At 42.0% G+C, this 261845-nt stretch overlaps 23 protein-coding genes across 28 annotated transcripts in view; 13 read left to right on the top strand and 10 right to left on the bottom strand.

Annotated features, from left to right (window-relative positions):
- Positions 1-32313: 32313 nt before the first annotated feature.
- Positions 32314-38737, bottom strand: psmb5 (proteasome 20S subunit beta 5). The gene is made up of 3 exons (XM_061083910.1): positions 38501-38737; positions 36307-36613; positions 32314-32955 (listed from the first exon to the last, which is right to left on the bottom strand). The coding sequence occupies exons 1-3, from the start codon at positions 38723-38725 to the stop codon at positions 32663-32665; spliced, it is 825 nt and encodes a 274-aa protein (XP_060939893.1). The 5' UTR covers positions 38726-38737; the 3' UTR covers positions 32314-32662.
- Positions 38738-39423: 686 nt separating this feature from the next.
- Positions 39424-40440, bottom strand: psmb11a (proteasome 20S subunit beta 11a). The gene is made up of 2 exons (XM_061083662.1): positions 40369-40440; positions 39424-40224 (listed from the first exon to the last, which is right to left on the bottom strand). Exons 1-2 carry the CDS (start codon positions 40438-40440, stop codon positions 39424-39426), a joined length of 873 nt encoding a protein of 290 aa, XP_060939645.1.
- Positions 40441-41948: 1508 nt separating this feature from the next.
- prmt5 (protein arginine methyltransferase 5) lies at positions 41949-49612 on the top strand. Its single transcript, XM_061084145.1, has 16 exons — positions 41949-42046; positions 42341-42459; positions 44292-44377; positions 44514-44648; positions 44766-44878; positions 45002-45051; positions 45166-45329; positions 45424-45585; positions 45675-45752; positions 46700-46758; positions 46882-47004; positions 47293-47468; positions 47652-47855; positions 48431-48541; positions 48629-48693; positions 48845-49612. The coding sequence occupies exons 1-16, from the start codon at positions 41949-41951 to the stop codon at positions 48995-48997; spliced, it is 1896 nt and encodes a 631-aa protein (XP_060940128.1). The 3' UTR covers positions 48998-49612.
- Positions 49613-51274: 1662 nt separating this feature from the next.
- Positions 51275-63889, top strand: slc7a8b (solute carrier family 7 member 8b). The gene is made up of 11 exons (XM_061083661.1): positions 51275-51443; positions 54234-54438; positions 56198-56349; positions 57803-57928; positions 59960-60113; positions 60937-61060; positions 61266-61369; positions 61885-61981; positions 62066-62215; positions 63177-63354; positions 63777-63889. Exons 1-11 carry the CDS (start codon positions 51275-51277, stop codon positions 63887-63889), a joined length of 1572 nt encoding a protein of 523 aa, XP_060939644.1.
- Positions 63890-65968: 2079 nt separating this feature from the next.
- On the top strand, positions 65969-80669 carry ap1g2 (adaptor related protein complex 1 subunit gamma 2). Its single transcript, XM_061083892.1, has 21 exons — positions 65969-66710; positions 67188-67312; positions 68072-68213; positions 68674-68770; positions 68866-68942; positions 69040-69135; positions 69456-69536; positions 70259-70357; positions 70457-70512; positions 71129-71242; positions 72366-72506; positions 72915-72969; positions 73497-73619; positions 74519-74608; positions 75593-75720; positions 75932-76036; positions 76183-76330; positions 77184-77331; positions 77934-78085; positions 79183-79281; positions 79762-80669. Exons 1-21 carry the CDS (start codon positions 66375-66377, stop codon positions 79852-79854), a joined length of 2505 nt encoding a protein of 834 aa, XP_060939875.1. The 5' UTR covers positions 65969-66374; the 3' UTR covers positions 79855-80669.
- A 520-nt stretch (positions 80670-81189) lies between these two features.
- On the bottom strand, positions 81190-82568 carry nedd8l (NEDD8 ubiquitin like modifier, like). The gene is made up of 4 exons (XM_061083893.1): positions 82425-82568; positions 81887-81934; positions 81696-81778; positions 81190-81572 (listed from the first exon to the last, which is right to left on the bottom strand). The coding sequence occupies exons 1-4, from the start codon at positions 82440-82442 to the stop codon at positions 81446-81448; spliced, it is 276 nt and encodes a 91-aa protein (XP_060939876.1). The 5' UTR covers positions 82443-82568; the 3' UTR covers positions 81190-81445.
- An 879-nt stretch (positions 82569-83447) lies between these two features.
- Positions 83448-85333, top strand: zp3f.2 (zona pellucida glycoprotein 3f, tandem duplicate 2). Its single transcript, XM_061083660.1, has 9 exons — positions 83448-83514; positions 83609-83793; positions 83878-83981; positions 84060-84151; positions 84238-84418; positions 84497-84602; positions 84684-84772; positions 85057-85148; positions 85242-85333. The coding sequence occupies exons 1-9, from the start codon at positions 83448-83450 to the stop codon at positions 85331-85333; spliced, it is 1008 nt and encodes a 335-aa protein (XP_060939643.1).
- A 2097-nt stretch (positions 85334-87430) lies between these two features.
- On the top strand, positions 87431-89063 carry LOC133017551 (zona pellucida sperm-binding protein 3-like). Its single transcript, XM_061083659.1, has 9 exons — positions 87431-87497; positions 87567-87733; positions 87808-87911; positions 88022-88110; positions 88191-88371; positions 88464-88569; positions 88668-88753; positions 88834-88925; positions 89002-89063. Exons 1-9 carry the CDS (start codon positions 87431-87433, stop codon positions 89061-89063), a joined length of 954 nt encoding a protein of 317 aa, XP_060939642.1.
- Positions 89064-90444: 1381 nt separating this feature from the next.
- LOC133017869 (RING finger protein 212B-like) lies at positions 90445-95227 on the top strand. The gene is made up of 13 exons (XM_061084099.1): positions 90445-90512; positions 91763-91870; positions 91955-92007; positions 92122-92196; positions 92366-92472; positions 92562-92664; positions 93238-93266; positions 93367-93407; positions 93483-93507; positions 93605-93671; positions 94154-94211; positions 94343-94373; positions 94456-95227. The coding sequence occupies exons 2-13, from the start codon at positions 91771-91773 to the stop codon at positions 94526-94528; spliced, it is 762 nt and encodes a 253-aa protein (XP_060940082.1). The 5' UTR covers positions 90445-90512; positions 91763-91770; the 3' UTR covers positions 94529-95227.
- homeza (homeobox and leucine zipper encoding a) lies at positions 94916-100709 on the bottom strand. Its single transcript, XM_061084098.1, has 3 exons — positions 100270-100709; positions 99398-99489; positions 94916-99020 (listed from the first exon to the last, which is right to left on the bottom strand). The coding sequence occupies exon 3, from the start codon at positions 98993-98995 to the stop codon at positions 96989-96991; it is 2007 nt and encodes a 668-aa protein (XP_060940081.1). The 5' UTR covers positions 98996-99020; positions 99398-99489; positions 100270-100709; the 3' UTR covers positions 94916-96988.
- Positions 100710-101949: 1240 nt separating this feature from the next.
- dhrs1 (dehydrogenase/reductase (SDR family) member 1) lies at positions 101950-106839 on the bottom strand. The gene is made up of 9 exons (XM_061083994.1): positions 106692-106839; positions 105770-105932; positions 105421-105564; positions 105168-105247; positions 103850-103982; positions 103596-103739; positions 103436-103505; positions 103169-103249; positions 101950-103059 (listed from the first exon to the last, which is right to left on the bottom strand). The coding sequence occupies exons 2-9, from the start codon at positions 105911-105913 to the stop codon at positions 102923-102925; spliced, it is 933 nt and encodes a 310-aa protein (XP_060939977.1). The 5' UTR covers positions 105914-105932; positions 106692-106839; the 3' UTR covers positions 101950-102922.
- A 3578-nt stretch (positions 106840-110417) lies between these two features.
- Positions 110418-138731, top strand: si:ch211-14a17.10 (centromere-associated protein E). 2 transcript variants are annotated; one of them, XM_061085162.1, is made up of 84 exons: positions 110418-110534; positions 110630-110706; positions 110814-110858; positions 110987-111011; positions 111263-111331; positions 111429-111518; positions 111601-111669; positions 112020-112109; positions 112252-112338; positions 112420-112518; positions 113350-113415; positions 113501-113590; positions 113717-113803; positions 113899-113982; positions 114161-114250; positions 114460-114543; positions 114795-114848; positions 114932-114994; positions 115082-115150; positions 115264-115347; positions 115458-115544; positions 116102-116185; positions 116259-116327; positions 116461-116550; positions 116702-116791; positions 116864-116953; positions 117025-117087; positions 117177-117239; positions 118493-118561; positions 119016-119099; positions 119282-119368; positions 119540-119623; positions 119725-119793; positions 119875-119964; positions 120057-120146; positions 120247-120336; positions 120429-120518; positions 120608-120688; positions 122219-122281; positions 122888-122950; positions 123033-123179; positions 123421-123483; positions 123574-123636; positions 124952-125020; positions 125474-125557; positions 125750-125836; positions 126008-126091; positions 126193-126261; positions 126346-126435; positions 126528-126617; positions 126716-126805; positions 126898-126987; positions 127077-127157; positions 127380-127442; positions 127733-127795; positions 129113-129181; positions 129635-129718; positions 129911-129997; positions 130169-130252; positions 130354-130422; positions 130507-130596; positions 130689-130778; positions 130876-130965; positions 131058-131147; positions 131237-131317; positions 131540-131602; positions 131893-131955; positions 133273-133341; positions 133795-133878; positions 134069-134155; positions 134327-134410; positions 134512-134580; positions 134665-134754; positions 134847-134936; positions 135034-135123; positions 135216-135305; positions 135395-135475; positions 135699-135761; positions 136367-136429; positions 136512-136628; positions 136749-136895; positions 137027-137068; positions 137148-137195; positions 138025-138731. In XM_061085162.1, the coding sequence occupies exons 1-84, from the start codon at positions 110459-110461 to the stop codon at positions 138576-138578; spliced, it is 7155 nt and encodes a 2384-aa protein (XP_060941145.1). In that variant the 5' UTR covers positions 110418-110458; the 3' UTR covers positions 138579-138731. The 2 variants fall into 2 exon arrangements, with proteins under 2 accessions (XP_060941145.1, XP_060941146.1); XM_061085163.1 differs by lacking the exons at positions 119725-119793; positions 119875-119964; positions 120057-120146; ... (10 more) ...; positions 125750-125836; positions 126008-126091 and having other exon boundaries at positions 110419-110534.
- c13h14orf119 (chromosome 13 C14orf119 homolog) lies at positions 138716-140595 on the bottom strand. The gene is made up of 2 exons (XM_061085164.1): positions 139892-140595; positions 138716-139359 (listed from the first exon to the last, which is right to left on the bottom strand). The coding sequence occupies exons 1-2, from the start codon at positions 140198-140200 to the stop codon at positions 139186-139188; spliced, it is 483 nt and encodes a 160-aa protein (XP_060941147.1). The 5' UTR covers positions 140201-140595; the 3' UTR covers positions 138716-139185.
- Positions 140596-142190: 1595 nt separating this feature from the next.
- On the top strand, positions 142191-160561 carry acin1a (apoptotic chromatin condensation inducer 1a). Its single transcript, XM_061084977.1, has 18 exons — positions 142191-142349; positions 144396-144461; positions 144644-144755; positions 144837-144892; positions 145038-147902; positions 149024-149179; positions 149441-149526; positions 154026-154083; positions 156013-156052; positions 156440-156582; positions 156712-156855; positions 157090-157285; positions 157579-157724; positions 158294-158401; positions 158510-158617; positions 158706-159012; positions 159101-159201; positions 159318-160561. Exons 1-18 carry the CDS (start codon positions 142212-142214, stop codon positions 159648-159650), a joined length of 5163 nt encoding a protein of 1720 aa, XP_060940960.1. The 5' UTR covers positions 142191-142211; the 3' UTR covers positions 159651-160561.
- Positions 160562-167713: 7152 nt separating this feature from the next.
- On the bottom strand, positions 167714-180541 carry mmp14b (matrix metallopeptidase 14b (membrane-inserted)). Its single transcript, XM_061084623.1, has 10 exons — positions 179948-180541; positions 172382-172530; positions 172157-172279; positions 171631-171938; positions 170989-171150; positions 170605-170765; positions 170382-170520; positions 170095-170245; positions 169175-169290; positions 167714-169070 (listed from the first exon to the last, which is right to left on the bottom strand). The coding sequence occupies exons 1-10, from the start codon at positions 180044-180046 to the stop codon at positions 168610-168612; spliced, it is 1869 nt and encodes a 622-aa protein (XP_060940606.1). The 5' UTR covers positions 180047-180541; the 3' UTR covers positions 167714-168609.
- A 944-nt stretch (positions 180542-181485) lies between these two features.
- Positions 181486-190767, bottom strand: sall2 (spalt-like transcription factor 2). Of its 2 annotated transcripts, none has more exons than XM_061084652.1 (3): positions 190732-190767; positions 183378-187216; positions 181486-183095 (listed from the first exon to the last, which is right to left on the bottom strand). In XM_061084652.1, the coding sequence occupies exons 2-3, from the start codon at positions 186876-186878 to the stop codon at positions 182799-182801; spliced, it is 3798 nt and encodes a 1265-aa protein (XP_060940635.1). In that variant the 5' UTR covers positions 186879-187216; positions 190732-190767; the 3' UTR covers positions 181486-182798. The 2 variants fall into 2 exon arrangements, with proteins under 2 accessions (XP_060940635.1, XP_060940634.1); XM_061084651.1 differs by lacking the exon at positions 190732-190767 and adding an exon at positions 188939-189014.
- Positions 190768-194058: 3291 nt separating this feature from the next.
- On the top strand, positions 194059-199317 carry trim110 (tripartite motif containing 110). The gene is made up of 7 exons (XM_061083588.1): positions 194059-194547; positions 194634-194729; positions 195129-195362; positions 196458-196480; positions 196718-196863; positions 197909-198180; positions 199048-199317. The coding sequence occupies exons 1-7, from the start codon at positions 194059-194061 to the stop codon at positions 199315-199317; spliced, it is 1530 nt and encodes a 509-aa protein (XP_060939571.1).
- Positions 199318-201679: 2362 nt separating this feature from the next.
- Positions 201680-202832, top strand: cbln12 (cerebellin 12). Its single transcript, XM_061084958.1, has 3 exons — positions 201680-201958; positions 202435-202554; positions 202635-202832. Exons 1-3 carry the CDS (start codon positions 201680-201682, stop codon positions 202830-202832), a joined length of 597 nt encoding a protein of 198 aa, XP_060940941.1.
- Positions 202833-206083: 3251 nt separating this feature from the next.
- chd8 (chromodomain helicase DNA binding protein 8) lies at positions 206084-226320 on the top strand. 3 transcript variants are annotated; one of them, XM_061083991.1, is made up of 40 exons: positions 206084-206148; positions 207218-208006; positions 208097-208246; positions 208404-208664; positions 209518-209631; positions 209726-210219; positions 210341-210452; positions 211102-211305; positions 211463-211531; positions 211605-211660; positions 211755-211872; positions 211969-212052; positions 212479-212616; positions 213186-213307; positions 213558-213801; positions 213885-214061; positions 214403-214546; positions 214687-214785; positions 215040-215199; positions 216513-216723; positions 216850-217045; positions 217192-217362; positions 218218-218508; positions 218646-218866; positions 218963-219165; positions 220029-220185; positions 220279-220368; positions 220472-220575; positions 220706-220829; positions 221477-221549; positions 221676-221941; positions 222100-222332; positions 222514-223173; positions 223263-223366; positions 223506-223727; positions 223851-223946; positions 224049-224162; positions 224312-224413; positions 224508-224612; positions 225181-226320. In XM_061083991.1, exons 2-40 carry the CDS (start codon positions 207317-207319, stop codon positions 225547-225549), a joined length of 7548 nt encoding a protein of 2515 aa, XP_060939974.1. In that variant the 5' UTR covers positions 206084-206148; positions 207218-207316; the 3' UTR covers positions 225550-226320. The 3 variants fall into 3 exon arrangements, with proteins under 3 accessions (XP_060939974.1, XP_060939973.1, XP_060939972.1); XM_061083990.1 differs by having other exon boundaries at positions 208094-208246; XM_061083989.1 differs by having other exon boundaries at positions 207218-208246.
- Positions 226321-228338: 2018 nt separating this feature from the next.
- Positions 228339-234658, top strand: tox4a (TOX high mobility group box family member 4 a). Its single transcript, XM_061084759.1, has 9 exons — positions 228339-228751; positions 228822-228887; positions 228997-229290; positions 229774-230013; positions 230984-231322; positions 231435-231515; positions 231618-232337; positions 233349-233491; positions 233925-234658. The coding sequence occupies exons 1-9, from the start codon at positions 228647-228649 to the stop codon at positions 233980-233982; spliced, it is 2046 nt and encodes a 681-aa protein (XP_060940742.1). The 5' UTR covers positions 228339-228646; the 3' UTR covers positions 233983-234658.
- A 3692-nt stretch (positions 234659-238350) lies between these two features.
- Positions 238351-242040, bottom strand: si:rp71-1g18.1 (uncharacterized protein LOC559922 homolog). The gene is made up of 4 exons (XM_061084827.1): positions 241698-242040; positions 241351-241481; positions 240576-240669; positions 238351-240027 (listed from the first exon to the last, which is right to left on the bottom strand). The coding sequence occupies exons 1-4, from the start codon at positions 241963-241965 to the stop codon at positions 239147-239149; spliced, it is 1374 nt and encodes a 457-aa protein (XP_060940810.1). The 5' UTR covers positions 241966-242040; the 3' UTR covers positions 238351-239146.
- A 1459-nt stretch (positions 242041-243499) lies between these two features.
- On the bottom strand, positions 243500-256118 carry casq1a (calsequestrin 1a). 2 transcript variants are annotated; one of them, XM_061083974.1, is made up of 12 exons: positions 255840-256118; positions 251430-251675; positions 248355-248448; positions 247997-248097; positions 247713-247824; positions 247373-247446; positions 246151-246281; positions 246014-246059; positions 245833-245887; positions 245465-245565; positions 245264-245338; positions 243500-244603 (listed from the first exon to the last, which is right to left on the bottom strand). In XM_061083974.1, exons 1-12 carry the CDS (start codon positions 255972-255974, stop codon positions 244184-244186), a joined length of 1590 nt encoding a protein of 529 aa, XP_060939957.1. In that variant the 5' UTR covers positions 255975-256118; the 3' UTR covers positions 243500-244183. The 2 variants fall into 2 exon arrangements, with proteins under 2 accessions (XP_060939957.1, XP_060939958.1); XM_061083975.1 differs by lacking the exon at positions 251430-251675.
- A 3597-nt stretch (positions 256119-259715) lies between these two features.
- eif2b5 (eukaryotic translation initiation factor 2B, subunit 5 epsilon) overlaps positions 259716-261845 on the top strand; it is a 5934-nt gene continuing 3804 nt past the window's right edge. Inside the window, exons 1-8 of the mRNA XM_061084107.1 lie at positions 259716-259919; positions 260129-260253; positions 260330-260515; positions 260612-260789; positions 260967-261047; positions 261121-261198; positions 261290-261602; positions 261689-261834. Of these exons, the coding sequence (XP_060940090.1) occupies positions 259761-259919; positions 260129-260253; positions 260330-260515; positions 260612-260789; positions 260967-261047; positions 261121-261198; positions 261290-261602; positions 261689-261834 (1266 nt within the window). The 5' untranslated portion in view covers positions 259716-259760. The remainder of the gene's footprint in view (positions 259920-260128; positions 260254-260329; positions 260516-260611; positions 260790-260966; positions 261048-261120; positions 261199-261289; positions 261603-261688; positions 261835-261845) is intronic.

The raw sequence follows: 261845 nt of genomic DNA, 5'->3' as shown, positions 1-261845 counted from the left end.
ATTGCCTTCACTTCTCGGTTGCTGGGCTTTTTTTAAGGCCACCTGTCCTTCATCTTCCAGCAGCTCCAGACCAGAGCCTGTGCGGGACTCATGCCAGCGACTGTGGCTTCTGTTGCCTCTCTCCTGGCCAGCTCACAAAACAGCTCCCATGGTAAAGAAGGCTTCACAGCCTAGCTTCCAGGACCACTGCCCAGACAAGAGGCAACAGCAGAGGTTCCCTGTCATATAAACATGAGCCCATTTTTTTTTCTTTTTTGGCCGGATGGAGTTGAAAAAGGGAAGATGGTGAACGTTAACCCTGGTCCAGCTCATTGACAAATGAATCATACATCAAGAGACATTTGAAATTCTGTGAAATAATGATTTTGTTTATGCAGACGGATTCAACAATTCCTGCTTATGTTCAGAGTCTGCAACGGAACTTTGCAGATCCTCTCACCACCTGTTTCCCAGCCAATCACTGCAAGTGGTTGTACTTGTGAGATTTGGGGTTTCAGGAAGTAGCGGACACAGGTTTCTACAATTCCAAAGTCTGGAAGGTGTGTGGGAAGGAGGGTCTAGATGCTGGTCAATTATTCAATGAGCACTTCAAATTTAGATTGTTGAACCCTCATCATTCATCATATGGAGCTGAAAAGTGGTAAATTATTGTGAGCTTTTTTTCTCTCCATACATTCATAGAAGTGTTTAGACCACTGCAGTGACACTAAACTGATGGGATGTAGTTTAGAAGAACACACACCTATTTGTAGGTAGCACAATTCACAGTAGGTGTCAGGACAAAAACCAAACCATGACGTATAGGGAACTCTCTGTATAGTTATCACAGTAAAATTGCAGTGAAGCATATGCAGATCAGAGTATATTAATGGCCTGTTTTAGTAATGTGATTTAAAACTTAAACATTTCTAAGACCTTGAGTGCTCCCAGGAGCCCAATGGCCTCAATAAGTGTGAAAGAGAAAAATGTTTGAAACAACAGGACATTTTCTAGAGTTGGCTGTTCAGCAAAACCAGGTAATGGGGCAAGAGCATAGGGCAAGAGGGACCTTAGTCAGGCAGGTGACCAAGAGCCCAAAGGTCACCCCGACAGAGCTTCAGAAGTCAATTGATTGATTGATCAATTGCAGAGATGGGAGAACCTGCTTGAAGGATGACCAATCAATCAGGCCTTCATGGTAGAGGGAAAAGACATAGGCCTTTTCAAGTAAAAGCCATTTGGAAGTCTGCATGGAGTTTGCCATACAGTATTTAAATCACTCTCAGAGCTCAGGGAAATGATTCTTACGCCTAAGAAGACAATAAATAATCTAGTTTAGCAGTACTGGAAACACTTTGTCTGGTAAACACCATCAGGCATTACTATCCCCATGGTGAAACTAGGAGGACATAGCATCATGTTGTGAGGGGGCTTCCAGGTGGCAGGGACAAGGAGCTGATGGAAAGTTGAATGCAACAAAAAACAGAGCGGTCCTTGAAGAGAACATGATGGAGAGTGCCTGCAAACCGCACTGGGGTGATGGTTCATGTATCAGCTTGACAATGACCCCGAGCATACAGTCTAGACAACACGACAACATGTGGCAAGACCTGAAGGTGACAGCTCACAGATTGAAGCCTGAGAACCTGCCAGGAAGAAGAATACATTGCCACAATCCCAGTGTTTAAAGCTTGTAGAGACTTCAGGCTGGTTTGGTTTTAATTAGAATTTTAGGTCCATTGATGAAAATGTGCCATAGTTTAAGTCAAATTTGAGTTATTCAATCTTTGTTAATTCTTGTAAACCAAAACTGAAGACAAAGTAGTCTTGTTTTCATCAGTGATGTGTTTGTCTCATTACTGTAATACATTTTTTCCCGCACTTTACTGACACTCGCTCTACACTAATCTATCAGATCCTTCCTGCTGCATATCATTACTGTTGACTAGCCGTACTGCCTGTGCTGTTGGCTGTAGAGCAGTGAGTCATTCAGAAGCTAGATTCACACACTTGTAAACTAAAATACTCTTCATTTTCAAGGTTAAAATGAGGAGACGACGGTACCTCGATTTCAGCAGCACTAGAGAGTTATAGTAGCTTTTAAATTAACATTCATATGCTGCCTGAATGCAGTATATCCCAATAGCTTCGTTCTTTGACCCTGATCCAATTCATCCCTGAGCCCGACCACTTGGCCCAACCCCTTGTTTTGTGCGTGGCCCTGAAGTGGTAGTGTTATCCCATTTCTCTATGTGATGTAGGGGTAGTGGCATGTACGTCTGTTACTCCCGAGTCCTGTAGGGTGAGTTTGGGTTATTTAAGACACCTAAGCTCCAGTCGGTATATTTCATGTACTAGCAAAGTCTAGTCAACAGGACTTTTAGTACAGGTAAGCATGGATATCATGTGACTGAAATCTCATGACTTAATGGATGTGATGTCACAGAAAAGGGGCAAGTGTCAATGAGAAGCACCCCCTTGGAATTGCATGAAAAGGACAGTGATAGGATGCTGACAAGATTAATGTTAAGGATATAAATATGTCATAAATTAGACAGCTATTATCAAATTATGGTTGTGATGTATTCAAGCAACCAAATATATATTGTGCTGTTGAAAAAGTGTTTGGTCAAACATTTTTCTAGTTGTCCCTCTCTATCAAACATGATGAATAATGTGGGACATCTAGCTTTTGGTAATCTGACATTTAAGTTCTCTAAATGGAGGAAATATATATTTAAAGAGTCGCTGAAGCAAAAAACAAGATAAACTGAAGAGATGTAGCATATGGTCTGCATTTGTCAGACAGGAGTTAATGGTAAATATAGTCTGTCTCTGTCTGTTTAAATTGATTGTTTAGTTCATTAACTAGCACATGATCAGTTAGCTCTCTGGGGCAGAGATGATCCAAACAGCCCCCAAGAGCCCTGTAGTCTGCAGCCATTGGTTTCATGAAACATGAGTAGAAGATAATGGGCCAATCAATGTTGATGTTATCGCACCTTGTTCCCAGAGTAGCCTCAATGCAATGATGCAAATTACTGAACGAATAAACTGTTATTACATGAAATATTGAGATTGATTTAAATAATAAAAATGATATAGGTAATTTTTTTCATAATGCTTTTGAAAAATTGGTTAAATTGACCTTTACATGCATAAAGCAAGTTGATGTAGGCTTTTTCATAAGCCTAATACAACTGTCCCAGACTTCGAAGTGACCTGTCCCACATTATAAAATTCAGGCGGAATTATTTATTTTTGGGGGAACAAAGAAAACCTAATAATAATAATAATAATTATTATAATAACAATAATAATAATTAACTTTATTTGTATAGCACTTATCAAAACGAGGTTACAAAGTGCTTCACACAAAAGTCCATGGCTAAAAGCTGGGTTATATTATCTTCTTCTTGTGTGGTTATAAAACAGGGTAAGGATTACAGGAAGGAATAATATGAATGTGTAAATCAGATATCGGATAAGTCGCAGAAGTCAAAATTGCAAAAAATCTCCTAGTTTTACCAAATTTCTCTGCTAAATTTGCTGCTTGACAATTTTTCGAGCTTCCCCACTCGTGTTATAACCTTTTCTCTGAGGGCTAGTAATCAGCATCAGGTTTTATTGCCAAGCAGGTTTACACATTTTACAATTTTCTGTTGTGTATTTGTGCAAGTATAAATATAAAAAATATAAAATGAAACAAAAATTAAATATAAAAAATTACTATAAGCACAAGAGGAGGGATTGTGCTACATGTACAGTTAGTCCGTTATTTGCCACAGGAAGTTAACGTTACATTGAAATAGACGATGTAAACGTCCCGACTGACTGTACCAAATGTCCTGCAGTTGTCAGATGTGTCACTATTATAATGTTGGTTGATAACGGTTGTTAATATCGTAATGTAAGTTGATATTGTTTGTCACTGTAATAACGTTGGTTGGCTGCTGATGACGTAGCGAGTGGTGTCCAATTCTTAAGGGAAGATGTTCCAGCCCTCTCTCTTGGAGAATTTGCAAGGTCTTTCTTATAAATAAATATAGATAAATAATGTAGGAAATGATTTAGCAACAGTTTGTCATTCAACTGATGAAGGTTGTTGAAGACTCAGCAATAATTCATTAGCTCGTCTTTCAAATTGTTTAGTTCTCATTCACTGACAAATTCTTTCAAACATTAAATTTATTTATTATTTATTTTTAAAATTAACCCTCAGACTGACAGCTGACAATGCTGCCAAAGGTGCTTCAACAAAGCACTGACAGGTCTGAGTACCTTTGTTGATGAGAGATTTCAGTTATTGATTTTGATTCATTTTGCAGGGGAAACACAATCTGAAAAGACATGTTTCCATTTAAAAATAAGAGGTAATTAAAATAACAGATATAATACTATGAAACAAAAACATCCTCCTTGTCTGACTACCTCATGAGACAAAAGAAACCCCTGATATATACAATTTAAGCAAAACATTGAGTACCTTGAGAGCCGCATTTCTTTTCATCCACTTTAAATAAAAGAACGGTTCATCAGAATTTCAAAGTGAATTTTGTAGTATACCTCACTATGCATTGTTAATGCAGAAAATGTCTGGAAATGTATGATCTGAGTGTGTGTGTGTCTGTGTGTGTGTGTGTCTGTGTGTGAACATGTCGACATCTATTGTCACATTTCATTTTCAGAAGTACAGGCTCAATGTCAAGCTGCCAGCCAACAGAAGGCTTTTGTGTGTTCCCCTTTATGATCTGCGTTAAATAAAGATTTTTCATCAATCCGTCCCTAAAGGGAAAAAGACCACTGTGAAAATCCAATCCAACAAAGGACACACACACACACACACACACACACCTGCATAAATATCACAGGACTAAAAAGAAGAAAAAAGCCTTTATACATCTGCACCATCACTTGGGATGTGAATGCAAGGAAAGATGTGCTCATGAATAACAAACACAACAAGAAGAGCCAAGTGAGTGATAATCACAGTAATGATGGTAATTATCAAGCATCCAAGCAGAGAGAAAATAAAGTTTGAACAAATTATATGGTGGTTAATTTTCACCCCACCCAGCACACCGAGAGAATTGAGTTGGCAGTGGCTGAACAGCTAACAATGATAAATTGTCCCTATACCTGCGATCATATTAACAATAATTAAAGCATTAGTGGGTTTCATACAGTGATGAAAGCTAGTTGCAGAGTTGCGGACGGAATGTGGAATCGGTGTCGCTCCTCCGTGTAATGTCGTTTCCCATCATGTTCACGCTCTCTTTCATCAGCGGCCAGTGTTGTTTCGGCACTGCTCCGGCAGACAGACTGTAATTTACAGGTGGAGTCGGGCTTCCTGCCATCCACAATAAATTGGTCTCCATTTTCTGACATCTAGGCTTTGGGGAGGATGATTTCTTTGATCTTTTCAGCCCTACCAGACATTTTTCTGGTATTTTACATCATCACCTCGACTCTCTTTCTTTTAGTCCTGTCTGGCTCTCTCTCTGTCTCATCAAACCATCTTCTTCCCCCTTTATGTAGTTTTTTTCAGCCCTGTCACTTATCTGTGGTTTACAATCCAGTTGTATTCTTTTTCTTTTCCTTTATGCTGTCATGCTGCCAGTGTATCATTCCATGTTTTGCCTTTTGCTTGTATTTTCGTCTGCATATAATTAAGTATATGCAAGTACATCCTTTGAAAAGGCATGTGAAATTTGTATTGAGGTCCTGACTATCATAATTACACCTTCCTCTATATCTATATATTAAAATCAATCTTATGTGTCTAATCTCCACACAAACACCTCTAGCTCTTTACATAACACCCAGTTACACATTTCCGAGTCATGTGCGTCAATAAAGTGATTACTTTTTCAGTGACAAGTAATATGACAGATACAACATTTAAATTCAGTAATTCTACCAAGGTGCTATCCTGTTGAGGCTGCGTTCCTTTGACAGTTTGAGGGTTGAGTTTGTTTGCCGTCTTACCAGGAGCTGGTTGCTGGAGTTAATTTACTCAATTTTTGTCTTGTGCGCTCAGTGGGCAGACTGGACCAAGATCTGGACGCTTAATTGGTGCTGGGGCTTGAGATTGGCAAAGTGAAAGCCCTCCTTCAAAAGAGGAGAAAATCTCCTTCCAGTTCCCTTATATACCTGCTGTGTCATGTCCACATTGGTAAGCTCACATTTAGGAATCGTCTGGGTTTCACAGAAAGGATAGGACTTCAAGTGTTTCATGTGCATGCCACTAGGAGGAAGGTACAGTCGTTGTGGATGGTCAGATAATCCATATACACGCTTTTGAGAGGATTGGAGAGCTGTACAAAAGCATGTCCAGAATCCTGATTTGTATTCAAAAACGTCAACCATGAAAGAACCCTAATGAACCACTTATATATTAGTCTGTCTGCTCTATAGGTGTTTAGACAGTGGCAGAATGCTAAGCTGGCCCAGTTCTACAGGGATGCAAAAACAACAAATGTGTCATCATTAAATGTGTGTGCGAAACCCTGAGTTGCATGATGAATAACAATATTGGACTGAAGTGCCTCTAAACAGGTGGCAGGATAACTTCAGTCTATTTTGACAATTTTCTAAATATCGTTAAATGGATATATGAAAAAGATTGGGGAGACGAAGTCGAACACAGGCAGCAACACACCCTCCACAGGTACAGACACTGGGAGCAAGGGGAAAGGTTGGTATAAAGCATAGAATGTAAATAAAGATGGATGACGCGTCTCCACCTTCTGGCCCATTTATGGATGCCCCCATCTTGCATTCTTGAGGTTACTGTATTTGAAGCTAGAGTCTGCGCAGAAGCTAAGCGATCAAGGTCCAGCCAATTCACCAATTGTGAGTCAGTCTCAGCTGTTTCACCAGTTTTTACAGCTTCAAATACTAAATAAAAATAAACTTTGCAGATCAAATGAATCAGTGTGATATGACCTATCTAAAATGACAGAAATCATCTTTGAGAAACATTTTTCTAACTTGTATTTTGACAGTCTAGGGCTGATATGACTTTAAATCAATATCATTATTATTCCAAACTCGATTATGATTGTGTTTAAATACGTGTCTCATAAACCCTATGGCAAATCAACGTGTAAAGTGAGAACAGATCAGTGGGGGAGTGAGGAGAGAGGTCATGCAGCAGGGTCATACAGCACGGTACAAGCCACCGCTGCAAAATGAACATAGCGGAAACCCGACAGTTAATAAATGCACACATTGGGCAAAGTATTAACCGAGATGAGCAAGATTAAGTCTGTCAGAGGTTATAAATGTCAGTTATGATACATTTTCTAGTAATTGCCCTGCCCTAGCTTTAATACTTTAACAGTAAGATTCAAATGACTACTATTCCTTTATTTGGAAAAGAGAATGTTGCAGAGCAGTTAAGGCTTGATCCAGAATATTCAGTATGTGTAAGATCCTGGACACAAGCTGTGGGCCGCCTAACTTCATCAATCTGCTGGTCTCTGGGCCTCTGGAAGGAGCTAACTCCAGGGCCAGATGGGGCGAATTTGACTCACTTCTGCTGGTCAGTTTCAATTTATTTTACACATGTTACACAAAGTCAAAATGGAATTATTCTTCAATTCCCATGAAAATACATCATCTGGTGAAGTGATGCAATGAGTGTTGTTAAATTCCATTTTTTCTTTTATTCTACCCCCATCTAGGTTTTGGCTGTTTTTCTCACCTGGGTCTAAACAGAGCAGGTTCTAGTACTTGTCCTATTAGATTTATGCACACATTTTGTTTACTTTTTCTGTCAAGGTTTCTTCACAGACATAATTTTGAACCCTCTAACCTACTCATAAATCATTACTACAAAAGTAGAGATTCTGGGCAGAGTGGCTTCTGGGGTTAGTATAAAGTTAGACGATGCATCCTCACTTGCTACCACTATCCAGACGTGAAGCCCAATCCTCCTGGGTACACATGCTGCCATCTTGTGCATTGGGAGTCTGTGCAGCAGTCATCAGGGGATGGTGCTGCAGCAGCAAGGTACAAGTAATAGCAATTTTTATCGTGAGTACCCCCCTCACCATGGTGATGCTTAGAGAAAATATTTGGACTGTCACTTTTTTCATGTTTAAAACTTCAACACGTCAAGTGTTAGCAATGTAGAAACAACAAGGAGCACAAGGCAACTGTTTAAGTATCTACTCATGTGTCTGCTTATTTGAATGTGTGTATTTCTGAGTCTGTGTGCTCAAATGAAATGCAATCTTAGCAGGGAATGAAAAAAGATTTTATATTTATATCTAAACGAGCTGTTTATATCTGTTTATGCCAGGGGAAAAAACTGCATCTATCTAAGAGGTTATTGAAGTGAGTTGATGCCTGTGGATTTCTTTTCAATTATATACTCAAATAAATTATTTTTCTGTAGCATTAAGCTACATTAACCTTGGCTAACCACACTGAACTGCTGTTTAAGAATTTTACAGTTTTATTCACAGCACATAATGTGATACTGTGGGTGGTTTACTACTGTGCATGGCTCTGCTCGTGACTGCAATATCTCACAAATAGAAGCATGTAGTGTATTTGTTAGGAACTATTTTCAGCTTGTGTATTCATACACATTTGGTTCCCAGAAGGACAGTGTATGTGGGATTGACTCATACCAAACTACAGTACCCATGTTCATTGTAATGAAGAATGTGTCACCCAGTGTAACAGTGTGGCTCATCCATGTAGCTGTGACACAGAGAAGTAACATATAATAGGCTATGAGGTAACTGTAGGAAGAAGAGAATGCAATAATAGAAAGTAATGTAACTAAGAAATAGATGTCCTGGGCTATTGTGCTTTTGATTTTTCATTTATATTCCAAATAAAAATTGACCATGCAATAGTTTGGGGTTTCTTTTTTCAGCAAAACATTTCCTGTATGAACAGACAATCAACCTCTTAGACCCAAAAACTCACAAGAAACAAAATTAGATTCATGAAATAATGCTGTTTCTTATGGAAACCACAAACATCCTTAAGGAAGCATTTTGAAATTTGAACATTTAAATACAGCAGGCAGATGTGAGGATACAATTGTGCACTTTAATAAATAGTAATATATACATCTATTTCACATGAAACGCAGATTAAAATGTTTTCTTTGTAGTATACTGTATGTAGTATTTATACTATCGTATCTCTTTTCTTTGGCCAATCAACACTAAACCACAACAAGCACAAGCTGTTTTCAGAAATGAACTGACACCGGTTGTTGTATCATATCATATCATATCTGAAAGAAAGGAACAGTGGTCAACATATTTATATTGTATTACGGTGTGTGGTGTACTTGTTTCTGAAGCTATTTTCAGACATGAACTCTATAAATATATGGAAAAGTGGGTCTTGATGTTTCCTTTCACATTTGAACAACGCTGCAGGAGATTTTAGGTCCAGACGCTTTCACAACAACACAAGCGTGTCTGGAGAGTTCAGGTGAGGGGTGGCCCAACATTTTAATTCTATTGCAGAGCTCACACGTTTTTGTTTATAGTACATTGACTTCCGGCGTCAACCCTTATCAGCACGAGCTCTTGAATCTCGTTATTTTTCGACATTAACATCTTCTATACTGTCTTCTACCCGGGTGGCTCCGCTTTCTCACCCTGAGAGATTCAACATGGCCACTTGCTCGCGGTGAATCCTGCGGAGGATCTCCTGCATTTTTATAAGATCTGCTCATTTAGACATTTTTATTTCACTAGGCGGCTGGCAGGAGAGACTCCGTAGAATATCTGGAGGCTTTCAATCAGACATTTGTGTTCTCACAAACATCCCCTCAGGAGACTGTCAGGAGATTATCAGGATTTCAGTGCATGTCTGAAAGCAGCTAGAGAAGGCACTTTAGACTGTAGTTGTAAACAGCACGTCTTGATTCAGTCCTGTGATTTGATCACTTCGGCGTGATTGGTGACTACTGAGGGTTACGTAATTGACAACATGAAAGAAAGATGTAGGTGTCAGTGTGTGTGTGTGTGTGTGTGTGTGTGTGTGTGGTGTGTGGTGTGTGGTGTGTGGTGTGTGGTGTGTGGTGTGTGGTGTGTGGTGTGTGGTGTGTGTGTGTGTGTGTGTGTGTGTGTGTGTGTGTGTGTGTGCGTGTGTGTGTGTGTGGTGTGTGAGTGTGTTTCGTGTATTCAGCAACATGCCAGAGCGACTCAACTGCACCGTCCACTGGCACCTGAGTCTCATCTGAACCAGCCCGGCTGCACACATAAACAGTCCCACGCACACACAACACACACACTCCTTCTCCATTTACACACACATCTCCCATCAACCCCCCCTCCACAAGCATCCCTCCAACTCTCTCTCTCTCTCTCTCTCTCTCTCTCTCTCTCTCTCTCTCTCTCTCTCTCTCTCTCTCTCTCTCTCTCTCTCTCTCTCTCTCTCTCCTGTAGACCCTCTCTCTTCTTTTCATCTCTGTCGCTTTTCCTCCATCCACCAGATGGCTGACCCATCTGCTCCCCCTCCCTTTCCTACACTCTCCACCTCCATCCCTCTCTCTCTCTCCCTCTTCCCCGCTGCTCTGTGCTTCATGCGGTTGAGATCCAAGTTCTACACACACAGGGACCCTCACTTCCCTCTGACGCTGTGCGCTCATGGGAGTGACTCGCTGCCCTCCTGCACTGATTGCGTGTGTTTGCCCGCACCTGCTCGGTTGCCAGCTTCTGTGCACGTTTTCAACCCATTTCAGACGGCACTTCTTAAAGCGTGTGTGTTTCCTTCAGTGTGTGCATTAGTGTTTGTGCACACATCTGCTTAGGTAGCCAAATTTGTCTGGGTGAGTTTGCGACACACCAACCATCTGTTACAGTATTTCTTCATTCGGAACGTGTTTGTCTGACTACAGACTTAAATGTGTTTTGCCTGGGTAAAAAAAAAATCTGCATTTGATGTGTGGGATAGCATTGCCTACGCTATCTCTATGCCACTGCAAAAATAGTTTCTCACCACAGGAAATGGTTATTCTAGTTCTTTTTTAGTGTTTAATGAATAAAAACCGATGATAATTATAACGAAGCTAAAGACAAGCACAGATTAGATTAGCATCAAGATTTAATGCCATCTAATCTAAAGGTAACAAAATCAGCTCTCCACCTTGGATTAATTAACATGATCTTGTTATACATATTTTAGCAATTCTGTCAAAGTCAATGAAAAAAATCAGTTAACATGAATATAGGGTTTACACCAACTTTTGATCCACTATTGATAACTTGATTTCAAGGATTTTTTTTAAAATAGGTTTAGAAATCGTTTCAAAGTCATTTGGTAATGCTAGGATCTGGGAATGCAGCAACATGTCTAACATATGTGGCAGAAGGTCAGACAGGTTGGGAGCATAGACAGTATTTAAAGATGGACGACATGCCTGTTCCCCAAAAGTGAAGCAAAAGCATCTTGATTCCCCTTTGATGGCGGGATGCAGTATAGGTCATAAACCTTACCTTCTCCATGTTAGTGGATGTGACAAGGCACAAACTAAAATGTACACCTTCAATCATTTTTTCACAAAGATATTTACTGTCATTTTAGGTCGTTTTTACAACAATTATGTATGTTTAGGTGTTCATGGTTCAAATAAGTTTGGTTTAAGTTCATCAATAATTGACAGCTGGGACTGCCTTGCGACTGGTGGAGTGATAACGTCATGGGACCTCGACACTGCCACTCAATTCCCTGATGGCTTCTCTCCGGACTCTGGCTCCAAAGGACATGATCAGCACGAGATGGCAGCATTTGCATCCCTGATACTTTGGCTTCATTTCTTGATAGTGGTAGAAGAGAAGGCACGACGTCCATCTTTATTTACAGTCTATGGTCGTGAGCATTATTTCTAGAGATGTAAGCAATTATCTGTTAATGCATAGAAAACATGTTCGCACTCAAAATCTTTTACTAATGTTTTCCCAAGCATGAAACATTTACCAAGCCAATAAATAATTTAAAAAAAGATCAGATTCAAGTTGAAATAAAAAGGACATCTCCCATAATCCTACCTGCATCACGCTGCTTCCTTGAAGGCTCAGTGGTAGCTCTACCTGCCTCTGCATGTCTGAGTCACCGTGACCTTGCCTTTACAGATAGCTAATACTCTGTCAAGAGACGTTTGACTGACGGGTGGACGAGCCGTAGCCTTAACACAAACACACACACTGACGTGCAAACATGCAGACGCACACATCCTAACTCGCCGTGCGAGCAGAGAGGAGCAAACACATCCACGAACGATCCATGAGACAAATAGCGTGAGCAGGAGGAGGGGAGCGACCGCTTCAGACACGAAGCATGAGTCAACTCAGAGAACGACAGAAGGGGGAAAAAAGGGCAAAGAAGAAAGTCTGACAGGCATGCTGGACAGTGACACAGACGCACAGAAGGGCAAAATGACAGACAGACAGAGAGGCAAGCTGGCAGCAAACCACTGCTGCCTGATATGAATATCTAAGCACAAGCACAGGAAAAAAAGCGATCAAATTTAAAAACAAACAGAATTCTGACATTTTCAAAGAAACCTCATACACCTACATAACCTTCAGCGGTGTCAGATGTGGAGACGATGATATTTGGTTTGGGGATAGAACTGTTGTGTCACAAATGTGATCACAGACTTCTGAGGCAGAGGAGAGGGAATAAAGGGTGCAGTGACAGGACACGTTCTTAGATGTTCTGCTTGTTCAAATATTCAATAAAGGACAGAAAACAACGCATAGCATGAGAATCATTCACTCCCTGTATATATGTGAGCTTGTGTGGATGGCACACACACTTTAAATCTGTATGCGTCTCAGCATGCTATTAAGGACACACCTGGCGGAGAACCCCTGTGCCTCGGAGACTTCAGGTGTGGCTGAACAATGCAGAGGATGAAGAAAGGGAGGGAGTGAGGACGAAGAGCAAAGAGGTCACAGGGGTTGCTATGGGCACCAGGCCAACTGTATTCAAGTGGAAGCTCGCGTCCCCCGACAGACAAGATGTAACCACATGGAAAATAGGGAACGGCGGTCTAGATGCCGTCCAACTCGTACAAAGGCAGCAGGAACAGATGCTACCCTGCACATGGACAGCCTCGCACAACATCCAGCAGATACAAACAAATAACAGCGACCACCACAGGCGAAGACAAGTGAGCAAAAGACATCCCACATGTTAACAAGCATCATAATGCTCCATGGTGAACCCTGCGTTTGCCACCAGCTCCTCTCGGTTGCCTTGGGTAGAGCCTGGGGTCGTGGTGACAGCCTGTCAAACCTCCTGCCCCCCTTCCCTCTCGTCATCTGCTGCTTTAACCCTTCATTAATCCCACGCGGCGAGGTTTAACTCCTCGTCGTCTGCGTCTGGCGAGCGGCGCAGCATCTCTCGCTCGAAATTCCCCACAGAGGCCATCAGAGGCAATTAGCCAAGATGAAAGTCTGCGTGGAAACTGGGCTGCCATATCACAGGCAGAGGAGGAGAGATTATCGAGACGTAGGTGAGACGCGAAAGAAAGCAAACAAACAAATTTAAGCTGCAAATCACTGATATCATTAGCAGCTCGAGAGGAGGGACAGACAATGAGAAGTGGAGTGGGCTTTTTTCCACTCTCCTTTCTATTTCAACAGAGCTTACATTTACGGTTCAATAGCAAGCAAAAGATTAAGATAAAGGATGAGAACATAAAAGGGCTGTGATTTGAAAATGGATAATGAGTACAGACAATGTTTGTATTTATACATTTATATATATATTTATATTTATGAAAGGAAAAGTATACAAAGAGAAGTGTTGCCACACTCAGAGGTGAGAAAAACACTTTAATGTTTTATGTTCCGGGACATCAGCAGTGCTGCTTACTGTGGAAGAGACACTGTATAAATATACCTGAACAGTTTTACAAGGTTGTGTTGAAGAACAACAATGCACAGCAGCGGTGAGACGCTGTGGTAAATATCCACAACACACATCAGTAGAGGAGGACCATCCCAAAGTAATAAGAAACCCCCCTACTGAATAGTTAGATGAAGGGTATTGTAGTAACAAGCACTGTAGGGATTACAGGCAAAGGCAAAGCAAAGACTGGGCTTACTCTGATATGTTTTTACAGGAGAGAAAGGCAAGAAAACAGCAGAGCTGGCTCGGAAATAACAGACGAGAAGTGGAGGAAACAGTGCACAGCAAGACTTTTAACATCTGGTAAAGACCACACTACCCCTAACTGATATTTAGCTGCCATTTTTAGGGCATGCCCAATTCATCCTCCAGCACCTGGACTCCCCAGGAACCTATGCCAGGACACTGTTTATGGACCTCAGCTCTGCATTCAGCACCATAATCCCTAATCTGCTCCAGGACAAGCTCTCCCAGCTGAGCGTGCCTGACTCCATCTGCAGGTGGATCACCGACTTCCTGTCTGATACAAGGCAGCGTGACCAAGCCGATGAGCCTAACCCTAACCCTCTGAAGGGAAAATCCCCAATTAGATACCCTCAGATTAAAATGTAATACTGATATCAAGCAATGCCCCGTGATATTTCATAATGACGTGTTGCCAGAGCAAGAGTTTCTGCTTTAAGAAACATCAGAGACGCAGTCCACTACTCAAAACACTACATACGATTTTTGCTGCACTACAGTCTAGTTTGAGGCCACTGTTGGTGGAGTAATTGGAATCTCTGTGTTCTTGATGACAGGTCTCGAGATGCTGAGAGGGGCGTGTACTATTGTTCTGAGAAACAGACACCCACAGCAGATATATCCCTATGATGTCTCTGACATCTGTACATTTTGTGTCGTGTTCTCAGTTTGACCATAAATCAACATCAACTAGAAAAACACGCTATGGAAAAAAATCAATAAACCCACATATCAAAGGACATCAAAGATCTCTGCTAATGTTGTTCTCACGCAGAGAAGCACTGAGGGAACTAATCCCATTAACGACAGCTCAAGTCCATCATGTGTTACAATGAGCCAGTGGCAGTGAGTCAACATGTACAATATCATAGATTGTTAATTAAGATGGACAACGCTTCTCCATTTCCTCCCAATATCCAGAAATGAAGCCAAAATATCCCAGAAACAAACACCACCATCTTGTGCCAAAGCGCCATCCAAGACAGAGTATGCTCAGTAGCATTCAGGGGTTGGAGCCGGGGTATCGAGGTCCCGAAGATACATCAATCGTGTGTCAGACTAAGCTGTCAATCATGACATTTCATCCGATTTTTCATAGAATGAAATAACTCACCAAACTTACTGGGAAGATGAACACTTGGACATACAACATTTATCTGCATTCATATGCAGATAGCTGTTAATAGAGATTAGCCCAAAATGCTGTCTGGACCTTAAACACCTACAAACATATTACTGTTTGAGTTTTGTGTTTGTGTTTGACATGCGTAATAAAAGGAACTGGTAGGACTGTTGTTGTGTACAGGGAACAGAAGACTGACTCTTGGCCCGAGTATCTGCTGTCTACACCAGAATCCCCAAAATATTGGCCGCTGACCCCAGAGGCTAATTCATCATCTGACGATAGCCGATGGGCTTCAAGATTGCCCATACAATAACATGGATGAGGCATGGTTTATGTTTTTGGGGTCATGAAAAAAATATACTGAGATCTCAGGGGGAAAACAATGCAAATTAAATGTAATTCTCCTTAGTGCAATTTAAGGGAGCTTTCGTGTCGTCTGTCTTTATTTCCACGACTGGTGAAAAAGAGAAATAAACCCACGTATCAAAGCACATTGTTTACAGGCCTCTCCTAAGATAATGTTGTGACTTGTCCTCGCACGGAGAATCACAGGTGGAACTAATTACATTATCGGCAGCTCAGTTCCAGTCATGTGTTACAAGGAGCCTCTGGCAGTGAGTCAACATGTACAGTACTGAGACCCTGGAGCTGGTGCACCTGACTGGAATGCAGCTACTATAAATGCAATAAATTCACCTGTGATTTCCCAGACAGACTTGTTTTATTGAGTCGTACAGAGGCATAAGAAATAACGTGAATGGCTGCTGCTTTGGATGTTTCAGTTCTAGCACCATGCACGTTGGCTCTCCCTTCCTGATAAACTGGCCCTAGAATGAAATTAAGCCATTTATTATGTTATTAGTTACACTTGTGCTTTTCCTCCAGAGATTAGTCAAAAGCACCTTTTATACATATTCTTGCTTCTTTCCACTCTGAAATAAAAACATGGCAACACTGAGGATCAAGTACTGTCCCTACCTTTCATGTGCGTACTGTATCTTACAGGTGTGTAGCATTCATTTCTTAAGACATGCACAACAACGCACCCCGAATGGACAAATAAAGCGCGAGTATATCCCCAACCTATAAAAACAACCCTATTACTGTACCTCTGCATGGTTACACTGAACCAAAGAAGGCGGCATCATGCACAGGACGTAGCTTGCTGTGTTCCTGGACGTGATGTGTAACAGCGTCTTTCCAATTGTTCCTACGCACCCTCTAAATCAGACATTGATTCAGCTCTATAAATATCTCTGCTGCTGAATAACTCCCCCATGCTGTGTTTGTACCTATTATACCACATTCTACAGCGGAATCAGACTAAATATAAAAATGGATTTTAACACCAATTCCAGAAAGTGAAGCCAATGTGGAAGAAATGTGAATGACCAGCAGAGGGCGACTTCACCGTTTGCAAAAAAATTTCTGTAGATATCGATGAGAAAATTACTCCTCACTTGATTTATAACGTTAAGTGTACGTGGGAGTGCAGCGTCCTCAAGCTCTCAGTCAGGCTCACACCCTGTTTGTCCAAATATGGTTACTTCTGGTTTCAAATAACTAAGGTGACGCTGAACAAAATACTCCACTCAAGGCTTAAAAGTTCAAAGTTCACAAACCAATGGACAACATCACAGTGGGTTGACACTCGAGGGGAATCGAAACAACTGTGTATGCTAAAATGTCCACTGTTAGAAAGGTGTGTTTACCTAAAGATGTTGTATGAATTACCTTTAAGATGCCCTGATCAATATTTTTACGTTAACAATGGCTCAGATGTCTAAGTGTAATGTGTGGAACCAACAGATAATCCTGACCCAGCTCAGTGTCACCTTAAGTCCTAGCCCAGCACCAAATGGCAAAGAGAAAATGTCGAGAACACGCTGGTGAACATACTGTAGCAGAGCATTAAGCAGCCATGCAGCACAGGATTCCCCTTAGGCGACATAGAATGTTGCATCTCTGCAATGATTGTCATCCAGGTCAGGGTCATCCAAGATAAATGGGCTACAAATGAATTCTGATCAATAACCAGCATGTTTAATGCATTGACTTGAAAGTGATAATATGACAGTAATGTGTTTCTAAAGCTGTGATGTGGACAGACATCAATGAATGATTTGTGTCATGAGCTGTGTCCCAATTCTATAACACTTAGCGCTTCTTTCTGCCTGTTCGGGTTTGAGCTTGTTCGGCTTTCTCACTAAAAGTCTAAATTATTTATATTGGAATTTATCAGTATGCATACAGTATTAAATATGCACTCACGAGTTCTGAGGATGTTGCTAATGGACACAACGTTCTACAATGAAATGCATATAGAGAGGAAATGGGGGAGATGCTCACAGCAGGAACAAATTTAAACAAATTGGAGATGATGCCGAGCTACAGGAGAATCACGGTAAACAAACAATAAATGTTTTCCAACACTGCCAAACATTGTAGCACAAATGTATGATCTTATTTACCCTAATTTGAGGCCATACAAGTTTAGCCAACAACACTCTAAAGTTTTGTATTGCATCCAAAAGACACACTAATTAGGAAGCCTTGAGGTGGAGAGCTCATCAGTGAAGTTGCATGCTGAGTTGATCTGTGGAATGGAAACCTGCAGAATTTTGGCTCTCCGTGGCATATGGTTGGCCGCCCCTGTTGTTGTACATATCACTGTATGGTATCAGTCTGTAATGGGCTTTGTACCAATACCCCCCCCCCCCCCCCCCCCCCCCCAACATTTCAAAGTCACCCTGGTTGACTGATTGGCTCTCACTAAAGAGAGCAACAGTATGTTGAAGTTTCTTGTGATCTACAGCGTCCTGCCATAGTTTACAGATCAAGTTTTAATTGTGCAGCTCACATTGGCTTGTGAAGTTCACCAGTAGGAGCTATCACAATAAAGTTTGCTTGCATATATATTATTATCATAGCCCTGGGTCTTCATACATTTCATTACTCTCACTCAAATATACCCTGCTTGTGCTTAGATTTCCTGCGCTGCAGCTCCAGGGGGACATTTTCAATTGAAATCAATACACATGGCATTCTATTGGCCGAGGAATTTCGACAGACTTGTTGCACAACAAATCCAAGCGCAGAGAAAAAACATCAGAGAGCAGAGTAAAAATCAGAGAGTAGAAATTTCACATGCGTACAGAAGCAGCATGAGTGTGAGAAGAGCTGAAGCTGGAGCGTAGGAAAACTAAGCACAAGCAGGTTATATCTGAGTGAGAGCGCAGGGTTTTGAGTGAGAGCAGGACAAAATCTGAACATGAACTCAAAAAGTCCTGCTCTCAAACTGAAACATCAGGCTCTTGAATAAAGATAGTTAGAAACACATACTAGTTACAAGCAAAATGGGATTTAAGTCACAAAAAGAGAGATTTGTACAAACTCCTTCCAGATTTCTGTACATGTAAAACAGACAATCAGAATCGTGTTTCATTGCCAAGCAAGTTTAGACATTCAAGGAATTTGCTGTGGTGTATTTGTGCCAGTATAAATATAGAAAATAGAAAAATAGGAAACTTTAATATGAAATTTAAAAAATGACTATAAGCAAAAGAAAAAATACTTTATCTTAGAGGGATTGTGCAAAATGTACAGTTATTGTTGTTTGTAAGGTGTCAAAGTGTCACAGTAGCAGGCAGGGACATCAGTGCAGCTCAGGTAAATGGTCCTAGGCCTTATTGATGAGGCCAGCAGCAGCCGGCCTCATCGGCTTGGTCACGCTGCCTTGTATCAGACAGGAAGTCGGTGATCCACCTGCAGATGGAGTCAGGCACGCTCAGCTGGGAGAGCTTGTCCTGGAGCAGATTAGGGATTATGGTGCTGAATGCAGAGCTGAGGTCCATAAACAGTGTCCTGGCATAGGTTCCTGGGGAGTCCAGGTGCTGGAGGATGAATTGGGCATGCCCTAAAAATGGCAGCTAAATATCAGTTACCAAATGAATAAGCCCAATAAGCGTGCTCACAATGTTCTTCTCTGGTATTTGACAGATCGTTGATGAAGACCTTATCGCCACCTACTGGTCCAACATGCTTGTTTGCGTGTTTGTTTTGTGTTCTCATCCGGACAGAGGTCATTTGTAAATCGAAGGTCACTGGATGGAGATTCTCTTAAAACAAAAACCTGCAGCAGCGTTGACAAGGCCTGAATGAGACCCAGTTTACTCATATGAGAAAAATATCAAATGTTGCCACGATTACAGAAATGAACAAGTGCTGAAATACTGTAACTGCTGAAGTCCTCATTTCACAAAGGAGAACTCCATGAAATGATGCACTTGTTCAGCAAAATCGACATGAGAGATGTCATTAGTGAGGGGTCATTTAATGGAATTCTCTCTTATCTGCTGCTTCGCTGCGGGGAGGTTTTTTTTTTTCTTCTGTCCAACTGATCTACTTTAGCAAACCAAAAGATCCATTCAAGATATTGCACTATTCCTTATGGGACAGTTCTTACATATTTTGTTCATTCGCCGAAATAACATCCAGTTCCTAAGTCCCCAATTCTCTTTATAACTGTGAATAAACCATGCAACAAGCATATTGTTTTCATAAGAAAAACTCTACTTATAAATAGAGAGGTCTAACTCTTTCAAAATATGTTTTTATTGTTGTTATTATTATCCTATTTCTTTTGCTCACAGTGGAAGCTCTGCATTGTTGATTTCATATTGAAGATATGTTGGTGGAGAAGAAGAGGAAATGTAGCAATGTCACTTCCAGTCTATTCTCACTGCTTTTGAAGATGCAAATTCTCACTGCTCTTATGATGCATTCTGGGGATTTATTTCAGGTCCACAAGGGCAATTTTGGCGAGCCAATCCCAGCTGACATTGAGCAAGAGGCTCTATTCGGGTAGCCAGCATCTCGCACGGCCATATAAAGAAAAAATCAACCACTCACACAACATTCTCACCTTTGGGCAATTTACAGTCTCCAGTTAACCTAAGCTGCATGTTTTTTTACAGTGGGAGAAAGGTGAAGTACCTAGAGAAAACCCACGCATGTATGCAAACTCCACAGAAAGACTCCAGTTGGCCATCTGGTTTGAACTAAGAACCATCTTACTCTGAGTCACCCGCATGCTAAACATTTTAATTCAAAAATAATTAATGTGACCTCTGATGTAATCACTATAAGCAATAATTACACACTAGCTTTTTCGCGACAGTCGAAAAGCTAACAAATCTTCTTGTGTCAGTAGCCTCTGAACTTGAAGAGGCTACTGACACAACTTGAATTTTCTATGTCTTCAGGAGCTGTAGCCTTCACATCACTGGCTGTAGCGCCTAATGATTTTTAGTTTGATCATGTGTCCGGGTGTCTGTGGCTTCTTCAGCCTGCTTTGGATAAAACCAGGAAAATAGTGGTATTTATGCGGCACTGAGCTTGATAAATTTACAGCTTGTCAGACCACAGACAGCAGTTAGGTCGGAGAAGCGATAAACGCAGCCGGAGCGCAGAGCCTTCGTTTGTCGAAACCTCCCTACAATAATGGCCCCATAGATAACACAGCTGTGCTGAGCCCAATAAACCCGGCCGTGCCCAGCTGAACATCCTGCAAGACGGGTGGAGAGACTGACAAATGTGAATACAGTTCAAAGGCTCCGACCAGAAGTACGACCAACAAATATGCGTTAAGAAGGGAAATTTTAAATCCAGAGACTAATGAATGGAGTTTGGTGTGACCGCCCTTGAAGCAAAATACTAGAGTTTTCACCAAATACATATTTGAAGATATTTTCTTTACACATTTCCGAATCCATCTTCAAAAACATATTTGAAGTTATTTTCTTTACACATTTTCAAATCCAATTACACACACATGGATTCTGAATACATATTTGAAGATTTCTTTTTACACATTCATAAATCTGATTACAGACCGATTGAGACTCACAATTGTCAATAGTTCTACTACAATAATGGCTCCATACCTGTGCTGACTTTACATGTTGATGGTGGACAGCATCACTGGTCAGAGGTTCTTTGGACACGTGCACTGCTTAGGGTTTGCTTTGTGTATGTTTGATCCGCTTCGAAGTTTATGAGACACGTATTTAAACAGCGACAGAGACGAACAGACATCCCACACGCACTCCTGCGGACAGAGCAAAAGTTCTTCCCACAGTTTGTGACGCAGCGCAATGTTTTAATAGTCTTTTCTTTTTATTTATTAATTGAAGGCTACAAAGCCACTGATATAAAGGAGTGTGTGTTGGAGTAAATGGGATTTATTGTTTAGTTTTTGCTGTGGTATCGAATCGGGTATCGAGCATCGTGGAAATTTCATGGTATCTGTATCGACTACAACATTTTTGGTATTGTGACAACCCCACAATCTAGACATTCCAACACTAAATGATTTAGTATCAAATAAGTAAAATAACAGACAAAATATCTACTTAAACATGGTCGGTGGCAGGTTTTAGGGCTTATGATGCAGTCCATTAAACCTCAACGTCACACAGGAATAACCCCAGTTGATAGTGTTCCAGTTGCACAAGAACAATGTTTACCAGTTCATAACAACGCAATACGTTGCATTTCTCTTATACCAACACCTTGGTAACACGTCCAAACTTAGTAATTGGACTTAAGTGATTGTCTTTGGATATAAGGAAAAATTACTACTAGTCAGGAACCAGGCTAAAACTCAAGGCTGAATATTTTTGTATTTCACTGCCTTTTGTTAAATCATATAATCACTCTTTTTTTCTATCTAAATGTTTTTGTATAGTCTTATGTTCCTTTTACACCTTGTCTTGATGCCTTTCGTGCTTTAAGTAATCTTGTTTGCCCGGCCTTGACTCTGTGGGCAGTTCACCTATTGAACTGTACAATGGACCACTTTACCTCTTCTACGCATACAGTATTTTCACTGGGACTGTTTCTTCAGTGAAAACTGTTCCAAAGCGAGCTTTTCAGGGTAAGGTTAACAGTGAGTAATTCAATATAACTGGAAGGAACCATTTTCTTATTGCTTCAAGTTGCACAACCAACATTTTATTCATCTTTATTAGGGTTGGTTTGCAGAATAAGATTCAACAGGGGATTTCTCAAAATGTAAATCAGAAAAACTTCTGCATCTGCTTCCATAGCTACCACTAGGATTAAGTTAGTAGAGATTTTTGGTTTTGCGCTGAACCCGTAAAAGTACATGACATTAAATTGAATCATTTATAACCAAAATCAACTCTTGCTTTTCCATCTTAATCTTCAAACTCCCTGACCCATGTCTTCAGAAATTCACTCTGTGCAGACAAGCATTGTTCAAATTTAAATTCTTGCTTTGAAAACCAAACTGCTGAAATATACAGAATTTGACAGGCTTGACTTTTGAAGAATTGTGTTTAATATGACGCACAAGACCTTTTTAATAATTCCATTTGATTGAACATTGCATAACCACTTGGAGTCTTGGTGTTTGAATACTTAACTCAGTTTGAACAAGCCAACACTGAATATACTGTATATGATAGGGTCAGGAAGTGAGGAGGATTATTTTTTCTACAATGAATTCATACATCAGTGTATGAATACAAGTATGGGAAAGTACTACTGCAAATGCGGAAAAACACTAACTTTAACTTTACAGCATAGACTGCAAGATAGATTATATGACAGCTTCAAAAAGTGAAGCCAATGCTTCTCTATCGCCACCTGCTGCCTGGCTGCAGTATAGGTCACAATTTTGACCTCCTCCGTGCTAATGGATGGGGCATCTTAAAAGTAGTTTTCTAAAAGATAGTTCCTGCATTTTATCAAAATGATGTAGGTTCAGGTATTCATATTTCAATAAGTATGGTATTAATTAGCTATTTAAAGCTATAAAAACAGTTTTCAATATCAGCTGAGATTAACTCATGATGAATTTGTCCAGCATGTGGATCAGCAGGATCTCGCAACCTCAGCTCCCTCCCATGACAACTACGGTACAGACTCTGGCTTCAAATACAACAGTGCTGGTATCCAGTATATTTTGCCTTTTCTGAATAGCTGGAGGAGAGGGACACATCGTGCATCTTTGTATACAGTCATTGCTCCAGAGGGAGGTTCACAATTGTGAGTCAGCACTGAGGCTGAAGACAATAAGTTTAAAACAACAAAAATCTGAGGGTGTGGGTTTTGAGGAAAGTGAGCCCACCAGGTCTCTGCAGTCCGCCTCTCATCGGTCCTCATTAGCTGTGACAAGCAGAACATGCTCACACACAAACCAGACCATCTGCGGTAGAGTTGAGGGTAATGTAGGCCCCGGGAAGTGGAATGGACATATGGAATAAAACATTTCCGCTGAATTGGTTTTGATACTTGATTACCTCCGCCAAGGAGCATTTGTTATTTAGCAGGACCACGCGAAAAACTGCTGCAATTACGTATGTATCCAGGAATTCTTCTCACTGTCTTTGCAGCATTTCCCACAGAATTTATTAAATCTATGTTGGTAGCGGGGGTGTATTTGCCCCCACACATGAAGGTCGCTCTCACGCTTAACGGATTGTGAGTAAAAGGGAAAACAGACTAAAGAGTAAAAGAGAGAGAGGACTTCATCTGAGGTCCTGCATGGGTGATAAAAACTTTATGGACAATAACGCAAGCGAGCACACAGGTATACAATGTAGCAAAGGAGCAAGTGAAAGTATTATGTTATGTTATTATGAGAAGTATAATAAAGGTTTGGTTCATTATGAAACTGTGGTAGGACAAATTAGAGTTCCTTTGGCCACCACAGTGCAGATAATGAATGGGAACCACAGCTTTGACTGGGCATCAGCCTTGACGTGTGCATACTCAGAGCCCTTCTACTTTACAACTGTCACTCACAGGTCAAGACAATGTTTTAGGCGTGCCCTGCTAAATCAGAGAAGTGTCTTGAGGGGAGCTAAGAGGGCAACAGTGAATGTAAACAGGTGAAATTATCCTGTGAATAAAACATTGCTTCAAAGAAGAGGGGGAGGGGTTCACAGTTACCTCACAATATTGCTATATATTCGTGGGGAAGTATCGAGGGTGAGGGCACAGGGAGGAAATGGGACACGGCATCACAGTGAGCCTGCACCATTTGCATTTCAGCCAAATGCAGTGAGAGGTGTTGCAGGTAATTCTGAGGGAGTGAAACATGCGCCATTAGGGATGAATAAAAGAAGGTGGTATGGATTCAGGCAGTGTTCGATGCTGGCTCGAGCGATAGGTTCAAAGGGGAGGTGTTGTGTCTGAGATCTGAAATAGACTACTTAATGTGATGAACATGAGCAAAAATACCCATCCACTGTATTAAATACTCCCACATCCGCCTATACATGTCAGCCTGAGAACATATACTCCCCCCTGATTAGTCTTCACGCTCAGTGTTTGCATTAACCTCTAACATCTACATGTCCACCTGGAGAGTGCAATGCATCAGTCCATAAATCTCCCTGCGACCTATATGATGATCAATTTCTACTCAGCCTTCGAGAGGTCAGAAGGATGAGGAGAACGTGTCACACTGACATTGTGCCCACAGAGAAAGAGCCAGGCTGCTGAGGAAGGCCTTGGAGAGGCACCGGGGGAGAGAGTGCACCATTCAACTGAATCATAGGGGCCATCAGTGCAATGAGAGCAGATCGGTCCTGAGCAAAGAAAGGCAAGGAGGGGGAATATTGAGAAAGGGAAGAGGGGAATGGGTGAGATGGGGTGGGTTGTGGTGGGCTATAATGGTGAAAAGAGGAAGCGGGAGGAGAGGGTGGATGGCAGGAGGCGGTGGGGCGGTGGAAAGAGAAAATGGAAGGGAAGCAGATGCATGGTGGTGGGGCTGGGGGTGGGGGAAAGTTGCTGATAGAGGGATAGTTGGGAAACCAAGGGCTATGGTAAAAAATGATGAATAGGGGTAAATGCTTGAAGAGAGACAAATAAACAATTATTTTTCCTCTGATGAAAACATGAGAGACTGAATAACACAAAGATGCAACTGCTGGGCGCTCAAGACCCTGGCACTCCAACCCACACAAAGGGACAGGGAGAAGGATGACAAGATAGTGAAGGACACAAAGAAAGAGGCAGTTAACATAAGAAAGAACAATGGACCATATTTTTCTTTGTACCACAGGAGCGACATTGTTCAGTGTGAGAATGTCTCCAATGTTAAGATGTTGTTCATAGCAGGGTCCTGATATTTAATTAAACAGCCATTTCCATGATTTAGTCCATTAGCTTCTCATTCTCATAATGCCATCAATTCTGTCATTTCCACAGCAGTGACAAACTGGGCTATTGTTTGCGATCAGAGAAGCCGAACTTCTTAGAGGTCATTACTCATTTCTGGCATTTGTCTCGGCTCCAGAACAGAAAGTCATAAATTATTTCTCTCACACATAATCCCGGTGCCAAAGCTGCGTGTCAATCACTTTTCCGAGTCACTCCCAACCTCCTTTCGTGTCAGTTCTGTCACGTCCGGCCCAGGAGATCATCTATCAGCGGGCGATCGTCCGATTGGATGGGTACCCTCTGTTATTACCCTCACGTCCTGCCCCCTGGCGGGAATTGCAATTGTGTAGTAAGCGAAGAGCCAGAAAGCTGAGAGGGCTGAGCCTGGGTAACAAGCTCTGGGGTGGGTAATTAGTGCCTCCATTTCCCCTGCCGGTATCGTCAGGGGGAGGGAGGTGGCATTGATCCGAGCAGGATCACGCCGGAGGGGAGTGGACGACGGGCCGAGGTCACCGTGGGGGGGGATTGAGTCAATGTGCGGAACACAAAAACAAAAAGGCGCATGCAGGTGGTGGGGTGCAAGAGCAGGATGGATTGGTGGCAGAGTGGTCCCTCTAGAGATGGGTCTTCCGCTGGGGCCGGCCACTCTGTCAGAGAGCCTGCCGCTCTGAGTGACACTTCAAACCAACAAAGAGCAAACTCCAGTTCAGTACTCTTCTATCAGAATTGTAAAGCAGAGACCTCCGGAGGGAAAATAATGTGGAATCCAAAGCTGCGATTTACACAGTAGATGCTGTTCTCGTCAATGATTCATGTGAGAATGACAGTTTCTGCGTCCACACATTTCTCCCATTCAAAATTTCAATAGATAATGAAGCAGAAGCAGTGTATATGATATCAGCTTCCACACAAGGTCAGTCAGAAGAAAAAAAACATACCATGTAATGGTGCGTCACATAAACAAATGTAACTGCTCACATAACCAGAACTGAACTGCCACTATAACAGCAAGAAGCCGGCAAAAAGGGCCATTGATACTGTGAAACAAAAGGATCCGCGATTCACTTTTCTCTCCCCCGAGGGACTTAGTCACCACGTATTAAAGGACGCAGTGCAATATAAAGAAAAGCCAGAAGCCACATGGAGTAAGTGGAGTGACCATGGCAGCCACCATCGCTCTAACTGCCACATCTTTAGCTGTGGTCTCTCTGACCCTGTCTCTGTTTGCCTGGGAGGCAAGGCCTGGCACTGTGGACGATAAAACAAACAGACAAGCCCCATTTATACAGTCAGGTGTCATGACAAGGGATAAACAGCCCACTGCTTCAGGCCTCTAGTGGCACAGTCTGCACTAATAGTAGGGACTAACATCCTCCTCATCCTTACCATCACCCTCATGATCATCATCATCAAGCGTGCAATAGCAATGTTGGCAGAAGCTTCCTCTAAGTGCCTGCTGGGAAACGGACGAGTCCTGACTCACATCGGACACAACTCAAGGGCTGCACTGTTTACTTTACTGGGGCTGTGTTCATTCGTGTCACTGAATTAATCGAGTCGGAAAAAAGGAAAAAAAAAAAAGCAATTGCCAAAAACATTACTGGAGAAGGGGCGGAGGGCAAGGGAAAAAAAAGGACAGTCTCGAGTAGAAGCGAGGCGGCCATGGCCAGCACGCGGCAGGAATGACAAGAGTGTGGCTGTCAGCGTGAGGGATGAGAAACAGCACCTCCATAACCAGGCGCCGCAGCAGCTGCCTCCCGCGCCCGGCGAGGACGGGGATGCGCCGGGCCCACAGAGGCAATTATCTACATGCCAGCTTTGTTGTTTTTCACAACTGGCACGCATTTTAAGACTTGGGTGTACTGATTATATGACACCCGAAGAGCCTTCGGGGTGGACAAGAGGCAGTCTGCCGGGAGTCATTACCCAGGCCAGATAGACTTCTCATTTGTTTTTTCCCGTCGGGCTGAAGCATCAACAGTAATAAACAATGGATGCCGGATACTTAATCACCAAAAGACGTGCATGGGTTGGTTTTTTTTGTCCCTTTTCAAGATGTGATTACAAAGTTCCGAGCAGCCAATCAAGAGAAATAGCGCCTGATATGTGAGATTCATGTGAATCAGGAAAAATAATTGCCAGGGCACCTCTGTTCAGATGGGATCTGGTGTCTGGGGGGAGGGGGGGGGGGGATCACCTGACAGATGGCATCATGTGGGCACAGGGGTTATTTTCTCACAGTGTGAGAATCGTTGTGCTGGCACCTTTGAATCTCGCCAGCTGGTCTTTTTCATAGCGTTCCATCTAATTTACCCCCCCCCCTCCCCCCCGCCCCCTCCCAAAAGAAGAAAGCTATTTTCTTCTTCGCTCTTGTCATGTCTCCCATTAGTGTCGTCTTGTCCCGATTATAAAGCTTTGTGAAAGTATTCTGAAGGCCGCTGCTGATTATAACATCTACTCTAAAAATACCTGTTGACAACCTGTAATCTCAGCACCAGGCCGACCACTGTGTCCACCGCTCTGCCCGCAGTCTGCTGGTCCAACGCCAAGGTCTCTCTCTCTCTCTGTCTCTCTCAAACACACACACACACACATGCATACACACAAACAGTGTTTCCTCTCTACATGACTACACTACACAGGCCAAAAGGGCAGACAGGTACATTCATACAAACAACAACAGCTTTATAAACCTAAAGCTTTAAACAAAATAATTTCTACAAACGGGCTCTGCTTAGGAATTCAATCTGCTTCAAAAGAATTCTGTGTATTCTGAGCAGGTCTCCAGGTATAAAAGGTGTTTGCTAGTGGTGGGGAAAAAAAACGATTCTGTCCAGTATCGCGATATTTTGCGCCCGCGATACTATCGATACTGTAGCACAAAGTATTGCAATTTTTTTTATTTTTTTTTACAATTATATATGTAACAGCCCCTGGCTGGCAAAGCATGACGAGGAGAGTTTCAGAGTTTAAAAGATACCTAGTGTGTATGCGGAAAGGATGTTCTCCACTGCAGGAGATATAGTAACGGCCCAGAGGAGCACTTTAACATCTGAGCATGTTGACCAACTTTTTTTTCTGAACAAAAATGCCAATATTCCCAAATGAATTTAACATTCATCCAACTGGACTGGACTCTAGTAGTACACATTTGTTTATTTTTCTCAATTTGATTGAAGCTCTAGGTTACTCTTATTTATATGATTATTCTCAGGTTTATGTTACTCTATTATGTCTGCTTTATGTGACTGTATTGTATTTAAATAATTGTAAGATATGTGCTGGGAGCTCAGTGTTCATGTGAGAGGTGTCCTATTAAGAAAATAATTACAAAGGTCCTGTGTCCTGAATGTTCAAGGACAAAGTTTTTGCACTACCCTTTCTTAGTTTTTGCACTTCAGTTAATGTGTAGAAGACAATCTTGTTCACAGAATTAAATGTGACATTTGAAGTGAGGTGAGTAGTCTTATTTTCCTAATTTTTTGTAATGCCTTTGAATAATATGGGGGACATGAATCGCAATATATCGCAGAATCGAATCACAATACTTGCAGTATCGCAATATATCGCAGAATCGCAATACTATTGAATCGTAGCCCAAATATCGCAATACTATTGAATCGTTAAATTTTTGCCAATTCCCACCCCTAGTGTTTGCACAGCCTCACTAAAACGCCTGCTGTGATAAAGAGAAGCAACACATAATGACTCCTACACCTGATAAAGGTGCACACATTCAGACAGGCCCTCTTCAGGGCAGCCATGATGCTACACTGGCTTCATGCAAGACAAACTAATGAGCTAAATGCTAACACCAGCAAGCTAACAGGCTCAGAATGACCAGGATAGCATGTAGAGTTTAAGAAAGTATGATGTTAGCATGTCAACTGTCTCGGTTTGGCATGTTAGCATATTTGCTAAACTAGCGTAGAACACACACGGCCCCAACGAGCCCAAACAATCCTACATGTCTGTCTAAATCTGAAAAAGGAAAGGAAACCGTACACACAACTGTATAAACATGAATGTGTTGGATATTTTTACACTAAGATATAAGATAAGAAGCTAACCCTTGTAAGGACAAAATGTAACGGGTTCTTACCTGGTCCGAGTCAAATCCCTCAACCAACTTTCACAGGTGAAACCAGCAGAAGATCATCAGAGGAGTTCAGGGGATCCAGCAAAGTTCATGAATGTCTGTACCTGACTAAATGCTCATCCATTTTCTAGTTATTTCCAAAATAAGGACGCTGCCCTATTTATCCGGAAGCTTCAGTCTTCACTGTGGTGACGGAGGGGTGGAGCTGCGTAATCTAGGCCCCTCCCATAAATGCAGCCCTACCAATTATGAATCAGTCTCTGTTTCAATCATGGCGTCCGTATCATCAATTAACTCGTTATAAATCACTTAGTGAAAATGGCACTGTAGAGTTCATACCTCCACCAAAGTATATTTGAAGACCAATGTCGTCTGTATGAATATGAGAATGAAAGAACAAGGAAATGTTTGGACAATCTGAAGTGGTACATAGCTGTTAATATTGAGGTGATAGTAATTGTTGATTTTCAATCATGAATACTGACGTCTGTAAATACACACTTAAATATATTTCCCATATTATAACACTCATTCTTGCCAGAAGTGCCTTTTGAGTACTTAATGCTTTATGTACTAATTTCTAGTTGGCTACATTTCTAGTTGGCTACATCCACATTTTTGTTTGTATCTGCAACAACTTTTACAGACTCATAAATATCAGTCCGCTAAACTTGCTAGATTTTCCTCTTCAAGATCTGTGAATATTTCACTGAGAATCAACAAAAATCGTTAAACACACCCTATCTCATAACCCTATGTTAAAGAAAGTCAAAAACAATCACTGATATTGATCGAGTAGTTTTTGCGTAACTCTGCTGACAAACAAAGGTAGATAAAAACATAACCTCTTTGGCAGACTTAATACATCAGTGTGATAAGAACTACCTCAAATGACAGAAAACCTCTTCGGAAATAATGTTTTTTAAATGTACTTAGATTTTCACGTCCTATCTAACAACATGGACGGGCCATGGTTTATGACAGAAACCACAACCAGCCACCAGAGGAGGATTCAGAGCTATAAATTCTTCAATCTTTACATGAAGTCTGTGGTTTTAGCACATTTCACCATGCATGTCAAAACCCATGGTGTAGCTAGAGGGAAAGAATTATGAGACCTGGAATGGAGGATGTCCAAGCTGTGACCCTGAAGCATCTTCTGAAGAGAAAAAAATCCTTCCCAGCACGTCTCCACCACTGGTTGCTTTACAATTTCTCCCACAACTAAAGTGATAAGAACGAGATACGCATCATCTGTGCAGACAGAACAATTACTGTGCTCTGAAATTCTTCAGTCACTCTCTCTCATCCTCTGACCTCCCCACAAATTATGAGTCACCCTGCTCCATCCTTTGATCACAGCCTGAGCTTCAGCAGATATGGTTCAATCCTGTTTTCTGCATTCAAGGAATATGTCCGATTTAGACCCTTTCACCTCAAAATCGTTTCTGATGTCTTTATCAGCTGTTGTTGGTATATATTTTTTTTCAGTCAAATGCAAGCTGCCGGGGTTTTAACGGGAACACGGAGACAAGACCATATTTAAAATGTATTATAATTATTACTTAAGCCAGGTCTCCAGTTCAACGACTAACTAAAAGACAAACGATGCAAATCCATTTCCCAGCCAATGTCTAATCAGTACGTCTCTGGTTGAGGTACACATTTTAAGCAGGACACATCTGTCCCATGTTCACACATTTGTCGCTATGCTTCTGCTCAAATAGTAAGTTGAGCAATTATGGAGTAAAATTGCAGGCTCTAAAAGCAGCCTTTACTTTAATCAATACATGCCTTTCCTCCACTCTGGTTTAGTGACACTTTATATGTTGAATGTTTAATGGACGCAGCCTTTATCCACTATTCTGAAGATGTCAGACTGTCAATCCATCTGTAAAATAAATCCTTTCAACCCTTTAATCTCTGGAGGATGGTACGTGTTTTTTTTTTGTTTTAGTTCCTTTCAATTGTTTTATGCTTTTATCCACATCTGCTGCCTTTTAGCATAGGTATAGGGACATGTACAGACACTCTACCAGTATCTGCTTCTATTGATGCTCCATTTTCCCTCCCTTCATTTACCGGCATCACAGAGGAAACCCGCTCATTTCCATTTATCGAAATCCTATTTCTATTCCATCTGCTAACTAGTCACCTGTGAAACTAGTTTTTAACCATTGTTTGAAGGTGCGCTGGCTGCGGATTTCTACCCCATCCCCTTTATTAGTGTTTATTCCCGACCATAAAGCCCAGTGGAGGGGCGCAGACTGCCAGCGTGGGTCGTTACATTGTAAAGCACCGTGGCAGGGCGGCACACAACAGTGTGCATCGAGGAGCTAAGTGTGTCGGGAGGAATTAAAGAATAAATTTCTCCTTCCAATTAAAAGAGGAATTTGTGCGATGCGAGCAGAGGAAGGGAACATTATCAATGAGGGAAAGAAAACACACTGTTACAACTCAGGAGGCACAATTACTGAGGCTGGGGCTATGCAATTAAATAGTGCTATTTAGACAGTGCTCCTCTCAGCTAATAAACGCAGAACATATAGGAGACAAAACAGGCTTTGCATCTACCTCCGACTCCCAACAGCTGGCGGAACAGCTGACTGAAATGTAAACACCAACCGAGGCAAAGCGACTACATCAAAAGCAGGATGAGGCGTTGGGTACATGCATTTACATAAAGAGTAAATCCAGAGAAATACAGTGATTCCCCATCCTGTGACCTCAAGGTAGAGTCAGTGCTCATAATAACAAAACAAAAACAAGGCTCTTGGAAAAAGAACATCACAGGTTTTATTGAGAGATGTAGTTTCCCAGGGTAGGATCCAAATTAAATGTATGTAGGGCAAGCACAACACTACACCCACACTGAATTAAAGCATGTTTGAGTCATCGGCCACCTCTCAGCAGACCCTCAAATCATACTAGCCATGGAATGAGCTCACTGAAAGAATTAAAAATGTACAAAATAAAGCTTTGAGCTAGCAACAAGTCAAAACAGGTCGCAGAAGGGATACAAGTTGAAATCAATCCATGATGAGACCGTTTTATTCATGTGTTAACCCTACTGACATTTCAGAACATCTTTAACAGTAGACACGAGAATTATATAACCCTTCCTATTTCTGATTCTTCTGCTCTTGGTACTGATGGTGCAGCATGAGCACGTCTTCCTGGGAGACCCTGGTCCAGCCCTCGCTGTGGACGTGGTACAGGTTGACCTGCCCTCCGCTGTAGGCGTCGCGATACGTGGCCTGGTAAATGGCGCGGCGACCCAGCTCGCACGCCTCTTCCACGGACAGGTCTTGCCGGAGGCCGCTGTCGATCACGCCATAGGCGTACATGGAGCCCGAGCCCACGGCGAACAGGTCGCCACACACCCGGTTTCCCTCTGAGTCCACGTAGTACAGCCCTGAGGAGAAAGGACGAAAGCAGTTTCAGAGAGTGGCAATGTAAGGGGGAGGAAGGAAGGAAGAAATGGGTAAAGAGAGTTGTGCCGCTGCAGAGAGCATCCTTCGATCTCCTGACTGAGGTGTTGAGCTTTGCCAGGATAACTGAGATGAGTGGGTGGATCTAACATCGCCACTCTCGCACAAACAAACTTCGAAGCAAGTACACGCGCACACCGCCTCCTCAAGAGAGAGAATATGAACAGCTGCAACCTCTCCAAGTGAAGTAAGGCTGGCAGATCGGAACAGCTGCATCCTCTTCAACTAAAACAGAGCCGGCCACGGAACCTGCTGACGAGGCGTGGGCCACATCAGTGTCTGCCCAGGAGCGTAACTCCAGACCTCATTGATCCCTGTGGATACGCCAAAAATTAACTATCGACATGCAACCCCAGCTACGCAGGTAACCGCACCTCCACAGTAAGGGTGACAAAAATCTACAACGTGCTCACATCATGTGTACATTATACAAGTACACCCACACTCCACCCCCACACGTAATCCCATGTGCAGTGCCGCCCCACGATGCTCTGACGGACCTGTGAGGGACAGTTTGCTCTACACCACGCTTCATGGACACATGCAAGACATTTTGTTCCGCGCCGTGACACACTTGCTAGGCCTTATCCCAGAGTGACGTGGAATGGGTGACAAGCACCAGCCTGTGTGTGAGCTCGCCCACAGCCAGCCTGCAGATGGAAAAAAAAAAAAAGAAAAAGGAACGCCTGCGAAAAGGCCTGTTTTTCACAGTGCCTCACACAGCAAAAACCTGTGAGAATGATAATCGCGCCGGGGAACACATGCATACAAAATTGTCTACTATCCACTGCCATCGCTCATCTTGCACATTAAAAAACACTTCAAAAGGCCCTCAGATTGCTCATCCCGGCGTGCACAGATCCTCTGCTAAACTGGTGACGCTCTATTAGGGATGGAGAGCCACTTGCTTTTCTGGAAAAGAAGCGAAGCTCACCATCACTTTCAACTGGCAAATTGCAGCTTCCTCCGCCTGTCGTTAGCTTGCCATGGTAATCATCCAGTCCTTGCCTATGCACGGGGGTAATTTGCCATTCTGAGACCTGCCTGTTCCTCTTGAAAACTGGGGGACTCGTTAAAAATATAATAAGCAGGGGGAGAGAGAGTTGTAAAGGCAGCCTCTTGTGTGGAGTAGCTCGGTTGACGGAGGTGGAAGAGGACTCTTTAGGAGGTCCAAGTATAGAAGCGGAGCAGCAACCAAAGAACACATCCCACATCCATTCCTTTCCACACACACCGGGGCTTTTTGTCGAGCCCAATGTGATATCGCTTAACGGTCTCGGCGCCAAATGCAGACGCAAAAAATATGCAGGCTTCAATTCAAAAAAAGAGGAGGTGGGGGAGGGGGCGGGAAACTCATAAGGCTGATGCACTACTGATGCATAAGTGGGGGGGCACGCTCAATGACTGGAGGCGCGTTGGAACAGTGGCAGCCAAGACAGACTCCTTCCACTCCATCAATCCACAGACAGGTGCTTAAAGAGGCTTTTTTTCTTTTTAGAACAGCAGCCTGTGCAGCTGGCTCCACTGACAGCTTCCAGGGTTCAGTGAGGAGCAAAGCGACGGATGGGTGGCTAGCATCAAACAGGTCAGTGTCTGTCCGTCATCTGTCCCTCCCAGTAGAAATCACCACTGGATCAAGAGAGAATACAAAACAAAACAAAAAACAGAGGCTAAACAGAAAGGGGGGGGAGACACGCATCACTCCATCCTCTTGGGAGTGGCTGTAAAACCACATGGTCTCATATCATACATTCATTTACCATTTTATCATGAGGCCACATCCCATTTAATCCCATTCCTTTATTATGGAGACCTCACGTCCTTACAGGGAGCGGCACAGGGGGCTTCCCAGAACACAGCCGCTCCTCTCAGTCAATGTAAAGCTAATTCAAAGCTATCTAGCATCAACCGCTGCCTAATTACAAGTGTCACAACATTTTAAGTTATAACATGATATTGTCAAGCTCCTCAACATGGCTTTTATTTGATTTATTGTGCATGCAGTTTAAGACGCTCCATCAGGGGAATGAGCGTTCTTGACGTGATTGTAGTCGACTAATGAGCTTCCCGCCTAATCACGATTTACATGACATTTACCTCTCCTTTCAATCACTGGCATTGTGGGGGCCCCGGCTAAGCTCCCACACCTCTTGAGCTTATAAAAGGATCATTATTTCCCCAAATTGATTTCCCAGGATTTAACACGTGTCATTTACGTTTGTTGGCATACAGAGACGGCCGTCAGTGTTCACACAGGCCTCTCTGTTTTCCACACAAAGCAGGCATCGATCTCAGTAGCTGTACAGGCATTATGCAGGCGACCCAATTGTCCAGGGCTGAGACCCGACGTCCATCATCCCACCGTGCTGTTGCTGGCCCGCAGTCCCAGCCTCATCGATTTCCCATTACGGTGTCACTGTGGCAGCCTCTTTAAGCACACCTCCTGTGATGTACGGCCTCACGCTGCACGCCATCAGAAGCCACCGCTTTAAATAAGAGAGGCTGCACTACCACCTAGTGGATAAATCAGGGAACTACTAGTGTGGGTCCACTTCTATGTAACTGGAAATCCACAGGATTTGACAGGTCTATGCATAATATATAATTTATTTAAACGCTGTACAATTTATTTAAATTATTCATCAAATAAGTGCATTCTATAAGGAAAGAATTACTGTTGCTACATTGCAACAAAAACAGAGATGGAGCGATAAATACATAAATATTTAACATAAAAGAAAATCCAAAAAGTTTGATTGCAGAACAGGCCTGCAGCCAATGATTTCCACCGATGAATAAGCAGCAGTGATTTTAGGTGATAAACTTGTTCACTGTTTGTGAATGACCAGAACCACAAAATCTAAGGTTACATGTCACTCAAATTAAATTAAAAAGCAGAAAATCTTCATGTTGAGAAGCTGGAACTAGAAAATGTTATTAGTTGAAAAAATGCTGTAATGTTTAGTCAATTATTAAAACAGATTGATTAATCATTGCAGCTATGTTGTCTTATGTTCCAAATCCAATCCAGTATGTAACAACAAACCCTGAATAGATGCATTGTTAAGAAAAGGAAAAACAAAAGGGATCCTATTGAGTTTGAAAATAAGAATAACATTTATAAAGAAAGAATTAACAGCTGAATAGTCATCATCCTGTATAAGTTAATGTCCGAGGTAAGGCCTTATAGAAATCTCCATTAGGAACAATACACAAATACCTAGTACATACTGAAGAACTGTTGGTTGGATAAGCGTGTCAGCTGTTGCATTTACCTGGGCCTCTCTTGTCCCAGCCACACACCATGGTTCCCATGCTGAGTCCCATGCCCTTGTACTGGTACACCATGTTTGCCAGCAGCTTGGAGGCGGCTGCCACCGAGATGCGCTCCTTGTTGCGAAGCTCGTAAATGCGGCACTGGCGAGCAAGCAGACGTTCCCAGAAGCTACAGTCTGCGGCTCCCCCGGCCATGGTGCCCAGCAAGTACGGGTTGATCTCGATCACCTTCTTCACGGTTTGTGATGCGATGTAAGCGCCCGCCGTGGCCCGAGAATCCACCGCGACAATAACACCATGCTGGAACTGAGAGAGGAGAAAGCAGGAGAGGAAGACGTTAGTGGAGCTCATCACAGTAGGAGGGGAACACAATACAACTGAGAAGTTATTACCTGATCATGTCTTCCAAATAAGGAAGCACAGGTTTTTATTTTAACACCCTGGAGTCACTGAAAAATCAATGCAAGTCTGCATGACGCAATTACTGCCTCTGTTTGTTTCTCTTTATGAAAACAGATGTGTGGCTGCTGTACAACTGTCAGAAAGCAATATTAGGTTTATCTCTGTCAGAGCGATACTGGTTAGGAGGTGATACTTCTGTTAGACTTCTGTGAGACAGTACACTTCCCTCCAACACCTGTCTCTCTGTCAGTGGATTTTCAGTGGATTCAGCTCAGCAGTACGTTACTAAAGTGAAGACAACAGGTTTAGTGAGTCCGGGGGAGATGTCTGCAGGGGGAAATTGAACCAGCCTCCTTCCCACACAGGGATTAAGGGATAAGGTTTGCGTTATTTATCTTTTCCTTTCTTTAAATCAACAAATCCCCTGAAGAGAACAAAATGATAACCAAACACAGGAGCAGTGTCTACACAGCTCAGTGTGACAAACTGAGAGGAGAAAGCTGGACGGGCTGTTTTCATTATAAAGACAAGATGTGTCACCCAAAATTAATATTATGACTCTTTTGCATTTTCAACCCAATGCAGCACAAGTTAAATCAGGCCATTACACAATCTTGTCTGTGGCATAAATTCTATTGTTGGTTTTGGTGTTTTCCTTGGACTTCTTGAAAGTTGTAAAATAACAGTGTGCAGTTTAATCCAAATATATGTGCCATAGGTAATAGGTTTACCTTGAATTTTTCAGAAATCCAATTCTCTGTTTTGAAAGCATTTTTAATCTTCAGTGTCTTCTACTTTATTCAAGGAGCATGTCCACATTGTGTGTGCGTGTAACTAACTTCTGTATGTCACAGTTCAGATGACTGATTGGTTTCAGGGGTGTGAAAGCGTTAAGATCTTGAAATATATCAGTTTTTAAAGAAACTACACATTCAGTATTTCTCCATCAAAACGTCATGTCTGGTTCATCAAATACACTGAGAACTTGATGAGTACTCACACTTTACATCTACGTTATCTGGAATAATAATAAGGTGAATACGTTAACAAATAGCACATAACATAATACATTATAATTAGAAATCGTATTGGCTATTCTCCTAACATAGATGCGTAAAAAGCCTGCCAGGAAAAGTCATCCTTAAATATATGAACTTACATCTGACCTGCTCATGTGAAAAACATTACACAGCCTTATGAGGGTTTGATCCGAATGACAAATTTGATCAATAAAACATGTGTTTACATTTCTCAGTCTCCTGTCTCTACAGATATGATAAGCTTGACACCTTTGTACCATATATGAATTGTAGTCTCGCAAATTTGAGGGCATATTGTTCATCAGTGTGTTAACTTTGAGAAGCACAAGTCAACCTGGTGTGCAGACGTGTGTGCACCTGGACGTTGACTTAACTAACAGCTTGTTGGATCTCACTCATGCACTGAAAAGGAACTAAAGAAAGTGACAGAATCGCGACAGCCGCGGACTTGTTGCTCGTACAGATAAAGAGCTGCCATTGTTGTGAACCCCAAACAGTGATCACCTGCTGCACCGAGAATCAGAAACGTCAAATACAAACGTCACCATGTGAACATGTGAACATGTGAACATGTACCATGAGAAAGCCCTTTGTAGCCATGCTAGCATGCTAACCCTTCAGACGAGTCCCGTGTTAGCTCGAATGAAGCGTGACGTTTAAAGTGGGAATTATTTCAGATGTTTACAGTGACGACTCCTCGGTTCGACAGAGTCGTACACCACCAGCTACAGCTCGGTGCTCGGTCACTTACTTTAAATGCTAAGGTGGTGGTGCCATGCAGAAACTCTATTTTCCTCTCGACGTCATCGTCCTCCCCGGAGCACAGCGGGTTTCTGACGGAGAAACTCAGACTGTCTCCCTCCGGGGCCTCCAGACCCGGGCCGGTGAGTCCGGGTCCGGGTCCGAACGAGAAAGACTGACCATGGTCAAAAGAAAAATCCGCACAATCACCGTTCAACACACTAGCGAGAGCCATCTTTGAAAGTGTCTGGTGAGCAGGCAGCTTCCGCTGTGTGATGATAGGAGGATTTATCGAGTCATGGTGTCAAAGATCATAGCGCCCCCTGTAGCCGTGGAGGACTGTAGCTTTATGGTAGATAAATAGATATATGGATAGATAGATATATAGATAGATAGATAGATAGATAGATAGATAGATAGATAGATAGATAGATAGATGGAGGGATAGATAGATAGATAGATAGATAGATAGATAGATAGATAGATAGATAGATAGATAGATAGATAGATAGATAGATAGATAGATAGATAGATAGATAGATAGATAGATAGATAGATAGATAGATAGATAGATAGATAGATAGATAGATAGATAGATAGAGAGAGAGAGAGAGAGAGAGAGAGATGGAGAGAGAGAGAGAGAGAGAGAGAGAGAGAGAGAGAGAGAGAGAGAGAGAGAGAGAGAAACGAGAGAGAGATGGATGGACGGATGGATAGATAGATAGATAGATAGATAGATAGATAGATAGATAGATAGATAGATAGATAGATAGATAGATAGATAGATAGATAGATAGATAGATAGATAGATAGATAGATAGATAGATAGATAGATAGATAGATGTTTAAGAAGGTAATTTAATCCTTAAATACATCACTATTATTTACAAATTTCACCCTGACCCCACCTCTGCACCCACACAACACTGTGTTTCATGAAGGAACTTTGAATCCTGTCACTCTCTTTCTTTCCTCCACTATCATTGCCTTCCTTTTCATGTCTCTATAATATTCGTCTTTCAGTTCCTCCCTCTCTCTCCGCTTCCATCCCTGCTCCGTGATGTGGAAGAGATCCACGTTGTTCCCTGAGTAGGCGTCCCTGTGCGTGGCCCGGAACACAGCTTCTCTTGCCAGGGACATGGCCTCCTCTTTGCTCAGGCTCTCCCTGAGTCCGCTGTCCAGGATTCCATAAGCGTACGGAGAACCTGATCCCACAGAGATGACCTCCCCCTGCAGTCGGGCTCCATTGCTGCACACATATATCAGCTTTGGGCCACTGTTAGTATCACCGTGGCTACTAACAGCAACCGAGGAGCTGTCATCCATCAGAGAGGATGAGTCTTGTGACCTCCTGGAACAGTCAGTGCTGCCTGCTCCCTTGTCCCAGCCACACAGTGTCAGGGCCACACACACATCAGTCCCTTTAAAGGGATGCAGCATGAATGATAAGAGTTTAGCAGAGCCACATATCGACAGGCGCCGTCCGTTCCGCAGCTGGTACAGTCTGAGCTCTCTGGTCAAAAGTCGCTCCCACAACATGCAATCTGCGCCACTCCCAGAGGAGGTGGCCACCAAGTGGGAGTGAATGGGGGTAATCTTATCAACAGAGGGGCTTGCGACAAGCCCCCCGGCACTGGCACGTGTGTCTGCAGCAGCTATGACGCCATCTTGGAAAATGAAACCAAGGGTCGTTGTTCCATGAGCCAGAGGGAAAGGCCTGCGGATGGTCGATGACTGGTTGGATGGGAACAATGATCTGGGATTGAGAGGGGCAGAGTTTGGTATAAAAAAATGTAGTGGGGCCTCAGGAGTTGTCTCACAATTCCCACGTCTCCTTAATCCGAAGCTGTTATAGTCAGTCGTATGAAAAGAACGGACCGCACCTTCCACAGATGAAGCAGATAACCACTTGCGATTGTCCTGGAAACTGCAAATATCTTCTAAAGCCATGATGGCGTACAGAGAGGTTCCTTGTTGAGAAAAGTAGAATGATCAGTGGGCAAAAAGTATCCGTTAAACACAGATTAAACCAGAGTCCGGCCTGGAAAACGTCTCCCCCTCTCATCTACTGTCAACTTCAAAGACATTGATGTTCTAACCCTTTTATATCCCTCCCAAATATCACAGCTTGCACAAATATACACATGCGCAGGCCTGTGTCCATAAGCATTTGAGTAGACATATGTGATATTTTATCCTCCTTCCTGCTGTGAAAGTGATATTCACAGACGCCATTTTATGCTTACTGGCAAATTTGAGAATTTTGTGAGCAAGCACATGCTTCACATCATTTTCAGTTTGTTGTTTAACAACCACCAGCAGCGCTCTCATTTTCTGCTGAAGCTGCTTTCCACTTTCCAGTGTATTATAAATTTCTAAACTTTATTTAGTTGTTTCATTCTCTCTTATTCTTTATTTTAAATGGTAAAAGGAATTTTCATCTGACACACTATTCTTTAACATCTACGAATGACAAACGGGACATGATCAGATGACCTGAAGTTGCTCGCCACCACCAAAATATTGTTTTCATACTCAGAGTGTTGACAGTGCAGTGCGAGATCATGTGACTCATCTAACAGAATAAAAACATAAATCACTGATGTTCCTTCTTCAATTTGTTAATTTTTTTTGTCTCATGTACGTGCTGTGTGTCCATCAGCAGGTGCTGAGCGGAATCTTTCAAAGAGCAGCGTTGACTTTGCTCATTATGCAACAGAAATTGCCCCACATTAGCAACGTATTTTTCAAAACCTTTCTGCACAAATACACGTTCCCATCATATTCAGTCAATTATCAAAGAAAGGTAGCCTACCAGCCTCCAACAGCAGGATTTCCATTTTCTAACAAAGCTGCTTTCCACACTGCAGACATGCCTATAGTTTCACAGAGGAACGGATAATATGATTCATGCGAAGGAACAGCAAAAACAATTTTTCAAATTGTTTCGAAAAGGTTTTATTTCTCTCCTTCTTTAATGTGACCATGAAAGTTTTAATCTTTAGTGAGTTTTTTGGACATAAGACATTAATCACTTTTATCCTTTGTAAACTTTTTTTTGAATGCACCTTGTCGTTGGTCGCCACCCGACAATAAACCAAACAGAAGAAAAATGCTTAATTATTATTATTATTAGAAGTAGTAGTAGTAGTAGTACATGAAGTAATCCACTGCTGAGCTCAATATTGTTGACCAGTCATTTATTGTTTCATAATTTAAATTCTCCATAACAAGTTTGTTCATGAATTTTTTGTACAATAATTGAAAAACATTGATACAGAAAATAATCAATTGTCGCGATAATTCAATGGCACCGCAACTGTCGTTCTCGTGAAGCCATTTTGGCTCTGAATCATTCAGCAACCCAATGGTGCACGTCAGTCTGCGCAGATCCAAGATGGCGTCAGCTTCCTCGAAAGGCGGCGCCACTAGTTGCTCCCGATCATTCAGCTACAATCATGGCGTCCGGCAGCACAGGAGGCAGGCTGTCCTGCGGGAGAGATCTGAACTGTGTGCCGGAGGTAGCGGACACTTTAGCGGTGGTCGCCAAACTTGGGTGAGGATTGTGTTGCAGTCTGTGTGTTGCCGTGCGGTGAAAGCGAGGTTAGGAGACGAGGCGTAGCTTTGTTAGCGCCATGTCTGTGTGCTGATGCTAAGCTAGCCGGTGAATTACCAACACGTGCCCGAGCACAACGATGCTGGACCCCGGTGTGCCGTGCCTCTCCTCTGCTGAAGCTAACCAGCTAGCTGAGGGGGACAGCTAATGCTAGCATGTGAAAGTCTCCTTCCCGGCTAACGCTACAAATCATATTTATATTAGACCCCGTGCTTTCTCTTCTATCTCGAGCAGGTTTGACTTCCTGTGCATGCCCCTGTTCCACCCGAGGTTCAGGAGGGAGTCTGAGCTCGAACCCGCGAAGTCCCGATCCGGTGCTCCGACCCGCTCGGACCTGCTGCTGTGTGGACGAGGTGAGTCAGTCCTCTCTCTGTCCTCTAACGGGACCGGAGCTTCTTTACCTGCTGCCTGGACTCACTACACACCTCCATGCTGCTAAAGGCCCCATGCAGCACCACGGGTTGATGTTTGATCACGTTGCCTCAATGATAATCATATGCAAAATGTTACTAACTCAGGTGATAAGTATTTGCTCCTGGACTCCAGATCGTGTTTAACCACTCAGATTAACTCCCCTCTCATATAAGCACGTACAGCTGTTTAACATACACCTGTTTTCTATGCCTGATCATTTTGTCCATCATGTTCGGTATATGTGGACATTGAATCCTCAATGCCTTGCTGTCCCGAGGTACAGATCCCCTAGATGAGTCTTCCCAGTGAGGGAGTGAACCAGTTGACTAGATGCTTTCAGACCTGCGCTTAACTTTAAGAGGCCTTGGACTTTATCCAGTTTCTCAACCCTATTAAAATCTCTGGGAAATGTCCGAATGAGCAGATGTGAGAACTCAGCAGGAGATCCGTTAGAGAACTCTTCGAGAGCGTCTGGGTGTGTTGATGTTTCTAACATGTAACAAATTCCAAACTGGGGTAAAAAGAGAATTCAAATATCTCAGGAGGAAAAATCCCAGCCACACATGTAGAAGACACAGCCCAAGATGTGAAGATGGTGTTAAGGGCCAACAACACTGGTGTTAAAATGCTGTAGAGAGAAACATGTGATTTCTGCAGCAGAATTAATATTGCTGCTTTCAGACATGCATCGAACTCTGGAGATTCTCCTCATTCTGGGGGAGGTGCATGTGTGAATGCAAATGTCACAGGCGGAGCCCATGGATTGTCTGCAGACTTTCTCCACTTGGCTCCCTAGTATGAAGTCTGCAGAAAGTCAGGAGAAGGATGCTGCACAGAGAGTGATTTGGGGGGTTGATGACGCTTCGAGCACGCAACTGATGCATGAAAAAACGGTGTCAGTCATGTAGAAGACACCAACGAAGCCGTCTAGAGAGTTTGTGGTGATGAGAGCCAACACAGGTGTGTGTTTGTTGTCAAGAAGATCACGTGATCTCCGCGGCGGAATTAAAACGTCAGTTCCTGCCTCTGCCTGCTGCACCAAGCTGCTCCACTTCTTGTCTGAATAATGTGGAGGATTTGTTGCTGTTATGAACATGTCTGTGCAGAGAACCTCCCGCTGTGTGGTGCATGTGTGGAAAGCAAACTGAGGGTAAAGTCCAGGGCCCAGTTCTCCACACTGTAGAAGCTGACTGAAGCAGGTCATGTCTGAAAACGGCTTCTGTCACATTCTCCTTCTGCCGACTTCACCATCGCTCACCTCAACACTTTGTAGATTGTGTTGTTGTGAACGCGTCTGAGCGTGTCAACATTGTTGTTTTGGTTTAGTTTATTCAAAACATTTAAATATATTTATTCAAGACAATATTCCTTCTCCTCCTCTGCTGGATAAAATCTGGATCCAATTCCACTGAACCTGCTGATGTCCTGCACATGTCAAGAATCTTACAAAATGAGAAATCAAAAGCTAAAAAATTCGTTCATATAATCACATCATTTTGTGGTACATTCTTTTATATGGCCTATGCTACAACGGAAAGATCATGGGTGCAAGTAATCAATTTGAAGGTATCATATCCACCCCACAAAATAGAATTGCATGATAACATATATACATAACATATATAAAATATGAATGACAGGTTTTGATTGAATCAACTATGAGACCAGTAAAATAGATAATGAGGTGGGATCTTTGACTTAAGGGATTGACAATAAATGCTCTTATGACCGTTGATATGCTTTTTTAAAATGCCCTCCCTGCTTTGTCTAGATTGGAACACTCTGATTGTTGGGAAGCTTTCTCAATGGATCGACGCAGACGCAGAGATCGAGACAGAACGCAGAAACGCAGAGGCAGTAAGTCTCTCACTTTGAACAACCTTTTCTTCCTTTTTTTAGAGGTACTAGTGAACTGGAGGTAGTCAGTCTCTTGTCCTTCTCAATTAATACTCTTCTTGCTCTCATCAGTCTTTTTCCTACGTTTTCTCTCCAGGCTCTGACACAGGAGCTCAACTTCTCAGCCTATCTGGGTCTGCCTGTCTTCATGATTCCTCTGAGGGGCCCTCACAATGCCAACCTAGCCCGCCTGCTGCTAAACCACATCCAAACTGGACACCACACCTCAAATGTAAGACACAAAATAACAACACTATATGTGCATGTAGAATGCTAATAAGGTGAGAGAGAGCCAAGACAGGAAGCTGAAGCCGTCAGTTAACCACTGCCTTCCTCTGTGTCCGAGTAGTTCTGGATACGTGTGCCGCTAATGGCACCCGAGGACATGCGGGAGGACCTGATTGAGAACGAACCGACCACTAACATCGATGACTCAAGTGTTGATGAGAAGACCTGGAGCTGGTGAGTTTCCCGAAAGTCAATTTCCAGAGCAGCCGAGTGTCCTTTGCACGCTCAAACTGCCGCCATTGATTTCCCGATTCCTGTCCTGATTCCTTTTTGTTTACTCGTCTCTGCTCTTTTTAGGTGGCACTCGATCAGAACCCTTTGTGATTATAACAAGAGGATCTGTCTCGGTAAGAGAGCGCACTGGGAAGTAGCTGTCCAGGGCAAAGTTGGTGCCTTTAAAAAAAAAAAAAAAAAAACACGTGGTAATGCTGCTGAAATTTGACTTTATTCTCTTCTTGAAGCTATCGAAGTTGGAGCCGACATGCCGTCAGACGCTGTGGTGGATAAGTGGCTCGGGGAACCCATCAAAGCTGCCATCCTTCCCACCAGCATCTTCCTGACTAACAAGAAGGGCTTCCCTGTTCTGTCCAAAGCCCATCAGAGAATAATCTTCCGTCTTTTCAAGGCAAATAACGATTACAAGTTGTCTTTTAGAAAATAAACGAATCACCAGCCAAATGTGGAAGCGTATTTCATAAAAAAACAATCTCTTTGCACAGTTGGAGGCCCAGTTCATATTCACGGGCACCAGTCGGCACACTGACAAGGATTTCAGATCTTACCTGCAGTACCTGGAATACCTCAACCAGAACCGACCCGCACCAAATGCGTATGAGATGTTCGCCAAGGGCTACGAAGATTACCTGCAGTCTCCTCTCCAGGTAAGCGAGTGTGGTCACATAACTGAAATATTTTTCACTTTTGGACAACAACGATGATGATGATAAAGTGTTTGTTGTCTTCCCTGTAGCCCCTCATGGACAACCTGGAGTCTCAGACGTATGAAGTGTTTGAGAAGGATCCTATTAAATACTCACAATACCAACAGGTAAGACTATTAGACAAAGTGGTAACGGCCCCTACTGAAAATCAGTTTGGGAAATCTGTAGAGGATTAGGTGACATTCCACAAAGAGTTTGTGTCATGCAAGCATCACATATCCAGAGTACTGTTTAATCTATACAGGTTAAGTAGCACATCCTCAAAGTTCAGTCAGAAGTAACCTAAACTTGTCATTTAGGTAGAATACTCTCTGATTTAGACCCACACTTAGATCTGTGTAGCTACATAGGATCTTCATGAATTTCCTGTGTATGTTATGACCAGTTCACACAAACATTTGCTGTTTACAAGGTCTCATCTCACATTGTTTGATGAAATGCTTCCAGTTCATCAAATTAATGCTGTACTCGACATACTTGGAGATGAAGCAGAGTTTCTTTCCTCCTCGTGTTAAGTAAATTATGAACCACAAAAGCATCCATTTATACTCCAAATACCTACAATCCTCCATATATGGTGACCTTATACAGCATCTACAGCAGTCATTTAATACCACTGCTTGTTCATTCACTTTGAAAAGTGCAGCTTTGTGAAAAATCTTAACATCGTAAGGCAGATTGGTTTCCTGCGCTGACCGTCGGTTTATTGAAGATTGACAGGCTTCGGACACTTCTCAGCTACTGCTGGAAGGATGATGGAGAATCACCAAATAACTAAACTATAAATGTATTAAACCATTCTTGATTTATGGCAGTTGCAACCAGTCATTGTTTAGGTTTTTTCACTGAACAGGGAGTCCGCATAAACGCTATAGAGTATTGCTTGTAGAATTTGCATTTATACATTTTTGTGTTTAATCAGGTTAGATATAAATGGTATAGGACAACATAATGCAACCTATACACACCACTTAGTTTAAAGGATAAAATGAGTATAAAATAAATTGTCTTAATAGACATGCAACATATTGATCTATCTGCTTTGTCTTTGCAGGCTGTGTATAAATGTCTTCTTGACCGAGTTCCAGACGAGGAGAAAGACACAAATGTCCAGTGAGTTGAAGAAACAACTTTCTCTTTGATTTATTTTTTAATGTGTTAAGTGCCACGACTTTTTGCTTCAATAGTGAGAGAAGTCATGCCGCAGTGTTCTCTAATGTTGTCTTTTTCCCACAGGGTTTTGATGGTCCTGGGAGCAGGTCGGGGTCCGCTGGTCAATGCTTCCCTGCGAGCTGCCAAACAGGCTGACAGGAAGCTGAAGGTGTATGCTGTGGAGAAGAATCCCAACGCTGTAGTCACGTGAGTAACATATTACTGCTCCCAATGTCCCTAAACACGTCTTTGAATACTGAAATATATAAATATACCACCTACATAGGAAAATATAACACACAAACAATTTTATCAGCTGTGCATGGCAATGGATTATATTGTGATCAGATAATAAAATGATGGCGTTAAAACATCCATTTGTGATTGATGGGCTGCCATGGAAGGAAAAAATGATTGTATACTATTTGGTGGAGTGACATTTTGAATTTGCAAAACTGCAGTTTTAAGCTAAAGTTTTCCCTGTCACTTGTTCAGGCTGGAGAACTGGAAATTTGAGGAGTGGGGTGAACAGGTGACCGTGGTGTCAACTGACATGCGAGAGTGGGCAGCACCTGAGAAAGCGGACATCATTGTCAGCGAGCTGCTTGGATCGTTTGGCGACAACGAACTCTCCCCCGAGTGCTTAGATGGAGCGCAGCACTTTCTCAAAGGTAGGTCACTGTTCCATGTATATGTTGTAGCTGCAGAGTCATGGAACGCAGAGCACATTTGGATATTTGCCACATCAAACAATGTCGATAGCGTCTGTCATCCTCCATTACCTTCCATGCTTGCTTGCGTCTCAAATCTCTTTCTCTTTCCCCCTCACGCTCACTTCCTCATGTCGCCTTCAGATGGCGGCGTCAGCATCCCCTGCTCCTACACCTCCTTCCTGGCTCCTCTCTCCTCCTCCAAGCTTTACAATGAAGTACGCAACTGCCGGGAACGTGACAAGGACCCCGAGTGCCACTTTGAGACGCCCTACGTGGTGCGCCTCCACAACTTCCACCAGCTGGCTGAGCCCAAACCGTGCTTCACCTTCAGACACCCCACATCAGGTAGATGGAAACACACAACACTCGTATTTTAAACTTTATCTGCTTTCAGACGTGCACTAAAGAATTTTCCAGATGTGCTGTGTGTGAGAAGGTAAAGTCAGTTGTTGAGGACATTTTCTGTAGCTTTTCATGCCAAAGATCACATGTGAGTCCATGTGAGAATACTATAAAATTCCCAGGAAGTGAGTGGGCGGATGCAAAACTGAAATTGGACAGATTTTTCCAAGCTGATTCGAGAGCTTCTGAAGAAGAGGGCCAACACTGAAGTTGATGAGCTGTAAACAAAAGCTGTGGATTTTCACAACAGAATTTATACATCATGTTCTGCCTCCTGCACGCTCCTCCCAGGCGCCACCACTGGTCTGAATGTTCCAGAAATGTTCCTGCTGTTTTGAAAGTGTCCGAAACAGCCGTCTACTGTTGTCTTTTTCATCTGTCAAAGGCAAATTCAAGACCCAATTTTCCAGACATTTTCCAGAGTTGTCTGTCCATGTCTGAAAACAGCTTTAGAAACATATAGACTTAATACATGACCATAATACAATATGAATATGTTGACCCCGTCTTTCTTTCAGATATGAACAATAACCGGTATCAGTGCCTCAGATTCGCAGTGGGTTGTAACACAGTGCTTCACGGCTTCGCTGGCTACTTTGAAACCACACTGTACAAAGATGTCACACTCAGTAAGTCGGCTTAATATAGAGGAAAGGCTTCAGTCTTTACAATTGTTTTTTTATTATAATATAATAATATTTTTTTGTTTGTTTCAGGTATAAAACCAGAAACTCATTCACCCGGAATGTTCTCCTGGTTCCCCATCCTCTTCCCCCTCAAAGTGAGTTACAGACACTTAATTTGTGGAATTTTTTAGAATGTAGGACAATATGCTGAATACCCCTTGTATGTTTAAAGGTCTTCTGCACAATCTGATAAACACGTTTAAAGGTTAATAAAACATTTCTCCTGTACTCCTCTCCTTTCAATAGCAACCCATCGCCGTTGCCAAGGATGATGACGTCACGGTGAGATTCTGGCGCTGCAACAACGGGAAGAAGGTGTGGTACGAATGGGCCGTGACCGAACCCTCCTGCTCGGCCATCCACAACCCATCAGGACGCTCCTACACCATCGGCCTGTAAAGACGACAAACGAGCACCCCCACCGAGCGTTTACTCATTTGTGTTTCCGTACGACTCTGTGGCAGTTTAAGTTGGGCGGCCTGGTTCTTTTTATACACGCGGTTAAAACCTGGGCCTGAGCCGAGAGCCCTCTGTCAGTTTGGTCTGGGTTATAAAAACAACCATTGGTAGCACCTTTTGAGCTAGAAATTAAAATGAATTATTGGTCAAACCATATATTTTTATTTCTGTGTACTCTGAGTATTGCTATCTTCAGCTGACAAGTCTTATCACCTGTACACAAAGTTGTTGCTGTGGCTCGTTGAAATTAGGATAAACACCTCGCCAGTGGTTTGTTTGCTGTGTCCCTCACCCCCCCCCCCCCACCCTCCCTCTCCTGTTCTGTGTATGCACTCATACACTCTCAGTCCATCCAAACCTATCTATGCCTTATCCAATTCACATTCCATACTGAATCTTACATACTGACAGAAACACCCTTTTGTCATCACTTGGGTCAGAAGAAGGTTGCCGTTCAGGTCACATCACATTGTTCCAGGACTGTCTCTTCATACCTTTTTATTTTGTTATTTCTTGATGTTTGAACCATGTCAATAAAGAAAGCACTGTAATGTTCTTCAAACTCTCTGAACGTTCTTGGGATGGGAATAGTAGAAAATTGTGAATAATTTTCAAATGACAATACTGCAAGATTATATTAAAGTATAACATAAATAGTTGGGGTTGTATTTTGTCCAGTAGAGGTCGCCCTTTGACACTTCTCAGCTACTCTGTACTGCTCCTTACCATTACTTGCCTCTATGGTTAAGGGCCCATAAACACACCCTGTCTGGTCTTATGTTAAACATGATAAGGCCAGGCATGGTGCTAAGCATGATAAGACCAGCTGTTAGCATGTGTCAAACTGCAGTTGATGGACACAACCAGTGCTTGTATGTGCAATACAACATGCCATTTCGGTAACACTTAAGGACAAATTATTGTTTTCTTGATATTTTAATGTCAATAAATAAGTGTCAACAAGTACTCTGATCACACAGGGAGTAGGGGAGTTCCCGTATCAAAGCTTATACTGCTGTTTTAAGTTTAGTATTAATTAAGGCCCGAGCACTGACAGGCACTGACAGGTGAGGCCCTATTGAAATTGTAAGGATTATTATTATTATTATTCAGGCAAATTAATTGGCTTTTTGAGGGCTTTAACATGCTCAAATTCTTGCCAAAATTTGCAGAAAGTTAGAAAGTGGTGAAAAATTACGTATTCTGGAGGAATTTTCATTTTAGTTGTAGTTTAGTTGAAATTCTGAAGGGAATATTTGTCAGAATTGCAAATGGGGGGCTAGCCATGGACGTTATATTGAAGTCCATTCCACACTGTGTGAACGCAGGAGTGCAGGGGATCAGGTGATGTCACACTGCCTACAGCCAACCTAATTTTAAACATATAGAATGTCCAAAAAGGAACAAGTCATTTTAATTTGTGTGTCAGAGTACACTATATAAAAATCATTTTAAATCGAGTATATAAGATTAATCTCGTCATAAAAAGACGTAAGTAGTTGTTTATATATATTTTAAAATGTGTTCCCATCGAGGCCAGTGTGACCTTTGCTCTTACACACAACGTGAACCTTTAATTTATCAATGAATGAGACGTGGGCTCCTCGCTGCAGGGGGCGGGGCCCCTCAGGCGTGCTGCTCTGATTGGTGGAAAACAACCATCTTTTCTATATGTCGAGTGTCAGCTGGCGGCTTTTCCCTTGTCTGGCTCGTCGCGGCCACGGGAGAGGAGCCTCATGGCCGACATGAACCCCACGGTCACATAACAGCGAGCTTCTCCTCCCACCGAGTCACAGCTGCTGCTCCCACAGCACCTTGTCAATAAAGTTCCATTCAGGGAAACTAGGCGCACGAGGCTCCTGCCGGTGATGAGTTAATTGGAGGTTCGTGTCGGTGAGTTTACAACTGGCTTTACTTCCCAGTTCAATCAGTGAGTTTAAACTTTAACATGCATTGTTTTGATATAATTGTGCATAACACAATCATATGTTTATATAGTGATTTTTTTTTTCGTCACTGTATAAAAACCTCAGGTACACTCTGAGTTGCTGAGGCTCATTTTCGCTTCACTGCAGTCGACTGGGAAGATGAAAAACCGCCTCCAGCGATTTAATCTTGTATTTTTCTGTAAACAATGCCACGTGTGTGTGTAGGTTACAGGAGAGGAGGCTCGGCCCCGGTTCCCTGGAGATCAGCGGGGGACACACACCGGGCAGGATGAGCGAGGATCCGAGGAAAAGGAGCAGCGGAGGAGGTGGTGGAGGAGTAGCAGCTTACCCGGAGCCGCCCGGGTCTCAGTGTGGAGAGGGAACCGAGACAGGTGAAGGCTCCGGGGTGGCTCTGAAGAAACAGATCGGCCTGCTCAGCGCCTGTGGCATCATAGTGGGTGAGTCCACATGGCAGTGAGGCAGCCATGACTTCAAGTTCAACTCAAGTCTGAGACACAGCTCAAGTGTCCTATAGCATGTTTAACACCAGGGCTCTGGAATGGAATTCAGCCATAATTGTTTGTTTATTGGTCTGTTCATTTGTTTGTAAACAGGATTACACACAACCTTGTGGAAGGAAACAGTATGGGTCAGAGAATAACCTATTCAATTAGTGTAATCCAGATCAGGGGCCAGATCCCCAAAAACGTTTCACTTTCTTCAACATATTTGTTTTTCCAAGAGAATAATTCATGGATCTTTTACATAACATTACATTTAGCTGACGCTTTTATCCGAAGCGACTTACAATAAGTGCATTAAACCCCGAGGGTACAAACCAAGAACAACGAGAATCAAGAAAGTACAATTTCTTCAAAAATAATCTTGATTCAAATAAATAGGTATTTTTAGGGTACTGTTATCTATGTGGGGGAAATTTGTTGCAGCTTTTTTGAATTTAATAGGAGTTGTGGGCCACAGTTTACACCTGTGCTTTTCATCGTGACAAAAATAATTTAATATGCAATCCACTTTCTAGTAGTGTTAACTATTGTAACACACACAGAAGAATGTTCATGTTTTTTTGTTCATGTTCAGGGAATGTACAGCTGAATAGAGCAGTAAATCAGTTGTCTGTACTGCAGTCCAAGTGCTACGGACTGAAATCTCTCCCCTATCGACTTTCCATTCATCCTCATTCATTCCGTGAATTGCTGAGCCAGCGTCTTGCATGTGCTCTTTCATAGACGCCACCATGTTGCCAGGCAAATGTTGGCAGTCATGAATCCTCCTCAGTCCCTATATACCGCCTCCTACACATGCAGGAAAAAAACCTCAATAAAAAGCAATCTCACTAATGGGTGTGCAACATTGTTGAGACTGCAATCCCCATCACCATCAGAAACCATGGTTAAGTGTGGTGCTGCATCACTGGGAAGAAACGGCTGTACAGTAATTTGTGATTTATTGAATAATGGATTATTTTTTTAAAGGCCAAATTCATCAGCATTAGCACCATTGCAGCTGGAAACATGCAGAAGAAACTGGACCAGTTACGAGAACAAATGATCTTGGATTAAGTGGACAATACTCTGTAGAATTAATGTGCATAATAAGCAGCTTTCAAAAGACCACATTCTGACAGAGGCCACGTTTTCAGGCAAGTTTTATGGCCAGCGAGTTAAAGCGACTCTTACCTTTGTTGCATTTGAGAATTACAGCACATTCAAATCATCCCGCCTTCCTCCAATGCCCCACCCCCTCGTTCCCATCCGCGGTGTTTTTTTGAAGAAACTTTATTTACAAGCAGACTTACAACCTACTGCCTCCGCGCACGCACGTGAGTTTTTGTTTACCAAAGCAATGGATTCGGATTCAGAAGCACCGGTAAGTTATATACATTTACATTCACATATATATTTTTCAGTTCAATGGTTATTTGCACCATTTATTTGCCCCACAAGAAGCAGACGGAAAACCTGCATGTCCATGCAGCAAACAGACAGGTCTGTCGGCCAATAAGGTCCTTCGGTCCGAAGAATTTTATTGGTTGAAGTTTTCACTAAATATTATGAGAGTGAAATAATTGTTTGTTTTTACTCCTGGTGGGTCTGTCTTGCATTTTAGAGTGTCATTACCTTATTATTACCAATTTAACCTTATCGAAAAAAAATGTAAAAATGCAACAAAGGTAAGAGTCCCTTTAAAGGCTAAGAAGTTAAACCTCATTCAGATAAGAATTTGAAGGAGGTGCCTTGTTGCTGCAGTGGAGCATTTTTCATCTGAATGTGAAGAGTTAGTGAAACTCCTCGAGCCATTTCAGGTCATGACAGTTAAATAAAAGGAAGAGAACATATTTAGGACGTTGAATGTAGAAGCAGCGGATGTGTCTTACAACTTCTAACAAAAAATCCGTAAACTGCAAAGCAACTTTGAGCTCAAAGCTACAGACAGTAGCGCCCCCCCCCTGCTTGAGCTCTTTCAACTGTATGTACGTCCTGGGGATTTTCCAAACCTACTGCTGTGAGCTTTTTTTAAAAGGACTCTTTGCAAGGAGATAAACCTTGGTAACCAGCTGAGCAGCAGTGTGTGATGTTTATTCAATAATTTAGCGTGGCCCTCCAAGGATGTTTGAAAAATTGAAACGGCCCTCTGTTGAAAAACTTTTCCCACCTCTTATGGATGTTGTTTTTTTTATACTGGTGGATATATTTATCAGAAATTCCCTCCCTTTAATCATTTTATGCATTGTCTCAAAATCTAATGTCGGTCTCTTCTTATGGGGCTTCGGCAAACAAGACATCGTCGGGACCTCAACACAGCCCATGTCTGTCATGACATGGTGGGCACATACTGGGAATAAAGTGGGGTTATCATCTCATTCTTCAAAGTGAACTTGTAAGGGATATTTGTTAGGCCAGTTAAAGTGCATGCTCTGACTGCTCAAACATCCATATTATGGTTTGGGTGCTTCACAAAACTTCAGTGTTTTTCGATTTCAAATGTGAATCACAGGATAAGTTTCATCATGTGACTGAGAATTGCAGCTTTTGTTTTATGGTCTACATTCAGTCTCAGTGGTCTAAGGATTATTTTCATTTGTTTCTCCCACTGCTGGTGAGCGTATCATGAACACAATACACATCTTCTGTTTATCTTATAGTTGAAATGCTGATTTTGACAAATCTCCAGAGCTTCTGTATCTTACTGTGTTGTTCTTTATCTGTCTGTCTGTTTGACTCACCCAGGAAACATCATTGGATCTGGGATCTTCGTGAGTCCTAAGGGCGTCCTGGAGAATGCCAGCTCAGTGGGTGTATCCCTGATCGTGTGGGTCTCCACTGGAGTCATCACGGCTATTGGAGCTCTCTGCTATGCAGAGTTAGGCGTGACCATCCCCAAGTCTGGGGGAGACTACTCCTATGTTAAAGACATATTCGGAGGACTGGCTGGGTGAGAAGAAACTGTCTAATTATCAAGAAAAGATCAAAGCTCTTATATGCAGGATTTACAAAATTTGGCTTGAAGCTGGTGACTCTAAGCATATGCAGCAAAGATATGATGTTGAGACACTGAAAGCATCATACAGCTCAAACTTTAACCTGGGATTCATACTTATCTGCTTAAGAAGCTATTCTAAATTTATTATAACACTTCAAAATAGTAGCAAAGTACTTAGCAATAAAGCCTCCACTTAAGGCCGGCGCATGCTTCTGCAACGACGTCTGTGTTGCAAAGCAATTCCCCGCCAGAACACTAGGCGGAGTTATGTTTTTTGTCAAAGTCGTTTATTTACTTCGCCACGGCGGCTCCTCATAGCCTTTTTCTGGCGGACAAATCCGCCGGTCAGTGACGGGTTAAACTAGTGGTCATAGTTTCGGATCTCTTCTGCCATGTGCTCTTCTATTTGGTCCATATTCGTTCTTCTAAATCTTTTGTGGTTTCCGCCGGTATTATCGGGCATGAACCGGAAATGCGACTCCGGAAATGATGTAGTTAGCAGACCAATCACAGCCTTGCCGGCTACGTGACGCTTACGGAGCTTTGCCGTCTAGTTAGAAAAATTGGGCGACGCACTTAAGCATGTAAGAAGGGGTACGTAAGGGCCAGGAAGGGAGCTTACGCTTGCGGGCCCCTGAAAACGCAGAAGCATGCGCCGGCCTTAAGACCCAGCAATCCCCTTGTGGCAAATCTAGCTGCACCAGATTGAAGTGAAAATGTCGCAATGTTAGAGAAAGTGGTGAACAAAGAAATTCTTGGATCTGCCTCCTGATCCAGATCCACACCAACATTTACTGAGTTCTTCCCTGCGTCTGTCCAACAGGTTTCATGGACATTTTTTTATGTTTTCTTGCTAAAAAGGTTTTCTTGCTAAAACCATACATGAAAACCTTTAAATAGAAAGGACAGGGGTGAAATCATCACCTACTTTGCAAAGGAAATAACACGAAAAACAGTGTAGAGCACATACTCTCTATAGCCCGACAGTTCCCTTACATTCAATCAAGCCACACTTAATTTCACACGCACATAATAAGAATTCCTGTAGATCACAATGAAAATGCCCTCTCTTCTGGCAATGATAGATTTTAATCTGCTCCAAAGCTTGATGGTTTCAATAATTGTCTGGAATCAGAGGATCACCACACAAGTTAATTCTCGCACAAACGTATTAATTGAACCTCCCAGGTATAGGTGACATTTCGGGCTCAGGCCCTTCTTCAGGTCATTTTCGTCTTCTGACTTTTCATCACTCCAGTCCAGCACCATGTTTATGAAGTTTTGATCTGAATGCTTGTAAACTTTCTAAAATAGTTTTGAAAGGGAAGTATGTACAATGCGGAGTGATCTATAAGATGACAAGGTTTTAGCAAGCCTATTGTAATTAATGAGAGTTTTACTGTAAACTCCTGTCACATTCCCAGCCCTCACCGTCATGCCCACCATAACATTAAAGCGTCCAGCTTCATCATTGACCCTGATCCACTCATTTTTCTTGTGTGTACAATGCTCCAGTGCACTTTTGTCATGTACTAAGCTGATATGCTTGATACCCTTTTGTTTTCCATTTCATGTTCAATAACATGGGCAGTTCTTGTCTTACACAATGCTGCGCTTGTGGGGTGTGTGTGCAGTTGTATTTGCTTACTGGTGTGTGACAGTAATGTGTTTCCATGTCCCATTAACCCCGACTCCCTGTGTTGTCTCTTAGATTTCTGCGTCTGTGGATTGCGGTGTTGGTTATTTACCCCAGTAACCAGGCTGTGATCGCTCTTACCTTCTCCAACTACATCATGCAGCCTCTCTTCTCCTCCTGCCTCCCTCCAGAGAGCGGCCTCCGTCTGCTGGCTGCAGTCTGCCTCTGTGAGTGAGAAAAAAAACTCAAGATTGAACTGCTGTTGGTTGAGGCAGTGCACTGACGGAGACGGATCGTGTATCGTTATGTTTTTACCCTTGTCTGTTGGTTGGTTGGTTGGATTATTAGCAGGATTACAAGTATTCTACTGAATTGGTTTTCATGAAACTTGGCTGTTGGACAATGACCAGATCTGGACAAAGTATCAGATCCACCCATGAACTATTTTTCATCTACTTTAATATTGTGCGAGATGTTTGACCTTTTCACCAATTCCCCATGAAATATCCTTGATTTTGATGAAAAAATCCTGGCATATTAAGGGGACTGCTTTCTAGGCCTGAGCCTTGGCAGAAGTATTTGTTCTTAGTGTCATTCTACTTTGTAGCCATTTACACTTTTGTTTAATAGAACACTGCTCAAGTCTGTTGGAGAAGCACTTGCAGGTTTAAGATTTCATTGTTGGGTGGTAAAAACAACGTTGCTTGGTGAGTTTAAATCAAACGCAGCGCTCACCACAAACCTTAACTGTTTTATAAGATGTCTTTTTGTGTTTTCGAAGGAGTTTTGTCAAGGTTAAAAAATGACAGATTTGGTCTTGAACTTGAGATTTTGGAACAAATGTTCCAGTTTGAAACGAAATAATTAAAGCTTAATATACAAGCCTGCGAATGTCACACAAAGAAGAGTTGCATTATGGGTAGTGAAGGAGCTGGTGAAAGCTCTGCTGTGTGGGTGGTGCTGGTGTATGTACAAGTTACAATCTAACAGCCAAAGCAAAATTTGTGGAGGGGTTTCAGAGGAATTCCAGAGAAATGGTCACAATACAAATACTGGCCTTGTTACCACCTTGCTATGAAAAGTACAACGCACTTAAGTGAGGAGATTCTAAATCCTTCCCGTCGGGGCTTTTATTGATCTATGGATAATTTGTAATCTGGACACTGTTTTGTGTCCAGATTAGCTTTTCTGATCCGTTTGACATTTCTGTAACTGATCTTCAACATAAGTTGATCTCAAAGGCTTAAAATAATCTGCCCGTGAGCCCAAATGGCTTAAGGTATGTTAAATATGTAGGGCAAAACAAATATTGAGTGACAGAACTGAGCACATGGTCACGTTCATTTTAAACTGAAATCACATCGTCTCTTGTCACAAATCAGTTTTATGTTACGATTTGTCATTAAGTGACAATTATTTTGCCAATTAAATTGATTTCTTAAGAATTTGCCTGTTTATATTATTAATTGCCAATATTTTCTTTTTCGTGCTACATTATCTTAAAGCCTACACTAACTTTTAACCTTTTTTTTGTTGGACTTTATCTAAGGGTCACGTCGTTATGTGGGGTTATACAGATTAGAAAAAATCTGATACACACTCAGCAATAGTAAATGGTAGAGCTAGAAAACAAATATCATTCTCTAAACCTGATGTCATGTTGTATCTTTCTGTCGTCAGTGTTCTTGACCTGGGTGAACTGCTACAGTGTGCGCTGGGCCACATGTGTACAAGATGTCTTCACTGCTGGCAAGCTCCTGGCCCTGGCCCTCATCATCATAATGGGCGGTGTCCAAATCTGCAAAGGTAGGATTCTTCCCTCTTTGTTGGCTCTTTGAAAATCTGTCTGTTGTCCATCTTGCTCTCTTATCTACATCCACACTAATAGATTTTCATTTTAAAACAGCATTTTAGAGCTAAAATTATATTTGTCCCAATGAATGTTACAGCTCTGGGTCAGTATCAATATCTGTCCATAATAACCCCTGAAAACACATCTCATGTGACCATTCATCTAAACCAAAGGCAGTCAGTTGCTAACTTAAGGCCGAAATATGCCACTCCGACTCTGTTGCGCTCGGGGGGACACACGGATACCACAAACTCTTTCATTTATAGTTCTCCGAAGGCTGTTGGTGCTGAAAACAATTCACCGCCAGAACAGTAGGTGGCGCCACGGAAGACGCGCTTAGAGAAGCCTACCCTAGTTTGTTTATTTACCTCCCCCGGCTTTCCTCACACACTCCGGACCTCTTCCACTAGGCGCTCTTCAATGTTGTTGCCCATATTAGAATCGTAGTTGTGTTTGGGTTTTAAAGTGGCGGTATTCTTATATACGGAATGAAACAGGAAGTTTGAGGTCCGTAAATGTGAGATTCCGTAAATGACGTTGTGCGGAGATGATGTCGTTAGCGGACCAATCACAGCCAAGTGCTGTCCCTAGGCTCTCCGAATTGCCTACGGATAGTTAGAAAAATCAGAGGTACAAGAAGAGCTCTCTGAGAGGCTCGGAGAGGGCGTTTCTCTGTCGTATAGTTAGAAAAATTGGGCGGCGCACACAAGCACGCAAGAAGGGGTACGCAAGCACCTAAGGGGCCCACAAGCAGAAGCATGCGCCGGCATTTACACATAATACTTTGAACAAAAAACGACAGGCATGAAACAGTTTTTTTTATTATCTGATTTTTTTTAAATTTGATTGATGATACAGTGTCTTTTACTAAATGTTTGCAACTATACCGCTGGTAGTGGAGTCTGGACTGCTGTAGGTGACTGAATCATATTTTTCAAATTTCTCAATTCCTGCCTGTCCATACGACGACACAGCCAAAGAGTTTAGGCTATAATGGGCTCAGCTATGTTTAGGCGCTCAAGAACTCCAGAGTAGTGTGGATGGCAGTCGTAATGTTGCAACAGGGATTAGTTTCAAAACTAACAGATAGTAGAGTGGATGTAGCCATAGGAGAGTTGTTACTTTTTTTATTTGATGTTTTTGTCTTGTCGTTTTTTCATAATGAAGCAGTGCAAACTTTGTTTGAAGATTCTCTTCAAATTTACATTGAATAAGAGGTGAAGTAATTGTGCATTTTATAATAAATGTGTAATTTTGTGTTACATTTTGTTGTGTTTCTTGTTAGTCATCTACTCTTCATGACTCCACATTGGAAAAAAGCTCTTGAGACATGATGGGAGAAAAAAGGGGAAAACTGTTTTTTAAGAAGCCACACTCCAGCTACCATCACATTTTAGTTCCCTTGTGGCTTTCACAGGATTAATGATCCCAACATGAAAGAGATTACAGTCTCTCGTACTGATTCACTCCACACACAGACACACACACACTGACACACACACACACACACTGCCAGGCCCAGCCGCACACTCACTTAGCCCCATCAATCCCACTGGGACAGAGGCTGGAGATGTTGTTTAATTAATATGTCTTGTAAAGAGATTTGACCTTGTTCAAATCTGGTATTACTATGTTAATATTATTATTATGTGACAATGTAAGAATATTTGCTGGTCTGAACGGTTTTAAAATTATGTTGAATGAAATTATGGTTTAAAATATTTAAATTGCACTCTGCAGCAGGATGATGTTTGCATAAGAGTTGACAGGAATGAGAGATCTTTAAAAATGCATCATCTAATTTACTGTAACATAATTCTATTGGGATAAAAAAAAGTCTTTCATAACCTTTATGCAAATTGTTAGTAGAACAAACGTTGGATATTGTTTGGTGCCCTCTGCTGCTCAGATTGTGGTGGTGCAAAGCAGTTCACATCAAGTCGGATTCAATTCAGTGAGTCTTTTATCATGTTTTTGATTGACAGGTCACTATCACTGGTTGGAGCCAGCTCACGCCTTCGAGACCTTCCGTGACTACGATGCCGGTCTGATAGCTCTGTCCTTCCTGCAGGGCTCGTTTGCATATGGAGGCTGGAACTTCCTCAACTACGTCACAGAGGAGCTGGTCGACCCACACAAGTAACACAAGCACTTCTTAAACGCTGTCTTTATTCCGATATCATTTAAGTTTTATCTATTTGCACAAAATATGATAGGGGCGTGAGTGTAAGTCACATTAAGACAACATGCAAAACAATGGAACAAGGAAAGCATAGATTGAATAAACATTTGATGTCTAATCTGCTCACAGGTACTAATACAGAGAGGGTCACTATATTCACAATCAAAGCTCATCAAATCTGCGTTATAGCTCATTAACTTTTGAGGGGCAGATTGTGTTTCAATGATTGTGCTTATTCCATAACTAAGATTCCCTGTGTCTGAGTTGTTCTAAACTGTGTGTGTAGATCACTGAATGTGTGAAAAGGTCCACTGTCACATCAGAGACATAAAGTTTAAAAAAAAAAAAAGCATACATATTTAATATGTATATTAGTAATTGAATATCTAAATAAGGGAACTGTGGGACTGAGTTCATGGATCTGACTACTAAATGTACTTTGAATATCTTTATAAAGAAAGGATCCTAATTAGGTTGGAAATATGTGGAAGTTTATACAGGATTTTATTATTTAAAACAGAATAAGATTTTGATCGATTTTGATTCATCAACATTTATATTAAAGTTGTGTTAGAGTTAAAACAAAACTTGGTCCACTTTTAGCTAGTATCATAACAGAGGTCACTAGAAGTCATTGCATTTAAAAAAAATCATCTATTTTAACAAATTATTTCCAATTGTGTTCCCCATGTTTGACATTTTCCTATAGACACCTCTAACTTCTATCGCAGAAATAAAGGTTCATGGTACATTAACCATTATCCTGTGTGTTCTCCTCAGGAATCTGCCTCGTGCCATCTTCATCTCTATCCCTGTGGTCACTTTTGTTTATGTCTTTGCCAACGTAGCGTACATCACAGCCATGAGCCCCCAGGAGCTGCTGGCCTCCAATGCTGTCGCAGTGGTGAGGAAAAGTGTGACTCTGTTCTGAGTGAACGTGCTGTTACACATGTAGATAATGTTTGCATGTATTAGCATAATGTCTCTAACTGTCATTCTTTTACACTCGGCCTGGAAATCAATAGGTCTCTGTTACTACGTGTGTTTTAACTGTGAACTTGTTTTATACTCCTCCCCTTCTCTCTCTCTACTCCTTATATTTCTCCCAGACATTTGGAGACAAATTGCTAGGACATATGTCTTGGATCATGCCCATCTCCGTGGCACTGTCCACCTTCGGGGGAGTCAATGGCTCGCTCTTCACGTCGTCGCGGTCAGTTCCTTCTCGTTTCAGCTTCTGTGACAACTGAGCCTCTTTCGTGGGCTCATTCCAATTCTAATATAGTTCAGATGCACACAGAGAAACTGGTTAAGCAGGTTGGGAACAATGAGCTGAACGGGAGTACAATGCTTCAGCAGCGTAATCTCTTGGGTCACAAGCTGGATTTCAGATTATAGGGAAAAGTGGCTGAGTTGGAAATTGTTTGTCTCTAGAAGGTAGAGCCTGACTGATTTTATATAGTAAACCACTACAAACCATAGATATGAGTCTTTAGACCATAATGCACTGTGATGGGATTTTTGTGGTATGCAGTTCTGCTTAGTGCTGTATCCACACAGTATGTTTTATTACATTACTAGACCTCCTTTTGTTCAGCTGAAACTCTGATTGACTCCTCTCCCACTGCCAGTGGAGGAGTTTGCCCCTCAGCTTGGGAGAGTGCACGCTACACGAGCACCATCTGCCTCTGCTCTCAGCATTAAATTGTCTTCGGTTCTGTCTCCCAGGCTGTTCTTTGCAGGAGCGAGGGAAGGCCATCTCCCACGTCTGTTGGCCATGATTCATGTCACACGCTGCACTCCTATTCCAGCTTTGGTGTTCACTGTGAGTTGCAGACAAAGCTACATTATGTCCTTTGCCCCCTGCCCTTGCACCAAATACTAATATTGACCTCCTCACCACATTCAGGTGGCCTCATCTCTGCTGATGTTGTGCACCAGTGACATTTACACCCTCATTAACTACGTGGGCTTCATCAACTACCTCTTCTATGGCGTCACTGTTGCTGGGCAGATTGTGCTGCGCATCAAAAAGCCGGACATGTATCGACCCATCAAGGTAAAGTCTTTTGGCAACACACTATTTCCACAAGGATTACATCACCAAGCACTCTGTGAGGTTTATTCATCTAATTATATATCAACCAATCATGTGGCTGCAGTGTAAAAAATCATGCAGACACAGGTCAGGAGCTTCAGTTTATGTTCATGCATGAAATAAGGAAAAATTTGCAATGACTAACTTGAGTATTTCTGAAAGTGCAACTGACAAATCTACTATTAACTATTAACATCCATCAAGTCAGAAGGGGCTGAGTGAATCGATGAACTGTAGAACTGCTATGAAGAAAGATTTAACAATTCAAAAAGAAAATTTGCGTTGTAATTGAGGCAACAAACGTGTGGGTGCTAAGAGGATTAAACCACTTTGATTAATTGTGAAACTGCAGCGGGTCAGCTGAGTAATTGGTCATTCATATGAGGCCCAAGATGCATTTCCGTTCAAACGGCAAAAATAAATCTGGCCAAATGTGTCCTAGTCTCTGGATATGACTTGAGTGACGTGCTCTTGTTGCAGACCACTTGTGATTGGATCACTTGGAACGTTGGTAATACGAGGTCTGAACGGGGTGTAAGATTATTCATTTTGGCCAAACATGTTTCGGTTAAACTTTGATTTATGAGCAATTTATTTTCACAAATCCCTTAATTGGATATTTGCTCTTTACTTTTCGGTCAATGTTGACATCAAGGCTGCACAGACAGAGGATGCATAGTTTGTCACTGATGCCACATTTTTCATCAGAGTTCAATGTTAAGCCTGGATTTCTCTACAGAAATCCGTTTAACTTGACATCTGATTTGACTGAACTGCATTTTAATCTAATTGATGAATGAATGTTTGATCCCTCCTCCTCCTCCTCCTCCTCCTCCTCCTCCTCCTCCTCCTCCTCCTCCTCCTCCTCCTCCTCCTCCTCCTCCTCCTCCTCCTCCTCCTCCTCCTCCTCTTCTTCTTCTAGGTGAGCCTTATCTGGCCTGTGATCTACCTGCTGTTCTGGGCCTTCCTGCTGGTCTTCTCCGTCTACTCTGAGCCTCTGGTCTGTGGTATTGGACTGGCCATCATGATGACTGGCGTCCCAGTGTATTTCTTTGGAGTCTACTGGGAAAACAAGCCTCAGTGTTTTGATACTATTATTGGTAAGGCAGCACACCTCACTTTAACGTTTCGGTGTTGAGGCGAAGTGTTTTGGATTCTTTGGTTGAGAACATCTTTTGATACCGGAACAATTTATGGTGAAATTAACAAGGCTGAGAGTTTCGGAAGCAATTGCAATAAACACCAATCGGAAATTATGTTCATACAGTTTAACTGTTGTGTCCTAAGCTGCTTTTAGACATGCACTGAACTCCTGACATTCTCCTGGGGGGGGAGCTGTATATGAGAACAAGTGTCCGAGTGACATCTCTTTTCTCTGGAGTTTCTGTCAAGGGCCCTTGTAAAAATTCCGGAGAATGTTCTAAGTGGTCATGTAAATGTTTCTAAAACATGACAGACACAAAAAACAAACCATTATCGTATCTAAAAATGATTTCCCTGTTCTCTCCTCATTTGTTTTCAGGTAAAATGACTCTTCTGTGCCAAAAGCTCTGCTCAGTGGTCTATCCAGACATGGGCGGGAACCCGGAACCCCATGCAGCGCCAAATAAAGCCACGGTTGGGGAAGATTGTTAAGACCCTCAAATGTCTTAATTGAACATGTGGACAGACACTTCCTCTCTGTACTCGGATGTGGATTAAAGGTGGGGAGAAGACGCCTGGAGGAAGAGTCCCAGGAGGAGGAGTGTACTTAGTCACTGAATGAAAATGTTTACACTGAATGTGTTCTACAGCACTGGACTTTATTACCCTGTCATTGACCGGCCTGGGTTTTTTGAGATGAAATATCACATTGAACAGAAATAAGTTTGGTTTTCATTGTCTTATTTAAATAATTTCCACTCTGCTTGTGTTGAATGATATGCTGTTTGTCATTTGTGAGTCTGGGATCCAGAGAAAGCCAATATTTAAATGTGTCTTCATAAACCCATCTTACTCAAAGTTGTACATATTCATAGTCATTCTTCCTCTTATCTTGTGTTTATGCTGTCAAGTCATTACAGAAACACAAATGAATATTTCAAGATGGTTTAATAGTTTTTATTACCGCCAGTAAGGTTATTTTGAACCTCAGTCAGTTGTTTGTTGGTTGGCTTGTATATCTGTAAGATTACACAAAAATTAAACTTGGTGGAATGTAGTGTCGGTCAAGGAGGAACACAGTCACTTTTGGTGTGAAACCCAGTATTCTTTTAAAAAATGTCCACTGTATTTATCAGAACATTTCATTAAAGCCATTTCTGTAACAATGGATATAAAACATCTGGACTCAAAACAGGTTTTGCTTTAGTGAGGGAAGGTTTATTACTGACTGATCACTGGCTGTTCATTTTACATTTACGCGTATGAAATAAGTTTTTGTTCGGGAAATAAGTTCTTGGTGTTTCCAAAGTCCTGCAGCTCTTTAGTATTAAGAAAACAAGCCACACGTGTGAAGACAAATCACAAGACGGTTGTTTATTTTCTAGCACTTGACATCAAAACTTCTCTGCAGTGCATCGCTGATATATATTTAGCTTAAAGTGACAACATATCTATTCTCTTCAATCGTATGACTCTCATATTTTTGATAGACAGTATCTCTAAATATTGTGGTGTACTGTTGTCTTCGTGTGTCAGAGTTGTTTGTGGGGTTTACACAATGCAGTGGTATCTTCTGCACCTCATCAATGTTTCATCCACCTGTTGGATCACCCGACGTACAAAGGGCGGAGCACTGGAAAAAGTGAGCGATCGAATTGCGGAAGTCAGAGGAAGGAATGACAGGTCTAGGTGGGTTAACACGTCACTGTACCGCTGATATGACAGGAAACAAGGGGGTCATGCTTTCAAAATAAGGGCCAATAATACTCCATTCAAATGTTTGAGTATTGCCTCTTAGTTGCATATGTGTAAATACCTAAACCATACGATAAGTCCATTCCATGTAGAAGCATATGCATGAGACTTTACTTACATTTTGACTAGATGCACTGTTAACCACCAAAAGTGCATTTTCCTAAATTATTTCAGATTAATCAACAATCACAGATGAACTGCTACAGTAAACCTCGGCTTCCCAGGGTCATGTGTCCCTAGAAGTCAGTAAATGTGGTTTAAATGAGCCAATGCTAACTACAGATCAGTTTTAACTTTTATTTCACTACAGTGGATGGATGGAGTTTATTGAATCCCACAGACTGGAAAATGCATGTGCTACAGCAGAAAGGTATCGGGCACATATATAGAATGTTGAAAAATAAGAAATGTACATTACATATCTATATAGTACAGTGTAAATAATGTATGAAACATTTCTCAGGTGCTTTGTTGTAGGAATTTAGGCTGATAACCTTTGTATTTTCCCAGAAAAACTCACAATAATTAAAAATAATGCCAAATCCCTCCACGATTTTAATTGTGATCCAAATAATACACATGTTCCAACTGCAGTATCTCTTGAACCAGGTTGTATTTTGAAAATCCAACCAGGAAGTGGTGCGATTATTTACGGAAGCTTGGTCCCTACATGGACGGTGAGCTCGGGATCGTGGATCCAGCGGACTGACTGCTGTCGTGAGGCGGAGGAGGAGGGTCGGTAGAACCGGTCTGATTCTGTAAACACTGTACGAACTCTGCTCAGCGACATAGGTACGTTCCATATCTCCTCCCAGTGACCCGCTCCCCGCGAACCCAGTGCGGTGCTAACTCAGCTAGCCCGTTAGCTCCGGTGTGTCAGCAGCGGCGGGGTTAGCCGGGCTCCAGCAGTTAGCCTCTGGCTCCACTCGCTGACCCGCAGTGTGGGAGTGTCCTGCTAACCTGTTAGCCAGCTCGTCACTGTGCGTGTGGCGGTGGTGTCAGTGGGGGATGTGTACAGGGATATGTGTATGTTGTAAACTCTCTATAAAGGCTGCTGGATCCTTGTTAATCACTTAGAGCAGCCATTGTTAACACGACTGCAAATTTAGTTTGAGTGGCTGTAAAGATACAAACTGTCATGTAGTGTGTTTCAGTGACAGTTTTTATTACAGTGTAGTAACAACATTGTATTTAGCGTTGGAGTCTGAAACAACAACAGTGTATGACTCACTACAGTATGTTTCTCTCTGTTAATATGTTATCTTTTCACAATTCCTCACACAATACCACATTCACACATACAAAACACACCCCTCCTCCCACACGCACACACACACACAAACACACGCATGCAGCCATGTCTCCATCCATACCCCTCCAGGAGATGATCCGGGCCATCAGGTCGGCCAGGACCCAGTGTGAGGAGCGGGGGGTGATCCAGAGGGAGTGTGCCGCCATCCGGGCCCAGTTCAGGCAGACGGACAGCGGGGCGCGATCGCACAACCTGGCCAAGCTGCTCTACGTGCACATGCTGGGCTACCCAGCTCACTTTGGTCAGGTGAGGGGATTTTCTCTAATGCCCGTCATGGGTTTAATGGGGTTTAGCAGGGCGAGAAACCATCACGGCAGCTGGAGGGACTGGGTTGAACAAGCGACTCTGTCCAGAGTGTTGATCCCTCACAGACATCATCCGTGTACTCAGCAAAAATGTACACAATGGATGTCACGTGCAAAATCATACTACACTAGTAATGTTGCCGCTGTGCGTTCAAACACGTACTTTCGGCCTCAGTCTTTCCTCTGTCACCAGAACTCTCTGAACTGTGGTTAAGTCTTCAGGTCTAGGACTTAATGTCGAAGTCTGTGAGTCCACAGGGACGGACACTGGAACTGGGTCACTGACTCGCTCCCGTCTCAGAGGCTGCGGCTTTGGAGCTGAGGCTAACCTCAGACTGAGAATTCCCCTCAGCGACATCGGTACTATTAGGTTTTCTAGTAGCTTCTCATGTAAAGGCGTTGTTGCTCTCCTTTTTAGATGGAGTGTGTTCGGATGATCGCCAGCCCCCGCTACAGTGAGAAGCGGGTGGGCTACCTGGGAGCCATGATGCTGCTGGACGAAAAGCAGGACGCCAGCCTGCTCATCACCAACTCCATCAAGAAGTAAGGACAGCTCTAACTGGACAAGTCTAAATAAATGATTATTACTCATTTAAAATTTAGGGAACACTTCATTTTTACATCTGCATTTGAGAGTTTGTTTACAGATTCTGGGGAATACTGCTGCTGATGTGGTGACATAACTGTATCAACCTTGTGTAGCTCATGAGGGAGCATTTTAAAGTCTGACAAAAAGCCTCATGTGACATCACCTGAGGCAGTTTCTGTTTGACTGAAGATTTGAGTTTAGAAAAATGAAGAAAAGTGAGTTTTACGTCAGAGGATGCTCATCCTCATCCTGGTTTGAGGCTACATCAGCCAATACAAGCACAACACATCCGATCATTGTGGGTAATGTAGGCACCAGGTTCTGATTAAGAAGAGCAATGTGAGGAATAAAACTATAGTAACTCTGAAACTTGGTGCATTAGCACATGAATACCATATTACTGAAAACACCAGTTCATAAACCAATGGGTGACGTCACGGTGGGTTAGACCGATAGTGGATTTTAGGGATTTTAAATTTATGATATTGATTTATCAACTGATATTATAAGATATATATATATATATTATCATGTATAACTATATGCAGTAATTGCATATACATGCAGTAATCTAACAAAGGGGAAGGTCCAATGGGGGCACAGTATATCAGAAAAAAGATTGAATGAACCTCACATGCTACATCAAATTGAGGCTGTTCTCATGTGATTTCCATAACATGCTGTACACATCTTTGTGTGTGTGTGTGTTCCAGTGACCTGGCCCACAGTAACCAGTACGTACAGTCTCTGGCTCTGTGCACGCTGGCCTGTATGGGTTCTGCTGAGATGTGCAGAGATCTGGCCCCAGAGATCGAAAGGCTGCTCCGAGCCTCCAACTCCTATATTAAGAAGAAGGTGGAGACCTGAACAGGGATTATTGCTGTTTAATTATTCATTATTCATTTTCACCTCCAGCATTGTTGTGAATGACTAAGCAAACCAATGCTGTGATTTTCTCATTAGTACATGTTTCCTAGTATGGATGATACTTTCTTTAAAAAATGAATACCATGGAATGAAAAACAGAAATTATGTTTAAAGCTATAGTGCCACATTTCCCCTTAGATCTAAATAATTATAAAATGCTGCACATTTAGAAAGAATTACTATTGTATTATTATACACTAATTATTCTTATTAGGGGTCAACCAGTTAGTTTTAATAGTATTACTTAAGGGCATTTAAAAAAATGCTGTCTTACATTGATTTGAGTCTGTTTTCAGCAGTAAAATTAATTGGAACCCATTGTCCCTTGTTCTGTGTTGTAGAAGTTATATATTTGTGTTGATAACTTGCTCCACTCCTCTTCTTCCAGGCTGCTCTGTGTGCTGTTCACATCGTGAGAAAAGTCCACGAACTCGGGGAGCTTTTTGCTCCCGCCGCTCGCTCCCTCTTAGTCGAGAAGAACCACGGTCAGTTGATCTTAATGAAATATGACGTATCAGTAACACCGTCACACACGTACAGCTCTAAGTATTCTCTCACTTGTTCCCTCCTGTGTCTCTAGGTGTGTTACATGGTGCTGTGGTGCTCATCACTGAGCTGTGTGAGCGCAGTCATGAGACGCTCGAGCGTTTCAGGAAGGTACGCGGGACACACACGTGCACACACATCCACACACAGATCTGTTGAGTTCAGTGTGCACTGTATTGCAATGAGTTTTTTGCTGTGTGTTTCTCAGATAGTACCAGATCTAGTTCAGATCATGAAAGGTCTGGTCATCTCCGGTTACTCTCCAGAGCACGATGTGGCAGGAATCAGTGATCCCTTCCTACAGGTCAGTAACTTTCACTCACTTCTTGGACAGTATCATATCTGTTTGGAGTTTGATTTACTGACATTACAAATTATTATAATCGTTTTTTATTATCTATTTCTTTTCTTGTTTAATTTGTTTCATATGCGTGTATTTGGACATTATCTGGACTTTTTTTACCAGGAGAAACTCTGGAGAATGTCCAAAGCCTCTGATTTGTCTGAAAGTGGCTATAAACATAGACACTTGTTGTCTCAGTCGCGCTCCTTCTCTTGCTGATTTGAAGTTAATTTGAATAAATCTGAGTCCAGCTGTTGACTCTCACCTGCTTCCATCCTCAGGTACGAATCTTGAGGTTGCTGAGAATCCTCGGACGCAACAATGATGTAGCCAGTGACGCCATGAACGACCTACTCGCTCAGGTCTATTATTTAATCAGAGTCTGTAATTAAAACTGTGTGTCCTGCAACACCTTTACATTCTGTTAAAAAAAACAACCCAAAAAGTAACAAATAACTCTAAATATCTTGTTTACTCTCATTAATGTAGTTGTCATTGTGTGATGTCAGCCATGGTAATGATTCTCATGCTGACTAGCCAGCACAAAGTTAAAGGTTCAGTGTGTAGAATTTAGGGACATCTAGTGGTGAAGTTGAATGTTGCAGCTGAACACCCCTCACCTCACTCTCCCCTTCCAAACATGACAGAGAACCTGTGCTAGCCTTCAGTTGTCATAGAAACTCAAAATGTGTTTAGTTTGTCCAGTTTTGGCTGCTGTTAAAAACATGGCGGCCACCATAGAGAGGACCCTCTCCCAAAGTAAAATTAAAGTTTTTTTATATAGGGTTCATTCTAGGGTAAAGAAAACTATTCGAACAATTTTGATGAACACACTAGTGAAAACATCTAAATCCTACACACTGGACCTTTAAATGTAATCACTTACTAAGTAAGACAGTATTTTTTTCTTTGAAAAGATTTATCATGAATTGTGTGGTAAAACCTATACAAAGTAAAAAATCTCCTCCAAGTTAATGGTTACATGAAGCAAATTTTTTGTTTTAGTACATTATAAATGTATCACCGGTCTTTAATGGTCTGCTACAGACACAGGATGATGTATTAACGTGCGTGTGACTTACAGGTGGCGACCAACACTGACAGCACTAAGACAGTGGGCAACGCTGTGCTGTACGAGACTGTTCTCACTGTGCTGGACATCAAGTCAGAGAGCGGCCTCAGGGTGAGACACCAGCAAATCCTTTCACCCTGTTTAACCACATTAATACACAGAGAACTGTGCTATCTAATGAACATGTGCTTCAATTCTGTTGTGTCACAGGTTCTGGCTGTGAACATCCTGGGAAGATTCCTCCTGAACAACGACAGGAACATTCGGTCAGCGCCGCCTCCTTTCCTTCCTCCTTTCCATCTCTTCCTCCTTCCCTCCCTCCTTCCTCTCTTTACCTTTTTACCTTTTCTCTTGCTCAAGGCCAATCATCTAACTCCCCAAACTCTCTGCAGCCACAGAGAGAAACCTCCTGCCATCAATCCAAGCTCATTCCTCTGGAGCTGAGCAGGCGGCTGCTGTCTGTCCCTTTATGCTGATCTCTCAACTTGGAGACATTTCATTTTTCATCAGGCAGTGAGGAGGACTGTTACGGCTCCTTTGGGTTTTATTATGTTCCTATTGTCTTTAGGTTTGTTTCCATGAGTCGGGCCTATCTGGTCTTTACCTGCTGTCAGCCTGAATCTCCCTGTTTCTGTCTGGCAGTAATAGGACTGGGTTATTCCTGCCAGAACCGCTCCACTAGATCCGAGCTCTCCTGTGCTCACATAAATACTTGATCAGCTCATGAGACCTTTCAAGTGGTCGAATAAATAATTCATGTGGTAATGCTGAGGAAGATAAGTCTGCATAGCACTGCGAATTAATCTTGATTGTTAGTCGATGAAGAGCACGAAGGTTAAATATATAATATCGTAATTTTCATTGTTGATTATGTGTGTCCAGGTACATCGCCATGACCTCCCTTCAAAAGATCGTTTGCACAGATCACAACGCTGTGCAGCGCCACAGAGGAACCATCGTGGACTGTCTGAAGGACCAGGACGCTTCTGTAAAACGGTAACTTTCACCTGGTTCAGTAAACATGACTCTCTGAGGTCCTGCTTTTCAGATGTCATAACCTAATGTGTGTCTTCTAACATGATTTAGATTGTATAGATGCAGTGCCAGCTCTAATCCTGTCTGTTTGGAATGGGCCTGTAGTATTGCTGGTTGCAGCTTTATCTTTGAAACTGTAAAGGTGACCTGCGGTAATTGGGAAGTAGCAAGTAAAGAACAACTGCCTGACCCAGTCGACAGAACCAGGAAGCTGCACCACCTCAGCTGCGCAGAGTGACGCTGCTGCAGAGCACCAAATTTGTCACTGCACTTCCCTGGGCCCCTAACAATACATATGCCAAGTGTGAAGCCCATAAGATGAACATTTCTCGAAATATGCGTTTCAAATACGGACTGAGATGTCTGGAATTAGTATATAGATTGACATAGAGCTGGTCAGGGATCAGTTATTTTCTTTAAGTGGACATCAATTCCATTTTTTTAATTTAGGGAACCTCTTGAAAAGAATGTTATTTTCAGTTTGGCACATTCTGATGCTCTGACTAAAAGAGACAATTTGATGCTTTATGACCAAAATATCCCGGATATGGGCGCTGCCATCTTGCGCTGGTGTTGTAATTGGGAGCCAGAGTCTGTGCAGTAGCGACGCGGTATCGAGGTCCCGCCAAAACACGCAGTTGACCAATCAGGAGTCAATCTCAGCGGTCAATAGTGACATTTCACCCCATTTTTATAGCATCATATAACTAAGTAAAGGCGACTTTAATGGGGAAATAAATACGTGAGTAAACATCAGGGTGATAAGAAGAAAGAATGTCCATGTCCCCTCTGCTCACATGTATGGGGAAGGGTTTCTGACCTATACTGCAGACAGCCACCAGGCGGAGATCCAGGTGTTTTAGATTCACTTATTGAGAGCTGTCTTGTCGTCCATCTTTATGCACACTCATATGTTCTGTACCCACTGAGCTCCACAGTTACTCCCACATCTGGTCGGTCGAGAAAACACTGACCTCTGCAGTATCTACACAGAATTAACAGCGGTCTCAATTGTCAACAGTTACAGGTCTCATTTTTTATTCATTGTATTTCCATGATGGTATCTCTCCTCTCTTCCCTCCAGCCGTGCATTGGAGCTCTCCTTAGCTCTTGTGTCAGCCACAAACATCCGCACCATGATGAAGGAGCTGCTCCTCTTCCTCTCCTCCTGTCCCCCAGAGCTAAAGTCTCATGCTGCCAGCGGCATATTCAATGCGGCTGAAAGGTGAAACACTGCCCGACACAAAAATGTGCTCATACACTGTTGTAGTAAGTACACATACTGTATCTGTGCATGCGTGCACACAGACGTTCATGTGCATGTGAATGCATTTAATAATATATGTGAAGTGTAAAAGCTGCAACAAAAAGTCTCTGTGCTTGAAATGTACATTGTGTGTGTGTGGCTGGAAATCTGACTGTGTCTGTCTCCATTCTCAATGAGGTCCCTGTCAATTAGCTGCCACTGTGATCAATAGCCTCCAGTGTTTCTACTGTATATCACTCCACCACTTAATGCACCTCCCTGTTTGTGTGTATGCAAGCGGTGGTATGGTCTAGATGCAATTGTGTGTGTGTGTTTCTGAGTCACCCTCAAGCCCCACTGAGTTAGCTGTGTGTGTGTCTCTGTCAGGTATGCACCCTCCCAGCGCTGGCACATTGACACCATCCTGCATGTCCTCACCACGGTAAATACAGACTGAGCCACTCACCCTGCTGCCTCTGACATGGGCCTCACACTCACGACTATTTTATCGTTGTCCGCTGCTGTCAAGTCCCGCCTCAGTCACAGGTCACGCCTCAGTGCTGATACCATGGGCCTCCACCTTCTGTACAAACATTCATATATACTGCCCACTGTTCTGAAAGGGCTTTTTATCCTCTTCTAATGCTTCTCATTTTACACGATGTTAAAATCCTTACTTTTCATTTGACCCTCCGTCTAGCAGAGAGAATAAATGAAACACTAATGACTGCTGTATAAGCTAATGCTCACACTAATCCTTTTCAGTGGTCTCTCTAAATGATGGAGAGTAAATTGTGCACAAAGATATATATTGGGGATGTGGTATTATGGAAATATCCCTCTAAGTGAGGTCAGAGGGTCTGGGAGGAAATATAGGGCGACCCTGATACTTGTTCCAGCTCTCTAGCTAATGGACTTATTGTGCATGTTTGTGTGCATGTGTTTAACTCTGATTCCTCAATCTTTCAGGCAGGAGGCGACGTAAGAGATGAAACTGTGCCCAACCTGATCCAGCTCATCACCAACACCTCTGAGCTGCACTGTTACACCGTCCACAAGCTCTACCGCGCCATGCTCACTGACATCTCTCAGGTGTGTGCATGTGTGTGTATGTGTGTGTGGCCATTAGTAATTTACAGATCTGTGCATCAGTCAGCTTATTCATCCAGTGTAACTGAAGAATAAGGTCTGTGGGTTACTCCATACTGATCCTATTCTTACAAATAATAACATATATTTGAGATATTAATTTGAGAAATTAATATGAGAATGATTATGAACATGAGAATGATTCATTATATAATATTTTAACGACTGTTAACTGCAAAACATTAACAGAAGATTCATTTATGGGTCTCAAAGTGGAATAAACTACTGATAGCAAAATAAACAAAGCAAACCACAGGAAATACAACTGCATAATAGAAAACATAAAAAGAAATTAACCTTGCGGTATTTGTCAGAACTAAATTTTAGAGACTACAACTGACACAAGAGGAAGCATCAGAAAAGATTTTGGACAATTAGTCCAGGATTTGAATCCATTGTTTACACACACACACACACACAATTATTTTAATAGAATTACCAGTGTCCATATCAGAGAGAAACTTGAGCGATGTATAAAGATTTTCATCAGAGAGAAAAGTGTGTCAGTCCTGGAGCAGCCAGAGCTGCTGTGGTTCTTTTTGCAGTGAGAATAGCTTGGCTTTCAGCTTTTCAACAAAATGCCTGATGCAGTGAGGTTTATTTTTGGAAGCGAGTCAGACGAGGAGCTGTGTACTGACTGTGCACTGCGCTGCAGTTTCACACCATTTCCAACATGAACTTCCTGTGAGTTCGAGCAAAAGTGACAATTCAGCACACTGCTCTGCTTACCAGTGAACTTTACCGGAAACCTGACCAATTATTTTATGTTTACATTTGGCTGTGACTGTAATACAATAACTATAGACTGTAGTGAGTCATGTTTGCTCTGTGGGTCTGTGCAGCCATCCCTGGTGCAGGTGGCCTGCTGGTGTATAGGAGAGTATGGAGACCTGCTGATGAAAGGAGAGTGTCAGGAGACTGAGGCTATACAGGTACGCCCATATAAATGATTTCTCTTTATCCACAAATGATCTACTGTGTTGTTAAATCATGATAGCATTATATTTGCATCTCGATCTGGTGTTGTTATCGCTGTAGGTTTCCTCCCTGCAAAACAAAGCACAATGCAGCACAAAGAAAGTGCTGTGTTTGCAATTAATGCAGGATCTCACATATCATGATATTGATACCAATGGTATTGGTTCTTATCCACACTGCCATTACGGTACAGAAAGTTTATGTTTCTTTTTTCCTATCTTTATTCAATAACATGCTGTCTCACTTTGACAGCAGAACTTTGATTTCGCACCCAGATTCACCCAAAACCCAAAACTCGCACTCGAACATAACAGCTTGTGCTTAGATATCCTGTGCTTCAGCTCTTCTCCTAACGCTCACACCGCTAATCTGAGAGCCGACATTTCACATGTGCACAAAAGCAGCGTGAGCACGAGCAGAAGAGCTGAGCTGGAGAGCAGGAAATCTGAGCACAAGCAGGTTATATTTGATTGAGAGAGCATTACAAAATCTGAAAGTGAAATCAATAAGTCCTGCTCTCAAACTGGAAGACCAGGCTCTTGAATGAAGATAAGAATTATTAATCCTTTACTATTTATTAGTCAAGGATTATTAAACGAGAATTGTTAAACAGCCTCTTTTTCACTTTTTAAATTATACACATTACAGAAGTATAGTCAAGCCCAAGCTCCCTGCTGGTCTCCTTTAATTTAGCATCTGATATTTTCTTAATAGCAAATAAAAATCAGTCAGGGAAACTACCCAAGAATCTTTATTAATTCTTAATCCCTTTTTAATTTTTAACCCTAAAAACAAGTGTTGGGTATCATACAATTGTGTTACTGTATTACTTTGTAGCTACGGCATGAATACTGGCAAATAAACTGTTTAATCATTTTCCTTTTTATAAAATTGTGACAGCCGCTTGAAAACCCAGTCATGACGCGTGTCTTTATCAGGTCACTGAAGACGATGCCCTGGATGCCTTGGAAACAGTTCTACAGTCCCACATGTCCTCCCCAGCAACCAGAGGCTTTGCTCTCACCGCCACCATGAAACTGAGCACACGCATCACTGACAACGTGGAGTAAGACTTTTTGATATCTTAAGTTTTGAAGTCTCATTCTCAGGCTCTGGTCGCCAACAGATATTGATAGTGAAGAGTTCTGAGGAGCCTTAGGTTTAAAGCTTGAGCAGTGAGATGTTTAAAAAAGGGACGTGACTTCTAAATAGCCGCAGCAATTTCAAAATCATCTCCTAACTCCCTCTCTCTCTTTGTATCGCTCCACCCTCTCCAGTCGGATCAGAAGCATTGTCAGCATCTACGGCAGCTGTTTGGATGTGGAGCTCCAGCAGAGGGCAGTTGAATACAACGCTCTGTTCAAAAAATATGACCACATGAGGTATGCAAGGTTCCGTGAAGACATTCACCTTTTCAACTCTTTAAAAGCAAATCTGAAGTAGAGTTGTTTTGGACGCTGCATGTGGTTTTTCCAGATGTTGTTCTTTTCTGACCAGTCAAAAACTCAGATGCTGTGTGTCTCCACAGGGCAGCAGTGCTGGAGAGGATGCCTGTGATTGAAAAGAACTCCTTGGGTGATACCAATGGAGAATCAATGGGGGAAACCATGAAGGAGATCCAGACAGCTACAGTCAAGAAGGCAGAGCCACTGCTGCAACAACAACCTGCTAACCAGGTACATCCCCATAAGTACATTTTTACTGATGAGCTTGCAAAAAGTCTTTCCAGTCCTGTTCTCTGTATTTGACTTTTGTTGGTTGTTGGTTTGGCCTGGTTGAAATGTCTGTGACTGTTGGGCATTGGTGGAGGTATGTGCTCCACTGAGTTGTCTGTATCACAGGCTGAACAATGCCTTTGCCAGCATTATGGAGCACCTTGCCAAAAGGCAAAAGTGATAACTAAGTGGCTCGGGGAACAAAACATCGACATTTTTTGTCCATGGCTAGGAAACTCCCCAGACCTTAATCCCATTCAGACTTGTGGTCAATCCTCAAGAGACGGGTGGACAAACAAAAACCCACAAATTCTGACAAAGTCCAAGCATTGATTATGCAAGAATGGGCTGCCATCAGTCAGGATGTGGCCCAGAAGTTAATTGACAGCATAACAGGGTGAATTGCAGAGGTCTTGGAAAAGAAGGGTCAACACTGCAAATATTGACTCTTTGCATACACTTAATGTAATTGCCAATACAATCCTTTGACACTTATGAAATGCTTGTAATTATACTTCAGTATACCATAGTAACATCTGATAAAAAGATCTGAAAACACTGAAGCAACACACTTTGTGAAAACCAATACTTGTGTCATTCTCAAAACTTTTGGCCACGGCTGTATATAAAAATGGCCATTCTGTTGATGGTCTGTTCACTGTTTAGTTTTATTTTCACTGGTTTTATGAGAATAATTGTTGAAATATAAATGACATACTTAAGTTTTACTTGACATTTATACTTCAATATTATTCGCTACACACTTGTTTTGGTTGAGACTCCAATTTCTCTCTCTGTCTGTGTCTCCCTTTAGGTGTGTGATCTCTTGGACCTGCTGGGTGGCTCTGAGGAGCCTCTGCAGCCCAGTCCAGCACCAGGTCTGTCCATCAACACCGCCAGCACTGCAGGAGGAGACCTGCTGGATCTACTGGGAGGGTTCGAGCCAACGCCCCTGGCACCAGGTCCGACAGACACACAAACACCACACACGCTGCTAAAGAACGAAAAGCTGTTTTCAGACATGACCTCAACATTTTCCGTAGTTTCCCTTTCACATATGAAGAATACAGCAGGAGATAGTTTGATTCAGACACGTTAACAGCAGGTGAAGTCTGGGTAGAGCATGTAGGAGTAAGGTCATAACAGCGCATTGACATGGGCGTTCAGGTTGTCTTTCCAAGTTGACATCCTCATCTGTTATGGTTCCTCTTTCTTTCTTGGATATTTGCATTCTTCCAGTTTTGCATCCGTCACATTTTAGAAACCTCATGCTCACACTCACTCACTTCCTGTGAATGTTCTGGATATTTTCCTGCTGTATTCTGACATGATCTCCCTCTAACATTTTCCGGACATTTTCCGTGGGCTCTGGCAGGAAAAGTTTTGGCCCCTCTCAAAGGTCAGGAAACAGTCAGGACTGAAAGTAGCTCAAGAGAAAAAGAGGAAGTTATTTTGGAAACAAAGCTAGAGAAACTGAAATTGTATTGCTTCAAATTATATCCCTCTATTTCTCTATTTGTTGTTAAAATTCATGTAAAGTAAATGCAGTCTTTTATTCCCACAGCTCCCACAGTGACGGTGTATGACAAAGACGGAGTGGCTCTGACACTTAATTGTGAGAAACAGTCTGACTCAGGTCTGACAGTCACACTCATAGCCTCCAACTCCACTGACTCCGACATCAGCGCCTTCACCCTGCAAGCTGCTGTACCCAAGGTTGGTTTCAGCACCGGTGACACTCAGCTCAGTAAACTCTCCTCTGTCAGACCGTGTATTCATCATGAAGAAGCCACACGTCATTCTGAAAAAAGGCGAGATTTCTATCAAAGTCTGCAGAGGCCAAGTCTCGAAATAACCAGACTGAAAAATGTATTGGGCAGTTGTGAGTGGGAGCTCTGACAGATTTGGGTTGGCTGGTCTGGTTTATAGTTTGGTCTGGTGGATGGAAAAAAACAGCTCTAATCTTCAACACGCTTTTACTTCATCCTCTCCCGTCTCCCCCAGTTTAAGCAGGTTTGAGCCGTGTTGCAGGGATGTAGCTACCAGTGAGAACATAGAGTATCTGGGACTAGTATTTACCAAATCTATATAAATGTCAAATACCAAAAATAGAAATGAATATTTTGTATGTTTCTTTATGTTTTTTACATTGTTCTTTTCTAGTCTTGATGGCCACTCACTGCTCTTCACAGTACAGTCTGGTCGTTCAGCCATTCACACACACTCATTCATACAGTGCATCTATGTGCAGCACTTTCTCTATCACACACTAGGGCACAGCCTTCAGGAGTAAATTTGAGCTTCAGTATCTTTCCCGAGGACACTTTGGCACGTGGAATAGGCAGGACTGGGATTTTACCACCAACCCTCTGGTTAGTGGAGGACCCCCCCTGCCTCCTGAGCACCCATAATATGTGCAATATAGAAACGTACTGTTTCTTGTCACATAAAACCTTTTCAAACTTAAAAAAAAATTAAATACACATTTGAAATTATATTATTATATGCTCAAAATAGTTTTGTAGTTTTCCGCCATATATTTCTGGCAGCTGGGAGAATCTACATTTAGATCACTGTGTACTGTAGGCTTATGACATAAAGGTGAATAACAACTGATCTAAATAGGCAGTGTTTTGGTGTGAAGCCGAAGATTTCTTCATGGGGCGGGTCTGTTCAGGGGAATTTGAGCGGATGAGCTCAGCATGTGTCACATCTTGGCCTCGGCCCTGTTGTGTGTCATGTTCTCAGTGGGAGAGGGAACAACAACATGTCCACTGCTGTAGACTTCAAAGTTGTATTTGATCTCCCTGCAGAGTGTCCAGTTACACATGAAGGCCCCCAGCGGGGACGCTCTCCCGGCACGAGGCGCAGCTAAGGTGACCCAGCTGGTGGTCCTCAACAACCCAAACAAGGTGGGTCTGTGGTGGTTGATGACGCAAGTGGAGAACTCGCATTAAGGGAACTGTCACACATACACAAACGGAGTAGTGGTGAACCTTCGCCTCCCATTCACATCCACTCTGTGTGAGTGAGGGAGTAAATAAATCAACCGCTTTCTATGGTGAAGCAAATCTGCTGTGTGGTTTTGTGTGTGGTGAACTCTGACCTGGGATATTCGGCTGCAAGTTTGGTCAATCAGGCGCACGCCCTGTCACTTTTTATGCCAACTACATGAGCAAGTAATAATATTACCCCCAACAAATGTGACTTTCTCTTGTTAACGTTAAACCATTGCTCTTTACGGCCCATCCCTAAATATTTCCAGCGAACTACTCCAGAAAAATTCTTAATTGCCAAAATGTGCTTTAAGACAGCTCCAGGTCTTAGTCTTATATTAAACTGAGCTCATCTGAGCCTAATAATGGAATCCAAATCCTTCTTTCCTCCTGCAGGTGAGCCTGAAGATGAGGATCCGCGTATCTTACACCAGACAAGGATCCCCCTTCCAGGACACGGTCCAGGTCGACTCCTTCCCAGGCCTCTGACAGCTGTTAGTCAGTCCTGCTGGACTATGACAGCAGACTGTGGATGAGTCAGCCGGCGTCCGCCTCACTGACAGTCTGCTGTAACAACCCTCCACTCCACAGTCCAACCTGCTGTTCCTCAAATACACACCTTTTTTATTTCTGGTGTTTTTAGCGCTGAAAAACACTTGTTCTCTCGCAGGAAATCAGCCTCGTGTTAACACATAGTTCTCCTCTCGCCTGGAGCTGAAGTGTCAATGTGATTATTAACACGAGCTGTGGAATATGCAGGTAAAACATGGAAATGACAGAATTATAGTATTTTCTAAGAAGTTTTATGTGACTGTCCAAACAAATATCCACTTAAGTTTCAACCAAGGTTTTATTTGAATGTGGCTTCTGTCAGTTTAAGCCACTAGATCAACTCTACTCGTACAACACTGCATTAATACTCCACTACAAAGCGATCTCACTTTTTCTTCATTTGCCTTGACCTTCTTTACTCAACTGAAAAGCAGCTGAGCACTAATGAGCCACTACGACTTATATGAAATTAATTTATCCAGAACGCTTGATTTTATTTGGAAAATGCAGGGACATGAATTTGAATCTGAAGGGTTGAAGACTTTAAACAGCCATGTGTCTTGGAATTCCCTTGTCTTGTGTTATTCAGCTGAACTTCTCAGTGGTTCAGAGTATCCTCTTCCTTTCTCCTCTGTGCCTTGAGCCCTCTCAAGAAAGGAAGTTTTCTAAAGTTATTTCATATTTAATTTTGAAGGCTAAGACATGGTTTTAAAAGAAGTATTGTCAAATAAACATTTTTATCATTCCCACAAGCAACACTTGTTTTTACTGACCATTGTTTCCTTGTCAATTGTTTACAGAGGCTCCTTAGTGAATTGTTTTATTTTCTGGAGACTGTAAATTGATACAAGAAGAAAAACGTGATGCGGTTTATAAGATGTATATTTGAGATGATAAGCGTGTAAGTACAATTAGAAATGTACATTGGAAATCTCTTACATGATACTTTGATGTGAAAGGACAAAAAAAGTGAGCTGTCAAACATAAGACCGATAAAGTGTAATATGAGTTATTTAAAAAAAAACATCTCCATCACAGAACTTCTGAAAACATTCTGGAGACTGGATATAAGCAGTGGTGCTGTAATGTGATTTAAGCACAATCTACCTTCAGTAAAATGTACGGGAGTATACTATCAACTGTTTATATTTGTCTTTGAATTTTCAGTCTCGTGTCATTTTCTATAAAAGAAAATCAGTTTTCAGAATCCTCAATGACCCGTCTCTGTGTCTTTCTCAATGTGTGTGTGTATATTCGATGACAAAGCTTAAATGAACTTCAACATTTATTCACAAGCAAAAAGACCACAGGGTTCTCACACTGTCTCTTGTACTGCATGGGTAGCTGCATCAATGGGTCAAACTCAGAAAGCCAATGTGGGTGGACAAAAAACATTTTCAGTGAGATTAGAACGTCTTTTGTTGGTGTTTTTTCTTCTTCTTTTGATTATTTGTTTGCGTCGGGCCAGGGAGCGTGGGATTTTAAATCTCAACTGTTGGCACTCGGCCGGCCCCGGAACAACAGCAGCTCATGATCGGGAGGAGGGGTGTATGCAGCCGAGACTGTGGACCGCCGACCCTCCTCTTAGTGCCAGCACGAGATGGAGCACGGACCCGCCCTGGATCTTGTAGTCCGCCGCCGTCTTCTCATCGTTCCTGAGGGCAAAATGACACAAGGGAGAGAGAGGAAAGGATTGTTTAGAGGAGGAGATTTAAGGATGAAAAAGAAGACATCCATTATGAAGGCAGATGCATGTATTAAACAGTGGAGGAGCTCACATCTGTTTTCCACTGTAGATAAGTCTCTGTTGCTGCGGGGGGATCCCTTCCTTCTCCTCTACCCTTTCTTTAATTCTCTCCACCTTGATGTAAACAAAGACAGGATATTAACACATGATGCAGAGCTGAGCGAGTGAAGACTATTCAGATTTCTGTTTATCTCGTGAAGACATTGCATTCCGTGATGTCACCTTGTCTGTGGGCTCAATGTCGATCTCTATTTCTTTTCCAGTGAGGGTCTGAAAAACAATAACACGATCACATCAACACAAGAGTCCACAAGACAACAATCCACTCGTTCAAGTGAGACAAATGGGGATTAGAGTTGTGACCATTGTCCCCAATGACTCAAATGTTTCTATTCCAGTCGATCGAACACTTCATGGGTGTATTTCTTACAGAGCTAACATCAGTCGCCAGGAGAACTGTCCGTTAGCTTTGTCTTGTAGCTTTACACAATGTTAAGGGATTGGATTGTAACACCGGCCCATGAATAAACGAACCTGCTGAGGTTCACTTTGAAATTAGCAAGATATTAAACAACACACACGACGGCAAGTGAGAGAGAAAAACCATTGAGAAATAAAACTCGCTAACATTTTACAAGATGCAGCTGGAATATGATGAGAACTGGCTTGACGTGATTTAGCGAACCGGTGAGTGATGTTAGCGAGCGACTCAACAAAAGCAGCACGAAAAGTACAACGATAAATAAAACCTTTATCTCACCTTTACTTTGATCAGCATGTTGATTCAATTATATACTTCAATTCCAGATTATATGAACAGTTTCTCGATCACAATACTTCGTGAACTAGCGAAATACAACCCGCTTGTCTGGCTTGCTCGAGTTTACTTCCTGTGTGTCACACTGAACTCTCCGGACGTCACGGCGACCAAAGGAAAATCGTTCCGCTCAGATACTAAAAAGGCAACAAAAACAAAATACAAATTAATAAAATAAATATATAATAGTTACGTTTAAGTTAAAAGGACCGCGGCTCGTTTTAAATCATGTTCTTCTAAAATGTGGACCAAGTTCATTGTATTTTTTTTCTATGAAATAGAGAAAAATCGAATCCAGTTCCTGTGCTTGGATTTATGAATTTATCATTTCCCAAGGATGCGAATTATATCAACGAAAAAAATCTTTGCAACTATTCATATCAAGTCCATAAGTAATGTTATTTAAAGAGAAGGTTTCAAGTTGGATCCATGCAGCAGAAAAATAAGCGTAGTTTCAGTTTAATACAAAAATGTAAAAAACACAACGATCGGTATCAATTTCAAATCTCTGTCTTACCAAGTCACTGGATGGATACAACAAAACAGCTACAATCAGACCAGTCCCCTTCAGAGACTTTCATGACTAGCTGATTTTTGCAGTGATGCATTCGTTATAAGTTATCAAGCAGCATGTTAAGGTTGAAGTCAGGCTGGTGCATCATATTTGTTAGTTAGATATCAAACTTTTGTTTGAATGTAGAGTCAAAAGTACAACAATTTCTTCTAAAACATATAAAATAGCCTTTACGTACAAATAGATCCAAACTGCACTCAATGCACTAATGGAAATGTATGGAAGTGCATTTGAGAAAATAATATATTACATAATACATTTCCGCAATGCACAGACAGTCCAGCATGAGTGGAGGTGTTTTCCTGATACTACACAGATGTTGCTCATTCAGCTGATGAGACAGGAAGTCTATACAAGTGTGTCGGTTCCACTTTGCTTCTGATCATTCAGTCATGGTGACTCATCTCTACCTAGGTGTGATAATCGTGGCTGTTTTTGCAGCCACTGTTGCTGACGCAGGTATTTTTCAGATGTCTGTGTTTATAAATGTACCAACCGCATGTAGAAGTGTTTAATTGATGGGAACTTTGACAGCTTAAGGATTTGTTTGCAGATGTCAAAGTAGTCTGTGAAAAGGACTCAGTAAAAATCACATGGAGGATCGGTGCAGAGCTGGTGCCGAATGCCGCTCGTCTCTTCCTGGGGAGTTGCATGGCTTCTCAGCTCAGTATTCTACCCACTGGGGAGGGGGAGGCTCACTTCAACTATAAGTTAGCAGACTGCAAGTTTAAGAAATTGGTAAAGTAAATGTGATCTTTACCAGAAATAAAAATTTGAAGCCACTTCTTTGTATTTTATCTAACCAGTTTTCTTTCTCTGCAGATGAAAGGGAAACGCCTCATTTATCAAAATGAACTGACTTACAGGCCAAAGGCGAAGGGGAATCCTCCGTCTTTGATGCATCCCATCGAATGTGTTTATAAAAGGTAGTTTTCTTTAAAAGGGGTGGTGGTTAAAAATCCACTTTAAAGCTGAAATGTCTGAGGCATATTATTATGTTTCAGACCTGAGTCATGGATTCCCCAATTCCTGATGCCTGGATCGGGTGTTTCTGAAGGTCGAGGCGAGCTGGTCGTCCACATGGCGCTCCTCAATGGTGACTCCTCACACTGATAAATCCAACACAAGCACATTCAAAGCTGCCTTTTGAGCATGTTTTTGTTTTTTTACCTTACCCAACAGCGCAATTAACAGGTATAGCCAAGACCAACGTCATCCCTCTGGGCTCTTTCATGCCAATATGGGCAGCAGTGGAGCAGAAGTCCCATCAACCTCTGCTGCTTCTAATGGAGGAGTGTGTAGCAGCCACTACACCAGAGTTGCACGAAGGCAGCCAGGTTTACCCAATCATTGCCAACAAGGGGTAGGACACAGAAACGGGTTAGAATTCACAATGATCAGATGAATTATGTTTTTAATCTGACATTTAAAATGTCCTCAGGTGTCTCTTTGACAGCGTCAGGGGAAACTCTGTGTTCCTCCCTCGATACCACTCGTCCGCTCTCATCCTCTACTTGCAGTCCTTCAAGTTGGGTCCTGGAGAGGAGGTGAGAGGATAAATTGGTAGCTGATGTCGGGAATATTGGTTTGATAAAATAAAAATGATCGACTCCTTGTGTGTTCCCCAGGTGTACATCCACTGTAAACTGGTTGTATCGGACCCTGCAGATCTGGACGAGACCAAGAAGGCCTGTCAGTATGTAAAAGAAAGTGAAAGGTAATGATCAAATCAATTATCACTTATGTTTGTGGTTATTATGGCGCTAGCCTGTCCCCTGTCCGATCTTTAAAATAACTAGCAGCGCCTCTAAAGCTGAACAAATTATTTTATTTTGTCCACTGTCATTTATTTAAGTGTACACCAAAATAAATGTAAAAGCGATGCCAGGAGTTGTGTGCTTCAACTACTAAGTCCCTGCTCATGGCTAGTGATGGTGCTCGTCTCTGTCTTGTATCAACACCTATATTTTGAAAACCCCTCTCTGATTACTCCCTCCACAGCTGGGAGCTGCTCGATGACCCGCTTCAGAGCTCCCACTGTAGCTGCTGCGATTCAACCTGCAAGTCCCGTTCCAAAAGAGGAGTTGAATGGGGTATAGTCTTATGTCAGCTCAGTTATTTTTAGACAGAACTTTCTTGCAAGTCATTAATTCCACCCGCCATCCTCCTTTTTCCTCTTTTTGCAGAATCACACAGCCAGAGTCACAATTCAGTGTTGGGACCCCTGGTCATCGTGGAGCAAAACCGATCTTCAGAAGACTTGGGTGTAAAAGATTAAAACAACTGTTTCCCAGGTCTTGATCCTGAAACTGATGAACACTGGACACGAGGATTAACTAAGACTCTGGTTATGCAGGAAATGGAGACCAGGACCAGATGACTTTCTTCTTGACATTCATGATGTCATCAGCTTTACATGGGCCTGACTAATGTCACAATGGCTAATTATTCCAGCAGTACTGCCTCAAATCTCATAGATCCATCATCGGATGTCCAATAAAACTGGTTTAAGCTCCTGAATCTGCTTTTTATTCAATCTTTTCAGCAACATCCATGAACACCCAATGGATATCCATTCATCCATGGACAGAATGCTGTAATTGTTCTGAGTTATATAATATCATTTTCATGTTGTATTGGCCAGTGGCAACCTGACATAAAATTACAAATATCTCTGGTTAATACATGTAGTCTGATGGCCAGACCAGTACAATGCACTGGGAACTGCTGCTTTTCATCACTTTACACTTTAAATTGATTTTAATTTGAGTTTTAATGATCACTTTAGGATGTGGATTTACCTTATGAGATGGTTGAGAGGTTATGCATAATGTCCTCACACAATTCCAGGGAATTTGGCTGAAATATAATGCCAGCCATAAAGACAAATAGTTGCACATGTCTGCCTAAGATATGTCCTTGTATCATGCTGCACTACAACTTGCTGCACTACAAGTTGTTAATATGGTGTTAAAAGTCACAGCTTGTAAACTCAAGATAAACTGCCACCGTTCACACCATTTCAAGATGAATGATGCACGATATATTAAGTTGAGCAATTGATCTGTTCCGAGACAGGATATGAGTCCTTGTATGACTGATTATCATCTGCACTGTCGCTCACACGTCAGGTTTCTGAGCACATATGAGAAAGGGTCCTACTTCTGTTAACTCAGGAATTAAAACAGCAGTAGAGTCCCATGGGTAAATGGAGACAAAGCTAAAGGCAAAACGCAACTTCTGTAAAAGCACTTGAAATTCAACATTGTAGAATTATAATATATACACTGTATATAATTTGTAGGGAGCCTGAAGGTGCAGTATAATAGTCAATGTTGCTTAGGAAATTACCTGGAAGTAATTCAGCATTCACCATAATAAGAGCTGTTTGATTTCTCTTAATTCCAATAAAATCAATAATTTCTTCCTGTAACTGATGGTTAAATGTTTCCTCTGTATAAACTGACAATATCTGTCATTCAATTGAAAACAAACTTCAACCGAAAGTTTGTATCTATCTTCTGCCATTAATCAAGTGCTTTAAAAAAGAACTTTCTTGAATAAATGAGGTTTTCCATCGGGGTCAAGGCATAGTGGTTAGGAAAGGTGATAAGTGTGAGTCGGTTGACACTTTTCTATAATGATCCTGGATCCTGATCATGGATGGTGGTGATGGATTGTGACGGTGGATCATGATTGTGGTGGCAGCTGATCATGAACTATGATTACAGCAAGACTGCTTGATATACAATGTGCCCACTCCCATATTCTACCATTACTGACAATAACTCCAAGTGTCACTGCTGCTGCTTTCATGTTTTTCAGACATTTTCTCATGTATAAATACTTCAGACATTAATACACTTCCATTATGCAAATATTTTTTTCTTCAAATCAATGTTTGTAAATATTGTAATTTTGTTACATGCAGCATCTACTGCACGTCTGCCCGTCCTGGGAGAGACATCCCTCACATGTGACCCTCTGAGGTTTATGTTTTGGTCGTTTTTTCCTATCTCTTGTTGAGAATTAAAGACAGAGGATGTCCCACCTTGTTAAGCCCTATGAGACAAGCTGTGAATATGGGCAATAGAAATGAAATTTGATTAATTAATTAATGATAATTCCAACAAATGACGGCATTGTCATAGTTTATATTCTCATATCTACTGTAGCTGTGGAATGTTCTGTCAGGCTCTCTGGTTCCTAATAGAAAGTAAATAGCTTTAACAATGAATGGGACCTGTTGTAATGAGAGTGAAGCGGTTGCACCTGAGGTAGTAAACACACACCAGGTGACTGAAGTTAAACTAGACGAGCGTCTCCCAGTACAACCAATAAAAGCTTCCCCAGTACCCTTCCTGTGTGTTCAGTCATGATGGCTTTGGTTTGGCAAGGGGTGCTGCTCGCCGTCCTGGTAGCTGCCATGTCAGTTAATGCAGGTAATATAGCATCACAAATAATTGAAGGTTTCTTTGCTGTTTGTGTACAAACCTGATTGTATTTGTTAGACATGCAAGTGGACTGCAGGCCTGATTATATGACGCTGGTGTGGAGAGAGAGCAGAAACCAGGTGGACCCCACGCTCTTTCGTCTCGGTAACTGTATTCCCACCAGCTTCTCAGGCAGGGAGACGGTTTTCACTGTCGGCTTCAACGACTGTAACTTCAGGAGACTGGTGGGTGGAAAAATTCAATCTGGGCGTTTGAAGTAAATGCTTTTGACAGTGTAAGTAACATGTCTTCCTCATAGGTCACTGGGGATCAGCTAATATACAGCAATGACCTGATGCATATCTCCTCTCCGGACTCCAACGAACTCCCCTTCACTCTACCAGTTGTGTGTTCATATCAGAGGTGTGTGTTCATGCAGCTTCCACACAGGGGGTTGAATATCAAGACTCTATTTGATCACTTTTCTGACTTGTGTTCAACTGATGCATACAATAAATGTGTGTTCTGTGCAGGCCTAAAGACTGGTACAACCCCACCTATGTCCCTGAGTTTAATACATATGGTGAAGGAGAGATGGTTTTTCATATTGGACTAATGAATGGTAGGTGTCAACAGTTAATCACCTCAACTTGAAACGGCAGCATTTTAACTCTACGTCTCACCTCCACCTTATGCTTTTAGAGGATTTCTCAGGCCCTGCTGAATCCACCAGTTTCCCTCTGGGCTCTTTCATACCCATCATGGCGAGTGTGGAGCTCAACTTCCATCAGCCCTTGCTGCTGCTTCTCGATGAATGTGTTGCTGCTGCCACACCAGAGCTGAATCCTGGAAGTCATTTATACCCAATAATCACAAATAAGGGGTAATACTTGTTGTTTTGAATATAAGCACAGACCTACTGCCTTCTTCTGCCCACACACTGGGAGTAATGTATATATTTTTTAAACCATACAGATGTCTTGTGGACAGCAAGACATCCGGTTCAAGATTCGAACCAAGGCAAAATTCATCTGAGATCCACCTGTCCCTTCAAGCCTTTAGGTTTGCCATGGGAAAAGAGGTAAACCTCCATTCTATATCTGTGCATGGTCTGTCACATAGTGGCTTAATCTGTAAATACTGGAACATAAACTTGATGCTCTCCTTTGAACTCAACAGGTGTATTTGCACTGCGAACTTGTGGCTTGGGATCCTGTTGGGCTTGACCACACAAAGAAGGCCTGCAACTACGTACAAAATCACGGGTAAAAATTGTATAACTAGTCTGAGAACTAGACTTCTTTAAGTCAAATTGTAAATAATTACGGACGCTCTCCCTGTTCAGCTGGGAGCTTGTGGATAACCCTGCATATAGCAACCTGTGTGACTGCTGTGACTCAACCTGCAAGTCCAGGAGGATGAGGAGTACAGCCTCGGGTATGTAAACCATCTGTGCAGTGTTTAGATTAAACTGGTCTCATTTTACTGATGGTCCAAAGGCGTTGTGTTACAGGGAAGCTTGGGGTGGTGAAGAAAGCCGTCCTCGGGCCGTTCACAATCACGGAGAACCCCTGAAGCATCAAAGTGAGAAACCACTTTATTTTACTCTGCAAAATTCTGAATTTGTGCTCAGCGACTGCATTCATTGACTTTTTGTTGTCTTTGTTCCCCTCTCCAGAAATGAATCTATCTGAAGGACTGGCTCCGACAATCTGAATTTTTATTGTTTCCAGCTTTGACAAGCTTGGTTGCCTCTTTGCATTTCAGATTTGTTGCCATTAAAGATGTATCCATTCAACTTGAACAAGGCTCCAATCATTTATCACTCAAACAAAGGGTATTGATGTCTGCTAAGGTTGTCACTGGGTCAAACTGAAGCTGTTATTACAGGGTGTAATGGTATAGATTTATTAACTGTTTTACAATCTCATTATGAATTTCACTCAACAATTCATGAACCTGTGTGGAAACTTGAGTTAGAACACCATAATGGTTTCAGACAAAATATACTGTACTTTGACTTCCAAAAAAGCACGGACTTACTCCTTGTGTTGCATATGGATTGTACCAGGACCTCAGGGAGTTTTCTAAAACCCTTATTGACATTTCATTAAACAAATAACCTTGAATCCTGTGGTTAACATGGTGGACTGGTTCTTGTTGGTGAGCTATTTGGTATCTTGACCTTTTTTTATCAAATATGACCTTAATGTAGTTTCTTCCAAGGCCAACAAATGGTACAGGGTCAAAGGTTGTTCTGTTTCCACAAAGCCAATAAAAAAATGAATTGGCTGGATTAAATCTAGTGGACAATTGTATACTGCCTTCATTAGTTTCTACACATGCACTCAGTGAAAAGTCACTGGCTCTTAATGTAACTCATTCAATTGCCAGTTGGATTCATCCATCCACTTATGTAAAGTATATTTTGACAATGTGGATGAGGCAAAGAAAACAAGCTTTAACTCCTGAGGTGCAGGTCATGCCTTGTTGTGCAGCATGTGTCCTGAAGGTTTTCATTTGTTGCGAGCATACAATCAAATGTTCAGGGATAAATGCTATCAAAGTATTTATATGAAAACCAGAAACATGTATCTGGGTTGAAATGAGTTCCCAGTGCTGGAATTAATAAAAAACAATTAACAAATACTGGTAGGCACGCAGTTCTTCAATTGTACATATATATTTCAGTATTTAAATGGTAGGCTTGTCTTTTTAAAAAGTGGTATATTTTCAATAGTAGCCTATAGGCTTATCTTGTATGGTTTAGTTATATAGAACTAGTAGGCTTTTAAATAAGTATTGTATGAATGGTCTAATAGTAGACTTGTCTTTGGTATAGTAGGGCTTTTAAACAGTCACATTCTGTATACGTGTGTGTATATATATATATTAGTGTGTATATAGTGGAGTATGGTCGGTGCCTTGTTGAAACCACCCAGACGTCCCTCTGCCCGTCAGTCTGTGGTCAGAGCAGAAAAGGAAGCAGAGCTGAACCAGCTATATTTTGAGAGCAGGTCGCAGGTAAAGTAACAAGGAGGAGAAACACACATGTAGCAGCCGCCATGTTGGATTGTAGCGTCTCTCTCGTTACCTTCAGTGTGTCAGTATCAAGCCACAGGCTCCACTTTGACGCAGTTTGAGCTAATTAGCTAGCTAGCTAACAGTTAGCGGCTAATAGTTTCTGTAGCGTCCTGGCCTACGTCATCACGTCTCACTGCTGTGGGGTGGGGTGGGGGGGGTGGGGGGGTTTCTCCAGTGATAACTTCATAGTATAACTTAACTAGACTCCACACACACTCTACCATTATGTCTATATATAGTGAATGTATCTTTCATTGGTTTGACATTATAGCAGGAAACACAGTATGAGTATATCTGGTGACAGCATGGCATGGAGCTGAGCCTCCTCCAGGGTCTCTGGTGAGGAACATGAGGTTCACTATCTCTGTTAAAGCTTGATCTGACCTTTGAAAGAACTGAGACGTCCTGGTGGAAGTTTGAATCTGACCTGATCCCTCCACGACAAGTGAAAGTCTTGTGACAGGAGACGGTTTGTATACTGATGCAACAGCTTCAAGGTTTCTGATCAAGGTTTGCCCAGAACCTGGCAGGAGATTTATCACAGCAGCGTTTGTGAAGTCGGGTCCGGATCCTGGATGATGAGGCTCGATCAAGGCCGTAGTCTGGGCCGTAGTTAATCTGTTATGTGCTGTAAAGGGTCAGTGCTCTGTGCATCCCAGTCAAGCTCTTGCGCTCTAAACTGGGAAAAAACATTTTCTTATGAACTTGTCTGGGTGTAGAGAGGAATTAATTTGTTGAGGTATGAACAGGTCTTCTGCACAAACTCACACGGGTTTAATTTCATTTTAACTAGCAACACATTTGTCAATAACTCAGTCCAATATGAATATCGTCTGTGTGTCATCCTGTTTACATTGTATATATTCTCTATTTTATGTCCTTATACTTTAATGGCATTTTTATGTATTACTTTATGACTAATGTTACCTACTCTCATCCGCATTGCTGCTGAAATATGGAAAATGTCACTTTTGTGGGGCTTCTTTTTTCTTTTCTTATCTTAAACTGCTCCCGTGGAATTGGAAGCAGACCCTTATCTTAAAAGCATTATCACAAACCAGGAAGTTAATCTAAACCATAAGTAAACTAGTACAGTATGTAATTAGGTTTGTCCAAACATGTATCATCATAGAGTGAAATCTTTAATATAATAAAATGACATTTACGTGTTGTGACCTTTGAACACACAGGGCTTAAAATGGACTGGTTCCACTGTAACCAGTGCTTCAAAAGGAAAGGGTCGTCGTTTGCTGTGTCCAGCTGTGGCCACATCTCCTGTGAGGCATGCATCAAATCTAGTAAGACATTCCATCTGCTCTTCTACATTTTATGATATTATATATAACTATCTAACATCATCTCTCGTGCCTCTTTTCTCTCAGAGCAGTGCAATGTGTGTGGGGCCAGCTGCAGTTATCTGCCCATCACTGATGAGGTTGGTGAGATTGACACATTCACTGCAGGTCACTGTCTCATGCTGCCAGCAGAGGATTATCTGATTCCACCCAGCCGACACATCACTGTAGATCTGCACACCTTTCTATTTCAGATGAAACCACAGGAAAAAGTGTTTTTCAAGGACCCAACCAAGCTGATCCAGTCACGACTGCAGCACATATCACAGGTCTGTCTCCTCTGTGCCACTTTGGAATTGCTACACTTTAAATGTCAATATCATATAAAAATGTCGAAGATCATTTGGGAATCTTACAGTATAACCCACTAGCTATATTTAATTTACGGTAGTTCCTTAGAAATGAAAGAAGAGTTGATAGGTACTTCTTCTTCCTCAGATTGTTCATTTCCAGTGGACACAGATGGAAAGAGTCACGACGCACTTCAAGCACAAGTCTGTTGAATTGGAGAGGCGCCTGAAGGAGGTCTCTGAGCAGGGCTACAGGTGATTTCAAAATCTCTTATTGTTCCTCTTTTGCTCTGTAAATAAAACTCTGATTACAACGCTTTCCAACCCACGTCTGTTATCTCAAGGCAACTGACCGAGCTGAAAAGAGAGAACGCTGCCTTAAAAAAGCAGCTTTCTGAGCTGAAAAGAGAAACTGCAGAATTGAAGAAGCCACTTTCTCAGAGGAGGGTAAGTGTTCCTTACTTCCTTATTTATTAAAGTTCATGGTTCTTAGGCAGTTTTCAGAAATTAACTTGAACATGAAATCTCCACACAATTGGGTCTGGACATTCTCTGGGGTTTGCCTTTCACACATGACCAATACAGTGGGAGATTCTCCACTCGGACGTGTTCACAACAACACAGAAGTATCGCCAGTATCTTCTAAGTGTATGGCTCCTTTTTTTTCTTCCTGATGTATTTGTATTCTTTTTGTTTCTTTGTCTTGTTTTGCATCTTTGCCATGTTAGAAACATTATTAACATGCCTTCTCGCTCACTGTGAATCCTGCGGAGGATTCCCTGCTGTGTTCTCACGTGGGCTAATTTGGAGATTCTGCTGAGTTTTGTTCTAGAGGGCTGGTCGGAGGAGCTGTAGAGAAAGTCCCAAGCTTCATACTTCGACATTTGTTATCTAACATACCTCCAGAGAATGTCCAGAGATAATCCGGAGTTCAGTGCATGTCTGAAAGCAGCTCTACAAGGTCAATGTCAAGGAGTTACCTCAGATTTATTTATACTATTTACTTTCTGCTTGCCACAGGTTTCTCCAGGACAATTTCATACAGATGGGTAAAGGCCAATTTACCTTTCAGAATGGTCATATTTGATAATGAACATTATAGCGTTGAAGTATTTTAAGTCACAGTTCACTCATTCTCTTCTTATACAGCACTCAAAGGATGACACTCCCTGTGGCCGTCACCTCCCCAGGTAATCCAAGATTTAATCTAAATCGTTTCAGTGGTTTTTAATACTGGTCAATTTGATATAGCTTTCTTTTACTAGTTACACCTCGGTCAAGAGCCAACAGGTAAGCATTTCTTTCTTTATTGACTCATCACATTTCTGCATTATAGAGGATAATTGCACGAGACTTATTAAACTCAAACATGTTTTGTGGTTCTTAGTCACTTTGGCTCAGCGGAGTCTCAGGGGTGGACCAGAGGCCGAGGTCCCAGTCTCTCCTCTCTCACTGTGAGTCTCCCACTAACAGCGGCTTGTGTGTGATTTCTTATCGGTGTAAATAAATGTCATGCTTTAAAACAATGACAACAGAACACATTTGTAAAGGTATATGCTTAATTCCCATGCAACATTTGATGTCCCTAGTTACAGTTTGACAAAAACTCTCACTCAAGGTTCTTTGAGTAGCTTTCGTCAAAGCTTTCAACCTCATTTCACTGTCGTCCTCAGAGGATAAAGTTAGCTTGGTTGTTATGAAGGTGTCTGACATCAGAGGAAACTCAATAGACACAGTGAACTCCATCCTCTGATGAAGTCAGTGAAATGAACTCTAATTATTATTCTGTTATTATACATTCATAGATGAGATCATTGTGAGCAATTATTTAATACATTATGTAATATTAAGCTATTATACAGAATTTTAGAGCAGAACTTTTTTTGGTTTTTAACTTTTGATATATAAAATCTGTCACTCTTTCTGTTTTTGTAAGACTCCTGGATCAGCTACTTCTTTTTCCAGCAACAGTTCTCTTCATGAACATGTGCACAGTAAGTGTGGTCATACCCTCACTTATGTACCTTTAGCTCTTTGTTTAAACTCAATACACATTGCTTAATAGAATGCAGAACTAAATGCTTTGTCCTGAATCAAAATCCCCCCTTTAACCCATTTGAAATAGGAACACCTACATCCTTCAGCACTTCCACAAGGTAAGAAACACTTTCCAAAGAACTTGTGAAATGCTTTTCTCATGAATTTTCTGAGTCACGAGTCACTTTCTGTCCTCTTCAGAACTGTGCATCAGACCCCTGTTTTCCAGTTCCAGTTTATGAATGGATTTTCATTACAGTCTCCCAGGCGTTAATGAAATGTCACCATGACAAATATTTGTCCGTTTAGGAGTCTTTAGCTGTTGTGTTCATCAGGACTCTCACGTCTTGTTTGGAGATTTGTGTTCGACCAGAACTTGTCTGCACAAGTGACTCAATGTCTTGGACACTGTTGAATGTATTTAATAATTATGTTTAGGTGGCTCTTCTGTTGAGGAATTAAACAACCACGTTTTTTTTGTCAGTTGATTCATTCGCATCTGTTTTTTCTGTCAGTATTTTTTCTCAGTGGCATCTCTGTGCTTTTTTGTTGCTCACATCTCATGATATACACCATAAACTTTTGCTCATAGTCATAAACAATTGGATTCTCTACACCATACAAATACACACATACACAAAAAAACATTGCTGACACATGATTATAAAGGCAAATCCTTTACTGGTTTCCAGTGACACAATTGTGCAAATGAGATTTTTTAAACAGTACAAAATACATTGGAAACACTAAGTGTTATGGACATCTCCCCACAACACTTGTGTTAACGTTTCACGACCAATACAATGATGCACACAGCTTTGTCAACATTCTGGTCATCTAACCTCTGTCGAGACATTTTAAACGGAACTAAACCCTGACTCGTACTTGTGAGCCGAAGTACTAAAGAATGGGGACTTTTTTCTTCTTGCAACACACAGCAATGTATGAAATAACTAATAAATACATGAACTGATACCCCAAATGTATTTTGCTTGTACTGTTTTTATAATCACAGTTGACAGAAATAGATATGCATTTAAAGCCTTTTTGCTACTTACAAAGTATGTGGACCCTCATGAGTTATCTACTTTGTCTATATTTTAAAAGTCATGCCCTAGACCTATTAAGACAAGATATATAAAAAATACTGACTGACTCAGTGAATGCACATCATAATTAAGTTGACAATCTGTATGATATTAATGCAATTGCCTCTTTCTCAGTACTTTTAAATGTAAATGACAAGCAAAGTATTGTACTAGTAAATCAAATATTACAGCCGACTAGGGGAGAATCAGGAATGTTCTTCAAAAATATGCTGTTGACCTAAGTAGAATTAGATGAAATGTTATTTTTAAGACATGTTCAGTTTTCCCTGTTTAGGGATCAGAAATGACACGGCAAGTTAGGAATTATTCTTTTGTGAAATAATTGAATTTAATGGAAGTAATGGCAGCAGGCTCTGAAACCAAAGTGCAAGATATCGATTTAAAGTGTACATGTCCAGTGTGCTTTCAATGAAAAGGAATTATCTGCTGTGAAGGAATTATGACACACAATTATCAGTCAACAAATTCATGAACACAGAAAATGTCTGGAGCAGTTACTTATCTGCTATAGTCAGGTACCGAGAGTACAACCAGTTTAAATTATACTGCTACAATATCATACTAAGAAAAATCTTAAGTAGTGAGATCTAAACAAAAAGGATAAGCTAAAAAAATATTGCAAACCAGTGTACAATTTACTGTCTTATTTACAGTAACACAGGCATCGCAATTATAATTCCAGTCCAAATATATTAGGATAAGCAGGAAATGCAGGATATATAAAAAACACAAACCTCATCAAGGGCTTGTACTGGGAAGACTGGATGTTACAAAACTGCCCCAAATAAAGCAATTTTAACCAAAATAATAACTATGCTTGTTGGTGCAAAGGACATGAGGAGCACTCCTACTTTTAGAAATGTTTTGAAGTAGGGCTGTGTGATATGATGCTTTATAACCTGTCACAATAGAAAAGTCTCATTGCATGATCCAGTATTATTAATTTCGTTCCATCTTAAGTCACTCTTTACAGCAGTACTTTCTTGTTATTTGGATGTTTTTCTTTTTCCCACATGGCACGGATGCAGGCAGGACATGTGAACCTGGCACAGAATACAGCAATTCTGAAAAGACCCCCAAAACCAGGAGCGCATACCTAAAAGAGGTGCTACTACTGTTGCATGAAAGTTGTATAAGGATAAGAAGTCTGACACAGACCAGAAAAGAGAACTTTATAAACAGACTCCAACACGACAACCTCTTTTACCACCTTCGCAAAAATGTCCACCAGCACTAGGAAATTACGGACAAAAAGTAACGTTGGGTGCTTAAAACAAACCCTAGAGTCAGATACTGCTAGAAGCTTTTACCCATGATGCACCACATGGCAAAGCATCGCAAAGATGGAAGCTTAGGACTGCTGTTAAAACTTATATCTGCAAAGACATGGTCTACACTTAAATGCTTAATCAGCGGGTTTTGAAAGTTGGTGCGAAAACTTGACCCAAGGTTCACAATGCCAAATCAATTCAATTGGACCAAAGTAGAAAATCTATTGATTTTACATTTATTTATTTAAAATATGCATTACTGAGTTATATTATCTGAATATGAAAAGATGAGTATAGGGACATGATATTTTGGTCATATCGCACAGCCCCATTCTTATGTCTAGTTCCAGTGTCTCAATCAGTAATACTTTGTTCCTGTTCAGTCTCCCTCGCATCCTGAGATGCAAACCAATCTCGCACTTGCTGGTAGCTCATTTTTGATTTCTTGCATAGCGTGTCAAGGTCTTTTTCATGTAGGGGGCCTGTTGAAAGGAAATATGCTAACAATGGCTGGATATCAGGAGTACCTGCACTTGGTACATTTGCCTGAGATTTCCGTTTGCGGCTACCGCCAACCCGAGTAGATGTCCCAGAGCTGCTTCCATTAGTCAACCCACTGCCACTCTGCTGGATAGCAAGTTCAGCCAAGAACTGGTCACGGACCCCCTTCACCCAGCGCAGCTGGCCATTCTTAACAGCATAACGTGTGTCACCAAACCACTGAATCACATCTGCTCGGGGCAAACCTGTAAGCTTAACAAGTTCAGTGTAATCGTCACTCTTGGGCCACTGGCAGCGCAGGAAGTGCTGCTTTAAAACGTCCAGTTGCTCCTTGGTCTTTCTTGGTCGCCCACCAGGAGTGAGAGCAGGAGCAGGAGACGGAGATGTAGTTGAAGGAGTCCCTGAGATAAGCACGGGTGTTGGTGAGGGACTGGCTTTGGCTGGCTGGGATGACTTCTTTGATGTGCTGCAACTGTTTGAAACTTGTTTATTAGTTGGTGGTGGGCTGCTGGACGGGGAAGAGTGAGGAGATGATTTTAATATATCAGCTGGTTCCTGTGGAATTTCTGTCTCCATCTTGCATGTCTTGGTCAATTGTAAGGGCTGTTCTTCACTTTGCCCCTCGTCTTTGACACTGTCCCCGTCACCAGACAGCTCCTCCATAACATCACACTCTTCTGCCTCGGGTCCTTTCTCCTCAAATGCCTCCAGGGTGTTCGTCAAAAAGGTCTGGAAGAAATCTGTACTTCTTGTTCCACTGTTCCGGGTTGCCTCGGTGGCCTTCACGCTATTAGGCTGACGAGTCTTTTGAGTAATAAGTGGGAGAGGTTGAGTTTGTTGGTCATGTTTACCTCCCGCAGCAGTGTGTTGAGAATAGCTCTGGGCGGCTGCCAGGCTTCCACGGCCAACTCTAAGCTGATAACGGCTGTCACTGAACCATTTACGAATGTCATTGCGGGTCAGCCCGGTTTCTTCCTGCAAACGTCTTAGCTCCGCCTCTGCAGGCCAGTTCTCTCTCAGGAAGCTCTTTCGAAGAGCGGCGAGCTGAGCTTTGGACTTCTTGTAGCGGCTGTGGCGGTGCTGTCTCGACGATGACTCTGAAAGGTCGAGGGAGACATCGGTGGCTGTGCTTGCTGGCGGGTCTGCTGGTGAGCGATAGAAGTATGAATCCTGAGGAGGGGGGAGGGTGGAACTGAAACACGGGGTGGTGGGTTTAGCTGGTTTATAGGAATCCGGTGACTCACACTTTGGTTTTGTCTTCTTGGGGGTAACGCTGGTGGGAGGAACTTCCACTTCTTCGCCAATCTTATCCTCAATTACCATTTCCTCACTTATCTTGTTCTTGCTCTTTATTTTGGCCTCATCGTTTGTTTCAGGTGAGTCATCATGGAGCTCAGGCACTGCTAGCTTCCGCCGCGTCTCTTCTATCTCCTCTGATGACCAGCTGATACCATATTTAATTCTCTGCACCATAAACCACACCTTGACTTTGTCCAGTGGCAGGGCACACACCCGGGCCAGGGTGGTGACCTCATTGGACGATGGATACGGAAATAAGTTAAAGGCCTGGACCAACTCTGGGATTGTGTCGAGTTCACGGGTCTGATCAGACTGTGTCCATACCAGCTTGAGTCCCTCCGACACCAGAGGCAGGCACACCACAGAGTTGTGGTTCGTGGTGAAACTTGCCACACCACTTGCGTTGCTCTCCGCTGCGCTGGGAGAGTGGCACAAATCCTTGGAAGGCCGTTTAGCTTCAAACTTGCCTTCACAATCTTTCTTTGTGACTTTTCCTTCAAAAGACTCCTTCATGCTCACAATTAGTCCATTTCTGCCATTATGTTCACTGTAGGTTGCCATCTGGGATATCAAAACGGGCTCGCACCTACGAAAACAACACACACAAACACACTGATTTAGCTGCTGATGTTTTCTTGCTCGTCTGAACTGTGTTAACCTCACAGATAAAATAACTTCTGAAGATTACAACCAAGAGTAGAGACTATGATGTTTTTAGAACTTTCTGTTCTAATTCATTCTCAAAGTCAATTATCTGACAGCTGTTTCCCCTCCCCCATCCTCCTTTGCACTCCTATTCTGAACTCCCAATGAAACTAGTCGTATACCCTGTCCAGACTGGGTTCCCCTCCCCCAAAGTGTGGTGACTGACTTTTGTTTTGTGGGAGTGGGGAATCGGTCACAAAGGGTGGGAGCGTGTGGAATGGGTATCTACGAGAAATCCATCACAGTCTACTTTCTCACCCTTTCCCAGTTGGGCTTTGTTCCACTTCCAAGTACTCGGCCCCAAAAGATAAGTGGAGCCTCTTCACAAAGGCAGAAACGGCAACAAAAACCTGTGGAGGGGGGAAATGATTTGCATTAGTCATACTCGAATCTAGGTCGAGACAATCTACACACTTAATCAGTGTTTAGCATTATATCTCTTAAGACGCGTTGTTTGGAAACTAAATGAAAACGTTTCTTCTCGGGCAACAGGTGTTTATCCAACACTTCATCAACTGACAACAGATCGTCAGTTTAGCAGTTAGAAGGCAAACAACAAGTTATTAGGATTCAGACTCACTTTGTTGACCAATTCTTGTTGACATGTTTGTCCAATTACAATCATTAGGTAATATATGAGTCAGATAATTGTAAATACTGACTGGATTCAGTTTTACAAACAACTATGCACCCCATATTGGAGTTGTTTTTCTTTAACTTGTGGAAGCAGAGGAAACATTGCGTCTTTAGTCAGGAGGTTTGCACCATGGCCGACGATTTAAGGTTGCATGAGCCACGCAAGAAATGTTCAAGTGCAACAAAAACACCGCTCGCAGATCTGAGACCAGTGTGAGTCAGTCGTGACTCACTGGGACCAGCGGCTGAGATCATGTGCTAGCTCCCGGCAGGTACAGGTTTCACTTTAATACTCTTTGTTGGGGGGGTTCACACTTTATATCCGAGTGTGACTAAAGCTATAAAAGTTGCTTCTCTGTGCCAGTGGCCACAACAGTCCAGTGCCCCCCCTCCTCTCTCCCCCCTCTTTATGGCGTACTAACTAAAAGGCTTCCCACTGCACAGGCGCACTTCGCCACCAGACACGCTTCAGTGGAACATGGAAATAAACTTACCCGAAAAGGACAAAACAAGCCTCGATCCACGAGGTCCGTCGAGACGAGAGGAAAACAAAGGAAACCTCGAGTTCCCCTCCCGGGCCACTGCGCTTCTTTATGGCCGAAGTTGGAGAGGGAGACCGGGGGAAACAATACCGTCCGTCGGGTTGACCCTTGTCTTATTTGTCCAGCACCTCGACGGATTACGGGCGGGTTAGAAAGATGCGAGGCGACCAAGTTTGTCGCCTTTCGAGCGAGTTCGGTCCCTCGGCCGCTGGATCCGTGTGTTTCTCGATCCGCTGGGGGTTTCAGGTCCGATCCCCGCAGAGTCTCCGTGCCTCGGTCCTCCGCGGCGCTGAACCGTTGTTGCTTTTGTTCTTGAACTGAGAAGTGTTTCCCCTGTCCGGCCGGATCGAGGCGAGGCGGAGCTGAGGACCAGGAAGCCCACAAGGCCCAAGCGACTCTCCCACAGTGACGGCGCGGCGGTGGGTGTGCCAGACTGGGAGAGCAGACCGGGGATTGGAGGGAGGAGGCGCCTGTATAATAAATCCGTAAAGTGGGCTCAACATGTTCACATCAGCCAACCCCCCCCCCCCCCCCCCTCTCAGATCAGCGCCACAAGCATCTGATGTGGTTTCCAACTACAACCATCGTCTCGTTATTACCAGAACTCTGCAACCACCCGGTGAATAACAGGAGTTAGTGACGTGCATCCTGTGTCTGCAGGCTTCATCCAGACCCTCAGGGCTCCTTGGATCACACATGGACAGCTTCTTCTCACAGCCACAGCTACTATGAAGCATACAGTGTACAATATCATATTACATATATCAGTATATTTACATATTTTACTACTTGAGGACCTACTATTACTACCACACACCCTCCTCCAACCACTGAACATTTGAACATTTGCACTAGACTGTTTTTACTACTATATTATACCGCCTATATGTATTGATATATTTATCTTGCTCATAGTGTATTCATCGTTCTCAAATCATACAATACCTCTTAATACTGTAATATTCCATATATATTTCTTACTGTACAGATCTTATTTATTTACATATTCACTTTAAATATGCACAATACTCTGCACTTTTACTGCCTTTTTTGCACCTCTGGTCAGATGCTAAACTGCATTTCGTTGTATAAGTACTTGTACTGTGCAATGACAATAAAGTTGAATCTAATCTAATCTACTAACCAAAACAATTAGGCTATTTCCACATCATCATTCTATTGATAGCAGGAAGCCGAGGGCATTTAAACTACTTTTAGTCATGATGGGAGATGACGCTGACGTTAATGAAACACTTGACTGAACATTTAAACAAAAACATTTAGATATGAAGAATGCAAATTCTCTAATTTAAATAATTTTTCATTCTGCTTAAACCATGGCAAGTACTCGCAAGTACTAAGTCATCAAAATTAGAGGTTTAGTTGAACTGTCTGATATACTACCGTATTAATGAGAAATAGTTTACATATTTTTTCTTTGTACTGTAAACGAGACAGAGGTACACAATCAAGTGTTCTTGTGACAGTGTGTGTCCTTGCCGAATCCATATCAGCATCAGACATGTTCTGTTACTGAAAGTACGGCAGATATGTTTAAGTCATTTGTGCCTCAGAGGTTTTTGTAGCACATAGTTAATGTTAAATAGTCAAACAATAGACTAGAAGTCAATATTTAGCTTCCTGCCATGGAGTCCACTCTCTTTATTAGGAACATGTTGTTTTACACGTATTTCTGGCAATGACAACAGTAAACAGAAGTGAGTTAATATTGGTTTATCGAACTAGTTGTTATTTGAAGGTCAGACACTGTTATAGTAGTTGTAGCAGTGCTGCATTTACAAGATATGGCAATATAAGTAGTACATGTAAAAACAGGTGCAAAAATACACAGCTCTATGTTTTTAAGATGCGTTATAGATGTATTTACACATTTGGCAAACAGGTCCCTTACATCACAAGGACAGTGTTAAAACGTGTTTACTCTAAGATACGTTGAATTGAGCACTACGTGTAAAATCTGTTCAATGATACAAAGTGCAAGGAGATCAGTTAAAAAAACGGCACAGTGTACGTGCCAGTAAGGGTGTTAGAGGTGTCAGGAAAGGAAGTGCTCTTGCTATCAGGGAACCATTAATGAAAACAGACTGGAGTGGGAGTGTCTTCTGTGCAGGGATGGCGAGGATCGCTGGGGCCCGAGAAGGAGCATAAGCCCGTGTGATTGAGTTCAAGTGGATGGGTGCAGATCCAGAAGTCAGTCTGCTGGCAAGCAATAGTGACGTGAATTTAATTTGGACGGCCATGGCCAGTGGAGGTCAATGAGCAGTAGAAGGACATGTGCCCTTTTAGGCTGATTGAAGACCAGATGCGCTGCTGCACTCTGGACCATCTGTAAGGGCTTTACAGTGGAGTGAAGCTTCAGACCTTATACGTTTTCAAGAGCCTACAAATGCTTTACATTCAATATTATTCACAATTCACAGGTTCACATTGTGTGGCTTCACCCACAGCTGACATTAGTGCTGTTAAAATACAGAAATTATGCGAGGGAATTCTTCATCTTTCCTTCATAGACTCATTTAGTAATCAAGGAACGGATGTATAAAGTATCAGCTTTACACTTTCACTTCACTGGTAGAGGACTTATTTAGAACCGGCTGTGTGCCAGGGTGAGCACAAAGCGTGGCAGGCGTAGAAATGAGGGGGTTACACTTGAGAGCCAGGAGAGATATGGGACCTGGGTCAGGAGGAATTTAAGGGAAGTGTAATCAACTACACTCCGACCTGGAAGAAAAAGAGGAACAATGTTAGAGTTAAGTGCTTACACATAGTCAGAATTCCTAAAAATAAATCTTCAAATCTTAAATCATCAAGAAAGCAACTACAAATTTACCATCAACATCTTTTATCCCATAGCGCCTTGCCAGGTCCGAAGTCATTATAATCTTCCCAGTCAGGGACATCAGATTTTTATCTTTCAAACAGAGAGAAACCATATCAAAGTAAACACTCAGCATTTTTTGAAGCAGTTTATGAGAGCATATTACACTGATCCCAATGCAGAACAAATATACGCTCGCACAGTTAGTCAAATGTTAGTCAGTCTATTTAACAATCTCACAGTAAAGTAAATACAATCTCCAACAGTATATAAACCTACCTTTGGCCAGGTTGACGATACACCTCCCGCTCAGCTCTGTGGTTTCTCCGTTGGCAAATGTCTTTTTCAACTGAGGAAAAGAAAATCCAGATATGTGGCAAAATACATAAAACTGAGGAGGCAACCATAAATATGAATTGGTTGTAAGAGAAGAGTTTACCTCAGAATTTGAAGACTGTGCAGCATCTTTCTCCAGTATCATCTGAGTAATAAGCTCTGTCTGTACTGCCCCCGGCCACAGGCTGACAGAGGCCACCCCCCTACTCCTCAGCTCAACAGCCATGTCTGCTGCCAGCCTGTCACACTGGAAACAAAGCACAAAACAAAACTTGTATAAAACATGTCCAAATACAGTGATTACATATACTTATATCATGTTATATGGATTTTGATCCTGATAAGAAGAGATCTTACCGCGGCTTTACCAACGCCATAAGGCACATTGAAGAGATACCGAAGCCCTCCCATTGATGAAATGGTGATGATCAAACCTCGACCCTGAGCCACCATCAACCGAGATGCATGAACTGAGAACAAATAGTGCCCCCTGTCAGATAAAGAAAAAGGAAATAAATTATATAATTTTTTTACCAAAACACCTGGTTCTACAAGGGATTGACCCCGAGCCTGTCCTAGTGCCCGACACGGCTGTGAGCATTTACTCTCGTGGGATGTAAATGGTAAATGGTTTTGTATTTATATAGCGCTTTTCTAGTCTTGAAGACCACTAAAAGCTCTTTACAGTACAGTTTTACATTCACCCATTCACACACATTCATACAGTGCATCTATTAGTAACACTTTGTTGTTCTATGAGGGGCAATTCGGGGTTCCAGGGACACTCCGGCATGCAGATGGGGAAGACAAGGGATCGAACTGCCGACCTTCAGGTTAGAGGACGCCCGCTCTACCCCTTAGCCACAGCCGCCCTATGTATGATGTGTCTAAGGGTTTCAATACAACTGAAGCTGGTTACGGACATGAACTCTGGAAAATGTCCGGAAAAATGGATCCAGACATTTTTCTGAGTTTGTCTTTCACATATGAAGAACACAGCACGAGATTGTTCAGGTTAGACATGTTCACAACGACAGGAACATTCCTGGAACATCAGGCGAGCAGTGGCACCTGAGTAGAGCAGCAGGAAGGAGGACATGATTTATTAATCCCACTCGATTTTAGTTTCAAGCTCATCGACACCAGGGTTTTCTGTCTTGTTGGAGTTAATTAATATTGAGCAACCGTAGTTTTACTGAGATGACTGCAGCATGGACAAGAGAGGGTCTTCTTTGGAAATTAGGTGAGTGACCTTTGAACTGTTTGAGTCAGAAGGAGGGTGTGTGCTTGTCCAGCCACTGGGAGACATGGATGCGTCATGCTATCAAGTGGACCAATCACACTCTTTTTGTGCTCCACGTCACTGTGACCTGAGGTGACATTCTGAGGAGGGCACACGTCACAGCGTTGATTCAACATAGAAGAATGATTTGGCCTTTAGCCCTGTAATACAGTCACATCAATCCTGCAGTTATTTGTTTTAATATTTATTCTGACAGAGTTGAGAGAGAGGGAGTTTCCACTGAACTCAAAACTTAAAAACTAAAAACGAGTAAAACAAGTTTAGAATCAGTTGATGTCTGGGAAACTAAGAGTAAACATGAGGAAACGACTCCGTAGTTTGTTGACGATGACACAGTCTACTTATGGAACATGACAAAGTAGGTGAGCATACCTGAGGCCTGTGTTGTTGATGGAATCCCAAATCAACGGGTCAGTTTCCCAGAACTTCTTGCCTGTACTTTCGAAAATAGCCTGAAATAACACATGATGTTTAGAGTCAAGGTGAATCACACAGTTTGTGCTTGGTCCTCTGACCAACAGTTTCCTTTCACGTACATAGCTGTAATTTGCGTGTAACCCTACTATTTAAAGAACACAACACACAAAGTAGTGCTTCATGTACTACTTGGTGTACATGTACCTACCTGTACTCCAGCGTAGGCATTGTTAACCAGGATGTCCAGCCTGCCATTCTGTTCCCGTGTGATCTGGTTGAACAGTTCTTCAATGTCTTCATGATTTGTAGAGTCACAGATAACTGGCACGCAGTTTCCTCCCCTCTCCTTAACCTGAGTTTGGCACAAAGACAAAGTAATTCTAACCACAAAACAGAACTACTACTGCTACACAACACAGCAAAGATCACACACATAGACACAATGGTTTTTTAAGTCGTCATCCACCAGACAGGGAGGAGCTGACCCTCTGGATTACAAAATTGACACCACTGTCAAGTCAACACAGGTTAAGTAATATTCCAGCTAAAACCTTCACCTCTGCAGCGGTTTGTTTCAGAGTCTTCTCCTGTCGGCCCGTGATGTACACAGTGGCTCCGGCCTCCGACAGCTGGAGAGCTATGCCCCTGCCAATGCCTCTGGAGGCACCTGTCACCACACACACCCAGCCGGACAGGGACATTCTCTCTGGAGGTTTTAGTCTGTGAAGGTTAAATATGGTCAGAGATCAACGGATAAATGAAATACATGGGAAAAGATAAAACCTGAATAGAACTGTGTAACCCCACCCAGAGTCCAGAGTTCACTGGAAATCTGTTTCCACCTCAGATAACATCATTTTGTCGAGTCACTGCTATTCAGCATTAATTGAGCACAAACAGCTGACAGTAATATTACAATGGCGATATCTGTGATCGATCATTTAATTAAGTAATAAAATAATGTAACCTAATGTAACAAACTTATATAAAACTTTATCCTCGCTCTAAAATGCTATAGCAAGGCTAATATTAAATATAGTGGGGGATGATATACAACTTATGGGAATAGATAAATATAGATCTATTTAATTGATCCCGAGGGAAATATACGTATCCTACGTCTTATATGAAGAAAAGCAGCATACATATAAACATAGAATATATACATAACGTTTAGAATATAAACATAAACTTTAGAATATATAAATGAATATTAGCCACATAATAAAAGTTTACTAGTAGCCTAGGAATGAAGGGTCATTGCATTTCCGTTGACAACAACTTGACAAGAAAATCCTGTTGCGGTTGCAACAAGATACTGTGAGTCGATATTAATGATTAAAGGTTTAAGAAATCCTTGACACGAAGTGGTGGACTTGAACTTGATGTCCAGCAGCGCTGTTATAGGACACAGTAATCTCTGCATATATATATAAATATATATATATATAAAACAAGTTGCACAGAAAAGAGCCCTACCTGAAATCACAGAGAGCTCTGGATCTGGTTAAGTCTCGGATCAGTCCTGATGCAGGAGGCGAGGCGGAGCCGTGTCGTGTGTGTGGGATAGAGTCGCTGCTGGTTGAACTACTGAGCAGCGCCTGCAGCTACAGTCACATTTAGAGGCTTTAACGAGACATGGATTCCTCACTGTTACGCAAACACTCCACTTCTGCTGTAATATCGCGAGAAGACGCGACGAGACTGTTCTGGGGAAGGGGTTTCTATTGACGCGTAAACATCCGTGTTGTTAAAGTAGGAAACTAATGTAGCTTTAACACTGTCTGTAGAGAAATATATTCAAGTTTCACAGCGACTGAACCGTCCGATCGTTGTTCTTGTGTCTCCATGAGCCACTGGCCGACACCAGGCTGCTGATATTCCACTGACAATATCAATATTCATCACTATAGGATATTTATATTAATATTCAGTCTCTAACAGATACAGGGGGTTATGATCCCAGTTTACATGACGAGAGTCAAGACATCAGTGTCAGAGGTGGTCTTGGGTGTAATTTTTAAGAATGCACACACGGTGGCGCTGTAGTTCTCCTAAAAAGCCATGCAGCCTATAAAGGTGGACGTTGACGAATGAAAATATGTATTATTACAGAGAAAGGAAAGCACACATGTATTAACAGAAAATGTAATAATTATAGTTAATTAATTATGTTTTTTATATTAACATATAACACACAATAAACGTTTATTATTATAACCAGATTCTATTGTAAGTCATAGTGTCATCATTATTTAATATTTAGTCAAAGAGGAAAGCCTGTTCAAACGATTTGTTTGAATTATACTTGAAATTAAAACAATCATCTAGGATTTATTATGAAAGTTTAATCTCTTCGAGCCTTCTGTGAGACTCACTTCTAGCCAAAGAAAATGTGAATTAAGACAAAAAGTGCAGTGCACATAAGGCCCAACAAAATAGAACAATTGCAGAGAAGGCAAAAAAAACTTAGAACATACAAAGTTACAAAAATAACTAACTCGCCCGACAGAAAAAAAGAATGGGAGTTGGCCTTCATGTTACTCAATTCACATTACAAAACGGATAAAATACAAAATAAGAATAGCCATTTCAATTTTGAATATTTCCAAGTAACCATTTGTTTAGTGTATGAATACATTTGCATTTGTCCATGTTTTTTATTGAAGCTCATGCACATCAACATACATTTGCATTACTGCAAGCTAAGCATTACACTGGAAAAGTGGCACATTTTCATAATACAATGTTAACAAGTGCAGAGGAACCGAGCTCAATGATGGTTTGTATATGAAGCGTATTTGGTGTCTTAAAATATGTAAACATTGGAAATCTATAATTTCTCACAATCAATGGTGGAGCTTAACCTTTTTAAATTCCTTATATAAAGCAGGCTTTAAAATATATGATGTCAATTACAATACAGTTGATTTCATTTCAAGCCAAGAGACAATGCATGAATGGATTTTGTCCTGTGTGCTATTGGAGGCTGCTTTAGTCAAGATTAAATACTTTATTGTCATAATGACAATGTTTTTAGTTGTGTGACTAAATCATTAAATATTTTCCCTATTTTCCTGACGAGGGTGTAGGCTCAAGGTCTGTTGCTGTGAAACTGTTGCAATATCATTATAAATGGACAAATCTGCACTTTTCCTGGTGTAATTAATGCTTCAATTACCAATCATTGTGTGCTGTGCCTTCACTGCTGACTTCCAAAGAGCTGAAATGATTCTGTTAAATAATCATTTTTAAACTCCTGGGTGATCTGCAGAAACATGTTCCTGCTGCCAAAGATAATGTTGCCACAGTCGCCACATGCATTTCTTTCTGTCCCTCAGTATTTGATGAAATTGTACTTTCTTGATTCTTGTTGTTCTGTCGTTTGTTCCCTCGGGGTTGAATGCACTTATTGTAAGTCGCTTTGGATAAAAGCGTAATTTAAATTAAATGTATTGTATGCGTAGCTAATTGTTCCCGAGGTATCATCCCTCATATACTGTTGCTGTTGGCAGATTAGTGTGGGGATTTTGCCTTTTCTGGCATTAAGATTAAGTCCATTAAAAAAACACCAGGAACAGTTTTCTCTTTCATCTGCATCAATCAGAAAATGTTTCAAGTGTGACAGGGCATATGAGTTGTGGATTATCTGTATATTCTGTCCAATATCACCAGTTACAAATTTATTGCAGAGCTTTAGTGGGACAAAAGTGGCTGAACGATCCAACGATTTCTGTTTGGATCCCAAACGTACGTTCTGAAGGCATCTCAAAAAATGTAAAAATACCGTTGTACAGAAACATTGTAGATATAAAACTTAAAGAAATGTCTGTTTAGAAAAAGGCCTGTCAAAGATTAACATGAAAATCTTGCAAAAAATAAATCACAGATAAAGTTGAACAGTTCCACTTTGGAATTTAGCAGAGGAGGATTAGTCAATTATTAACATTTAGTCATTACACATGAACCCCAAAAACCTGCCAAATAAGGAAGGGTCAATAAGGTTAGGTGAAGTTAAAGATGCTAGGTTCATGATTAACACATAAATAAATAATACCTTTTAATTGTTATCACCTGCTTTCCATAATTGAGCCAATGCAGTAGTTGTTACTGTTTAGCAAATATCCATTTCTCTCCAGCTCTCTAAATTCTGGTTAGTGACACATGACTGACTAGGACAGAAAACATGGGGTTAATCTTTTTCAGCAGATAAACTTATTTGCCAAGCACCTGTTTACAATTACTCAAATGTTGTATTTGATCATTCTTCCGGTAAAGTCGGCAGTGTAAGGGCATTAATGTCACAACGTGTCAGTGACAAGTGGAATTACAAATACCTACTTCTTTGTTCATAAAAGCAGTGTCTACCTATTGTGGATTCGGCTATTAAAATGCAAGGACATGTATATGTTGTCATAACTGAGTTGTTTTGAAGAAATTATGTATATTTAACATGAAACACTGTAACTCTACCTGCCCGCAAAGGTTTGAATATGTTGGAAACTATTAGATAACTCAATCTTGCAAACCCCTGTTGCATGCATGACAAGAAATGTTATTCATTAGGTATTTTGTTAAAGCTCTCCATTTATTAAATGGTTGGCCATGGCCAGTAACAAGAAGCACATTTAGATATTGTGTTTACATGTTACAGTACACACTGTACAGATTGCTAAGCAAACAGAAGAGCACAATATTAGTTTTTCATATAATAATAAGACAATAATATAATAAGTATCCTGATCTGCTATTAAAACTCTTAAAAACTCTCACTTTCATCATACACTCAGTGTAAATAATAGTGCCAACTTTTAACCTCCCACTTGCAGAATTTATCATCATTACTTCAGGAATTGTAACATGAAAAAAATCGAAGCTTGATGAACCGCTATGTTTCAAAAAGTTATTTAATTCAACAAAGCATTTCTTCTGTTAATTGATGGGAATGTGGTACTTTTAATTTACACTGTTTCAATCATTATCTAATGTAATGTGATTGTAATCAAGTTTGTATCATAGTTGTCCCTTTTCCTATAAAACCCTTTTGTGTTTGTACTGGCACCACTGGCTTGTTGCTGACCTTACCTCAATGTTTGCTCATGATAAACTTGACAATTCCCACAAATGCAACTCCCATTTTTAGAAGCCGACACCATTCCCGGATATTGATCACAGACATGCAGTGGTATAAAGGTGTAGAACTGCTGATGGAAGGAAACATTTTATGAAAGAAGACACCAAGTGCAATGGCAGGAGGCTCTCACCTAGTTTGGCTTCCCCTGCTTCTCTCAGGTGTCTTTGAAACTTCTGACAGCAGACATGGTAAGGGACATTATTCCATTTGTACTACAATCTGTTAGTGAACAACAAATAGAACAAATATATTGAGTTGATTGTTTATGTTGATTTTTACTCAGTCCCACCGGAGACGAACAAAACATTTATCAGCCGTGCAGGAAGTGCAAATGTGGCTTCTTTCCTTGGCAAGATCCCAGTAAGTCCCCAAAACTGGGATTCATCAAATTTGATAATTACATTCATGTCACAGTTTGCATTAAGTTTAATAGTCATATTCAACGTTTTCTACCTTTTTAACTTCAGATAACATTACCGGAAGGAATTAATCCTGAGAATATACATTTCACAGTAAGTCAGTAGCACTTTTCATGGTGTCTTTTGTTTTTTTTTTGTTCTTGCAGTAACTCATAGACAATCTTTTCTTTGCCTCCTCTTATATTTATTTAAATAATCAATCATGTCTTCTTCTCTTTCAGTCAGTTAACATAGCAAGCTGTACTGGTGAGTGGTTCTTTATACCCATGTAGTACCTAATAATATGTGCATGTCAAACAAATCATACAGCAAATTGTTATTGGCTTGGAATTAGTGCTCAGCCTGGGTTCAGACAGTGCAGTGATCATAACCAATAGGTGATTTGTATGGGCATGAGGGGGGGTGTCTTCCCCTTTAAACCAAAATCAAAATGACCATAAATAGCTTCTCAGCATCACTTATCATTTAAATTCAACCATCATTCCCTTGGTTGTCAGATATGGAGGAACAGATTCATTTGCTGAACAAGCAGCTTCAGGAGACAACATTCCGTAGCAGCCAGCAAGGCAAGTATTCAGTCTTTTAGAACTCTGTGTTATGAATAAGGGCTAGAGTGATTTTACTGTTGCCTTGATACACTCGACCCTCTTCATACTCTGTCAGGTGAAGAAGCCTTTGAGTTGAGGAGGGACGTCAGGCTGCTGAAAATGCAACTTGCTACATGCAGTTCATCAGCCTCAGCTGTTACTGGCCGTAAGTAAACTACACTTCATACACAGTTTATAGTATAAGTGGAGATGATACGACTAAAATACATCTCAAATTCCACTGACAGCTTATAAAAACCAGCTATACTATCAAATGAAACTGCTGCTGGAGACGTTTGACAGTGATGCTTTTCTGAGTAAGTACCTGAATAAAACCACACATTTTTCACGACCCCAATTTGCTTGATTTTTGCAAAAACTGATTGAAACTTGGTGGAAGAGTGAGGTATAGGCCAAGAAAGAGGCCATTCACTTTTGGAGCAGATTCAGACGGATCTAGGACTATGTTTTACACCTACTTTTATTGATTGATGTTTGACATTTATGTAAACTTTTTCAAGAAATATTGCATTGATATTTTTTGGAAAAGAAATATGCAGAGGAATGCTATCTGAGTGTGTATAATTTGATCTAGGTCAATTGTTGTTCCTTAGTACAAGTCACAGTTTCTTTTCGACTTTTTATCAAATAGTTTTTTTTTTTCTAGATCTAAAAGTCATTGCACTAACCAGGGAGGTAACAGCATTACAGATGAGGATCGAACTGGCTGCTAATTCTACTGAAACTGAAATTATGGGTGAGCGTTGTTTTATTGTGTTGCTATAATATTATTTCTCTGTCGCTCCAGTATCGCTGCTTGATAGTTTTAAAGCTATTCCTGTCAGGAGCTTTTGTGTGACTGATTTTATTATGTTTCATTTGTAACTTGTGCCTTGTAGTGCTACACAATGAGCTGCAAGTGAAGATGAAGGATCTCCACGCTAAGAAGCAACAAATGGAAAGACGATTCTCAAACTCAGAACTCAGTAGGCGCATTTGTTTTTATAAATTTGCATGACATGGAGCAGCTGAGTCAAGGTTACTGATCCGTCTCTGTGTGTGTTTAGTTCTTCAGATCATCTCACTGCAAAATCAGATCTGGGAATTAGAAGTGGAAGAATTGAGAAGAGGAGAAACTGTTCTTCAGCAGGACAGTAGAATTGCTGGTAAAGTCAAAGTGAAATATTTGCATGTTAAGCTATGTAAATAACCCACCAATGATTCAGTACATTTCTTTTGTATATAAAATAGCAAGTGGAATTCTTTGGACATAAAACACAGGGTTGTTCAGTTCAATACACTGGTTAGTGGTATGACCATTGACAGTGGCTAATGTTAGCAATCATGTTTTGTAACCATATTGTGTCCTTCAACTATTCAGAGTAATAGGCTAAATGGGTTTTGACTAAATTCAGCTGAATTTTGCAGTTGAAGAGCGTAGACTTTAAACGACGGCTCCCCAAGTGAAGCAAAAGCATCTCCATTACCACCTGGTGGCTGGCTGCAGTATAGTTCAGAAACCCTGCTCCACCATGCTAGCGACTGTGTCATGGACCAAAGTAAGAGGCCAAATACCACCAAAGTTAACCATCAAAGTTGGTTTCTATCATTTTTTGTTATTCTTATAATACTAATTATTAATTATTTATTTGATGCTATAAAACAGGGTGAAACACCAGCTGAGCGTGTGTATCAGCGGGATCTTGTAATCGGCAAATGCGCAATATGGCAGCATTCCTATCTGGGATATCTAAGCTTCACTTAGGGATAGAAGGAGGAAATTGAGACATGTCATCCATCCTTGTGTACAGTCTGTGTTTAAGAATAGTGTAGCATTTAACACAATCTCGTATTTCTCATTTGTTGCTGCAGTGACATTCTCAAAGTCTTATTTTAAGTTAATGTCACTTTTTATCTTCTGCTCCAATGTATCTATGTTTCAATTGACTTCTGTATGTAGGTTTTTTTCACGTGTTTCACCACTTTCCCTTCATCAGCTCTACAGAAACAACTGGACATGAAGCTCAGGGAGCTGCGACAACAAGGAGATGCGAGTTCAGTCTGTTAGTATCTGTTATAATGTCATTAACATTATAAGCTAACCAGGATCTCACATTTTCTGACACACATTCTGTGCATTGCCCATAGTGCTGGAGATCATTTCTGTGCACAGTAGGATTGCCGTGATCCAGAGACTCATCAGTGTCCACATTGAGAAATCCAGAGCTAATTCGCTTGGTGAGTCCCAAGCCCTTGTGTCCTGAGATCTCATTGTTGTATAGATACATTGTAGATTCTGTTAAATCTCACATTTTAATTTTTTTTTAAAACCTCATAATGGCTTCATTCTTGTTACTTTCTCAGATTACCAGATGCAAATGAAACAAAAGAGTGAGATCCTGACAAAGAAGATTTTACGCTTGAATCGTGAGGAGAGTAACACAGAACTAAGTGAGAAGCTTTCTTCGCTAACAAAATAGAATGTCATTATTGTAAGTGTTGTGTTTAGTGCTGCATTAATTTTACTTCTCTTTATTTTTCTGTAGCAAGGGAAATTTTGATTCTGCAGGATGAACTGGAAATTCTCAGACAGATGATGTCCGACGCCAAAACTAATCACAGACTTACAGGTGAGTAAGCTCTATAAAAATTAATTAACAATCATTTAGTAAATTTAAGTAAATGATTGCCCTATATAATAATCATTTAGGGTTAGTAATAATAATAATGATCATGATAACAATACAGTTACTAATTACTGATATTTAAGTCAGAAAATATATAAATATAGATTTGTTTTCATCCCAGGCCTGAGAGTTATTCTGGAACAGGGGAAGAGCCAACAAGAACACTTACAGAAACAACTGGAGGAGACAGATTTTACACAGGCACAACTGAGTAAGTACAAGTTTGGAAAATAGTCAAAATGATCTCTGCAATATTTATTATAACTTTGAAGCTTAAGACTGAAAAACCCCCGAAATACTGTGATTACCACCCTGTTATTTTTTCTGAAATCTTGATTATATTGTATCGCCACAAGGAAAAAGAACCTTTAAACAGCATACGTTCTCAAGAAGTTGAAATGTTTTGTAAACTTTGAACAGTCATGAAGATCATCGGCATGATGAGAGAGGTGAGAGAGCAGCAGAGGGATGGGCAACAGCAGACAACATCAACAAGCCAAACCAGTGAGTCCTCCTTTATTAGTCCTATATGAAATGGATATGAAATTATACAAACAATATAATATGAAATGGTTATAATGATAATATATTGTATAATAACAGCTATCATTGCTTTTCAGTGTTTTCTGTAAAGACAATCCATTAATTTGTACATGATATTAGTTACGAATAAGGAAACACACGTGTCAGTGCAGGCTCATACTGTGGAGATTTTTTTACTTTCTCCCTCACATCAAAAGTGTTTTTTTAAACAGCTGTTCTGACTCTGCTTCGAGGGGAATATGCAAAAGCTCAGGCTGACATAAAGGGTGAGCTTCTTCTTTTATTCATCTACGTAAAACATTTTTAATCAGAGTTTTTCATGAGGCGACTCTTTCTTTCCAAATGTCAGAGCTGCAGCGGCTGGTGCAAGAGAAGAGTCAAAAATGCCCTGGATATGAGGAGAGATACTCACGTGAGCTACAAGATATCAGTTAAAACCTCAGATGATTCACGATTTTACTTTTAGGTCTTATTAATTTGATTTGTCTGTTTCTGTCAGACTTAAAGACTGAATTCGAACAGAAGATTGCAGAACTCAATAGAACTGTAGACTCCAAAGCAGCAATCAGTGAGTAAAATGTCTACAGTTTCCATGAGAGCCGTCCCCTTCTCGGTTTTCGAATCTGATTGTTTCAGAATCACAGAGGAGGAAATGTTTTTTACTGGATTTTTCTGTATCAGTTTTGAATGTGATAAACCTGCATGGTGAGCTGACAACTCTGATGATACCGATCTCGACGACAAAAGACCCAGACAGGCTCTCAGGTGGGTAACAATAGTCAACAGTCAAGATGCTAAAATGGTTTGATGTTTCTAACCCACGTTCATTTTTCTGCCTCCTTAAATGATCTCTGCTCCTCTGTGTCTTCTCACAGATCTGCACAGGCAGGTGGAGGAGAAGAAAAAGGAATTTCACTCCAAGACTGCAGACATGAAGAGATTGATTGTCAACCACAACCTAAGTAAGTACACTGTGATCATCTGGGTGCACTGAGCAGCCTCACACATCTTAGACATTTTGTGTGGTTTAAAAAAAGATTTTGCTGCCAAATTTTAAGGCCTGTTCAGGACTTGCACCATAGTATATTTCAGATCTTTTGACACCATTTGTGAAGGCCGTAACATGAGTGAAGGCCCTACTCGCAATTACACTTAGGAGGAGCTCCCACTCTTTGGAATAATCTCCCAAAGGAGATCCATCTGGAAAAATCCTTATCCTCATTTAAATCTCCCTAAAAAAGACACTTTATGAAGAATTTTTATTGTTCTGATCTAATCTTTATTTTAATCACTTAGCAATGTTTTATTTAACTTTTTTTTACTCTTTTCTTATCTGTAAAATTTTTCAACAAAAAAGGTTCCCATTGTTTCATTGTTATTTTTTCGAATTAACTTGTAAAGCACCTTATCGGGCGTTTTGAAGGTTGCTGTATCAATCAAGTTTATTATTTACTGTTAAACTAATACTGTCTGAGATCTCAACACTGATTTCTAATCACTGCATGTCTCTCTGTCACAGTTCAGTCAATCAATGAGCTGCAGCAGGAAATCTGGGAACTGCAGGAAAGTGGGTTCAGTGAAATGACAAGGAACCAGGAAAGAGGTTAGTCTATTTTATAAACTAGTTAAATCACAAATGATCCAAATATAATCCACAGTTAATACTTCTTTCCCAGAGTTGCAAACCAGACTGGATGGCCTCATCAGGGAAATAAACAACAAAGGCGATGAAAGCATCAAACTGAGTGAGTGTCAAATAAATGAAAGGTTCACATATGAGTTGTGCTTTCTTTCTTTGATCCTGGTCTCTGTTATATCCTGGGGATACTCTGTTAGTACATTGTGAGTTAAGCCATATTCTGCTGTGTTGTTGTTCAGTGCTGAAAATCATGACGCTGCAGAGTCAGGTGAAGCAGCTGCAGAGACAGCTTTTACAACACCACATGGTAAAAAACGCTACGGTAGCCCGTAAGTATCTCCATCAAAAATGTTCCAAAACCCAAGCAATTGACCCATTACCCACCTGATACCAATGTTACCTGTAAAACTATCATTATTGTATCCTGATATCGTGCATTTAACAAACACATTTATTTTAACCTCTTTTTGTACACCTCAGAGCTTGAAAAGGATCTTTCTACTAAAGAGAAGGAGCTGAAGAAATCCGTTGATGAGCTGACCGAGGAGAATCCAGCAAACGCCCAATTGAGTGAGTAAAGAGGGAACATGGTGTTTCCATCCATGACTGAGGAAATCAACATTTTATCTGTCTGTTCCTCAGTTGTGACCATCACTGATCTCACCAACCGCCTCAGAAAACTACAACAAGAAACACGAGGCGGGGGCATAACAACTTCTGCAACAATTACTAGTGGGTGACTCAATTCTCTTTGACTAAACTGCAACCTCTTCTGAAGCTGAAGAATACGTTCCCTTTTCTAGAGCTAATGAAACAACTGAAGATAAAAGAAGAGGAGCACTTTCGGGATCAGGTTGAGATTACAGGTGCTTTCACCACACTTTATATGAACGTTTCTACAACAAGAAGTAGAAAAGACCATTGATTTAAATATGAAATCTATTTTGAACAATAGCTCTGCAGAATGAACTGAACCAGACGACGGCACAGTGTTCCAGCTTTGGGAAGAAAATTCAAGGTGAGAGAAACCTGTTGACTTTGTGTCCTTCTTGCTCCACACTGACTGACACGGACTCTGTTGCAGGATGTACAAGTATTCGACAATATCATCTAGATGCTGTCTTATGAACTGGGTTGTAGTATAGACAGTGAATTGCTCATTATTTTGTGATTGTGGCTTAAAACGTAGTGAATAACAAGAAGAGAGTGCTACCCTGGAGAATTGCTGAGACGGAAAATCTTGCTGAAATTATAGTAACAGCAAAACTGCAGCGATGACATGTAGATAAAGAAACGTAACTTGGCAACCACTGTATTAGGATACCCTGCCATGTTAAAAAAAGTAAAAAAAAAAAAAAATGCTGCATCATCCCCCTTAATCAAATCTGCTTCCATGTTAATTACTTTTCTTTTTGCCCCAATCTTCAACCAAGTGTCAGTAAAATCGGTTCAGTAGTTTTCGCAGAATCCTACTTACAGTCAGATTAAAAACATTGAAAATATAACCTCCTTGCAGAGGTAATAAATGATTCAAACTCATCAGAATGTAAGTGTTTTGTCGTCATCCTATGTCAACTAGCTTTTACCCCAACATCTTCTTTTGGAGTTCTGTCAGTTGTCTTAATGCAGAGGTCTTCAACAGGGGATTCGCGACCCCTAGGGGTCCGCGGAGGTACTGCGAAATGTTTGGTTGATAAAACCATTTTTAATATTTTTTATAATTTTTACATTTCGCAAATGTAAATGTCTTTAAATACACATTAACATGCATTCAACATATTGTGAGGCTGTTTTGAACCTCTGCCTGACAACCTCCATCTGTCCAAGGTTACATAAGGTGTGTGCTACCCTTCAGGGTCCGACATCTCACTAATGTGGGAGTATATGTGCCATCCACAGATGGTTTGAGGATTCACTGTCTCTTCTACACATATGTTTAAAATAAAAACATTAATCTGTGAATAACTATAATAGCTCAGTGTTGTATGCAAGATGTATGTTTGTAAATGGCAGTGGGATGGCCACCCTGTACCTTGCACATGCTTAAATTAAAAACATGAATATATGAACCCGTGTACTATTTGAATGGCTTAGTATTGAATGCACAATAACGGGGTAGCTATGTTTATACATGCCACTAGGCCCAGTTTAATATAAAACACAATTGTATACCATATATATAGTAGGGGGTCCCTGCTCCATCTCTCCACCAGTTTGGGGGTCCTTGGCCTGAAAAACGTTGAAGACCCCTGTCTTAATGTGTTTCTGTAGAGCTGCAGACTGATCTGGATGAGAAGCTGAGGAAACTTCAGTCTGAATCGGACAGCGTCACTTCACTTGGTAAGAAATGGAACTGTGTTGCTGTTTTGCTCAGTCACGTGTGAGTGGAGGTCCAGTTGATTTTACAGGTTATAGGTGGTGAGAATACATTAGTCTGATTCCTATGAAGACATTTAAACATGGACAAACTCAAGCATGACGGATTTTCTCAGATGCAACTACACATTGGCTCTCTGTTCACAAATAATCATACTGTCTTTGCTTTGCATTACAAAATTACAGTAGTATTTACCAAGCCCTTAACAATTCATTTTTTTTTTCACATCTTGTAGCTTGGTTATGTGGAAAATATTTGTCAAAAAACAGATCTTAGTCTGTGAGCTGTGTAGATAATGGATTGATATGAACACAGTTGGTTGCTGTACATGACAAGTTTTAAAGATGAGGAAAAACTTGAAACATTTTAGTGTCCACAGTCCCTGAGTTAAACAGTTCTTTAACATGGTGCTTTCAGCTCTTCAAGTTTCTACAATAACCATGCAACAGGAGGAGTTAAAGAGACAACTCCAAAACACTGATTCTGAAGCCAAGATACAAGGTTGGTGTCTTTGTCATTTTAATTATTCAGGTCAATGAATGCAGAAATGATGGCACTGTCACAGTAAATAAAGAATATATATGTTGAAAATTATGACTGTGCTGCTAGTAACAGGTAAAAAGTATCATATTAAAGGTAGTTGAAAGTTGAAATGTAAATATTTTATTGTCTTTCCTCTGCAGAGCTTCAGAAACGAATAGAGGAAATAAACAACAAGTTGGCCGAAAAAACCGAGGAGCTGAAAGCAAGAAGCGCTCAACCCCAAAGATGTGAGTGGGACATAACATATTGATTGATCATTCATGTTTGCAAAGATTAACCACCTAATAAAAGCAGCAAACATTTTTGTTTAACTGTAGATATGGTCAATTTAGGAAATTTAAAGTGCAAGAATAAGGTTATCATTTAATTTTGGATTAATGTTGCCTCTTATCTTTCAGTTCTACATATTATCTCAATACAAACAAAGATAGCAAAGTTAGTGAACGTGGCAGCAAACAACACAGATTACACTAAAATTAGAGGTGAGTGACAGAAACACTTCTCCATAAGAACTCCAGGCCTACGGCCATTAAGAAGGAAATCAATTAAGAAAATAAACACAATTCCTTTTTCTTGTCTAAAGCACTCCAGGACTATTTGAATGAACTGATCGAAGGAATTCAAGATGAAAACGATGAAAATACCCAACTGCGTGAGTGAAATGGTGCTGCCATTGCTGATCCTGGTCTTTTTTATATGGTGAATTTTTCTAATTCAAACGGTCTTCCTTTAGTCTTTAAGGTCTTGACTCTTCAAGAGGAAGTAGCACGGCTGAAGAAACAAGAAAAGAGTCAGTCAGAAGCTCAGTTAAAGAAAATTAAAGGTGGGAAGCTGCAGGAAATCCTCACATTCATTCCGTACACTTTTTCCTACAATTTGAGGAAATTGATAAAAATCAAATTTTCTCTCTTCAAGATCTGGAGAACGAATTGGAGGACATCAGAAGTCAGATAGCAGAAAAGACTCTTTTGCTGGACTCCAGGGATCTGAACTTTTCTAATCTGTGTGAGTGTTTTGATCCGTTTTGGTTAGAAACAAATAGAACAAGGACGAGACTGATTAATTACCTGCAGAATGCTGAAACAAGCTTTTATTTTTTGTAAAGCGGCTCAAATTATGGAACTTCACCAAAAAATCAAACCACTGGAAGATGAAATATCAGACCTCAAAGAGCAACAAGCTGAGAACTTTGCAGGTAAGTAATCAAATCTTATAGATACATTGTATCATGTCCAAAACAAATGCAGGCAAATTGTTCGGTTATATGATTTTGTGTTTCATTTTCAGAGCTTCAAGAGAGACTGAGTTTGACAAAGAGACAACTGCAAGACAGCGAACTTCGACTCAAGGATGCAGACGCAAAGAATTTTCAATCGAGTATGACAGCTTCTCAGTCGTGAATGTTTCTAGTCGTTTTGTTTGTTTCCTTTAAGCACAAAATAACATTGTGTCTGTGTCTCTGCTAGTGATGGATATCATTGATCTGAGGGAACAGCTGACAAAGGCTCAGAAACAAGCATCAAAAGCTGCTGGACAAAATATAAATGGTTTGTCCATCTGTTATTTTCCTATGATGGGCTTCTGTTGTGGTCACACAATTTGCATTGCTAGAATGGCTGTTATACAAACATGTATTCACAGTGGCAATTTTAGCCTGAAATATCTGGTTGGGCAATTTTGTATGACGTCATGTCACCGTAGGAAAAACAGAGGTAGCTGATTATTTTAAGCAGTAGGCCTATATAGACCAGTAAGATATACGAGGGGCTGCATTTTGAGTGCCAGCAGGGAGCAGAAATCCATGTAGTTTAGGAAATAGGTGATGGGTAAGATTAACGATGTTAAAAAACTGAATGTAGCAGACAAGTTTAGTTTTCACTGTAACACGTTACAACACATCAACATCAATACTCTGAATAAAGAGCTTCAGGAGATGTCATTCTACTTTAAACAGCTGCTCTTAAAATGCAGATGTGACTTTAAATACTCACGTTTCAGTTGATCACAGTAAATCGGTTTCTGCAGAATAAGAATCTGTGTAACATTGTCAAGTCAAATGGTTCGGCCAGTTAAAAAACTTCACATAACATTAGATGTCTTACGTGGAGGAGCTTATTCTCCCGACACACACAGTCTCCCGTCTCAGATTCATCCTCATAAACTAACACTTCTCTCGGCAGGGGGGACCGGCTCATACCGGTTCATGTCGGTGTGTGTCAGTAATACTCCCGTACGCTTCCGTTAGCATTGCGATTACTGCAACTATCATGCCTGCAGGATAGCGTAGCTAAGCCAGGTACAGGTACCTGCGAATCACTACTAACAGATAAATACAATACTAAACTTGACTTACCACAGAAACGGGAGCGCAGACATGTTTAGCTTCTCTGTCAGGAGAACAAGCAGAACATCAACCCGTGTTAACCATCCGATACGTGAGTGAAACCCCTCCAGGGACTCAGGTCGCGTTCACTGACGGGGGATAGCCTGTTAGCCTGTTAGCTCAGGTGAAGCAGAGCAGGCAACAGGCCAGGAGCTGGAGTCGCGTTTCGCATTATTCGAGTCGAGTTGCTAGGCAGATTTTGTGGGGCACATCTGAAAGTGTCCCATCTCCCAATGTAAACGTTGGCCTGTGTGGTTCACGCTCATTGGTGTTTCCATGGCAACAGTCTTAAGCTTGCGCCGTTGCCCCCAGAGCAGAGAGGGACGGCAAGAGAGCAGCTTTTCACATAGGAAGCACACAGACAGAAACACACACGAATCAAATCACTCCAAAATGAGACTATAATGCTTGTTAGTCAAGTTTATTCACACACACATTCATGCTACTTTGCATATAAAATAAAATAAAATATATTTTGCGACAAAGTACAGATGTATTGAGCTTTCTGCACAACAGTGCCATCTGGTGGGGCAGTACCCCACGTGTCCCTTATGAAGAAACACCACTGTGTATTCAGATAAGACCAACATCTAATGACTGAATCATCTGTATGTATTCTTAAACAAACATCCGGCAACCTTCCCCTTCTATCTGGAATCTTCATGGTTTTTCTTGCCATTGTCATCTTTCTCAGTATTGGAACAACAACTTCAAACACAACAAAGAGAGAATAAAAAACTGGAAAAGTCAAACAGAGGTGAGTAATGCATTCAATATCTCCTTTGTTTTGGGAAATTTGCCTTTTGTTCAGATCTATGTTACACATGTTGTTTTTCATCGCTCTGCGCTCGCGACAGCCGTGGTTGGAAGCAACATGTTTTCGGGTCATCCATTCAAACAAAATATATAAGCACAGCCCGGAGGGAATTTCACCACATCTGCCACACAGTAGCGTTTGAAGGGACTTTTAGGGTGAAGTGAGCCTAAATCAAACTGATTGTGATCATATTTCCTGCAACTTGACTGGTTTGTGGAGACATACAGTTATGTTTTCTGTATGGATTAAGCAAACTAGATATGAAATGTTAATCACTCGTGTGTAGAGGTGATGGTTGGTGGATTATGTCACTTTGGGCAGATCCACTCTAGCTGCTTCCCACGCTTACCTTACTATTTATATAAAACTGAGCTAAACAGCAGCATCTTCGTATTTACTGTATCAGACGGGTGTTTATCTTCTCATCTAAATCTCAGCAAGAAAGGGATTAAGTGCATTCATCAAGACGTTGCCTTTGTCCTTTACATTTGTTACTTTAGTTTCTGTTTGATATTTGTCTCTTTTTCATCACCCTCCATCTTTCAGACTTAAAACAAACGTTAAAAGAACTGAAGATGAGCTGCAACGATCAGAACACCCTCTGTGAAGGTGAGAGCCTCAATATGTATCTGTCCTTAGGATCCCATCTGTCGTTTTGAGTCGTTGTTGAGGTGAATATTCGTTCCAACAGAGCCACAGATACAACTGCAGGTGTGCCAGCAGGATATGGATCGTCTGGAGCAACAGCTGCAAGAGCGGGATGCCCGCCTCAAACAGCTGCAGCAGGAGTCGGAGGAACAGGCGAGGCAGTCTAACAGACTGCAGCAAGAAAATCTGAGTAAGTTTGCCTCTGTGCACAGAAAAAGCTAATTCCTTCAGCATGTGCAAAGTTAAAATTTAACTTAAAGCAGCAGGTTTCATTGTGCTGTACGGATCTCACCAACCGCCTCAGAAAACTACAACAAGAAACGCAAAGCGGGGGCATAACAACTTCTGCAACAATTACTAGTGGGTGACTCAAATGTCTTTGACTAAACTGCAACCTCTTCTGAAGCTGAAGCATACGTTTCCTTTTCTAGAGCTAATGAAGCAACTGAAGATAAAAGAAGAGGAACACTTTCGTGATCAGGTTGAGATTACAGGTGCGTTCACCACACTTTAAATGTACGTTTCTACAACAAGAAGTAAAAAAAGACCATTGATTTAAACATGAATGCTATTTTGAACTATAGCTCTGCAGAATGAACTGAACCAGACGACGGCACAGTGTTCCAGCTTTGGGAAGAAAATTCAAGGTGAGGGGAACCTGTTGACTTTGTGTCCTTCTTGCTCCACACTGACTGAAAAACGGGTCCTTTAGGACTCTGTTGCAGGATGTATAGGTATTCGACAATATCATCTAGATGCTGTCTTATGAACTGGGTTGTAGTATAGGCAGTGAATTGCTCATTATTTTGTGATTGTGGCTTAAAACGTAGTGAATAACAAGAAGAGAGTGCTACCCTGGAGAATTGCTGAGACGGAAAATCTTGCTGAAATGATAGTAACAGCAAAACTGCAGCGATGACATGTAGATAAAAAAACGTAACTTGGCAACCACTGTATTAGGACACTTACAGAGTGGATACCCTGCCATGTTAAAGAAAGTTAAAAAAAAAAAAAAAAACGCTGCATCATTCCCCTTAATCAAATCTGCTTCCAGGTTAATTACTTTTCTTTTTGCCCCAATCTTCAACCAAGTGTCAGTAAAATCAGTTCAGTAGTTTTCGCAGAATCCTACTTACAGTCAGATTAAAAACATTGAAGATATAACCTCCTTGCATAGGTAATTAATGATTCACACTCATCAGAATGTAAGTGTTTAGTCGTCATCCTATGTCAACTAGCTTTTACCCCAACATCTTCTTTTGGAGTTCTGTCAGTTGTCTTAATGCAGAGGTCTTCAACAGGGGGTCCGCGACCCCTAGGGGGTCCGGGGAGGTACTGCAGGGGAGTCGCGAAATGTTTGGTTGATAAAACCATTTTTTATATTTTTTATAATTTTTATTTATTTTTGAAACCAATTTTTTCCCGCAAATGTAAATGTCTTTAAATACACATTAACATGCATCCAACATATTGTGAGGCTGTTTTGAACCTCTGCCTGACAACCTCCATCTGTCCAAGGTTACATAAGGTGTGTGCTACCCTTCAGGGTCCGGCATCTCACTAATGTGGGAGTATATGTGTCATCCACAGATGGTTTGAGGATTCACTGTCTCTTCTACATGTATGTTTAAAATAAAAACATTAATCTGTGAATAACTTTAATAGCTCAGTGTTGTATGCAAGATGTATGTTTGTAAATGGCAGTGGGATGGCCACCCTGTACCTTGCACATGTTTAAATTAAAAACATGAATATATGAACCCGTGTACTATTTGAATGGCTTAGTATTGAATGCACAATAACAGGGTAGCTATGTTTATACATGGCACTAGGCCCAGTTTAATAAAAAACACAATTGTATACCATATATATAGAAGGGGGTCCCTGCTCCATCTCTCCACCAGTTTGGGGGTCCTTGGCCTGAAAAACGTTGAAGACCCCTGTCTTAATGTGTTTCTGTAGAGCTGCAGACTGATCTGGATGAGAAGCTGAGGAAACTGCATTCTGAATCGGACAGCGTCACTTCACTTGGTAAGAAATGGAACTGTGTTGCTGTTTTGCTCAGTCACGTGTGAGTGGAGGTCCAGTTGATTTTACAGGTTATAGGTGGTGAGAATACATTAGTCTGATTCCTATGAAGACATTAAAACATTGACAAACTCAAGCATGACTGATTTTCTCAGATGCAACTACACATTTGCTCTCTGTTCACAAATAATCATACTGTCTTTGCTTTGCATTACAAAATTACAGTAGTATTTACCAAGCCCTTAACAATTCATTTTTTTTTCACATCTAGTAGTTTGGTCACGTGGAAAATATTTTTCAAAAAACAGATCTTGGTCTGTGAGCGGTGTAGATAATGGATTGATATGAACACAGTTGGTTGCTCTGCATGACAAGTTTTAAAGACGAGGAAAAACTTGAAACATTTTAGTTTCCACAGTCCCTGAGTTAAACAGTTCTTTAACATGGTGCTTTCAGCTCTTCAAGTTTCTACAATAACCATGCAACAGGAGGAGTTAAAGAGACAACTCCAAAACACTGATTCTGAAGCCAAGATACAAGGTTGGTGTCTTTGTCATTTTAATTATTCAAATTTAATGCACACAATAAGGCACTGTCACAGTAAAATATGAATATATATGTTGAAAATGATGACTGTGCTGCTAGTAACAGGTAAAATAATTAAAAAGGATAATATTGAAGCAAGTGGAGCAGAAGTTGAAATTTAAATATTTTATTGTCTTTCCTCTGCAGAGCTTCAAAAACAAATAAAGGAAAAGAACAAGACGTTGGCCGAAAAAAACGAGGAGCTGAAAGCAAGAAGCGCTCAACCCCAAAGATGTGAGTGGGACATGACATATTGATTGATCATTCATGTTTGCAAAGATTAACCACCTAATAAAAGCAGCAAACATTTTTGTTTAACTGTAGATATGGTCAATTTAGGAAATTTAACATGCAAGAATAGGGTTATCATTTAATGTTGGATTAATGTTGCCTCTTGTCTTTCAGTTCTACATATTATCTCAATACAAACAGAGATAGCAAAGTTAGTGAACGTGGCAGCAAACAACACAGATTACAGTAAAATTAGAGGTGAGTGACAGAAACACTTCTCCATAAGAACTCCAGGCCTACGGCCATTAAGAAGGAAAGGAATTAAGAAAATAAACACAATTCATTTTTCTTGTCTAAAGCACTCCAGGACCAGTTGAATGATCTGATCGAAGGAATTCAAGATGAAAACAATGAAAATACCCAACTGCGTGAGTGAAATAATGGTGCTGCCATTGCTGATCCTGGTCTTTTGTATATGGTGAATTTTTCTAATTCAAACGGTCTTCCTTTAGTCTTTAAGGTTTTGACTCTTCAAGAGGAAGTAGCACGACTGAAGAAACAAGAAAAGAGTCAGTCAGAAGCTCAGTTAAAGAAAATTAAAGGTGGGAAGCTGCAGGAAATCCTCACATTCATTCCGTACACTTTTTCCTACAATTTGAGGAAATTGATAAAAATCTAATTTTCTCTCTTCAAGATCTGGAGAACGAATTGGAGGACATCAGAAGTCAGATAGCAGAAAAGACTCTTTTGCTGGACTCCAGGGATCTGAACTTTTCTAATCTGTGTGAGTGTTTTGATCAGTTGTGGTTGGAAACGAATTAATAGGGGACTGATTAATTACCTGCAGAATGCTGAAACAAGCTTTTATTTTTTTTTGTAAAGCTGTTCAAATTATGGAACTTCAACAAAAAGTCAAACCACTAGAAGATGAAATATCAAAACTCAAAGACCAAAATGCTGAGAACTTTTCAGGTAAGCAATCAAATTTTACAGTTACATTGTAACATGTCAAAAACAAATGCAGGCAAATTGTTCGATTATATGATTTTGTGTTTCATTTTCAGAGCTTCAAGAGAGACTGAGTTTGACAAAGAGACAACTGCAAGACAGCGAACTTCGACTCAAGGATGCAGACGCAAAGAATTTTCAATCGAGTATGACAGTTTCTCAGTCGTGAATGTTTCTAGTCGTGTTGTTTGTTTCCTTTAAGCACAAAATAACATTGTGTCTGTGTCTCTGCTAGTGATGGATATCATTGATCTGAGGGAACAGCTGACAAAGGCTCAGAAACAAGCATCAAAAGCTGCTGGAAAAAATATTAATGGTTTGTCCATCTGTTATTTCCCTATGATGGGCTTCTGTTGTCGTCACAGAATTGACATTGCTAGAATGGCTGTTATACATAAATGTATTCATATAAGACCAACACCTAATGACTGAATCTTCTGAATGTTTTCTTTGACAACATCCGGCAACCTTCCTCTTCTATCTGGAATCTTCATGGTTTTTCTTGCCATTGTGCTTATTTTTTTGTCATCTTTCTCAGTATTGGAAAAACAACTTCAAACACAACAAAGAGAGAATAAAAAACTGGAAAACTCAAACAGAGGTGAGTAATGCACTCAATATCTCCTTAGTTTTGGGAAATTTGCCTTTTGTTCAGATCTATGTTACACATGTTGTTTTTCATCGCTCTGTGCTCGCGACAGCCGTGGTTGGAAGCAACATGTTTTCGGGTCATCCATTCAAACAAAATATATAAGCACAGCCCGGATGGAATTTCACCACATCTGGCACACAGTAGCGTTTGAAGGGACTTTTACTTTAAATGTACGTTTCTACAACAACAAGTAAAAAAAAGACCATTGATTTAAAAATGAATGCTATTTTGAACTATAGCTCTGCAGAATGAACTGAACCAGACGACGGCACAGTGTTCCAGCTTTGGGAAGAAAATTCAAGGTGAGTGGAACCTGTTGACTTTGTGTCCTTCTTGCTCCACACTGACTGAAAAACGGGTCCTTTAGGACTCTGTTGCAGGATGTACAGGTATTCGACAATATCATCTAGATGCTGTCTTATGAACTGGGTTTTAGTATAGGCAGTGAATTGCTCATTATTTTGTGATTGTGGCTTAAAACGTAGTGAATAACAAGAAGAGAGTGCTACCCTGGAGAATTGCTGAGACGGAAAATCTTGCTGAAATTATAGTAACAGCAAAACTGCAGCGATGACATGTAGATAAAGAAACGTAACTTGGCAACCACTGTATTAGGACACTTACAGAGTGGATACCATGCAATGTTAAAGATAGTTAAAAAAAAAAAAAAAAAACGCTGCATCATTCCCCTTAATCAAATCTGCTTCCAGGTTAATTACTTTTCTTTTTGCCCCAATCTTCAACCAAGTGTCAGTAAAATTGGTTCAGTAGTTTTCGCAGAATCCTACTTACAGTCAGATTAAAAACATTGAAGATCTAACCTCCTTGCAAAGGTAATAAATGATTCACACTCATCAGAATGTAAATGTTTTGTCGTCATCCTACGTCAACTAGCTTTTATCCCCAACATCTTCTTTTGGAGTTCTGTCAGTTGTCTTAATGCAGAGGTCTTCAACAGGGGATCCGCGACCCCTAGGGGGTTCGGGGAGGTACTGCAGGGGGGTCGCGAAATGCTTGGTTGATAAAACAATTTTTTATATTTTTTATAATTTTTATTTATTTTTGAAACCAATTTTTTCCCGCAAATGTAAATGTCTTTAAATACACATTAACATGCATCCAACATATTGTGAGGCTGTTTTGAACCTCTGCCTGACAACCTCCATCTGTCCAAGGTTACATAAGGTGTGTGCTACCCTTCAGGGTCCGGCATCTCACTAATGTGGGAGTATATGTGTCATCCACAGATGGTTTGAGGATTCACTGTCTCTTCTACATGTATGTTTAAAATAAAAACATTAATCTGTGAATAACTTTAATAGCTCAGTGTTGTATGCAAGATGTATGTTTGTAAATGGAAGTGGCATGGCCACCCTGTACCTTGCACATGTTTAAATTAAAAACATGAATATATGAACCCGTGTACTATTTGAATGGCTTAGTATTGAATGCACAATAACAGGGTAGCTATGTTTATACATGGCACTAGGCCCAGTTTAATAAAAAACACAATTGTATACCATATATATAGAAGGGGGTCCCTGCTCCATCTCTCCACCAGTTTGGGGGTCCTTGGCCTGAAAAACGTTGAAGACCCCTGTCTTAATGTGTTTCTGTAGAGCTGCAGACTGATCTGGATGAGAAGCTGAGGAAACTGCAGTCTGAATCGGACAGCGTCACTTCACTTGGTAAGAAATGGAACTGTGTTGCTGTTTTGCTCAGTCACATGTGAGTGGAGGTCCAGTTGATTTTACAGGTTATAGGTGGTGAGAATACATTAGTCTGATTCCTATGAAGACATTAAAACATTGACAAACTCAAGCATGACTGATTTTCTCAGATGCAACTACACATTTGCTCTCTGTTCACAAATAATCATACTGTCTTTGCTTTGCATTACAAAATTACAGTAGTATTTACCAAGCCCTTAACAATTCATTTTTTTTTCACATCTAGTAGCTTGGTCACGTGGAAAATATTTGTCAAAAAACAGATCTTGGTCTGTGAGCGGTGTAGATAATGGATTGATATGAACACAGTTGGTTGCTGTACATGACAAGTTTTAAAGATGAGGAAAAACTTGAAACATTTTAGTTTCCACAGTCCCTGAGTTAAACAGTTCTTTGACATGGTGCTTTCAGCTCTTCAAGTTTCTACAATAACCATGCAACAGGAGGAGTTAAAGAGACAACTCCAAAACACTGATTCTGAAGCCAAGATACAAGGTTGGTGTCTTTGTCATTTTAATTATTCAAATTTAATGCACACAATAAGGCACTGTCACAGTAAAATATGAATATATATGTTGAAAATGATGACTGTGCTGCTAGTAACAGGTAAAATAATTAAAAAGGATAATATTGAAGCAAGTGGAGCAGAAGTTGAAATTTAAATATTTTATTGTCTTTCCTCTGCAGAGCTTCAAAAACAAATAAAGGAAAAGAACAAGACGTTGGCCGAAAAAACCGAGGAGCTGAAAGCAAGAAGCGCTCAACCCCAAAGATGTGAGTGGGACATAACATATTGATTGATCATTCATGTTTGCAAAGATTAACCACCTAATAAAAGCAGCAAACATTTTTTTTTAACTGTAGATATGGTCAATTTAGGAAATTTAACATGCAAGAATAGGGTTATCATTTAATGTTGGATTAATGTTGCCTCTTGTCTTTCAGTTCTACATATTATCTCAATACAAACAGAGATAGCAAAGTTAGTGAACGTGGCAGCAAACAACACAGATTACAGTAAAATTAGAGGTGAGTGACAGAAACACTTCTCCATAAGAACTCCAGGCCTACGGCCATTAAGAAGGAAAGGAATTAAGAAAATAAACACAATTCATTTTTCTTGTCTAAAGCACTCCAGGACCAGTTGAATGATCTGATCGAAGGAATTCAAGATGAAAACAATGAAAATACCCAACTGCGTGAGTGAAATAATGGTGCTGCCATTGCTGATCCTGGTCTTTTGTATATGGTGAATTTTTCTAATTCAAACGGTCTTCCTTTAGTCTTTAAGGTTTTGACTCTTCAAGAGGAAGTAGCACGACTGAAGAAACAAGAAAAGAGTCAGTCAGAAGCTCAGTTAAAGAAAATTAAAGGTGGGAAGCTGCAGGAAATCCTCACATTCATTCCGTACTCTTTCTCCTACAATTTGAGGAAATTGATAAAAATCTAATTTTCTCTCTTCAAGATCTGGAGAACGAATTGGAGGACATCAGAAGTCAGATAGCAGAAAAGACTCTTTTGCTGGACTCCAGGGATCTGAACTTTTCTAATCTGTGTGAGTGTTTTGATCAGTTGTGGTTGGAAACGAATTAATAGGGGACTGATTAATTACCTGCAGAATGCTGAAACAAGCTTTTATTTTTTTTGTAAAGCTGCTCAAATTAAGGAACTTCAACAAAAAGTCAAACCACTGGAAGATGAAATATCAAAACTCAAAGACCAAAATGCTGAGAACTTTTCAGGTAAGCAATCAAATTTTACAGTTACATTGTAACATGTCAAAAACAAATGCAGGCAAATTGTTCGATTATATGATTTTGTGTTTCATTTTCAGAGCTTCAAGAGAGACTGAGTTTGACAAAGAGACAACTGCAAGACAGCGAACTTCGACTCAAGGATGCAGACGCAAAGAATTTTCAATCGAGTATGACAGTTTCTCAGTCGTGAATGTTTCTAGTCGTGTTGTTTGTTTCCTTTAAGCACAAAATAACATTGTGTCTGTGTCTCTGCTAGTGATGGATATCATTGATCTGAGGGAACAGCTGACAAAGGCTCAGAAACAAGCATCAAAAGCTGCTGGAAAAAATATTAATGGTTTGTCCATCTGTTATTTCCCTATGATGGGCTTCTGTTGTCGTCACAGAATTGACATTGCTAGAATGGCTGTTATACATAAATGTATTCATATAAGACCAACACCTAATGACTGAATCTTCTGAATGTTTTCTTTGACAACATCCGGCAACCTTCCTCTTCTATCTGGAATCTTCATGGTTTTTCTTGCCATTGTGCTTATTTTTTTGTCATCTTTCTCAGTATTGGAAAAACAACTTCAAACACAACAAAGAGAGAATAAAAAACTGGAAAACTCAAACAGAGGTGAGTAATGCACTCAATATCTCCTTAGTTTTGGGAAATTTGCCTTTTGTTCAGATCTATGTTACACATGTTGTTTTTCATCGCTCTGTGCTCGCGACAGCCGTGGTTGGAAGCAACATGTTTTCGGGTCATCCATTCAAACAAAATATATAAGCACAGCCCGGAGGGAATTTCACCACATCTGGCACACAGTAGCGTTTGAAGGGACTTTTACTTTAAATGTACGTTTCTACAACAACAAGTAAAAAAAAGACCATTGATTTAAAAATGAATGCTATTTTGAACTATAGCTCTGCAGAATGAACTGAACCAGACGACGGCACAGTGTTCCAGCTTTGGGAAGAAAATTCAAGGTGAGTGGAACCTGTTGACTTTGTGTCCTTCTTGCTCCACACTGACTGAAAAACGGGTCCTTTAGGACTCTGTTGCAGGATGTACAGGTATTCGACAATATCATCTAGATGCTGTCTTATGAACTGGGTTTTAGTATAGGCAGTGAATTGCTCATTATTTTGTGATTGTGGCTTAAAACGTAGTGAATAACAAGAAGAGAGTGCTACCCTGGAGAATTGCTGAGACGGAAAATCTTGCTGAAATTATAGTAACAGCAAAACTGCAGCGATGACATGTAGATAAAGAAACGTAACTTGGCAACCACTGTATTAGGACACTTACAGAGTGGATACCATGCAATGTTAAAGATAGTTAAAAAAAAAAAAAAAAAACGCTGCATCATTCCCCTTAATCAAATCTGCTTCCAGGTTAATTACTTTTCTTTTTGCCCCAATCTTCAACCAAGTGTCAGTAAAATTGGTTCAGTAGTTTTCGCAGAATCCTACTTACAGTCAGATTAAAAACATTGAAGATCTAACCTCCTTGCAGAGGTAATAAATGATTCACACTCATCAGAATGTAAATGTTTTGTCGTCATCCTACGTCAACTAGCTTTTATCCCCAACATCTTCTTTTGGAGTTCTGTCAGTTGTCTTAATGCAGAGGTCTTCAACAGGGGATCCGCGACCCCTAGAGGGTTCGGGGAGGTACTGCAGGGGGGTCGCGAAATGCTTGGTTGATAAAACAATTTTTTATATTTTTTATAATTTTTATTTATTTTTGAAACCAATTTTTTCCCGCAAATGTAAATGTCTTTAAATACACATTAACATGCATCCAACATATTGTGAGGCTGTTTTGAACCTCTGCCTGACAACCTCCATCTGTCCAAGGTTACATAAGGTGTGTGCTACCCTTCAGGGTCCGGCATCTCACTAATGTGGGAGTATATGTGTCATCCACAGATGGTTTGAGGATTCACTGTCTCTTCTACATGTATGTTTAAAATAAAAACATTAATCTGTGAATAACTTTATTAGCTCAGTGTTGTATGCAAGATGTATGTTTGTAAATGGAAGTGGCATGGCCACCCTGTACCTTGCACATGTTTAAATTAAAAACATGAATATATGAACCCGTGTACTATTTGAATGGCTTAGTATTGAATGCACAATAACAGGGTAGCTATGTTTATACATGGCACTAGGCCCAGTTTAATAAAAAACACAATTGTATACCATATATATAGAAGGGGGTCCCTGCTCCATCTCTCCACCAGTTTGGGGGTCCTTGGCCTGAAAAACGTTGAAGACCCCTGTCTTAATGTGTTTCTGTAGAGCTGCAGACTGATCTGGATGAGAAGCTGAGGAAACTGCATTCTGAATCGGACAGCGTCACTTCACTTGGTAAGAAATGGAACTGTGTTGCTGTTTTGCTCAGTCACGTGTGAGTGGAGGTCCAGTTGATTTTACAGGTTATAGGTGGTGAGAATACATTAGTCTGATTCCTATGAAGACATTAAAACATTGACAAACTCAAGCATGACTGATTTTCTCAGATGCAACTACACATTTGCTCTCTGTTCACAAATAATCATACTGTCTTTGCTTTGCATTACAAAATTACAGTAGTATTTACCAAGCCCTTAACAATTCATTTTTTTTTCACATCTAGTAGCTTGGTCACGTGGAAAATATTTGTCAAAAAACAGATCTTGGTCTGTGAGCGGTGTAGATAATGGATTGATATGAACACAGTTGGTTGCTGTACATGACAAGTTTTAAAGATGAGGAAAAACTTGAAACATTTTAGTTTCCACAGTCCCTGAGTTAAACAGTTCTTTAACATGGTGCTTTCAGCTCTTCAAGTTTCTACAATAACCATGCAACAGGAGGAGTTAAAGAGACAACTCCAAAACACTGATTCTGAAGCCAAGATACAAGGTTGGTGTCTTTGTCATTTTAATTATTCAAATTTAATGCACACAATAAGGCACTGTCACAGTAAAATATGAATATATATGTTGAAAATGATGACTGCTGCTAGTAACAGGTAAAATAATTAAAAAGGATAATATTGAAGCAAGTGGAGCAGAAGTTGAAATTTAAATATTTTATTGTCTTTCCTCTGCAGAGCTTCAAAAACAAATAAAGGAAAAGAACAAGACGTTGGCCGAAAAAACCGAGGAGCTGAAAGCAAGAAGCGCTCAACCCCAAAGATGTGAGTGGGACATAACATATTGATTGATCATTCATGTTTGCAAAGATTAACCACCTAATAAAAGCAGCAAACATTTTTTTTTAACTGTAGATATGGTCAATTTAGGAAATTTAACATGCAAGAATAGGGTTATCATTTAATGTTGGATTAATGTTGCCTCTTGTCTTTCAGTTCTACATATTATCTCAATACAAACAGAGATAGCAAAGTTAGTGAACGTGGCAGCAAACAACACAGATTACAGTAAAATTAGTGGTGAGTGACAGAAACACTTCTCCATAAGAACTCCAGGCCTACGGCCATTAAGAAGGAAAGGAATTAAGAAAATAAACACAATTCATTTTTCTTGTCTAAAGCACTCCAGGACCAGTTGAATGATCTGATCGAAGGAATTCAAGATGAAAACAATGAAAATACCCAACTGCGTGAGTGAAATAATGGTGCTGCCATTGCTGATCCTGGTCTTTTGTATATGGTGAATTTTTCTAATTCAAACGGTCTTCCTTTAGTCTTTAAGGTTTTGACTCTTCAAGAGGAAGTAGCACGACTGAAGAAACAAGAAAAGAGTCAGTCAGAAGCTCAGTTAAAGAAAATTAAAGGTGGGAAGCTGCAGGAAATCCTCACATTCATTCCGTACTCTTTCTCCTACAATTTGAGGAAATTGATAAAAATCTAATTTTCTCTCTTCAAGATCTGGAGAACGAATTGGAGGACATCAGAAGTCAGATAGCAGAAAAGACTCTTTTGCTGGACTCCAGGGATCTGAACTTTTCTAATCTGTGTGAGTGTTTTGATCAGTTGTGGTTGGAAACAAATTAATAGGGGACTGATTAATTACCTGCAGAATGCTGAAACAAGCTTTTATTTTTTTTGTAAAGCTGCTCAAATTAAGGAACTTCAACAAAAAGTCAAACCACTGGAAGATGAAATATCAAAACTCAAAGACCAAAATGCTGAGAACTTTTCAGGTAAGCAATCAAATTTTACAGTTACATTGTAACATGTCAAAAACAAATGCAGGCAAATTGTTCGATTATATGATTTTGTGTTTCATTTTCAGAGCTTCAAGAGAGACTGAGTTTGACAAAGAGACAACTGCAAGACAGCGAACTTCGACTCAAGGATGCAGACGCAAAGAATTTTCAATCGAGTATGACAGCTTCTCAGTCGTGAATGTTTCTAGTCGTGTTGTTTGTTTCCCTTAAGCACAAAATAACATTGTGTCTGTGTCTCTGCTAGTGATGGATATCATTGATCTGAGGGAACAGCTGACAATGGCTCAGAAACAAGCATCAAAAGCTGCTGAAAAAAATATAAATGGTTTGTCCATCTTTTATTTCCCTATGATGGGCTTCTGTTGTCGTCACAGAATTGACATTGCTAGAATGGCTGTTATACATAAATGTATTCATATAAGACCAACACCTAATGACTGAATCTTCTGTATGTTTTCTTTGACAAACATCCGGCAACCTTCCTCTTCTATCTGGAATCTTCATGGTTTTTCTTGCCATTCTGCTTATTTTTTTGTCATATTTCACAGTATTGGAAAAACAACTTCAAACACAACAAAGAGAGAATAAAAAACTGGAAAACTCAAACAGAGGTGAGTAATGCATTCAATATCTCTTTTGTTTTGGGAAATTTGCCTTTTGTTCAGATCTATGTTACACATGTTGTTTTTCATCGCTCTGCGCTCGCGACAGCCGTGGTTGGAAGCAACATGTTTTCGGGTCATCCATTCAAACAAAATATATTAGCACAGCCCGGAGGGAATTTCACCACATCTGGCACACAATAGCGTTTGAAGTGACTTTTAGGGTGAAGTGAGCCTAAATCAAACTGATTGTGATCATATTTCCTGCAACTTGACTGGTTTGTGGAGACATACAGTTATGTTTTCTGTATGGATTAAGCAAATTAGATATGCTAGTTAATCACTCGTGTGTAGAGGTGATGGTTGGTGGATTATGTCACTTTGGGCAGATCCACTCTAGCTGCTCACCACTCTTACCTTAGTACTTATATAAAACTGAGCTAAACAGCAGCATCTTCGTATTTACCGTATCAGACGGGTGTTTATCTTCTCATCTAAAACTCAGCAAGAAAGGGATTAAGTGCATTCATCAAGATGTTGCCTTTGTCCTTTACATTTGTTACTTTAGTTGCTGTTTGATATGTGTCTCTTTTTCATCACCCTCCATCTTTCAGACTTAAAACAAACGTTAAAAGAACTGAAGATGAGCTGCAACGATCAGAACACCCTCTGTGAAGGTGAGAGCCTCAATATGTATCTGTCCTTAGGATCCCATCCGTCGTTTTGAGTCGTTGTTGAAGTGAATATTCGATCCAACAGAGCGACAGACACAACTGCAGGTGTGCCAGCAGGATATAGATCGTCTCAAACAGCTGCAGCAGGAGTCGGAGGAACAGGCGAGGCAGTCTAACAGACTGCACCAGCAGGAAAACCAGAGTAAGCAAATTCATTCAGGATTTGCAAAGTTAAAAGTTAACTTAAAGCAGCAGGTTTCACTGTGCTGTCCGGAACTCTTGAGATCCAGTTTGCTGTTTGATGTAGTTTTTTAACCAACAGTCTTAGAGGACCGACTGCAACAGTCCCAGCAGAAGGTTGAAGACCTGCAGCAGCAACTGCCTGCGAAGGACGCCATGCTGAACCGGCTGCAACAGGAGCTAGAAGAGAAGGCCACACAGAATAACAGACTGCAGGACAAATACGGCAGTATGTTCTACCCTCTGAATATGCGCATACACACAAAACGTCAATTCATTCAGTGTAACAGAGGGAAGTTAGTAGTTAGTCCAGTGGTTATTTATAAAACATATATCTCTTCACTTCTGTTTCAATGCTAGACCTGGAAAACGAGAATAACAGAATTGCGGAGATTGTGCAAGGTAAATATTCATTCTAAATATTCGGTTGAATACACCCACAAAGAATTGCTGCTTTACTCAGTTTTTTCTCTTTACCCAGGTCTTCAAAACCAGCTCAGTGAAGTGGACGAAAGGACGATCAATACCAGTGAGTCAAACACATGAGTTCATGTCATTTATTTAACATTCATATTTCATTTAAATCCTCTGTGATAAAAATATACAACCGCGCACTGATTAACTTTACAGTCCCTACCAACCTTCCACATTCAGTGTACTTGCCAGGGCTACCTGGGACAATATTCTGCACTTATGACCTCACACAGTCCAGCTATATACTATGATCCAAGTGGCCACCCAACACAACGTCACCAATTGGTTTGTGAACTGCTGTTTTGAGGCTTCGAGTTTGGCATTTTGTCTGACGCCATCATGGCTTTATGAAACAAAACCTAACCATATTTAGCCTAACCTATTGGTTGGCACTATCTGTCTATCGCATGGTATCCATGCCCCAATGCAAACCACGCTTTATCTTCTGTTTTACTATGAATTGCACCATAATTTACTAAAGGAACATTATGCTGTATCGATGAAGACTTGAAACTCTGCTGGTCATTAGAGAGAATACAGGTTTCAGACGCTTACATATTGGCTTCACTTTCCCGGCCTGGAGCCGAGGTGCATTTTTATGAACAGTCTATGGTTTGGACCTAGTCTTGTAAACAAAGAACCTGCCTTACAATCTAAGGTGTGGGCTTTGTATAATTTGGAGTTTTACCAAGCTCAAAAAGGCCATCCCTTTGCATTCTGGGCAATGTAGTGTCCAGTGTTTTGGGGGCTTGGCTGACATTTGATAGTTTGGGCTCTACATTGACATAAATCTGATGACTGCTGATTTAATTTCTCTAATGTTAACCTCCTTTCTACATCTGATATTAAGATTCACATGGTCTTTTGTTTTTTTCTGTCACCAGGGAAGGGTACTTTTGATCCGAACACAGCAAACCCAAGAATAGTTCTGTCTGCAGATAATACTGAGATGTCCACTACTGAAGAAATACAAAACGTCCAGGACCACCCAGGCCGCTTTGATGTGGTCCTTGCCATCCTGGGCGAGTCCGGGTTCTCAAGTGGAAGACATTACTGGGAGGTGTCTGTTGCTGGGAAGTCTTGTTACCACATTGGGATGGCCAGTGAAACTGCTCCAAGGAGGGGGTCGATTACATTCAGTCCAACAAACGGCTATTGGACTATAGTTAAAAACAAACAGGGCCATTACAGAGCTATTGATAATAGACCTGTTGTACTTCCAGTGCAGGCGCAGCTTCTGACACTGGGTATTCTGCTGGATTATAAAAAGGGACAGGTCTCTTTTTACAATGCTGGTGCCAGGTCTCATATATACTCATTTCAAAGTCAAAGGTTTACTGACAAAATCCATCCATTCATCAATTTCTGTATCGAGGACATTGAAAGACGTACTCCGATTGTTCTACTAACCCCTGGATCTACTGACTGGATAAAATAGGGAGGTGGTGATTTAAGTTTTATCCATGTACAGTATCACATTTATAATTACCTCAGTAAGCTACAAAATAATCCCTGTGAATGCAGAATAGTTCACATACTTATAAATGCTGTTGAATATTTCAGACAATAAAACACTTCAAATATACAACAATGCAATTTATTTGATTTTATGTGTAAAAAAGAAAATGTTCGGTCTCTTGTTCAAGTCATTGTAGGGGTTTCAAGCAATTGGTACAGGAAGAAAATTGTACAATTGTAAATTTGATGTTCTTATATCCAGATGTGAAATCTGCTTACTTCAAATTACCACCAATTGGTCAATAAATGTCAGCACATCACCTATTACACAGAAAGTTCTGAAATGAATAAACAATTTTTGGTTTGCAAGTAAAATAGGTGCTGACGAACTGAGAACTGCTTTGAATTATAATTCCTGATCCTTATATGAAATGGTTCACCTTCAAAAATAAGTCTAATCCAACATTTGTTTGGAAAAAAAAATCAAAATAGCTCAGATTTAATACACTCTGCCCACCACACGTTACTTCTGTAACACGTTTTGTTTTTCAAACTTCACTTGATTTCTGTCACAGTATGGACATCGCTCAGTCTCTTCCTGCTGTACCAGCCACACTGCTGTAAAAGTGGGAAACAAACACTGGATCTCTTTCCTCCAGAATGTGCAGGAAGTGATTCCTCTCCTCTTCTCCCCAAGACTCGAACCACTGTGTCCACAGGCGCAGCTGGCATTCAAAGATGTTTGGTAGTTTGTCGTTAACCTTGTAGAAAAAAAGAGAGCATTTGATAAATGTCACAAATTACAATAAAATATGTGGATGTTTACTAGGGACAAAGCAGATGAACCATGTGTTCTCAAGTCCGACATGAAAATGTGCCAGATTTAGGCATATAGGTTTGATTTCATCTGCAGTCCCTGGCAGGTTGCTGGTAAAAATCATACAAATAACAAATAAACATATTTATAAAAATACAGAAGAACCAGCAGAGACAGACACAAACAAAGGCACATAACACATGGAAAGCACAAAAATCAAGCAAATAAATGAGTAAAAGAAAATTTGAATTGGAGGAGATACAAATGTGGTGTTCCTTAATTCTTTGTCTACAGAGTTCCAAATATCAGTGAAATACCTGAAAGTTTAATCATGTTTCTTTACCAATTTCAAAACCATATCCCGTTGATATTTTTCAGTGGTGGTAAGCAGAGAGATTTTAAATCCAATATTTTCGTAGCCTGATTATAAAGTCTCTGTACTGCTTGTAATGTAGTTCACACTGAGAGGGACGTACCTGAAGAGTGCTGAGCGAGTCCAGGAGGGTGCACACCTTCCCGGGCACAGCCTTACCGAGCAGGTCCTGCAAGAACCGCTCCTTCTGGGGGCTGGTCCAACCCTGGAACCAGCTCAGGACGCACCGCTGCTCCTGGAGGGTCACGTAGGAGATGGGGTCCGGCTGCATCACTTGACCCGCGCTCAGAAAAGAAGCACAGGACAGCTTCTCCAGGCTCAGGGGGTTGACGACCCCCCGGGGAGCCGGCGGAAAGGCCTCCGGACTGGGGGCGCAGCAGCCGGGAGCCCCGGCCCAGGGCTGCGCTGACATGGTCGGTGCTGCTGGGTCTCTGAGCCTGGAGGGAATGCTCCACTGGATGTCTGAGGCCGTCAGTGAGCTGCTGGGACTGCGGAGGACCTAAACCTTGGCTGACATGTTAGAACCCCGACATACCTTTAGAAAGACCAGTTGGATTCAGCCCGAGAGAAAACGAGTCCTTCACCAGACGCGATCAACAGTGTTCTTCACCTTATGTAGCTTAGCACAGTTCTAAGCGATGCTAACGTCAGGATCTTCATTCAAAGGGACGATCACAACCATCGTTGACTATTCTCAACATTAGCAGTTGTCTGTTAGTCCATGTTGTAATGGACGAAGAGTTAAATCAGCTTATTGTCCACGTATCTGAGGAGCAGCGATATTTAACCAGAGTCACGCGAATCTCACCAACAAATACTCACAGAAGGAAGTTGGCTTCACATTCACACCTACCGATTCTGCAGCTAAGGGGGAAATAAGGGAAACTCAAATTTGCCCTTACTCCGTTTTATGCACATTTTCACTGTTCTGAAAATATCTTGAGATTTGAGATTCAACTCTGACTCTGCCTGATACTTTTTAAACTATTAAAATAAGTATTTCATTTATGAAAATCAGAAAAGACAACTTCACTGCTTGTTTTGCACCTTGTACACATTTATCAACAAACCACTACACAACAGTCTCAATTTACATATAGAAAATGTAGCTCATATCGACTAAATGCAAGGACCCTACACTTGTCCAATCTGGACTATATGATCCCTGAGAGTCTAAAGAATCTTCAAAACACAGAATCATATTTCTGACAAATTTATTCCTATTTAGGAAAATAATATTTGTTAGCATTTCCCTGTTTAAAAAAACCCAACACTATCCAAGAGAGGCTAAAGATAATTTAAAACACTGTTGCAGATTTCTAAAACAAAAGCCACTTTGGACCAGAACCAGATGGGAGAAAAAAGTACACCAAATCAAATCTGGACAAGATGATCCCAGATTATAGATTATACAGTTAATGAAGAATAAGAACACTGATGGTTAAATGATGATGTTTCTAATACAGGCCATGTCTTGTTACCACCTTGGGATGGCCAGTGAAACTGCTCCAAGGAGGGGGTCGATTACATTCCGTCCAACAAACGGCTATTGGACTAAAGTTAAAAACAAACAGGGCCATTACAGAGCTTTTGATAATAGACCTGTTGTACTTCCAGTGCAGATGCAACCTCTGACACTGGGTATTCTGCTGGATTATAAAAAGGGACAGGTCTCTTTTTACAATGCTGGTGCCAGGTCTCATATATACTCATTTCAAAGTCAAAGCTTTACTGACAAGATCCATCCATTCATCCATTTTTGTGTCGAGGACACTGAAAGACTTACACCGATTGTTCTACTAACCCTTGGATCTACTGACTGGATAAAATAGGGAGGTGGTGATTTAAGTTATATCCATATACAGTATCACATTTATAATTACCTCAGTAAGTAACTAAATAATCCCTGTGAATGCAGAATAGTTCACATGTAAATGCTGTTGAATATTTCAGACAATAAAAAACACTAATGCAATTTCCCAGAATATAGAGTAAATGAAGAATAAGCACACTGATGGTGAAATGATGATGCTTATGATAAAGACCATGGAAAGGCTATAAGTGAGGGTTTTACAACTTTGAAAACAGGTTTTACTTATTATCCCTTAACTTCTCCCTTAACTATGGCAGCGGAAGTAACCAATCAGAAGCTAACTTCAGTGTTGTGGATGCTGTGGGGTGTCCAGTTTAAAGGTTCCGCAGATTTTTGCAAAGTTTGTTGTCTGCGGAATAAAGAACAATCACAAACAACATGTGTGTGGGGCCTGTTAAATGAATTCATTTGAAAGAACATCGTGTACTTTAAAAGCCGAGAACCCAGTATTCGTCTGATCTTTGATGAGGGGGAAGTCGTCGGTGATGACGCGGTGTGGAGGAAGGCGTTGCTCGTCGCTCTCGCTGGAAACCGACTAGAGGAAGGGAAAATGGCGGACCTCGAAGACGTTACGCTGGACGGGAGACCGCTCCAGTCCCTCCGAGTGGCGGATCTGAAGGCGGCCCTGGAGGAGAGGGGTCTCTCAAAGAGCGGCCAGAAGAATGCTCTGATCAAGAGACTGAAGGGGGTGAGTCCCACCGCTGGAACAGAGGCCTGCAGCCAGCTGAGGTTCACGATGAGACGGGCCGATGCTCTCCTCAGGGCCGAGCACCGAGCCCTCTCCCCGCCGAGCCGCGGAGTGGAGCCGCCGCGCTCGACGACCACGAGTCGGCTGAGAAAATGCGTCGTGTGCGGCCGACCTGTGCGTTAACCGTCCAGAATCCCACCGACCGTAGCGGGAGCGGGACTTCCGGCAACTTGGGGGCTAATTTTGAAAGTATGCGACCGGGTAATGTTGTCCTGTTAGCTCGTTAGCTTCCCGAGCTAACGCGGTAGAGTGGAGCGGTGGCCTCGCTGCTGCTGCTGCCGCTGTGTGAGCTCCCGTTAGCGGCGTCTGTCCCCTGGCCGGGTCGGTGTGCGCGGGTTTAACCAGGAGTTTGACCGTAAAGCCAATATTTAACTGCCAGGCAACTTTAATTAGCTAACACTGGATGTGTCTGCGTTACAATAATACACCTAAAATGTCCAAATGTTGTGTTCCGCCAAATTCCGTACTAGTTGGAGCTAAACTGGTCCCAGGCCCGTCAGCTGCCGTAGGTCCAGTGTGGAGCCCGTTTGTTTACACTGCGACAGACATCTACGCTGATCTGCTCCACAGTGGAAGTGAAGGCATCCTTTTCTCATCCTTTTCTCTTTGAACCGATGAGTCTGGCTGCTGGTTGTCCACGGTATTCCGTCGTGAAGGAACGGAGTGCTGTTTATATTTTCTTTTCCCATGTTAAATGTTTTCACCCCATTGCAGCTCACGTCGCCCCCATCACATGTGCAATCTGAACACCATGTTATTCATTTCAAGATGTATGATTTATTCAAAAATGTTTTCCCAGCTGTCAGACACTGTCAGAGTTGCAAAAAGGTGGATGTCTGGTTGCACAGGCGTTTACAGTTTAGGCTCTGGTGGCTCCGAAGTGGCACTGTAATTACTGGTGACATGTTGCATCGGTTTACTATAGGGAGATTGGTTACTATATAGTGGAATAGAAACACGCAGAGTGAAACTCTATCAGAAATTATTTTTTAATCTGCTTTACTGGACACCAACGTCCAAGGTTTCTGGGACATTATGTCTTTTATTGTATCAACTGTTTTTGTTTATGCCCTAGTTTGTGGGGTGTACTGTGATGCAAAATCAGAATCAGGTTTTCTGCCAAGTAAGCTTGCACAGACAAGGAATTTGACATGGTAAAGTGGCTCTCAGTGTGCTTACACAGAATACACATCACAAAACAATACAAACAGTGCGATGGTCTAAGAAAAGAAGTGCAGGGACACATATTAAACGGTATGAGTATTACGGTTATACAGGGTGAAATAAATACATATAGTTTATAATTTCGGGAGTAATTGTACAGTGGTTATTATAAAGATCCAGGGTTATTGTACAGTGCCACAGTGGGTTGGCTGTTCAGTAGTGAGACGGCAAGGGGGAAGAAACTGTTTTTGTGTCTGGTTGTTTGCTGAGTATCTAACAGTGAGTGTACGGACAGAGATGAATGGAGACAATGAAGCATTTTCTCAAAAACATGTAAACAGTTTAACTGAGTTCAGGTCCATTTCCACATGCTTGCTGCCCATCTCTCATTATTCTCAGTCTGCTTTGCTTTTTTTTTACTACAGCTTGCAGCTTGCTTTACCCATTAGGGTCTCCTGAGCCATGTGACCTTTACCGTGTTACTCGTTTGCTCCTGAGCAGGGAACTTTGTTGTTGATCGTCCTCTTCTCCCTTTCCACAAGTTATTGGTTGCTCTCTACTTTAAGATGCGTGAACGGCTAAATTCTTCAATTCTATATTAATTGAGGAAGAGAAGCGGCATTGCTGAACAGTTCTTATCCCAAGCCGATTGGATGCAAAGCCCACAGAGACTCACAGTACTTTGCAGAGGATGGAAATGTTCTCATTATTAGAATGAATATAGTACAAAGTACCATTTACATTCAGATGCACCAGTTGCAGCCAGAACAACTCCGTCTGTTATTTACATTGTATCCATAAAAACTTGTGTCTCAATAACAGGCACTTATGTTGGAGAATCTTCAGAGGACCTCCACTGCTCACATTGGCCTGCAGCCAAACTCTCAGGTAATTGTCTCCAAGATGCTTTTAAATTTATTTCAGAAGCAAAATTGTATTCACATGCAATGACCTCTTTCATATAAAAGATCAAATGTGCATTGGCACAGTTCTCGTTAATGTCTGCTAATAGAATGTTTAATTGGCCTTGAAGAATTGTAGCCAATTTTTAATGATCTCTCTAAATTTAGATTGGTGAAGAAATGAGCCAGAACAGCTTTATCAAGCAGTATCTGGCTAAACAACAGGAGCTCCTGCGGCAGCGTCTGGAGAGGGAGGCCCGCGAGGCATATGACACAAATGGTAAGTGTTGTCAAGAGTTGCACTAATTTGGTCATTATGTACAACATTTTTATGATTTTATTATGTTTCGTTCAAAAACAGATCAAGAGGACCATGTAGAAGTTAACAATAGTACCTCATGTCCTCCACAAGCCCAGGTAAGATATGAATTTTTTTTCACTCTTATCAATCAGTCATATTTTCTAATCTAATTAATCTAATTTTTTATAATCATTTACATGGAAGAACACTGGCATAGTTCTATGACAAAATAAGTCTCAGCTCCATTTCTATTCTCACCAGGATGTCACACCAGCATTGCCTGAGCAGCACAAACCACCGGGCCCCTCTGGTGGAGAGGGATTTTTTAGTGAAGGGAATGATGAAGAGGGTGATGGGAACAACGAGGCCGACATGTCCAGTCCTCCTGCGTCTGGCTCTGTGGCCATGCGTGTTCCTGCTGGTGAACACAGGCCAGAGAGGGGTTTTGCATCCAGTGAAGTCCCAGCTGACAGCGATGATGACGACAGCGACGAAGCAGAGGAGGATGGTGACGATGATGATTGGGACAGTGGTGCTCGAAGGAGAAATCTCAGAGAGCCAGCCAGAGTGCCCTCAAGCAGAGAGAGGTCTGGAGCATCCTGTCAACCCCAGCAGCAACACATCCCTTCCCTTTTGTCTCCACAGCTCCGCCAGCCAACACCTCCACCCTCCCCGCCTCCAGAGTTATCCTTCCCCTTGCCTGACACCCCCAAACAGAGCCCTCCTAGTCCAGATGTAGCTCCCCCTAGACACTCACCCAGTAGCTCCAGCTCTGGCTCCTCTAGCAGTGGCAGCCGCAGCAGCAGCCCAGAGCCACAGAGGAGTGGACACAATGAGCGCAAGCCCGGCCCACTGACCCTCCTGGCACGTAAAATGGAGTCAGAAGGTGCGTTCTCAGGAGCAGGTTGGCATGGCGGTGATGGAGAAGGCGATAGGCGCGATAACAGTTCGCCTTCAGCCACATTGTTTCCTAGCAGAGGGCCTCAAGAGGGTCTGGTATCTGCCATCACCCACACAGCCAACACTGCAGGCCATATGCCATTTCCCATGATTCCAGGCACAAACCAAGGTGTCTCAGGGGCACATTCAGCCCATATTCAATTACCTGTGAGTGTACTTAAAGCCACTGCAACAGGAGAGAGGGACAGACAGAGGGACTTGGAGATAGAAAGAGAAGAGCTTGAGAGGCAGAGAAAACTTGAGCAAGAGAAAGCAATGGAGTTAGAGCGGGAAAGAGCTCTTGCAGTAGAGCGTGAGGAAAAGCAGAGAGCTTTGGAGAGAGAAAGAATTGAGCGACAGCAAGCCTTAGAAAGAGAGGAACGAGAAAAAGCCTTACAGAGGGAGAGAGCGCTTGCTCTTGAGCGAGAGAGAAAGGAGAGGGAACTTGTCCTTGAGCGAGAGAGGCAGGAGAGGGAACTTGCTCTCGAGCGAGAGAGACAGGAGCGGGAACTAGCTTTGGCTAAAGAGAGGGAGGAACGAGAGCAAGCCTTAGCACGAGAAAGAAAGGAGAGGGAACTTGTCCTTGAACGAGAGAGGCGAGAGAGGGAACTACTAGCTTTGGCTATGGAGATGGAGGAGCGAGAGCAAGCCTTAGCACGAGAGAGGGCCCTAGAGCGACAGAAAGAGCTGGAAAGACAGAGGGCTCTCGAGCAAGAGCGTTTACAGAGAGAAAGAGAGGATAGGGAGAAAAGAGAGAGGGAAGAAATGGAGAGGGCTATGGAGCTAGAAAGAGCTAAGGCTTTGGAGAGGGAAAGGCAGGAGAGAGAAAGGTCAATTGAGCAGGAGAGGCTGGAGAGGGAAAGAGCTTTGGAGGCTGAGAGACGGCAGAGAATTGAACAAGAGAAGGCTTTGCAGCAGGAAAAGTTAGAAAGGGAAAGGATAGAGAGGGAGAAAGCCTTAGAGCATGAGAGACTAGAAAGGGAGAGATCCCTTGAGCAAGATAGGATAGAGAAAGCTTTAGAACGGGAGAGAACTTTAGAGAGGGAGAGAATTGAGCAAGAGAAAGCCTTGGAGTTAGAGAGAATAGAAAGAGATAAGGCTATACAGCAAGAAAGGTTGGAGAGGGAGAGAGCCCTAGAGCAAGAGAGATCAGAGCTTGCGAGGAAGGAAAAGGAGAGAATTGAACAAGAGAGAGAATTGGAGCGAGAGAGGATAGGGAGAGAAAAGGCCTTGGAACAAGAAAGGGAGGAAAAAGAGAGAGCAGAGAGGAAGGCAGCTCTAGAGAAGGAAAGAGCTGAACAGGAGCGCGCCTTAGAGAAGGAGAGGAAGGAGAAAGAGAGAGCCCTAAAGGAAGAGAGGGAAAGTGCTCTAGAACGCCAGCGAAAAGAAAAAGAGGAACAAGAAAAAGAGCAAGCTAGGGTGGCTGAAAAGGAGAGAGAGAGTCACCTCCCGCCATCCAAACGTGGCCGTGAGATTGGTCTCACCTCCCTGCCCACTCCTCCCTCCCTCTCCACAGGACAAGCTAGACAATTATCGACTGAGGCAGGAGCGCAGGAAGATGTCCATGCTCAAGTACCACGGAGTGAAAGCCAAGCAGCAGAGTCCAGTTCACCCATGTCACCAACACCGCTGTCACAACAGTCATCATTTAAGAAGTTCCGGTTCTTAAGGGACTCTCCAATTCAGCCACAGCCTTCCTCCACTTCCATGGTTATCAAGAGGCCCCGGACCTTCTCTGACACCCCCCAGCCCCAGGCCTCACCTGTCCTCTCCCCCTCCAGTGTTGCTGAACAACAACAGCAGGAAGGACACAGGCCCTCTGCTGGACAAGAAGATCGAAAGATGCAGACAAAACCAGAGGTTGTCGCCGGGCCGCCAGGACCCACAAAGAACGAGGCTGCAAAACCCGTACCAGATGACAGAGAACAGGCCGAGTCAGCGAAGGCTGAACATGCTGCCAAGGATTCCACCCAAAAATCAAAAGTGGATGAAAGCAAGAGTCGTTCAAGCCCACTAGTCCAGCGGGAGGGTAGGGATGCTAAGAAGCAAGAGAAACAAACAAGACGAAGATCAACGTCTAACGATTCCTCTTCCTCAGAGTCGGGCTCTGAGTCCTCATCATCTCGATCCTCTAGATCGTCTGCATCTTCTCCAGAGGAAACTTCCTCCTCCTCCAGAAATAGAAGGGTAAGTGGTCTGCCAGGACCCTCTTTTGCCTTGACAAACAATGGTTCTCATTGGATCACATTAGATATAATTGAGATATATTTTTACACAGGCAAAATCTTATTATATTAATGTTAAGTAAAATCCAATATGTTTTGACAAATTTTATACGAATTGATAGGCCTTGGCCCACACCTTTTGAAATTTCAAGGTTCCAAAGATGCACAGTTTATATGTTGGGTGCATTGAGCACATTGATAGTCTCATGGTAACTTTATTGTTGTCACTTTCTACAGGGACTTTAATCATCACTCTATACAGGCAGTGATAGTCAGGCTGGTAACTTCTAACTTTACCCCGAGCGGTGTTGCCCGATCATGATGGATCAAACTAGTAACATGACACATATATTGTAGAATACAATCAATAGCACATAGCTTCAATAAAAATAAAATAACAAAGTGATTTACATGTGTTATAGTGTTAAATGTGAAAAAAAAAAGTTCTGGTACATTAGTAAAGTAATGATGATATGGCACCATGTGCTTTAGCGTTACCTTAATTTGCTCTGATGGAAGTGGATGGATGTCAGAGTGCTATTTGACTCCTCATTGTTATGTGTATCCTGCAAAAAACACATAAGGAGGGAATTTATGTTAGCAATTAACTAATATGATGACATTAAAACATTCCCAATATTGTGGTCTTTCTGCATTGAACTCTGCAGATTAGTAGTAGCCTGTTTAGGAGCTGTGTTAGTTGTTTTGACACCTTAATGTAAGAAGATATTTGCATTCAAGTAAAACTTTTTTCGCTAACCATGAGCTATATTGTCAACTTGAAACTCTTTCACTTTTGTGAGTGGTGTCCTACCTCTTATATGTGTATATCTGAATGCACCATAAAGCGTCTGTTGGTACATACTGCACACTTTCTGGCTTTTAAAGTGAAAGCATCTCTGACAGTGGGATGACGTATCTGACTTGGCCCTCAGATAAGGATAAATCTTTTGTTGAAACGCTGGTGGTCTCATCTTTTGTCTCTAGCAGCTCTTTATCACTTTTGTCTTACTCTAGTAATATCAAATCAGATTTTCTGTGTTCCTTTGTGGATAATATGTTGCTCTATTGTTTTTCTCAAAGGAGGTGAAACCTGTAAGAGACTCCTCACCACAGCACAGGATGACTGTGGAGCTTCTTGCTGAGGGTTCTAAAGAAACCCCCAAAGCCACTCCTCTCATAAGAGCGATATCTGGAGACACGAGTAACACAACTGCATATGGAGACAGCCAAATCAAGGTTAGTTGCTTTTAAGTTGAAACACAACCAGATTCTAAACATCCAGGACAACCATGGATATTCACTTCTACCTAAAAATCTCAACTCCTAATAAGATGGGTGTTTCCTTAAATCAAGTTTAATACTGCAGGAAAATCTGTTGATGGCTCAAATTTGATATTAATGTTCCCTCTGGTGGCATTACCATAACAACCTCAATGAGTTGACATGCACTACATCTTTCAAATCATTCTCCATTTCCTGCCTTTTTTAAATCCCTAGAAACCTTTCATTGAAGCTGCACCTGGAGAGGAGACACAAAGAAAAAGAACAGACAGTGAAAGAGAAGAAGAAAAGGACAAACAAAGGTCTGGTTTTCAGTTTATATCTCCTGAAATACATCCTATACATTGTCTGTGTGTCAGTGTCCTGATGGCACTTGGTGTCATCAGTCCCTTCACCCTCCCTTAGACACTATATTTGATAATATACTAACCTGCTTCCATCCCTGTATGAGAAAAGATTTATACTAAATATTAAGGCTGTTCTGATCAGGATTTTTGGGGTCGATCAGCTTGCATCAGCTGCGAGAGTGACGCTGTGTGGGATTTTATAACTGAACAATATGATCAGGACACTAACTCTCGCTGATTGTGTGGAAATCTGATGTTTTAACCTCACAGATAGATGTTGAAGAAAGGTGTTAATACCAGAGAAAGCAGAGGTTTGCACTCTTTTCGCACTGGGCAGCGTCCATCCTGCCGGGCTGTGACAGGCTCTCACCCAGGAGTCACACACAGCAGGCCGCAGTAGAGGTTATACAACCCGATCAGACCGACCACTCGTAATGGAATCCCTCGCTCTATTTACAAATAAACACGTACATCACCCTGTTCGCAAAGATGGAATGTGTTTAGAAAAAAAGAAAAGGCATTGGGTTTTAACCGACCGCATCACTACGGAGCCAACAGTACTGTCAGGCAGTGTGTGTTTGTGTTTTTGGTGTGGTGGATTTGACAAGAGATGGGATGAGATGTATCAGTTGCATTCAATGTAGCCTGCTCTTGCTAGCTTTTCCAGGATTACCACCCCTGGCTTTAAGGTGTAAACTTTGCAGATGACATCAGTTAAGTGTTACACTTTATACACAGGTATGTGAATAAGTGGTAGTAATTTGGATGACTATACACATTCAAATCCACATTGACATAGGTTACCTCTCTGTTTTGTAAGAAGTCATTTCACATCTCTGAACATCAGGCTTTTCTAAACAATCTAGAAGTGTTGATTTAATATTTTTCCTTTTAAAAGTCACCAGACCACAACATTACTGAAATAATTATCGCAGTATATTTAGTATCAATAGCAAAATAATGAGTAAGTCTAATATCTATCGATATAATACTCAAGCATTGTGTAAGCACAGTGAGGAGGTACAGTATAACAAAGTAGTTGATCTGTCTCAGATTTCTTTGTCGTTTAACATGTTTGTCATTTTCTGAAAAGCAGTTTTAACCACAACCTGCTAACTTAAGAGGAGAAATTAGTATTTAAGCCTAGAAATAATACTAATGTGACATTTATCATGATAGTTATGGATATGAATTTATGTACATTTTTTGCCATATCACGTTGCCCTACAAAAAAGTGATTGTCAGCGTCAAATGCCGATTTATTTAGTGGTGATTTTCTGTAGGTAAAATACCACAGGACCTTCCTCAAAAACACTTTAAACAGATGGATTGTCTGAGGAGATGCCTGGTATTGAATTTCCCATCAGGCGATTGATGAGGCTGCCTTGAAGCCGGTGTGGCTGAGAAGATGCGGGTCCTTTTCAGACAGGATCTCTTTTTTTCGCTCGGTGCAATATGGCCGTGCTCCGTCGCTGCTCTTAGCTGCGTCCCCGGCCTGGGTTTGTTCTTCCTCCCTCCTCGGTCCCCGGGTAGACGAGGCTGTGACGGGGGCAGGTTCGGGTTTGACAGGCGGACATGACGGTGTGGTTCACAGCGGAGAGGCGTCCCTGCTGAGGGGGGGGGGGGGGGGGGGGGGGGCCGCGGCGGCGGCGGCGGCGCCGCAGTCCTCCCGCAGCTGCAGCCCGAGCGCCCGCTGCCTTTAAACCGCAAAACACCGAGCTCATTTTACGGTTAATTTGGGCGCGTGCGCGTCCGAAGACGGCCTGACAGCGTGAGGCGCGTGCTCGTTCGTCAGGTATAGTGAAGCTGCGGTGGAGCGGGTGGTCCTGGGCTGGAGGGCTGCGGTGGCATGCGGTGCAGTCCGGCACGCACTGTGGTCAACTGCGTGACATGCGTTTCAGATGCAGTTAGTGTATCAGCACCAGGTTTCTCTCTCTCTCTCTCGTGTGTGTGTTTGTACAACAGTTAGCATAATTGATAAGTGTATGTTAAGCCCATTAACATGATGGTGAAATATTGATCAATTTTTTATCAATTACAATTACCAATATCAATTACTGGTGATATCAATTACCAACATAGTTTACAATAGTTTTGATTACACACCCTTGTTTTGGGAGGGATTACACTGCTACTCTCACATTTAATTATTATACGTAAGTGTTATTGACTGTAAAAGTTCATATTTTTGTTTTCATTATTTCTAATAAGGTCGTGTGTGTAGGATCTAGGGGAATCTTTGCAGAAGTGAAAACTATATTTATTGCTATGTTTTTATTGGTGTATAACCACCTAGAGGTAAGAATCGTTGTGATTTCATTACCGTAGCATTGTTTTCCAGTCATTATCTAGACTGTGAGGGCCCACCATATTCAAAAGTAGTCCTGCCTTAGATCCAAAAGGAATAACAATGTAATTATAAATAGTAAACATTTGACACATTTTAACTTTGTGTGCTCAATGCTGTTTGTTGATGCACGTTTGTCCGCTCGCTTCCACGTGCTACTGCTATGGTCAATAACGTTTTTACCATTCATTCAGACAGACCTCATAGTTTCAGTTTGTGTAGGTACCAGTAAACTGTGCACACTAAACCTTTTTAGGGCCTGAGCACCTACAGTGGGATGCCCCATTGTATTTCGAAGGATTTGTATTTCCCCTTTGGGCTTTTTCAGGCCCTAGACATGCTCAAAGTGTTCAGGGAATTCAAAACTCCCAAAAATTAATTGTATTCTGGAGTAATTTGAAATGTGCGTATAAAATTGCTCAACAGCGCCATCTAAGGAAGAGCCCCTCAGTTAGCTTTCACCCATCTTCACAAAAATCGTAGCCCAGGTGTATCATGACTAGACAAAAAAAAGTCCGGGGTGCAATGGGAAAAACGCAACAGGAATACCGCCATTTTGGATTTAGTGGCCATTTTGGCCATTTCTAAATTTTTTCTTCGACGTACTTGTCCCAGGGTTCTCATCAGATCAACTTCATATGGACATGAGTGTCATCACAACAAGATGAAGATATAAACTACCTAGAATTTTGAGTTTTCATCACACGTGGCATGGCGTAAAAGTTTGATTACACGCCTTCAAAACACAACGTTCTCTATCTCAGACATACATAGTGCAATCGACTCCAAACTAGACATGTAAGACATGAGTCCCGGCCTGATGACATCTACACAGAAATTATGATTTAAATTCACAGCGCCCCCTGGTGGCAACAGGAAGTGTCTTGTTTTTGGAACATCTTACACTTTGAAGTATTCCTCCTCATCACTGACTGCAACCATGTCAAGCTGTGTCAAAAGTGTCTCAAGACATTGATAATGGCATAAGATTACTGTAACTTTTCGTCAAACGCCATATTAGTTGCGCGGCGTCAAAGTTCATCAATTCGCCGTTAAACACGAAATTGCTGTAACTTCAGTGTTCATGCTTCAGTCTCCCTCAAAATACATTTTTGTAACAAAAGCCCCCCCTGAAGATGTTTATATCGTTTTAAGGAATGGGCTTGACAATTTGTCTTTTCATGACAAACAAATCTGATGAACTTGACCTTGGGCTTTCATTAGATCAACTTCAAGTTCTGTGAATGTCATCTCAACAAGATAGAGATATAAACTACCTCGGTATATGATTTCAACACACGGTGTAAGGGATATATTATAGCTCCTCTGTGCATTGTTCTTTCAGCCTCAAACCTCATTCACACATTCACGCCCTGATCAGATCCATATCAATATTGACTCATTACAGCGCCACCTGCTGTCTACAGGAAGTGACTTGTTTTATACTTTGATGAACTGCTCTTGGCTGCTTTACAATAAACAGCTCAAATGAGCTGTATATATAAAAAAAACAATTAAAAGGATTCATTAAGCAAATAATTAGTTGTTGTCAGTTGTCTTTAATGTCAGTGTCAGTGATGTAAGAATCCTTTGATGTCTTAGAGGCAAAGATAAAACATGTATACGATCTGAAGAGAGAAAAGACTGTTTTTGACCTGAACAGATCTATTAGTCTACTATAGTGATGGCGATAGCAATACCTACTGCCAAAAGGAGGTAAGCCTTGTTATAAAACTAAATTCGATTCAGATAAAGTTTTCACTATGGGGTCTACCTTGATGGGCTGGACCTTAATGTGTGATTACTGAGCGTGGTCCAGCGGTGCATGACAGACGCAGGAAGTGAAGCGTTTATCGTTGCCGCAGCGCGCAAAACGCATGCAATGCGGAGATGCTTGGTCATCGATCGCTCTCTCCACCGATCGCCATAGGCTTCAACGTGCGGGTGCTCGGGCCCGTCAGTGCTGCAACGTAGCCTTAGTTAATTATGGATTTGAAGTCTCAGAGGCGTTTTTTTGGTTTGGTAACCAGTTAAAAATATCAGCTTTGCTCAGTCTTCTCATCTGTTCCCTCTTTTCTTGTTGACGTGTCTGTGTCCCACTACGCAGGCAGGTGAAGGAGACTGGCATGGCAGAGTCAGAGAAGCTTCAAGAGAACAGCGAGGAGGTAAGGCACCTGAAGAACCACAAATCATGTCGGTCTGCAAAGCTGTCAGCAGCTGAGGATGTAGATGGATGGACCCATTTGAGTCTTAATAGTTGCTTTCCTGTTATTTGCAGAGCTTTTTATTGGTCTTGGTATAATTCACAATAGGTCATTTTAATAAATTAAATAACATTTAATCCGCTTATTTTCTTTGTTGGAAATCTTTGCTTATGATTTACCAAACTCTACTCAGATGGTTTAATGAGCCAATTTCACAAGTGTTAGAATGTGTATGGGAAATTACTTTAGTTCTTTTCGCTGTTTTTAAAACCTTTTGTTGACACTGTCGTAGGCAGAAACAGCAAGGGTGTTTTCTCACTGTGGCTGATGTTTAAACCCCAAATGATTGCTTTGTTATAAAGGTGCTCATGCCTCTTCCATTGCCCATTTTGGTTACCTGCAAACTACCTCTGCCACTACCACTTCTACTACTACTACTACTGCTGCACCTGTTCCACTGTCCAGAGTTGACCACAACTAAGCCTGGGAGGCTGCACTGCAGAGGAACACTCAAACAAGCTCAACAAAAGCTTCCTCTTTTTCACGGATATGTCTGGCAAGAGCTATAGATCGGATCAGAAGATGCAAAGTGGGGGTTGGCCAGTCAATTTGGCCCCACTCTCTTCAACTTCTACAAACTTACGTGACTTTGTGACCTTAAAGCCAACCTGCAGAAGAGACGGCAGTAAAGGACATGTGCTCACACGAAGTCAAGGCTGCTGTGAAACCTTCTCAGCTATTATATACTTTCGAATTTTGACTTTTAACCCATTTGCAAAGAAATGTGGGCTCTAAAGGAAATCTCATTTTACGCGGTTGGTGAACCGTAGCATACAACAGACATTTTGGAATTCGTTAATCTGTCCGATTGGCATTCAGATTTCCCCAGCAAATGCTTTAATCAAGGCCCAAAGCTTTCATCTGGACTCGATGGACTTGACGTTTTCTGTGATCTGAAGATGGACTTATCATTTAGGCACCTTCAACAGCCATTGTGATGCTTAGCGTGAAGTAACTGGTCCCCAAACAACAGAACATGAGAATCAAAGTTCTGGATCATTGTGCACAGTGACTATTGACACCACTCATCTGGTCCGCTGCTGCTTCTATATCTTTAAAGGACTAATGCCAAAACATCTGAGGATGACCGCTCTGGCCAAAAGCTTCTAAGTCCCTACCCAATGAACTATTGCACCCATCCTGCCAGCCAACCAGCTTTCAGATTTCCATCCAAACATCTCAGCCACCTTTGATTGGACCCTTGTTGCCTAGATACAGTACATGCAGTCGTGATTGGGCCATATCCAAACCAGTAAGGATCAGGTGTCAGTGGTACCAGGGGTTAAATAGATGTTTACTCGCTGCTAAATTTCATAGTTATTTTGAAAATGCTTAGTTTCCAGTCAGACTTTTTTTGGAAATGCTGATCTTAGTGGTTGCTGTGGTTTTTAATCCAAATTCTTCTAAAACTTCTCTGAACATTCTTGGCCTTGATGTGTCTTTCAGACACATAGTTTTAAAAGTTTTTGCAGTTGGATTTTAACTGCAGTATTTACACCAGATCATTGTTTGAGGGAGGCTGCAACTACAGTTTACTCTAAATAAGAAGACTGTAATTTTCAGGAATGTATAGTTGTAGATGATCAACATATTATTAATTATGGTATATAGTTAACTTAGTGCCATCACTAGATTTTAATTAAGATAAGACCCTGCACAGCAGTTTTTATAATTCACTTTCAGTCCCTACATTTCCCCCTTTCTATTATTGTTCCATCTTTCCTCCAACCTGCTCATGAATAATTGTATTTATCCACATTGTCTATGTCCGCCTCTCACCTCTCCCGTGTGTTTTGGCTTTTTTTTTTTTTTTTTTATCTTGTGTTTCAGACACCAAAGGCCTTCTCAGCTCGTAAGATCTCTCTTAGCAGTGAGTACTCAACAAACTAGCTCTCTTCTTTTTCAGTATGTGTCACTGACTGAATAGTTTTCGTCTCATGTAATTATGTATAAACTTGATGGTAAACTCGAGCATGCTTGACTGGGAAATGAATGGATATTCCTTATATGGTTTGTGGTAAAATCAGTTTAAAATTCCACTTACAACTTGTTCAAAGCTTGGTGACCAAGGTGACTAGCCTAATGTGTATTAAATGCATAATTAATCCGTGGGAAAACCATCTGTATTTCAAAAGTATGCCATCAAAACGCTATTGTGTGCATGACATTGTCATATGTTGTAAAAGTTTATGGGAATTAATTAATTGGTTGGTTCATTTATTTGTTTTGTTCGTTTTTTTCCCCTCGTCAATGCTAGGCAACAAATTGTCGCCAGTCCCTGGCAGTGTGGAGGGCGATCAAGAGTCTGGGGCTGCGGCCGGTCGCAAGAGGCGGTGGGGTTCCAGCTCAGCTGTCACTGCCAAGAAGCCTTCCATCAGCATCACCACAGACTCACTGAAGGTACTTGCAGCATGTTTCCATTTTTAATGTTGTGGTTGCCATTTATGCATTTGTGGATGGCAAGATAAACCATATGTTTTTTTGTGGTAAATGTAATGCCTGAAAACTCTCTATCTTTGCCTCCCTCAGTCTCTGATCCCAGACATCCGACCATGTCTTGGTCAGGAGGCAATAGTGGATCTGCACCCAGAGGAAGCTGTCCTCTCTGGGGTTGAGGACGAAGAGAGGGAACGCTCTGACCAGGACCTTCAAATCCGTCGCACTGTCACACAGGTCAGTCTTCAAATTAATTGATTGAATGCAAGATAAGGAGCTTTCTTTACTGTGGAATGTTGAGTCATTATCAGGAAAGTCTGACTTTAAGTTTTTTGTTGAGAAATGCTTATGTTTTTTTGTTTTTTTTAACAATATGTTTATTAGTTTTTTTCTGGTAATTAAGTACAAACAAACAGACAAATACTAGGAGTAAGTAAGAAATGCTTATGTTGATCCCTTCCTTTACTGCAGGTGGTGCACTTGGAGAGCAAGGAGAATGGACAGAAAGAGGTGAAGAGGAGCAGACATGAGGAGCTGGAAGAGGAAGATCTACAGGGAGAGAAAGACGGAGAAATGACGCTTGAAGAGAAGATGGATGTCTCATTTCCTGGAGCAGTGGAATCCCAATCACCATCACATTCAGGCCATGATGTAGAAATCAACACTGGTAATATAACCATCACAAACTGTCTTCATCCAGTTAGTTAGGTCAATTACAATAAAATCCTGAAAATCTATTTTCTTTCATATAACTATAGTAACAGTACATGCTGCAGTTCTCATAAGTATAGGCGACAAACCAGGGCCAGATTTCTCTCATGATGTTTTTTTCTTTCTTCGTTTTATTGAGTTTATTTTAAAAACTTAATTAGAAAACAGAAAGGAAAGTACAGGTGCCATAACATAATAAGCACTATAAAGACGCTATTGTTGACTTTTTTCCCACTGTCTTTATTCAAGTGACCCCCAGCGACACCCTCATTCGTCGCTCCATTAGCCAGCAGAAAACGGGTGTCTCCATCACAATTGATGACCCCGTCCGCACGTCCCAGCAGCCTTCACCGCCTCGTGGCAAAGTCTCCAACATAGTTCACGTCTGCAACCTGGTGAGATAACACTTGACTACTCATGCATATTTTGGCTCGAATCACTAACTGTAAGGTGTTTTAATTTTTTTTCTTCATTTTTTTGTCTTTCTTTTATATGGTTATTCAATCTCTTGTATCTCAGTAATTCAGGTTTTATGTAACTTATCCTGGTTTGGAGATGACTACAGAATTTGTATCATAAGAAGATCATGATACCTAACAAGGGATTAACCGATTTAACCATAACCTTGGTTTCATAACCGTAAGAATTGTATCAGTTGTCTCAAGCTTAATTAGCTTAAGCCAACTGATCTGACTTGCCATTGGAATTTGAAATGGTAGAAACAATGATCAACTCCAGCTAAGAATGAAAAGGTGCTTACCACGTATCCAGGTAACTTTGGAAAACTTAGTTGGTTGATGGGACACCACTCTCACGGTGGGAGCACTGGCAGAAATCGGGCCACATTGGTGGGCACTTCCACTTGGCAATGTCTGCAGTGGAGCGTAAATGAAAATGCTTATAAAATCAACACTTGTTATTTTGCTCACACCATCATTCATTGTGTAATTGCTATGTTCTTTAGGTGCGGCCATTCACTCTGGGGCAACTGAAGGAGTTGCTCAGCCGAACAGGCACCCTGGTGGAGGACAGCTTCTGGATTGATAAAATCAAGTCTCACTGCTATGTCACTGTGAGTTACTAAAAGCATGTTCTAGTGCTGTAGGTCTGAACCATTTCTTTTTACCTGTGGACGTTTTATTTCTATCTCATGGAGCCTCTGTCTTCTATCTGTGTTTAGTACTCGTGCTCCGAGGAGGCTGTTGCCACACGGGAAGCTCTTCATGGAGTGAAATGGCCTCAGAGCAACCCAAAAGTCCTTAGTGTGGACTTCTGCCAGCAAGATGAGGTAAGACTTCATTACTAATAGCCTGTATTTGACTCTTGGCCCCACAATGCTCAGTCGTCTGTAGACTGAGAATATCTCTACTTTGCAGCTGGACTTCCACAAAGGCCTGGTGACAGCCGACAGAACTGGAGCAGAGGAACAGGGGCCTGGCACTGGTCGTGGTCGAACATCAGGCCTGCCCTCTCTCCTCCCAGAGCGAGACCAGTGGGCTGAGCGTGAGCGTGAAATGGAGCGCCGGGAGAGGGCCAAAGCAGACCGGGAGTGGGATCGTGACAAGGTCAAAGAGTTCGGCAAACCCGGGTCAGAGAAGGAGGGAGGTCCCAGAAGGTCGCGCTCCCGAGAAAGGAAACGTAAAGAGAGGGGAAAGAGCAAAGAGAAAAAGGCTGAAAAAAAGGGTAGGTACAAGCAGACATGGGATTGGACTGTATATGCATTAGAATGAAATAGACCTGTGTTTATTATTGTGTCTGTTTTCTCTGGCAGAGAAAGCAGCTGAGGATCCTCCAGCAAAGATGCTTGATGACCTGTTCCGAAAAACTAAAGCAGCCCCTTGCATATACTGGCTTCCACTTAGCGATGAACAGGTGAGACACAAACTAGTTGATACGGTTTGCTTGCTTCTCATGAATAACTTCAACACATGACCTAGTTATTTAATTCAATGTAAGACTTAAAATCTCCCACATTTTCTTCATTTTAGTTTATCCAGCGTGAAAATGCCAGAGCAGACCGGGCGAAGGAGCGAGAGAAGCGGAGGAAGGAGCAAGAGGAGGAGGAGGAGAAAAAAAGGGAAGAAGAGCGAAAAGAGAGGATGAAAGCTGGAGGTGGAACAACAGGAGACCGGAGTGAGGGTGAGAAGGACAAGGACAGAGACAGAGAACGAGGTAGAGACAGAGACAGGGAGAGGGAGAGGGAAAATGATAAACGCAGGGATGGCTACAGAAGGCAGGGGGGGGGCAGCGGGGCAGGTGGCGGCGGCGGCAGCAGCCGGCGCTCACGCAGCCGCAGCGACCCGCGAGAAAGGCGGCGCTAACAGCCTATCACCTGATGGAACTGTCCTAGAGACCCCCCGCTTCCATTTGCCTTTCACTACATGTACTTTGTTACAACTAATACCCAACAGAGGACCAACTGATGTCGTCACCATCTCTCAAATTGTCACCTTTTCTAGAGCACATCTGCACCCACACACAGTCTTGCTTAAAGGGGACCATGTTTTTTGCAGTGTTGTTTCCCAGAGTGCTGTACGTCTTGCTCTCGTCGAGGTTTGATATTTTGTTGCCTCTTTTTCTTTTTTCTTCTTTTTTCTTTTGACAGCATAGCAGTATGGCACACTGGGTGGTTTTGATTATTTCCCTCAATGTTACCCACTTACCCCAAATTGTAGGTGCCAATTCTGATTTGCAATCAATTGTTGTTGCCTCAGTGTTTTAACACCTGATTTGGATGAAGAATCCTTTTGTTGCTGCATGTAATTCAAGGCTCTCAGTGCCAGTCCTGCCCACAGAGGAAACTCAGCCCTTTGTGCAGAGGTGTTTGGCATTTTGTACAGACATAAAGAGATAACTCAAAATCAAGTCTTTAAATGAGGCAGCTCTGGGATATTTTTGGACAGGTATGGAATAACTTTGAAATGTGCGTCTCTCCCGTTGCTTAGTGGGGGAGATGAGACGAATCTGTGCGTGAGAGAGTCCTGATCATGTCCTTATTGCTTCTCTTCCTCCTCCCATCTTTCCTCCTCTTCCTCCAGTTATCGTAGCCTGTCATGTCCATACAGGCTCAAGAGCGGAGGTCGCATTATAAGTTTTCTCGACATTGGTTTTAAAATTGTTTTTTAATTGTAATTTTTCATTAAGTACAAAGGTTTGTTTTCATTTTTTATTTTCTTTGAGTACGCCTATCAGTGGTGAATGTACAAATAATAAAAATTGAAGTTTGAAATTATTGTAATGTTTTTTCATTGTTCTTGGGAAAGGTATATCCATCTAGAGATATACTGGGAACAGCTTAGTTTGGGCTAAGTACACAAAAAGTTAAATCGGTGGTTGCATATAGAATCCACAAGGTGTCAGTCATACAACGTTGTGGCTCGGCTCAGTCATGGCATTTGACACAAGGAGAAAGTGTTCATGCAGTAAAATGAATTTCTGAATATGACAGGGAATATTATACTTGTACAACCTGCCAAAAACTTTAGTTTTCTCAATTTTGTTAAATGCCACTTTTCCTCATTGTAATGACTAAGGTAATTATCTTTAATTTAACAGCTTTGTGGTTGTTGGGAGCGTTTACCCTCTTCCTCATCTCTCTGAGTCACCCACCCTTTTCTTATCTCAGTCCATAATAAGTCATATATTTGCCCTCTTCTGTTGCCTTGTTCCACCTCTGCAGTCTTGACGTTCATCCTGCAGAGCTCAGCAGTGCTCCTATGTAATTACAGCCCTATGGTCGCTGAGCAGAACATTTTTCCGCCCTGATGCAACTTAGTGTGTCTGGACTCTGTGTGGACCAGTGAATCCTTATCCCTGGCATCTCTCTGGCTGCCCCAGAACGCATTTATAAGTCCAGCCTAGTTGGAATCAGAGCCAGAGAGAGAAAGACGTCTTCCACCTCTAATGACTGTGTCTCTAGTTCCCTGACGATAGTTTGACGATGAGAAAAGGTTTATATTCGAGTAGTGAAGCATTTGTCACAGCATCTTGAGCTTTTACCAGAACGTTACTGAAGATTGAAACCTGTGGAGCTGGTGAAATAGAAATAGTAACTGTTGACATGTAGGATCCAGTGTTTTTTTTAAACTAAATGCCACTGTCAATAAGCCTACAACACAGTTTTCTCAAAATAAGTTTGAGAATAAAAAAAACATGTGCAACAGTAATCATTTCGCCCAATTATACCTAATCTGTTGAATGGATAAACTGTATTATTATGACTTATGTGGGACTAGAGGAACGGTTATTTAATTTAAAAACTATATTAATATATCCAATGATGGACGGAAACATAGGCTGGCAGATCTAGTGGCTAACCTTTGGTCTTTGTTAGTGTACAGTGAGTTTAGACCAATTTTTTACGGAAATAGCCGTTTGCTGCAACAGGATATGATGTTGATTCTGAACCAAAACAAGCATGTTCACCCAGGTGTCACGTTTTTATCAATGCCGATCAAAACTGGAACAGATAAAAAACCTTTGTCTTCTGCAGAATCATTTGAGCTGGGAGTGAATGAAGATTAAATCCATTCCCATTACTGACAAACGCTATGCGTAAATGTGGTTATTTTTATCAGTGGAAAAGGTGTGTAATAGATTTCCAATTGAAACGTCAAAGGATGGTAAAGATGTGAAGTACTGGTCCCACCAAAGAGGACAAACAAGGCTCTACGAGGAGTTTATTTGGCACCAGGTCTAAAAATTAAAAAAAATTCTGTTGCTCCCATCGTAGATATATTTCGACAGCTGTTCTGCCCACTGCCCTTAGACCCAGGATGAGCTCTCACTAGTTCAACTTATGAACAGGAATACCATTTCTGGCCCTGCCGAATCTAACGTGGAACAGCTGGGCAGCTCTGTGACCACAGATGGAGAGATGACTCGAAACGATGTTCTTGGTTTTTTCTTTCACAAAACCCTCTGGTGACGGCTGGAGGACCACCTGTGCCTGGTGCAGGGCTCAGGTCAGCGGTGAAGACGTCCAGGACCCACCAGTCAGCTGAGCAAAGCCACTCCTAATGCTGATGAGTGGGCAGTAAAGACCATGTGTTTTTGCTTTGTAAGCAGCCCCTCCCCCTTCCTTGACTTTACCTCCCAACTTCTCTGCCCCGCCCTCCTCAGCATAACCACACAGGTCTTTGTGTCCACCCCTGTTGGGAACTGAGTCCCTCTAAGCTCTGATTTCAAGGACTACCTCTGATGTGGGTCTTCTGATCTCTTCATGTCTCACCGACTTTTCCTCGTACTCTCTGACCTGGGAGCTTTTCCTGCTCTGCCTGTCTCCTATCTACCCATGGCTCTTATTGATTTAATTTTATTTCGATAGCGAAGGGAAGCTGGACTGTGTCATGCAAACGATGTGAGAAGAGTTAGGAGAAATGATGAACGACAGCAGTATCTTGACAGTCAGTCTTAGCACTCCTTAAACGTCCCTTGATATATACACACCCTTCCCCCTCCTCTGTCCGTCACCCCTCTCTTTTCTTCCCCCTCCTCTTCTTTGTGATGACATGTATGTGCTTATGGAAACCAGATGTGGCCTGTTGCGATGGAAGAGTTGGGGAGAGGAGGAAAAAAAACATGCACAAGGTTGTGTTACTTCATTAACAAGCTGCGTGAGAGGCTGAGGAGGAAGAAGAATGAGTTCGGGGATCTTGCTTCTTGTGGTCTCAAGAGTTCAGACAGGGACTGTAAGTATATTTAGATTTCAGATGAAATGTGCCCACTATCGTGCTGAGGCCTGGGGCAGAGCAGGGGGGTTTCCTTGCGGATATGGCTGGGTCAGGGTGAGGGGAGCTGTGCTTGTGGAAGCTGAATCAGCATCTCCTGTGTTGGAGTTGTTTTCCTGCTGGGCTTGTAAGGCTTGTGAAGGTTTGAAAAAAAAAGACAAACCAAGGAGGCTGGGATTGTTCAACTTCCTTGCACCTGTACTTGTTTTCAGCCACACAATACCCCTCTCTGGCATTTAACAGACCGCTCCCCCCTGCACCACACCCAATACAAACTGCAGAATTTGTGTTGAAAGCAACAAAACCAGACATGTACGACTGATAGCTTCGAGCAGATTCAGCACTGAGGGGGCAGAGAGGGGCAAAACTGCACGACTGAGAAAACAACGGTCGCAAACCAAACATTTGCTGAGAGACATGATGATGCAGAGAAAGCTGAGATTGGGACATCTGGGGCACTCGAGAAACTGTTAAGTAATGGGGGAAATTATTTTCCATGCACATCTCCATGTGTAGCCAAATGGAAAAATAAGATTCAGCCAGAACGGAAAATGTATTAGGTATTGATCCCTCCGCTGCCACGGGAGAGGTTACTACATAAAAACTGTGTGTGTGTGTGTGTGTGTGTGTGTGTGTGTGTGTGTGTGTGTGTGTGTGTGTGTGTGTGTGTGTGTGTGTGTGTGTGTGTGTGTGTGTGTGTGTGTGTGTGTGTGTGTGTGTGTGTGATTGTGATTGTGATTGTGTGTGATTGTGTGTGTGTGATTGTGTGTGTGTAAGAGAGAGACCGGGAGATAGCAGCAGCTCAGAAATACCATGCTACTAAGCACATGAATAGCAATCAAACCTCCTTTGCATTCCATTTACAGTGTAGCTGGCAGTTTCAGGGTACCCTGCTGGGTTTATTGGGATCATTGCATGGAATAGAGCGATTTTTGTTTGTTTACTCCTATGCTTTTGCTGTCCATGAACTCCTATTACTGTATTGTTTCTGCAGATCAGTTTTCAAATGCCCCCCATCATACACACATTTGAAGATGCTTTATAAGTTTCAGAGGAGGATTTTACAGCACATGCTTTGTGCATGTAAAATGGTAAAAAGTTTTGTATTTATATAGCACTTTTCTAGTCTTGATGACCACTCAAAGTCTTTACAGTACAGTTAGACATTCACCCATTCACACACCCATTCATACAGTGCATCTATTAGCAGCACTTTTGTTGTTCAGGGTTCAGCATCTTGCCCAAGGACACTTTGGCAGATGGCGAAGACTGGGGATCGAACTACCGACCTTCAGGTTGGAGGATGACAGCTCTACCCCTCAGCCACAGCCGCCCTGTGTGTACACAAGCACAAACACAGGTTTGCACAGCTATACTTACCAGGACTTTGCACTGTGGACAGCTTAACCAGCACCTTTCCCTAAACTTAACCAGGACATCATAAATCAAATAATGAAAAAGTTATATCTGGCTCATAAGGACCAGGCTTTGGTATCCGTGAGGAAAACACACACAAACAAACATTATACAAATAGCAAAGTCATCTCTTGACATTGGGTGGTATGGCATTTACCTAGCAATAAGCATATTTGTAAAAAAAAGTCCATCAAAATGCATTATTGGGTGCGGGGTTGTAAATGTGGATATTTTGGCAGCAGAAATAGTAAGTTCATGAAGCTGGGCAAATGTGACTCACATGGTAGAGTGACTTGTCCACTAACCTGAAGGATAGGTCGGTTGTTCGATGTCTGAATGCCGAAGTGTTCTTGGGCAAGTTATCCTGAATTGCTGCGATGTCTGTCTGTCAGGATGTGTGATAAAAAAAGTGCAGCTTGTAATAGCTGTGTGTGAATGTGACTTGGAGTGCAAAGTGCTGAAAGTGGTCACCAGGACTACAAAAGTACCATATAGATGCAGCCCATTTACTTTGTTTTATGTAAGTTGAGAAATTACCTGACGGGGCCTTTAAAGTTGTCAGATGGCCACATAATAAATATGATCTTCTTTCACAGATGAATGTGAACGTGCAGTGCAAGAGTCCTTCCCATTTGTCCTGGAAACGTTGTGGTAACAACAAAGGGCAGTGACATCACCTCTGCTCTCTGGTGAAAGGAAGTGAACAAAGCAGCAAGCGCAAGCCAGTGACATCTCCATGTCTATTTGGTTGTGAGGCAGCATTAGAACACAGACAATGGCAACCCCTCTGTTGTATTAGTGCATGGTGCAGGATGTGGCAGAACATTTAACTGGCACAAATGAAAACCATGTGTAACCTATATAGCCACCCACCATCTCCCTTAAGAAACGCTGCCTTCCACTATCCCACGTCCTTGTTACCAGGCAGAGAGCACGGCCAACTGCTCTGTGTTCATCATTCATCCTCATTTAGTGGAAAAGTTACTCACTCTTCTCTCTGAGGCTGGTCCTGCAATTACAGTGTGATGTTCGCTGTGGCCATTATGAGACACAATAGCCAAGAGCAGGACTTCCCCTATTGGGAAGTTTCCATTCATCAGCCTGCAGGCTACACACATGCCAACTGAAACCGGCACAGGAAGTGTCCAGCACAGAGCCATAATCATAAAAGAAGCGTTTGGTATTTGTTGAGTTGAATTTAACATAGAGATGACAGAAATACTTGGCAGGAATGGAAGAGATAGTTTGTAGCTCAGCCTTTTTGTAAAAAGGATACTTGATGAAGTAGCACTGCAGGAATCAGAGCCAGAAATGACCTTTTCACATATTTGGGTGAAGCGTGAGAGCAGGAGAGATGGCTGCATAAGGCCGGAACATGGCGGTGTGGTCTTTTGTTGGACTTTGCGAAAGAAAGAAGTGAGTCATTACACAGACAGTGAAGAAAAAGCTCTCTGGTTACACATGGAGAGAAAAGAGAGGACTGTGGGGAAGAATTATGCTGAGGCGATTCTTTTTTTTTTCTCACTCTGCAGAATCAGCTGGGGAAGACAGAAAACATCAGAGTGTGACCCAAAGCTGTATTTTTGACCTGTGGGTAGGTCACAGAAATGTTTCGCGTATGGAGAACATCATGCACAAAAAGACATACGACAGAGAAAGGAGAATATAAAAATAATATACCACAATTCTTTCTTTACATATCCTATAACTTGACTGTGATGCAGGGGAAAAGCCAATTAAAACAGATTTAAACACACTCCCATCCCCCATCCCCTTTGCTGCCAGGTCTTGCTGTTTGTCTGGCCCACATGATGGAGTCAGAATTCCAGATGTTGCTCATGGAATTCTGCTTCATCTCTGGCCTCCAAATGTGACTTAACCCTCTTCACTCCTCCTTCATCTCCTCCTCCTCTGTCCTCCACTCTTCTCCCCCCCCCCCCACCACCACCACCAAATATCCTCGTGACTTCTCTCCCCAGCCTCAGCTCTTCAAAAACACGGCAGCGAAGTGGAGACAAATGGGCGCCCCGAGTCTTTCTCAGCACAATGGGAAAAGTACCTCGCCATTTTAATTGCTGAAAGCCTCATTTCAGTAATCATAACATATCGTTAAGATGCTGCCCCCCCCGCCCCCCGACCACCACCTCCTCTCTCTCTCTCTTACAGTAAGTCATCTTTACAGTGGGTCTGAAGTGTGTGTGGCAGTTGTTCATTAGCAGGATCATTAAGGAGCAAGGCGACGCCTAGCTTTGCGCTTTGAACTTTTATTGGATGGAAATGTACGCATGCAGTGTTGCATGATGCACAAATAAAAGCATTTACAGCTGTGCAAAACATGCATGAGAGCATGTTTGGATTACTGTACTAATGAAGACCCACTTAGACCACATACACCCACTGACACCAAGTTGGTCATCTACATCTCTTCCACTGCTTTACTCGATCCTAGAAATAAATACCTCTCATCATCTAACTGGGATCGGTGGTCCTCATACGAATGGAAACACAAGGACACACAAACACATATCCTTATTAGAACTTTATGAGCTCTCTCTCTTTCTCCCTCCCACCCTCCTTCCCTCCCTCCTTCCCTCCCACTCTCCCTCCCTCCCTCCCTCTCTCTCTTTCTCTTTAACCGTATAGCAGACATATGTTTTCCTGCTGTGAGCAATGGCTGTACACACTCGTCTTCATCCCTGTTTCTACTTGAGCTTTGGATCCAGTCCGCGCTTTCCGACCCAGTTTCTGGCCTGCCAGTTTCCGAGCCCCAGTAACACTGAGTGGTGCGGTCGGGGAGCAAGAAATCTGGAGATCCAGGAGGACTGGGAAATACCAGATGGAGCAGTGGTGTGATCAATTTCTTTTAGTTAAGGAGAAGAGTGTAAGTGAGAGATGGATCATATGAAAGCAGTTAGGCCTAAGTCAAAATATGACTGCATTAATGAGAGTGAATGGTACCAGCTGTTAAGATAAATATGGTAGAAAGAAAGATGAAGTGAATGGTTTACAAAGTGAAAATCAAAGCACGGAAAGCCTTTTGAAATTACTTTATTTTGTAAGAAAGCTTAAAATGATAAGTGATTTAGGACACACACAATCTTAATGAAAAACTAGATCATTATCATAATTATCATCATCACCACTAGTATTATTATCATTGTTGTTAAACTACTTATAACCTGACTAGTAATGTAGCACCATGATTGGAAAAATGTAAACAAGTACAATGACAAAAGGAGTCATTTTCAGATTGTCAATTTATTTTCATTTGAGTTGGATTCAAGTAAAAAAAAAACAGTCAAGTTTCAAGAATACATCACCCCCTTCCCCATTCACTGTCCCCACATATATAAAATTAAGGCCACTTTCATGTATGTCACTGTCCAGCAGGACTTTTTAATGACAATGTACAAAAAACATTCTTTACACGGAAGACAACAACAATAATAGTAATAGTCATAATAATAATCAGCACTTTTAGATGAAAAAGAAAAGGACAGTTGTATTTATTTCTTTACGCTGATATGAGTCTAACTCACGCCTCATAAGGACATAAGCTCATTTTGTGGTTCCCTTTTATGGTCCATACTGGCTCTGACATGTTCATTTACTGGAAGATTAAGACAAACAATGACTGTTTCACTGTGGTTTCCAGATACGTGTGTTTACGTGATTGTGCAAGTTAACAAGTGGGAAGAGTGAACAAATCAAAACACACCGTTTTGTTACGCAAGGGAACATGCTAGAGTGGGCGTCAAAGAGAGGCGGGTTCAAATCTGAGATTCACGAAGACAAACAATGACCACTGGCACAGAAAACTAAAAGTAAGACATTGAAAAACGCTAAAACAAACAGCAAAGAGCTGGCGTCAGGAACCACGGGACGAGAGGCAGAGAGCGAAGGGAGAGAAAAATTACAAAAGCTAAGGATGGAGTGAATTAAGAGATTAAGCAAAGGGAATCTGGCAGTGGTCAAAATATTTAAAAAAATGCAAGTCAAGCGTTTTTCCCTTTGCTCTCTCTCTGGTTTGACCTCTTTCTCTCCTGCTCTTTTTTTATCTGTAACGAACATTTCCTTCCACTTTTTTCTCTCTCTCGCCGTCTTTCACACCCCTCTCCCTCCCCTCCTCCCCCGTCTACACCTTGTCCAGTAGAGATCTTTGGCAGTAGAGGAGTCGGCGTGGGGTCCCGTACCGACGGAAGAACACCAAGGCTGCCAGTGTCGCAATCACACACACTAACAGGAAGAGCGGCACCACCACCGCTGCTGCTCCAGCTCCGCCACTGGCCCCTCCCTCCTCATCCACTTCAATAATGATCACCTCCGTATCCTCCTCTCTGTCTGTCTCTCTCTCCCTCTCCCTGTCTCTGTCCCTCTCTCTATCTTTAGCTCTGTCCTTATCCTCCTGCTCCTTGTCTTTCTCTCTCTCCTTGTCCTTATCATGTCCGCCACCCCCTCTTCCTCCGTCCGTCTTGGGGTCTTCATTAGGGCAGCCCATCCAGTCGCGAAGGGCTGACTTGGGGTATCCTGGCTCCACGCGCATCATCTGGTTGTTGTACTTCCAGTACTTGTTGGCTTTATAGAAGTAGGTGTATGCTGACGGGTGGAGGAAAGAAATGTGAGAAACAAACCTGTGCTGAAATAAAAATAACTTTTAAATGTATCAGTTCACACTTGAATAAAAAAGTAATCCCCCTTACCTTGATCTTTGCTCATGAAGGCTGCCTTGATGTTGTCAGGCACTCCCTGCCACACGCTTACAGATTTTGGATAGCCTTCATCAACACTTCTCGAGTATTCATTGAAACGGTAATACCTATAGAAATATTATAGAGGAGGACAGCCAAGATGAGTTTGAGGTCACATTCAGAAACTTAAAGGATTTGGATCCTGACATGCACTTTGATTTTGAAGACTTATGACTTGGTAGCACTTGAGGCTTGTTTTGACTTGAGATATAACTTCAAACAAATTTTCTTTAAATCTTCTTGAAAAACTGAGACTTGTTCGGAAAAACTCAGGACCTGACTTGGACTGGTCCCGATAAACCAGAGACTAGTTTTTGACTCCCTAAAATACTAAATATTTGACTTGAATGAAGCTTGTCTCAAATGATTTTAAACTTGACTTGTCTTGAGACTTGACATGGACTGCAGACTGTATCTGAGACTTGTTCCAACCAATTTTTAAGTTGTGACTTTTCTTAAATGACTTGAGACTTGACTGGCTCTTGACCCCGAAAACTCTGTCTGTGTGTTTTCCTGCTGTTCTTATGTGACTTAAAACCCTTGGCTGACCATAAACTCTGCGTTCTTGGATTGAGGTGTTTGGTCTTAGTGTGCAATCATACTTTTTTAAACAAAAAGTCATGGACTTTGTTTATGTAGGTGGCACCATGTTAATCACTGACTGCCACATATTACCCTCCTTCTTTATAACAATGACTATAGTTTAATTATAGGGAGCTTTGCCGAGCTCTGAAGTCCCCTGAGGGTTTGTTTTCATGTTTAAAGGAGAAGTGGGTTTGTAATTCATGGCTGGTGAAAACTCCTTCTTCATAAACTTCAGCTGAGTTTCATTCGGGCATATGACACAGACACACAAACTGAATATGACTAACTTGTTTGCTCTGAAGAAGAACGTCTGTCCTGTGGGAGTGTAGAAGAGAGCCGCATCTATTCGATCTTTGGGAAGCCCAGTGCCCATTTCTTTCAGAGTCTTAGGGTAACCAGTATCCATAATAGATTCACTGAACACCCAGTACTTGTCCCCTGGAAAGACATGAACGCAGAATGAGGAAGAGTGGAGACAGAGACCCATAGGGACAGTCAGACAATCCCTTGTTTTAATGCTTTTTAAAAGGGAAAACATGTAAATGCTCTGTCAAAGTACGTAAATCAGACTAACCTTTAAAGAAAGCAAATTTCCCATCTTCCCTTTCAAATGCAGCATTCATATGAGTGGGCAGTCCCCTCCAGAAGTGACCAAGCGGCATGGGGTATCCTTCTAACACCTGGTTGTTGCGCACTCGCCAGAACCACTTATCCTGAAAAGGGACCACATTCAGAGATTTTTAAACAGCCCCATTTCCAAACTATCGAATTGAAACTATAACTTGAGGCTGTTTTACCTTGAACACAAACATTTCTCCTCTGAGGATGGCAATGGTGTCAAAGTGTCCATCACAGATGTTGGGGCCAAAGTGAGGCTTATCTGGTGCATATGTGGGCTCCGGATCGTGGTCAGGTGACTGCTGCGTTACAGGAGGGGGCTGCGGGCCTGAGTTTGACCCTGTTTGAAGAAGTACATATGGAAAGGCACAACTTTAACTCTAGTTCTTAACATTCACAACTGCCAGTGCGGAGTCTGTTACAAAATTGTATTGATCATCACATAGTATAGCACATATTTTGTCATCATTCAGTTTTTACATGCTCCAAACACTTATAGGAAAACAAACATAAGATGATCTTTTCCACCCGTGATTGGGATGATGACTTTGTTGATAACATACCATAAAGTTGCTGTATGCCTCTGCGGTCGTCATCGGGAAGTTGGAAGTTGTCGGTGTCCATCCACTGGTAGAATGGAGCCATAATGGCTGAAGGGTCATTGGAGTGCTCCAGACCCATAGCATGGCCCAGCTCATGCACCGCAACCAGGAATATATCATTGCCTGCAACAAATACCAACAGCAAGACATCAATTGATATGACGTTATATCTTGACAATAACAGTAAAGTAGGCTGTTCAAAATCACAGGCTATATTAAATTTGGATGAGTCAATGATTGTGGGTAATTTTCCTGTTTCCTCATTTTAAAGTGACTCAAAAGCACACAGCTGTGTGACTAAACAACAGATCAAAAATAAACCCAGCTGCTCATGTGAAGGTGTGTTTAACAGAAATGGCTGACACTGCAGAGCTGTGTTTCTGCAGTCTCAAGCCACCCCAGGGTATTCACTCCCTTAAATGTACTGACACAAGACCGGACCTGTTTCCTGTCTGTGTGGGTTTCACTGACTGGGTGAGTCCTGACTCCCAACATGCAAAGTAAGTCTCCACTTTCAGGCTTTCCTTGTGTCAGTAGGTTTAAGGGAATAAAGAAAAACTAAATAGTCTTTTATCAGAGTGTCTGTTTCAGCGTAGCCTTTACCATACAGATCCCGGTTTCCAATCGTCCACGGCTCAGCGGCATCAAAGTGGGTGTCTCCACCAATGCCATTGCTGGGGAAATAGGCATGTGCCAGGAAACCCCCCTCGCCGTCGAACGGGCTGCTGTCGCCATGGAAACCCTCAGCAAAGAAGAGCATGATATCGGCAAACTCCTCCACTTTGTCCCGTATGTAGCTGTAGGGGATTTCCCGGAAACGTAGAGGGGTGACGCTCTCCCACACCTTGAAGGCCTTCCTGATGGCCTCATGGGTCTCGTACTCCCCTACCTTTGGGGTGTAGTTCTGTATACTGAAAAGTGTTGAAGAATGTGTGGGGGGAGGAGAACATGTAAAAGAGAAGTTATTTTATTAAGTTAAGTTATTGCCTCATTCAGTTTCAGTTGATCAGTATTTTCTGACATTGGCTCATTTGGTAAGATTATTACTATAGAGTACAAAATGCATTTGGTTCCATTCCGGCATGCATCTGGTGGTGCATCACATTCAGGTGGAGTACTGTTGACTTACGAGAAAGTGATGTCTCTTTTGTTCCACTTCAGGCCCTGGATAGCATATCGCTTCCTCCTCAGGTTGCTCTTCAGCTCAGCACCAAACTTATCTGGCACTCCACAGCGGGGTCGCTGCATGGCCCTGTCAGACAAAGGACATGCTCCGTTCACAACAGGGAACACAAATGGCAGCTTTTGATCTATTTGAGCTACATGTAGAATAAGGCTGTTTAACGGTTCTTACTTGACGGTGCTGTCATCGAAGCTGCCGGTGATAGTGAGGCCGTAGAACCTCTGCATGGCAGCGATGGCTGAGGAGACGGAGTGAGGCGAGCGGAGGGAGTGGGTCCTCAGGTCCCCTGGAGGCAAGTAACCGTACTGCTGCAGCCATGACTGAAGAGAAGAGCAAAATAAAGGAGACTTGTGAGTAATATTGGAAAATGAAACCAAAGGAGCCTCCAGAGTCAGAATGTAGAAACAAAAACAAAACACAAATATAAGTCACCGGATTTTTATTTGGTGATCAAGGTTGAGGGATCTGTTTTGTATGCTGCTGTTTATCAGTTGCAAGGACAACATCTTCAGGAGGATGTTTTGATGCATTTGCAGCAAAAACACATTCCTCTGTGACAGCGGAAAAATAAGTTCTTGAATAATGTCTTTCCGTGTTTTGGTGTTTCAAAGCCAGCAGGAGAGACATCAGGTTCAAGCACCTGGCACGTCTCCATTTTATGACTAAACACAAAAACTTTTCAACCAACATCCAGCTTTCCAGTGAACACCGTAATTAATTGAAACTAAGGTCAACATCTAAGAAGAACGCTGAGTTCAAACAGCCAAAAAAAACATCAAACAAAGGCGGTTCAGGTTTCAGCCAAAACCTTGCGAGACGGAAACCGGACGAGGAAAGAGTTAAACATTAACCTCAGTTTCTATATTGGAGTCATTCTGCTGGTTTCAGTGCAGATGGCAACGGTTATTTTACAGTACATGATGAGAGTATTTGTTTAAACCATTTGGAGGACATTCTATGATGGTCATTGAGTTCTTCATTGATCCGGAACCCTCCGTCTCGGCTGTGATTGACCTTACTTTCCCCTGGAAACTCATTTCAGAGCGGTGCCGGGTTGACATCTGGACCTGAGCCAGCGGCTTTGCTCTGCACCTCTCCCACACTGCTTCTCTCAAAGTCTCTCCCTCTTAAACTGGACCTGAAAAATAACACTGAGGCTATTGTGAGCGCTGTGAAAACCAAGGCCACTTTGATATCCTGGTGTACGCAGGAACTTTGTGAGCTCGTAATGTGCTTTTAGGATCTTTAATGTTTGGATATATAGTAGTATGAGCTGGACTGTTTAGACTTTTCTGGAGAGGGATTCGTCCTTGCACCGAAGGACTTGATGTGATCTATTATTCAAATCATTCTTTATTCTGGATGGTTTGGAAAAAGACAAGGTCATGGCATATGTTAGGAGAAAGGCATTGAGAGAGAAGAGAGAGAGATAGGGAGTGTCCCAGGGTGAGATGCAGGCCTTGGGCAAACCTCAGCCAATGTCTCCAGTCGAGCAGCAGCGTCAGTCAGTAATTTAACTGGGAATTTTGTCCCAGTCGCATCCAAACCTCAAAACTCAAACTCTTCCCCCCACGTCAATGTCTCTGTCTTTGCCGGGTTACTCCTCCCCCTTCTCTCTTCTCCCTCATCCCTCTCTCATGGAAAACCCAGAGAGACTTGAGGGTAAATACTTAGTAACAACCACACCCAGCGCAACCCGATCATTGCTGTGAAGCTTATCTGATGGTACCAGTTAATAAATACGAAAAAAAGGCAAAACATGTTTATCTGATTTGCTCCTGTAGTTTTTATCTGAAAACAGAAAGCCATAGATGATCCGAGCATGTGCTTAGATCTGTAGGTTTATATTTACACATAGAAAAGGCCTTGATGATCCTCCTTCCTTGTACTCAAGCTTGATCAGTTCCGGAAGCTCTTAAAGGTCTAATCTGTCCCTCTCTGTCTGTCTTAGTGAGACATGGAGGTCTCAGTGTTTAGGCTTCACCTCTGAATGAGCCCTTTCTGGATCTGACTCACCCATGTAGCGCCAGTGGACACATAAAGACTCTCTGTTTGCCACTGTTACAGCACATCCACATAAGCCGGAAAGAGAGGGACGCACGGAGGGAGGTCACATCTAGAGGTTGTAATTAAGAGTCGGAATGAGACTACTGCAGTTTGTGGGTCTGCTAATAATTATTAACTCCCTTGAAGTTAAATATAAACTTTGCTGTTTAGAACGGGATGTGTTTCACTGTGAATACAAGAAAATGGGTGTTTTTGACTGTGTGTGAAACTTAATTCTTCTCTTTCACACATTCACTTCCTAGCTTGGCCCTGGGCTCAGTCAAAAGGCTGCTGTTGAATGACAGTGGAGACTTGTTTTAATATGAAGCCTTCCACACCTCCTTCCCGAGTCCCTCAGGTGACTTGACAAAGTCTTATTCACCGTTAAACTCGCACTATTTTTGGCTGCACTAATGGGCTGAGTAGCTGAAGCAGAAGCAGGAAGAGGAAATGGTCACTATTTACAGTGGCACAGGAGATGATGATCCAGGCTACTACAAGGTTTTGGTGGAGTTCCCAAACCTTCAGTCATTTGTGCCCCAAAGCCCTTTGATATAAACTCTTTTCATTGACAACCATTTATTCAAATTATTACCTCCACCAAGAGGGTTATGTTTCCCCCTGTCCGTTTGTTGGTTGGCTGGTTTGTAAGAGAGATAACACAAAAACTAAATGGATTCCAACTCGGTGAAGGGGATGGGGTATGGGTCAGGGAAGAACCCCTTCAATGTTGGTGTGTATCTGGGAATATTCTTTCACTTTCTTTAACATTGCAAGATAGGGTGTTATTTTACTGTCTTCCCAGAAACTAATAAATGGATTTTGATGAATAAAATCAGGCAAATTTAGGGAACTGATATCTATGAGTGTATGGAATATGGTGCAGTTTGATTGAATTTAAGGTGACTGTGGGACATTGGTGGTATTAGACTGAGTGCCATTCTAGTTTATCCATTACTTTTAGTTTTTTACTATTCATCTATTACTTCGACCTCATTTTTTCAACTTCTTATCCATTGCTCTCTATTTCATCATTCTCGGCTAACTGAGGATGAGGATGTTTCGCTGCAATCTTTCCAAATTCCCTAAGACAATTGCATTGCATTAGTAGTGGGGTACTATTTGGTTGTAATCTCTGATGTTCAGTACTTTAAACTGTCAGCAGTGCACAGACGTGGTGCAGCACTGAGCATAGGGACTTTTGGAAAGTCACATCCAGGATTCTGAGCTCAAGGGCGCAGCTGGCTCATTCGCAGTGGTGCGAGTTCATTGTTTAATGGAAGATCAACAACATTGAACAGCGTTGCTATGGACGTCAGGAGGCACAGTGCTCATTTTGTATAGGATGAGAAAGGGAGATGGAGGGATAGCATTTCAGAAAAGAAAGAGAGTCAATTGTTCCGTTCAGCAAGAGCCAACGGAAAGAAACTCTGGTCAACAGCGATGGGAGTCCAGCTGATGCATGATGGGTATACATCACACACACCCAGCGCTTCATTATTTCTCATTCACTCACTCTGTCCAGAGAGCTGCAGTATTATATCCAATGTTGTAAACCTATGAAATTATTGCTTACAATTCACTGGCAGCAGCTTTTTATGAGCTGTTAGTGTGGGATCGTGTGTGGTTGTGTGCAAGGGAATTTGTGTGTAAAGGTACATGAAGTGCAACACAATAAAATCCTTCTCTAAACACACAACTGAAGTTAGTGCTGCCTCTTCAGGAACCCTTTTTACAACCTGCAGGCTTCCAGGTGCTCCGGAGCACACATCTAAAAACCTCTTTCAGTTTGTGTATGTGATCTGTGTAACCCCCGGCTGAATAGAAAAACACACATCTGTGCCAATATCAATCCATTAATAAGTCAAACTCAAACAAATCTCGATGGCACGGACAAAATCGTGCCATCGTGATTTTCTCATTGCTTTCTTTCTTTTACGGGAAATTAGGTAATGACTGCCTATTACCTTATTTCCTGTAACACTTCCTATCTTTCCTGTGGGGGGCTGCCCTCGGGCTACCCGCTGACGGACAAAAGGATGTGGCATTGTCTGAAACTGTGCGCCCTTCCTTCTCTCCTTCCTTCCTTCCTTCCTTCTTCTCTTCTCCCCTTCCTCTTAATGACTATTAAGAGAACAAGATGGGGCTGGTGTAAAGTTACCACTTCAACCAAACAGACAGAAGCCGATACATAGTGTATTCATACAGGATATTCGCATGACGGCTATGATCCACATCCTGTCCGAGTCAACTGGTAATTGCTTCATTTTCCAACTCTTCTATTACCAGATTGCATCAGTCCCATCACAACAATGCCTTCCATTCTAGGCATTAACAGCCTCCTCACTGTTCTCCCTGCCTCAGTTTCATCATCTCATTCCATATCCATTCATCTTCCTTTGTAGCGAGTGACCTCAGCTTGTCGCCATTCCTGTGTGCGTGCGCATAAGAGAAGATCTGTGGCCGTATGCTGGATGACGTGTTTGCGTGAAGCGAGTAGGTGGCCGCCTACGTACCAAGGTGTATTTGTGGTAAAAGTTAAAAAGCCAGCCGCCTTATTCCTGTCTCTGCCACAGGCCACAGGAAGTGACTCCTGCCTAAAACAACAGACCCCAACCACAGAAACACTGACACATGACCACTCACTTAATTAGACGTAGTGTTAACTAAAGTGCAAACATTCCGCTTAGTGGCGGAAGTGTGCGGTGATACTGGTGACTTGTGCGTTTGTGGAAGCCAATGTAAGATATGAATAACATCTATAATTTGAATAAAAAAAGGAACACAGGAAGTAGAAGGTTTATAAAAACATAATAAAACCAAGGCGATAAATCACTAAATAAATATCAACTTAATTGACACTCTACAGGGCACTTCAGGCCAAGCTTGTCCGTAGACCACAAAAACAGTTATTAAAGCCCAACCAGTATTTTTTTTTTAAGCCATAAAATCCCTAATGTTCACCAGTCATCGAGCTCAGAGTTCCAGTTTCTCTTATCCAGATAGATTAAAAAGTTAAACTTGACCTTAATACAACTCAACGTATTCACATAGTCACAGAAAAATCGTATATCATTTACTCATCTCTATGTTTCAGCATCTACATTCATGGTTGATAACTGTTATACTCTCAGGAGCCATTACAGTCAACAAAACCTCACCACCTTCTTTATACTAAGGCTCCTCCAGCTGCCATTTATGCTGATATAAAAAAATGGGTCAGACTTTGTTTAAAGTTCGACATCTGCCCGTCATGTTCTGTCTCCTCTGATTTATGGTTTCCAGTCAAGCCTAGACGTTGTGTAGGTTGCACTTCACTCAAACTAGTGCGAAAATAGTGCTGGAATAACTACAAACAGGTTTAAGGACACCGCAAATCTACATTTCTATTATCATCTGGATTATGTAGTTTTCTTTCACAAAAATCTACGTTTAAGTTAGAGTTTGCCACACACATGGGTGAGCTATGTTTGAGTTATTTGTTAGGGGTTTAAGATTCAGGTGAAACAAATCTATTGGCAGAATCTGAATATAGAATTATCAAGTGATAATTTAATCAGTGTGTTTCATCTAAATTGTACAAATTTTTGTTTTCTTTACCTAAGCATACTTTATATTTATAAAGGTTATATTTACATCGGCAGCGGGTCCTCTCTACTGAGGCAACCATGTTTTTTACAGTAGTCCAAACTTGACAAACTAAACACCTTTTGAGTTTTTATGACAACTGAAAGCTACCACAGGTTCTCTCTCATGTTTGGAAGGGGAAGGTGAGGTGAGGGGTGTTCAGCTGCAACTTCAACTTTAGGTGTCACAAAATTCTACACACTGAACCTTTAAACAAATGAAAAGAAAAAATACATGAAACCTTTAACATTGTTTACAAATCAAATAGTTTGATGAGGGACATTACTTGAAATCTCCAACCCTTATTGGCTAAGGCTTGAGCCAATAGCGACTAGCCGGACATTTTATTTGCTTCACTGAACATGTATCACAAAATAAAAAATTGTGTTTCTGAATCACGCTTATCTAAAAACCACACGGCTATTGAAGTCAATAGTATTGATATAATTATTGATGTAAACAAACCAGACATAAATTATAATATATATAATTGTCATGTCGTCTTTAATTTGGGTAATATCACTTGAATGTGAGAGTAGGTTCCAGTCCTGTGTTTTGAATTATGGCGGCGAGCTGACTCTTCTGCTTATATTTTACAGACTGAGCCTTTAAGTTGACAGTTTAATGTAGGTCAATGTAGTCAGCTTAGTTTTCTTCCATTGGCACAGCTGGAAATATGATTCAGACTCCAAAGGTATGATGAAAGAGACATTTGGTGCCCCACACATACACACACACACGCAACACAAAAGGAAGCAGATGTGTACTTGTATCAAAACAAAGTCACGTCCTGCAACATCAACGCACAACTTTTCTGAACCTGTACTGAGAAAAGACCTGAATGTAACTGAGAAGTGGAAAAAATAGAATTTAAAAAGGACAGAGCTGAACGGTGTGGATGAGAACAGATTCAATCTCAGCCCATTTGATCTGTGACACTCCTTTGTCCTGGCACTTGGTTTTGGTTGGTTATTGAAAGTTTTTAGAACCAGGCTTCAAACTGGGACGAGTGTTTTTCCACAGTTGCTCGAGGCTGAGATGCTGCAGAGCCTCTCAGATTGTTGATCCCAGTCCGCTGCATGAGCCGTAACTCAGGACAGATGTCAACAATTACTGTACATGTCCCATCCCTCTGAGTGTATCTGCACTCACAAACTCCCAGCTCCCCCCTCCACCTCCATTGCCACAAAAATGGCCTCTGTCTCAGCCCCGACCACAAAACAAACTTGTGCATTTCTCCCCATTTGCTTTTTGTCTCGCTCTTCTGCTTTTGCCCTCTCAGCATTTCTCAGTGTTTTCATGAGCGCTATGATCATTATAGGCTACTTCCTCTAACCCAGCGCCAACTTGAGGCGCAGGACAACTGTAGAAAGGATTCCACATCTGGATTTGTTTATTGTCGCCATAAACATAACCTCATTATAAGCAGGGTGACGACATAAAACCCTTTTATCTGTCAAATGAGAGAATCCTTCGTTAAAATTATTAACACATTATTCAGTTTTGCTTATGGAGTGGGAGAATATCAGTTGCTCCTAAATTCAACTTTTATATCCTTAACTGTATCCCAGCTTTCCTATTATATCAGTTATGTTACTTTATTCTTCAAGTCTAGATTTATTAATCTGGATTTAATCATCTATTAAGATTTTTTATCCCACTTCCTGATCTTAGAATCCATCTGACTTTATTATTGATCTTTATCTCTGTACTCTTGATTTATAATTCTTGAGATGTATTAATCATCAGATACTCTGTATTTATTGATCTTTAGATCTATTAGTCATTATTCCTATGTTCTGATCAGTTTATCTTTATTCCCATACTTCTGATTTTATAACCGTTGTTCCTTTAGTCTTGATTTATTTATCGTTTCTCCTATTCTCTGGATTCATTCATCTTTATTCCCATATATATTTATCCATCTTTTATTTCTGTTTACTCCTATGTTCTGTATATATTGATCCTAGTTTGTATTAATCTAATCTGGATACATCTCTTCATGTATCCTGACCTTCATGGATGTATTCTGCACCTTTGTGTTTGAATTCTTCCTCCTCTCACCTCTGGGTTGATGTGTCGCTCCGTGTCTCCCTGTGCGCTCAGCTCCCACACCACCGCCAGCAGCAGCAGCAGGACCAGCGACCTCAGCTCCAGTGCCATCACTTCACTCTCCCAGAAAACCAAAGCAATACAAAAAAAAACAAAAACAGATCTCCACTGACAATCTCCCTTCCTGCCACTTGTCAGATCATTCTGTGGGAAAACTTAATGTTTCCATAAAGCAATGTCCAGGCGCACGCAAGAGGTCGACTTTAAGCACAGCGCAGAAGGAGTTTCCCGCAGAGTCTGTGCAGCTTTATACTTGAGTTACTGAAGCCACGGGAGTTATTTGTCCAGTCGGTGCATTCTTCTCGCGTTTGGGTGAATTCTGACCGAATAATCGGTACGCTACTGTAAGCAGGAAGCAGGAAACGTGGGGGAGGCTCTGGAGCTGCAGGCTGTGCGTATTTGATGTCCGAACTTGGTCTGCTCTCTGCTCCAGATGTTGCCTCCGACAATGTTTTCGTGAAGCGCTCTTATATGTCCCTATCCTTATTTTGATCCCCCTCTCCTCTCCTCTTCGATCCCCCTCTCTCCCCTGATGCAGACGTGGTAGTTTTACACTCCCTAAAGACCTTCAGCTGGAAAGTAGAGGGGTTGCAAAGCTCCCCCTTCTGGATCCGCCCCTCTGACATGGAAGGCTGGAATCAACTTGGTGACCTTGGCATTAGCCATGGCACGACTGGCCCCTGCCCCTAGGCTAGGATCTGGTGCCTAAATTACATTATTAACAAAGATTAAAGTGTAAACAGGGCTAACTGTAACTTAATAAGTGACGTTGCTAAAGTGATTTTGGAGCACAATTCCCTTTCTATATGAATACTTCATGACTGTGGTCATTTTAGGATTTCTCACTACAGCCAGGGTTAGGGAAAGAGAGAAATTGCGCCCTCTAATGCACACATTAAACATACATTGTGAAACATGACAGCTGAATTATAGAACCAACCTCCACTCATTTTCTACTGTTTTATTGTCTTCCATGCTGCTCTATGTTCCTTTAAGAGAAGAAACTTAGACCTCTAGCTTCGTAGCTTGGATTGGTTCCAGATCATAACTGTAGACACATGCACATATTGTATGTTTATTGACAGGTGTTCATTGGAGTTAATTTGTTTGTATTCATTTGTTTGGGGTAACGTCAGCTTTACAGTAGATTTCACATCACATCGGACAGCTACTGTGCGTATGAAGCTTATCAGCGATGTAAATACACACATACAGAGACAAATGTATACAGACATACACACAGTAAAAAGATGACTTTTAAAATACACACATTTCCTTTAACCCACCTTATGTACTTAAATCGCAGTTGGCCTCATCCAGTCCCCTCATCCTCTCGGTTGATGTGACAAGACAAGGGAAGGTCGGAGCAGACACAAATGCCCTTTGTTTAGATTTATGCTGTGTTCACAGGAAATAATAAACAAGTACACTGGTTACAACACGATAAGAGACTAGGTCATTTTTTTTTCAAATGGCTTTTTAATATGGAGATACTGAATGTACAGTTAAGAACAGACAGACACAGACTTCTGATATATTGTATATAGTAACTTAAAGTTTTAGTAACTTTAGTATCTGAAAACATGTTACAGATAATACATTAGGACCAAACAACAATCAAAATATTCACGAAGCTGAAGGTCAAAAGTCACACAAAGGACCTTGTCCTCACTGGGTTCACAAACACTGCAGCTGTGCTTCTGGTTTGACAGGACAATAAAGTGAAAACTAAACCACTATGACACGAGGGAGGAGTTTATCTGAATCACGGGATTGGGACAAAAGACTTAATATTCCCCACAGAAAATAATCTTCATATTGTTGGCCTTGTTTTCTCTTGCAAAGCAAAATTTTGTTTCACTGATCTAAATTTCTAATTTCCATTTATATCAGGTTTCTCTATAACTTAAGGACTGACTATAGACATGAAACAGATCCAGGTTGTAGCATTTACCAAGAAATTTGGTTCACTTAAGCCTCCTTTGGTGCCAATTGGATCAGATTTGGTACATGATGAGTACCAAAAGGTTTATATATTGACAAAATTATAAAAAATTCTATTCCATTAGTTTACTTTCTGATGACTCACTAATAAGCATCATCATTATTTAAATATGGTGAACCATTTGGGCCTAGTGGTAATTTCAAACATTAATTGTCAATTACTTGACCCAGGTCTGGTATGAAACACTGATACGACAGGGATACTCTTTCTTGATGTCCAAACATAGATTTTTTTTCATGTTAGAATGTGCTTCAAACTATTAAGAACCTTAGCCAGCGTAGTGGTTCTCAAAACTGTTTCTGGTTTACCCTCCCTAAGTAGCCAAAACAAGCTTATACCTCCCCACCCAAGTCATCAAGAATTGTAGGGAAGAAAGTAATGATAAAAGTTTTTAGTGAAATAAAGGTCAACATGAAGGCATCGGCAAACTGACGACTGTTTTTTCCCCACAGAGTTTCATACCTTCAGTTTGAGAACCACTGAGCCAGACAAGGGAGACAAAGGTAATATCACTTATTTTAACAACTCCAGCAACAACTGGACTCAAATTCTTACTTCTTGAATATTTTTTTTATCTTTATTTGTACAATAGCGCTCTCTTTTTTTTAAACACAAGACCAAGTTGATTGACTCACAACTTCCACATAGAAACATATTTACTCTGACTATCAAACAGACTGGCTACTTGAAATGTATTAAGGAAGCAGTACTACGCAAAAGTCCATACAGTTTCACAAAACATAAACATTGATTGAAAACACCAAAACATCAGACAGTCAATCAGATTGACTTGAATTATCACCCCTCACTAGACTCTTCCCCGATTTCTTCGGAGACAATCGGATCCATTTGAGATTGAGCAGGGGATTTCGCTGACTCATTCTCTTCTTGGAGTCCAGTCGGGTCATCATTTGGCTCATTACTGGTGTTAAGGAAGGCTTGGTACTGATTCCAGAAACCTGCTGAGCTTCTGGTGGCAGGAATGTTCAAGGAAGCCATAGATGTGGAAGAAGGTTGTTGTTCAGCGGAGGAACGACCGGTCCGGGCTGGTGGACGTGGTGATTTGGTTACAGCACCATGGTGTTTCATGTGCCCCTAAGAATTCAGAGATTTAAAATTATTTAAGTGTAATGATCATTCTTGTTATAGGTTTAGGGTTAGACACGGTATAGCTTTCAAATATACCCAATACATCAAAGTGTAGAGTAAAATCTACGGTTAATTTAGTCTGACATATGACTAAAGCATACATCGGATTTCTTTTTGTAGACAAATATATCAACTAATTTCTATAGTTTCAATGATGAAAAAGCGAAATACTATGATCCAGCTTATTGTCTTAAAACAAACTTTATACAACAAAAATGACTCAGTTACCTTCAGTCCGCTGCGACTGGCGTACTCTTTCCCACACTCAGCACAGCAATATGTCTTCTTCTCAGGACGAGACATTGGAGATGGCAGGGTTGGAGCCAGGTTGATGGGGACAGAAGCATCCAGAGCTTCACTTGGAGCTAATCCACTAATCTTAACACCTTCCACTCTGTCCTCCCTCCGATATGAACCAAAATGAAAGCTCTGACGTGTCTCCCTCACAAAAGGGGCAGCTCTCTGTGTTGCCCCTCTTAATTCAACATCAATAGTGTCTGCAGACTCCAAATTGGAAGTCTTCTTGAGGTCCTCGTCAGGCACAGTTGCTGGGTCTTGTTTTGGTGTTACTAGTGAAGGAGATTGCTCTTTGTCTTCTTCCATGGATTCTGGTGATTGGGGCCTTGGGGAGACTGAGACTGATTCCAAGGTGTTTGTTACATTAACATTCAGAACATCTTGACTCAGGGTGGGGTTAGAGGAGGTACAAGCAGAGGGGGCACCAAGGGCAGCTGTGCTTTGTAAGTTGTCCAAGTTTGAGCTGGAGCCAAGAAAGGCATCAGAGGAGGTAGATTCTACATTATCTCCACAGTCCTCGTCAATAATGTTAAGGGTTACTGTAGGTTTTGTTACATTGGAAGTAATGGGTGGAGGGTTGGATTTAGGAGGATGATCATCAGCAGTAACTTGTTCAACTCGGTTATCTTGGCTAACTGGAGAATCTTGACCTGTCTGTTGGGAGGATGGCAAAGGGTTACTGACAGAAAGGACAGGGGGTTCTACACTGCCTGGTGATAGTGTTTGCATTGTTGGATTCATGAAAGGGTCAGGGCTAAGGTTGGAAGGGGGGATGAGGTCTGGGCTACAGGGTGCAGATTTGCTAGGATTCTGCTGGATGAAATCACCTGCTTTCATATTACCAGAGACAGGGACTGAGCCAACTGCTTGAAATTGTGAACTTGGCACTGGGCTTTGAGAGAGGCCAGCTAGAGGGGGTGTTTTACTAGAGACAGTATTTGGATCAGTGGATTGGGATTGGGACAAATTTTTGGCATTAGATTCAGGTGGAATTTCATGAGCAGAATCTTCTGTGCCATCTGGGGGCAACTGTCCACCAAGATGCATACGGATGTGGTGCTGAAGCACTAGGGCATTAGTGAACTTCCGTTGACACAGAGGGCAAGAGTTCTGGACCCGTGCATTTGCTGGTCGAGCATGGTGGGTGGCCAGATGCGACCGCAGGCTGCCTTTAGTAGAGAAGGATCGTCCACATATTTTACATGGAAAAGGTCGTTCTCCAAGGTGTGTAGCCTGATGCAGACGCAGTGCTCTAGGACAGCTCAGTACCCGTAAACAAACCCCACACTGATTGGTTGTCAGGTTAGCAGCTGGACCTGTAATGTTCAGTGATGGTAACATGCCACCAACCATGGCACTGGCTGCATTGCTACTCATGCCTAGGGCAGCCATCATCTCATGGGTGAGATTTGAAACAGAAGTGGTGACAAGATTAGAAGATGGTGGGGACGCCATGACATATGTGGTGGAAGTGCTGGCATTTGTGAAACGATTGTTGGCTGAAGCAGTAGTGGTACTGCTAGATAGCATCTCCAGCATGGAGGTGGCAGTGGAGGAAGATGTCCATGGAGAAGAGGAATGGGGAGAGGCCTTCTCTAGTTTCTCCACCAGCCTCTGCAACTTGGAGGTTTCTGATGTAGGAGTAGAGGAAGCCATGGAGGATGGAGTGGTGGTTGGGGCACCTTGGACTTTGGGAAAGGAAGAAAATGGGAAAGAAAGCTGAGAATGGCTGGAAGAAGGAAGTTGGAGAGAGCCTGGAGAAGAGGGTAGTGGTGTGCGCAACAAGCTCAGGGCTGGATGGTTGTAGAGGGATGAGTGTGCAGTAGGGGTTGAGGAAGAAGTGGAGACAGATGGGAAGAGGAGCTTCGGCAGTTGGGCTAGCTGAGAGTATGCTGCAGGAGAAAGTATTGGGGCATGAGGGGGAGTGTTTTCATCAAAGTGCTGCTGCTTGGCACCCTTGAGTAATCCTGTGATGGTGGAAGACGAGGACAAAGAAGAGTTGGAGAGGAGGGAGGTAGCCAGAGAGGAAATGGAGGCTGAAGAGGATGACGGTGAGTGGGATGAGCCAGAGGCTATAGAGGCTGCTGCGGCTACAGCTGCAGCCCTATTCAGCTGGAGTAGAGAGTGGGAAATCAATGCCAGATCCACTGTAGGGGGCAGGGGTAGGGTGGAAGGGGCAGACCCTCCAGAGGCCCCCATAGAAAAGCTACTACTGGTGCCACTGACCTCCAAATTATCTCCACACATTTCATCCTCGGGCCTTTTACGCTTCTTCTGAATCATATTCATGCCACAACTACTGCTACCACTGCTCATGGTCTGCCCCATGTCTGATCCGCCAGTGGCCCCTAATGCAACCCCAAACAAAGAAGGTGGCAGGAGTGAAAGTGAGAGCTCTGGGTTCTGCTCTCGATGGCGTAGGAAATGTACCTTAAGGTTGCCTCTTGTAGTGAAGCGGCTGAGGCACACTGGACACTGGTAGGGTCGTTCCCCTGTGTGTGAGCGTAGATGTATTTGCAGGGCAGAGTCACTGCTGAACATTTTCCCACAAAAGCGGCAACCATGTTGAAGGCGACCAGGGATGTTGGAGCCGGATAAAGGGGATGAGTCTCCTCCTCCTGAGACAGACTGCAGAGCATTTTGGGAGTTTGGGGCAATAGAAACTGATGTGGGAAGGGATGAGTTTAGGAGGGAGAGGCCACTGTGCCCACTCATAGAGGTGGTATTTGGAGATTTCTCATGAAGGTAGCGGTTGGGCAGAGCTAAAGACAGGGCTAGTGGATAAGCAGAGGAAGCCATGGAGATGGCAGCAGAGGATGTGGTTGAGGGTGCAGAGTAATGAGAGCCCATCCCCAGATAACTATGAGCCCCTGAAGTAACTCCTGTTCCTTCCATTTGGGGCTTGTGGGGCTGCAGGATTTGAGATGCGGAACTGCTTGCCCTTGTGGGTCTGTTGGCAGTCTGAGAGGGAAGTAGGGAGGAGAAACATGCCAGAAGAGGAGCAACAGAAGTGGAAGGCTGAGGTGGAGTTGGCAGGGTAGTTGGGCTGACTGCTCTTTTGCTGCCTTCTAAGCAGAGCTGAGGCAAGGGAGGGAGGAAATGCTGTGAGGGTGTGTCTATACTATAGGAGGCTCCACCGAGGCGTAGTACCTGTCTACAGATTTCTTCTGTAATCTGCATCTGATGGATCTGCCTTTGCTGCAGCACCCGCAGCTCCTCCAGGATCAGGGCAATGCTTAACTGGGCCCTGGATGGTGCAGCTGAGGCAGATGTCACTCCTGGGCTGGGGGTGGGAGTAACAGGACTTGGGGGGCCGTCGGGCACGCGACTGGGGCTTCCAGGGTGTGGTGGAGGACATAGGGAGGCAGAGGATGATGAGGAAGAGGAAGAGTTTGTGGTGGTGGCCGACAGTCCCAACTTGGGAGAGGCCATGTGTGCACTTCGGGAAGAGTGGGTGAGAGAACTTGCAGAGGATGTTGGACTGCAACCAGACAGTTCAAGTGCAGGTGAATGTTGAGTTTGGGAAGAGAGAGAAGAGTGAGGGAGGTCAGTTGAGAGGGAGGGCTTTGGGTCTTTGGAGGGTTGGTGGGAGGGCCGGCTCGGTGAAGATGATGACGGTGGACTCTCACTGGGTAGAGAGGGGGTCTGGGACCCCTTGAAAGCTGAACGTAGAGTAAGGAGCAGCTGGGAACTTTGAGGAGAAGATGGGGAACACAAGGGAGAATCCAGGCTAAATGGAAAGGTCTGTGACTTCACTGCCAAGTTGTCATCTAGAGGAATTGAAAGGAGAAAATCTGAATGTGATTTCATCATCATTTACAGTGGCAAGAAAGCATGCTTTTGCTCACAATTACAATCTTATTTATAACAATTATAATTAATAGCCCACATTTCACTTAATAATCAAAAGATAGCAATGACAAGTCAAAATGTTTATCTAGTAAATGGAAGAGTTTAGTTATTAAAAGGTGACTTTTAACCTATAGGGTGAATTTTCCACCACAGCTTTCTTTTCCTCTTTGTCCTGTCTGTCCTCATCAACTACAGCTTCCTCACCACTATCGCCACACACAAACAAACACACACACATATGTGATGCATGAAGGCATGCATGCTTGCAAACACACAGACACAGATCCCACTGGTCTGCAAAAATACACTGCTTAACCATACAGGAGCCTACCTTGTTTCCAGGGCAACATGCTCAAGACAATGGACTTCACCTCAACCCCTCACCCCCACCCAAGTAAAAAAGCAACCACGTCCACACACTGAGACACTCTTCCATCCTTGCCTCTTTCTTCCTCCATTCAATCTGTCTTTCTTTTGTCTCCTTAAGAGCCCATCCCCCAGTAACCCAATGGGGGCTAAATGTTAAGTCCTGGTTGGGTACTGGACACTGTACTGGGTGCCTGATTGGCTGGTAGACTTGACCTTACACACACGGGGGTCACATTCCTGATATGGTTTAGGGCCAGGCAGAGGAAGCGAGGTGTCGTGCAAAGAAAACAACCAGCCCTGCAAACAGACATGATGACTCACAGACCATCAACCAACTTAGCTCAGTAAAGCATTTGGGGACACACACAGCATGTCAACTCACAAGACATGGCAACAAAAAGAAAATGACTTTTAAAGCACAAGGTTGCTCATGCACATGTAAACTTACTACTGTTTGCTTGAAAGCTACAGTTTTATGACACACTACACTAGGCACCCCATTCCTGTAACTGGAGTGAAGTGAATGAATACACACACACATACACACTTCTTCTTGGGTATGTTCATGCTTCAGTACCCAGCAACAAAGCTGAAAGGGGACAATGGGGTCTAATGCTTTTGCAGTCAGAACACCTTATTCAGTGCCTCTAAGATTCCTGTTCCTTGACCTTCTCGTACTCATCTCTTTGCCTCTTCCAAAATGTTCAAATTCACTGTACATTCTTTTTCACAGATTTCCCTCTGTCAGGTTACTGTATGTCCTTGTATTCTGGGTGGTCTGTTTCTTTGAAACTAGCAGTGAGGAGAGAAGACACTTGGGTTTTACAGGGCAAAGAAAGCTGCTAATGGCTGCAACCACAGAGGGAAAATTAGAGACTTTGTAGGCCAGTAATTCCAACAAGCCTTAGTTTTAGAGCAAGAGAGTAAAACATGGCCCACCCTTCAAATACAAATTGAACTTAGCTGTTCAATAATCCCAATTTCTAAACGATGATTACAATTTAATAAGCATCTTTTGATCAACACATCTAAACAAAAAGTTAACATTTCTGTTCAGATTCTAAACCTGCTATTTGCCACATGGTGTTGCACAAGTCTTAGGTCAACAATTGCAATACAGTGCAAAAGTTATATCACCAGTTAAAACACTTAAACACAATTTGCAGGTTGTGTGTGACCCCTATGAAACTAAACTAGTCCAATATGAGTCCCATCCTACTGAATAATATTCTTTTGTAATGTATCATTTTGATGTATAGTCTATTTCTCACCATGCTCATGTATCCGACAGGCACCGAGGGTCAGGCTCATAAGCTGCTGGGGTCGTTTCTGTTTCCGACGGGACATGCTTCTGCAGGATGGGACCGACGCAGGGGCGCATTGGCCGACACACAAGATTTATTCTGTCTCCCTGCACACTGAAAAAAGTAGGTATCTAAATTACTTCAAGGGAGAACAAAAAGGAAGAAAATCTTTAAAGTATCATCTCCAGAAATGTGAAACTGGATGCTCCGGGTGGTTTGGTCTCAGTAAAGCATGGTCCATGTTGGTGGCATTGTGGTGCAGAGAAAAGAAAAACAGGACTCAAGTGCCAAAGAGGCATGTGTGACAGTTTCTCTCAACAAGTTTCCCTTTTCTCAAAACTCACCGTTGGCCCTCCTTCTCTTCTTGACACACACACACACACACAGCTCACTTGTTCATCCACTACTTTGCATTCAAAAGGCGAGTGAACACCCCTTCTTTTCAGCCAAGAGTCCACTGCCTCTCCTCACTAAACCCTCGCGCATTGACGCTCAAGTTCATAATACCCATCACCGCCTGAGCTCTGGATTAGTGATATGAATCTATAAAATCTAAATCTCATCTTTCTGTGCGTAACAGGGGGGAAACTATGCGCACTGATGGGCCCAAAAGCCAATAAGGCTCTGGTTAAATGAATCCTGTTAAAGCAAACCGAACATACAGTGTCACAGGCCGCCTCCTCCCATGCACACACACACACTCTCTCTTATTCTAATCTGTATGAGCTGTGTGTGGTGTGTAGAACAGGCTTCTGTATGTGAGCTCAGTCAAAATGGGGCGGAATGTGCAACAATGGCGTTGAGGGAGCACAGCTGAGTGCACATCACCCTCTCAGAGCCTCTCCAACACATAAGGCCACTGACTGGAGGCACAATGCTCCCTTTTCACCCGCATCCCCACCGCTCACCACGTGCAGGAGAGGTAGTGAAAGAAAGACATGGCCAGAGTGAGGAGGCAAAAATCTTCTTCTTTTTTTTTTTTTTTTAACCCGGGCCCTGCATGTGACACCCAGCCCCTCAACACCTCTACACCCCCCCTCCGTCTCTCTGGGGCTTGGGCAGAATAATAAAATGCACCCGTCCTTTGATTCGAAGTCTAAATGTTATCTTATAAAAACAGGGAGATGTTGATGAGCCGCCAGGTGATGATTAGTCTGAATTATTTAAACCACATCGTCCATTGTTGTAAAGTAGAAGCCTGGTTGATTTAATGTAACACAAAACAGTTTAATTCCCATAATGGTCATATTATATGGACACACATTAAGAAAACAAATCTGTGATTTCCGAACATTATGAAAGGATTAAAAATAAAATCATTAGGTGACAAACATGACCGTCATTGCGTAACCAATGATATTTGGTCAAATCGATAGAAGTGATAACTCGAGGAGTTATCAAACAGTCAAACCTGAGAACATCATCGCTTTTTAAAAAACGATAAAAAAGCAGAAATCTATTGTGCCAACAAAGCATTCGTGTTTTCTCCTGCCATCTCGCTAGCGTGATCGCGTGTCCGTCGGCCGGATCGCTCGTTTCAAACAATGTTTGGAAACAAGCGCAAAATACGGCGCTGGGATGCGCGTCCCCGCTACTGTACAGCGACCTGTTGCACGCCACGCGCGCTCCCACATCATAACAAGTTATGATTCATAAAATATTATGACTCCTCCGAAAAAAATAGTCCCGGATGTGCATTTCCCCCGCAGGCCGCTCGTCGCCGACAAGACCCCGTTAAAAATAAGACAAAAGCAACTTACCATGTTTGAAACGATGATTTTTGGGGAAGCGGTGCTCTATTGTGTAATGACAGGAGAGGGGGGAGAGAGAGAAGAGCTGGGCCGCTCGGGCTGGGAGAGATCGGCTCCGTCTCTCAGCCGGGACACTGGCGCAGCGTTTCCCAATTGACTCCCAGGGATGCGCAGTCGGACAGCCGCATTTTTTTCAATTATTTATCTCCGTCGCAAAACGCGTTAGTGTCTCTTATGACAAAGGGTGATTATGGCTGAATGTATTTACTCTTGGTCCAGAGGCAGCAGAAGCGACGACACACACGCACGCGCACACACACACACACTCGCTACAGGGGGAGGATTATTTTCCTCGGACCGTGCGTGCTGCTCTTCCTCGTCTCTTTGTATTTGTCTGGGCCTGCTCCTGTGCGGCCTGTCTGTCTGTCTGCTCTCTGCGGCACTGTCTGTCTGTCTGTCTGCTCAGCTGTCTGTCTCCCTGTCGGTTATAATTAATGGCCCTGGCCGCCAGACGGTCCTCTGGGAAGCAGTGTGCACAGTTCCCTCCACGTTGGAGAGCAGGCCCGGGGACACACACCCCTGATGCTGGGCTGGGTCAGTCCGATGGGGAGTTAACATCTGAACAGGTGTGGACATCCCTGTGGTTACCCCACCTGTTACTGACAATACATTATTATATACTTACATGCCATCTTATATACATATCCTATTGTATACTAATGGGAACTGATACCTATATATAAACATTTAGATCATATATAATATACTCCAATTTAGTGGTCTGTAGTGAATTTGTGTGTATATATATAGCACATAGCATTATATACCCACTCATTTTGTATACCATACCTGCCTATAACAGTCTTTATGTGTATATATATATATATATATATATACTCCTCACCCTGTGCCACTTCACTTTACAGCAGTACATTTCTACAAACAATATTTCTGTCTGTGGTAAAAGGTTCATATTATGTACTTATTTTCTGTATTTTATTCTACTGCCTTTTTATTATCTTATCTTGTTTTGTCTTTTCTTATTTGGATACAATATATTGAAAATATGTAGAAGTAAATGACGCTAATAGTCAGCATTCATCTTGAATGTCTTAAGCTTCACTTTTAATGGAAACACGACAAGGTCCTTCCAAAGTATAAAATTATCACAGGACAGATTATCTCATTTCAAAGTCCCTTAAATAACCTTAATCCTTACCTAATCCTGACCCTAGCTCAAAGTTGACAGGTGACTAACAGTGACAGCTCAGTTAATGTACAGAATAAATGATTGCAATACATTTTATTCATATATGAATACAATGCAGTTGCTTTCAAAAAATATAAAATTAATAAACAAAATAGAGCAAAAGAATAAAATACGTAAAAGTATACAGAGGCACTGAAGACACTTTTACCACATTCATTCACCCACCTCTTGATTTTCAGTTCTGCTGATTTGTGATGTGGGGGGGGACCGTGGTTTGGGACATTTGTTATTTGGCCAATTTTCCATCTTGGCTGTTTTTCTTTATTCATTATTGTTTTGACTGACATTGGCTTGACCTCTTACAGCCATGTGTTCTGCAACAGTGTGGCTGGCAGACACTGGGCCTTACGCCATGGATCAACACGGCCACTAGGTGTCTCTCTGAGACACAACAATTTAAGGCATGTTGTAATGGGTTTGATGAGCTCTTGATGATTTCAATTATGACATTACACACACATTTCTTTAAAAAACAAAACAATCATATCATCATAAAAAGCGCAGACAAAACAGCAAGTGACAAAAAGTTTTGGCAAAGACTTTTATATTATAATATAATATTCTCTCTCTAAAATTAGTTATTTTATAGCTGCTCATTTTTGAGCTGTGACTCTATTGCAAAACATTATAATATAAAGTAACCCTTATAATTCTGCCCATGACCCCCTCCCACCACAGTGTCACATGACCTCGGTGAGTCCAGTGCCATGGATGAAGCAGTTCGGGGGGAGGTGAATCTGCTGGGATTAGTCTACACGGTCAAAACAGTGACAACGCAAGCTCATCGATGGCCACGGTCCGCAAACACCAGGACTCCAACAGGTAACAAATCCCACTTTTACTTTTGATATTTATGAAGAATGACCATGATATCCAGTAGAGATGAACGTGGTGAACATGTAATAGTGGAGCACATGCAGATTAATTTAGACCAAGAAGCTGTTAAGGATGATCTTCTGATCCCTTCATCGCAACAGCTTGGGTCTTTGTCAAGTTAACACGTACAGCAGGGCCGTGTTACAACCCTTTGCACTTGCTGTGGTAATCAATAAATCATAGTTTTCTTTACTTATCAGCTCAGTACTGTGTGTCATTGCTTGCTTAGTAAATTATATGTTTATTTCTCATCAAAATGTCTCACAAATGTATGGTTTATTTCCCCCTATGTGTTGAATAGGTCCTGATTCAACATTAAGGTATTTGCAGACCTTGTATTGTTGATGTATTGCCTTACACAACTAGATCATGAGGTTTTCCCAGTAATAGTGGTTACATTGTTAAGTACTCTATACATAGAGCACAGCAGGAAAAAGCCCAGTAGACAGGATTACTGGTCTAAGTGCACAGTTGGAGTGAAAAAAGGATATCCCATTTGTCACCAGCGTCTTATATCCTGTCTGGGCATCAGTTCTTCTTACATGGAACAGCACCATGCAGGGCACAGACATTTTGAGGGGCCATTGCTCAAACTTGAAACCAGGCAACACCCCTGCACCCACCCTCCATGCCAGTGTAAATTCACACATTATTGCAGACAGGCTATAGTTTCCTGTAAAGCAATATGATTTTGTGTCTTAAGCTCAAAAGCCACAATAGTCAAACTTGGAATCTGTAAAGCATACATTTATGAAGTAAATTAAGCAAATTCAGACTTCCCTCACAATGTATAGTCTGTTTGGACGGGAAAACATGATGAGGTACATAGGGCCTCCCTCTGCATCATATTTTAATGTGATATGATTTTATTTGGAAAAACTTTAGCAAGTATTAGGCTACTGATATTAATGCCATAAAAAATAATTCTCCAGAGGGGCAGCTCAGTCAAAGAGAGTTAAGGGACAGTTTCCAAAGCAACTTTAGGCCTGTTGGTGCACATGTAACATTGTCTTTCTTTTTGTGCTGCACAGACCTGTGAGTCATTTGTGTGTTTTTATTATGTGGGTTTGTTTGTTAAATGGAATTTAGTCTCTGTATTTCTGATTTCTGTCCTCTGTATAAATCCACTGGTTTGAAGCGTTGTGTGACACAGACACAAAAACACATCCGGGTCCTTTCTCCCACTCACCATGGCGTCCCTGGAGGAGGAGCTGACCTGCTCTGTGTGCCGCGACATCTTCGGTCAAGCCCACCCCCTTCCCTGCGGCCACAGCTTCTGCCCGGCCTGCATCCGTGAGGCCTGGAGCAGCCCGGCCGAGGGTAAAGTTCCCTTTACCTGTCCCCAGTGCCAGGAGGAGCATGGTGAAGTGTTGTGCGACTGCTGCTCCCCTGAGACAGAGAAAGGGCAGCCGTCACTGGCCGTCAAAACCTGCCTGAGGTGTGAGGTGTCGTTGTGCAAAGAACACCTCCAGCCCCATCTGGAAAGGCCGGCGTTTAGCACCCATTTGCTGGTGGATCCGCTGGGCGACCTCTCCCAGCGAAGATGCCCAATACACACAGAGATATTCCGCTACTATTGTGCAGATGAGATGGTATACTTGTGTGGGGACTGTCTGATTGAGGGAGGCCACGTTCAGCACAAAGTGAAAGCACTGAGACAAGTGGAAGATGACCTGAAGGTGAGCTGGAGGTGTATGAAGGTGTGTTTTTAGTATGTTTGCTTGTGCACCAGTGTAAGGTTGCTGAAATGATTGTGATTCAACAGGTCATTCTCCAGACGCTGCTCATAAAAGCAGAGGAAAAAGTGAAAGATGGAGAGAGAATCCTCAAGGAGCATGAGAATGTTGATTCCACTATGGCTGTGAGTAAAACTATGTAAACCCTGCAAAGAAAAACTAACCCTAACCCTAACCCTCTTAGGAGGAAATAGTCCAATGTGTACTCCCCAAGCTAACACCCATAAGGGATCACAACTTTCAATCATTTTCATGTATTACATTACATTATTACATTTCATTTAGCTGACGCTTTTATCCAAAGCGACTTACAATAAGTGCATTCAACCCCGAGGGTACAAACCAAGAACAACAAGAATCAAGAAAGTACAATTTCTTCAAAAATAAAGCAAAACTACAAAATGCTATCAGTATGTATGTATGTAATATGTATTACCCTCAGACGGCCCTTGCTCTATATATGCCTTTTTATGAAATGATCACAGATCTGACACCAATCACAAGCCACTCACCTCTGTTTGCAGGACTCCATAAAAAAGGACGGTGCCCAGGTGGAGCGCCTAGGCTCAGGACTGCAGGTTCAGGTGACAAAGCTGGTGGTGGCCCTGAGGGACATCACCAAGACAGAGAGGCAGCAGGTCATTGATCGTGTGCACCAGGACTGCTCCAAGCTGAGGGACGACATGAGCCAGACGCTGAGCATCCAGCACTACCTGGTCTCACTGCTGGCAGAGACCGACCCCTTTCTGCTCATCTGGGTAAGAACAGACCCTAGGTACATTAACAGTGTATTGTAGTACTTGTAGGGTAGCCTCAGTCAATAATGATGATATAGTGTTCTGAGCTGTCAGAATTACCGGTGAATGCAGTATAGCCTCTGAAATCTCTCAGCAGCTATTGAGCCGATTGGTATTAGATTTTGTGTAGATAAGTGGTTTGTATTTATGAAGGGCTTTTCTAGTCTTGATGACCACTTAAAGCTCTTTACAGCCATCCACACAGACATTCATTCAGTGCAGCAATTTAATCACATCCAACACATCATTCACACATTAGCAGCACAGCCACCAGGGGAGGTTTGGGATTCAGTATCTAGCCCAAGGACACTTCAGCACAGGGAATAGGGTAGACTGGAATCACACCACCAACCCTGTAGATAGTGGACAACCTGCCCTCCCTCCAGAGCCACAGTCTCCTGTATACACAGGATGTAAAGTGTATACTGACCTCAGTGATCTCCTATACTTTTCCATTTACTGCCATAGTTTTCACTCATTCCGAGAAATGTCGACTACATAAATTGATGCAAAATTTGGTTCTGACATTCATGTATCCTAGAAGATTGTACAAATGACTTTGGATTGTCATATAATTCATTTCGTATGCATGTATGGTATTCATGATCCCCTCAGGATGAAATATAATCTTTTGGATGATCCCTTAACTTTTAGTCTAGTGCCATCATCTGGGCAGAACTGGAATATCCCCAGTTTTAGTCAAGCTTGAGAACTTTGTTGCAGCTTTCTTGTGTTTTTATTCATCCAATACCTTGGTTAATAAGGAAATACCCCAAATAAGCACACCCCTTCCGTTGCACTTTCCGTTCAGTGCTTATTAGCAAATTTTAGAATGCTAAACTAAAATAATGAACATTATACCGACATTCTAATTGTGAGCATGTCTGAATGCTTACATCGTGGTTCAAACCACCAGTGCGCTGAAGTGAAGTGTTACAGAGCTTCTAAAAGAGCTGTAGACTCTTTGATAAAGTAGATCTCAGAATATATTGTCATCAAACAGTTAAGTAAAAAAAGTATGCAGCTGAGCCATGACCTTGATTCTTTCTTCCTTAGGCCTTTCAATCAGATGACACAAGGTAAGAAGAAATCAATGATGATGCATTATTAGATGTCTTGAAATGTGTTTATGTAGATATTTCATGCACATTATGAAATGTATGCCTGTGTGTGTGTGTGTGTGCGCTGGGGATAGAAAGACAGCAAGAGAGTAAAAAGGACAGATGGCGTTATTACACAAGCCTTGAATCTATATGTTAATCGCTTTAAATCACACTTTTTTTCCTACTGTACTTGTATGTGTTCATTTGCTGTAGGTTAGTCGCTGACCTGAGCAGCCCACTCTTTGTCCCTGAGGCCGTCAGTCAGGACAGAAAGCATATCTTGGAGGACATAGAGAACAAGTATCGAGAGTTCATCACCTCCACCCTCCGATGCCTCAGTGAACTCAAGAGGGAGCTCTGTGAGTCACACAGTGACACACACACACACACACACACACACACACACACACACACACACACACACACACACACACCAGCCTGCCCATTCATTTTAATTCATTAAATTAACATTTTAGGGAACTACACTGATTCACTTTCTGATCCAGTCTTGTGAGAAGATTGATACCAGCCTTGTGTACAGCTTAGCTTAGCATAAGGACTGGGAGCAGAGGGAAACAGCGGGAAGGGGTCTGTTTGATTATAACAAAACTACACCCATCTGGTCCTGTAAAGCTCATAACACATTATATCTTGTTAGCTCAGTTCTTCACATGACACTTGTGAAGCCTTTGGTTTTGTATGAATTTAGCAAACAATGAGTCAATTAGGGATCTTCATAAGTTATAAGTGTTGGACAGAGCCATGCTCACTGTTTCCTCAGCCAAGGAGGTTATGTTCTCATTTTTGTTTATCTGTTAGCAGGATTAAGCAAAAACTACAGAACCAATTTAATTGAAACTTGGTTGAAGGGTGGGGTATTGGCCAAGGAATAACTCATTAACTGTATCCGTTCTTTTACATGTGGAGATAGGGCGTTGGCAGGGGGGTGCGTTCTCCAAGCGCCTTTCTAGTTTCATCTGTTTCCAGTTTTTCTGCTTAAGTAAGCTAACAGTCTCCTGGCTAAGCTTCATATTTAACAGACATATAGGAGAGTAACACTGATCTTCACATCTAACTCAGCATGAAACAACGTTGGATATTTCCAAAATTATTTTGAAGAATTTGATAATCTCCTTATTTTAATTTAATTTGTACATTCTCATCTGATTTGAGTACCACAAGTGGTCATCTCTGTGTATTAACTAGACTGTGTTTGTGGATGTTTGCATTTCGAAAATATGAGTTTTCATATAATAAAGAAAACGTTGTTGTTTACAAGAGCAGTGACATACTATAGATTATCTATTGCTCACCAGAGTCAGAGTTAACCAGCAAAATGTCCACAAATAATATAATTCAAGCAACTCAACATTACAAATGTTATTTTATTTTCCTCTCGTACAGTAACCAGTCCTTTGAGTCTGGACACAAACTCTGCCCATCCTCTCTTGAGCATCGCAGACGACCTTCGCTCAGTGACGCGAGTTAAAAGCCGCCAGCCCTGTTCAGCCCACCCTGAACGCTTCGACCACTGGCCGCAGGTTCTCACCGTCCAGACCTTCTCCTCTGGGACTCACTACTGGGAGCTGGAGACTAAGGGATTCTGGGATATTGGCGTCTGCTATAGAAGTATTGGAAGAAAGGGGAAAGATGCCAACGCCTTTGGGAACAACAAGGTATATGCGCCAAGTAGCTGGTTTTGTTGATAGCACTTTCACATGTAAAGGTGCTATATTTCATTTTCAGCCACAGATTCATTGTTTTCCATAAAAAAATACAATTTGTGGGATCCTCTAATCCCAGTGATTTTTGTTCAGCTTTTTCTGGCATTCCTTTGAGCTTGTTGTGTGGTTAAAGTGAAAATAAAAAGGCTGTTTTGACAGGTTTTTTTCCTTTAAACTTTTCTTTCCTCAAACATTTCACTTCTGGTAAAAGTAGAAATAATTGGACACTAAACACTTGCTATTAGATAATTAATTAAATTATTAAAGTAAAAGTACTGGCTGAGTATCACCTATTTCCAAATGCAAAGGTCTACTCCATCATTATGGCCGAGTGGTTTCTTTTTCACTAGAGATGATGCTGCTGCAGGTGGCGGGGTCTAGTGTTACCTGCCTGCTCTGATTGGATCAATGGCCCAATTTACACTTTCGTTATTGATAACCTTTAAAATGTAAAATACATAAAAAAATATGTGAAGATGTTATACAATGCATTGTAAAAAAAGTGTGGAGTAGAAAGTACATCTGTTATTTGTAGTGAAGTAAAAGTGAAAAGTACCTTAAAATAAAGTAAAGTACAGTAAAAAAGTTAATGTACTTAGTTACATCCCACCACTGCATACGAGAAACACAGAATCCTCTTCCAGTGAGGTAAGGTTAAGGTAAGGTTTCCCTAAGGTTTCAAAGTTTTCATGACACAGATGATTATAAAATTCTACATGTAGCACCTTTAAATATGATCAAAGAGTATCTATGCCTATTTGACACTTTAGATTTTATGCCAAATGATCCATCATTAAATTGCCTGTTCCAAATCTGCAGGTATCATGGAGCTTGACACAGCAGCATGACAGGAAGCTGGCCGCCTGGCACAACCGCAGAAAGACCCGCCTATCGTACCAAATGACCACCAACCGAGTCGCCGTGGCAGTGGACTACGGTGCAGGAACCATCACCTTCTCTGAAGTGGGACTATCCAGCAACCTGACGCACCTTCACACCTTCTCCACCTTGTTCACTCAGCCCGTGTGCTTGGGCTTCGGACTCTACAAAGCTGATCTCAACAGCTGCATCTCTATCGTCAAAGTCTGAGATGAAGGAGAGGCAAAAGAGGCCTGAGATAATTACTGCTGGCACCTGCACTGGTTTGATGTAAATAAACACACTACAAGACAATATAGAGTTGATTCATTCCCTAACAAACACAGGACTCTGCACTGTACTCTGAACTTTTGCCAACTGGAACTTTTTAGCGGAGCCCGTCCTACAGAACCACTTCACTCCGAACGGTGATGAGGTGATTCTGACATGGAAATAATATCCGACAGAGAAGAGTCGGAATGTTAGTAAGTGGGAGAGAAAATGAAGACTCATGTGAAAAAGGACAGAAATAGATTTTCATATCAAGACTCCAAGGTTATTATGTGCTTTAATTCCATAGTGATTTAAAAAAGCAAGTGACTACTGGCTACTGACAATAAACTCTGCTGCCAGTTTATTGGATACACTTCAATAAAACAGATGCAGTCTAATACAACAGCGTTTTAATAAACCCTACAGTTGTACTGTTCCTGTTTTTGTTGAAGAAATTGTATTTAACTTTGTTTTCATTTTGAAGGCTCTACTTTATGCTGCTGTTGACTTGTATTGCATCAGGAGGGGTTTCTAATATTTAGTCAACCTTTATTAATATAAATGGGGGAAATGACATGTAAGAATCCCTGTTTTGTTGTGGTGCACAGGCCTACCTCTGTGTGACTAAAAACGTATTCTGTTTTATTTGTTTAATTCAAGTCTACCTTTGCCTATCACCAGACTGTTAAACAATTTATATTCCAGCCTTTTATCTAATATAGATGATTAAAGTAGTTACACTGGAGGTAGAAACATTTTTCTTTACACCAAGGTGCACAGTGTGTGTGAAGACACAGATGAAGTAATCCCTCTGCATTGATTGCATCTTAAAGGAAAAAAACTGCCAGTCACTCACTAACTGTACACTTCGCCGATGCCCATATTAACATGGCATTTTCTTTATTTCAGTAAAGGTGAGTGGGCGGATGAACATAGAGGGAGAGAGAAAAGAAAACGAAAAAGGGAGGTTGCTTAAAGAGAGAGAGTGAGCGACGCACAGGGAGAGAGAGAGAGGGAGCCGAGCGTAATCTGATTTGGTTTCCCTCACACTGACGGCCCAACTGTCAGAGAATGTGATAGAGGAGGAAGAGAAGAAGGATTGTTGACCAGTCATTCAGATGGGACTCTTTTCACCTGATATGGAATACAAGATTGTCCAAATGGAAACAGGTGATCATCTCTATTTCTTATTCACCCAAAATTCTGGAATTGTTCATTAAAGAGCAAACAGTGGTCAGAGCACGTTATAGCACTTGTTTAAAGTTAATATTAGATGGTGATAGATCATTTTGCTCTAATAGGAATAAATCTCCAGACAAGGAACATTTGTGTTTGTATGTGTCATTAAGAATGAGATTTATTCATTCATGTTGTGCTAATTTCAATCAAAGATGAATTTGTGTAATTTCAAAATACATTTCTCAGTAATTGTTTTGATCTGCTGAGGACAAATGTGACTCTGTTCTTTAACTTTAATTGTTATGCGTCAAGTCAACACAAAAGAACTTGGGGAGAAAATTAATAAATTGTAAAGAAGAGACAGTACAACTGGTGAATGTGTAGGCGTGAAACAAAAGCACAAGTGACAGAGGGAGAAAAAGAGTGTTTGTTGTGTGAAGCGATGGGAGGGTGTGAGGGAAAGGGAGGGGGGGGGGGAGTAAGTGTAAATGACAGATGGTCACTCAGTGGAGTTGTCCCCCACTCCCTCTCTCTTTCTCACTCCCTTCTGGGTCCTGCATCCTTCTCCTGTCACCTCTCCAGAATCTTACCTCATCGTGTTCTTTTTTCTCTCCCTTCACCTCTCATCTCCTCAGCGCGTCTCTCATCCTCCTCGCCTGCATTTACAGTCTGAGCTTGGATCTTCACTCGCTGTGCCCGTACCTTATATCTTCAAACATTCTCTCTTCCTGTCCCCAGACATTTCTTCTCTTTTGCCTTCTTGTCTTATTTTTTGCTGATGAAATCAACTTGAAAATACCCAGAGATTTCCCTGCCCCCCCTCCCCTTTTTTTTGTTGGTGACTGTCACTCTGGCCCCGACTGACACAGCACATAAGGCACTCAAGAGATTTGGGGTTTGTGGGGCAGACAAGAAAACCAGAGAGAAAAACAGAAAGCCTGTGATTGACAGCAATGGCCAATGAACCCTTCTGAATTTCATTTGAATATAAAATCATTTAAGATCTTGCCACGTTAGCATAGAGGCTAATCAAACCAACTCTGAACTCTGGACATTTATCTTTCACCATAGCATGTTAATTTACACTTCAAAAGTGACTCTTTTTCGTAGCATATTTAATCAGAGATCTCAAGCATCAATCATGCACCCGAGGTCCCTTCATGTTGACCTCCTGCTGCTGGGTGTGCTCCTTTTGTGGGGACCCAGGGAGTCCAGGGGCCAGAATGACACAGAGCCCATCATCCTGGAGGGGAAATGCTTGGTAGTATGCGACTCCACTCCTTCGTCCGAGCCAGCCGGTAACGCCCTGGGTATGTCGGTCCGCTCCGGCTCGGGGCGAGTGGCCTTCTCCGCCAGCCGCCAGACCAACCACGAGCCCACGGACATGAGCAACCGCACCATGATCATCTACTTTGATAATGTGAGTGAGTGACTATTGTTTTACAGGGGGATTTCTTAAAGTATGCCATTGTGCATTTTAATATATTAAAGGCTTTAGGCTATGTGAGATGCTCATTAAGGTTTAAAGTAGAACAGAACAAGAACAGAATGGAATCTTTTCATGCTGTAAAAATGTAGATCACTACGCTGTACTTTGACAGAAGTCTGACAATAAGGAAAAATGCATGTTGCTAGGCAGAATATCTGCATTTCATTGACTTTTTGAGCTATTTTTGTAATAGGACATGTAACAATATGTTTCAGTAGTTTGGGAGAGTAGTCTGAGATCTAACTTCTTGGTAAAAAATAACGACCCAAGTGACCCTGGAGTGAGCAGGAATGTCTGGGAAATCTTTGACAATAGGGCCACTGTTTGTTCCTTGTCCATAGAGCTTTTTTTGTAACGCAATACATTGAAGTGCCGTTTACTGTTGTATGTGAACTGTCATATATCAGATTTTGGTGAACGTTGGCACTCATTTCGACCAAGAGAGCAGTGTTTTCCTGGCACCAAGGAGAGGAGTGTACAGCTTCAACTTCCATGTTGTGAAGGCCTACAACAGGCAAACTATCCAGGTACAATACCTCACCACATAAAGGTGTCATTCCAGCAGATCAACATGGACGCTCTAATCCTTTTATCTCGTCTGCTGTAGGTCAGCCTGATGTTGAACGGCTGGCCGATGATTTCAGCTTTCGCTGGAGACCAGGACGTGACCAGAGAGGCGGCCACCAACGCCGGTCTGGTGATCATGGAGAAGGGGGATAAGGTCTATCTCAGACTTGAGAGAGGCAACCTGATGGGAGGCTGGAAGTACTCCACCTTCTCCGGGTTCCTGGTCTTCCCCTTGTGAGGAAGATAGATGGAGAGCAGGTTGAAGCGTTGTGTGGGTGATAGGAGGAGAACTGGACGGAGCAGGAAGTGGGGAGAGATTGAATGAGTGGAGAAAAAAGTAGACACGTTTCAATCTGTAACTGAATACAAAGCGCATGAAAAAGTGTGTTTTATGCAAAATGCAGAGATGATTGTGCAAATTAACCTAATCTTCAAATAAGAAAAAAGAGGGTTTGTCTATGATTTTCATTTGCTAGGTTTCTGTGCATAAATACTTGATGTTATTATTTAAGAGATGTTTTCATTGTGATACAATTATAACGTAGCCATGTGCAATGTGGGCTTCTGTGCAAAGACTAGGTGAGAATATCTCTTTTTTTTATTCAACATGTTTGAAACACTGCTGTGCTCCACATGGCATCCTGTCTCGCTTACAAACCCACCAAACATAACAACCTTTATTCTGCTGTGTCGTACCACTGATGCTCCTCTATATGCCTGTTACTCTCCTGCAAAAGTTTATTTACACAGAAATTTATATGAAGAAATGTCTAAATAAAATCCTATGAAGTTCCCTGAGTATTTTACTTTCAATACTGGAATGCATGCATTGTCAGGTATTTATTTTCACACATACAAGATAATATGAATCACTGCTATACCAGCTTACATAAATAACTTGGGGTTGATAGTGTTGCATGCTATGGGTGTGACAGATAAACCCTCTCATCTTAAAGAATACCTCTCCTCTCTCTTTTGGTGATCACCACGGCAGCTGTTTGTAAATATAGCTCTCACCAGCAGAGTTGGCGTTGGCGTGGACCAAGCAGATCAGCATGGGGCCGAGTGTATGTGTGCCGTATAGCGGATATTCCTCGCAGGGCAGCAGACAGATGGAGGCTTTGGCGAGCGGGCCGGCTCCTCTCTGCAGGGCTGCCATAGATAAAGTGTGGGGTGCTGTCACATGTAGTCACTTATGCCTCCCTGGTTCATGACCACCACCTCCCTCTCTCTCTCTCTCTCTCACTTATTCACTTCCATATGTGCTCCCACATTATTCGCATCATGCTTCTATGATATATCGAACAATGTCATGATTCATGGTGTCACAATAATTTGAGTAAGCTTTAATGGTAATAGATGGACGACTCATACATACATATTGTATAATTTCTGACCATCCTTTTAGTTTCAATGCATAAAATTAGGTCTTACCTAAAACTTTAAATTAAACAAAAATATATTGACTTATGCAAGGTATGATTTTATGCCATGTAAGGTGAAAGGCTCAACATGATATGAAACTTAAGGCTGTATTACTAACTAAACAAAGAGGGCATCATGCTGCGGTAGAGAATCCCACTGCAGAAATTGGCTAGTGGTAATGTAATTAATCATAGCTTAGTAGTTTGGGAATTTGCTCAACTGAAATACAATATCATCTATCGCTTGAGGCCCTGTTCAAAAATTGAGCTGTGAGACATGCATTATTGTGTTCCTAAATTAATTTGATTTCACCAGATTACCAACAGCAAACAAGGAGACATACACATTGTGCGAAGAAGCACTTTTGCTCAGGGGACACCAAGCAATTCAGCCCAACTATGTTTAAAGTAAAACTGAGAATCTACCAAATGGATTTTTTTTTATTTATTTAATGTGACTCAATACCATGATCACATGGTTCGCAGCACAAACAATGGCTGAACAGATGCTATTTAAAAAAGGGAGGTATATTCTTTTATTTTAAACGCCCGGTGTAAAATAATTTATTTAAGCATAGATCGTTGGTTTTAATAATTCTTAAGCAGATACAGATTCACAATAATGCTTACTGTCTTACATAAACAAAATATGATATTCATCACCCATAAAGTTTTTATTACAAAGGATACAGATCTTCTGGTTTCTATTCAGCCTTGTATGTCTTACATCTCCTTTGGGATTCAGGTGTTATTCATCATAAGATAGCCTGCCTCTACTGTTGTTTTTCACACAACACATACAGTATATCAGTATATACTCAAGTTTAATCTCTTGTTTGCATTCTACATGACGTACCTCTGAGCTCACTCTGCCACTTTGGAATCAATCGATCTTTTGTCCTCTGCTCAATGGTTAGTTTCAGCCGGTTGATATTGCAAAACTTCTGTGTGAGGTAAGACACACACACAGTAGTCCAGTATCTTTTAAACCCGTAGGACCCATGCCAATACATATACACCCTGGGGCAGCTGGGGCTCAGGAGTAAGAGTGTGCCGTCCAATAACCAGACGGTTCGATCCCCCATTCCGTGTGCCAAAGTGTTGGATACCGTACCCTAAATTGTATGATTGATGTGTTATAGAGAAAGTGTTGGACATGTTTGCACTGCATGAATGTGCATGTGACTGGATGGATGGCTAAACTGCACTGTGGTCATCAAGAGAAGAAAGGTCCTTGCTGAATGCCGACTCTTCACACTTGTTTTATGCAGACTCAGCAAATAGTGACACATTATTCCACTGAGTTTAGTTTCTCCATCCTCTATTGTGCCCCCTCCTCCCCCCAGTAGCCATGAACTTTTTATTAATAATTCTACAATAATCATTCTAATTCCAATAATTCTACCTAATAAAAATAACATCTCCGCCTTTGGCCACTGGAGGGCGCCAATTCCCCCCACCCACCCCCCAATTACCACCACTCATGAGCGCAGTGAAGGCGTCACATTGATACCTACAATAAATCTGTCATCAATATCTCAGTCTCTATAATTCCCACCGATCCGTCCCTCTGGGTCACGTGGTGAGTGTGTGTGTCCCTGGACCGTAATAACGCAATAATAACAGCTATCGCCATTCATTTCTCGGTGTGGACTGATGCCTGAGCTGAGGCCAGAGTCATAACCCGCTGGTAAGGGCTGGTGGTGTCCTCCACAGACAGGTCGGTGGAGTCACAGGTGATGGAGACACGGTGGGTCCCCCCCCCCTCCGCTCCGCTCTGACAGGCCTGTGCTACACACAACCAGCCTGAGAGGAAGTGAGACGACGGTGATGAAGATCCCCGAGTCAGACGATCCCAGCTAGGCCGCATTTATTGTCCTCTCAACCGAACTACGCCTCACGATCCCGCCCAGCGGAGGCCGTGCGCCTGACGGACGGCCGCGTCGACCAATCAGAACGGCGGATGCTGCCGGCTCACGCGGGAACGGACCAATCGCGGCTGGGCAGCGTCCGAGGGGCACGCGCTGTACGCTTTCTCTGGCAAGAATGTGAGTTCCTGCTCTTCCCTGCTCGTTTCCTGTAATCGCACAGTGTTGTGAGACGGAGAAAGCCATGTGTGTCGATGCAAAGGTAAATTTAGCACCCCGAAATCATTACTGCGGGACTTAGGGGAGGGGATACGATGGTTATTTCCAGGTAAATTTGCCGGAGATTAGACGCAGGCCAAGCGAAACAGCAACGCGGCCTATAACCCGTGTGTGAACGTTGACGGGCAATGGTTATTGTGGCACGTTGCTTTGGTTTGGTCCGGTTTGTTGATAAGAGTCCGGTAGACCGAGTGCTTGGTAGTAAATGGCAGAGAGGCGAGCTAACGACCACAACCCGACACAACACCGTGTTTATGAGGCCGAGTGTGTTTACGCTGCCGCACACGGCGTTTGTAGCAGGCACATCTTGGTGGCGGTGCAAGCTAATGCTAACAGACGGGTTTGTGAGAGAGAGAGAGAGGGGAGAGCAGCTCATCTCTCCAGCATCACTACCCTCCTCATCCCACCTCACCAACAACTATCTCCATTCACTCCATGTTTCCTTGATGCTCGAGCTCTTTGCTCTTCTACTGTACCTGCCTGCTTTTATGGTCTTTATTTACATGTTAACCGATCATGCACTTTGAAGCATTTTCACGACGTGGTCACGAGTTCGATATTTAATCCCAAAACAATGTATTTTATCATCCAGGTGCAGTTTTTTCGTTCACTGGGCTTTATGTGTCATTTAACCCTTTTGTTTAGATTATTATGAAGGAGTGAGTTAGAAGCCCTCAGCTCAGCAGAGTTTAAGAGTCATTCACAGGTCTGAAGTAGAAAAATACAAGTGTTTACGATCAAGTTATCAATGTTCTAGTCAGTTTTAGATGCTCTTTCTGAGCCGCTAGAGCCTTACTTCCTTTAATGAGTTTGTGATGTTGATATACAGCAATGAAACATAATATATGAAAGGGGCCATGTTTTCCAAATCCATGTCTGCTCCTTTTAAACAATTTTTTCACAAGCCATTGAATTGGCTGCTGTTTTAAATGAGCTAATTATAGGTATGACATAAACTTGGAATATATATTAATCACTATAGCATTTGTTTAAAAAATATCAAGTTCAGAATTCGTGCTTTCTTGACATCAGTCTGTCTCCTCTTTTTCCAGCTGTTTACCTAAAATTAGGGAAAAATTGTCGACGACTATTCGCTTCCATCTCGGAGTCTTCTAATCACTGTGCCCGTCTCCCGGTGTGGAGTGGGCAAGATGGCAGATCCCATCATGGACCTCTTTGAGGACACGCCCCTGTTTAACCTGGATGCCCTACCGGACGACTCGTTTTCTCAGGGCTCCACAGACCCTGTGGAGGAGGCCCTCAAGATGGCGTTGGGCCAGGTGGAACCGTCGGCTGAGCCCAATCCTGAGCTCACGCTCAGTGCAGGCCTCAGCGATCCTGTAGCAGCTCCCGCCCTCCCTGACCCTGTTCACGTCCTTGCACAGCAGTCAGTGCCCGGGATAACTGCTCAGACTGTTTCCATAGCTGTGGCTCCTACCGTGGCCCCTGCTGATACTGTACCTCCGATCCAAACTCAGACCAACATAACCATTGCCAACACCAGCATGGCGTCCGGTAGTACTGTCCTTCTGAGCTCTCCTATGACTGTTTCCAGCTCTCCGACCACAACTACTACCACAACACAGCAGCTCACACAGATAACACACCATCTCACTCCCCAGCAGTTAGCTGCCATCACACAGCAGGCCGGTGGTAAAATTGTTATTCTCAAAGGACCGCAGGGTCAAGCCCAGGTCCTGCAGACTGTATCAGGAGCCTCGGGCCAGACCGGTGGTAAGGTTATTCGTGTGTTGTCTGGAACTCCTCTCAAACCTGGCATGTCCATACTGCAGGGGGGAACGGTCTTGAATCAGGCAAGCCCAGGACAAGCTCAAGTCAAGGTGGGTGCTGGGGTGCAGAGGTTGCTACAGTTGCCCCAGTTGCCCAACGGGCCAGTGAAACATTTGCTGCTCACTTCCATGCCCCAGCAGGTGCAGCAGACGCAAGGCCAGCAGCTTCAACTGCAGATCCCAGCCCAAGCACAGATGGCTCAAGGCCAGACTCAAGTCCAAGTTCAGCCACAGGCACAGGCCTCTCAGATCCAGGTGCAGCTCCAGCAAGCCTTGCAGGCCCAAACGCAGGTAAGCACCACCTCTTCTGACCGTACACACTACAAGTATTACCCAGCACGGCAGCAGGTGGTGATTTACAATTATGATTGTGAGTGGATTTCCTATGCTGTATATTGAGGCCAGTCTATGACCTTCATGCTAATTCTCATCCTCAATGTGATTCTAGGGAGGTGAACCAAAACGAATCACCTTGGTTCTCCAGCAGCCCTCCCAGGGTGGCACTGGAACTTTGACAGCCCAGCAGGGTGGGCAACAGCAGCAGACGAGATTAGTTTTGAATCAGCTACCTGGAGGCAAACTGGTACTCCAGGGAAGCCAGCTAGCTGCACTGACCCAGGCGCGAGCTGGAGGTCAGGCTGGAGGGCCCAAAGTCCTCACTATTCAGCTGCAGGTGCAGCAGCAGCCCAACCAACAAGGAGGAATTAAGGTGAGAAAGTGATTTTACTGTTTATTGTTGGCTGCAACTTCTTTTCCAATTACTAGCGCAGATCTGGTCTCTTGAAGTTAGATAACGCTCTCTGTTCTAAGAATTGATGCAAAAGGACCGTTCTCTATTCATACAGTTATAAGGGGTTTTGACAATCTTGAACGTTACTGATGCAAATGCTTTTTTTGGGAAGTTACGTTTTCAGCCACTACCGGTTATTCAGTTATTGAAAATCTGTATTCTGAAATCTGACCTCTGTGATATGTTGCTGCGTGGCAAAATGCATGCCACAACGGCCCACAATGTCTCTCTGAGACTAATGCTATTGGAGTTTATGGATTTCATATAAAATTTCTTCATGTCATCCTTAGATGAGATTTAACTGATTCATATAGGAAAGTAGCACATATCCACCAGTATTATCCAAGGGATTGTATCGGTGATAGTACAGTTCTACCATTCAAAGAATCAATATAGATCTTGGTTATGCTTCTTTGTAGTTCATTGTTGTTTTCCAGTCTGTATTTTCATCAACAATGAAGCATTACAGCTGCTTTTAGTGAAATATGTAATTTGCTGCCTATCTAGAGTTGGAAAATAAAAGATTGATTTCTAAAATCTGTGGATTCAGAACAGAAGACGATTCATGATTAGTTTAGCCTCGCTTTGTATAACGAAAAGAAGCAGAGGAAAACAGTTCTGGTCGAGGTGCCTCTCATCAGCTCAAAATATGAAATCAATATTTCTTTAAATGTGATTGTTGATTTGAGACCAAACAAGCTGATATTCACTGATCATATTATGGCTTTAATGTGTTACATCCAACTTGACTTGTCTTTATTTATCATCACAGTATCAGCTGGTTTCAGGAGCAGGAAATACTGGTAGTCCACAGGTGTTGCAGATCTCACAGGGCCAAGGAGGTCAAAGAGTTGCAGTGCCACTCAAAATGCTTCTGCAGCCACAGGTAGACCTCCACATTTGAATAGACGTTAATTTGATCTCATATGCATATCAAGGAAGCATCTGATAATGCCTGACAACATTTTACATTCACTCAGACAAGCTCAGCATCCTCGGGAGGCGGCACAGTCTCTGTGATGAAGGTCATCAACACCTCGGCTGCAGGTCCCTCCACTACCACCACCACTCAATCCCAGGCCATTCGTATCACCAAGACATCCGGCGAGCCTGCTGGAGTCCGGCGAGTAGAAATCCTATGTAAGCAGGAGAAGGCAAACCGCATTGTGGCCGAAGCTATAGCACGGGCCAAAGCACGCGGCGAGAAGAACCTGCCTAGAGTCCTGAACCAGGACGAGCTCCCATCAACCCAGACCTCTCCTGAGATTGGGGGCACTGTTACTGTGGTGACTTCTAAAAAAAAGAGCAGCGGAGGGAGCAAGAAGAAAAGTCCTGTCGCTGGAGGAGCAACACACAAAACTGTAGGTGGAGGTGACAAAAAGAGCAAAGTGAAGACACCAGGAACAGCTGGAGTGGCTGGAGGCACAGTGATCCCTGGGACTGGCAACAAGAGTAAAAGCAAGACTAAGACAAAGTAAGTAATGTGCAGATGATAAAGCATTTTATTTTAAATACAACAATTTTTATATTATAGTTTGAAAATGTATCTCTATTGAAAACATTGTTTATACAATCATTCTGTCCTCCACTTGCAGCACTATAACTCTAGTGGGAGCAAAGAAAAGAAAAAGAAACGCTTCCTCAGATCATTCTGATGGGGAGTTGAGTCCTGCCTCACCTACTACACTGGATGATGACTTGATTACGGTATGTGCACGAACACATGTTCATGGTAACACCTCAGTTTTCTCAAAATGTCATCACAACAATTAATTGAACATAAAGACGGCTCTCTGCCAACTCTGCCAAAAGTTTGATATTGTGGTTGAACAAGTGAGAGCAGAAATCATGGTTGGGTAAAGTGAACTCGTGAGCTGCTTTCAAACCTGCACTGAACTTCAGATCCTTTCATGAAATTGAGGGGGGGCTGTATGTGAGAGCGCCAATGTCAAAGTGAGAGTCTCTGGAGTTTTCCCCGCCAGCCCTTTTGAAAAAACTCTGGATAATGTCTGAATGACCCCATGTGTGGACACAGCAGCAGATTTTCTGGAGAATTCACATGTTTCTAACAGGCATCAAATGAAATGTATCACACATGTCATTGGTTACTGAAAACATGACTTAAACTGCTCGTATGTAAACGCACTGATAAGAGAAACTTAATGATACTGTCAAAAATGATGAAACAGATTTTAAGTGGAAACAATACTGTACCCAGTTACAGTTAAACCCTTGATCTTATCTGTCCCTTAGGGATGCTTGTTGTGTATGGTTGTGTGCGCGTGTGTATTTGTTGCTTTAAGATGACAGACAATTATGAAGACACTCAATCTTTGCTTCTTATTCTGGCAAAAAGAGGCGCTCCAATCGCGTGGTGAAGAGGAAGAAGTACACAGAAGACCTGGATATCAAGATAACAGACGACGAGGATGAGCAGGAAGATGTAGACGTTACGACACCTGCAGCAGCTGTGGCCTCTAACAGTGGCAACACTGCAGCACAGCTGAAACAGGAAATGGAGCTGGATGGTGATGGACAGCCAAGCATGCAGTTCTTTGTGGTGAGTGTGAAGCTATTATAGACAGATATTTCCTCTCCGGAGAGATTCAAATAAAAGTTCTTAAATTTGTTGGAAAAGGTTGTTGTTTATTTTTGTGATACACATTTTACAGCCCCTTATTTGTATCGTATTAATGCGTTACTTTTTATTTTTGCAGGAAAACCCAAGTGAAGAAGATGCTGCTATTGTCGACAAAATCTTGTCCATCAGATTAACCAAAAAAGAAGTATGTTTAATACATTTAATATTTTGTGTTCATTTTGTAAATCACATCCTAAAAACTCCTTCCTCTCTTCAAGGTGTGTCAAGGCCAGTACACAACTGTGGAGGAATTCTTTGTAAAATACAAAAACTAGTAGGTTTCTTTATCTTAGTTTATTACTTTGGCCATATTTTTTATTTCTTGAGTAGGCATTTAAATGTGTAAAACCTGACTCTTCTGTTCTCAGTTCATACTTACACTGTGAGTGGGCCAGTTTGGAGCAACTAGAGAAAGATAAGAGGATCCATCAAAAGCTCAAGAGGTTCAAGACAAAACATGCAAATATGAGGCACATCTTCCAGGAGGTGAGAGGGACACACACCTCTTTGTTTTACTTCAACTACTTGGACAATAACTTTGTGATATATTTGGCCTGTCTCTGACCCTGTGGTTCTCGTCAGGAGGAGGAGCCTTTTAACCCTGACTACATGGAGGCGGACAGGATCCTGGATGTGTCTCATAGTGTGGACAAGGACAACGGCGAGGTGAGAGAATGGATCCATATCTTGCCCTTTTCAATTAGAGAAGAGATTTGCAACTCCTCTCTTGGCTTTGTAGCGTTTCCCACAGAATGAATTCAATCTACAATCTCTTAAGTGAAATGTTCTCACATAAGAGAAAGAACAGCATTGATTGACACAGCTGCTGCTGAAACTATGACATCTCATTGTCTGTATGGATGGTAAGAACCTTATGGACCATAGGGCGAGCATGAAGTAGCGCATCAGCATGAGCAAGCACGCTACAAATAGTGTTGAACACACTAAGTTGGAGTGTAAAGCGTAAAAATTAATTACGTTCATTATGAAACTGACAGGACAAATAAAAATATGGTTGATTATTAATTAAAAACCTCATGAAGTTGCATATTTACAGCAGTTAAATACTTTAATTCCTTTTTTCTACTCAAGCCTGTTATCTACTATCTGGTGAAGTGGTGCTCACTGCCTTATGAAGACGCCACTTGGGAGCTGAAGGAAGATGTGGACGAAGGCAAGGTGGAAGAGTTCGGCAAAATCCAAAACCGACAACCTCGCCTGAAGAAAACGGTAAGTTGTCAAGTGCAAGGAGACTAAGAACGATTTTTAACTTCTGTTTATTTCTTATCGCTAATTGATATGCATAGTTTGAAGTTTATACTCACAAAAATGTAAAAAAACAAAATTATACTGAAACAGTTAGGTTTCATCACCGGTTTCAGGTGAAGTCAAGGCATTGGTGTTATGCTCCATATCAGTGTTGAATATCTGACTTCAGCCAGAAAAAGTAAAGGGTTCTGGTGGTTTGGGACCCAGAGGATGTAACTGCTGTCCCCTTTTCCTATCTAGCTGTCAACAAAATAATCTAAAAATCGAATCCACCTCAAAGTATAAATATACAGAATGTATTCTATAATTAAAAAAAAACATAACAAAACATTACAGCCCGTTCACACACAGAATCAAACACTGAAGACGCAACAGGGCAATTTAATTTAATTCACGTTGTGCCAAAGCACTATCACTTTCATATCCATTATTTGAAGGCACTTATTATTAGAGTAACAGATCAAAAAATTATTTGATATCTTATATCAAGAATTGCACAACAAGAAGTTTTTTTCCTTCCCGTACTTCAGACACGACCTCAAGCTGGTACATGGAAGAAGCTAGAAGAAACCACAGAGTACAAGAATGGTAACGTACTGAGAGAGTATCAACTGGAAGGAGTGAACTGGCTGGTCTTCAACTGGTACAACAGGTATTCATCACACACAATCACCTGTTCAGAGTTCAATGTAAAGCTAACGTCATAATTAATTCGTTTATCTGTGTACGTTGATTTTATTTTAAGAATTAGCTGTTGAAACATAAGAATTGTAGCGCGCACAACATGAAGGAACAACATCTTGTTGGCATTTTATAATATTTTTGTAGAAGTTTTGGAAAGAATCTTTTATATTCCATCTCCCAAGGCTTCACTGATCACATTCCCTGTCTCTGTTTCTCAGACAGAACTCTATCCTGGCAGATGAGATGGGTCTGGGGAAAACTATCCAGTCTATTGCAGTGCTCTCAGAGATGTATGCTGCTGGAATCCAAGGCCCCTTCCTTGTGATTGCTCCACTCTCCACTATCACCAACTGGGAGAGGGAGTTCACCACGTGGACGGATATGAACGCCATAGTCTACCACGGCAGCCTGGCTAGCCGACAGATGATCCAGCAGTATGAGATGTACTGCAAGGATGACAAGGTGGCGCTATTGATGACAGTTGTGGGTCATTTCACCTCACTGATGTTTAACACGTCTAATAAAAATTACTATCTTGTCTACAGGACCATTTGATTCCAGGTGCGTATAAGTTTGATGCCCTCATCACAACCTTTGAGATGGTGTTGTCTGACTGTCCCGAGCTGAGGGAAATCTCCTGGCGCTGTGTCATCATCGACGAGGCTCATCGCCTCAAGAATCGCAACTGTAAGCTGTTGGACAGCTTGAAGATGCTGGATCTGGTGAGAGGACCACAGCTCATGTTGCTTTACAGCTTTAATCAAAGGTCAAATGTACAAAGAATAACAGGATCTCTGCTGCTCTAACAGCTAAGAATACACTTGGTTGGACATTAGAATGGGATTTAAATGATTTATTTTACATACAGTATATACATTCATGTTAAAATTCACTTCAGTCAGTGGTTTTGGAAAGCTGTTATAGATTTTTGTTAACGTCATCTCATTTTGTCCTCTTTCCCCCTCATTTGCTTCATAACATCTCCTCTTGATGTCCACTCTGTCCTCCGCCCTCCTCTTACTATGTCTATTTCTTTTCCCCTATGTTTTGTGGTTTCTCACAGGAACACAAAGTGTTGTTGACTGGCACTCCTCTCCAGAATACTGTGGAGGAACTTTTTAGTCTGTTGCATTTCTTGGAGCCTACTCAGTTCCCCTCTGAGACAGAATTCCTCAGGGACTTTGGAGACTTGAAAACGGAAGAACAGGTGTGAAATAAACTCTGATAAAACCAAAACAACACACATGCACTGACACATTAACTATTTTTTGTCTCATCTGTTCCGTCTATATAATGTTTGGTAATGTTCAGCTGTCATTGAGCAAGTGGTTTGTTTTGGTCTCTTAGGTTCAGAAGCTGCAGGCCATCTTGAAACCCATGATGTTAAGAAGGCTGAAGGAAGATGTTGAGAAGAATTTGGCACCCAAACAGGAGACTATTATAGAGGTTAGTTTAAACAATGTAATTTGTTTGGTTTTTTTTTAAGCCGACAATCAAGTAAGTCTCTTTTTTTAATGGGATTTAAATAAGATAAAAACAGAAGTAAGGCATCGAGGGAATCTTGCAATGAGACCTAGATATCATAGAACTTATAACAGTACTTTTCTCACTATAAACAAGTAAAACTGTGCAAATTACAATAATGTAATACGTTGTTAGATTGTTATTGAATTAAGAAATGTAACTTTGTGTCCTATCAGGTTGAGTTGACGGACGTCCAGAAGAAATACTACAGAGCCATCTTAGAGCGGAACTTCAGTTTCCTCAGTTTAGGGGCAACCAGTAACCACAACGTCCCCAACCTGCTCAACACTATGATGGAGCTGCGCAAGTGCTGCAACCACCCCTACCTCATCAATGGTACTTTATCACAATTTCCCTCGGGTCTTCTGCAGCCAGTGTTGACAAGTTAAAATGTATTCTCTTGCTGTTGTTGGCTGCAGGTCTAGGTTGTGTAGCTCTTTGTGTGAGGCATCTTTCTCTTATCTCTTGTGTGCAGACTCATTTACTAACTTACTATATTGGGTCTTCAAAGTGAAACATTATAATCACAGGCTGATTCCACTTGCGTGTGTATGGCCTCCGGTTGCCTGTATGCACTCCTGACAACATCTGGGCATACTACTGATGAGTCGGTGGATAGTGTCCTGGGGGATCTCCTCCAGACCTGGATCAGGGCATCACTGAGCTCCTGGAAAGTCTGTGACCGTACTTAACGGCGTCGGATGCACCAATACATAACTACCGATAGGTGCTCAATTGGATTTAGGTCAGGGCAACTTGAGGGCCAGTCAATAGCATCAATCCTTCCTCATCCAGGAACAGCATTCACACTCTGGCCACAGGAGGCCGGGGATTGTGCTTGCACCAGCATAAGGTCTGAAAATTGCTCTGAGGATTGCCTAGTGGACTCTTCAAGGATATGCCTCCCCAGACCATTCATGTTCAGCATGCCTGGTTTGGCAGTGGGTCAGTGATGATGTTACACTAGCATAACGTTCACGGCAGAGTCTCCAGACTCTTTCACGCCTGTCACATGTGCTCAGTTGGAACCTGGTCTCATCTATAAAGAGAACCAGTGGCAGGCCTGCTTATTCTGGTGTTCTCTGGCAAATGCCAAGCAAGCTGCACTGGGCTGTGAGCACGGGTCCCTCTAGAGGACGTCAGGCCCTTATGCCGCCCTCATGGAGTCTGTTTCTGACAGTTTGGTCTGCTGGAAGTCATCTTGTATGGGCTCTGGCAGTGCTCCTCCTGTTCCTCCTTGCACAAAGGAGCTGCTGGGTAAATGCCCTTCTACAGCCCTGACCAGCTCTCCTTCTGTAATGGCCAGTCTCCTGGTAAATCCTTAATGGTCTTGAGACTGTGCTGGGAGAGACCGCAAACCTTCTGGGACTGCAATTATGGATGTGCCATCCTGGTGCACATTTGTTTTGTTAGTTAACCTTTGCTTCGCCTCCAAGCGCAAACAAAAGTTTTTCTGATGGCATGTTTTCGCTGTTAGTCAAACAGAAGCAACGGACTACTAAGGTTATCAGTTAAAGTAGCTGTATGATTATTTTACCCAATCTGTTGACGAATTTCAACCCTGAATCTTAAAGCTGCAAATAGATTACACATATCAGTGCTTTTGTACTTAAAAAGATAACTCAGGTGTCTGTTTCTCTGTGTTCCAGGCGCAGAGGAGAAGATCGTAAGAGAGTTGCGGGAGGTGTATAACCCAATGGCTCCCGACTTCCATCTGCAGGCCCTGATTCGGTCGGCCGGTAAGCTGGTGCTTCTGGACAAGCTGCTGCCTCGCCTCAAGGCCGGGGGCCACAAAGTGCTCATCTTCTCCCAGATGGTGCGCTGCTTAGACATTCTGGAAGACTACCTCATCAACAAGAGGTATGAGGGTCAAGCTGTATTTCATTAACTGCTTATCAGTACATGTAATAATTAGTAAGAGGCAAGTGCATCAGATTCTTTATATAATCAAACAAAACTTTTAATGGGGTAAATATTTTTTTACAGATACCTTTATGAGCGAATTGATGGCAGAGTGCGTGGGAACATGCGACAAGCTGCCATTGACCGCTTCAGTAAGCCTGAATCCGACCGCTTCGTTTTCCTGCTGTGTACCCGTGCTGGAGGCCTGGGTATCAACCTGACTGCTGCGGACACCTGTGTCATATTTGACTCTGACTGGAACCCTCAAAATGACCTGCAGGTACAAGACTGTAGAGACATGCACATATTCTAATTAATATAAGATTTGTTTGTATAAAAGATTGACTTACATTTCTGTTTTTACAATTTACTTTTGTAGATTTGATGTCAGTAGCAGCTCTTATTACCTTCTTTTTTCTTTTCCAGGCCCAAGCACGATGTCATCGTATTGGCCAGTCTAAGGCGGTTAAGATTTACCGTCTGATAACCAGGAACTCCTATGAGAGGGAGATGCTGGATAAAGCAAGTCTGAAGCTTGGGCTGGACCGTGCCGTCCTGCAGAGCATGAGTGGCAACAAAGAAGGCAGTGTCAACGGGGTAAGAAAACTTGCAAACTCAAAAGAGATTAATCTTAGATCTGTCCGTTGTCTCCCATGTTGTCTATTTCCAAAAATAGTTTCTGTCCTGAAACCCGCACTTGTGGTGTTGCGCATTTGAGTGCATGTTCATGAGCCTACAGGTTGTAGACAGGCGTGTCCCATATTGGAAAAATGCCAGCCTATAATCCACAACTTGCAATGAGGCACATGTGGCTTTGAAGTAGGTTATAGAGCGTATGCCACCAGGCATCACAGTCTTCTGCTTCAGTTGTTGAGTTGGTGGTAGCACATTTCTCTGAAGCTGAAGCAGAGATGAAGATTATGATGTGTTGAATTCATTGGATCTATTCATTATTCAATGAATATCATTGTCCTCGGATTGTTCTCATATTATATTCTCTATTTGTTCTGAGTATCAGGAGTGGTACGAGAATAGGCGATATCTGACACTGTCAACATTAGTGTCCCTTTTTTTTCAAAGATTGACAAATATCTGTCCTTAAATGTTAGTAGATGGAAACTGCTCAAAATAATGTTACACATGTTATACTTAGTACCTATGTGATAATAGATATAATTGCTTGATCAGATGTATTCCTCAGCTCCTCAGTGTGCCTTTTTATTTGTTGCTTTAATCTGATTGTAACTGTAATACTGCGGTTGATCTGACTTATTTATTTTAACCAATCTTCTGAGCTAGACTTACTTCATGTGAGCCATGTTAAACATTCACATGGTTGCTGTTGGCAATCACTGTGAATCTGGCACATGTGTGGAAACTGGGATAGACCCAGTTTTTCCCTCTTCCAATTTTTAACACTGACGTTAACGCAATATATATCAACTTCAACAGATCCAGCAGTTCTCTAAAAAGGAGATAGAGGACCTCCTGAGAAAAGGAGCGTACGCTGCCATCATGGATGAGAATGATGAGGGAAGTCGCTTTTGTGAAGAGGACATAGACCAGATCCTTCAGCGACGAGCCACCACCATCACCATCGAGAGTGAGGGCAAGGGCTCAACATTCTCCAAGGCCAGCTTTGTGGCCTCCGAGAACCGCAACGACATTTCCCTCGATGACCCTGAATTCTGGCAGAAGTGGGCAAAGAAAGCAGACCTCGACATGGATTCCATTAACCGGAAGGTAAAAACAATTTTCAAGATCAGTGGATGTAAAATACAATATTTTTTTCCACAGAATTGTCTAGTTGCATTCATGCAAATACTTGAATAATAAATTGATTGGAGAAATATGTAATCGACTACTCTTCTCTCCCACAGAACACCCTTGTGATTGACACTCCCAGAGTACGCAAGCAGACGCGGCAGTTTTCCACTTTACGAGGCGAGGGTGGTGACCTGTCTGACGCGGAAAGTGATGATGAGTATACTGCCGCTAATTCCAGACATTCTCGTTCCTCCCGACGCTCCGACCGCCACACCGGAACTGGATACGGCCGCACTGACTGTTTCCGGGTGGAGAAGCACCTTCTTATCTATGGGTATGTAGATGTAAACTATAGCTTGTATTTGCCTAAATACATTTTCAACTCTTGTCCTGTGTTTTAACTCCATTTCCTGTTTTCTCTCTTCTGCAGCTGGGGCCGTTGGAAGGACATCCTGTCTCATGCCAGATGTAAGCGGCGTTTGAGTGAACGTGATGTCGAGACGATATGCCGTGTCATCCTGGTCTTCTGTCTGCTTCACTACCGTGGAGATGAGAACATCAAGAGTTTCATCTGGGAGCTGATCACACCGCCGGAAAACGGGCGTGAACCCACAACACTACTCAACCACTCTGGTAGGAGGATGCTCATAGAAATGTCAGAAACCTTTGAAAACTGTGGAAGAGTGAGGGTGTGTGAAGAAACACAAGGACTTCCTTCTGCATTTGTGACTCTCAAACTATTTAGATCTGACACAACATTTGCATTTAAGAGCCGATGCAACATTTTCGTGCCCCTCCCTTTTCGAAACTGATGAGACATGTGTGTGACTCATCCCCAATGTCATCATTTTTAAGACATGCAACTGATGAAACACATTGTGATTTGTTTAAACACTGGCGGGGAAAGTGAAATGCATTATGGGAAATGTAGTTTGTTTGTAAGTAGCATTTCAGACAAGACCTGGAAATCTCAGTGAGGGGAGCGGTATTGAAGCAGATAACTGCAGTGTTTCACTGACAAAAATACCAACGAAGAAGAATACGACACAGGCGATGTTCCTGCTGACTCACTAACCCTAACCAACGCTCAGATTCAAAGAGGCAGTTTTGAGGAGGAAGAAGAGGGGGGGATTTACAAGCATTGTTTTTTTTTTTTAAATAATGTTCATGCAGTTTAGGGAAAAGGAAATGACCTACAATGACAGCCAAGTGTTTTTAATTTCTTGTCTGCTTCAGAGGCTGAGAAATTAAATTTTAGTAAATGTTGGCAATTCTGTTTTCTCTTCAGAAAACACTCAGGATTTAGGTAGTCGTTTTAAAACAACACTTGGGTATTAGGGTGCGTTTTTATCTGAGGTCTTAGGTCTTAATGGGGTAAATATGGTGCATTCTTGTGTTAACTGAAGACTTTTTTGTATTAATGTTTATTTGACTGTCTGTTGCATTATTTGAAAGGTGTGATTATTTACCAGTAATGTTTTCTTTTTTCTGCCTAGGCCTGTCTATCCCTGTCCCTAGAGGCAGGAAGGGTAAGAGGGTAAAGACCCAGAGCACATTTGATATTCAGAAAGTGGAGTGGATCCGCAAGTTCAACCCTGACACCCTGCTGCTGGATGAGAGCTACCGTAAACACCTCAAGCACCAGTGCAACAAGTCAGTGAAGCCGAATCAGCTTTGTTTGTGCGTACATGTATGTGCATTCTCATCCCATGTTCAAACTTTAAAACATGTTGTCTCCCACCTCAGGGTGCTGCTGAGGGTGCGTATGCTCTACTACTTGAAACAGGAAGTGATAGGTGAACATGCCGAGTCTGTCCTGACAGGGGCTGACATCCGGTAAGTAACTCAGCATCATGTACATCACCCCGGGTTCAGACGCACAAGTTCCTTTTCTCAACTTCACTTGAACACTTTGCGATATTGATGTTTTATTTTACAGGGTTGTTGATATCTGGATGCCTGAGATGGAGCAGCAGGAGGTACCGGCAGGATGGTGGGACACTGAGGCAGATCGCTCACTGCTTTCTGGTGTATTTAAACATGGTATGTTTTTTTCTCTGGAGAGGTTCATAATCTTTTTTGACATTGTGGCATAAATACAGATTCACTGGTCTCTGGTCCGGAACATGTTGCTTTTTTGTCCCAACATCCTTGACTGTGTCTCTATCTGTAGGTTATGAAATGTACACTACCATGCGTGCTGATCCCTGCCTCACCTTCCTGGAGCGAGCCGGTCGGCCCGATGACAGGGCCATTGATGCCGAGCAGCATACTGGTGACACGGAGCTGGGAGACGAGTGAGTGAAACCTTCAATAGATTTTTGTCCTACTGAATTCATGCACTAAATTTACTTACTGCAAATGCTAGTCATACAATAGGTTTAGTGTTTCCCAGAGATTTCATTCAATCTATGATGGTAGCGAGGTCTCACATGCACTTGAACATCGCTCTCACATGCAACAGATTCTAAGTGAGAGGTACACAGACTGAAAGATGAGTTCTCATTTGAGAGACACAACTGCATTACATTCCACTTGAGGGTACACTCACAACTGCAGCTGAAACTATGTGGTCTAACTGTCTGTGTGGATGGTAACAATTGAATGGATGATAGTGGAAGTAAGCACTTGACAAATAGTAAAAAAGCTGCAAAAAGCAAAACATCCAGTTAAAGATCTTTTATATTATGAGAACTGCAGATAATATTTTTGGTTCCTTATAAAATTGTGGCGGGACAAATTAGAATGTGGCGGACAGGTACAGTTGAGATCACTTATGGGAAACACTGAGGTTTTTAATTTTCCCATTGTTGTTTTTACTTGAAAAGTTTGCATTTCGTTTTATTTGGAAGTCTTGAGTTAGGGTTTAACTTAATGAAACATGCAAATATATAGGACATGATGCCCTGTTACTGAACTTTGCTTAATGTTATGTGTTGTGCAGTGCCGAGTATGATAAATACTCAGAGGACCCGGAGTTCAAACCTGCGTCAAGGCACAAAGATATGTTCGATGAGGTACGAAATTGAGACACTTATTTAGGTGGATCTGTCTGTAGAATTCTATTTACACAGAAAATGTTGCTGCCAAGTAATATAAACAGAAAATGTATTAATGTGTTGATATCTGATATTCTGCTCCAGTCTGACCCTATGAACGCGGACGATGAGATTTCTGTGGAAGACAAGGTGGTGCCAGTGGTCCCAGAAAGCTTCCTGAGTCTGAGTCCCAACTGGCCGTCAAGCTCGTCACTTACAGCAAGGTTGCGCCGGCTCATCACAGCTTTCCAACGCAGCTACAGACAGGAGCAGCTGAAGATTGAAGCGGTGGCAAAGGGCGACCGCAGACGCAGGAGGTGTGAACAGGCCAGCAAGCTGAAGGAGATTGCGCGGCAGGAACGTCAGCAGAGGTACACTGGCATTACATCTTTTCATAAAGCTCACCGCATGCAGATCATATCCAGGATTGTTATCTTCACTGAGGGTTTTTTAAGCAAATGCTAAAATTTCCCATTGGAATCAGACCCAACCCAACTCACCTCTGTTGTTCTCTTTGCCTCTCCTCTAGGTGGACACGTAGAGAGGAGTGTGACTTCTACCGCGTGGTATCAACGTTTGGTGTGGAAAAGGTGAAAAGGGAGCCGGACCTTCCTGAGGCCGGACAACCTGAATTTGCGTGGACACGCTTCCGTACCTTTGCTCGTCTGGATAAAAAAACTGACGAGAGCCTTAGTCGATACTTCCGCTCTTTTGTTGCCATGTGCCGGAGAGTTTGCCACCTCCGCCCAGCCCATGGTGAAGGTAACTACTGAATACACTTTCAAGGCATGCTTTTCCACAGCTAGTAGGCTATAGTATCTAAATGTGTATATGATTAGTAGTAAATCCAATATAAATGCATCTTACACCTTGATGAATGGTGAGAGGAATGAGTTTACAAGTACCTAATCATCCTTTGTTCTTTAAATCGTTTGTTGCGTAGATCCATCAGAGATTTCACAGACTGTCGCTCCCATCACTGAGGAGCGTGCTTCCCGTACCCTATACCGTATCAGCCTCCTGCGCCGCATCCGTGAGCGAGTCCTGCCCCACCCCTCCCTGGAGGAGCGTCTGCATCTGGCCCCGTCCAGCTCGGAGCTGCCCAATTGGTGGAATATACCAGATCACGATCGTCAGCTGATGCTGGGTGCAATTTTGCACGGCGTCAGCCGCACCGAGCTCTCCATCTTCTCTGACCCAGACTTCACCTTCTGTCAGTCAAGGGATGAGTTCATCCAAAACCAGCAGGCCCCGCAGCCTCCACCCCCACCTTCATCCCAAGCACTGCCCAACATGCCGCTCATCCAGCACAAGACTGAGGAGGACCTGCATGGCGTGAAGGAAGAGGGAGCTGATGAGGACGCCCGGTTGCTCGGCGCAGAAATCAGCGCTGCCCTGCAGAGCACACCTTTGAGTCACCATGATGGAAAAGTGCGAGGGGAGGGCTGGAGCTTCAAGAAGAGCAAAGCGAGGGGAAGTAGATCAGAAAGGAAGGGAGAGGGAGGATCCGATTCAGATTCTGATTCAGATTCAGGCTCATCGTCCTCTGAGCGATCAGGCAGCAGTGACGACAGCGGAGAGAGTGAGGAAGAGGGGGAAAGAGGTACGTTGAAAGATGAAGTGAAGAATAGTGTTGAGTACTGCATGAAAAAAACACAAATCTAATTATTTTCCCCTTTTTCGTGTTATTAGCAGGCAAGGTACGTGACGGAGATGAAGATAATAGTTTACTCTCCATGACTCTATCCCAAGACGGCCCTCCACCCCCTGATCCGCTCAGAGTTGACTGGCCCAAGGTAATTAATTTACACTTCACAACATGTATGTCTAAACTCGATGCAAATACTAAAGAATATATCTGTTAGGAATGAACGCTAGGTTTATTTTCTTGCCGTGACTGACTGACTGAAACATTGGTTTCTTCTTCTGTCCAAGGACCGTGTGTTGATCAATCGGCTGGACAATTTGTGTACGCTGGTGCTGACCGGTCAGTGGCCCTCAGGGCGCAGATATGTGCCTGAGGCTCAGCTCAACCTGAGCTCAGAGCTGGGGGGAGATGAGATGGGCTATACAAGGGTGATCCGTAAACCCAGCAGCATGCCTGGTGAACCAGGAGCAGAGGGAGAAGATGGAGAGTTCACTGTCAAACTCCTAAAGGTGAGAAATAGTGGAGGGAGAAATAATATAATATGAAAAAAATGCAAAATCTGACACTCAAAATCAAAAGCTGCTCTTGTAAGGTGTAGCTAAATTAGAGGCGTCTTTCTCTCAACCTGCCAGGAGGAGGGGTTGAAGCTGACCTTCTCTAAGCATTCCCTGATGCCCAACGGAGCAGGGGGAGAGAGCAGCAGCCGCAAGAGGCGCAAGGACCAAGAGGTACACGCCTCAGGGTTACATGTATTCCTCTTGAACACTGGTGCAGTAAATCAATAAACAAACCGCTTTGAATTGTGTCTGATCAGTTTTCTTCTGTTTTAGTTTTCCGACCCAGACGGACTCCTCGACCCACTGGAGCGGACTCCTCGACGGAGGGACCCTCCCACCTGGCTGAAGGAGAACCCAGAATATGAGGTGGAAGGAGACATGATGGAGGTAAATTCTTTCCATCCATTTAAGCACTTAAAATAATATGGAAATCAATGAGTCTTGGGTTATTTGGCCTGTGGTCTCAGAGATACAGAAAACTAAATGTCAGTGACTACTGGTTCTGCTTTTTCACATAATTTGTCTCGTTTCCTCAGCTTCTGGTGAACAGGAGCAAGAGGAAGAGGAGGAGAAGGGCAGATAAAGCCCTGACAGGCAGTGAGAAGATCAAACTCATTAACATGAGATCTGGAAAGAAGGTGAGACACGACTGATATGGTACATGCAACGCTTGAGATTGGACTTGTGTTGTTTTCTCTTGCTAACAAAAATCAAAACGCTTGTCCTGTGAAGGTTGGTGCTGCTTTCTGCCCGATGCTGCAAGATCTGAGGGAATATCTAGAAGAGAATCCTGATATTGCTGTAGCACCTGAGTGGTCGGAAACTGTCCGGAAGTCTGTACGTAATTCAGATAAAGTATTACACCTCAGATGTTTTTCTCTCTGATGCTCTAGTTCTAATTTTCTCAGCCTTTTTGAGTCGTGACACATCAAATTGGCGCAGCCTGGTGCACGTGACCCCTCCTCCACTTTTGATTGTTTGAGTGTTTTCTCACTTTGAGAGCAAATTACTCGTAAAGAACGTGATTCGTTCTTGAGCCAACAAAAACGTTTTTCTTGATTTTCACTTGCACACAGACTCTGGCTCTCAAACACAATTAATAACAGTCATTTTGAGCAGATCTTATCACTGATGAGGACAATTTTATGGTAACACAACTCCCTGTTTTATTTGAATATAATGGACCCCCAGGTTGAGAATCACTGCTGTAAGGTCAACTGTAGAAAGTTGAAGTAGTGTTTCGTCTGTCTGATTTGTCAGAGCCCTTTAGTTTAATATATGTTGGAGTTGAAGTGTAGGTGGCTGAAAGATATTATTTCTGTAATTACCACTGTGAAAGAAGAGATGTGTAAACACACCCTGCTCCCTTCATTATTTTTTCATTGACGACTTTCTGATGTTTCAGGGCTTCCTGCCTGAGACCTTCTTCCACCGGCTGCTGACGGAGCACTCGGATATCCCCAAGAAAAGCCGACGCCGCCATCATCATCATCACCACCACCACCACCATCACCACACTCCAGAGCCTGTTCCGGAAGACCCCCACCTGGAAGTTGAAGAGGAGACTCTGGTCTCGGACGGAGCCTACATGATGGATGAGGGGGACCTGGAGACCTCCCATCACTTCCTCACCAGTGCGGACTTTGACGTTAAAATGGTGGGGGGCGACAGCATTTCCCAAGGCGACTACGACAGCTCGGATCAAGAGGCGTTATTAGACGATGTCATCATAGCACAGAAGGACTCTGACTCCTCATCAAGCTCAGAGGATTGACTGAACCCCGCTCCTCAAATACATCTGACTTAGTCCCCTTCTCACCATTGAATCATGTTATTCCTCATCATTTATTTTTACCACATTATGTATCAAACTTTGGATGACTGTTTTTTTTTGTTGCTACTTTTATTCATTTATTTTATATAGGGATGTTTTTCCATGAAAGGAACAGGTTTGCACTCATCTGTTTTCTTTTTTATCACTGAGAATTGTGTTCCACCTTTCTTTGACCCTCCTCAACATCCTCTGCCAAAATGGCAATAAGCTGAGCTTTCATACTTCCCAACTTGTCATTCTCCTCCTCTTCCTCAAAACCCATGATTTCTCCATCACATTCCCAGTCGTGACCAAAAGGGGATCCCTGCTGTACAGACAACCCTTTTCTTATCTAAGAACCTCAATGCCGGTCCTCTAGCGCTACATGATACTGGACATGTGTACTGAGCAGAGCCTGGATACAGATCCTAAAACCCCGCCCCTCCCCTGTCTCATCTGGTCATATCCTCTGCGTCCAGACGAGGCTGTAAACTAAAAGGGGATCCAGTGTGTGGATGTACTGTTATTGTTTTCACTCTGGGAGGGGTGAGGGTTAAGAGGCGCAATAGGGGGGCATTAGTTACTGAAGCAGTGCTAGGAAGATGGGTGTAATGGACAATGTAGAGCTGGTCAATTGTGTACAATGGTGCAAATATGATGGCAATGAGTTACTATTCTTGTTTTATGATCTGACTGTATCTGTGATATGAATAACAGCAATCTAAAGTGAAAGACATTTTGTGTGTGTTTTATTGTCGAGTTCACTAAACAGAAGGGTCACTGCAGTAATGGCCATTTCTAATCAGTGATGAATATTAATAGTTATTAATAGCCGTGTTGTCAACACAACAGTTTTGAGACCTGCCATGTACTTTTATGTTATTATGTATGTGATAGTATTACACAGGAATACTTCTACATCAGATTATTTCGATTTAGGATATGGAGCAAGCATCCTGCCTTAAAAAGCCACCATCTACTGTGTATATCTTTAAAGGATCTTTCTGAATGACGGTAGCCCAATAGGTTATTATTAGGCCTCAAAAATGTGACAGTAGGCAATATTGTTGAAAAGCAATTTTTCACTCTACTGTATCTGAGGATGAAAATCTGTACAACAAGGTAGTATTTGAGTGCAACTACCCACATAGAGGAAGGATCCTGCTGCCTGAAAGACTATACTCAGGATGGAAAATTCCTAAATATAACAAATACACTATCATATACTTGAGTTCCCTGGAGGATGGAGGTAAGAGAGACTTATTTGTCTGTTGGTTTTTTGTCTCACAGAACATCTTGTTTGGCCGTCGCACTGATATTTTCCATTCACGTTCATTCACCCTATTCACTTTCCTGTGCAGCACAAGTAAGGGGAGATATCATAAAATTACTATCCTCTTTAATTGAAATGTTCCTTTGTAGTTTCAGTGACAACATAGATTAGCATTTCTGATATATTCTGGTGCATAATACAAAACAAAGCATCTGTGATCCATCCGCCAAGAGCAATTGAGCCTGGTTAAAACAAACTGTTGACAGTATTATCTGCGATGGGGTGCAGATGAAATGCAAGCAAACCAATGAGGTTTATTACAAGATTGCACCACAATATAACGCAGAGGAGCGGTAGGTCCTGCACACTAGATATTAAAAAACTGCAGGAGCAACGCACATAAATCACCAGCTGTTGTATGATGACTGAGGTGTTCCATAAACGGAACTCTGTAACTTCGAAACTTGCGAGTGCATTTCATTGCACTACATAACATTGAATCACATATGGCAAGGTTGTGTAGCTTTGTGCAAATGTACACGTTACTTTCTTTATCCTCTTTGCACAACATGATAGGAAAGTTGAAGAGAAACAGAAGCATCCTAGATGCATAGCAACATCTTTGTTGAGTTCACATAAACACTAACTTTAATGTCGTCCAGAGAAGCACAGTGCTTACACAATGCAGGAGTATTATATCGATTTATAAATTGAATTTATATTCCTATTGATGTCAAATATAGTCATAATAATCATACATCATTACTTATATTTTCTTATTCCCAGCTCCAATATGATGACTGAAATAATTGCAAACAATTTTGTTATCAGTGTTAAAATTATTATAATTAATATCCGAAATACATTCTTATTTAATTTTGTCCACCTAAGAAGATGAGGAAAGTTGATTGCTTCTGCTTTGTTGTCCTTGTTTGTTTTTCTTTTGTCTATTTCTGTGTATGTACGTTGAGAGCAACGGAAAAACCGGAATCAAATTCTCTGTATTTGTACCAATTTGTACTCGTACATGGCCAAAAAGCTGATTCTGATTGGTTCCTTGTCTGCATGCAGGGGGAGGTACTGTGCTGCCTTCAGTGTCCTTACATGAGACAATTATAAATAGAAAGAACTATAGAATAATTCCCTTGATCCTCTGGTCGTTACTGTTCTATTTGTGCGGTATGAACCTAAATGCATCAGACACGTGATTGGCTGTTTTAATTGGCCAAATATAACTTTAGACTTAACAGAATGGCTATAAAGTTTTACTTTCACTGTCTTAAAACCAACCACGCTTTTGTTTCCTAAGCGTCGCCTGTCAGAAGCTAACATGGCAGAAAGTTATATCAGAAATTAAATCATACTTTATGTGTCTCTGAGTGGTTGAAGTTTGAAAGCGGCTTTTTCCGACAGTCCCTGAACGCAGCAGCGCTGGTGTGCTCGGTGTGGGATGCTATCAGCGCTGCACCGTTTTATGAATGAGTTAGTGTCGGGCCTCCGGTAAACACCGAGCCCTGCGGAGTTAAATATTAACTGATTTTATAACACTGTGAATATTAATCTGTGTTGGCTTCTCTTCAGCCTCCTGCTCTGCTTCTCTCTGAGCTATTCCGGCGTTTCAGCACCGTAACGTTATGCTAGCCGGGCAATGATGAGCTAGCTAGCTAGCTAGCATCTTCAGTTGATGTGGGCAACACTGACCTAAATGGGTAGAAAACCTAGAAAGTTCCTTTTCCAGCAAAGTTCAAAACGCTTGTGTTAAGTTGTTTTCACAATATTTTCACAATGGACATAAATTTTTACTCGGATCTGTCGGATGGCTGCGCTCAAAATGTTGACTCGGAGTTTATGGACAGTCAAGGATACGGAGGATACTCTGAGGACAACAAGGTAACGCCGGTGTTTACTAATGGGTATGCTAAAGATGCTAATTGATGTAAATGCTAACGCTGTGGTTCAGTTCGCAGAGGGCAACGACAGCTACCTGACCATCACTGGAGCGGGTCACCCTTTCCTCTCAGCCGAGGCGAGTCCCTTCATCCAGGCTTATCACTGCAGTGCAACTTTATTCTACTGATCTGTGGATGTGTTTCACTTCATTCATGTCTGACCCACTCGTCCCTCTCCTTCTCCACATGCAGCAGACATACCATACCCCCAGTCTCGGCGATGAGGTGTTTGAGATCCCACCCATCTCCCTGGACCCGGACCCAGCTCTGGGCATCAGTGAGTTCGAGTTGACAGATGGGTCCGACGGAGCCGGGGGACCCACTGGCTCCCGCAGCCTCGTCAGCAACCTGGTGGTCGAGGCCAACGACCCCTCCTTCGCCTCCACCTTCGTGAACTCTGGGTCTCAAGGCCTGGAGCAGATGAACCTCGGGGGAATGGGTCAGGTCGGAGTGGGGGCCCTGCTGAGCTCCTCTGCCTTGGTGAGTGCTCCACCAGTAGACCCTCACACAGAATACTGCTGGAAGTGTAACCCAGTTCAGACCTGGTGTTCACGTCCATCATGAGTGATCCGATCACTTGTGGTCAGCGCTAAGTTCAGGTCTGAACCCAATGTGTCCTGAGATCTGATCATTTAGAATGAATGATCCTTCTGTCTTCATGGCTGCGCATGTTCATTCATTCAGTCCTTTGTGACTCTTGCTGTCTTCTCTCTTCCTTCATCTCTCTCCTCCTAACTCGCACAGATATACAGTGACAATGGACACACTTTATTTACAAATTACTATATAATTTAGTATTTGTCAACACAAATGACTGTCGTGATTATTTGCATACAGAGCAGGGAAGTGAGATCTGATCACAAGTGGTCACTGGAGAAACATTCTGGACGCATTTTAATACCAGCTGTGAAAATGTCCTATGTTAGTTTTAGATTAACCATTTGTGTCCTCATCTCTCTGCAGGAACTTGGAAATTCCAGTGGTTCACATTTCAGCAGCTCATCCCCGATGACCATTGACGTGCAGCTAGGTGACATCGCTCACGGTCTGCTAGGAAGTCATTTGACGACAATTAACCAGTCGGAGCTGGCGCTGGGTCTGGGTGAAAACATCGGGCATCATTCAGAGAGACCTGAGCAGCCGCTGTCAGCAACACCATCTCCAGCTGGTTCGCTGCAGGATGAAGACATGGATGACTTCAAGGTGAGTGGTCAGACTTCTGCTGGCCAATGTCACTGTGAAGCTGCTTTCGGACATGCACTGAACTCCAGAATATCTCTAGTCTCAAATGAGTCTCAAAAGACTATGATTGCAGCAGGACTGAGTGACATATAGTTTTGAAAAATGTTTACCCTCATCGATGCTGCTAAAAACTTTAATCCTGATGATGTTTTCCTACACTTGACATCTACTGCACTTCTGTCCGTCCAGGGAGAGGGATCCCTCACATGTGGCTCTCTCTGAGGTTTCTACATATTTTTACCTGTTAAAAAGGTTTTTAGTAGTTTTTCCTTACTCTTGCTGAGGGTTAAGGACAGAGGATTTCACCATGTTAAAGCCCTATGAGACGAATTGTGATTTGTGAATATGGGCTATACAAATAAAATTTGATTGATTGATTTGATTGAAATGTCCAAGCCAGTTGCTGCAGACGTAATCCAGAGTTTCTCTTGCAAACCCCTAAATTTAAACTCTGGGTAATCTCTGAATGATCCCATGTGAGAATACATGTGGAGATCCTCTAGAGTTGGTGAGCTTGTAAAGACGTTTCCAACACAATGCAAAACTGAAAATCTCAGGAGGGAAAGGAGTTGGGGAGCTTTTGTTGATAGGGGACACTGGTGTTGATGGAATGTAAATAACAACATGTGATCTCTGCAGCAGAATGTATAGATTACTTCTTGCCTCCTGAATACGCTGACACCTCTTGTCTTAATGTTCTGGAGACTTTTCTGGTGTTGTGAATGCGTCTGACCCAAGAATCTCCTGCTGCTTTCTTCATGTGTGAGAAGCAAACTCCAGAGAAAGTCTGGACCATACTGTCCGAGCGTTTTTATGGAGTTCATGTCTGAAAACAGCTTTTTGTCATTTCATCCAATCTTGTGTAACCGTATTGCTGCAGCTAATATGTGCCCTCTTTTCTCTCTCTCCTGCTTTCCCCTTGCTTATTCAGAAGAGTGTACTGGTGGACTCCCCCATGTGTCTCTCCTCTTCCTCCGTCCTCTCCCACATGTCCTCCCACTCAGCTCTCACATCCTCCATCTCCCTGGCTCCGGGCCGGAGGGGCGGGGGGAAGCCAGCCACACTGGCCTCGATGAGTGGGGCGTTGGGCGTCAAAAAAGGACGGAAGAAGAAAGATCCAAATGAGCCGCAGAAGCCCGTCTCAGCCTATGCCTTGTTCTTCAGAGACACACAGGCGGCCATTAAGGGCCAGAACCCCAACGCCTCATTTGGAGAGGTGTCAAAGATCGTGGCCTCCATGTGGGACAGCCTGGCTGAGGAGCAGAAACAGGTAGAAGCAGACATTATGATATACAGTATGTTACTATCCCACATCTGTCTTTAAGGGAGAAAAACTTTGACAGACTTATTTCAAACACTGGTAATTGTTTTGTCTACACTAGGTGTACAAGAGAAAGACAGAAGCAGCCAAGAGGGACTATTTGAAAGCGCTGGCAGCTTACAAAGCCAACCAGCTCTCACAGGTAACATCATGCTGTACTTTAAAGAAAAAACTAACTGTTTCTTGCTGTAGGGGATTTGAGCTCATATGGATTTTCTAACTGATATATCCCAAATGATTTCAGCCTGCCATGGAGGACATGGAAACTTCCCCTTCACCACCTCCACCTGCCATTCACACAACTCCTACCGCCTCGCCCTCTGCTGGTCTCCAGCCGATGCGCTCAGCCAACAACAACAACCTGGAAGAGAACACTATCACCAACATTTGTGCCTCCAACATTATTCTTGACGTCCCAGAGAGGGCCACACGATCCCGCACAGGGGCAAACAAAGCCCTGTCTCCAGCAGCAGCTCCACCACCAGCCCAGACCGTCACCAAGATCATCATCCCAAAACACATCCTGCAGGCGGGGGGCCACGTGGTGACCATGTTGCCCGGGGGGCTCCGCACATTGCAGCCCACACTGTTAGTGTCGAGCGGCTCTCGTCAGCCACCGCCATTGCAGCAGATGCAGAATGCTCCTCCTCCACCACGGCTTCAGCAAATGGCGCCAGCACCGCCGCCATTACAAGCCAAGCCTCGCGAGGGGAACGCCGTTACAGGCGTCTCCGTGTCTGTCACGGCTACACCTCCACCTCCACTCCAGATAAAGATTGTTCCTGCCTCTTTGCAGGGCAAACAAACCCTTCCAATTATTGTCTCTAATACTGCGTCCGCATCATCTGCTGCGACCTCGTCCTCCCATTCTGCACCTGTTGTGTCGGTGCAGGTGGTGAACTCAGCGGACGTGTCGGGGAGTCCAGATGAGGATGAAGTTACAGAAGTTCTGCCCTCAGAAGAGGTAAAACGTCTGATTTCATTGCTATGTTTTGTGTCAGCTTCACTTCATCCACCTTTTGTTAATGTTGAATGTTTCATTTCTCGAAGCGGGTTAATAAATAATGATTATTATTTCCCCTCACAAGTTAGACTATGTTAATTTTGATTTCTCCTACTTACAGCTGGACGATATGGCCCAAAATTATATCAAGATTAAAATGTTTATATCAGTACATTTTGATGATTATCACGATAAGTTTAAAGGCTGACGTTTGCTCCTGAGTGAATGTTGGGATTTTAAACTCTTCTTCATGAGCAGAGAATGAAATTTGATGAACATATTAAAAATTTGGTAGATCAGTTATTTGTAATAGCTCCTCTCTGATTGGTTGATATTGTTCTATTGCCCAGCACCACTCCTTCCTGAACACTAAAGGCTTGTTTATGTTACTGCATTGAATCAGAGTGGGTGAAATTAAGATTATTTTTCCCTTGACTACCTTTTCAACTTTCAACACAACCTCTGAGGCCATGCATCCTTTAAACCCATTTTCAATTGCAAAATGTTTCAGTTTTCATGGGACTGGTCTGTGTTTGTGAAATTGTGACAAGTGATATTTGGTTAAACAGGCCTGTAGGTAAAAGGTGCACCAATATTTATCTATAAATATTCAGGGGAAGGAAACAGGATAAATTTGAAGGCACTGAATTGAGATACGACACAAAGTATAGGGAACAAATTCTGTTGCCTGGATGTCTCTTACATTTGTTTGAGTTGAAAAGAGAGAGTCATGGTTAAAATGCCCACATGACTTCTGGAGTAGTAAGAAGTGCCTCTACTAAATAAATACAAAATCCGTTATTTTATGTTTTGCATGTGTTGACAGGGGAAATTTTTATCTTCATTATATTTTATTTGTATTTTTATATTGGCTTTCATTATGTCCTAACTTACACAACAAGCTTGGATCTGAGTTGATAAAATTGCAGGTGCTGATATTTATGATGCTCTTCCAATTTTTCCCGTTCTCAGGTTGAGATGGAGGTGAATGGATCCATCGGTGCATCATCCATGAACAGTATGTGTACGCGGGTGGGCTGTAACAACCCGGCAGTGGAGAGTGACGACTGGGACCGGGACTACTGCAGCAACGAGTGTTTGGCCACTCATTGCAGGTGTGTAGAGCTTTGACTGATGTAATGATGTATAATAAAATTGTTTAAGTGACACAATAGTTATGAAAAGTTAGAAAATCTACCAGGTTGTAATCTGTCCTGCATCCATGGCCCCTTCAGCTTTTCACCGACCACTAAAATATGCTCCAATATCAACTCTTGTTCCATTTCGTACTCGGTTCCCTTCTATTTTCTGCTTCTTCGGTTGCTCTGCTTTGATGTCCACATGTGGTAAGGCAGGTCGCTATGTTTCAACACAGTACACCCGAGTTACATTGTGCAATTCCAGGCCTCTAGGGAGCGCTGTGGCAATGACGTACATGACATTCTCCCTACTTTTAGTTTGTGTACCATCAAATTAATAATGAAGCAGTTGTTTTTTTGAAGGTATAAAGATAATGTTGCATTAACTTTGCATTTGTCTGTTTTTCAGAGATATATTCAATGCATGGTTCTCCATCAGGACTCACAACATGGGAACAGTGAAGTAAAGAGCCACTTTTTCGATCGGAGCCAACGTTGATCATTAAAAGATGGAGGCAGAACTGGTGTCAAAAAACATTTTTCAAACATTTCAACCAAGCATTTCACTACAGCTAGAAAATGTCAACATTATCGCACTATTCTGTTTATGTACTATAGGTTTGACAGTTGCTGAGATGACAATTAAAATAGTATTGTTACAAGGACAGCTGGCATTTTTGTCACTAGCTATTGAAACATCGGCTATGTGGATATGAAATTGTGCTATGTTTTAATATATGTACAGATTTTAGTCCGACATCAAGGGATTTGTGGCAGCTAGAGAGAATATTGGCACAATGAAGTGTACAAGACAGGGAAATTGTCTTTATAACAGCCTACGTCGGACATACAGGACACATTCATTTTGATTTTCTTTCTATTTAAACCCCCACAGGGCAGTTTATACTTGTTACTAAAAACTTCTGTTGAAAAAGGAATCAACCGGTAAGAAAAGTGTTTCTCAAAGCGCCTCGCTCCGGCAAAGATGTTTATGGCGTTACTGCACAGTTCTCACCAACTTATTTCAGACTCATGTTGTGATGTTCAATCATTAGGCAACAAAAACCAGTATTCAAATGCCTTAGTTTGAGAAGAAAACTGTTTGTATCACCTTGTTTTTGTACTGAGAATATTGACCTTAACATTTTATTCAGATTAATGTCAGTTGTTAAAAAATGTTCGACTTTCATGTTTTCTTAAATAAATTAGAAAAAAAAATGATTCAAATTGTTGACTTTTCTTTTTTGCTGTGTCCTTTAAAAAAAGACTTAATATCATATGAGAGAAAATGTATTGCAGTATTTGTCTGACAATGGAAAAGATTAATTCATAAAGAATTGAATCCACCTTTACCCAGTTCTACTGCTCCAGCCTCATGGTGTGGTGTGATCACACAGGTCACAGTGGCTGGGAAATAATCCTAGTGTTGTTTTCACAAGTGTGGTTCATCTAAATTGTAGGAATTGTTTTCTTTACCCTATGGGCCCTTTATATTTAAAAACTTAAATAAGATAAGATAAGAAGTCCTTTATTAGTCACGCAATCTGGAATTTGCAATGTTACAGCAGCAGAAGACATCCCATAAGTAGCATGCAGTACTTGGGTGAAGGAATATAAAGAAATATAAATATACAACAATATTTAGAAAAAAATATATGTAATTAAACTGGTATATACACTAAAGAAATATATGATGTTTCAGAATATGTACAGTGAATGGATTGCACATAACGGTTTGTATTTCACAGAATTTCTTTTTTTAAATGAATATACAGGGAATATTGCATAGTTAAGAAATGTAAAAGTGACAGTCCATAGGGAGGGAGTGTCTGTATCCACCTCCAGTTGTTTGGTTTTCCACCAGTCCAGAAAGTCCTGTGTCAGTCCTCTGTATTCCCTGTCGTTCTCATCAGTGATGAGGTCGACAATCGGAGTCATCAGAGAACTTCTGCAAGTGACAGGAGGCTGAGTGGTAGGTGAAGTCTTTATATTTACATCAGGGGCAGGTCCTCTCTCTGGAGGCTGCCAGGTTTTTTACAGCAACCCAAACTGGTTGAACCACACACCTTTTGACTTTTTATGACAACTGAAGGCTTCCACAGCTTCTCTTTTGGAAGAGAGGAGTATTCAGCTGCAACGTGCAACTTCACCACTTGATGTCACTAAATTCTACACACTGAAACCTTGATTGGCTTGTACTTTTGGCACATGTCATTCCAAGTTTGATTATTCTATCTTTAATATTGTGCTGATGTACTGCTTATGTTGTTACTTTAGCTACAGCAATAATATTTTTTTTCTTTTAATTGTTAGAAAGGGATATAGCTTCAGAAATGGCTTCATCGGTAGGACATACGTATTAAAACCATATTTAGCAATTATAAAATTCAGAGACAAAGCAGTCAAGCTGTTTATTCGGAGCCCTGACTCCAGGCGATGCATTTTCATCACTCAATTGTGAGTAAGTAAGTAAACTGTCCACACACACACACACACACACACACACACACACACACACACACACACACACACACACACACACACACACACACACACACACACACACACACACACACACACACACACACACACACACTGCTGGAGTAGTAGTGGAGTTCCAGTCCAGCTGTAACTCATGATTGATAAAACTCAAATTTACAAGTTACAGAAGCTCTGACAGCTGGTTGTAAGGCTCTGTTTCTGAATATGGACTCTGTGGGTTTATTTGTGGATTGAGCTCTTTGATGCTTTCACATTATTTATTTAGCATCTAGACTGCTTACCTGCTTAACTAAAAAAGAAATCTCCCTTTCTTTTATATAGAAACTCTGAAATCTTAAATTATAGCATCTTGATCAGGGTGTTCATCACACTCCTGTACAAACACAGTGATCCTTACCTTAACCACTTCATTCAAACAGATTGTGACCCTGAACCCACTGAGGCTCACTCTCTACCTTGTTTGAGGCAGGTGGACTACCTTCAGGGACAAGTCGGGGGATGCACCCTGCTTTGCATGCAGTGTGGTAGGCCTGAAGGGTGGTGCTCATCCAGAATGCAGCAGCTCCACTAGTCTTCAATCTACTGAAGTTCTCTCGCACTACACTGCTCCTCCTTTGGACAAAAGCGTCAGCTAAATGATGAAATGGTCCCTTGAGCTGTGTTGTTTGTTCTTGTAGTGTAAGTTGCAGTGGGGGGTGATCACTGTGTGCTCATGTGGTTGTGTCTATTGGGGTTTGCTGTAGAATCTCCCCGGGGTAAGTACGCTGCCTACTTACTTCTCCTGCTATTTCTGTTAATGTGTGTGGTTTCTCTGTGGTCTAAGTAAATCAGTTATTTCAGCTTGTATAAACATTAGGAAATAGAAGTCCTTGGCTTTTACTTATAATCGTCTGATCTTTTTTCCCTTTTTCAGGACCTCCATTCCAGTCCTCCCATTAATAAATATAGATTTAATTGTGAACTCAATGCACGTCTCCCACTGTTCTTGGACCTCCAAAATTTGATTGTGTCCGTACACACCGGGGTCATTGGTGTCTAGTACGACTCTTATGCTGTTTTAAAGTCTAAACACAGGTGGGTCACATAAAGATAAAAAAATTATTTGGATGGATATTAATTGGAGTAAACACAGACTGTTTCTGAATGTACTGAAAAAATACTGATTTAAGAAGCATTAGTAGCATTGGCAAATCTTTTAATAACAATTAATTAACCATAGGGTTTTTAAACTTGCACATGTAATATGCTTTTTGCAAACTAAACAGTATATTTATGGGTTACACAACAAAATTAACTTAGAGTTGCCAGAATTTGTTTTATTGTATCAATGCACAATAATTATGTTGTATAGGATGAAGAGGGTAAAAAGACAATAACACATTATCAATGTAGAGTATTTATATTGAGGAATGTAAAGCATTTTAATAGTCTTTTAAAAAATAACATACAATATTTGTGGGTTTCTTGTAAAAATTAAACCAGCTACAAGGTCATGGAAAGACTACATACATTCAGTAGTAAAAGACGAGAAAAGAATACATACATCAACTTCAAACATCAGTGGAATAACTTCACCCGTCACTTTGACACAGGAATGTTTAGCAGGTGAGGAACTCAAGAGGTGTAAGTCCTCTACTCACACTTCCTGTCCAACTATTTGTTTACAATAACAGGGAGCAACCACATGGCTAGAAATAAGAAATACAGGAGCAATAGGTCCAAAACATCAGTAGCATAAATTTCCCCCCCAAATAAGTAGACCAACTTTTTGGAATGGCTGTGAATCTCAACCTGGTTTTAACGTCCTGGGGACAAGTGGAAAGCATTAAGTTAGTCTGTGGTATTTGAATACGTCCTGAATATGACACGTGTAACCACTTGTGATCGGATCTCACTTTTCCGCTCCTTACGCCGGGTTTACACCGGACGCTGAAGCGACTCGTAAGCGCAGCGCCAAGCCTTAAAAAACAGCTGGCTCCAATCCACTCCAATGTTAATCCTTTGTGCCGGTCCCACCGGACGCTGAGGGGCCGCGCTGCGCCAAGGCTACCTCGCGCCGTGCAGCGATCGTTTCGGCGTCGAGTCTATTTTTTTAACTTGACGCGAGCGTATCGTGCCAGGAAACACACTGAAAAATGATTTTAAACGATATTGATGACATATTTGATATGATATAAATGATAAAATATGCATCCCACAGTTTGTATTCCCCTTCTGTTGTCCTGGAGTTTTAATTTTACCAATCACATTATTAAATGTGAGGGGGGGGGGGGGGGGGGGGGCTACGTACTCTCCCCATAGGCTTGAGTGGAGAATACGTAATTTACCCTCGACACCCGACATTGAACGGAGCAAACAGCGGAGAAGTTATTGAAGATGGATGACATTAAATTAATAATTGAAGTTGAGAGGTACAGTGAGCTGTATGATCCTCGGCACATGTTGTATAAAGATAACACCAAAAAGGACAAATGTTGGGACGCTGTTGCAGTTAATGTTAGAGCAAGAAGTGACTATATGCTTTTATACTACTTGGTCAACGGGTGATATTATAAGCGCTGCCTGGCGCTTTGGCGTTGCTTCCGCGTCCTGTGTAAGGCTGGCGTTATGCAAATAATCATAGATATCTATGTGTTGGCAAAGACCAAATTATGTTTGTTTTTTTCAGTCTGAGTTCACAGACATGCTTGTTATCACTGTGTGTGTGTATGTGTGTGTGTGTGTGTGTGTTTGTGTGTTGACGTGAGCAGAGCAAGAGAGAGATGGGGAAAGACAGCAATCCAAGTCAGGATGGGCCGCATGAGTTGATGGTTGGTTGTTTGAAGAAAGTTTTTATGTGGCGGTTCAGTGTTGAGATTGTGGCTTAAAAAGCACAAAAATATGTTTGATTCATGGTGAAACTGTAGCTCAGTAGGACATATCCGTGTTACCGCAGCAAAACCAATGTTCCCACATGCGTCCAGGATCACCTCCCCATGTGCTTTGAGTGATCAGATCTCAGTACGTATTTGGGCGTGTTCAGACTTGAACTTAGTGCTGACCACTTGTGACCGGATCACTCAGGACCGCAGCTGATCGGTCTGAACGAGGTTAGCACGAGGTAGAAAATGGTGGCGCCACCGTCTGCAGCTACATGCCAGCAAGCGTCTTAAATGAAGGGACAAAGTATCCACACTGGCTCAGATTGTGCTTCTCCAGATTCCTCATGATCCGGAACATCTTCCCACAGGTGCTGCAGCTGAAAGGCTTTTCTCCGCTGTGAAACCTCAAATGTGCTTTCAGATTTTCACGCAGGCGGAAGCTTTTGCTGCATTGTGTGCAGGTGTGCGGCCTCTCCCCGTTGTGGAATCGGAGGTGTCGGCGGAGGCTCTTCCTGAGCGCAAACGTCTTTGAGCACTCTGAACACGGGTACGGTTTATCTCCGCTGTGGAATCGCTCGTGCCGCCGGAGAATCTTTCTGTGTTTGAATGTCTTCCCGCAGACGCTGCACGCGTAGCCCTCGCGGGAGTGAGTGACGACCGCTCGGAGGCGCCAAATGCCGTTATCACACGGGGTGAAACAGCAGAGGCGATGGCCTGTGTGGAGGCCTTGGTGGCGACGGAGATCTTTGGGCTGACGCCAACCAGTTCTGCGGTTGGCCACATCATCTTGGAGCTTGGCCTCTGAATGAGGCACCCTGAGCACATCCACCAGCTGCACCGCACAAGGACTCAGCAGCTTTTGATCTGGCGACGTCAACTTCAGTTTCATCTGAAGACTGTTCTTCTTTGCCTCCTTTGGCGCCTGGATCGGTTCCCAGAGCATAACGTGAAGAGCTCCATCCGACGGAGACGGGCTGTAGGCGGTGCCCTGGGCAGTGCTCACACAGGTCTGCTGTGGCTCCCGTTTCAGTTTCAACGGGCAAACAAGCTTCACATCCTTCTCTGAGGCGACATCACTGGTGTCTGGCAGGATGTCGAGAGGCTTTTGTGTTGTTGGAGTTGAGTCCTGCATGGTTGTGTCCGTACACACTGAAAAACACCGGTTATACTATTAATTATTTTGTACAATCCCACAATTCTTACCTCTTTAAGCTTCAACATCCTTCAATTTGTGCTGAAAGCATTTTGTACATGTGCACTGGTGTGATATCATTCTCACATCTCATCTCTGCCGTATCAGCTCAGCATTCAAATCACCAACAGATGCAAAGTTTGATATTTCAAAAGGAAAATCTCAAAGGATTTTCGCGGAACAAACCTCAGCCAAAGAGGAAGACACCAATTAGTTGTTGCGGTAATTTCCAAAAAACAAATCTAACTTGTACTTCTTGTTCTTCTTCTTCTTCTCCTGCTGCGGAATGAAGCCTATCCCTGCATGAACTGGGACAGTGTCCATTATACTGGCTTATATCAATCTCATTTATAACAGTGTTGATCAAACTGTGTGTGGTTCTACTTTAATCCTTCAATGATCAAAGCCTATTTTTGTCTGATTTTCATCATTCAGTTCTGCTCATGCTTGTAGACAGTCAGAGTGTCTCAGCTTTTACAAACTGCCTTGGTTTTCTTTTCCTTACCATGCAAAACAATTTCTGTTTTGGATTCACTATCAGCTGGAGACTCTGTTTCAAGGACGCTCAGCTCCACCATATCCACAGGCTTTGCCAAAAGCTGTTTAAAAAACAAATGAAAAAAATGTAAGTTCAAAGTCAGCAACATGGTTCATGTTATAAGAACAACTTGTGTCACTTGCCGGGGATGCACATTCTATTTCAAACTAGAAGGGCACTAAGTAGGGTCTTTACCACTGCCAAGGCCCAAAGTAAAGTCCCGTAATGAAACCACATTGACTTTCACTAGATCTGAATTTGTATTTTGATCCGCACCCAACTGTACATTGTCAATAATATTAGTCCCCTTCACATACCTGATTTTTTTCATCAAGATTCAAGAATTATTACTCCTTCCAAGGAGGTTATGTTAATGTCTCCCTGCTTGTGGTTATTAAAACCACTGGGCGGACTTCCATGAAACTTAGATGGATGTGGTATAGCTCAGGGAGGAACCCATTATATTTTGGGGCATATCCACTCTTTTTTTAACAACTTTTTTAAATCTGTAATGTTGACCCCTGTGTGATGTCACTGTCTGCTTAGGGATGTAATAGTCATGGGGGTGTAACGCTTCTGAAACTGAGACCAAAACCATGATACAAAACGTCAACAACCTCCTATTGTGACACAGGATGATCGAACTGGGCCGTCCTGTCCCACTTTGCACCCTGTGACACGCCTGACAAGTCCCAGTTTCACTGTTATCAGCAGGTTTACACCCTTGCAAACCCTCACTGACCTTTTCCTTCAGAGGCCACCATTCGGGGTCTCCATCCACGAGGATTTCTGATGGAGTGAGGCAGCCCTCCACCACAGCCAGCTCCTCCTCGCACTCCGTCAGACAATCACCATTTGAGAGGAAGGGGGGACCTGTGGAGAAGAGAGGGGGGAGGGGATGAGACAGAGGTATGCACACATTCCTACACAATGAGGACTACCCTGCAGGAGTGCAACTTTATACATGCGCCTTCATTGAATTCATCAACTTTTCTGCAGAATACCCATGCACCTTCTTTCTCTTCACAGCCATGGACGTGACCAGGAAGTTAGATCCTGTAAAAGATTACAAAACACCCCCCCACGTACCAGGAAGCTCCAGCGGCAGATAAGTCACCTCGTCCACTTGCACCCCGATGCTGCGTTTCGTGTCCGCAGCGGAGGAACCGGCCGGGGGCTCCAGCGGGTCGAGGTCCCTCCGGTCCTCCGTCCGGTCCTCCGTGCGGCCCGCGGCCACAGCGGCCGAGGCTCGGTACCTGCTCTCGAACAGTTTGGTCAACTCCACCGTGGCCGCTTTGACCAGCGCCACCAGCACCGACTCCACCTGCGCCGGCAGGTCCACTACGTCCGCGGACATGGTCGGTCGGTGCAGAGCTCAGAGACGAAGAGCAAAGATCGTTGGATGAGGAAAATCAGCGGAAACCTTTATTTACCAACTACAACCACATGGCTCGGGAAGGACGGAGTGGGCGTGTCCAGAGGTGGCGCAGGCGCGGTCCAAACTGTGGGGGGAGGGGGCCAGTGACGTCATGAAATGAGAGCACAATTGTGTTGCTCTTGACTTGAAACTCTGATCGTTTCATTGAAATGGAAAAATCTGAAAAATCATTGAATTTTCAATAGCATGGAGTCAGTGTTTTTTCATTCCTTGCTTTTTCAATGATGAAACGCCAACAGTCATTTAATTTGGCTTCATCTTGCTTTCAAACTTTCAGGCAACATACCTCAAAATGTTATGATTGAATTTCAACATCAACAGACACATCTAAGGATCTCTACAATATACATTTGATCATATATGAATATACATTGATGTTTTCAATGTTACTCACTGTTTTACTCTAAAATATGTAATTTCTTACCATGGCAATGAGAAACTAAACTGTTGTTAATTTCTTTTTATTTTATTTGGAACAGACTGTTTTTTAGTTTACCAACCTTTTTTTCTTTTTCTTACGAACAACATAGAAGCAATCAGTCTATAGAATATTATAGAAATATTTTAAATGAAGTCCCCTGTAATTAATTATTCTCTGCTTAGATCTTGGGCTGTTTAATTTATAAAAGTTTATCTAAAATGCTTATTTTTCTCAGTAAATTGCTTAATGCTTTTTACATTTAAAATTGTCCTTGTTATCAGCTCTCTTGTATTGAGGTGCGTACTGGTTTGTAACCGATATAATGTGTATAATTTGTCCTATATAGCCTAGGTTTTACACAATGTTTCAAATGTGTTTGTTTTAAGTGTTGACAATAAATGATAGTGTGAGAGACTAGCAGAGTTTTGTCTTTAGTAAAAGGAAAACAGTTTTAACATCAGCACAATGAGTTGATGTAGCTAGATGTATATTTGATAATTGTACAAACTATGATATGATGGAGGGAATTGTCCAAATGATCAAAATGGCAATAATAACAAATTATTTGCAATCCTAATAGGCAAAATGGGGTCTTCTTCCACTTTGACCAGGTCTTCCTGCTGGTGTGGATAGCACCTAATATAGACCTTTAGCCCTATTTATATGTATGCCACATAAAAGTCTTCATTTATATTCAATACAGACTCATGCTGAACACAGAGCTTGAAGTATGCTGCAAAAGGAGAAGCTGCAAGTCTAAGGACTTTTTCTACTTTTGCAGATTATAGAGTGATTTAACACCACGCTCAAATATTGATGTCTGAATTGTTTTGGCTTCAGGGCAGTCAACCTGAAATCCTGAAGCAAAAATTGACATACCCCAAGTCAATTGTGACTTGAGCACCCAGCTCTTATTTCCTAAGATATTCAATAATCATCGCTTCACCAATATAACAGAAGATTATGTATATTCATACTTAAAATTCACACACATACAAAAAAAAACTATACAGTTGTGGGGTTTCTGTCCAAGCTGTCGTTTATTTAAGACTTTACAGTTATTTAAACTTCTCTTGTTACAAAAATAGAATACGGCTGTTGTCATATTTCATCATCGTAGAAAAAATCCATATGATGTACAGCACTTTCAGTGTATAACATTACATTGAGTTCAGAGAGTAAGCTGGTGATACTTAGGACCCGTCAGAAAAGCCTGCTAGCACCCTTGGATCTGACTGCACCTGTTTCAATACTGGGGCAAAAAAAAAGATGATAATATGTGGACATAAATAAGACAGACAGACTCCACAGATGGACTTAGACATAATGTATACAACATTGCAACCCCTCCAGTACTTCGTAAAATAAAAACTTTAATAATATAAAAATCAATAGCGCTAGATGGCAAGTTTTTGAAGGAATTTCTTCTTTTATTGTACCAGACTGTGTTACATCTGGGAATAAAGGTACTGTGGGATGTGATAGAGTACTTTGTTGCATGGAGGATTACAGAATATGTCGGGGAGAGGTATAAATGAGTGGTGGAACATGGTTCTGTGAGATGCAGAGAACAGATGATGAAATAATGAGATATCAAAATTAACTGATGAGTTCAACAAAAGAACTAGTTACAAAAGATGATACTGACAGAGTTGATGATGTTGACTCTGGAAACTGCATTGGTCAGACTTAAAGACAACGTTATGACTTAATGATTTAATAATCATCATCATCATCATCGTCATCATCATCATCATCATCGTCGTCATCATCGTCATCATCATCATCGTCATCATCATCGTCATCATCATCATCATCGTCGTCATCATCGTCGTCATCATCATCGTCGTCGTCGTCGTCATCATCATCATCATCATCATCGTCATCATCATCGTCATCATCATCGTCATCATCATCGTCATCATCATCATCATCATCATCATCATCATCATCATCATCATCATCATCATCATCATCATCATCATCATCGTCATCATCATCATCGTCATCATCATCATCGTCATCATCATGATCAGGATCGATTACACCTGACAGAGCATCCTCAATCCAGTCTTCCAGCTCATCCACAGATGGCAGGTCTTCTCCATCATCCATGTCCATCCACACACTGTCAGCCTGCACAGAGAAGAACAAATAAAGACAAACATCCCATCACAACCCAATAATCATCATTAAAACATGTTAGCTGAGGTTTTAAACGTAGACTTTGACACAGGCAGCTGGAAGACGAGTCCCTGAGACTTGGCAAAGTGTAGGAGCAGCCTTGGGGCCTCACCATTTAAGTGTCTTTGGGCAAGATTCTGAACCTCTTATGGCCCCCAATGGTTGTGCTGGCAGTGTGTTAATAGCATGTGATAGTGAAAGTGCTGCATATAGTAGCGATGTGTGTGTGAATGGGTGAATGTGACTTATTCTGTACAGCACTTTGAGTGCTTCAATAAGATTAGAAAAGGACCATATAATTAAAGACCATTTACATTACATTATTACATTACATGTAATTTGGCAGACGCTTTTTATCCAAAGTGACTTACATAATTTACCATCATATTTACTCAAAATACCACATAGTTACACCTACACAATGCTGACCTGTCAACATGACATGTCTACTGCCATGAAAATGGCCTATTGAGCCACAGAGAATCTGAAGGCTAAAGCCTTTAATACAGGGGCGTCAGGGCTGTTTTCCACTCCACCTGGTTGGTGATCCAGCCTTGTTTATATACACATGCACTGTTGATGTATGAATAAAGCACCAAAGGTGTTACTCACATCACTAGTGTCAACAACACCAATCTGTGGAGATGACAGGTCAATGCCAAAAGTCTTCTCCCAATGTGGCAGAAGCTGCAGGGAAATAAGGGAAGATGCATTTTTCAGTCATCATCATATACTTGCATATGAAGAATATATCAGCTCAGTTCAACCTCTCCAAACCACAGTCTTTTCCCAATGCATGTGTCATATTCCTACCAGGGGGAAGTCATCAGGGTCAATCCAGACAATGCTGAGGTCAGGGTTATCTGTGTTGTCCTCTGCAACTTCCTTCAGGATCTCCAGGAACTCAAAACCGTCTGAGGAGTGGAGAAGACCACATTGAAACGGTTATTAAAGGAGAGCATCTGAAGGACAGCAATGGGTAATAGTTATGAGTATCTTTATTTTTTATTACCACAACATCATTCGCCAGCAGAAATGCTGTATGGCTCCACAGGGCAGTCTATTTCATTTTGCTTATCGTCATGTCATCACCAACCCCGTTACCATGTAACACTTAGTAGATTTGTAATTGCGCGCTGATGCTTGTGTCAGTATTGTTTTTATATTCAGGGTTCCTTTACCTGGGTCAGATTCCTCTGCAAAAGCAACGATATGTTCACCATCCATATCGTCAGCCTGCAGTCAGAAAGAAGACAAACGATACCAACTGCAACTGACTTTTGGAAGTTAACCGTTTAAGGACTAATGTAAACTGTTCTTGAATTTTACTTCACAAAAATACAACTTGTCAGTGTTTCTTACCCAGATCTCATACATATTGTGTGGTTGCAGCTTCCTCAGGGTTGGTCTTAAAAAGCAGAGATCAATTACATTTTATGCATTTTCATATTAATTCTGGAAGGATAAGTATTTACCTCATGAGATAATTTGAGCTTTACCTGTCATTGTCCTCAATGAATTTCACCAGCTCATCCTCAGTGTAAGGCTTTCCAGGGATGACCACTGGATCATCCATGAAGGGTTCATAGAAGTCGACCTCATTGAGCTTCAGGTCCAGAGCCTTGGCAACCTGTGACACACCACAAGCTCAAATCCTCAGGTTTAGATATGCAGACGTTTCACAATGCTTTGGTTACTCACTGTTTTACTACACTATACTATACTAACCTAAACTATACTATACTATACTAAACTATACTATACTATACTATACTATACTATACTATACTATACTATACTATACTATACTATACTATACTATACTATACTTTACTTTACTATACTATACTAACCTAAACTATACTATACTATACTATACTATACTATGGCAACCTGTGACACACCACAAGCTCAAATCCTCAGGTTTAGATATGCAGACGTTTCACAATGCTTTGGTTACTCACTGTTTTACTACACTACACTATACTATACTATACTAACCTAAACTATACTATACTATACTATACTATACTATACTATACTATACTATACTATACTATACTATACTATACTATACTATACTATACTATGGCAACCTGTGACACACCACAAGTTCAAGGTTTAGATATGCAGAAGTTTCACAATGCTTTGGTTACTCACGGTTTTACTATACTATACTATACTGTACTAACCTAAACTATACTATACTATACTATACTATACTATACTATACTATACTATACTATACTATACTATACTATACTATACTATACTATACTATACTATACTATACTAACCTAAACTATACTATTCTGTACTATACTTAACTATACTATACTATACTATACTATACTATACTATACTATACTATACTATACTATACTATACTATACTATACTATACTATACTATACTATACTATACTATACTATACTATACTATACTATACTATACTATACTATACTATACTATACTATACTATACTATGGCAACCTGTGACACACCACAAGTTCAAACCCTCAGGTTTATATATGCAGACTTTTCCCCCAACCATGTTTGCTATACCTGCTTTACTTTGTCTTCACTGCATGAATCGTGCTTATGAATACTTTACAACTCAGACTTATAGTCTCTGCTTTTTTATATTCTGCACACACCATAGTTACAGTATATTATATATATTTATTATAGTATAATAATGTGATATAACATTATTACTTACCTTGGTATTGAATGTGGCAAAGAAGCTGATGTGAGGGTGGAACTCTTCTGCAGCATCGGCGAAAGCCAAAAAATCTGGAAGTTTACAGGTACCCATCAAGTTGATTTATTGGATCAGCCCTGTATGACATTTCTGATAATTTAGACTTGTTGTTCTCATCATTACTGTTGCTCTTTGTGTGCCCACTTAAAAATCAAAACACAAGGTTAAATCAAGTCGGATCCCTTTTGTACTTGCTTGATATGCCATTATAAGCAATGCTATAAGCAATGCCATTTAAAAGCAACTGTAAAAAAGAGATAGCAACAGGTTATCATGCTACCAAAGTACAATTTCTTACGTTCTGACTTGTGACTCTTAAAGTAGCCCACCAATTTGATTTCCTCTTCAATGTTTTTGAAGCCTTTCAGTTCCCTACTATTATCAATAATTTCCACAGGGTCCTCTAGAACCTACGAAAGAAATAGAGGGGCATTGAGGAGAAAAGGGGTAGGAAAGAGAGATGGAGGTGGCAAAATAAGAGTATGTGGGTTATCTTCATAGAACACAAAAGGGAAGGCTATTTAAATACTGTTTTGCTAAAATAAAGCAGGCTATTAACTGGGAGATTATATCCTCACGAACATCATAGATGAACTCCACAAGAGTGTCAGCAGCAAGCTCGCCATCATATTCTATGACCTCATCATCTGTGAAGATGAAGATGCTGTCGGACTCATCAAGACCTGAGCAAACAGAAAGAACATATAAGTGTTTGACCTCAGGTCTGGAGCAGTGCAAAGGTCAGACATATTAGTGTCTTTCTTTGACATCTTTAATTTGTCATCGGTAAGAACAGGAAACATTATTGTAAAATCCACATGCTCTATTTTTAGACAGGTATATTCAGATTATTAGTCATTTCAGATTAACTGTCAAAAAGGTGATATCATGATACTGGTTTTATTTTTGCATAATGACTCAGGTCTGCAGCAGAATTTACCTAATTTCTTTGCAACAACTTTGTCGTGCTTTGCATCAATGAGACCGACTCCGATATCCTCGTCATCGAACTCATCCAGGACCTGGGCTGCAAGCTGTAAAACAAAGACACTGTCACTTAAATGAACAGATGTGTGATATGTGATTTCGGTGTATAAAACATAAGCATAAGTACATGTCTGTATGAGCGTATCTTATATGTTTACACTGTTTTAACAGGGTTGTCTCACTCACACGTGTCATTACCATAAAAGCCTGCTTTTCAGAACGCTGCTTATGCACTTTCTAAATCTGTGTGAAACTTGAACTCATGATTGACAGTTGCTCCTACCAATGGCAACAGGGCACTTACAGGCCGACTGTACTGAGGAAGTGGTTTGAAGGCCGTCCCAGTCCACACACACACACACACACACACACACACACACACACACACACACACACACACACACACACACACACACACACACATTCTCTCCCACATGGGTGCATACTGATGTTGGAGACCTTGAGCAGCTGCTCTTACTGGCTGAAATAGTTTGACGGTGGCGCCTTGCCGTATGTTGTGCAGATAATTCATCCCATTGAATGAACCTACATTATATAAAACCAAAGCTTTTACTGCGACATTTCATTGTACCATATTTATTGCAACCTCCCCCCCCCCCTCTCTCTTTTTGACATTTAAGTAGGCTAAAATAATCTTTTAAAGGGCAAATGATTGAAGTTAGTAAGGCTTGCTACTATCCAATCAACTGGACAAGGAAATATTTAAAAATAAGTTGTTTCAGAAAATTGGGTTACTACCTTACAAGCACAATGTATTGAGTTGTTTTGTTTAAAGCAAATAAAAATACGGAAATTAATTCATATTTTTAGAACTGTATGTGCTCCATATATAAAAAATGCAGAGTTGTCTTTGGGCTTCGGTGTTCAGAATGTGTATGTGCAGTAATTAACCTGATGTCATTTCTCCAGAGTAATTGATCCCTCCCAGCTACATGTTGAGTTAAACCAGCAGCTTCAGTATCTGAGATGGGATTTCACACTTGTGCGTGTCTTTTAAATTACACAACATGTGTACATTACACTGCATCAGGATCTGTTTACTGAGGCATACAAGTCATTAGTATCTCTTTTTTCTTATATACATTATCTGGTCTGTCTACCTGAGGAGGAAAGACATACATCCATATGTACAATGTGTATTCTGGAAATTGCAGACCCACTAACCTAAATGGAAATATGACAAAATTATGAAGCATTGGGTCTTAAGCAAATTCCACACAGACTCCTTCACTCTCATCACATCTTTGCTGACCTCCAGAGAGAGCCCTAACCTCTGAAACCAAGAGCCTCCTGCTGTTGCCTGTTGCTAATAATAAAACCCTCATTAGATGTAAATCATTATACATTCATAAGGAGACACACAGGCCTTCAGGGAGCTCAACCCACCACAAAAGCATCCTGTGATAGAAATAGCCACACACCAGCACCAGGGACTATTTGGGCGAAGTGGCAGTGATGCTCAGCACTCTGGGATCCGCTGACAAGTACAGTGCTGCAAGTGTCAATCACTGTACGGAGCTGAGGCGGCACTACTGGAGCCAAAACCTCCAGTTCTGGCCTCGGCCCTTAGGCCGAGCCCCGCTGTCCCCATACAGAGATACCAGAAGCTTTAGAGATGATGTGATAAGCCAAGGAGAGAAGCCTCCATCTTTCTCTCTTGTGTTATTAATATTTTCCCCTTTATTACTATCCAAACCATTACTTGACCTTTCACTTCCTCCCCCTTCTTGATATTGTGTGACGAGATTGATCTAAAATTTATTGATTTCAAAGTTACTTGTTTTGTAGTTTCCTACATATCACTGTTGAATTTTAAAATGATTTAATTAATTTTATTTGCAGATTGTTTTGCACGTAATGAAATTAAATCACCAAAGTTGTCTGTAATAAGTCATAAAAATAACTTTAATGTTTTCTAGGGATCAATACCATCCCACTGACTAGACGCCCCAATATTTTTTGACTGGTTGTATAGCCAAGTTTTTGATTTCTTAGTTTATTTTTGCATCAGTTCTAAAAGGAGCCACCAGCATTCCCTGCAGCTCTCTTCAATATAACATAATCCATGTGTATGAGGTAGGGGCCAAATGTCATAAATATTATTGTAAGGTGATCCAATTATTATATATTTCATAAATCAGTCATCACCCTAATAATGGTTCATCGAACTGCATTTTTGTGCCGAATATATCAGATAGATCGTTTTCCTGAAACGTTCCAAAGCTAATGAAGTCTCTGTTATGTTTGATGGATTATTTTCATACTGTTTTTAGTTCAGTATAAAATTGCCACATAAAGAGAAAACAGTAGGACAACAAGGACGAAAAATACAAATTTAAGTTTTCATGTAAAATGTAGGAGTGCAATATGTGATAAACAACATATGTGTAACCTGAGTGACGCAGTTCAGCTGTGGCTCAATGTGTTTGTGGGCTTTGGGCAGAAGGATGATGTCACATGTTTCTGCAAAGAATGTGATGAGTATCCAGGCCTGAGGTGTGTTAAGGCAATCACCTCCACACACACACACTCACACACACACGCACGCACGCACCCACGCACACACACACGCACATCATCATCACACAGATCATATGCATTGCCAGAATAAGTGATATCTTGGGTCCTCACAGCTCAGCTTTTTGCTGTGGCGGACAGCTGATGATACGTTGTAGGCTGGTGACACATATCAGCATTTCTGAATTCAGCCAAACTATTTTCCACCTCATTGCATTGCTTTTGGATACACTTTGCTGTATATAAAAGTCTATTTTTACATTTGTCCAATTAAAGTCCCTCAACCAGCACTAAACTGTCACAATGTTCACATATGCATTATTTAAACTAATTTTAAAACATCAAAACTCTACTAGAGCTGTCAACAAAACAAGACAGTCCCATAGTTAAAGGTCATGTGATGTCCCGTGTGCTGCATCCTGTACTAGTAACGCTTCCCCATCATTATGCTATTCCCCTTACTCTATACACAGTCCCCACCTCAACCCACCTCAAGGGTCAACTCTTCAATCTCAAACTGTCTCTGGGCGACGCGGCTGGATCCGGGATGGTCATGGTAGTAAACCACCATGACATCGTACTTCTTCATCACAGACTTATAGTTCTTGGTGTTGAGGTCATGGACGCGATCCTTGCCATCATACTCAGGGAAGTCCAAGCTCTCATTGCCCAGTGATAGCCGCCCTACGGACAGCAAAACTGCCACCAGCACCCAGGTCCACTTCATGGCTCCTCTCTAAGATAGTCAAGAAAAAACGAAAACCCCCCCCAAAAACGGAAAACGTTTGGTGAAGTATGGAGAACCCCTTCCTATCCGCGTCACCCAGAAGAGAGCAAGACCAACTCCTGAATCCACCTTATTAAAAAACCCACATGGGCAACTTATCCTGGGGCACAGGGTGCAGGAGGGGTTGGGCTAAGTTTGACATAGGTGTGAGTGTGCGTCTATCTGGGGTGTAATTGAGCACGGGAAAGATGAGGCGGGGGCCCCGGCGGTTGCTGGGGCAACAGCTTTGCGTGTAGGTGTGTGTGAGTGTTTAAATGTGTGTTGCAGACTTGTCAGAGTGGGTGGAGTGAGGGGAAGGGGACTAACCTTTCTCCTTCTCTCCATCCAGACAGAGGAGGGAGGGAGATGATACAGGTGCAACAAATAATGGAAATAAAGGAGGATGGGATGTGTCTGAATCAGTCAGGAGGTCAGACGACAATTGAAAGTCTGTCTACTTCACACCAAATGAAGAACGATGCATTTAAAGGTGGCTGAGAACTGGAGACAGTCTTTTCCCATATTAAGTGTAGATGGAGGCTAAAAATAATGGATGTAGGACATCTCAGGAGCGGGTGCTGGTGTCTAATTTGCTGCTGCTGGCACCGTCACAGCGCAGGAATGTGGAGCTGGGTCACTCAGGGACATTGAGAGGAGAGGAGATAGGAGAGAGGAGAGGAGAAAGGGAGTGGAGAGGGTGGTGCACCTGCTGAGGACTAGGTCAGTGTGGAAGTGGCAGTTTGCTCTGACTCAAGACGAAAGTGAAACATAGAGATTTACAGATTTTAAACAAATCTTTCTAAATCTGAGCTGGACACATACTGTGCATGTGCATCCTGTGCAATGTGTGTATGTACTGTATGCATGAAATGATTGCATGTGATATTGCTTTACAAATTGAAAGGGAAGAAGTCAGATATAAATAAATACTGGCTGCATGGTATCGTAATACTTCTTCCAACCATGCACACGCACACACACACACGCACGCACACGCACGCACACACACACACACACACACACACACACACACACACACACACACACACACACACACACACACACACACACACACACACACACACACACACACACACACAAAAACACATATCTGTCACACCCCTCTTTTCAGTAGCAAGACATGCAAACCCTCAGTGAAGTGGAAATAAGTGTTAAAGATGCACTGACTGTATGTGTGTGTGTGTGTGTGTGTGTGTGTGTGTGTGTGTGTGTGTGTGTGTGTGTGTGTGTGTGTGTGTGTGTGTGTGTGTGTGTGTGTGTGTGTGTGTGTGTGTGTGCGTGTGTGTTCGTGGTTGGAAGAAGTATTGCGATGTCACAGCAGCAGTCTAAGCACCAGAAACACCAGAAAAGACTTTCTGCTTTTTTTCTCATCATGTATTCTTTCACACTGAGGATATTCTTCATCCAATTGATTTTAGGTTTATTTTGCAGGTTTTACAAACCAAATACTCACACCCTGACCAGTGCCAGCCTATTCTTGACCACTCACGATTCCCATTGCATACATCTTAGACATAAGCTTGTCCTCTCTGTGCAACAAACATTAACATCCACTCTCCATGACTATCCTGAGGTATGAATTCTTTAATGACGAATCGAGGTAAGCAAATATTTGAACAAGAACATGCTGACAAAGTGGTGTGACTTGCCAAACAACTTATCATATAAAAACCTCAAGAAAACCCCAACATAAAGATTACCTTAACATTTAAAAGTAAAATCCTTTTATTAACCTTCTTGCAGAGCTTCTCCATCAGAGTGACCTCACCCTAACCCTAACCCTAACATTCAGGCGTATTTAATAGAATTTTTAAAGGCTCCTAAGTTTATAGTGAACTGTTTTTCCTCTAATGTGATTCTTTTTTCTAATGTAGGTGGGGCGCTTTTATTTAGGTTTATCCATGATGATAAACTCATTCCATTTTGTTTCACCAATTCCAGCAGCAAGTAGCTCGTCTGGGCACTAGAGGGCGCCCTCTTCCTTTAATCTAAAGTGAGTCCAAAAAACCTCAGTGTGAACATTGAGATGTTCAATACAGCCCAGATGCTGGAAACTCCAGGAAATTATAATAGAATATTGAAAACTGATATTCGATGTTTCACATGAAACAGATATACTGTATTGTTTGTTTATTCAACATTGTTAGTTTGTCAGTGTTTTGGTCAATTTATATGTTCAGTTTATGAAATTCATCAAATCAATAAACAATAACATACCCTCTAAAACCTAATACTAAGAAATAGCTTTTTCCCTTAAACCACTGTGACGGCCTCTTGGCCTCTGACCAGTTTGGGATTAACTGATGTTGGACACCGGCGTGAATGCATCACTCTAGATCTATGGTGCCTTAGCATTCACTTTCTCTCTCATCTCAGGGCTGGTCGTTTGGTTAGATTTGGTTGTTTAGGTATTTGGTTTAGATACATCTCCCCATATTCACACATCCAGACACTTCATACATTATTGATTAAATGAAGTACATATTCCTCAGTAAATTAATTTACTTAAATAAATTAAATGTTTACTTTAAAGTGGCATGTGTGATCTTCAGGTTTGTCTATCATTGACAACATAAAATAAATAGTGCATCATCATTGTCATCATCATCATCATCATCATCATCATCATCATCATCATCATCATCATCATCATCATCATCATCATCATCATCATCATCATCATCATCATCATCATCATCATCATCATCATCATCAAATATTCCTAATTATCTTGCACATAACAATAAATACAAATACTACATATTTATATTTTAATATTTTGTCTGTGTACTTATGTATGACCAGTTTGCCAATCAACACCTTGAAACTTGAATGTACTGATCCAACTTCATGTCATTAAAACGAATCGTTAAATAGAAAATAAATGTAGGGTTAGTGTTTCATTGTGATCACTCTTATAACATCACACAAAAACTGATGGACAGTGTGTTCAGGGGGTGATCAGAGGGGGCGGGGTCATGCTGTTACTTCCGTGTAGGCGGTGCTAAAGATGACCGCATTGCATAACAGATCTTCGGATCCGTCTGTGGTTTGTGTCTGAGGAAGTTTGTCATTGTTCAGCAACAGGATTTACAGAGTGGGAAACTAACTGTGGTTAAAACTGTTTAAGGTAAGACTCACAATGCCAACATATGAACCAGCTAACTTTAGCTAACAGGCTAACCTGTTATGTCACAGCTCATTGTTGTAGCTCCTACTTGGAGCCTGTGCTACGTTCAAGTCGCACAATGCTGATAATGCTGGTTACACGTTATACAGCCCTGCACCGGGTTGTTAGTTACATTGTGCAGGTTGTACAGAGGTGTAGTGAGTCTGTCGCTCATCTGGTAGAGGAATGGTTGTGTTGATCAAATCCAGCTGCTCGCTGCCAACTAGTTAAAGGTTAACTCGGCCCAACTCAAGTTCCACCTGTGTCGTAAATGTGGCTAAATATCCTGCAGACACTGCTTCAAGCCCTTAAACTAAACATTTATATCGATCAATCTATTGTTTCTTGCATTGACTAATCGATTCATCATGAAGTCAATAACTTGTCATTGGAAGGTGAACTGTCCATCACAAGCTGACTTCAGTAAATGTCTGTTTATCCCAAAAGTCTAACTATCAGTTTAAACTAACCTAGAAAGATGTACAACAAATACCTGGCTTTGATTGTTGATCTGTTGTTTCGAAAAAATGTTCACACAGTTTATTATTTGAATGTTAATCTCTGCTCTTATTAAATGAACCATTCGTTTAATTTTTTAAAAATAAATTCCTTTAACACTTTGCGTGTGTTCACAGATGGCGTCAGCTCTGGCTGACAGAGCAGTAGGAGCCATCGTTGGATCAGCTGTTGCAGATGCAGCAGGTAACGATAATGTTTAGTAATACATCGTTTTACACCAGATCTTATGCTGTTAATAAAGTAGAAATTGGTTTCCTTGTCCTATCCACTGTTTAAAATACCCTATCAATTCATGGAAGTATAATTTTCCCTTTTCATCTGAAGTTCTACTTTTTTTAATTGAAATTATTAAGCAAAGACAGCATCTTCACTAAAAACCACACATACTTTTTTTTAATCAGTAAACCATTTTACTGTTGAGTTACCTCGGTGAAGCAGATTGACCTTAGGACTTGTCCACACAGCTCAGCCCCTGCACTGGGTGTATGACCTCCAGAAGCTGAAGGGGATTCTGGCTCAGGATCCAAACCCTGAATTCCGTCCGGAGTCCGCCAATCCATTCTACAGGAGGCAGACGGGCCAGCAGAGCTGCTATGGAGACCAGGCGTATGTTCTGCTGGAGTCCCTGTCTGAATGTGGAGGTAGACTTTTCTTCTTCCTCATCTCATTGACTCACTCCCATCATCTCTTGGTCCTTTCAGACATTGCCCTTTTATTGTGTTTGTTTAGCTTAGATGCTGTTTGAAAAAAAACATTGTTGTGGGCAGATAATTGTGATTAAATGTGCAACTCACATCAGTGTTAATTTTTTAATTGCCTCCAGTAGTTGTTATTTTTTTTATGCCAATATTAAGCATCTTAACATTTGAACATATTTAAGAAAAAATGGAAACTTAGGAGTCTAAAGATTCTAACACGAATGTGGACGTGGTTCTTTGACTGCTAGAATCCACTGTACATGAAAGTCTGAGCTGTCTGACATCTCTGACCAGGTCTAAATGTTGAGGATCTGAAGCAGCGCACACTGAAATTCTTTGGGCCTGGATCAGAGTATGACACGCCCATCAACGATCCTTACAGAGAGAGAGGAGGTAATAAAACTACCCAGTATGTGTTTTTTAATGAATATTAATGTGATAATTCTGATGGGTTTTGTACTTCTATATATGACAGGACCAAGACCACAGATGCCAATCGAGGGACCATGGAGACATGCAAGTCTGAAGGGCTTCCTGAAGAACGTGGACGCAGGAAAAGAGGAGACAGGTAAAGCCCCTGGTCCTGACCTTGTTACACTAACACCAAATACTCTTAACTAAAGCATTATGAAGAGAAACATGTCCAACCAATGTGTTGTTTCCTTTCCACAGGATGTGTGAACGACTGTCAGATTGATGGAATAACCAAGATGGCTCCTGTAGTGGCTTTTTATGCAGGAAAACCCGACATGCTGGAAAAGGTGGAGCAGGCCACACGCGTCACCCAGAACAATGATGAATGTGTGGCAGAGACTCTGGCAGCAGCAAGGTCAGCGTCTATCTAATAGGCTTGTTCACTCTAACTTTACTGTTTTCTCTAAACTGATCCACAGGAGGCCATCAGTGCAGAGTTGGGATTAAATAACATCAGTTGGGTACAACATTTTAGGTAGAACACCAAAACAACCCAAATGCGTCCTGTGATCTGATCTCTCAGACCACATTCGGAGTTTGTCCAGGACGCATGTGGCCACATTCTTATCGCTTTGTGACTGCAAATGTGTCTGGGACTCCGGGCCACATGTGAAGGACCAACTACTTGGCTGACCTCCTCTGACCCGCCACAGTTTAAACATATTTTTAGCTTCTCAGTGTCCAATACATTGATCTATTTCTTGCCACACTGATCACCACATAATGATTGATAGTTTTTAAAACTAGATCAAATTGTTTTTTCTCAGCACCGCTGCACAGTATCATCAAGGCCCTCCTGACTCCTCTCTCCCTCTCTCTCTCGTGCGCTGACACATAGACGCACACATGTACACCAACTCACTTACCAACTCACACACAAACATCGGACACATCTGTTGACCCAGAATTACGTGATTATTTGCATATAGAGCGGGGAAGTGTGATCCCGATCACAAGGGGTCAGGACAGGAGACCAGGACACATTCTATCACCAGGTGTGAACAGACAAAGTGCTTACCACTTGTGATCAGATCTCTTGGAACAGATGTTAATACCAGGTATGAACAGAGCCTAAAAGAACCACAGATGTAGTGCAGACCTATTGTTCTTTATGATAACAGTCTAGATGCAGACACTCTTAAAGAAGTCTGCATTAAATGTGATTGTCATGACTATGCTTATATTTTGTATGTATATAATAAAGTCTACTCATCTTCTGTTTTGTGTGGCAGATAAAGCTGATGGTGCCACACTTAAAAGAAAGAATGATCAAATAATTTATTGATTTATTTCACAGGCTGCTTGAGCATTTCATCCTGAATGGTCCTGATCCCAAAGCCTTGGACGCGGTGCTGGATCAGCTCAGCGACGTGAACAGAAAACAGCCGCAGGACCTGGACAGAGCCGTCATTGGTACGTGAGGTTTGCAGCATTGTGGCCTCACTATATCACAGTCATGGGACTGAATCATGGGATTAAAGAATCTCCCCCATCCTCATTTTCACTCCCCCTCATTTCTTATCTATGTTGACAAAATGCGACAATGTGTAGCAATTAAAGCAAACTTTAACATGGTAAGTTTTTGAAATTCAAAAATGTATGTATAATATTTGATTCCATCATTTCTCTTTTCAGGGCACTTTCATCAAGTGAAGCAGAATTTATCCAAGACTCCCCAGGAGCTTATCCCCACTGTGTTTCCAAACACCTGAGGTATCCATCATTATCAGCTCCTACTTTTAATAAGAATAAATCAGTAATTTAACTTCTACCTGTCGCTCGGCTCTTTTACAAGACAAAAATTGACACAACCTGTTAAAAGGCCTTTTGTGATTTGAATTTGGTTCTGAATTTTCTGTCAGGTTTACCAGGTGCGTTCCAAGCAGCGCTTCATGGAGTCCTGAGAGCCGAGCAGTATGAGCAGGCTATCAGAGACACCATGAGCTGTGGGGGATGCACCTGTAGCCGAGGGTCCTTCATTGGGGCATGTCTTGGGGCTCAGGTAAGATGGTGTGCTTATCATTATTTGTTATATTAATGAATATGTCAGCATTGAATGCATGAAGGTTTATAGAATTTCTTTTTTTTTAGATTGGACTCGAGGGAATTCCAACTTCCTGGATGTCCAAAACCCTGCGATATGACTCAGTGTTGGCTCATGCCAAGAAGATAACCAAACAGCACCAGTAGATGGCTGGCAGTGAACGTTCTGCCGGAGGTGTCTGAGAGCATCGTGAAAAACTGTTGAGCTTTCACAGAACAGTGAATGAAGGTTTTTGCCTAAATTGTCTGACGGCAGGAGCCGGATGTTTTTGTCTCTGTTTAAGTTAAACACGTTGGTTCAGATGAAAAATGTGTGAATCTGCAATAAAGTAATTCTCAGATTAATCACGGAAAGACTTTTTTTCAGAGGGACTGAAGTACATTTAACTTTTGTCAACCAGTGATTTTTTTGATGAGAAAACATAAAGAGTTAAAATGAAATCTGTTGTCAACATACTCGGGCGGTGGTGTAATTTTATTTTATGTGCGCATATAAGTATATATATTTTTTAAATCAAATGGTTTCCAAAAGTGGCCTAGACTGATTATTTTTTATTTATTTTTACTTTAGAAAATTGCATTTAATTGTCATTCAGTCAAAGTAATGTCATACCTACATTAGGACATTGTAGTTGTGTTTGTGCTCCTATGATAACATGGATTAACTCACTGGGAGGCCTGGGGCAAAACAAAATTCTGGTTTCATATTAATACCAGCTAATCTATGCTAATTCAAATAAAAATCTATTTATTTTTCAATATTCACCATAAGGTCACAATATTTTCTAAAATAATGGTTAGAAAATATATTTTTGATGCAGATGCTCATTCAGGACCTGCTTTATTGTCCTTTTCGTTTGCGTCCTTTTCGTTTTGCTTCAAAGCCAGAATTACCTATGAAGTGAGTGATGCACTCCTCTGTTAACAGTCATAAATAGCTGGACTGGACTGGTCTTTATTGATAAAATAATTTAATTATTTACTGTAATACAGTGTCCGTATATGAAATTATTGCGAACACTAAACTGCTTTACAACCCAGGGAGGAAGATTGTCCCACGCGGCTTCCGTCCTTGTGTATGACGAAAGCAGCAGTAGTAGTAGTTGTGGAGTCAGACAGTCACAAGGAGGCATGGCCGGTAAAGGAGGAAAACACAGCCGCTCTGGCTCTGGTCTCCCAGGCAGAAAGGGAGCGGGGGAACAGGAGGAAGAGGAGCAGCCGCTTCAGGCTGTTTTAGTCGCTGACAGCTTCAACCGGAGGTTTTTCCCTGTGACCAAAGATCAGCCACGGGTAGGCAGCTAGCTGCGATGCTAATGCTAGCTAACTTCATTCCACGCACTAAACAGTGACAGAGCAGCAGAGTCACTGATGAATCTTCTGTAATGTAGCTGAACGAGCCCAGTGAGACCTCTCTGGTCGAGCTGTGGTGCTGCTTTGGTTTAGTACCACCGAGGAAGCTGTTTCTAACCTCATGCTAACTCCATCTGTCACTGATGCAGGCTCTGCTGCCGCTGGGCAACGTTGCCATGATCGACTACACGCTGGAGTTCCTCACTTCCACCGGGGTGCAGGAGACCTTCGTGTTCTGCTGCTGGATGGCCAGTAAGATCAAGGATCATCTGCTGTGAGTGTCTCTGTTTCTGTGTGAGGAGCTCTCCCGTGTCAGTGACAGATATCTGACCTGAACCTGTGTCTGACAGAAAGTCCAAGTGGTGTCGGCCCACCTCTCCCAACACAGTCCACATCATCACCTCAGACCTGTACCGCTCCCTGGGGGATGTGCTCAGGGACGTGGATGCAAAGAACCTGGTCCGCTCAGACTTTGTGCTGGTTTATGGAGACGTGGTATCGAATATTGACATCAGCCACGCACTGCAAGTGCACAGGTAAGAGATACTCAAAATCTATTTTATATAATTTGGAGGAATGATGATGGTTTGCTCCAATCCAAAATATTTGTTCTATGTCATGATGATACTCAGGCATCGTCGAAAGACAGAGAAGAACATCTCGGTGATGACGATGATGTTCAAGGAATCATCACCAGGCCACAGGTCTCGATGTGAGGAAGACGATGTCATTGTTGCTATTGACAGCAAGAGCCAGCGGATTTTACACTACCAGAAGACACATGGGCTGAAGAAGCTACAGTTTCCCATGGTAACAGGCAGCCTCACTGGTGTGATATCACATACTAATTTTGCCTGAATGCTCTGGACAATGACCTGTTGTTGTGAATGTGAATAATCTCCTGCTGCGTTCTTCATGTGTGACAGGCCTATTCTGAAAACAGCTTTGAATTGATGAATGACAGTTGCTCCTGTTTCTGTTTTGCAGAACATTTTCCACAGTATCAGCGATGAGTTTGAAATCAGACACGACCTTCTCGACTGCCACATCAGTATCTGCTCCCCACAGGTCAGTTTCAAAACAGTCGGGAATAGTTAAAACACTTTCTTTTCTGTAGTAACATTTATTCTCTCATTTTCAGGTTGCTGAGCTTTACACTGACAATTTTGATTATCAGACGAGGGATGACTTTGTCAGAGGAATCTTGGTCAATGAAGAGGTATCACAAGCATTGTAGACTTATTGGAATGTTGGACTGTATTTGCTGCTGTTTAAGAAAACCCAGGTCATAAGTCATTTTCTTTCTGTAGATCCTGGGAAACCAGATACACATGCATGTCACCAAGGATGGTTACGGTGTTAGAGTGTCCAACCTGCTCATGTACGATTCGGTGTCGTCGGATCTCGTGCGGCGCTGGGTCTACCCGCTCACCCCGGAGGCTAACTTCACAGACCGGGAGGGACGGAGCTGCACGTTCTCTCGCCACAATGTCTACAGAGGGTCCGGAGTCAGCCTGGGCCAAGGCAGCCAGATGGAGGAGAACGTTCTCATCGGCTGTGACACCAGCATCGGGGCCAACTGTCACATTTCTAACAGCATCATTGGTAACAACTGCACCATAGGTGAGCTGACCAACCAGCACTATTTAAGAGTGGAAGTGTGTGTTATACAAACTGGGATTAACATTTGTAATATTTTATCTCTTCAGGTGACAACGTCGTCCTGAATCATGCCTACATATGGAATAAAGTTCACATTGCCAGCAACGTGGAGATCAGCCAGTCTGTGGTCTGTGACAAGGCTGAGGTCAAAGAAGGTGTGACGCTGAACAAACAGTGTGTCCTGGCATATAATGTAAGTATATA

Source organism: Limanda limanda, chromosome 13 (assembly GCF_963576545.1).
Source record: "Limanda limanda chromosome 13, fLimLim1.1, whole genome shotgun sequence".
NCBI lineage: Eukaryota > Metazoa > Chordata > Actinopteri > Pleuronectiformes > Pleuronectidae > Limanda > Limanda limanda.
This window is presented reverse-complemented; position numbering and strand designations above follow the sequence as displayed.

What these genes read in the sequence shown, in the direction of transcription:
- LOC133017551 (XM_061083659.1), top strand. Translation starts at nt 87,431, where the DNA reads ATGATGGCTTTGGTTTGGCAAGGGGTGCTGCTCGCCGTCCTGGTAGCT. An exon ending in TCATATTGGACTAATGAATG is followed by an intron (nt 88,111 to 88,190) that starts GTAGGTGTCAAC and finishes TTATGCTTTTAG; the next exon opens with AGGATTTCTCAGGCCCTGCT. An exon ending in CCAATAATCACAAATAAGGG is followed by an intron (nt 88,372 to 88,463) that starts GTAATACTTGTT and finishes TAAACCATACAG; the next exon opens with ATGTCTTGTGGACAGCAAGA.
- acin1a (XM_061084977.1), top strand. Translation starts at nt 142,212, where the DNA reads ATGGCGGACCTCGAAGACGTTACGCTGGACGGGAGACCGCTCCAGTCC. An exon ending in CCTCCTCCAGAAATAGAAGG is followed by an intron (nt 147,903 to 149,023) that starts GTAAGTGGTCTG and finishes TTTTTCTCAAAG; the next exon opens with GAGGTGAAACCTGTAAGAGA. An exon ending in ACTTCTGCCAGCAAGATGAG is followed by an intron (nt 158,618 to 158,705) that starts GTAAGACTTCAT and finishes TCTACTTTGCAG; the next exon opens with CTGGACTTCCACAAAGGCCT.
- cbln12 (XM_061084958.1), top strand. Translation starts at nt 201,680, where the DNA reads ATGCACCCGAGGTCCCTTCATGTTGACCTCCTGCTGCTGGGTGTGCTC. An exon ending in TGATCATCTACTTTGATAAT is followed by an intron (nt 201,959 to 202,434) that starts GTGAGTGAGTGA and finishes GTCATATATCAG; the next exon opens with ATTTTGGTGAACGTTGGCAC. An exon ending in ACAACAGGCAAACTATCCAG is followed by an intron (nt 202,555 to 202,634) that starts GTACAATACCTC and finishes CGTCTGCTGTAG; the next exon opens with GTCAGCCTGATGTTGAACGG.
- dhrs1 (XM_061083994.1), bottom strand. Translation starts at nt 105,913, where the DNA reads ATGTCCCTGTCCGGCTGGGTGTGTGTGGTGACAGGTGCCTCCAGAGGC. An exon ending in ATGGCGTTGGTAAAGCCGCG is followed by an intron (nt 103,740 to 103,849) that starts GTAAGATCTCTT and finishes CTTTGTTTCCAG; the next exon opens with TGTGACAGGCTGGCAGCAGA. An exon ending in TATCGTCAACCTGGCCAAAG is followed by an intron (nt 103,250 to 103,435) that starts GTAGGTTTATAT and finishes TCTGTTTGAAAG; the next exon opens with ATAAAAATCTGATGTCCCTG.
- nedd8l (XM_061083893.1), bottom strand. An exon ending in ACATTGAGCCCACAGACAAG is followed by an intron (nt 81,779 to 81,886) that starts GTGACATCACGG and finishes GTTTACATCAAG; the next exon opens with GTGGAGAGAATTAAAGAAAG. An exon ending in ATCTACAGTGGAAAACAGAT is followed by an intron (nt 81,573 to 81,695) that starts GTGAGCTCCTCC and finishes TTTTGCCCTCAG; the next exon opens with GAACGATGAGAAGACGGCGG.
- homeza (XM_061084098.1), bottom strand. Translation starts at nt 98,995, where the DNA reads ATGGCAACCTACAGTGAACATAATGGCAGAAATGGACTAATTGTGAGC.
- ap1g2 (XM_061083892.1), top strand. Translation starts at nt 66,375, where the DNA reads ATGACTCACTACAGTATGTTTCTCTCTGTTAATATGTTATCTTTTCAC. An exon ending in ATCACCAACTCCATCAAGAA is followed by an intron (nt 67,313 to 68,071) that starts GTAAGGACAGCT and finishes TGTGTGTTCCAG; the next exon opens with TGACCTGGCCCACAGTAACC. An exon ending in TGCTCACTGACATCTCTCAG is followed by an intron (nt 73,620 to 74,518) that starts GTGTGTGCATGT and finishes GGGTCTGTGCAG; the next exon opens with CCATCCCTGGTGCAGGTGGC.
- trim110 (XM_061083588.1), top strand. Translation starts at nt 194,059, where the DNA reads ATGGCGTCCCTGGAGGAGGAGCTGACCTGCTCTGTGTGCCGCGACATC. An exon ending in TTTCAATCAGATGACACAAG is followed by an intron (nt 196,481 to 196,717) that starts GTAAGAAGAAAT and finishes CATTTGCTGTAG; the next exon opens with GTTAGTCGCTGACCTGAGCA. An exon ending in TGAACTCAAGAGGGAGCTCT is followed by an intron (nt 196,864 to 197,908) that starts GTGAGTCACACA and finishes CCTCTCGTACAG; the next exon opens with TAACCAGTCCTTTGAGTCTG.
- psmb11a (XM_061083662.1), bottom strand. Translation starts at nt 40,440, where the DNA reads ATGGCTTTAGAAGATATTTGCAGTTTCCAGGACAATCGCAAGTGGTTA. An exon ending in CTTCATCTGTGGAAGGTGCG is followed by an intron (nt 40,225 to 40,368) that starts GTCCGTTCTTTT and finishes CCATCCAACCAG; the next exon opens with TCATCGACCATCCGCAGGCC.
- prmt5 (XM_061084145.1), top strand. Translation starts at nt 41,949, where the DNA reads ATGGCGTCCGGCAGCACAGGAGGCAGGCTGTCCTGCGGGAGAGATCTG. An exon ending in CCTGCTGCTGTGTGGACGAG is followed by an intron (nt 42,460 to 44,291) that starts GTGAGTCAGTCC and finishes TGCTTTGTCTAG; the next exon opens with ATTGGAACACTCTGATTGTT. An exon ending in AGCGCAGCACTTTCTCAAAG is followed by an intron (nt 47,469 to 47,651) that starts GTAGGTCACTGT and finishes TGTCGCCTTCAG; the next exon opens with ATGGCGGCGTCAGCATCCCC.
- si:ch211-14a17.10 (XM_061085162.1), top strand. Translation starts at nt 110,459, where the DNA reads ATGGCAGGAGGCTCTCACCTAGTTTGGCTTCCCCTGCTTCTCTCAGGT. An exon ending in AAGCGCTCAACCCCAAAGAT is followed by an intron (nt 125,837 to 126,007) that starts GTGAGTGGGACA and finishes CTTGTCTTTCAG; the next exon opens with TTCTACATATTATCTCAATA. An exon ending in TCAGAACACCCTCTGTGAAG is followed by an intron (nt 136,430 to 136,511) that starts GTGAGAGCCTCA and finishes TCGATCCAACAG; the next exon opens with AGCGACAGACACAACTGCAG.
- chd8 (XM_061083989.1), top strand. Translation starts at nt 207,317, where the DNA reads ATGGCAGATCCCATCATGGACCTCTTTGAGGACACGCCCCTGTTTAAC. An exon ending in TGGACAAGGACAACGGCGAG is followed by an intron (nt 212,053 to 212,478) that starts GTGAGAGAATGG and finishes TTTCTACTCAAG; the next exon opens with CCTGTTATCTACTATCTGGT. An exon ending in CCACCCCTACCTCATCAATG is followed by an intron (nt 215,200 to 216,512) that starts GTACTTTATCAC and finishes TCTGTGTTCCAG; the next exon opens with GCGCAGAGGAGAAGATCGTA.
- tox4a (XM_061084759.1), top strand. Translation starts at nt 228,647, where the DNA reads ATGGACATAAATTTTTACTCGGATCTGTCGGATGGCTGCGCTCAAAAT. An exon ending in TGGCTGAGGAGCAGAAACAG is followed by an intron (nt 231,323 to 231,434) that starts GTAGAAGCAGAC and finishes TGTCTACACTAG; the next exon opens with GTGTACAAGAGAAAGACAGA. An exon ending in AAGCCAACCAGCTCTCACAG is followed by an intron (nt 231,516 to 231,617) that starts GTAACATCATGC and finishes AAATGATTTCAG; the next exon opens with CCTGCCATGGAGGACATGGA.
- mmp14b (XM_061084623.1), bottom strand. Translation starts at nt 180,046, where the DNA reads ATGGCACTGGAGCTGAGGTCGCTGGTCCTGCTGCTGCTGCTGGCGGTG. An exon ending in AAAAGAGACATCACTTTCTC is followed by an intron (nt 171,939 to 172,156) that starts GTAAGTCAACAG and finishes AACACTTTTCAG; the next exon opens with TATACAGAACTACACCCCAA. An exon ending in GAAATTTGCTTTCTTTAAAG is followed by an intron (nt 170,246 to 170,381) that starts GTTAGTCTGATT and finishes ATGTCTTTCCAG; the next exon opens with GGGACAAGTACTGGGTGTTC.
- zp3f.2 (XM_061083660.1), top strand. Translation starts at nt 83,448, where the DNA reads ATGGTGACTCATCTCTACCTAGGTGTGATAATCGTGGCTGTTTTTGCA. An exon ending in ACTGCAAGTTTAAGAAATTG is followed by an intron (nt 83,794 to 83,877) that starts GTAAAGTAAATG and finishes CTTTCTCTGCAG; the next exon opens with ATGAAAGGGAAACGCCTCAT. An exon ending in AGTTGGGTCCTGGAGAGGAG is followed by an intron (nt 84,603 to 84,683) that starts GTGAGAGGATAA and finishes TGTGTTCCCCAG; the next exon opens with GTGTACATCCACTGTAAACT.
- c13h14orf119 (XM_061085164.1), bottom strand. Translation starts at nt 140,200, where the DNA reads ATGTCAGCGCAGCCCTGGGCCGGGGCTCCCGGCTGCTGCGCCCCCAGT. An exon ending in ACTCGCTCAGCACTCTTCAG is followed by an intron (nt 139,360 to 139,891) that starts GTACGTCCCTCT and finishes TTTTTCTACAAG; the next exon opens with GTTAACGACAAACTACCAAA.
- psmb5 (XM_061083910.1), bottom strand. Translation starts at nt 38,725, where the DNA reads ATGGCTCTCGCTAGTGTGTTGAACGGTGATTGTGCGGATTTTTCTTTT. An exon ending in CCACCACCTTAGCATTTAAA is followed by an intron (nt 36,614 to 38,500) that starts GTAAGTGACCGA and finishes CTCCTCTCTCAG; the next exon opens with TTCCAGCATGGTGTTATTGT. An exon ending in CTGGGACAAGAGAGGCCCAG is followed by an intron (nt 32,956 to 36,306) that starts GTAAATGCAACA and finishes CTTTCTCCTCAG; the next exon opens with GGCTGTACTACGTGGACTCA.
- sall2 (XM_061084651.1), bottom strand. Translation starts at nt 189,014, where the DNA reads ATGTCCCGTCGGAAACAGAAACGACCCCAGCAGCTTATGAGCCTGACC. An exon ending in CTGTCGGATACATGAGCATG is followed by an intron (nt 187,217 to 188,938) that starts GTGAGAAATAGA and finishes CAATTCCTCTAG; the next exon opens with ATGACAACTTGGCAGTGAAG. An exon ending in CCAGTCGCAGCGGACTGAAG is followed by an intron (nt 183,096 to 183,377) that starts GTAACTGAGTCA and finishes CTGAATTCTTAG; the next exon opens with GGGCACATGAAACACCATGG.
- si:rp71-1g18.1 (XM_061084827.1), bottom strand. Translation starts at nt 241,965, where the DNA reads ATGTCCGCGGACGTAGTGGACCTGCCGGCGCAGGTGGAGTCGGTGCTG. An exon ending in TCTGCCGCTGGAGCTTCCTG is followed by an intron (nt 241,482 to 241,697) that starts GTACGTGGGGGG and finishes TCTTCTCCACAG; the next exon opens with GTCCCCCCTTCCTCTCAAAT. An exon ending in GGTGGCCTCTGAAGGAAAAG is followed by an intron (nt 240,670 to 241,350) that starts GTCAGTGAGGGT and finishes TTTTTTAAACAG; the next exon opens with CTTTTGGCAAAGCCTGTGGA.
- LOC133017869 (XM_061084099.1), top strand. Translation starts at nt 91,771, where the DNA reads ATGGACTGGTTCCACTGTAACCAGTGCTTCAAAAGGAAAGGGTCGTCG. An exon ending in TGAGGCATGCATCAAATCTA is followed by an intron (nt 91,871 to 91,954) that starts GTAAGACATTCC and finishes CTTTTCTCTCAG; the next exon opens with AGCAGTGCAATGTGTGTGGG. An exon ending in GGACAATTTCATACAGATGG is followed by an intron (nt 93,267 to 93,366) that starts GTAAAGGCCAAT and finishes CTTCTTATACAG; the next exon opens with CACTCAAAGGATGACACTCC.
- slc7a8b (XM_061083661.1), top strand. Translation starts at nt 51,275, where the DNA reads ATGAGCGAGGATCCGAGGAAAAGGAGCAGCGGAGGAGGTGGTGGAGGA. An exon ending in ATATTCGGAGGACTGGCTGG is followed by an intron (nt 54,439 to 56,197) that starts GTGAGAAGAAAC and finishes GTTGTCTCTTAG; the next exon opens with ATTTCTGCGTCTGTGGATTG. An exon ending in CCTCCAATGCTGTCGCAGTG is followed by an intron (nt 61,061 to 61,265) that starts GTGAGGAAAAGT and finishes TATTTCTCCCAG; the next exon opens with ACATTTGGAGACAAATTGCT.
- casq1a (XM_061083974.1), bottom strand. Translation starts at nt 255,974, where the DNA reads ATGGATTGGCGGACTCCGGACGGAATTCAGGGTTTGGATCCTGAGCCA. An exon ending in TAAGAGTCACAAGTCAGAAC is followed by an intron (nt 247,447 to 247,712) that starts GTAAGAAATTGT and finishes GTAAACTTCCAG; the next exon opens with ATTTTTTGGCTTTCGCCGAT. An exon ending in TTGCCACATTCAATACCAAG is followed by an intron (nt 246,282 to 247,372) that starts GTAAGTAATAAT and finishes GGTGTGTCACAG; the next exon opens with GTTGCCAAGGCTCTGGACCT.